Source organism: Boleophthalmus pectinirostris, unplaced genomic scaffold (assembly GCF_026225935.1).
Source record: "Boleophthalmus pectinirostris isolate CB_2022bp ecotype Guang Dong unplaced genomic scaffold, ASM2622593v1 HiC_scaffold_8, whole genome shotgun sequence".
NCBI classification, from domain to species: Eukaryota; Metazoa; Chordata; class Actinopteri; order Gobiiformes; family Gobiidae; genus Boleophthalmus; species Boleophthalmus pectinirostris.
In genome coordinates, this window is record NW_026571515.1 from 24,663,122 (window position 1) to 24,888,511 (window position 225,390).

A 225,390-nucleotide genomic window follows, 5' to 3' on the forward strand; every position below is an offset into this window, starting at 1 on the left:
TATTTAATGGTTACTTTGAATATAAAAAAGACCTCCGCAGAGTGACACTTCTGTACACTTTTTTGTTTTGTACATGTAGCTTCAACACTTAGCATCATTTTCACATTATTTTATGTTTTCCATAATTTATGGCAACTTCTTTGTAGCTTCACGTGGTTGTGTGAACTGAGGACCCAGGGCCTCCCTTGTCCACTGTATGGCTCTTACAGAGCCCAAGAACGTGTATTTGAATGCCATGCCCTCACTCGGGCATCTTGTGCAGCATAGTTCTTTAAATTGTTTTTAAAAGTCTATTGTTAGTGCATTTGCAGCTAACAGATGTTGTGCTAAAACCCCTTTCTTGGCTGGTCTGTGAAAGGCCATTTCACAGTTGAGTCCAACAGTCCTTACCAGGGGTGGCTAATGCCAGGAGGCTCTGAAGGGCTGAGTGCTGGTCCGTTCACTCCAGCCAGATGGTCGACCTGCACTTCCTGATAGATCCCCTCTCTTTTGCTTCAAAGCTTTTCAAGCTCATTCCATGTTTGTGCCAAATGTATTTTAAGCTGCAACTCATGCAAGAATTCCAGAGATGAACATTATGAAACACAGAGCGAGCCTACAAGACTAGCTCTTTAGTCATGCAGCTACTGTGGCTCTACAAGTGGCTGTTTGAAGTGCTGTATACCTACATACTTGCAGAGGTATTAGAAAAGTAGAATGGAATAAAAGCTGGAACAGCCTTATAAGTCTGAAGCTTATAGTAGACTGGATGCTAGCTGCATCCTTCTTCTGTTTATTCCTGGCTGGGGTAAAGGCCGTAGTGTGCCCTTCGGGACCCCGGGATTGTCCTTGACATGAGGATCTCAAACCATCTCTCAGGGGAGTTCTGAGCATCCAAAGGCCTTTTATGATTAGGATGCCAAGATTTAGGTCAATAAAAAAAAGAAAAGTATCCAACCTTGGTTATGTGACATTTTTCTGTGATCAGGTAAAGTTACCCTTTTATCAAACTGTGGTTGATACTTTTCCCTCATGTATTGACTAACTGTCATTTACTTGGCTTTCCACCTCTTCTTTTGGTTTTCCTTATCGTCCCTAGGCTGCTCTCACAGGCTGTTCTTGTCCGGTAGCTCCGCCTCTGGACTGCGGGGAAAGTACACCGTTGCTTTGTGCTCCTCATAGCGGTCGATATGCTTGAGGTGAACCACCATGTGCAGAGCATATGCCAAAACCAGCAGCAGGATCAGAGATGTGACCAGACCCATCAAGATGGCCGGGGTCAAGAATGTGGCACAATCACTGGCTGATGCAAATTTGTCTGACTGAACGTTGAAGGCCTGGATCTGAAATGGGACAAGGTAACATGAGATAATAGTCAAACATACAGAGGAGAACTAGCTCTGAGAGGCTTTTGACTAGCGCAGTACGTTAAAAGGGATAAACACAGGATAGCAGATGGTTCAACAGACACTTTGAAAAGTTGCCAAACAGGCGGTAACAGGCAGACGGATAGACGGAGAGCCAAGCCCCAAAAATATCTGGCAAAGGTTCAGAACCATGCACTATACACTTATATGACAACAACTAGTTGTTGAGACTTGGACAGATCAGATATACCATCAAAATGTGTTCTGTAACTACATGCCTGATCTGCAGCCCCATAACAAGAATCTGCAATTCAAAGTAGGCCTGTCATAATAATTACTATTGTTTTGTTGGTTTTATTAGATTTTGTTTTATTTTTTGCAATACAAGACATCTGAGTAGAGGGTCAAATAATTAATATTTTTACATTTTATTTACAATATGGTTTGTTTAAGCATTATAGCTACTGTGCCACTGCCATAATGAGGTCTGCAGTAATAGACTTAGACTTATGAACAAATGTGTGTGTTAAAATGTGTGTTTTTGTGCATTAAATTATGCTGCTTTTCTGTTTGACTTAGCATTCCTGTGCTGCCCACATAATGCTGTTGTACCTGAAAATCGGTGAATGTGATGTGCCAGTTTGCCGATGTGTCTGTGTGGGAGCTAGGGACGAGCAGAGTGTCGTATTTGTGGAGACTGCTGACGTGCTGGCAGTGGTAGGACGACGTGGCTGGAGCGTAGACTTCACTGGCATTGAAAGTGGCCTCCTGGGTCCAGTTATAGTGAATGTGGACGCTGTCTAAAGTGAACCAGTTCTGTCCTGCCGCCTCGTAAAATGTGTTGGACATCTGAAGCCTGTAGGATAGAGGGGAATTGTGTCTGTCAAGTTACTGTTTCATTTTGTAAAAAGGACTGAGAGAAAAGCAGTGAAGTCTACCTGATGACAAGGCCTCGCAGGTCTTCTACATCTCCAAACCTCAGTGAAAGCCTGTTGTAAGCAAAACACCACATATACATTTTTAAAACACATGCTCAGTCAATCCATATACCATATTATGAAGATAATCATTGGATATGTTATTTGAATATATTCTAGGTGTGCATTTAAGCATATCAGTAATGCATGTATGTGTTATATGGTGCCTTAAAAGAAAGTAATTGTTTTACAGTCCTTTCAGCTTTGTTCATTCCATCCCTACACACAGAACACTATAGTGCCTTGCTCAATGACACACATATCAGAAGTAATATTCACACAGACTAAGCTCTCTGTGTGTCTGAACTACTTTCTTTTATGTGTTAGATTGATACATACGTGGCTTTCTCCTTAGTGCAGATAGAGCCTTTCGTGTCCACAGGTGAGTTGGGGTTAAACACCCTCTCAGTCAAGTCGATGAAAGTGTGGTTCCTGTAGCGAATTGCCAGGCGCTTTGCTTTGAACAAAATGCATGTTTTCCCATTGTACGACACACTCAGTGGCCCATAAGGTCCCATTAGAGACTGGAGCAGCTTTCTCTTATTGAGAGACATGCCCGGCTGATGCCAGTTAAAAGGCTGAAACATACAGAGAAGGCATACATCAGGGAAGACACAAAGGTAGTGGGCAGGAGTGGGCTGTCCATATGCAGATATTACAGGACAGGAGCAATCACACACACTAAGAAACATACTGCATGAGCTGCATGTCCCACTTAGAGGATTACTTACAGGCAGTGGCCCACATAGATGTTAACCTATGACTATACAAGTCCTGGTCAAGAATCACTCTGACCTTATCTGCATCCTGATCTGCCTGATACACTTTAATCAGATTTATGCAAGACATTGGCAGTTGTGAGAAATACTCTACATCAGAAGGATCCATAAGTCCCCCCTTAGTTTTTCAGATATTCTCTCTGAAGTGAAGACAAAGAGACCACCTGCTGTATGGAGACAATATTAACTTCCTTTTTTAAACTGATCAAGACATGTGAAGAGCCCAGTCATAGAATACTTCATTGAAGTTTGGGAATAACAGCATAAAGAAACACTTATTCTACTGCTAGCAGTGACCCAAATGTGACGTTTGACAGGTCAGATTCTTGTCAAGAATCAGTATGGTCAGCATCAGCATCCTGATCTGTCTGATTGACTTAAATCACATTTAAGGTCAGCCAGTGGCCTCACATTGTATGGTACATGTCATTAGTAAGTTGTTAGATGTGGTGCCACTGATGTGAGTACAGGAGCAGCCTCAGTAACATGTGTGCCTGTGAAACTGCTGCAGTCGAGGATCACTGTGGTGTGAGTGATGAGCTCAGGCACCTCCTCACAGCAGCACGTCTGCACAGCTACATAAACTGATGCTGACCAATCAGACACTATACTACTACATGCTTTGTACATCCTTTCACTGTGCACTAATAATCTGCAATGTAAAGTTGTACCTTTACTGCATATTACTTCTGTCTTATATAGCTTAATAATAACAATACATGACATGCAATTGTGATACCATGACAGACATAGGGTGTATTCAATTACTTAATAATAATAATAATAATAATAACTTAATAATTTCTTATTTTCATAAGAAAAGTAAACAACGTATGAGTATTGCTATTTAGTATTACTCAAGTAAAAGTATCTAATGCAAAGGCTGACACATAAATCTCAACCATGTGAGCCTAACATTTAGTAGTCCAATTCTGCACAAGGCGTTTCTGGGTGAGTTGAGAGGACGTTTTACTGCTGGTAAATGTGAAACCAACAATATGCCCACATTCAAGGTCAGGCCGAGGTGTGCTCTATTTGCCTGCATGTTTTTGTGTGTCTCCATTTGTGTGTGTGTGTGTGTGTACGTGTGCGTGGTGAGGGGGCAGATGCTTGTATGTGCAGAAATAGATAGAGATAGAGAGGGCTGATGGTGAAAAGATATTAAGGGGGAGATACAGAGTGTGTACCGACCTGCAGTATTCTCCTGAGTGGGTTTTCATCCTCAGGCGTCAAAATAACTTCTTCACTCTGTAAGCCAAACCCGCCATCTTGAAAATAGAAACACATGGTCCATAATTACATAATTTTCTTCGCTTGTATTTGGTTTTGGAATAGGGCAAAAGCAGTCTCTTAAGAGTGTTATGATTTGCATATTTAATGAGTATGATTTTGTGGTTTAGATACAGATTTCATTTCTATTCTGTGCCAAGGATATATAAGTACTATTGTATGTGTAGAAACAGGATTTATATGTACTGGTATATGATTTTTAAATATGTCTCCATGTCTGGGCACTTCTTTAGCTTTGCGACAAAAGAAGTCAAAAGTAAATAAATTAGTTATTTCTTTACCATTGTGAGATATACATTGTAATATAACCATTATTCTCTCTTTTTTAAAATCCAGTACTTTATTAATTATTTGTTTGGGCATCTATTAAAGGTACAGTATGTAACTTTTCTGCAAAATGTGTAACCTGCTTGTCTCTATCAATATGTTATTACTTTGTCTACTATGCTCTACAGTATGGCATTAGCTGTATCTAGTATCATCAATGTGTTTTGTTTTGGGGGGTTTTTTGTATTGCTTTATCCCCTCTCCCCAGATCTGGCTTGTTTCTTGGCCTGTTGGTGCTACATCCTTAGAGATAATTAAGTTTAATGCCAATAATATTGCCATGGAGACAAGCAGGTGTGCCACTAGAAAAGTTACACAGCGCACCTTTAAAAGCTTGATTTTAGCCTACTCTGTACAGCTCACATATCATGAGCTCACTGCAGGGGAGCAATGCAGCTAGCATGATCACATTGTGATTGTGACTGTGAGCTTTGAAGACAGCTTATTTAGCAGATCAAAAATAACCTTCCTAAACAAGTCAATCATTATGAATCATGTGGTGGGGGAACATGATAGTCTATTTGTAAACAGAGAAGAATATACTAGCGTAACTGTGAAATAAAGTGCTGATGAGTCACAGGGATGACGCAAGAGACTGGAAATAGAGAAGGGCCTGAGCACTGAGGTGTGTGCACGCTCTATTTAGGTCTGTCTGTGTGCGGTGCGGTTCAAATAAGTAGGAAATGTCTCTTGCCTCCAGTGTAATCGTAATGTGAAAACATTAGAGCTACATATCCCACAATACAACACATCAGAACTATGTTGGCAGTGTTTATTGAATCAGAACTACCATCTCTGATAGATACTTACTCGATGTTACTCGTGTGGCCTTTTGGGGGTTTTCATTACTGTGGAAAGGAAACAGAAAATACTATTATACAAGTAAACCCATATCAGAAGTGACAAAATGAATTCTAGCATGCTATACACATTTTGACATCATACACAAATCCCCAAAGCATTTGTGGTTAGAAAAAGAAAATACAAAAATAAACCAATGCCATTGTCAATAAGATGATTGGGGTGGTAGTAAAAATTTTTCTGATTGGCCCAGGTTTGGGCCAATAAAACCTACAGATGTTGTAGATTCTGGAGAGTAGAGTGAGACAGGAAACTCAATTTGGCAGTCATTTTCTGGTGTTGGTAATCATCATTTCACTGTAATTAAACATCTGTGTGGGTGTATGTGTAGTATGGCTAACTTTCATGCACACTTCATATTCCTCCCCAACTTCTTTACTAGCTACCCATCCTAGACAATATAAAACTTATTAGTAAGTTTCCTGTCAGATGTAGTGTTAGTGCATGTTTGGTGGGGTGAATGTGAGTGACCTACATTGGACACAATAGAAAAGATCTATCTGTTTGCTGTGCCTTCATGTGTTGACCTGAGCTCTCCTGCATCAGCCAGCCTAAACCTTGACTGTACTGAATGTCTACGAGGTAATCCTGATCCTGTTAGCAGTCTAAACGAAGACGTCAAATGCCACCCATGGGCTTACAGTGCAGAGCTGACATGGCTGATGTTCATGGTCATCAGGTTTAAAGTTTCTTTATTGCTACCTGAGGGTAAATTGTTTTGCAGAAGGGATCATAGCAGTCCAATAACATTAAAATTTAAATTATGACACAAAATTACACAGATACATCAGGCACTCAACACCAGGACACTGCAGGAACAAAGTTGTCCGTGTAGAGATTGGTTCTCGCCTGAAGAAACCACTCAGCGTCGTTCAGAGCGATGGAGCTTCTGGTGCATGGGTGTGTTGGCTCCACAGTGAGAGACCTGGTAATCTGCAGTCGCTGAGTACAGTTCTGACACTCTAAGATGGGGCGCACCCACCAGTCTACTCACCTACTTCATAACCTGCTTCAGAGTTACAATACCAGGCCACAAACGTAAACGACAACAAAGGCCAATAAAGGCTCTGTAGAAGCCTCCAATATGGTGCTGTCAATACTCCTCAGGCAAGACAGTCTTTGGTGGCCTTTTTTACAAGCCAGGCCAGAACCACACCTTGTCCAAGTTGGAGTCTGTGATTGTTCCCAGATATTTATAATTGTTCACACACTCTACAGGCTGTTCCAGGCTGTTTCATTGTTGTGCAGTAAACTAACAATAACAGTGTCATCTGCAAAGTTGATAATGTATCTGTTCTCATATTTGGTGTGACAGATGTTAGTAGACAGTATAAAAGTGAAGGAGATAGGACACAAGCCAGTGTTTGAAGATAATAACTCATCTGTCGGTTAAGAAATGTAAATGCTGAAGAGAAGTCAATAGAAGAAAGTGATGTGTTTGTAAATGTGTAATGACAGCATCCTCAACCCCTCTGTGTATATTAAATGTATATTAAAAGCTGAAATGTAATTTGTTTTTTGTAATTATTTTATAATCAAAGAATGTGAGGTGGGATATAATTAATCTATGACTGGCCTAAAATATTACATCTGAATTCTGTAGGGACAGATATAATCAAAGCTTGCTTCCATATTTTTTGTACCCTCAAGAACAAATTGAAAAGTTAACAGAAGATAAAATTCAGTTGTTCTGGACAACATTTGAAAAAGTAAATTTTCTCAGTAAAGTGTTACAGCTTTTATCTGGACCAGGACTTTTGTTGGTCTTCAGATTCTGGGTGTCCTGTAGGGTAGCTTTAAGACCTTCTATGTCCTTACCAAAATCAAAGTAACCCTATCAGAGTTAGAATTGATTAAAAGCATTTGACATTTCCAAATGCTTTTATTATTTGTAAATTTCATCTCATCTAATCTACAGTGCAGGCATACAGTGTGATATAGGCATATTATGAACCTATTTATAATATAATATAAACCTTATTCTTGTCAAACTGCCTATGGTGTGATTATCAGGGCTGCATTGTAAGGGTTATCTTCATAGCATTGGTTTGAATTTCAACATCCTCCTGTGGGTTATCTCATTATGCTCATTGTTTGTTTGTCTGTTCATAACTAGTAGTAGTGCAAGTAAAGCTTTTAAATACATCAGGCATGTGTAATCATCAGTGATATGTTTGGGGGTTTTGAATCTAGAGGTCTACAGCCAATCCTCTGTCAGTAAAAGCATGTGGTTTGTAGTATACTTTTATGTTAAGGAGCACAGATGAAAAGTCTCTATTATTTATGTTTAGGAAATCAGTACTAAGAACCATTTTCATTTTGTTTTTGTAGAGAAATCCAATCGAAAATCAAGACTGATCAATGAGTACTTTTTTTCCCATATCGTCCAGACCTACTTTATTTTTATTCACAACCATCCACTGTGTTTTTGCTGCTTACACAATATTGGTTAGTTTGGAGCCAAATGGATTAGGATTAGAGGTGTAGGCTTGGTCCAGTGCAGTCAAATGATGGAGGCTTGAGAGATTAAGCATGATGTCAGTCGTTTGCTCTTGGACAGATAAGTGTTAATGTTAATAAAACTTCTATTCCAACCAAGTAATGTAATCTAATAAAGTTCTGTTTATCTTAAAGAGTAGGGTGTTAGTTTTTATTCTGAACTCTTGTGAGGACATCACAAGTAGCAAATTTATTGTTGCAGAATCAGCAAATATGTAATATTATTCAATGCAATATTTGTAGTTGTTGTATCATATAGTCTAAGTCATTCAGTCTATGGCTGCATCCCTAATTCTTTCAGGTTTTTAGCATATTCCAAATAAAATTTTGTTATGTATGTATGGACAGTATGGACTGTTCTGATTCTATGATTGGAGGAAACATAAACAATATTCTAATCACAGCATTAACAGGATAGTACTTTAGACCAAATTCAATTTGTTACTCCATAATTACTACAGAATTTGATATTATTGTTGTTTTGGGATTATTTATTCAATCAGTAACTTCAAGTGTTCAACTTTTATTTGTAATCCTGAATCTGGTGGCTTTAGTAGTATTTTCAGTTGTTTCAAATAATATAACCCATTTGGGATCAGTGATAAGTGTTCTGGCTATTGCAACAATTGGTTGTAACTAAAGGAACTAAATTAAAAGCAACTTACATGTGTGTAATCTATTATGGTAATGTGATAATGCCTGGGAACCAGGCTGTTTTGCAAGTTAAAGGAGTGTGACATTTTCCCTACAAATTTAGTTTGTACCAATAACAATAATAATAACAATAACAATACCAATAAAGCTCTTACTATGGCTTCTGTGTTAAACATTTAGGCTGTGTTACTGTTGTTGCACTTGTATAGTGATGCTGTGTACATTTGTGACCCTTATGTCTCTCATGTTTTGACCATAACACCAGCACTTGGAGTGCATTCACCATTGTGTATTCTAATTTCTTTATCTGCATAGCCTGTTTTCAAATGGCTGTTGAAGATAGACTGTGTAATCCTCTGCCTCATATACAGCTGTGATTGTGTTGTAATGGTCAGTGCGCGTAAGTCATGCCATATGTCTCCCACAAGTGATTAAGTCCTTCTTTGCCTACCCCTGCACCGTTCTGGGCAGGGCTGGCCAGAGGACCCTGTGTATGGGACCATAGAGGTGGTGTGTGTGAGTGCTAACTAAAGCCCGAGTGCTTGTTCCTGTGCCAGTTTCGCGAGGTCAGCAGCACAGGATTGCTATGGGCCGCGTCATTGGCTCAGCCCCATCACACGGCGCCTGGGTGCTGAACTGGCCCTTTATATAATCAAAGCCAGGCCAGAACCACACCTTGTCCACCTCTGCATCCTAAATATGTGCACTAACAACTTAGGGCACAACTCTACTGCGTCACACACTGCATTCAACCCCATTGTCAAAACAGCCTGGAGGTAAAATACAGTACGACATTTTGTTTTTTAATCCAGCTTCAGGATCATGTTTTCCCAACTTCTGCTCCCATCCCATTCAGAAAAAAGCTGCAACAATTTTCAGAGTAACTGTGACTAGTCAGTAATTGTATTTTTGTTTATGAATCATTATCTGAACTATGTAGATTCTTACATACACATACATGCTATGGCATTATTAAGCATAGTGTCAAAAAAGAATAGACTATGTATGATACTGTATGTATGATAATCAATCAATGATCAATCAGTAAAATAAGATAAGAGAGCTTTTTATTTGTCCCACAATGGGGAAATTCTATTGCAAGTTCATGAACAGCAGGAGATCTATAATCAACAAACAAGATAAAATCAGCAAACAATCAACATACAAGATATTAAAATGGATATAAAATATAATAACTACAATATTTAGAAATACTTTGAATAGAATTAAGAAAGGCTCCATATTTAAACATTTATTTGGTTAATCTCAATGTATCAATGTATCATAGACATTATTGTTTGACTAGTCAACTAATCGAAAAAGTAATTGATGACTAGTCAGCCCTATTCAATATTTTCTCTTTTTTATATTGCAGATTTAAAGATGCTTCAGCAGGAAACCTTCAGGTAGCCTGCTTTAAACTTTTGGCTAAATCTTTTTACACATTATTTTCAATAACATTTCCAAAGAAGGATCAGCATAATATTTACAGTAATAATTTCTATTATTCTCTGTTTTTTGTTGTTGTAATCTGCCTATAGTGGTTTCCATGTTGATTGGTCTGATAATCTTAGGTTGAGACTGGCACATGCAGTATCCTGTTAAAAAAACACATTCTTAGATTCTTATCATTAGTCCTCCTTCAAGAATTTTTGAGTAGTGTAGAAGATTCTCACATTTCGTTGTATTATTTCCAATTTCAACCCCAGATACACTTTCATGTTGAACTCAATGAACTAATAAACCATAATAAAGCATAGCATTACATTGTTTTACATAGTTTTGTCTTGGTTACAGCAGTAAACAGATAGGAACACTCTTAAATCCAACCTGAGCAGGTGTGTGACTATTAATAGATTTATCTATGCAGATTAGTCCTTATGTGTTTGCTAAGACTCTCCAAAGACTGCTGTAATTTCAGTGTTGCTTTGATTGCAGCTCAGACTTGAACCACAGGTCAAAAGCCACAGTTTTTCTAACATCTGTTTTTCTCTGCGGGCAAATATAGGGACCTCATGTTGTGTGAAAATGTTTTGGCCTTTTGTGTTTTGTGCATCAGTAATTGTATTTATACCTCCACAATTCACAGGAGGTAAAAGTTTAGACTTGTTTTGTTGTTGTTGTTGTTGTTGTTGTTTTTTAAATGAGAGATTCAGTTAAGATTTAAAAATTATTAAAATTTCTTGTCCTGCCCCTACTTTAACGTGTCAGTCTTGTTTTCATTTAAGTGCTTTACGTGTCCTGTAATCTCTAACGGGTGTCTTGTAGCCAGTTAATGGTTTTAGGATTAATGCAATCATACTTGACTGGACACAAATAAGGTTCTGAAACAAACAAGGCAAAGAACCTGCAACCGGCCTCTAGAGTTAAATAAACAATATGTGTCAATTTTGTCTCTAAACAAATGTATCAAGTATAGAACTGAGTCACAATTTTGTCACACCTTATAGTGCCTCATAAGATACGGGCATAAGATATGACTGAACCACATCACAGGTTATAAGACACTGTATTTTATATAATATTTTATATAATATCTTTGCTGGCTATATTTATTTTCCACTGGGGGGTGGAGCTTACAATGATGATGTCAGAAAAGCCATCAGTGACAGGCCAGTGCAGTTACTCTGGAAACTTGCAGCTTAAAAGTTCACGCTCTTTGACACCTGTGACACTCTGTCCCAGTTTGTCTTTCCTTATGCTCTGCTCTGCAAAAGCCTCCTCTTTACTTTGTTTTATGTTATGATGACTAATTCTTCTGGAGTTTATGAGCTCCTTCTCTAGTGCCCCCTGAATTTTTCAGTTTAAATAAATCACTCAGTCTGAAATTATAAGCAAATAATTTATAATATAGTCCATTATGTAAATTTGGCAGGTGTCATAGAGGCAATATTTCATCTGTAGTCACATAGGTAGGTTGGTGTTTCGAAAATCTTATGTCATAACATGTTAAAGGGCCAAATGCATCAGCAGCTAACTAATATAGAATGTGTGCAATAGACAGAAAAGTGAAACACAGCACAGTGAGCAGACACAGAGATGAGTACATGTTATACATCAGCACAAAAACAATATATGTACAATGCACAAGAGACACACTTTGTTAGATCTCAGTAAAAGCACTATATCTTAACTGTGAGAACAGATTTGTCAAGCCATTTTGTGATTTTCATCTAGTCAATTTAGCCTCTGAATTTACTCCCCATCAAACATATTTTGACTGCTTTGTTAAAATAATATTATAGTTATTTGCAGTAATAAAACAAATATGTACTATATTAATGATTACTGGTGTTTGCCAATTCTTCAGCAAAATGTGTAAAATGTGTTGTGGAAGACATCTATAATATTGGACATATATTCTATATTATATAACTGCATCTTGAGTTAGGAACAAAGTTATACCAAGGGAATAGCTGCTTATTCCCACAAGACTTTAACATGGGTCCTTCTCAGCTGCAGTGGTGAGAAGTTAAGATAGAGATCTGCTGTATTCACAAACAGTAGATTGAACTGGAATGAATGCAATCCCAGGAGAGAAGGTTTATTAAATTGTAAAGACCAGCCATTTGCGCCTGCTGTGTACAATGTGTTCAGATAAGATTGTGAGAACATGTCAGGAATAATCATCAGTGGCAAGTGAGCATGTCGAAGTGTTGTCATTAGTTAGAGACACAGCAGATGAAGTACAGATTGATCAGAGGGCTTTGTTAGCACTGTATGCAGTGTGTGTATGTGTGCAGTACTTGTACTATAGAGGATTTTGTAAGGCATCATGCATGGCACAGTTTCAAGAGCCTTACATGGCTTTGGCACAGAATTATAGCTCTCCGCCTGGACGTCTGTATAAGCTGCAGAACCGCTCTAAAGCCCAGATTCCCATTCATTTGTGCTGAGGAGGAGTTTGTGCCCTGAATGTTTGATCCAGATTTGACCTGCACAACTTCATATGCATTATGCAGACAAGGCCGGCTAGAATTCCCTATCCCATTCCCGCTCTCTCCTTTCTCTCAATGACTGCATCAGTAAACAGAGCCCACGGACCAGCCCTGAAGCATCCTCTTTGTCCCATCTTTGTTTACTTTTCTCCTCCTCTCTCCTCTCCTCCTCCTGCAGGCCAACTGCCCCAGCCTTTTTTAGCTCCTAACATAACTGTACAGAGACAACATCCATGATCGATGAGCAGCGTCTGATGCAGTCCCCAGCTCTCAGACAAACAAAAGCCCTGCCGCGTGGCTCACTGTGAAACACCCCATCCACATCACACACTTTGCAACATCAGCCATAACAGTCAAGGTGAGAATTGGGCTAAGAAGCAGAGTAGAAAGAAATATAGGAACCCATAATAGAGAAGACATCAGCATCCCCGCATGCATCTGAGTATACCCCTCCCCCTCCTCCTGCTCTCTGCCCATAGCAGCACACAGACTGATGCATTTACCTTCTATCCAGGATTTCAGGCACTTCTTCGTAGATGATTCCAGGCTGCAGGTCCTCGTCCATGAAGGCGAGCCCGGGCCGGAGCGCCGACAGCAGGGCCAAAGAGCACAGGAGGAACGCGTGTGCAGCCATTGAGACACAGAGAGGAGACTGCCGCTGGTCGAGCTGCGCTTCATAATCTGCTCCTCCAGCACTGGCTCACTCTCGGCTCCGGTGAGTGGCAGCTCTGTGGGCGAATCAGAGGAGCATGGCCGTTCAGTGTGCGTCATCCTCACCCCCCTCCTCCTCCTTCCCCTCTGTGTCATCTCTCCCACATTCACTATGCTCCCTCACACATAGCCGCAGGCAAGCCCTAAGTATAGACAGCAATCTTTTTCATTGTGCTACCTATGTTACCTAGACATAAGCTCACAGACCAGGCTGCTTCTATGGTTTTCTCTAGTGTTACATACAACTACAAGGACATAGAAAGGGCTGAGTGCGAGGGAGCAGTTGTTTGGCACACACACACATCTTAGTGGAAAATCACCTGTGAAAGTCAAGGTCAGGTGATGTAGGAGGACAGCAGGATGTAGACGAGACTTTAAGTGCCCACTGAGCACGCACAGCCATGCCTACGTGACCCAGATCTAGTGTGCTGCCACAATAGCAGAATTAATTGACTTGATCTATGTGTTGTTGTGAGGCTGAGAGGGCCTGCAGCTGAGGAAATTGTCCAGTGAAGCTGCAAATATGGATGACAGGAGCAGCTGAGCAGGCCAGGGATGAGACAGGAGTACGAGTCCAACCGGATGACCTGAAGCCTCATACCCCTCCACTCTCCTCATTAAAATGCCCCCGTATATGAGATGCGCCGCAGGATTTTTGTCCGTACTTTCAACTCTTTTATTGCAATTTGAGATGATGTGGTGGTTTTTCCAAGCAGAACATTAAGAGTAGGTTACATAATCAAATATTGTGACCTACTATCATGGCAGACACTCTTGCACTAATTCAGTTATTGAAGGAGAAGATGACTGGGGGATATTATGTCATTTTCTGAATTATTTTCTTTTGCTGCATGTTGTAGTTGCCTATAGGTTTATTATATATACTAGATTTGAGGTAGCAGTTGTCAATTTCAAATGTATTGCAAGTATATAGCAAGACTTGGTTGAATGTCCTTACACTGGCCACTGTGATGTTGTATCTTCCTTAACAGCTTGTGTTGGTTGTGCGAATGGCAGCAGTGTGTTGGCGGAGGTCAGCGTTGTCTCTGTGTCGGAACAGTAACAGGAGGTGACTAAAGCTCGTCTCAAGCTTGTGTCTCCTCAGAAGGCCACTGTGTCAGTCCTGTGTGTCAGCCCAGTGCAGGGGAAGTGCAAACTGGATTGTCACTGCTGTCATGGTTGTAACACTCACACACCTATCTAAGAGAGACAGATGTGGCCTTCCTTACTTAGTGCTAAACAGGAGTAAGCATGTACATACACCACAGGACTGTTGTACTTTGTTGTGCGCATTCCCTAAATGCTACTAAAATTTCTTATTAAGAGTGACCAAAGAGTTGAACTTTTCTCTACATCATAAAGGAATTTTATGTAGAATGTTAACATCATAAACATCGTAAACATAACATATCTTTGTCCCCAGATATGGATACATATGTTCTAATCATATTTTGGTTTTTCTGATAATGTTGATCTATTCATTAGTTCTGAATTCACAGAGTCAGTTGTGATTGTAATAATTTAAACCAGTAAGAGTGCAGACTACATACTTTTTCTTTAACCTATTTTGACTAAAGGACCCATAGCTGCAGGGTGAGCCTGCTGTGCATGTTTTTCAATTAGATGGGTAGCAGTAGAGAAACCCCCTCTACAAGCAGCAAAAATATGAAAAACAGGATTTAATAGGAAATATAAATATGTGTTCTCCCATTTACCTTTGTACAGGCCAAGTGTTTTCACTCAGCTTCCTGTGCTAGTCTGCACAAGGCTCAGTTACATCAAACTGAAAATGTATTTGTATTGGACATTAAATCAAATTTTTCATTGGTTCTGGTCAGTTTCTAAATTACATTATGCAACCTCTCTGTTTTAGTAAGATCTATAAGTGTGATGTCATGTGTACTAACTTTGTAATCCTGCTCTTTTGGTGTGTCTGCAGAGCATATGTGATGATATAAAGTTAATCGGTTATACGCTTAGGGAGATCAGATCTGTGCTGTTCTGCTCTTATGACAGCATTGCGTTAAAGTAGTAGGTCTGTGCATTTATAGTATATTTATAATCTTAACATTTGAAATATGGAGATAGATTGTGACAAATCTATGTATATTCAAACCCGACATTATGTAAATCACAAATAAACAGTTATGTTCATCAGGAATAGGCTATAGGCATGTCCATATGTGATAAATAATTACTTTTATTCACTTCCTATGAATACAGTCATGTCCCATTTTGCCGAAGTCTTCTAATCTGAACATGACTTGACACACAAACATTGCCACATGCATTCAACACATAATCCAGCACTTTGCCTTTAGAATACCTAATCTGTCAGAAATGAACAGTGACCTTTTACACAGTAATCTATGCATAAATATAGAACAATCTGGTAGCACACAGTTAACGGTTATTGGCTGTGTTCACATAACATCCTTTAAAGCAGGCAATATGATAAATGTATAATATTTATTGATATGCAACTAAATATTTCCTGTAAGTAGTATAAAGCTAACAAAGTACAATTTATCAGCAATGGATTATCACTATTATCATATCTCTCTGTATTAATAATTTTACTCTTCATATAAAACAATGGCCTATTCATTCATAAAAGTGTCTACATGTTTTTGGGTAAGGTAACCAGTGGAAATGCAGTTCTGTACCTTTAAGCTCACAAACGCAGTCATGTGACACTATGCTAACCGCAAAGCAAAGATTGGATTGGCTGAAAACTGTGAATGGCCAATTTTCATCATCAACATTCATGTCACAACACTGCAGCTTCGATCAAAAGCTGGCGCTGCATAAGACTGCACCTCCAGAGGGCGCTGTTTCACCACAGCAATTTAAACACACCATTTTTAAATTATATTTTAAATTCAATTTAACAACAACATAAATTATCAATAACAAGCTGATGGTTGAAACTCGAGAGGCACAGTGTTTAAATTATAATGATGGCTATATAATGATGAATAATAATAATAATTATCAGAGGTAGAAGTAGCCAAATAAAATAGGCCCATGTTTGTTCAAAGACACTATTCAAGTAGAGGTAAAATGCTCAGTGGAGTTGAGCTGAAATTAAACAGCTAAAATAAACAGAACTGTCTACTAATAAAACTGCTACCAAATGAATGGCAAGCAACACATTTTACCATGAAATTAGTTTGACTGTACAAATCAAAGGTACTGAAAACTTTTCTGTTCATCAAGAAGACTAGTGAAGTAAATGTGTCTTATCCACCTCTGATAATTATGCTGTGTTGAATATATTCATATGAACTGTTGCCTATTTTACAAAAATAGTCAAATGATGTTTGTTGGAAGAAAATTATAGCAGATGGGCTGTTAATAGTATACTAAGTAATAGTCAGTGCACTAGGCTCAAGTAAGCATCTTTCCTGCAAGTCGCTAGCCCTAAAAAAAACAAAAAAAAAACACAGTGCTTCTTTATCATTCAAAGTGAATGTGTCACCACATATATCATTTGCTGGCTTGTTTTACACCAACACCAAAGTAAATGTATAAATTCACCTATATTGTATTGTAAGTCTCTGTGTTTTAAGAATATAGTTAGACTAGACGACAACTATCATGCCACTATAATGAATATCTGGCCATGACTGTATTTCCTTGTATGTTGTATGAAACCAATTTACTTTGATTGTCTAGAAACTAAAAGAGGCACCAGACTGTAATAAGTTAAACATAATATTAAATAAAAGATAAAAAGTCTCTATAGAAATATAAACTCTAGGATTATAAGCGATGCACACAGTTATAAAACGGCAGTCCTCACAAAGATCTGGGATCAATGAGCCAGAGAAAAAACAGTTCAAAAAGCCCCAGATCACGTCTAAAAGCATCTCTATTGGTCTATAAAATGCACAGAAAAGAGAGAAGGCACAGATAACGCTCGCCCACACTGGAGTGGACAACAGTAGCCTGGAGTGTCATTGAATATGCGTGGGTCACTTACAGCTTGTATACACTCATCAAGCATAACATTATGACCACATGCCTATTCCTGGTGCCAATGTGTGATTTCTTATATTCAGAAAAAGCCTCTATTTTATTTTAACTTTATTGTATGAAGCATTTTAATTTTGTCATAATTATATAAGTTTAGTATTCTTTTTGTTCACTGATAATGGCAATTAAAGTTTTCTTGGTTCTTATTTCTCTTATCTAACGTGAGTCCCAATGCTGCGTTACAAATAGGAAGTGTTAATGGGCACGCTTTCAGCTTCATCTATTTCCAACTCTGTTTGACTTTACATTGAAAAATTACTGTTACTGCTGCTGTGAGCCTCATCATTTTGGTCTTAAATTGTTCGATTTGAGCTGAAGAAGGTGGAATTATGAACTCAAATTATAAACCAATTACTTGTTAATTAAGTGTTCTTTATCAAAGCTCAACAATATTTAAGCTTATTGTACATTAAGAATACCTTTGGGGGGATAATTATGCTTGATGGTTTGGTTTCAGTATTATATATAGTTACTTCAGTAATATATCCTGACAGGCCTAGCGTCAACAAAGAGACTGGGTATGACTTCATCACTGTCTGTGGTCATAATGTTATGCCTGTTTGATTTAGTCTAATAAAGCAGCATCTATTGACTGTCTTGGTTATTATACTGGGAATGGTTACTTGGATATGACTGAGTTGATCATTCAGTTTCTGTCTTAATGCAGCAGTAAGTAGTTATTTCTCCTCTGGAGTTTAATGGGCCTTCCTTTGCGTGGTCCCATTTACTTTAGTTAGTTCTGTTTTCACACTGACAGTTGTATTGGCTGCAGCAGTTCTGTGGATCTCTGGTTCTGGTTCCTGTTTTGGTCCATTCTGGTTGCTGGCATGTGGGACTGGTACTTTGGCAGGATTTGGGACTTTTCCGTGAGGCAGGTGAGGGTCGTCTCCAATGTTGACGGTGAGGTTGGTGTAGAGGGGCTCCAGCTCTTTAGACAGGAGCTCATATGTCAGAGAGTTAAGGCCATCAGAGCGCCAGTTTAGCCTGGTCCTCTTCAGCAGGTCAAATCTAGAGAAGGAAAACTATGCATTTGGTCATTTGTGTTTTTGTTTCTACTAATATTATTTATAAAAAGTGGATAGAGGGACAGTAATTCAGTAATTATCCAAGAGGCTGCTACAGCTCCACTAAAACAGTGAGAGGTACTGACTACATTCATACCATACTCCATACAACTGTACAACAACTCATCCTTATGTAATAGATAACCTCATGTAATGTCAATAATTATTTCATATTTGCATTGTTTTCTCCTTACGACCTCTTGTGTATAGCTGAGAGATATACTTGTATTACTATATTTCTATATTTTTAGTTTTTACTTGTCCATATACATTTATATAGTTACATTACCAGTCTCTTGTTATTTTTGCTATTTTGAATTTATTACCATTTATATTATATTTTGCTCTTTGTTATTATAATATATTGTGATGTGTGAGCTACTGTGTCCAAATAATTTCCACTGCAATCAGTAAAGTTTGTCTAAGTCAGTAAGTAAGTGAAAAGTTTTAAACTTTTGCTGGATATTCATTACTATCATTGTCAAGCCTATCTATGGTCAGTTTTAATGAGGTGTTGCAGGGTTGATAAGTCCCTTTGTTTTTATTACTACTCTGTTTTATATTTTTTATATAATCTGCATTTGAATACCTTCGTGGATTCTGTTCATTTCCTCTGTCTCCTTTATGTTTGATCATTTTATAATGTCCAATGGCCACTGGGGGGCGCACAATCTTCATACCAGACAATCGAACTCTGGCAGACAGAAAAAGAGAGTCAAGTCAAGTTACTGAAGTTCATTTCCAAATAAAATGTAATCACTCTATAGTGTTAACACATATGGGGTTGAAACATTAGCCTACACACCATTTTAGACTACAGAGGGTAAAAAGCACTGTGGTCCCTACGTCCATCTGTGCCTGTTCTTCCTTTATGTAGTAGGCACATTCATGTTGTTGGTACATAGTAAAATATCTTGTTTTCATTGACAGCTAAGACAAGCATAGGTTGCTTTTCTCACTAATGTGTTAAGAATCATATTGTACAGTGGACAGAGGAGACCACAGTTAAGAGATAAAAGGCGGAAGGACCAAGCCCAACCAAAATCTGGTGTTAAACCAAAAATCCGATACTTACTGAGCCCACTCCCAAGAGAAACACAGCAAAGCCAAAGCAATGAAAGGGTAGTAAGATGGAAAATTATATCAAAACACATAAAAAAAAAGATGGAACAAAGATGTGGCAAAAGCAAATGAAAACAGAGACTGATGAAGTGCACATACAGCAGAGATGTGCAAAACTCATAGAAAGTTCTTCAGAATATTTAGTGATTACAATGCTCCAACCTGGCAGCAATGTCATCATCCTCCCCGCCCCATCCCCAGTACTGGTTTGGGAAGCCATTCATTTTCATATACTGGTCTGGAGTCACAGCAGACACCCCTCCAAAATACTGTGGGTATGGAAGTCTGGAAGGGACAAATCCATAATTATACAATCAAGGACATAAAGGCGCACTGCATAACTTTTCTAGTGGAGAGTCCGCCACCTGTTTGTCTCCCTGGAAATATTATTGCTTTGTTTAGAATGGTTTACATTATCTATCGCGAGGGAGACAAACACAACGCTACATTACAATTCAGATCTGTGGAAAGTTGCATCTCTTTACAGTAGGCATGATTGTATTTTTGAGCAATAGAAACACCCATAATGAATAAATACTAGATGTATGTTTTAATGTCCTACCATGGAATATTCCAAGTAGGTAGCGGACCCTCCACCAGAAAAGTTGCGCAGTGCACCTTTAAGTTACTTAAAAAAAAAGTGAATGTGGTGCTTATACCTGTATCTAAACTTGTCCATAGCCACTGAGAGGTGTGTGGGGAACTGTTTGTGGCAGGTGTAGGTGTTGTGATCATTTTCTGGAAGTAAATCCACGTCATGCAGAAAAATACAGCTCCAGTCTTCATCTCTGAGCGCCTCTCGGACCCCGACATTTAGAAGTTTAGCTCGATTAAAGGTACTGTTTCCCCACTGGAGCAAAGAACAAGAAATAATTGTACTTTTTTACAAATCCTCTATTAATACATCACTTTGAGATCTGCACCTACATTTTGTGACGATAAGAATGTATAAATAACTTTGCAACAACAGCTAACGCATCAGATTTTGTTTATTGGAAACTATTGTCATACTTAATTTTATTTTAATTAAATTTCCCCCACTAATCCTTTTAGGGTTCCAATGGGCTTGAGCATGACTCAGTTCCTTTGGCCCTGTGGCGGGATACACCCAGATTAGTCAAGGGTCACCAAGACACAGTCAGATTCTGTACTCACATCTAGTATAGGAAATCCAAATTCACCCATTTACCCAGAATGTCCTCTTATCTATGTATAATCTGTCCCAGTTCCTTGGTCTCTTGTGAGCTTTAAGATAACCTGGAGTTGTGTTTTCTTTCATTCACAAATCACCAACTCAAATTATGATTTAACAATTGTGTTAAGTAGTGTAGCTCTAATATAGATGTTGGTAGAAACAGATTTTTCCTCATAGGTTTAAATGAAGGAAAACAATTATTTGAAAGAAAAGTCAGACTGTATTGTACTATTTTGGAACAAAAACAGATTGTTTTGAAATGCACTCTCACCTGCTGGACTATATAAATGCTGTAGTGAATCTGCTGCCTCTGTAGAAAGGGGTGCAGGTGGTAGAGCAGTGCCCTCAGATGAGTTTGTCTGTTTCTGTAAGGCACCACTATAGCTGTGTGGTGCTGTGGCTCACAGTCTGGAGGTCTGTATCGGCCTCCGGGCTGCACCAGCGGGTTCCTCTGCCTGATCTCCTCCATGGACAGGGGTGAGGACAGGCGCACTGACACTGGACCAACTGATGGAAACACACAAGGGTTATATGTCATTTTTATTCCTTCTAAAATTGTTAATTGTATCTTGACTATATGTATTACTATGTGGACTGCACTTTATTGTATAGCACTGATTATCTACAAATACAAACATATGATGAGTCCAAAACATTGGGAACAAGTATCACAAAATATACTGCAACTCATCTTGCATTTAAAAGAAGGAAAACCAGTAAAGTAGGGAGTTAGGACAGAAAAAGTCTCTCTCGTAAAAGCATATAGGCTAAATTAACTTCATTATTTGCTAATTACTTGCAAAATAGAATAAATTGCATTCTCTGTTTTTAAACTCCTATCTCTTTCACTTGCCTAGCAAAGGTGAGGGAATCTGGCAGTCTTTAAGCGGAGGTCCTGTTGGTGGTGGTCCCATGCCGACATTGCGGGGTGGTGGAGGTGGTACTCCCAAATGACTTAAGTTGGTGTAGACGTCATGGGGTCTTGAGTAGTCAAACTCTGGCTCTATGGTGTGAACAAGCACTGAAACTAACCCTTTGAATCCACCAAGAGAAAAATATAGCACAAAGGCAAACTGGAAACCAATCAGCAGTGCCAGTGTGCAGGGAGAGTCCAGGGAGCGACCACAACACGCCATAGTCCAAAGATACAGTTGTGGGGTTGACAAAGGGTGAACCAGAGGGACAGGCAGAAGGAGAGAGGGAGAGGAGGAGGAGGAAGAGGAGGGGTGTAGGGGGAGGCAGAGGGACAGGAGCAGGGGCACGGCTGGAGCTCAGGTGTGCAGCCTGTCCATCTGTAGTGATCTGTGGGCACTGTAGATAGGCTGAGGTCGCACTGCCATCACTTTATGACACTGGAGGGGAAAATATTGAAATAAAGACGTTATAATTGGGTAATCCATCTAAATAATAATACATGTTGAAACTGCATACATTATGGAATAGCAACAGATGTAATAGTAATGTAATAATATTACTAACTAGGCCTACTAATATTACTATCACTAATAATTATAGTAAATGTAAGTGACAGATCGTTCCGTGCTCAATGTCATTTTCATTTTTGGCATGTATCGGCTTCCAAGGATTTTTGTAAATTGACCCCTCCAACAATGGATTGATTTTGTAATGTTATTGACTGGGTTTCATTTTACCTGGTTTGGCTTAACATCAGTCCTGGGTCATAAAGGGTGCCCTCCTCTCTCCTCTTCCTGCTTTCATTGCACTGACTTCAGAGAGAAAGAAAACACAACAACATTCACTGACTGCTTCAGCCCACACTGGGGGGGTTGCTCAAATTGCAAACTCAAATTTTACAGCAATAACATGACTTTTTTTTAAGATTCTCTGTCAAGCATGTTTAAATCTTACAAAGTGGAATTTCCCAAAACTACAAAATGTAGCAGGACACAGGACAGTTTCAAGAGCAGAGACCATTGCAGTGTGGATCCAGGAGGATTATGAGAGCTGCTTGGAGGTAAGATTTTTCAGAGATTTTTTGCCTGAATCAGGTCATTGTAAAAACGTTTGTGTTTGCATTATTTGAAATTAGTGTTAATGTAAGGGCTGTTTACAAGAGACAAATTGTTACAAATTGTTATTAAGAGGGTGGGAATTGTATTAACATTTTAATTTGTTGCTTCTATAGTCTGAAAATATGAAAGAGTGATATCCAGAGCACTGCTGTAGTTGCGTGTGTAGTTGGTAAGCTAACTCATAGTCGGTGTTAGTCAGTGATTTTGTGCAGCTCTACTTTGTCAGTTAAAATAAAGAAAGTGAGACATTGAAATTCCTGCATTTGTTTCAGAAAGACACAGGACCCAAAGAACCACCAAAACACAAGATGCAGATGAACAAAGTACATAAACCAAATCAAGTCAATTTTTACAACATATTTCGTAATGAGAAAGTGTCAGCACTGGTATCTAAATGGTGTGTGGCAATTTTGTATTCCTTTGTAAGCCCTCCTTGTTACTGATAAGTGTCATCACTTGTATGTACAGGGTATGTGCACCTGCCCTACCTGTTACCAAATGCATGCTGGGAAGCTGAAGAAAATCACATGGTGACATTTTTTTTTCTGCATTTTCTGTGATTCTGTCCTGAACTGTTCCATTACTGTGTTACAGAGTAATAAGTTCTATCAGTACATTTAAATGTGTACAGCACAGAGTAGATCATCATACTGTAATCATGTCTTATTCCTGTCTCCACAGGCCGAGACCAGAGTGTCTTCAGTGGAATAAGTCATTGCACTGTCCAGCTTCAAACAGGCTGTACCTGAGCTCTCTCTGTGTTTGATTCATTTAAGACAATACAGTGTGGAACTGTGGAAAACCAAAGAGCACTTTCGTGTACTTATTTTAAAATCTTTTAAGGTCATTTTATGTTGCATGAAAGCCTAGATGTAGTTGTGTAGACTGAATCATTTAAATAATAAAAAACTAAATAATAATAACTATAAAAAATTAAATTTAATAAATATAAAAATTGTTGTTTCTTTCAGTGCAAATAGACTTCAAACCCCAGAATGACAGGCAGCTGGAACCAATGTTAAACCGTTTCTTTATTTAGAAGTCTTTATCTGCAACCCCGCCCCTTTTTTATCAGTTTAACACATGTACATGAATAGGAAAGGACCTGTAGTGAGCATTAAGTGTGCATTCTAATTTGACCTAAGCGAAATATTCAGAAATGGACCACCAAAAGCGCTGAAACAGCGCCACCAGTGACATCCATCCATTTACATGATTAGCTTATCAAAGCTGTCAGGCCTGGGAAATTATTCTACATTAATAATATCACCACACACAAGTCATATATTATAGGCTACTGCACATGTACAATTTGCATCTCAGTGGTCTATAACACGCCAAAGCTTGACAGGTTATCTGTGAATGTTCTGGGCACAAGCCACTCACCAGTGCGTCCCTGCGACATACCAAATCCAGCCCCCGGCTTCTGCACACCGCCGACAGGCCTCTGCCACAAAGATGCGATGCACCAGCCGATAACGCGTCCTCTATGCACCAACTTCTTCTGCCGCCAAAGCATGCACTAGGCGCGCAATATCCCGTTATTGTTATACGTTTGTACGCCTCTACGCACAAGAGCATGGGGCATACCCGTCCTCAACATCAACACAAACAGTGCAAGTGGTCTGTACGTCTCTACCGCCGCTTCGTCGGAACATATTCGCTAGAGAGAGAGAGAGGGAGTCAGGTGGCCATGACGCACGGAGCGCCACATTTGAAAACACAGAGAAAAAGAGATAATGAAAAGAAACACAAACACAAAACGGCATTATCTAGTCAACTTCCCCTGTGTGTTATCTCTTGTAGGACATCATGTGAGAGCGTGGTCCAGCCTGATAGGACACGCAGACGCATATTTCGTTGATCAACAAAAAAGGGGCAGAACGTGGCTACTGCAAACATATATAATGAATCTTATGTAGATGATAACAATAATGAAGAACATACATTTAAATAAATCTTTTATTTCCAACATCCAAATCAGTACATCAACATCCATACTGTGGCAAAGCAGCTAAAATTGCTTAAAATGCATTTATTCACATGCTGCAGCAGTAGCTTTTTAAGAGCTGACCCAAAGGACTAGTGGTGTCCAAACACCAAAGCAGATGAAGCATAGGGACAGGACTGTGCAAACAATGCAGTAACACTATTACTTATAAAACAGGAGAGTGAAATGCTTTCAATGTGAAGTGCTTGTGGAGCATTATTGGTCAAAGGAACCATACCATATTTAGACATATTAAGTCTAAAAGTCTATGTGTAACATACCTAACACCAGTACCCACCAACCCTCAACCTGGCCAAAGAAAAAAAAACTTGCTTTTTGCCTGTGATCTCAAACACTTTGTGGTATTACTTTTATATGTCACAAAAAATATGACCTCACAGTACAGGGCTGAAAACAAATATGCAAATAATATGTTACATATCAGCACAAAATTCTACAGAGCACCTTAAGAAATATGCAACGTAATCAGTTATACTTGTACCATATCTAGAAAAGCAATATATGATAAAATGACCAAATGAAACTTGTGGCTTTTTATAGCAATAAAACATTCAAAGATAGGCAGTTTACTAAAACATAATATGAGAATTCTGTATTGTAAGCTCTGTTTCCATTCATTTCAAGTTCTTGTTTATTCACTCAATAAACACAATAAAAACTATAGGTCTAATGATAAAAATATCTCCTCATCATTCCTAGTCTTCACTTTTTGTAGTTGCCAAACTGAATAGCAAGTCGGTCACTGACACAGCGGAAAGTGGCAGGTTGAACCTCCCAATAATTGACTGGATTTCCAAACAAACTGATGCCATTATAGAAAGTCCTCTTCATCCCGAATCCTCTGGGGCAGAAGTCATCTATTCCTACCTGGTCAATGTGATTAGAGTGAAGATACACCACCTGCAGGTAAATGAACGATTCATGATACAGAATTACTGAAAAATACAAGAAAACACAGATAATGACTCATAGTATATGCACCTGTAAGTATTTCATGTCTGGGAGACCTCTGGGCACTTTGCTCAGGCGGTTGTTGTCCAGGTGTAGTTCTCGAAGCATAGTCAGATAAGACAGACTGCCGTTCTCTATGTTCCTGATGTGGTTAAAGCCCAGTCCTAGCCTTGAAATGCAAAAGCATGTTTGTCCTCAGTTTGAATATATCCTTCACATCCAAACCTCAAATAGGCTTTGTTGTGCCTCCTGGCAAATATTTTGCCCTTTAGCGTGCCTTAATGATAGCTTTTACGTCTGGTCATGCCTCTTTCATGTGGTTGGTATTTGGATTGAACTAAATCGCTGAAACTTTGGAGGTCAGTCTCCCACGAAACATAATGCTGATGTTGAACCTTTCTCCCCCCATACCTTTTGCCTGGGATCAGACTTTAACCCCACTTCCCCTCATATCTGTGGCACTGTTATTTTAACCTGTTAATATGATGCTATGTTTGAGCTGGAGGGGCCTTTGCATGGGGCAGTTACCGCTACAGAAGAGGGTCACCATCACATAATATGCTTTCAGTGTCTAGAAAGAGCTATATAAATCAAATCTATTGTCAGTAACATTCCTGAAAGAAGCTTGTGGACAGCTGCAGTAGTAACAGATGTAGCCTGTACCTGTAGAGGTTTTTGTAGCGTTTGAGATCCTCCAGCTCCACGGCCTGAATCTGGTTATGGTCCAAGTGAAGTTCATTGAGGCTCTCTGGAAGATCTGAGCACATAACATTTCACTTAAAATTGGTATTCTAAATCATTCTCCTATATATGTTTACCTTTTGGTACGCCTGTCAGCTTGGCCTCTGATATACGCAGATAATTGAGTTTTAGTCCCTTGAAGGCTCCCGGCTCAAATCCACTGTTGTGAATTGGGTTGGCTCCCATCTCTGAAAGATAAATGAACATGAGTGCTGTGTGTCTTTAGCGGCCCCTCTAATTTACCCAGAGCAGTGGCTTCAATAAGTCACAAATAGACTGTGATTCAGACTCTGACCTATGCAGTTCATGTTGGTGAGTCCTGAGAAGGCCCCAGCTGCCACTTTCTTGATGCGGTTCTCGTGGATCCTGAGCTCAACCAGAGATTTGGGCAAGTTCTTGGGGATGGTGGTGAGCTGATTCTTGGAGAAGTACAGCTTTTGCATGTGTTTCAGTGGCTCAAATGTCCTCGGGTGCACTTTGGAAATCTGGTTATTCCTGAGAGACAAACCCTGGAAAACAATATAGTTAGTCATTAGTGACACCTTCACCAGACTCTAATTGTGTCAGTTTAGTTCAAATTGCACTCTCTATGGCACATCTCCATTTCAAAGTTAGCAGCTATTGTTGAAGCCACATTTAAACAGTTCACTCCTCAGCGTCCTCAGGTGACAATTTCGATATTTTATGCTCACAAATCAAGACTTAATTACTTTGACTTATATGTCTCTATGCATATCTGTACATTATCTAGAATAAGAGATAGTGCACTATATCTTTTTTTTTTTTTACCTTTCACCTGCTTGCCCGCATGGAATGTCTGAAAATATGGTATTAAACTTGTCTATGTCCATGGTGACAAGCAGGTGATGCCACAAGGCCAAGTTACAGGTCAGATCTGTGGGGAAACGACCTGCCCACAGTAAGAATACATGTTTTCATGGTATTCAGAAAACCCATCTGTGACTGAATAAATACGAAGCAACAAGGCCATGGTGACAAACTTCAACCAGAAAAGTTAACATTAATTACTCTTTTAGCTAACAATGTTAAATGTTACCACAGACTACCGATGTTCTTTTTACTTAATTTCAGAAAACTGAAATTAAAAACTGTGGCTACTAGTAAATGTGTGAATTTAGTTTAAAAATTAAAAAAATAAAATAATAAAAAAATCACAGCATTAAAGGTGAGATCTTTGCCAAACAAAACTGAACACAAGAATGTTTGTGTTCCCTACATTGCCACTGAAATAAAACAGAGCCTGTCTGTCATTGGGGTTGACTGCACGACTGTGAGGGTGACAGGCTCAGGTAAACAGCTCTAATAGAACTGGCATTATAATGTGATGTGTGGGCTTCTAACACCTCTAAACTCTATGTGGCTTTTGGTAAGTTATGTGTGAATAAAACTTTGGAGTGAATAAAGAAATCTAGGAGTAGATTGGGAGTTTACCTTCATTAAGACACTGACCCTGTCTCGCAACTGTAAGCAATGAAATGTTTTTTGAGAGCATAACTTGCAAGCATGTTAACAAATAAACAAAAAGCAAGTGTATTGTAAGTACATCTAGGGATGGGCGTGATTAGTCGACTAATCAATAATTGATCATTAAGAATTTTGTCGATTACGTTCATTTCTAATCGACAAACTGAATGTAGGTTTTTGGGCGTAGATACGAAGCTGTGTCTGACAGCTCAAACGCTGGAGTTGCAGCCTCAGTCCCATGTTTGGGCAGAGACACCTCCTTGGAGATCACTGTACCTCTCAGTGAGTGTGTTTACATGCACATCAGTGTTCCGGTTTCATCATGGTGCATGTATGCTGTATCCCGGTTACTGCAACATAAAGAGCTGTGCTAAACCTGCATATGTACGATCTTTGAAAACATCGTGACACACAGAACAGACTCACCTTCAGCATCAACATCCCTCTGTCACAGAAAGAACTCTCATATTCCACTGAGTAGTGTCCTTTAGTCCAACAAAAGTTGAACCGCATCAGTGCACAAGAACGTTTTGTTTTTTTCTAGGCTTAGTTTATGCAAATTAGCCATGCAGTTTTAAGTTTCGTTTCTGTAAGACTTGCGCAAAGCTGCATTAAACACATTATAATGTCAAACGGGCTGATATGGCTCTATAGTGGTTATGGTTTATATGTTGAGTTTATTTATGCAAATTAGTCATAGTAATAATAATGATGATACTTATTATATAAAAATGTTAATGATTAATAATCAAAAATCGATTGTTAATTCTCCTGACAATCAATTAATAAAATTTCATCGAGTACATCCATTGAAATTATGCCACTACAAAATATGGCTACAAGATTTATTATTGCAATAGAGAAATTTGGATGGCTGCAATTAGCATATTGCAAAGACCACATTTAAGTAAGTTACATAATTTCCTCTCTAATAGGGTGACCAGATGTCCCTATTTATCCAAGACAGTCCAAGTTTTGAGCCCTGTGTCCCCTGTCCCAGCAGATTTATACAAAACCACTGATTTGTCCCAGTTTTATAAAAGAAATGTCCCAGGTGTCCCTATTTTTGACAAATTTGATCTAAACCAGGACCAAACCCGGACTATAATCAGGTATATTTCAGATCTAAGCCAGGTCTAAACCAGGACTAAACTATGGCTAAAATAGAATTATATGGTCTAAACCAGGTCTAAATTAGGGCTAAACCAGTACTATTTCAGGTCAAAACCAGGTTAAAACTAGGACTAAACTAGGTCTATATCAGGTCTATTTCAGGCCTAAACCAGGTCTTAACCAAAGGTGCATAAACTGCATTTGTTTGATCAAAATACAGAAGACTGCACTTCTGTATTTTGTCTCAGATTATACACTGACCCACACCTGAGTCGAGAATGGACAAAGCTACACACTTTTTTCAATTTTTTTTTTTACCCCAGTTTAGAATTTTGAAAATCCGGTCTCCCTACACCCCAAACAAGTAAATATTCGGTCAAAAAACTGCAAACATGCTGAAATTCATGATTATTAGTTTAGCAGTTTATATTTCAGTCTTCTTTGAATACCCCTCGGCATATTAAAATTAGAAATTTGAACAACTCCTTCTAGTTTTTTCTTATGACCTCTTGTATATAGCTGAGATATATTTTTATGACTATATTTCTATATTTTATTTTTACACGTACATAAACATTCATATAATTATATCTTATTTGACACCAGTCTTTTTATTTTTGCTACTTATTTAGAATTTATTATTACCATTTATATTTTTTCTCTTTGTTATTATATTATATTGTGTTGTGTGAGCTACTGTCTCCAAATGATTTCCCCTTTGGATCAGTAAAGTTTGTCTTAAACATAAATTAATCACAATCCTTCATCTGAGTTAGATAAATTTCCAGAGACCAGTTTTGCACATAAAATGATGTATGGAGTATAATAGTGCATATCGTGTAGAATCCACAGACAGTCTGGGCCTGTGTCTTACATATAAATGTATGAGGCCTTTGAAGTCATCCTCTTTAAGCTCTCTGATTCGGTTGTTCTGCAGATCCAGGAACTTGGTGTCTGGGGGAATATTCTTAGGAACTTCAGTGAGCCCTAAAGACAAAACACATAGGAAACATTTCAGTGCATCAATGAGGTTTTGGTGAACCTACACCCTAAACCACAGTGTTAACGCGTGTGAGGCAGATGTAGACTTGGAAAAATAAATACTGGCTGTGAAAGAGGTTTAAACCACTCACTTGCTTTGACTAAATGACTAGGTAGAGCTCCTGTGTATATTATTCTTATTCACAAGTGGACCTGCAGACAGTACTGGAGGTCACTCAATGGACAAAATATTGTATTACTGTGAGTCTGTTGTTACAGACCTATTAGCCACTGGTATAGAAGTAGACAGCATGTTTTCTTTCCACCTGCTTTTTTATTAAAAACAAATAAAATGCTTTAATTTAGCACTGAATAATGAAAAATAATACTTGGAACTATAATCAGAACTGTGTTTAGTACAAACATTTTTATGTATTGTTTGCATCTGATGATAGTATTAATGCAATTAATCAGAAATTTGCTAAACTGTACCTGTAAATGTGTTGGTTGTGATTCAAGAATCATACAAACATGAATGGACTGTAAAATTAAGAACTATCACTTAACATCATAATGAGATTACAGTTACACCACAAATTTGTTTTATTTATTTTTGCAGCCTATTTAAATATTTTATTTAGCCTACTTGATGGTCAAAATTCAAAACAATTGAAATATTTTTGTTTCTGTGTACAGTATCGTTCTAGTATTATATGTATATTTTAAGTTGGTCCATTAGTGAGTGGTTAAAGCTACTGGTGTTTTGTATTCATATATATGGATCAAATGCAAGAAATACCCTGCTTTTTATTGGCAAATAAATTGCATTTGACCTTAAAAGGGTAGTCTCTAGTTATACACCTGATCCTGTTAGTATTGCATGTACTTAAATTTTATTAGACAGTTTAGTAGATCTGACGATGTGTCTCCAGTGCCACATCACGGGGCCACGTGGAAGCCTGTATCAGATGTGGTAAGCTGGTAAAGACGGGCTCAGCCCAGGACCGACCTCAGACCGGACCAGGACCATGATGCAACATGGGCTGTCCGGAAGAGTGTGAGAGTGCCAGCTGTCCCACTGGGATCCATGGCACCACTAAACACACTGTAGTGCTGCTCCTGTCCATCTGTGGAGTTATGTTTAAATATACGACTTAGACTGCACCAGACACACCCTCATTGTCACCACACGGAGACAAACCCTATGAAACTCATCTTTAAACACTTACACAGACTCAGATTTAAGGTAGGGAGATTCTGTGAAGTAAATGTAAGATTTCATCTACTCACTTATTCAAAATGATAATGTTAGAATAGTCACGCATTTCTCCTGAATCCAAAGTACAGTATATGTCATGCTTTATAGTAATAATAATATTAAAGGAACAGTAATTTTTAATACAGGGTCTCATTTCCTGGTGAGCCAGAGTGTTGGAGACGTGTGGAGACACTTTTTAAAATATTCCATCCAGTCCTTTTATTTGCAGAGGTCGCTGGTGCTAGGCTAGCGTATGTCAATGGCCATAGTTAGCCTGCCACTAAAAACAGTCTTACCCGCTCCGCAAAGCACCCGAAGCAAATCTTTTATAAGGCTAGACTATCGATGTAAATGTATGTGTTGATAGAATAATGTCTGAAATAAAACTAACCTTGCATCTCATGAATTGTTGCATGTTGAGGGAGTATTTTCTCAGATATCAACCCACCGTTCCTAGCTTTCTATCAGGAAGTACAACTCGGTGCTACTACTCACACATAAATCCTTCAAATGCAAAGTTGGTTTTACTTCTTAAATTATTCTATTGATAAAGACATTTACATCAACAGTGTGGCATAATAATAGTTTTGCCTCAGGTGTTTTGTGAAGTGGGTAAGACTGTTTTTAGTGGCAGGCTAACTATGGCCATTGACATGCACTAGCCTAGCACCAGCGACCTCTGCAAATACAAGGACTGGATGGAATATTTTAAAAAGTGTCTCCACACGTCACCAACACTGGCTCACAAGGAAATGAGGCTGTATGTCCAAAATTCTGAACTGTAATGTTTTTGTAGTTGTATAAATAGTTATTGATAGGTATAATAAGCTCTTTATAAAAAAAAACATCAGAGGGGGTCAAAGGCAGTTTTTAAGAGTCTTTTAAAAGTGTTTAGTGAGTTTGAGATTGGGGGTTCCAAAGGACGGGCCGTGGCAATGGCAAAGGCACGATCCCCCACAGTATAATAGTAAAAACCCAATCTTTCTATTTCAGCTATGTCAATAAAAATAAATCACCTTATTTACTGGGAGAGGTAAAAACTGTCCTCTACTCTCTGGCATAGCAGTCCCTTTATTTCCAAGTGCACCCTAGGCCTAAGTCCGCTTAAACCCCTAACCGCAATCTCCATTTCACTTCAACCATATCTACCACAAATCTCACAACTGTTAACCACCGAACTGAGAAAAGTATCGCTTAGTTTAAACCCAGTGCCCCTGAGCACAAATGCCCCATATCATGTGGAGATGCACGCAGAGAGAGGAGACAGACGCCACCACTAAAATACATGTGTTCCAAATAAGCACTTGACATGTCTGCAAATTATACGCTTCCACATTTACCCCATTGCAGAGACCAAAGAGACAGTAAGTATATGGAGATGGTAAAATGGTGATTCAACAAAACCATTATGTCCAAACACAAGCAGTATTAGTCAAGAGCTTGTATAATATGGTTTTATATATACTACTGAATGAAACGAGAGGAAATCTAGTAATAATAGGTTTTTGATGGGAGTTTGCCTAATATTTTATTAAGATGCCAAATACACTGTTATTCAATATTAACAACCAAATCTAAAGAGAAAGGGTCATTTTAACTTTGCTCTTATCTTTGAATTATTAAAACATTTTGAGTTATCTTATTTTTTCAATGCATTTTTGTGACTTCTCCTTCTGCCATGAGACTTTTATCCTTTATTTTTTCCCCATTTCATCTCAGGAACAGAAAATCCTTCAGAGATTATTGTCATTGTTGAAATATACCATTGTTCTTAAAATAAAGCAACCCACCCTTTGAAAACTCCAGAGTTAATCTCTTGGATATGAAGTTATGCAGATATTGGCACTATTCAGAGGGAAATATTAGTTTGAGTTCATGTGTATAAACTAACACAGATGTATTTCACACAAGCATGACTGACCCAGGTCTGAGCACTGGACCACCCTTAGGCGACAGTGGCAGCCAAAAGGACACATGGAGGGACCAGGAGCGGGGATCCCGCCTGCCGCAGAGCCCTCCTCTTCATCTCTCATCATCATTGTGATGTCGCTGCTGTCAAAATTGTCCAGCGCAAAGTCCCAGAATCCTCTCTGCTCAAAGGGAAGTGCAGGCAACAGATGGGGCAGGAGAGAGAGAGAAAGGAGCAGGAGGAGTGGGCTGTGGGGAGACATCTTCAACACGAACCTTAAAGAGACACCAAACAGAAGAAATAATGAATAATGTATTTAGAAAGTTCACATTCAATTTACTGTTTAGTACGTTGCAAGAGGGTCTTGAAGGTGCAATGTTTTGGTTCGGGGTCTTTGTTTCTATGGAAATGTCACTGCACTGCTTGGAACAGTGTGACATTGAACAGCTCTACCTTACATGTATTCAATTACAGGTGGTTTTATAGCTTGAAAAACAGGCACTGTGACTGTGAGTGGGGTCGCCTCTCCACAGATCTGACCTGTTACGTCATCTGGTTTGGTTTCCATGAAGATAGAATGGTTTAATACCATAAAATTAAGCATCAAATATCCATACAAGGTATTAAAAAATGTCTTCACAATCATCAAATATCTCAGATTTAATATGATCCATCAGTCTGCCCCAGGGCGGCTGTGGCTACAGTAATAGCTTACCACCTCCGAGTGTGGAGTGAATGAATAATGCTCTGTAAAGCGTCTTTTTAGTGTCCAAAAAAGCGCTATATAAAACTGATGCATTATTTTATTATTATTATATCCTAAAATTGTTCAACCTTCATATATTCATTTAAATGTGCCACCTATGAATGTATTACTAAGTTATCAACAGACAACAAAAATACAATGAGTTCGTCTTGAAAAATATTCTAAGAGTTTTCAAATTCAGGTAGATGTTTTCATCAGATGTCATTTCTGAAGTCTTTCTTAATTTATTGAGGCATGTGAAGTACAGACCTTTTGGACTCCAGGACTTGAAATTTTCATTTTGAAGTTGGTGAAAAGACTAGAATTAGATCAACTCTGAGTGCATTGATGTGTTGCCAGTGCATAATAATGGTGGATGGTTAAGAGAGTTTCTATGTGACTTGCTTAACATTATCCCACTTGGTTTAGTCTGTAGTGTCCACTGTATCTAATTGAAGCTGCTGATGACAGGGTAACAGTTAGTGCAGGTGGCAATAATGACCAAAAAGCTTTTCTTTCTGAGCACCACTCAGATTATCCAGTCAGAGCCAATAGGAAACGCTCCAGTATTTACAGTAATGAAAAGTGATGAATAAATGTGGGCATGACTTAGTCCATGATGAAACAGTCTGGACATGTGTAAATATAAAGGCCCACTGTTTGTACCACACCTCAGACTGTATCCTTAAGTGACACGTGTGTGAGGAAACAAGACTGAGACTTGGTTTAAAGTGAACTTTGTGTCATTAAAACCACTGGGACTAACTGTCACCATCTGGGCCCCTCACTTTACACCTTTGAAACTGTTGAAATACCAAAATACACTGCTTTGTTAAAAGTACCAAAGCAGTCCTCAAAAAAATATACAACAAAAATATTAGACTTCCATAGAACATTTGTAGATTGTACTTTTCTTCCTTTTCTTTTTTCCTAATAGAGTTAGCTCAAAGACTACACTAAATTGAAACCCCTTTTGGATGGATTTCTATTATTTGTATAGTATATAGTAAGTTGGTACTAACTGCTGGCCACAAATATAATTACCATGGCAGTCCAAAATACTTTTATAAGTTATCCAGATCTGTAAACTAATCAATATACTATATACAAATAAAAATAAACAAATTAAGAGAAAATGTATACATCCCGAAACTAAATCTGGAAAGTGTTTAAGTAAAAGTATCAAGTGACTACTGCTGTGCTTTCCCAGGAGTCTCCTCTGGGCAGCTCAACAGGAAGTAAAGAAGACACATCAGTTTAGCCGTGGAACAACCTCATTTCTGCAGCCAGTCTCCATGCACACAATACCACCATTCATTCAGGGTGTGCAAATGCAGCTCCAAATACACTGGTGTGACTAAGCATGTCGTAAAACTCCATGATGTCATTGGTGTACTCAGCTAATTGGGGTTATAGACACAGTAGCACGCAGTAACTGTAGTCCTGCATATGTGATTTATCAAGAACTTCTCTCTGTGCAACCTCAAAACCATTTCCTAGAAAAAACAAATTATTGCCAGGCCAATTCATCCTTCACACTGTGAACTTTGACCCCAGGCTAATACAGTGAATGGGGGAACCCAGCACTTTACTCTAGAGTGACCTAAAACCTGATTATCTCCAGCCCAGCTGTGATTATTCAATCCCTGATCTGCGCCTAATCCACAGAGGGGCAACACTCTGGATGATTTTTGGACAAAAGAGCTGACTGTATTAGTATGTGGTTTCTCACTTTAAAACTAGGCGTGTCAGATACTGCAAGGTCATTTAGGGTGTATATAGAAAGTTTCATATGCCATATCAGGAATACAATATATATATATATATATATATATATATATATATATATATATATATATAGGGATAAGTGGATCGCCCATTGAGCCAGCTCAATGGCAAGAACAAGGTGTAGACAATCAAGAGCTACGCCCTGCCAGTGATCAGATAACCAGCAGGACTCATAAGGTGGCCAAAGGAGGAGATACAGACCACAGATGTTAAGACACAAAAGCTCCTGACCATGCATGGAGGGTTCCATCCCAAATCCAGCACCCTGAGACTGTACGCAAGCCGGAAGGAAGTGTGGGAACCACTGTCCAGGATGAAACATCCAAGCTCCTTGAGTACAACAAGGCCCCCACAGATGAGGTGCTCAGAGAATGTCTCAGACAGTGGGGTCCAGAGGAAGAGATGCTGGAGGGACCATCATGGCAGGACAAACCCCTACATGGGGCGTACCACTGGAACATAACTGAAGTGGCTGATATCAAGAAATCCTACCAATGGCTTGAGAGGGCTGGTCTGAAGGACAGCACAGAGGCACTGATCCTGGCTGCTCAGGAGCAGGCCCTGGGCACTCGAGCAATAGAGGCCCAGATCTACCACACCAGACAAGACCCACGGTGTAGACTGTGCAAAGAGGCTCCTGAGACAGTCCAGCACATAACTGCAGGGTGTAAGATGCTGGCAGGGAAAGCATACATGGAGCGACATAACCAAGTGGCGGGCATAGTGTACAGAAACATCTGTGCAGAGTATGGGATGAGGGTGAGAGAGACCAACCACCGTGGAAGGTGAGAAACACATTTATATATATATATATATAAAAAAAAATGTGTTTCTCACCTTCCACGGTGGTAGGTCTCTCTCACCCTCATTGAGCTAGGTCCTCTACCAGAGGCCTGGGAGCTTGAGAGTTCTGCGCAGTATCTTTGCTGTTCCCAGTACTGCACTTTTCTGGACTGAGATGTCCGTTGTTTTTCCCGGTATCTGTTGTAGCCACTCTTCCAGTTTGGGGTTACAGCCCCGAGTGCTCCGATCACCACAGGCACCACTGATGCCTTTACTTTCCAGGCTCTCTCCAGCTCTTCCTTGAGCCCCTGGTATTTCTCTAGCTTCTCGTGTTCCTTTTTCCTGATATTACCATCGCTTGGTATTGCGATGTCCACCACCACGGCTCTGCTCTGTTTCTTATCCACCACCACTATGTCTGGTTGGTTCGCCATCACCATTCTGTCAGTCTGTATCTGGAAGTCCCACAGGATCTTGGCTCGGTCATTCTCCACAACCTTTGGAGGTGTTTCCCACCTTGATCCTGGGGTCTCCAGCCCGTACTCTGCACAGATGTTTCTGTACACTATGCCCGCCACTTGGTTATGTCGCTCCATGTATGCTTTCCCTGCCAGCATCTTACACCCCGCAGTTATGTGCTGGACTGAAACCAATGAGCTATATATATATATATTATATATATATATATATATATATATATATATATATATATATATATATATATATATATATATATATATATATATATATATATATTTTTTTTTTCATTTATTCTGATACCACTAGTTTTACAATTTAACATGTATCAAAGTATTTGCATCATTTATATAACTACACACTCTACTTCTGGAAAAACATAGACTTAAAAATGTACATTTGAGTCTTACAACTAGCCAAAATAATGCATCCTTAAAAACTATAACTATATATGTATCTGAAAAGGGGGGGTTATGGTTTTATAGTGGATTTGGTCAGAGAGTATAGAAAATAGTCCTTTCAGTCTGTTTCTCTGCAATGAAAATAGCTGCAAATTATACCATTTTGCTGCAAAGAAAAATCAGGACTGGCCATGAGTTGGTTTGAGGAATGCAATGGATGGAACAAAGCCAGGAGCAGTGTATGCAGCAGCATCTCACACGTGACACTGGGACAATACACAACATTTAGTAGACACCTACAGTTTTGTGCCAGTGCCAGACAGTACATAGTAGGGATGTGCAAAAATATCGTGATACTAAATTTAGTGATACAGTATTGTTATCCTGGGCTGCTGTATTAAAATATTGTCAAGAGTATTATTTTTTTTTGTATCTCTATTTCTTTGTGACTACACAAACATTTTGTGACTACACAACAATTTTGTTGCTTATCTGGTGGAAGCAAGCAATTGGTTATGCAATACACTTGGCATATTTACTGTTTTGATGATTAAAATAGATGTATTTCATATTAACTTTACACAGGTGGTGGTTTAACAAAGAAATATTGTTGTTAAAATGTATTTGGTTATTAATAGAACACAATATAGTACAGATAATCATGTGCAATGTATCAATTGTTGCATTTATCACCACATCATGATTGTATCATGTGAATCATGTATTGTGTATCGTATCGAATCCTGAGGGACTCTGTGACTCCCAGCCCTAGTACAGACTATACAAACAGATGCCCATCCACTTTAGATAAACTGGAACAGTTTTGAGTCAAACCCTTAAGGAAAAGCAACCAACAGAACCACAATAAAACATCTTCCAGCTTTACAAGGCTCTGCTTGTGTTAACAATAGACCCGCGGTTCTCTAACTTGTCACACCACGTAGCACCTAAGAAAATATTTGGCTTGCCAAGCCCCACCAGATCTAAACCAAGTCTATAACTGGATTATGACAGGTCAAAACTAGGACTAAACTATATCATAACAAATAATCACAAGAACTGCATATTAATCTATGTACCACCAGGAGGAGCTTGTGTACCCGCAGTGGTACCCATACCACAGTTTGAGAATCACTGCAATAGACAATAGTGGCTGCTCTGGGATTTTATGGTCCTGAAATAAAATGAGGCAAAGGACTGTTGAATGGTTCTGTTCTTTGTTTGCCCTTAATAGACAACAAAAGATCAACATAAAAACCTTGCCAGTAATAATTCTGCTATTCTTGGTCACAATTTATAAGCCACAGTACTGTGCATCCCATTTTTCAAGTCCGAATGAGAGCATTAGGGAGGGCATCTGGATTAAAAAATTCTAATGGTAGATGGAAGAAGTTACTAGTTGCCCACTGACAAATACAGTTTAAACACTGACAATCTAGTACTGTTGACTTCATATGCTTATAGTTATCAAAATGCTTGAACAGTTTCTTTGGGCTACATGTTTAACAGCTATTACAGAAAGCAAACATAATCTTATATATTTTTTCATATGACTTCAGACACAGTAATGTATATAATTGCAGCTATAATTGAACTAATAAGAGATTACAGTAGATGTATTGGTCTGGATTTATGGCCTGGATACATAGATTGTCCGATAAGCACCATCTGGAACCCACTCTGCCCCGACTGTTTGAGTTTCCCACACAGACTGTCATTAGCTTAACATTTCTATATGAGCTCTCCATCAAGTGTCAGTCCAGTGGTACCACTATTCTCTACAATTACTTTGATACCAGCGGAGTTCCCACGGCCAACAGAGCAGACCTGAACAAATGTATGTAAGCTATATGTTTACTGCAAAGCAAGGTATAATCATAGAGACAATGCATAGGTTTGTTCTCCAGAGACCACAGTCTAGAGAGAGGCAATAATTACCACCAACGCTGTCACATATTTTTATACACTGTTAATGTGTTTATTTAGTGCAGATCCATTTTTGAGTTTCATTTGGTATTCAGAGCTTTATGTGCCTAAAGAGATAAAAAATGTCTGATGGATGAAGATGACGTGCAGTTTATTGCAACTCGTAAAATGTTTGGTATTTTGGTGCATAAACATACAATTTTGTTTTTGTTCTTTCTATAGTTTTTTTATGGAAGCAAAGTATGCTCATAGGGTTTACCATAAGTAGCAGCTGCCCACTTGACGATGGATTGGCAGTGGCCACGTCAACACAAATTAAAATCACATGCAGAAGTGCTGACTAAGCAATTTTTGTCCTCCAACCTGTTGTGATGAGCTGTCATTAGATAGAAATAAAGTTGAGTAGGGGTATCTAGTGAGTGGAACTGTGTGATACTCACAGGTGAGCCACTGAGGAATCCATACAGTTTTTTTTTTAGTTTTTTTATTATTATATCAGATGACTTTCCCAGAGCAACTACACAGCATTAGCCCACTCATATGATTTTGTGAATTTCTGGTGCAATTACTACTACATGTATTACTTCATCAGTAACAAGTAAACCTGTTTCGATTTACAGCTATTGAAGCCATGTAGAATATTGGGGATAACATTTTATTTTAATAGGCTTGATGATCTCTTTAACAATTAGTCATTGTTGAAACCATTATAAATTATTCCATGCATATTAAGACCCACACCCTCACACAGGTCTACAGATGAGAGACAGATCCAGCAGCAGCAGCAGCTCCTGGGTGGAGTGAGCTGGCCCTGTGGCTGTAATTTGGTGAGTGCGTGTGCCCTAAAAAAAGGAACCGTTTGGCAGCTCCACTGTTGCCGACGAGCTTGGATGTGGTCTGGAGCTGCTCAGTTCTGCACAGGCGAGGGACTAACCCGAGCATGGAGGGGAAGAAGACTGAGAAATAACAACACAAGTGAGGTCCAGTCAGTGGGGACATGTGACCTGCAGGACCCAAACTGTGGCCAGAGGAGTCCTGGATGTGGCCCTGAGTATGCAGTAGGACTGAGTGGGCTACAATAACTGTCTCTAAACAAAGGCAACTTGTTGAAAACCAAAATGACAGATTCAGCACATTTTAGCAACAATGACAAGAACAAAGACAGGGCCAATTCAAACCGCTAAACAGAAACACTGGACTATTACAAGGTACTAGCAAGGGAAAATGTTATGGTCCTGAGTCCTCCACAAAGCAGACAATGGCGCAGTCCTTAGACACAGTTCAGACCTGGCTTTAGTTCTAGATGATCAAATGAAACAGAAAATGTACACCAAAATCCTCGAAGAGGTGCAAGTAACAGCAACTTAAAAGTGAAAAAAAGACATAGAACACTCAAATGGATATAAAAGTGAAAATAAAAAACTTTTAGTCAAAATTTCTACTTGCTGTTCTTAATTTCTTGCAGTTACGATAGCATATTATAGCAGATTCAGGGTCATACTTATCACTTTCATCCATGGGTTTCAGAAGGATAAAAAGGGCCATAGCAATTAGCAAATTAGCAAAAATTTAATACTTTGAATAGAAAATAAGTTCTCAAAATGTTGCATATGATAAGAAGCTGGAATCCTTGAATTTATTGCAGGGTATATTCGAGGACACTGATCATAATGAGTTGCCATATGTTTATATCTAGGATGACCAGACGTCCCTATTTACCCGGGACAGTCCCAATTTTAACTCCTGTGTCCCCTGTCCCATCAGTTTTATACAAACCAGTGTTTCGTCCCAGTTTTATACAAGAAATGCCCCAGGTGTCCCTATTTTTGACCAATTTGATCTAAACCAGGGCCATACTAAGATTAAACCAGAAGTCCATCAGATTATGACTGACACAAGAATGTACAATCTTACACGCTCTTTTCACAATTCTATATACCATCCCGATCAAGGTGTGTCCCAGCTTACAATTTTGAAAATCTGGTTACCCTATTTATGTCAGATGCCCCTCCTGTCTGATTCACCAGACATAGGAATCCTTGTTGAATGCTGTAAAAATAATGCTACAGTGAAAGAGCAGTAACCAACATAGTATAGCTACATATGACTCTAAAACATAGATCTGCTAAAACCACAGTCATTCAACACTTGTCATCTCAAGCTATGGTTTTAAACGCAACACTTAAGAAATAGTATAGACTTTACTTTTCACTGTAAACGGGGATATGTTATGGTAGCATTTAGAAGTGCCATAAATCAAGCTTAGAATGCAAAACCCCGTCTTTTAGCAGTGACAACAAAGTTTGAATTAATTTATGAGGTGGAGAGGCTGTAGATTCTAACTTTGTTGTGGTTTATGCCACATTCCTTTGCAGAGATTAGTGACATCTAGCGGCACAGTCTAACCATACAGTCTACATCAGCATCAGAGTGAGATTTTATTCACAACAAAAACTGAAAAACATGCACAGGAGAAAAAACATCTAAGATTAATGAATTGGCCAAGAGAAAATGGCAGACACTTAAAATATTTTATTTTTCTCATTATATTTGAAGTATTTTAGAATCTAGTTTTTGGCGAATAATAACTTAGCATTGACCTTTTTTTTTTACTGATTATAAATAAAAGACTATTACTTTAAATCTTGTTGTACTAATTTGGCACAGGTTAAAGGTTAAAGTTTGTTTCGCCTATCAGTGTAAAGTAAAATAGTTCATACAATTCCTTACCTTTTAAAATTAATTATGGAAACCAGACAATAGTCCTTTTGGGCATAGGAGTGTCTCGAAGCGTGCGTAAATCACATTGAGGGACAGCCGCCGTGCGTCCTGTAACCTCCTACTCCGCGGACAGTGCGCCACTCGCCCCCGCAGCTAAACTCTGGGTCCCCGTGCGTCTGGCTGTGTCGCTGGTCCAATCCGAGGAAGTGACTGTGCTGCGGGGTCGTGCCCAGAAAGTGAACAAGCCTGCCTTCTTTTCTCCCTTTCTCCCCTTTTTGGATGGAGCAGAGCCGAGCAGAGGAGGAGGGAAGGAGTATGATGGGAGAGGTTTGTAGAGCTAAGTGTGATCCTACTGAGCTGATAGGAAGAAAATCATAGAACGTGTGATTAGCAATTTTTCTAATTAGCGTCCACCCTCTGTAAACACCAAATTAGTAGCCTATAGTCTTTGTCGTGCTTACTTACCCCATTGGCCAGTTAAATACAGTCCCACAGACAGGCTACTGAACTTTGTTGGTTACAGTTAGGTCTAATAAAAATAGGCCTAGTTAAAAGCCATAGCTGAGTATTGACACTTTGTTTAGGACACACACAGACTTATGTTCATCCAGGCCCAATTTATCACGTTTCCACACTATTGAGCATTCAGAGATTAAAATCCACACCACATTTGGTTGCTGTGACATCACTTGAGCTTTAGTGTGTGTCGCTCACAGTTTTCTTTATAATTTTGGCTGTTGGCAGGATAAAGTGTTCTTTACTGACTCCCTGATTTCCTGTGCCTTCTGCCAGCGCCTGGAGAGAGAAACTGGGAGCTTGGCAAACTTCTCTCTGGGGCCAGGCCCAGCCTCAGCAGAAAAAGATCATACATCAAAAGACATCCATGCAATATTCTGCAAGTATATATTGTTTATTCAACATTATTTGCTATGTGTTTGCAGCCAAACATTATTTTCATAATTGCACATGTGGACAGTGTTTTATTGTTTGTATTGTAAAATGCAGAAAACATGCGTTACTTACTGCGAGTGGGCTGGAATCTCCAGAAACCTGACCTACTTGGCCTGGAGGAAGGCCTCCACCTTTTTGTTTTTGTGGAAGTGTTGTTCATTTGGCAGTAATATTCCACAGAATAGCATAAAATGGATAGCTCACCACTGAGTTCCAAAGTATGTTTATTTTTCCATGGAATTGTGCAGGTGACGGGCCAACTTCAATGTTGCTTTAACATTCTGAATTCACATTTAGTGTGTTTGTGTTTTGATTCTACTCCCAAAATTCACAAATTCACAAATAATAGACATAAAATAAATCAATTTTTAAGTGCATTCTGTTGGTTTGAACCTTTCATCTTGTCTCTTGCCTAACATCTGACGTCCGACTTGATCATTGGATTAGCCTGTTTACTTTTGGAAAAGTGGGTGTACCTAATATTGTGAGCAAAGAGTATATTTGCAGTATCCACAGAGGCAGTGAAGGCATGCAGACAGTGGTCCCCTGCAGGCTTGTTGGCGTGGGGCCGCAGTTGGATTTACTGATAACATTAAAGCTTTCTGTGCTTCCTCTCAGCATCTTTGTGTTACGTTTTCTTTCACTCGTTATTCCTCTGCCTCTGCCCGTCTATGCCTTACTGTGGTCGCCTTGATTATAATGTGTGTCTGTAGCTGTAGGGCTTGGCATTCAAATTAAACTCATTTTGTCCCGTGGGTGCTGAACCATGAGTGCGAGCACCTTTGAGATTAGTGCACCCACTTGTTAACACTTGCGTAGGTGCACCTTTAATCTGTCTATAAAGAGTGAAGGATTTTATTTTTGGTGACGTGGAACATAAATTAGGGACCCTGCATGGCCTGAAATGTGAAATTTTGAAGCTTAATATAACTGATGAATAAATACATCTTCTACAATTTACTGCAATCCATAAAACAAAATCAATATTAAATTTGATATCTAATCTGATTTTGGGATACATCATCTTTTAATTAATATATATATATATATATATATATATATATATATATATATATATATATATATATATATATATATATAGATAGATAGATAGATAGATAGATAGATATAGATATATATATTATTATTATTTTTATTTATTTTTTAATACATTTTATTTACTTATCTGAAAGGTACATGCAAAAGCAAAGCATTATTTCGAAAGTTTTGAGAACTTGCAGTGCAATTTTTGTGACCTACAGCGTAAAACATTATAATAATTGCTTAAAATAAAATATACAGATGAATTAAGAATATTGCTAAACACATCTAAATACACCTCTAAATGATAGAATGTGCCATTTGAAGCACATGTTCTCAAGAGAGGATTCAAATATAAGACACAAGATGTAAAAGATCCATTATAGAAAAATAAGATATAGTTTTTATATAACGTGTAAATGACTTGCTTCATGTGTCTTTCCCACAATCTTTCTAATACTTTAATTTGTGATGCATTCTTAAGCTGCCTATCTGCGCGTTCCCAGTTTGTTTTGCTTTTATCGGCCAATGTCCCCTCTCCTTTAATAACAAATACAGGAAGTCACTGTCACTCATGTGTGCACCATTCGCTGGGACAAAAAGCATTGCACATTCTACCACATAAATGTAACACTTGTCACAGAGATCCTAAACATCTGCAGTGAAAAATATCACCTCATAAAATATGTGAGTGGTAGTTATGAGTGACAATGACAAAGCATTGGGTGAATTTTGGACATTCAAGTAAGGAAAGGTTATACGGTTTAAGGGAATAGGAAATAGTTTGTGAGTGCCTCGAAGCGTATGTGTGCCAAACTCCTGTATAAAGGGAATGTGTTGGTTCTTAGACAGTAATGTGGCATTTGCAAAATGACTGTACAATTATGGAGACGGTACACCACATGCACAGAAAGACTGAGAGCACCCGTATAACATGTCATTACACGCCCAGGCCGAGAGGGGAGGCAACGCGATTCAGCTTCACAATGTACATCATGCCAATATAAAGGGCCAGGGGTCTTATTTATAAAACTTTTCTTGGAATTCTGAGTTTAAGTATTTGGACAGACAAAACTCTAAACTTGCTCTATTCTTTTCTCTGGGTGCAGATCTGCTACTGCCTCATCTCAGAAAATGTAAGATTAATTCAAAGTTTACAGACGGAGCGATATGGCAAAAGATAAATAAATATGCAACTAAAATCTCATATTGAATAATTGCTATTTTATATTTTCTTTTTTAAAAATGGCTTTCAGTATTGATTACATAATTACACTGATTACATGATCACGAGAGATTCAATCAGTTCCATTTAACACAAAAATACCCCAATTTATTCTTCTCTATTCAAAATTTAAACTGTGCTCCAAAACAAATTAGCTGTTTAAAAAAATCCAACCATACAATTGACTGAATCTCGATCTCTCTTTTAATATTCTTTTAGCTCCCCTACCGTACTGCATCACCCCGTGTCAAGTTGTCTCGTGGTCCTCTGATCCTCAGCTGTTGAACTTTTGTGGTACTTACAAAACATACTGCAGTATCTACTTATGATTGAAATAGACAAATCTATTAGTTTTGTGTATATTTTGTGTATACTATACTGTAATTGGTCAATATTTCCTTGTCAATATTTCTACTACAGCGTCTCCAGAGCCTGTTGTCTATATTGTACTAAAACCATTCTTGCTAATGATTTTCAACCCAGTTCAAGTTCAGCCACTGAAGTATATTATAGTTTACCTCAACTGTGACTGCTGAGTGAATAAGTACAGAGATGTTTCTTCCTGCTTGTAAGTTGCAATCACCGTTTTGCTTTAATTACCACAGGAAATTTAGCATTTAGTCTTTTTGATCAGACAGAGGTGACTTCACTTTAAAATGAGCACAATTGCTCTCACTTGCATCAGCTTGAATCCTCTGCACATTTATGCAAGTGCACTGGTGTTTATTTTTTCTAGCCTCGTCAAGGGTGAGAAGGTTTGGATCCAAGATGGCGACGGAACAATTGGTTCATTGTTACATTTTAATTAACTTAACAGCAGTCAGTCAGTTTACATAAGTGACAGACATTGAAAAGACTCTGGGATGCCATTTTGTCACTATGGTTGTCTTGGGTTAAAGGGTCCACAGCACGCTATTCTCTCATCTGTGTTATTGTTATTGTTATGTGTTACATTTTTTCATTCACACCTGTTTAACACACAAACCTGTTTAACACCACAACCTGAAAACTACCACTATATGATATCATGAGGTGGAACAGAGCATTTTGAGCTTTGGACAGAGCTGTAGACAGATGTGTTACTCATACATGTGTGAATGAAACAAAATACAACTCCAGGTATGTTTTTGAGGAGGTAACAGCATTCTATCATGGCTTAAAGCTCACTAGAGTATTTTTTTGTATAACATAGGACCTCTAAACAATTCAATGGCTTTAGTTCCCATAGTATAAAAACAACTTCAACAAAAAAGCAGCCATTACTCCAGAGTGCACTTTCTTTTTTGCCTCTGTGATTCACGTCTAGTTACTTGTCTCATGTTGCTCTAATCAGCTTACCGGCCTTCCCAGAACAGTCTCTATATTGTACAAAGTTCCTTGGCTTTTCTGTCCCCTCAAACATCACTTTTTTCCCAAATGCCCCCACTGCTAACCCAAATAATTACTCCCACTCCTCTACATGTATCCCAGCCCAGGCCAGTCACGCATATACTCTCCAACACAATTACTGAATGTGATCCTACCCTGCGTGACACAATACGCTTTACATTGGGAGGCCATCTGTACATCTGTAGGGATCCATGTGAAAATATGTGAGTTTCACACAATAGTTACTGATGGGTGTTTATTTTGGCGAGCATCTGGTCATACAAGAGTGGTACAGGTTTATGTTTGACTTCCTGACAGGCTTCACATATTCCAACAATGGCTTTTTGGTCTAAATGAAAACAACTATACAGCTATAAGACGAATCAATGTAGACTTAATATTACATGTAGACCCATAATCCATAGAATTTAGTAAATGTTCCTGAACTAGTGTTTTATATCTGCTGGTGTAACTGTTGACAAGTCTTACTTTTACTAGGCCTATATAGAATCCATTGAAGAGTAAACATGAAGCCAGGAAGACTTTATTTTTCAAAGATGTAACAATGTGATGGGTTTTTTTTTATTATTATACTTTTTACCTCTAAACCTAACCTCTGCTAGTGACGAATATGTGTATTATATCATCTGGAGTGCACATGTACAATACTTTATAAAAACACTACTTTGACTTTAATGACATTGCAGTTAAAGATCCAATATTACTATCCTAGATTTTTGTTTCATTCAACTTTTGTTTGGAGAGTTTGGAAATTTCAGGGCTGAAATGATCCAAATAAGTCTAGTGAAGGTGTATGGAGTTTTTTAAAAAAGCTTTTCCTGTATTACCACATATGAAAAGGTGGAACAAAGTGTTTTCTGTTTGAGAGAAGAACTCAAGTTTTGTGTGTTAAACATGTGTGAATTAAACAAAAGAAAACAGAATCAACAAAATCAACATTATAACAGATCAGAAAACAATATGGGCCTTATAGTTTTTAATAGCCTTTACACTACTAATGTTTACCATTATATCCCATTTGTGGAACTAGGACCAGTCCTTTGGCATCAGTGAGGCAACTGAAAGCGTTTTGAGGGATTTTATCCACGTCAATCTGGTTGTTTTCAATGTGGACGGAGGCCAGGGTGGTTCCTGAGTTTCGAGGATGGCACACTCCCCACTTGTTCACCAGCCTAAGGAACATATAGAAAAGTAAGCTCCTAATTGCATGTTCCATTGCTTATGTTTAAAGGTAATTTTATTATGCAGTGTGTTGTAATAATAGTAACCATTTTTTAAACAAAAAGGCATCTGCAGAGCTAAATGCAAATGACTATCGGACTGACGTATACTTGTATTCTTGCTGCATTATAAAAAAATCTCTTATTAAAAGTGCACTGTGTAACTTTGCTGTTGGAGGGTACTCAACCTGCTTATCTCCATGCTGATGTAATTGCTTTATCTGAAATGTTTCAGAATATGGCATTAAGCCTTTCTATCAGCATGGAGATACCAGGTCAATTTATAGGTTAGATCTGTGAATAGGCAATCACAGTCAGATTGCCTGTTTTTCCTCTGTATTTTTTAGCAATAAAGCCACCTGTGACTGAATAAGTGTAAGGTAGATCTGTTTAATGTCATATTCATTTTTAAGCAGAGCAATGACATGTCCATAGAAAAAAGGTGATGGGCCCCCAAATAAAAAGTTACACAGTGCACTTTTAACTAACTCATTCACCTGATCTGGTTGTTATCCAGCCTGAGTACTCGCAGGTTCTTGAACTGCCTCACACTTCGGGGGATCTCCTTCAGACTGTTGTTGTCCAATAGCAGCTCACCAAGGGACCGGTATGTGCCCACAAACGAGTGACGCTCCACCCCCTGGTTCCCCAAAGCATTATGGGAAAGATGCAGCGAGGCCAGCCCGGGGCGCATGTGTCTGAAGGTGAAGGCGGGGATACTGATGATGTTGTTGTGGTGCAGGGTCACTTTAAGCAGTGAGCGGGGCAGACCAGCAGGTACGGAGGTGAACTTGTTAAAGGACAGGTCCAGGGACTCAAGGGAACTGAAAGCATACACAAATGACAGGTTAAAGGTGCACTATGAAACTTTTTCTAATCGATGGTTGTAACCCTTCTCCATGGGAATTTTTGTTTTGATTTAATGTTCTTCAGTATAGCATTAAACATATTTCTCACAGACTATAAACATATATAAATAGACTTCTACAGTATGATATCTCCATGGAGACAACAGGTAGTGCTACCAGGCCAGGTTACAGGTCAGATATGCGGTGAACCAACCTATATCACTGTTACAGCGCATGGTTTTCAAGGCATTTTTTAGCATTTAAAACATTTCAGTAAATGCATGATCATTTAAAGCCATAGTGTGGAACATGTCCAGCAAAGCAATAATATCTCCATGGAGAAAAGCAGGTGGTGCACCACAAGGAACACTGTTAATACAGCTAGGACCACTACTATTACTGCCATTACTAATATTTTACATTCATCTATGTCCAATTTCATATTGCATCTTTTCATCTGTACACATTTTTTACACATCTATGCATCCTGTCAAATGAATATGTTTAACTTTGAATTTGTTAAATGTGCTGGTAAATATATAAGGATAACTGTTCAAACTTGTTGTAATAATATTCTATATCTGCCTCTGTTTTATTATTTTGTCTTTGCTTTTTTTTTGCAGTCTTTCTTCCAGAGTGGTGCTGCTGGGAGTTCAGAGTGAAAGGCTAAACTGTGGGGAGAGCAGCAGGAGATGTGCCCGGGGCTGCACTGCACAAAGGCATGGAGGCCTCAATTGTGAGTGAAAGATACAGGTCCAAGGCTCAGAACTGAGTTACAACTATATAAAAAACAACAGCTGTTTTAAATTTGCTGCATGAAGTAAGGCAAACAAGGTCAAAATGTATTTTGGTGAAATGCCAATTCAATATATAGAATATTAGAAACCAGGGAGAGAAAACCAGAGCAGTTGCACTAATAGCAAAACAAAGACCATACTTAAAGCTACTTGCAGCTTGGATGAATTATGTAATAATGATTAAGGATAACTAGTGGAATCCAGGCATAATTTGGAAAAGAAAATGCAAGCAACAAAGGGGTTTTACCATAGGCCATAAAACATATTGTAAAAGACCTATAATAAACAAAAAGCTTGATATTTATGGCATAAATGCCTCCTCATACTGATATACCATGGGAATATGTGCTGTGAGCTCATCCAAATGTTAATATCCTATGGTCATGAGGCGTGTGAAGCTGCATTTTAATTTTGACCACAATATGCCATTTGTTTGTTACTCAGCCTGAGGATCACACCCACAGCCTGTTGTCATAAAGAAGTTTATAAAAGAGACATGTTTTTTTCTTTCTAATTGCAGACATCATTAATCAATTTAAGCTCTAGTCATCCTTATAGTTACATTATGGGCCAGTGCACAGTGGTGTGTCTGTCTCACACTCACTCAGATATTTCCATCTGTGCCAGAGTAAAGTGCCAACACAGCTCAGACTGCTGTCCCTGCACTGTGGAAATCCAACCAGAACCACAGGTAATACTGCCATAGGAGACCATGCCAATGGACTAGACAGGCTAAGACTGTAATGGAAATAAGAATATGATGAATGATTAATGAAGAAAAGAGCATTTGTCACCTCTTTAGGAGAGGCTATGAATACACAGTAGTAGTATAATCGTGGTTGGTTCTGCGGTCTTTTATAAAGTAATTGTGGGGAGATTTCCTCAGGTATATTTACAGCCTATGCAACTTTTCTGGTAAAGGGTCCACCACCTGCTTGTTTGCATGACAACATACATCATATATAAAATCCTCCAGCTAAGGTAATACTAAGCCTATTAACAAGATCTAGAGATGGGTACCCAAGCATGGCAGTGCAGTGCTCACTGCTCCTGAAGAGATGCCCCAGCGGCATTGAACGATGGGTCAAATGCAGAGGACAAATTTCCCTACTGGGACACTAAGGTGTACCTCAACCTTAAGTGTATTATCTGGAATGATCCAAACTACATACTTATTTGTTTCTATCAGGTGGTCTTATCAGGTGAAGTTACATGTGAGATCTATGAAGATACAACCCCAGTCACAATAAGAATGATTGTTTTTGATGGTATTTGTGAGCAATAATACACCAGTGATTACTTTAAATAAATTCAAGAGTTAAAAGTTTAATACCACACTGTGGAACATTCAATGCTAACAGGCCAGTAGCAGACTCTCTCATAGAAAAGTTACTAGTGTATCTTTAAATGACCTTAACCAGCGGCATGAAATTTACTGAAAGACTCTTAGCTCCTAGAAATGCACTTAGAAAGCCTCTCCTAGCTATAGCCAAAACAACTTCCAACCACTGTAAACCATACAATATGAATAATTAATTTTGAACATAAAAAAATCTCAGTTTTTATTTTTACATGGTGTGTCCTGAAAACCAAAACCTGATCAGGTTGTGACATAATATACATCCTTAGATCTCTGAACCTCCAGTCAGTCCCTTTGAGCCTGCAGCCAAAATCATTACGTTGTATAAATCTGACAGAGAAGGGAGAAAAAAAAAAAAATCCCGTTAAATTCTCTGGAGTAAGTGACAGGGCTGAATGAGGTTGAGCTGTAGTACATACAAAATACATACAAAATATATAAGACAATCATTTACACAGTTTTTACTCAACTATTGTTTCTTATTCTAATTTCTTCTATGTAGAAATAAACCTGTCATGACACCAGATTTTGAAGTGCGTTATATTGCTGAAGTAAACATAGACAATAAACTATAATATTGAAACCAAATCATGATCCACAAAAATTCCAAATTTACAATAGTGTTTAATGTTACTGAGCTGTATAAATAAACAGCAGATACCAGCGCTTAAGTAATTTTAGTTCACTTAAGTAATTTTAGTTCATAAGTCTACAGCTCAAATCTTATATTGCAGAAAGAATAACCAAAAATCTCCTACTGGTACAATAAATGAATACTGACCCTCAAAAGTTATTGTTCCATTCATAATATATTGAAGTAGATATACTAATTATCAGACAGACTTATGTAGAATTGAACCCACAATATGCTTGCATTAACTGAAGTACTTAAATGTAACTATTTGATTGGGACAAATAGAGATGTTGGAATGGGTTGTTAAGAACTGGGGATGGTTGGAAGTGTGTGGTTCCTTAAGTAGTCTAAGTATACGCCTGATAGAAGAATAACATTTATTATGGGGCTACTGAATAATGTGCACATGATACCTGCATTGAAATGGTGAACAGATGTGTTGGTTGTTGCATAACTCAGTGAAAATATATTCCCAGATGACACATATTAAGTGCTGCCTCTCAGCCAAAAGACTGACCATGTTGGAGCTTTAATTAGGCCCCAAATCCCCAGACACAGTGGGAGGCAACTGTAACATTGACTAAGTACTTGGCTCAACCCGACCGCACTGATTTGAACTCTACAGGCCCATTTTATCTGATGCACTTTATTTGTCAATTTGCCTGAAATAAAAGATTTTCTGTTAGATCTATTTTTCAGTAGCAATTGAAACTGCTGACTTTAAAAGGTGCATTGTGTAACTTTTCATCAAATTTTTTTCTCCATGGAGATAATATTGCTTTGTCTGGAAGGTGTCACAGTACAGTATTAAACCTTTCTTTCTTCATGAAGACAAAACTAGACATAGAAGTTACAGCTTAGATATATGGAGAGGCAACCCCATTAACAGATTGCATGTCTTTTTCTGTATTTTTGAGCTAGATAACCACTTGTAACTGAATAAATGTTAAGTAGAGCTGTTTAATACCATACTATGGAACATTTCAGGCAGAGAAATGACATATCCATAGAAACAAGTAGTTGACGGACCCACAACCAAAAAGCTACATAATGTCCCTTTAATGACTTTTATCTTGAGTTTAACAGCTTGAATGACTAAAGGAAAGACCAAGACACAAGTACACTTGAGTAATTTGAGGACAAGAATTGCCTTGGAAAACAAGGTTGGTGAAACGTTTATATATATTATAAAAGTGTATTAACTGTCTTTTTTTACTTAAAAAAGACAGAACACATTTAGGTATCACTATCTTTAGTCTGTATGAAAGTCTGTATAAAAATATTTGTTCACTTTTGGATGCACATGAACTAAACTGTAGAAGCAGTGCTCCCTTTTCATTTTTGTTCCCTTCTTTCCCACTGTGGTTCAAAATGGTGCCTGAGAAAAAGGGAAATCACACTGGAATTCACTATATTTAAACAAGGCACACTTTGACACACTCCCTCCCTCCTCACACCATCACTTTGTGTCTATGTGGTCTAGAGTAACAACATACTGTATCTATACATGAGTCATGACACTGGTATGTGAAATTCAGTCAGGCAGATGAAATGTCGTTTTTGCACTTGCTAAAGGAAAGTGAACTGTCCATAAGATGTCATGTTTAAAAGGAGGCTTATGTAAGACTGACAGTCAAAAAAATTAGACAAAGCTATCCCCTTGTGGTGGTGAAATGTAATTGTACATATATTAAATGAACCTAAACTAAAGAGCATACGAGTATTTTGAGTATTTCCCATCTTGGTCCTATTTATTGTTTGTTTATGTGCATTATATAATTTATGTCTTTATAAAGGTTAGACTGGGCTTTGTTTTTTAAAAAGTACCTCAATACGTCATGGCCATAATAAAATTGTGGCCTTATCAAAAATATGTGTAAGATTGCTGAAAGATGGTTTGCCATATAGGGAAAATATGAATTTCCACAATCAGATAAGTTTGTGGTCTCTGTTTAAGGTTGGATTCTTGGCTACCCCCTTGTGGTAATTCAATGAAGTGTAAGTGTATTACAGTCATACCGTGCATGCCTCCAAGTGTTGAGAGCAATGCCTCCCTGGTTCAGCAGGTTGTGGCTCATGTCCAACACTGTCAGATGGACACAGCCCCTCAGTGCCTCCTCTCTCATCTCTTCAATGAGATTTTCACTGATCTCCAACTCCTAAATAAAAAACAAAACTCACAGCTCTCATCTGCAAATTCTGAAAGACTTGTGTTTATGTTGCAGAGCTTTTTACCTGCAGAGTGGGAGGGAGGCCCAGGGGGAAGGATCTAAAGCGGTTATTGTCAAGCTGAAGATGAAGGAGGTTCACCAAAGGTTTAAAAGCCTGAGGTGAGACTGCGCCCTCATGAAGCAAGTTTTTCTCCATCTCCAGACTCACAAGGTTAGTCAGACCTAAAATTAGGATAACCTTTTAAGAATTAGATATATCAACAAATAATATTATTGTGTCTGGTGAAATAGAAGGGTCTTGTTGGTGGTCTGGTGCATGTGCCAAACAGCAATAACATGGCAACCCCAGAAAGTAATAGCCAAAAGAAAAGGTTATAGTATAAGTGTCTTTGATCTGTATATGTGTTTCAGTGGTGGAATGTAATGAAGTAAAAGTACTGTACTGAAGTTAAAAAAAAAAGGTATCTGTACTTTACTTAAGTACATTTTACAATGGATACTGTTTTACTTGATTACATTTGAGAGCAGGTATCTGTAATTTCTACCTCACTACATTTTTCAACAGATTTGAATAGTAAAAGTCATTTTTATCATTATTTGAGACATGCAGAAAACTTTTTACTCTTTCAGTACATTTTTAAACAGGTACCGTACTTTAATACTTTTACTTAAGTACGGTAGATTTTTCCACATGATACTTTTACTTGAGTACCGTATTTTTGGTTAGGTTATTGGTGTTCTGGTGCTTTTATTATTAAAACTGAGTACTTTTTCCACCACTGATGACTTTTCATTGAACTACAGAACTCGCCATTAACTAAAATATATCATGTGCCTATAGCATATTTCATAAGATAAAAGTAAGAGAACTTTTATTTCATAATTGCATACCTCTAAAACTGTAAGGGGTGATTTTCATGAGTCTGTTGTTGTTCATTGATAACATTTCCAAAGATGCTGGAAGTCCTGGTATTGTGGTGAGCAGGTTATCATCCAGGTTTAACATCTTTAGAAGAGTCAAATTCTGCCACATAGATTGAGATCCAGAGGAAAAATAACAGTTAGTTATAAAATAGACTTAATGCATACGTGTCTCTAAGTCCATAATTGGCATCCAGAGTTCACCAGAGCACACCAAAATGAGAAAATCTCTTCCACGTCATCCATCCTGTATTTTTAGTCACAGTGGTTTGTGTGTCAAGGAAAGCATTGCTTTTTTACTCTATTATTATAGCAACATGTGTAAGTGCAATGCGAATATTTTCAAGTTTTTATTTTTCCCATGAATGGTTATACAAATTTTGTAATTTTGATCTTGCTGTTAAAATGTGGCATGGCAGTCAATTGGTCACAGTGTGGTAGGGCAGCCTCACTGTGGCCAGTGGTAGTATATTTAGATAAGCTAATGCAGATCTAAACACTCGTAAATTACCAAAATGATATGGTGTAAGACTGTTTTTATTTTAATTAATGGAGTAGTATCTTATAAAATGTCCTTTAAAATCAGAGTCAGGGCAACACATCAACATCTAAATAAAATATATTCTGAATTACATCCATAGCCTCCAGAGGGCAGTGTTCTAAGGTTCATATACTGTTTGCATTTCTCTTACTCACAGAAAGGGGACGTTGACTCAATGCCTCATCCACTAAATCGTTTTTGCTCAGGTCCAGTGTCTCTAAGTTTGTCAGGCCAGAGAAGTCTTTTGGCAGTATGCTTTTGAGTCTATTACCTATGAAAAGACATGAAATGAAAAGACATATGAAAAGAAATGATAATGTATAAAACACAGGAACACTTATTTTATCTTTACACAGCACTAGAACCTTAAAAAATAAATGTGCACATCTCAAGAATCTCCAGGCTCCTCGTAGGTACACAATAGTACTAATCTCCAACCTGTCATGTCCATTTTGGTGATGTCCAGGCTCTTGATGTTTGGCAGCTGAATTAGGCCCAGGCCTCTGCAGCTGATCTCCCCATCAGCAGCAACACACTCTGTAGGCTGCAGGGGTGATCCCAAACTGCTGTGGGTCTCTGTTTGGTTATTGGGGACCTCTGTAGGTTCTTCCTCCTCCTCTTCCTCTTCTTCTTCTTCTTCCTCCTCCTCCTCCTCTTCTTCTTCTTCTTCTTCTTCTTCCTCCTCCTCCTTGGTAACACAGAAATACACACATGGCTAAATTAAAGTTCACTTATAGCAAACATATTTTATCATCAAAACAAAAACCTCTTCCTCCTCCTCATCGTCGTCATCATCATCATCATCATCGTCATCATCATCATCATCATCATCCTCTTCCTCCTCTTCCTCCTCTACCTTAGTTTTGCTCTTGTCCATAAGGCGTAGTTTTTCAGTGTACAGGTCTCTCAGTGCAGACATGAGTCCACTGGTGGCATTTTCAGTTTTACTTCTCCATCCCTTCAGAGGTTGTGTCAGGCCTAACTGCACAAAGCGAAAGAGCCACATAAAGCCACAAAAGTATTAACATCACATAGAGAAAATAAAAAGAAATGTTCTTTGCTGATGTTGGTGAGCATTCATACTATTCGATAGGCTGTAGATGCCACAGTCTCAACTTGCTTTCTGCCCCATGTGCCTCTCTTACTTCTGATGATCTCCTTGAAGTTTGGCCCCCATTGATGATTCTTTTGGTCCATTTCAAAGTCCTTGTCTTTATGTGATTCTTGTTGTAAAACAAAATTAGTTTGTTTAATAATGTCATTGTAAATGATTATTTCATGCACTGCTTTTCCCAAATGTATTATGAAATTTCTTGGTCAGTACAGAAAATCAGTTGTGAAACAAAACATACAGCAATACTATGCTTTTGCAGCATGTTACACTGCAGTTTATTTTGCTTAAATTGCTTAAATTAAAATTTGCTTAGATTAAAATAACATTAAATGTTATGTTACAGCATGTTACATTCTTTTCATATTCTTGATACAATGTTCACTATAATGAAGTAGAAACAATAAATCATTCTTACCTACTGTGTCATTTGTTTCCAAAACGTACGCAGCCAGAGCTCTTATTTTGCCCCTGTTTGAAAGAATTGGTGCTTTTTCCACTTTGTTTGACTCATGTGATCCTAGTACTCTTGTATCACCATCTGTCCAAATGTCAAAAGCTTGTCCTGTCAAAATCCAACAATTTACAGAAATGACAATAATCCACATAGTTTCCATCTGCAGAAAAATATATTTGTGCAGTTGTTTTAAAACTGTAAATCCCCAGCTTCTGAGATGCTGAGAAAAAGTAGGCTTGTGGTGCACCTGCCTCCGCTTCTGCGAGGTGAAAGTGCAGACAGGGCTAGACCTGAGAATGGAATAAGTAGGAGGCGGAGAAGTAAAAAAATAAACTCTCACGTTGGTAATAAAAGGCCTTACTAGGCTGTGTCTGCCTGCTCCCTGTGATTCCTCCATATTTTCCCATCCTTTCATAACAGACTGCTCACCCTGCACTGGGATGTGTGCAAAACAACTTGTTTATTGAAATTAATATATTTTTACAGATAGTATTACTGAAGAGATGCCTGGCTGGCATACTATTTTTGAAATATTGAATTTACAATTTCTTTGCTACAACAACCACTTGGTTGTGCACCAAAAATGCATATCAATAGATACAATACCTTTATGTAATGGCAATGTTAGTTCCAAAAGTTTTTCTAAGTTTTTTAAATTTGTAATTGCATATACATACACACACACACACAAGTATTTTTGTATTACATGTGGGTGATTAATACAATGAGTGATGTGGTGTTAGTTTTAAGAAAGTGCCTGTCATGTGGTTGATAAATGCTGATATCATTCAATTACAAGGTTGGTACAAAGTTCAGACCAGTGTCCAGCATGTCTGGCCACAGTCCAGTGACATCTATGTATGAAGTTAAATACAAGCACTCAAAACATGAGGGTGTCTGGACACACAATCAGCCTCACACATACAAAGTGCATACACATGTAGTCTAAAAGAACTGTACAAGTGCCAAACAGAACAGGTGCCCCAGGCCAATGTGGCGACGGCTGGGATTTTCACTTACTGGTGAAATCTGCCAACAGCTCCTTTATTTGTTTTGTAACCACACAAACACACGCTAGATCTGTCAAATCTGTCATATGTAAGGTTCCAGGCAACATCGACAAAGATACTGAAACAGTAATTTTAAGGCCACAAATACAGGGAATTGAGTATTAAATGTAAAGCAAAAATACAACAGTTTAAACACTGTTCCCATTACCAGATACTGGTCTTTAATAATTATGCAGGAACATTACTGCAAAACAAGACAAACACAAGAGGTTGAGGGGTATTATTTTATTCACACCACAAATAGAAATGTGTAGTTTGGAATGTTAGTAATTTTTTGTCAGCCACTGGTCCTGGCAGAGAAGAAAACTGTTGCAGATGAGACAGTAACATTTCATATCTATGTGGTTGAATACATCAGTGAATAGAACTTGAAGAGGAATGCTGCAGTGTTTTCAAAAGGTGGCTACAGTTTTTTCTTCACACACAGAGCTATAATCACCACTACACATGACTTTCCAAAAACAATAAGAACCGTTTAAAGTCTTTGTAGTTTTGCATTAACAAGACGGGAATATAGCTATATATTATAAGCTATTAAGCAAGTAAAATGTAACTTCAGTTTGCAAAGGTCTGACGCACAGCATTAGCAATGTATTTGGCACTGATGCCATACAGGTCCAGGAGCTCCTGAGGTTTTCCACTTCGTGGTACACCAGTCACTGCCAACCGGGTAACAATTATACCAGGTTCAGTGGCGACAGCAGACAGGACAGCCTCTCCTAGACCACCTGGAACAAGAGATAAATACGGGACATTACAAATGAATATCTATACTTATGGAATGGAAACCTTCTGGTTTCCTAGACAAATGCACATCAACGGCTGTTATGCAATAATTCTTACCCTCTTTGTAGTGGTCTTCTACAGTAATAATATGCCCTCTTGTTGCTTTAGCACTGGACACAATTGTGCCAGCATCCAGAGGTTTAATGGTGAATGGGTCAATTACACGAATATTTTTCCCTAGGAAATGAAAACATTAACTTTTACACATAAAAGTGAAGCCACAAAGATGAGCCATTATAGACATTTATGCATGGTTTACACTAGAGGGCAGCATTAGTCTACCTTCACTGGCCAGGATGTCAGCAGCAGCCAAGGCTTCATGGAGAGTGACCCCAGCGCCAATCACTGTGACGCAATCACTGTCAGACTGCCTCACCACCTGAGAGGAGAAACAAATGCTATTTTTCAGTAGTTTTGCTTTTTATGATTTATATGCATCTTTTAACCAACTCAAGTTATACCTTTGCTACTCCTATTTCCAGCTTTTCATCTGGAGAATAAATAACAGGAGTGTCTGGTCTGCTGGTACGGATGAAGCAAATACCCTGAGAAGCAGCAATAAAATGTAATAAAAAACATTAGTAACTAAACTTAATCTCTCAATAATAATGACAACAAACCTGTGTGTTAGCAGCAAGTTCCACCGCCCTTTCTGTGGACACTCCATCACTGGGGTAGAACACAGTACATGTTGGGATTGCCCTGAACATAGCCAAATCTTCAAGTGCCATTTGAGATGGACCATCCTCTCCTAAAATGGAAAGAAAGTTAGCACAAATGGTTAATGACAATTGGAATATATGCAAAACTTTGACTTTCAACATCATACCGATAGAAACACCACAGTGGGAGCCGACCAGATTCACATTTGTTTGCGATATGGCACCCATTCGAATCTGGTCATAAGCTCTAGACAGAAAAGCTGCAAAGGTGCTGGCAAATGCAACTGTACGGTCTCGTGTGGCACAGCCAATGGCCACTCCCACCTGCAGCAAGAAAAATGTAAACATCTGCACCATGTTTAACAAGTTTCATTTCTACTGGGTGAAAATGTGCGCACCATGTTCTGTTCAGCGATGAAGCATTCAATGTAGCGGTCAGGAAATGCCTTTTTGAACGTCTCTGAGAAAGTGGAGTTTTTGGTATCACCATCCAGGGCCACCACTCTTTGGCTAGCCTGACCCAATCTGGCCAGAGCAACCCCATAGGCACGTCTTGTGGAAATCTAAAAAGACCAAAAACACACATTTCGCACATGTTACTGTGCTCCATGAACTGACCCCATTACACACTAGATTCAGATGCGTTTACTTTTGAGTCTTATTCACAAGCACCACACATGATTCATACAAAGTACGCACCATACGCCAAGTAAGTCTAATAGCTGATTGGTAAACATATTTCTATGACAACACACTTCAAGCAGACAGACCTATGAATATGCATGCAGATGCTTGCTTCCTGCAAGCACAGTGTTCTTGGGAGTCAATGTTCATTTATGTCAACCTAACTAGTGGCAATGTGAAAATGACTTAAAATCAAAACTTTATCCACCTACTGATCACAAAGATGCTTTGATTAAAAAAAAAAAGAACAGTACCTTGTCTCCTTTTTTGTAAGATGGGGGTGAGGGAAGAGTGATTGGTTGAGAGAGGTCAACCGGGGCTGCATCATCAGCTGGTAACTGAGGGCAGAGGGTTTTGTTTGGGACTTGGATAAGAGCCTGGAGGTCATTCAGAAGGTCATCAACACGGTCTTTAGGGATTGGCTTTCCATGCCAGTTCTCAAGATCTTCAATATCTAAAAAGACAACATTACAAAGTCAAACACAGTGGTTGTAGCATGTGCTTACGTAGGTAAATATGAACATGCTATGATTTGAAAGCTCAAAACCTCAAATTTAGTTGCTGTATTCATTTTAGATGAAGACAAAACTGCCAAGTTAGTGTAGGCCAAAGTAAACCATCAATAATTCAGACTACACATACAATGTATGATTGGGTACAGGTCTGGGAATTGGGTAGAGGATGCTTTTAGGTCCAGTATCAACTGGTTTTAACTCTGGCAACCCAAAGCCAAATAACAAAATAATTATTAGCAAATTAATAAAATCTGTATGACCAGAACATTCTCGTCTCGTCTCATCTTTCACATCTAAATCATTAGATCTTTTAACAAGAGACATACTTTTGAGCCCTTTGCCTTTGAAGGTCTTGGCTACAATGCATGTAGGTTTATCTTTCACTTGTTGAGCCTGCCAGAAAGCCTTGCACAGCTCCTCCACATCATGTCCATCTACAACATATGTATTCCACCTACACAAACAAAGACAGCATGTAACCTGGAGTTAAAGTGCATGAACAATCATAGTGCTGGAGAGATTTTAGTTTTATAGGACATTTGAATTGTTAAAAAAAAAAAAACAGGCAGCAATACAAAGACTAACCCAAAAGCTTCACAGCGCTTGCGGTATGTCTCCATGTCATGCTGAAGAGGAGCAGGTTCACTTTGTCCCAGACGGTTCACGTCCATTATAGCCACCAGGTTGTCCAATTTGTAGTAAGACGCAAAGGCCATGGCCTCCCACACAGAGCCCTCTGAACACTCACCATCACCCAGCATGCAGTAGACACGGTAGCTACAAAAGAAATTATTTTACACATGTTCCTAACTATAATAGAAATAAATAAACTAGACAGGTGAATTGAAACCAAATGTTCTTCCTAATGGGATCCTCAACATTCTAGGTTTAAACTGACAAGAGCACTGCATTATATTCTCCTGACAGGATTTACTAATTTAAGCAAACATTGTCACAGGAGATACAACACTGATAAAAGCAAATATCTATATGCTTCAACTAACTCCAGCTACAGTTCAAATAAACTGAAACTAATAAAACAAAAATGATTGGACTTTCCTTGCGACTTCTGAAACATACCTCGACTTGTCAAAGTATTTCCCAGTATAGGCCATACCACATGCAGCTCCAAGACCTTGGCCTAGAGATCCAGTAGCTACATCCACAAAGGCGAGTTTCTTTTAAAAAAAAAAAAAAAAAAAATTATTATGTATATATATATATATATATATATATATATATATATATATATATTTTAGATAGATATATAGATATAGATATAGATAGATAGATGAGTGTTGCATTTATGCCTCTAGAAACATAGGTGTTTTTATATACATACTGGCGTAGGATGTCCCTCCAAATCACAGTCAATCTTACGAAGATTTAGAAGGTCTGCCTCCTTTACGTATCCAGCCTCAGCCCAGGCAGCATACAGGACCGGTGCAGCATGACCCTGTTGACAGAAAAAGGGGATCCTCAGTTTTTCATTTGACAAACTTTACAGTTAATTAATGGCAGAATGTACTAACCTTTGACAGTACAAAGCGGTCATTGCATTGGTTGCGGGGATCGTCAGCTTTGTAGCGCATGGTGTGAAAAAACAGTACGGACATGAGCTCGGCAGCGCTGCAGCATGATGTAGGGTGACTAAAAAGACAAAATATATACATCAGATACAAGAAGCAAATCTAATTCTCATGCTACATTTTTCATGCAGTTGGCCAATCTTTTAGCATTACAAATATCAGTCTCTAAGGCCTACTCCTATCTTTGAGGTATTTTGTCAATAGATTGTAATGTCGATGTGCTCAAACCACAAAGTCAATAGTCAAACGTGTGCAAAGGTTAGGTGCCACTTAGTGGTCTCAGTATTGTAAGGGACATGTTTAGAAACTCAACATTACCACACAGAGCAAATGAAGTTCCTGAAAATTTTAATTGTGCCATTATTTACACATGCTAATTTCACAACAATTAGTTTAGTTTTTTTAAATTGAACCTCAAACCAAATGCATAGTTTACCAGTTTGCCTCTGTTGAGAGATCTGCTGCTGAAAAAATAAAATTTGTTTACAAAATGACAAAGGGAGGAAAACACAAAGGTGCACACTGACAGAAGTAAAAAGTAATCTTACAAAACACTGTCTTGTTTTGATCTTTGTAAAGAAGACAAAGCTATTGTTCATTCATTCAGTCATTCATGCTGTATGCACTTCCTTCTTCAAAGAAGGAAATATTAATTAGCCAATTGTTGATGTGATACAACTGTCACATTGTCTTAGAGGGCTATATATTAAATCCATTGCTTCAAGAAAAAAAAAAAAAAAAAAAAAAAAACTCTATTATGCATAATCTTTTGTCAAAGTGACACCCCGTTGGCTATTCTCAAATTATAATTTGGTTTTGATCACTGGTAAGAAATTACTTTAACAATTCCCATTTGCACTTCTTAAATTTAGGAGCAATTCCTCTTGGAAGTTATGTGAATTTAGATCAAGAGAGAAACGGATATGTTACGAACAATTGCTACATACTTTTAAGACTAACTGTATGTTACCAATACAATAATATTCTGCTACCGCAGTTTAATTGAAAGCATTGACCCAACCACGCGAGTTGGTCAAGGCATCTGGGCCATCATGTGATTTGCAGTAAACAGTCAATTTTCATCAGTATGCCATGATGTTTAATTACATAAGAACCTTCTACTTAATACACTCTTCTATTTGGCGTTGCATTCAGTTGGACACTAATTTGTTGAGCTGAAGAGGAATCCATTATGAATTACCTTTTGAATCAAACTTTCTGTACATTCTCGAGTTTCATCGCGAGATAATCTGCAACACGTGCACATGGCCAAGGGGTGAAGCACGCGTACTACTCTATTCATTGATTTAAAGCGCACTTTATACATGGGTTTATAGTATATTCATACGTGAACTGTTTGGTTTGTATGGATCCTTATAACTTCATTCATTGTGCTTAGTCATGATGAATCGCTTACCCAGAGTTGGAGGCGCACGTCGCTTTTATGGAGTTGATCCTTAGCTTGTTAGCGACGTCTTTCAGCCCCTGCAGAGTTTTCTCATCGGGTTTATGGTAGCTAGTCATGATGGTTGAGTTGATCCACAGACAGTAGCACTTACTTAAAACTGTACTTTGGCTAATCTACACGCCCAGAAGCTTGACAGTGCTGTTGTTGAAATGCTGCGCCACAACGCTGCAAGCTACTCGAGTACAGCAGTGAAGGAGGGACAGGAAACAAGGAAGTGGACTTATGTCCCCGCGCAGCCACGCCCACTAAGGAGAGTCATTGGAGGAATGGAGTTGTGCACGTTACGCATGATATAATTATGGACGTTTCTCTATCAAAAACAAACAATGGGACTAAGATTTTTAATGGATTATTGAAGCACGCAAGTTGACGCAACGTAATTTACTCAGTGACATACCCTGTATTCTGCTCTTGACCAAGCAGATCTAACAGGCTAAAAACAGGGGATAGAAGCTATATGGGACCACTTCCATATAAAAGGCTGATAATCATTGATGACAGTCATAGGCAGCGCAAATAGCTCTAAGTTGTTATAGGGTTGGGTATATTATAGATCCATAGGTTAGGTATAGTCAATCAGGCCTTGATTTTGCTGTCACTGTCTCTTTAACAACAGTGATGGGAGGGAGCCAGAGATTTTGCTCTCTCATCCTTACGCAGGAAAATACGAGAGTGAGACTGGAGAGGAACATTTTTAATTAAAAAAAACACCATATGCTTATAGGCCTAATAGTTTTGTTCATTTAAATTGTCTAATGTTGAAAGGAATGATGATGCAAACCACTCTTCACTCTGTAAATAAATACATCTAATTATTATTATTTTTTATTGTAAACAAAACGCATGCACACCTGTGCGATAGACGTTTCAGTTGCAATATTAAGTAAGCCTGTTGTCAAAAATCTAAATTTCAGGGAAAATATTTCAAACACTTCCTCATTTCACACAGGTTACTCAACCACTTATGGCTCAACTGTTTCCTCTTCATAAAGTTCCTGAAAGTACACGATTGCATTAGAAAAAACACCACAGGTACAGTCATCCTAATTATAATAAAGTGTTAACTATATAATTATACCTTTAATTTTTCCTTGGCCTCAACCCTTTCATCAGATGTAACCAGATCTTTATCAAGCCTCTCCAAATTTGGCAAAAGCATCACTATATTTATACGGTACTCTGTAGATTCCACCACAGGGTTTTCTGAAAGCACTAATATTTGCAGGGATTTTGAGATGTGCCTCAGGCTCTGAATGGCATTCTCATCTTCAACCTTGTTGCCTCTGCATAAACAAAAGTGGTCAACATAAACACACAATATAATGATTAAAAATTTATATTGAGCAAAATAAATTTGAATTCTGACAATGTTTTTTTTAATTACCTGACATTGAGGTACTGAAGACACGTCATGTTAAAGTTAAGGCCATCCAAAGTTTTTATTTGGTTATCTCTTAAGTGCAGAGTTTGAAGTCTCTCTAACTTCTCCATTCCTCCCAAATGCTTAATAACATTTTTGGCCTTAACAAGAGATCAAAAGAGCAGATGATAATTTCCACCAAACACAAACTACAATTGAGTAGCAAATAGAAGACTTTACCATGTACAGGTGACGTAAATTTGGCAAATTAATTCCTTCAGTTGTTTCCATTTGGTTTCCTCTCAGCTCTAATGTAGTCAGATTGGCAAAACGACCATCAAGACATGATAGCCTTTTAATTCTGTTACCTATAAGACATCACACATAAAATCATACATGCCTACACTATACATATTAATAAGTGGCATATTAAACTGTGCTGACCTATGAGATTGAGGGTTTCTAAAGAAGAGGGCCCAACAAGGTCATCCATGTCTGTCAGTATATTCATAGCCACATTGAGCCACTGAAGGAATTTGAGTTGTGCAAAAGGCTGTCTCCTGAAAGACTGTATTTCATTATTGTCTGCCTGCAAAAGAAATTATCTTCTATGATTGAGGGACAGTTAATGGCACTACTGAAGAATACCTGCCTTAAGCCAAAGCAGCTGTGTCAGTGATGCTAAAGGTGATAGGTCACTGAGACGGTTGTTTGACAAATCCAGGAAGCGAATGTGAATAAAGTTGCTGATTGCAGAGATGTCACTCAGTCCCCTGCAGAAAATAAATGGCACTGACAGGTAAAGTTATGTCATAAAATAACAATGACATTACTGTAGCATATCCTTACAGTAAGCCTACCTTTCCTTTAGGTCCAGTTTTATAAAAGCATGAGCTAAACCATTTCCAGTTTTGCAAAGTAATGAAAGGCCTTCTTGTATGTCCTCTTGGGTTAAGCACTGAATCAGTTCCTATTAATGAATCAGAAGTGGAAACATATTTCTTTAAATTGACAAACGATCAGTTGACAAATGCTAGGAGTGAGGCAATTGGACCCATTAAGCTAAACATTTGTGCTGAACAAAACAAAACAAAACCGAAAAAAAAGGAAAAATATTAGCCTCCTAAACAAGGAAACCATACCACAAAGTAACTTCAGCCTATCCGAAGTTACTGAAGCAGCGTTACGCACCTGGCTTACTTCTCCAGTCTTCTCCCTTGTCAGTCCATCCTCCTCATCTGACCGAACTGCGTCTTCCTCTACATCAGACATGTTTGCACTTTTCCCAAACCTGGGTTGGCTAGTTCAGATTGCTTCGATGACCGAATGATTGTTATAGGCCTGATAAAGTGCGAGTAGCGTGTGAAAAACTTTTACTGTAGCGTCGTGTTGTGGTGTCCATGGAAACGACGCAAGTCACGCATCCGCTTAAGATACGAAGTGATGCGCAACAGTTTAATGCTGGAGAGAGGATGTTTTATTTGAGAAGACACATTTGAAAAACTTGCAATTTTAGTGTATTTTATTACATGATATTTAAGAGACAACCCAGGGAGAATCCACAACAATTACATTTTTATTAGGCCTAGCTTTTTTGCTTTCATCTTTATTTCTATATGCGCACGAATCTTAGTTAATTCCTAGAGGATCCAGTTACAAATGCATGTTTTTGTTTTTTTTTTTGTTTTTTTTTTTTTTTACAGAATGCATATCATTCACTGAAAGAATGTTGATATGTCATCACACAAAATCTAACACCACTGTGCATAGAAACAAACTGTATAAAAATTAAGGTTAGATAAAGTTACATTTTGCTATATTGACAATAAATGCTCCGAAAAGCAACTGAGGAAGAAAAAACAATGTGCACACTGCTGCAAGAAATGTTCTAGCAAACTGAAATTATTGAGGTATCTAAACATGTTACAGTAAGTAATATTTGTTCCTTTGAGTTAAACTGCAAAGTCATGTGCAGGAAAACGTAGTGGTGGGGATTTAATCCACTTGCATATGGCCCACAACATGCCCTTAGTTCTCATTTCATTTCATGACTCAAGCACCAGAATGGGCTCCAGCTCCCTTCACTAATGAACACTTGATATAATCTTTCTCTTCTTAAAGTCAGGAGGTTGAAATCCATCTGTCGATGTCTATAAAGCATTGCAACAAGAGTAATTAGAGTAATGTTTTCAAAATGTTTTCACTAGAGAAAATTGTTGCTTACTTCTTTGCCAAGATTGAACTGTATTTGTTCCAGGTTTTGCTGAAGAAAAAAAACAAGTGAAAATTTACTCTTTTACCGTTGTTGTATTTTTCATATGCAGAAGACAGACAAACACATCTTACTTGCAAATAAACCTTACCTTATGAAGTTCAGAGAGCTGCTGGTGCCTGATGAGGGCCTCCTTGCTTGGAAACTGCCTTCGACAAAGTAAACATGCCAATTTAGACCAGTCAGTCATTTTACCTTCTCTCTCGTCTTTGGATCCTCCTTCTTCATCACTGTCAGCATCTCCATTGTAGGCTGGCACAAGACCCAGTTGTTGAACAGGTGAACTCTAAAAAAAACATTATAATAACAGTAAACATTAATAAGTCATTAATTTATATGAAAAAGTCCAAGTCCTCACTGCAGCTGTTTGCCTCATCTGATCCAGATTTATTTGAAGACGTTCTAACAGTGCCCCCTGCAGGAATCATAGAAAAGAGATAATTTCATTTGCAGAACTGTTGTTAAATGCAAGCGACCACTTCTGCTCCATGTACCTTCTTCTCCAGAACAGCATACCCAGCATCAGCACTAGCAGACTCCCTGAAGTCCTCTGAGCGGCCTCTTGTTTGCCCCGGGCCCAGAGTGCCAGACGATAAGCGCATGTTCTCCTTGTGTCTGTTCAGACTTTTGGCCCAGCGTTCCATATCTTTAGCTATCTAAAAAAGTAAATATACAAATATTCAAATTCAAACAATAGTGCATATTTTTGTTTCATACCCAGACTTAATAGAGGAGAGCCTGTTTATATTACAATATATTTCAATGAACAACTTTTGTGCATAGACTACCTGTTGTGCAGTTTTACTCTTATTTTTTTCCTTTTTATCCTTTGACTCTGTGTCAGCATTCCCAATCTTTGACTGGCCATCTGCAGGAATGTATGAGTGCTTTTCTCCATCCCAGTACATATATTGCTGAGTGTGAGGATTGTAATAATACTAAAAAAGTACAAATGTCACATCAGAAAAAATATTAATTAAGTTTATATTATTAGTTGCTTTAAGCAAATTTACCTGTGAATTTGGATCATAGTATAGTCCTGTGAGAGGATCATAATAGTACCCAGAGCTCTCATCATACTGGTAGGTTGACATGTTTGGGACAGCTGTTTTAAACAATAAAGCATATGATCAGAAAGGGCTATAGCCATAACCATACTAATGCCGGTACATATTTGTTACATACAGTTCTTTTCTTTTAACATTAGGTACCACAAGGCTAATGTTAATGAACAGCCTTGGTGTTGTACATAAGTTGTAATTTTAGTATTAAAGAGTGACCCTCACGGTATTGTTTAAGCTCATGTTCAGTTCCAGGAATAGCCGGCTGAATTGAAACTGTTGTCCCCACAATCTCACACTTTAAACAAATAAAAAATGCAATAATTACAAATTACAAAAAGCATCAATTGAGCTGAATTCAGACAAAACCTGGGTTGGTGTGGTGGCTGCTGAGATGGGAGTGCCCTGCGTGTGATTAAAAGGCTGTTGTCCCTCTGGGCTCACAGTTTCTAAGAATTAAGAAAGAATAAACACAAACAATATAGCCAGAATAAATAAAATTGCTATTACATGACATCTATAACATATTACATTACCAACCTGTGTAGTCTCCTGGTGTTTTGGTGGGCAGGGCAGTAGATCCAGTAATGCTATCTGACCCACTGAATGCTTCCTGGTTATATGTCACTGCTGCAGCCTGTTGAAACACCACTCCACTTGAACTACCACCAGGAACTGTTTGAGCAGTCTGAAAAGAAATAGCAAATACATTATCAAGTGAAGTGTACAGTTTAACTCTAGCAAAATTATTTTGAGTTTTAAATGGAACGTACTTGTGTCACAGCCCACTGTGCAGCAGCTATAGCTGTACTAGCCACGGTTGCAGCACTCACTTTGCTGCCATCCGATTGGAAAACATCACTAAAACACAAAAAGATCATGTATAAACTATAGCCTATTATATATACTATTAAATTTGAGACCGCTAGTGAACAACTTACAAATATTTTTTTAGCAAGCGGCATAGCAGTATATTATAGAACTGTGATACTGAATAGAAAGTTATGGAATATGTTTTTACCGTTTGGACCCTTTGGCAAACTCCACCACAATAGTCTTGCCATCAATTGAAAGAGATGGTAGTTGAGTCTGTAGAATTTGCAGTAACTGAGAAGCCTCCTAAATAGAAAAATAGATGTGCACCATTATTTTTATGTTTATATGTACAATTTGCCATTAGAGGTAAAATTACCACTATACTATATACTATACTTCTTACCACTATAGTTGACAGTTGTAGGAAGGCAAAGCCTCTGTTGAGATTGGTGTGCTTATCCTTGATCAAACGCACATTAGAAGCTGAAAGAGTCGCAAAAGGAGATAAAGCTAACAAGATTCCATCAACTGAAGTATGTGGTCCAAGGTTTCGGAGGATCAATGCTGGGGAAACACAGAATGATTGTTAAGGACCTTATAGGAATAAAATATGAACTTCAGAACATATTATATTTTCTTACTGTCATTGGCAGTATCTGTCTGCTGCTGTGCAGCTTGCCCTTGAGCAACAGAAAGGCCTGAGTTCTGGTAATGTACAGGCAAGGGCAGCAATCCCTGGACCCTACTATTGTGCAGTCCACCAACCAAGTCCTGCTGTAACTGGGGCAGCTTCAACTCCGCCTCTGCAATAATGTGACCCACTCTTATACTGCAGCATCAAAATAGAATATAGAGCTGAGACAATTATTAAACACCTGCTTTGGGAGCACAGCATTTGAAGCACTTCTCCCTCCGTTTAAAGTTTTGTACACCACACTGTCAGATCAAATCCAAATGTTAATAACCTGAATAAACACGTTTAATAATAAAAACATTAGACAATAGACAGGACCTTGTTGCAAAGCCAATCTTCGTTGGCACGTGGCTTCGGATCACTGTAGTGCATGGACACTCTCTGGCCCAGTATCAACAGCACTCCCTGCAAGAACAAGCAACAGAAGAAAAGCATAACATTAATTACAAGTTTAAATTCAACTGAAAAGGCGAGAGAGACCTCATCTCAGAAAAGATGACAGAGTGAGAGAGAAGGAATAGAGCTGTGAAGTCGACATAAAATTAGGAAACCACAATCAATAGAACTTCTTCCATCAGCTTTCAGCTTCTTTCATACTGAAATTATGTGTTTATCATAAAGAACAGCAATTTTTTAAAGGTGTGTGAGACCCCCTTTTGGAAAGACTCCATTTGCCACAATGAGGAACATAAAATCATAAAAGGAATTTATTGGTGACGCAAAAATTGAAGATTCACCAAGAAGCACATTGTGCTATCAGTCAAGTCCTTAGCTCCTCAAGTCGCCAGAGACTAAAATAGTGCACTTTTAAAAAAATGCATTTTGTCTGTTATTTAACTTTGATGGAGTGCTTATTGTGTCAGTTTGGACTAGGCATTACTCAATGAAAGATGATCTCTATTAAACTAGATGGCACTACCTACCTCACTTCTCAGAGCAATGTTTTGCCTTGTATCTCATATGTAGGTTAGGCTTACTATATGTGAGTGTCTGAGTATGAGAGTGACCTGGTTGGTCTCCATCCAGCGGGTGGCCTCCTGTATGAGATTAAACTCGACGAAGGCGAATCCTCGGCTCTGACCTGGACACCGCCCAGCGCCATGGTCACCAAATGACAACAACATAACAACAACGCAGTGCAGTTAGTGCCTCTGGTACAGCCTGGGATCATGACCCTGTGTCAGCGCTTATTAGACATAGCATCACATCCTCTGCTCCTTTTATGAATATGAAACCACCTCCAACTTAGAAACTGTGAAGAGTCTGAGGATGCAATGCCATGAATTTCAACAGGGTCATGGAAAGGGGGAAAAAAAGAAACCACCTCACTCCATTCTGAGTATGGGGACGTTAACAGTCTTTGAATGAAGCACACAAAATCTATAAACATAAAAACTATTACAACTTAAGCAGCTATTGTAAACTTTTAGTTTAAAATATAAAACAATAATTTCCCTTCTCTGATAGTATTCAGTATTCATCATCAAGATATTTCAGAAAATACAAATTTAACCAATGAAAAAAATAAAAAAAAAACGTTACTGCTGCATCTATTGTCCAGAGGCATGTGAGCCTGCACCTTAGTATCAATAGTATATTGATACATGGAGGGAAAGAAGACCAAGTCTCACCTGATGTCTTGTTTCTCATGAGGCGGACCTCTTTTGGCTGAATCCCCTGTTCCTGTAAATGTGCTTGGATCTATGAATAGACAAAAACATACACATCACCAGCATTATTGATATAAAAAGTAAATTTTACTCTCAAAAATACAGTGCTTTTAAAAAGACCGCTGTGACCACACTTACCTCTATGGTGGTAGCATTAGGTGGGAGCATACGAAGCATTACAATGTGGCTAGGTTTCTGGTTGTAGTCAAAATCTGTGCGATAGTCCTGATCCCTCGGTTCATCCAAGGAAGTGCAATACTCTTCTACCTCACCTGGGACACTCTGCAGATTTAGTTATACACATTAGTTCAAATTTGGTTCATTAATATTCACATGATGAGCATATGTGAATATGTCTAACCTTTAGCTTTTCACCGCTGAGAGGGAACCTGTCACCCCCACATTGCTTTTCTGCACTATAAAGGACCTGTTTGGTTACATGGCTCAAGATTTCATTGTCATTGTCAATGCAAGGATGCTCAAATGTCTTGTCTGATGTTACCCCATCTTGTTTTATTGAAATGCGAAGGTCTGGCTGAAACTCTGTCAACTCCTGTAAACAACCTTGTGAGAAGTTGCACACATCAACAGTTGGTCTATGCCTCGTAAAGCTCAAAAATCTGACCTCTATAGCCATGCTGTCAAACCCGGGTTCTTCATCTTCTTGTCCACAGTTTCTGTAGTCTTGGTCTAGTAAGTGAATTCTGGGTGCATTTCCATAGCGTCCCGCTCGATCACCACGCCCTCCTCTGGAGACACGGACAAAGACTGTCAAGTACCTTGACGAATGTTTCTTTTTCCATTATAACGCTTGGTTTACCTTCGCTCAGAGTCCATATTGTGGACCCGATTTGGACTATGTATGCGTCATGTGTCAGTCAACGTAATTACTCTGTAACAACATAGTACCAGATACTACATGTGCACAAGTACATAGCATGCATGGGAAAGTTGCAGAATGGATTTTAACGACACTTGTGACAGTAGCATGTTGTACCTGGACATATTAACAAAACAGCGATAAAGCACATGCATCTCAACCTCTGAGGCAGTAGAAAAGCGGTATTAGCAGGGAAGCTAAGTAGCATAGGCTATGCAAACTCGGCTAACCCTCAGCTACTTTATGTCTACAGATGTAATCTTAACTATAAGTTAACACAAGATCAGCACCACTCACCACTGTCACATTTTACATGTACAAGACATGGTCCGGGTGCTGTATTCATGAGTCCGAACTAAACACTGTTTTCTTTTTCTTGTTAAAGTGGAAAATGGCCACAGCGGCATGACATTTCAGAGTGGGCTGGACTGATACTTCTTGATCCTTGATCTCATTGGTAGTTTTGCGTGGTTATAACATTGCTATATGTTGAGTTAGCATGGCTGTATGTGTGAGATTTTGATTAAACTTGTATTATTTTGACTTTATTTGAAAGAGGGAGAGGTAGATAGAAATAATCTAAACCCAAGAAAAGCCACAGTTCAACCAAGTCACCCCAACCACGGTACCAACTGCACTTTCGTCACACAAAACAGGATACCCATTTCATATATACTTTCACTCAAAACTTGATGTTTAATTAGCAATGTTTAATAGGCTATTAAGGTTACATGTAATCATTTAGAAGACACAAAATTATCATAACAGCAGGATTAGTTAAAATGATTAAATTATACTAAGATTAGAAACATCAACCATATAAAGTGATAATTACACAATTACAGTTTAAAGGGGCAATGGAAAGTAGAATAAAAGGCAGACTTGAAACACATAAACATGTCCTTACAAGGCCTTGTAAGACATTCCATACAGAATTATAAGATATGCCTAAATTAAAAGGAATATTCATCAACTACATCACTTATGGTCTTACACATTTACACAACCAATCACTTGTATGCTCAAAAGGTCCTCAAATCTCATAAACCTGTCTGTGCCGCTGGCCATTCAGTAAAGTATATGTTCATCACTGAGGAAACTGTAAAGCCATGACCTCAAACTGGGCCATTTGGGTAACTTTGGGATGAACACAGGGAGTGCCAAAGGCTTTCCATGCATACCGAACATGGACAATTTGTTAATACACACAAAATATCACCTCACATTCACTGCATGCTGACCTGCACCAGAGAAAACAATCATACAACACCCACTCGCCTATTGTAAGTATATGCAATTATTTAAACATGGGAAGAAACATGTCATACAATCCACTTTAGGGACACCCCTGTACTGCGCCTGAGTCAGAACATGGACCTGTGGGAGCCAAGTCAATAATAAGGAGAAAGCACTCGTATAACTTTCATAGACACTGAAGTGAAAAAATACCCCACTTGTAATCATGAGTCCCTAACGTTAACTTTCTGACACTGCACTCAAGGCACTACATATAGGCGACATTGTGTAAGATACACTTATTGAGTTATTAAACCCCCTTTTTTCTGTTATTTAGGTCCCCATTGTCTTGGCCTGGTGAGGACCGTTAATCTTCATTCCCATCATGGCACACATAAACCCTTATTTATAACAACTTCTAATCACCCACTACCAACTTGTGTCACATACGCAGAGATCTACAAGTTTTGGTAGATGCAAATTGGCACAAAATCTACTTTTATCAATCTATTATAAGCCATGATGTATAAGCTTATTAAATCATTTAAAACCTGCATGAACATTCTGAGGTTAACTGGGTGATAAGAGATTGGGCAGGGTTCTCCTCAAAACATCATAAACTTTAGGTTGTCCTTGTGTTTGTGCTTGAGAGCAGTCCCATCTTCTCCTTATAACAGATTGCAGGCATTCTTCTTGTTGCGTTTCTTAGACACAAGGGCTGCTCTAGTTGCCAATTCAAAGACTTCCCTGACGCCTTCTTTGGTTTTGGCGGAACACTCCTGGTAACCATGAGCACCAATGCGGGTGGCCATCTCTCTGCCATCCTCCAGTTTGACTGGCTCCTAAATAAATATGGGAAAAGTTGATTAAACATAATTATAATAATATATCAGAAGAAGTTATACCAATGTAAAAAAAAAGAAAAAAAGAAAAAGTACCTGTTTCATTTTGGCAAGCTCTCGCCTGGTATGTTCATCATTACGCAGATCTTTTTTGTTACCCACAAGAATAATTGGAACGTTTGGACAAAAATGTTTTACCTCAGGGGTCCACTTCTCTGGAATATTTTCTGACAAATTAAAGAGTTATAATGTTTACAAAATGGCAACACTCTTAAATTTAACATGTATTTTGTTTAACATATGGTGGTATGGTGTACTACCTAAACTGTCAGGGCTGTCAACAGAGAAGCACATCAGAATGACATCTGTGTCAGGATAGGAGAGTGGTCTCAATCTGTCATAGTCCTCTTGACCAGCTGTATCCCACAAAGCTAACTCCACCTATAAATAACAAGAGGCATGCATTTTAGGAACATCTTTAGTAACAACACTGATAGCTCAATAGTTCTGGGCTATGAGGTCACTATGAGTGCCAGTATCACAATTTTACAACAAGAAAGTATTACTTGTACATTAAATAAACATAGATGTAAGCCTATGACCAAATGAGCAATGTGGATTGTGGATGCAATATGTTACCTGTTTCCCATCTACTTCGATGTCTGCCACATAGTTCTCAAACACAGTGGGGACGTAGACCTCAGGGAACTGGTCTTTACTGAAGACTATAAGCAAACAGGTCTTGCCACATGCTCCATCTCCAACTATTACTAATTTCTTCCTGATGGCAGCCATCTAGAACAAAGACATACAATGCTGAAGTTATAGTACAAATAAAGACAGTGGGGAACGTAATTCGAGTAATTCAGAATAACTTTGGAGCATATAAATGCCCTGCTCCACCTCAAACACGATGCTGAGAGAAGAACAGGATAGTGGACATTTAGTTTTAGGCTATATCGTAAGCATTATTATAATATTGTATACTTGTCATACACAACAATAGGGCTAGAGGACAGAGGCTACACCTACAATGCGCTCAAACAGCAGCATTACATGTGTGTGCTGTAAAACTCTAAGAGCTGTGCTATGGTCTCCGGGGCCTGTCAAACCAGCTAGCCAAAAAGCTACTCTCGGGTAGGTTTACTTCAGTAAACAACTTTATTTCTATCATTTGCTAATATTTTTATGGAATTACTTGAGCATAATACTAAAACATCATTTGGATGATAGTATTGTTCCAAAAATATACAGGTTTAACAGCTTTAAAAGTTTTTTCTCCATGATTACCGTGATATGTCCGCCGCCGCCTTTCTCTTCTTCCTGAACGACTTTCAAGCTCCTCCTACCGTACGTACGCGTGCGTGGCTACGTCAGTTGAAGATGTGTTCGTTTCATAGACCGTCTATGGTTCATTTGACAAATTATTATAATGTGCATGTTTCAGAGAGGGCATGATGAATAAGGCCTAAATTAAAAAAAGTAAGATGCTGTAGCAATTTCACACAAAATGATGTACAAACTATGGCAAAGAAGAGAAATCAATTTATTCAGTTGCAGTTCTGAACTGAACTGAAGAAGCAGCTTGGATTCGACTAAACAAACTTTTGTCTAGTCGACAAACTGATTTATCTCCTTTGTCATGGATTCTACCTGGACGACTGAGGGATTTTTCACATGTACAAACGATGTTTTTATTTATTTATTTTTCGTTTAAGTTCAGACAACTGAAAAAACATCTTTTGATTAAAAAAAAAAATGAACAGAAAAAATGAACCAGATCTATGAGAATATAACAGATGGGAAAATAAAAACAAACAAATATTAATGCATTCTTAAAGTTACAAGCATATAGGCCTATATAAAACATGCTGCAATGCACCTACAGATAATTAAGAAATATTCAAAATTTTGATCAGTTAGTCTATTTTAGACAGGTCAGCAATACAAGACCTCAGCTGGAACCTCAAGTGCATCTCTCCTCTCCTGTTACGCTGCTGTCATTTTATCACCCACAACACAGAGCAGACTCCAGTCCTGTACTATACACAAGGCTCATTCCTGCACTGTGCTGTTAGTTCAGTTGAGGTAAGTTTCCCTCATCATTTCTCAGGCTCAGGAATTACAGTGAGGGTATTCAGGTTTGTTTCTATGGTCACAGACGCACAATGGCTCTGATTGGCTGCTTTCCTCAGCCAGTCTTTTTGGCCTATTTCTTGATAGCAATGGGGCTGTTGCTGCGCTTGTAGAATAACACATAGGCTTGATTAGTCTGCAGTTGGTTCTCTGAAATTTGAGTCACACTGAAATGGGAGGGAAAATCATATCAGGGTATTAGTGCTTTGCTATCTCCATTTACAGGGAACTGAAGAAATGACAGCGTTTACCTGGAATCATTGTAGAAACACCATCCATTTTCATCTAAACAACAAGCTGTGTAGTGACCCATGTTGACAGTGCCAGAATGGTTACAGATTGCATATAAATTATATAGAACTGGACCTAAAGGAGAAAATGAAGTTCAGCCAAAAATCTGAAAATACATGTTAAATTCATAATGTATTTGAATATTAGGACTATGGGGAAAATGCATAATAATTATATCAAGATCAAAGATTAGCAATCAAAATGATACAATACTGGACTTTTACAGACTGTAAGACATGTCTTTGCTACAACTCTCTGTGAGTGATTACATCATATGCACTTTTACATCATAATTACGTTGAACAATCATTAGGATATATCAGTAATGACATGAGAACTGAAAAGTGCCACTGTAGTTACCTGCATCCACTGGTCCATAGGGTCCCAGATCCAGGTTTGTGAGGGGGAAGGACACCTGCACTGTGCTTTTACTGATACTCCACCGTGATGTCGTGAAACGATTCAAATCTGATCCAGCATGTTAAGGACAATAATATACGATACTAAAACAGACTGCAGACTTATGGGCTGTTCTTTAATTAGACAAAGGATATGGATTACAATGACTTGAGGAAACCTTTGAATAGACAACCTCTTTGTACTTTCTGTGCGTCTGTTGCATCTTTCACACATCTGAAAAAAAAAAAAAATTATTGGAACAATAAGAAATGGGGAAAATTGTCCTTGTGGCTCATTTGAAATACATTACAAATTTCCTTCATTAAGGATAACCATGACAGTCCATTTACCTCTAGCATGCCGATTACCAAGCATCTAGGTGATTGTTATAATAATTGTTATAATAATTAAGCACTATAATACTTATGAATTATGCATTTTGTTTTAGTTACATCTCTGAGCTCACAACCATCTACACCAACATTGTGCAACATTAAGTAAACTTACTGGTGAGTTCTCCTTATCCAGTCTCTCCTCTTGTGAGAAGAGATCTAGGCACTCTTTCAGGGTCACCTCACCTCCGGAGCTCCTCTTGGGAATGGGCAGAGACAGGTCACAGAAGACGTCAAACGTGTTGGAGTAGTGGGAACAAACGGAACAGTGCAGGGAGCTACGCAGCTGTCCCGCAAACAGATCTTTGAATGAATACATGGAAAATAAAAACAACAATTATGCATAGAACAAAACAGTTCGTCTTCAGATATGAAATAGCTATGTTCCTAGTCAGTATGAATGAATAAACATTGAGGTGTGTAAACGCAAACTGTGACAATTGTAACACATAGTACCAGACAGATAAACATTCACTGAATAAATATATTAATTCTGCAATGTATCGATTGGCAACTGATTAATACTGTCATTAACTCACCAACTATCCGGCTGTCATCTCTCTCCAAGTGCCTTTTCCACATGGAGGCTGCCTCTTCAGAGAGTCTTTGAATGAGACATGATGAGGAGTAGGAAGATCTTAGTACAAAATACCAATACATTTTTCACACTTGTACCTGAATCTGGCATATTTCTGCTCTGGCTCTTTAACTCGTCGAACATACATCCGGCGGTTGATTTCTGTGTGCAACTTATCCAGAAGGAACCTGAGAAACTCCTGAGCATCTTGTTGACTACAATTAATAGAATGTGATTAATTTAAAATACAGGTACATAAGAAATGCACTGAAAGGCTATAAATGTCACCTGTATCCGCTGAAGTAAGGCACTGCATCTTTAAAAACATTATAAAACTGTTTTGGGTTTACCACCCTGCCATCACTATTTACATCCCAAAGACCAGAGAGAACTTTGGCAAAAGCTGAAGGAAAAAAAGCAAAATATGAGGAAAAGATAAAAGATAAGGTCTTAAAAATATTGCATGTTATTCATACCTTCCATTAATTTAGCATCCTCTTTGCTAAACTTCTCATGTCTGTAGGACTTGAGAAGACAGTAGTCTCGAAGTCCATGTGTGTGAGACAGACACTGGACAATGGCATTCAAGAAGCACTATTTAAAAAAAAAAATAACACAATTATGACAATGAGTAGATATAAAATGTATGTCAAATTGGTGTCCTGTCCTGGTAAATACTCACCGTGTTTCCAATATTTCTCAAACCAACTCTGCCACTTCCCAAAGTGAGCGGGTCTTTCTAGAGAGATTACAATTTTACATATTTGTAACAACATAATTAGTTGTTTATATATATATATGTGTGTGTGTGTGTGTGTGTGTGCAGTGTAATATTTGTAAAAACCAATTTGCTTCCTCTGTCAGAATAGTAAATAAAAAAAGATCATAAGATATGATTGTGAGGATAAAATATGACAGAAAAACATTAGTATTTTATTTAGTACTTTATAACCTTGGGGTACAATTTTTGATTCTTTTCTATGTTTATCTTTCTGTATTAGCTCCACCTTCAGGGTGTGTATGGTGGTGCTACACCAGATTTAGCATCTTATGTCATTAACATAGACGGAGAGGCTAAAAGGAGGTCAGTCCCATGCACTCATCCTATTAGAAACCAAGAGTGCTGACATGTGCTGAAACACGTGTGAGGTACTCTACTCATCAATGTTTTACTAAAAAAGTTATCATTTGTGTAGGTTTACCTCTGTGTCGGCCACAAGTAGTAGTCCCATGAGTGAAGTATAGAGGACTGACTGAGATATGTCTGCTGTCTCTTGCCGTAACCCGTTCTGGGACACCAAAGTCCGACACAAGGCCTCACAAGAAGGCTCTACATTGACTCCACTGGATCCTGGCATTATCTAAAGTCTACCAATCTATGGCAGACCAGTACAACATAGTAGTTGTAGTAGTCTAGGTGACTGCTTTGAAACTTGAGACAGGTGTAGGTCCTGAGAGTCAAAGATGATCAGGATGCTGTGAGGAAGATTCTTCTTGAAAATGGTTTTGTTGATGATGAAACTTAGCTAGTGTTCAGGAGCCTAATATACAGGATCATAAAGACGACCTTTAAAGAAATTTAAAAAGACATATGTAGTCATGTGCTGAATAATACTGACTGAAGTGTTCTTATAGCATAGTAAGTGCATAAATAATGACTATTACTTCACAGACCTCAATAAAGCCTTACATTAAACAATCTTTAGAAGGGCAATTAGGACCCAGAACTTAGGCAGTGCAATTAGAATTGAGTGCTTTGTTATCTTTTAATATTCAGAAATAAACAAGTATAACCTCTGTACAATCTCACAGTTGGCATGGATTGTCTTCATCCTACATGCACAGGCCATCTGAATGCTGAAGCCCCTAAATGCCCTCCACTTGCTTTAGAATATATTTCTAGTCAAAAATGTCGTGCAAATAAACAATTTCCCACATATTTACATTTGATAAAGAGTGATGCAGACTCACCTGATCATTTGGTCACTCTATCTTTGAACAAACTGTCCCAAGCGGACTGTTCCCTTCACCTGCTGAGCTGTTAAAAATGCATAAGGCCCAGTGTTCAGTTTCAGAGTGTGTTCCTGTGGGCCGGCTCTGAAAGTCTACCTCTGCGCTGTGCCCTGTCACCGGTGTCAGGACGGGACAGGCAAAGACAAGGGGAGAGAGAAAGGGAGAGGAGGATAATCATCTGTAATCTTTTCTCTCTGGAGATCTATACTTAGGCTTTTCTTGGTGTACTTTTCCACAAGTACCTCACTATGACTTTTGGGTGTCACTTTATTTAAAAAAAAATGTATCAAAACAATGTACAATTTAAATTCATATTTCACAAGTTGTACCATCCCTATAACAGCTGCTTCAATGGATTGTGTTAACGCTCTAGAAAGAAAGCACAAACACTTAATATTCATGTGACTAAATAACATCACTACTTTGCATGATAATGATATACATTTTTTCACCTCAAGAAACATGTGGACAGAGTTTATGGGCATAGCAATAGAAACTATCAGTAAACCATATCAATGTCAATGCACAATCTTGTCAGATCTCAGAAGCTAAGCAAGGCCGGGCCGGGTTATTACTTGGATAGGAGACTGCTGGGAATACCAGGTGCTACAGTGAGACAGTTCACCCATATTGCCTATTATGAATGTGGTGTGCGTGAGTAATGAGTGGTCGTTGAGGAGGATGATGATGCAGATTGGCAGCCTCTCTTCCAGTTATCCCAGGGCTGCTATGGCTACAATAGTAGCTTACGAACACCAAATGTGGAGTGATTTGATAATACAAAGTAAAGCTTTTTGGTAGTCTTGAAATGCCCTACATAAATACAATGCATTATTACCAAAACACCTGTATATCACATTATCAGTAGATTGTACCATATAAAATGAATCTGCCTCCATTACAATGGAACAGTACAGGCCTATAAAACTCCAAAGTCACTCATATATAATCTCCAAAGTCACTCAAATGTAATCTCCAAAGTCCTCCCAAAAAAATCTTCCAAAGTCTCATTTGCCCACTCAGCGACTCGTTTGGGCAGCCATCTCTGTATCTGAACTGAGGCTCAGGTCAGCTATGTGACAGAGGGCGGGATCCGCATAGGAGGTAAACAGTGATTGGCCGGCATGAGCATTCCTGTCTCGTGATTGGATTATGGCCTGGCGCAGACTGGTGATCCACTGCTGTTTACTGAAGGAGTCGTTAGCCTGGAGGCTGTAGGAGTTTGCTTTAGCTCGCCCCCTGCTGCTCACTCGGAAACAGTTTTTCACTACAATAAAGACAAAACAAGGATTAACTGAGATATAAAACATTATTCTTAGTGTGTACATTCCATAGGTGTATGTTAAATTCATTGATTAGTGTATGCATTGTGATGAGTTTGTTCAGATGTTTACCTTTGTCGTTTCCCCCTGTGAAGGCCCCCCTGAAGGCCCCACCCCCTCCAGCCTCTCCATCAGGAATCTCCTCCAGGTTCAATAAGCTGTTGGGCAGAGGCTGTCTGTAAACACTGAAGGCTTGACCACCATCTTTGTCCTCTCCAGGTCTGGTCAGCACTAGCGCCAGCTCAAACAGGAAAACATGCAATCGCTAAAGGGCATAAAAATATATACATACATTTCATTTTCCCTTCACTGATGGAACAATCACGTTTGTTATACCAAAGGTTATGCAAATGGGATACCAGAAAGCATAAAACTGTTACTGAAGAAATGTAAAATATTTTATTTATTTTGGATGGACTATGTCTCTCGGCTGGCCTGGGAACGCCTCGGGGTCCCCCCGGAGGAGCTGGAGGACGTGTCTGGGGTGAAGGAAGTCTGGGAGTCCCTGCTTAGGCTGCTGCCCCCTAAGCAGGGACTCGGATAAGCGGATGAAAATGGATGTATAGATGGATTTATTAATATAGCGTAATTAAAATTCATTGCTGGTTTACTTTTACATTATTTGGTTAAATCTAATTTCCATTTCATATAAAGTGTCTGTTTAAATACACTTTAAAGCTACCTTATGTACGATTAGATTGGTCGACTCTCTCCTGTTGTATTCTCACATATCACCACTAGATGTTATCTGTGTTACTGCTGTCTGATAGTGCGCAGCTTTGGCCTGATAGACGAAGACCAGAGAGCACAGGTGAGCCTGAACAAACGCCAGGTGAAAGGAGTAGGAAACAGGTTTTACATCTGCAATCTACTAGTAAAAAAAAAAAATTTAATTAAAAAAACTTACAAATGGTAGCTTTAGAGCCATTGATCAAATTTACCGGGAGATCTAAACAAGAGTCCACTCAGGCTAGACTGTTTTAGGTAATCTGAATGATCTAAGTCTATGCCAAGGTTCACAAACAGAAGGTTGAGTTGTTACCTGTCCTTTGTTGTTCTTGAGCTCTCCATGGCAGTACAGGAAGCGTGACTGTTGGATTTCGGGTAACCTTTGGCTCTCCTCGAGGTAGTTCAGACCTCTTCTGTAAAACTGACACTCCGCCTCCCAGTTTTTTCATTCACCTCTGCCACAATGCTCTGGATCATCTCCAACTAGACCACAATTATGCATTTTAGTGAATAAGCATGTGTCCCTCCATTGTCATTAAATAAAAACCTTCATTCAAATAGAAAATCTGTCAAATATTTTCATTGTCCAACATTTCTTTAATAACCAACTGATCACTTGCTGCCCAATATAGCACAACACATTCTCTATATACTTCATCAATGTACTAATTAAAGTATGTAATATGGCATTACATGGTTATACCAATAAGGAATACTATTAAACTCACAGCATCAGGCAGCGTGTCTTCATCAGGGTGATCAGCGGGGGTGCACTTCTGAATCTCTTTTAATAGGAGCGGATATTTGACCAGTCTGCTCCGGGGCAGGTCCAAGAAGTTCCAGAGATCCAGTTTTCGGCTGAACGAGGATTCCTGGCACAGTCGCAAGAAGTGCTCCACTCGCTTCTCACTCTTCTTTTGGTCCAGTAAGGCTTTAGCTCCTACCTGGTTACAGCAGTAGGTCACATAGGCCTCCAGACAGGGGAACTGTCAAAGAAAGAGGCGCACACTTAGACATGTTAACACATGAAATACAAGATAATTTATGTGAATGTGGAGATACCCAGTCTAAAAGTGTAGGGCCAACTTCCCCCACAGTCTTCTCTGATCCTCTGAGACGCTCAAGTCTCTCTAAGAAATCTATAAAAGAGACACACTTTAAATAATACTACAAGAGGTTTGTAGGGTAAATGAAAGGTAAATTCTGACAAAATTTGAGACAGAACACTGTTCACTCTTTGATTGCATCATTAAGTGAGATTAGAAACAGTTCAATAATTGCTAATATATTTCAGAAAGAAAGAATGCCTATATGTTCACTACCTTTATTCAGATCCATTTATCAGTCTATAAATGTAAAAGTTTATATTGAAGTGAATATTGTTTTCTGCCACACTGCACGCATAAGTTCATTGCACAATAAGCACATTTTTAATATTGTGACTGTTAGGAGCTAACACTTGGACGCACACTTGTCACATTTAGCTAGTTAAGTGTTTATTTCCTTTTTTATTTCCTTTCACAATGATGAAGCAACACAAAAACTAACAAATAACATTTGATTTTAGATTATACCTTATCTCTTACCTTCATGAAGAGGAATAAGTGAGTCCAGAGTCCCAAAGATTTGTCCTAATTCACTTTCCGTCATAATGTCCAACTTCAACATGGGCTCATAGTAAACCTGCAAGTCAGAGTAAAAAATATGTTTAAAATGCATTCAGACTAAATATGGATTAGGTATGTGAAGAGATAAACCTTTTTAACCAGACTCAGGTCCTCAATGAGCTGCCTCTCTCCCTGTGTGAGCTCATAGATCACCTTTGACCATAGAGACCAGAAGAACACGTGAATAGACTTTAAATGAAAAGCACAAAAACACATACGCCACAAACATAAGGTGCTACATGAGCCCTGACAGCTGACTGTACCAGAGAGGAAGTGTGTTTCAGTGCCAGCTCACATCCTCTTTCAGAATCTGAACCATAGAGCACAACTCAGCTACACACTCAACTGACCTATATATCCAACCTAAATGGACGTACACTCCACAACATTATTGCTATAATGTTTTTTTATTTAAAAAATAAAAAATACGAACATAAATGTGAAAGTTAAAAGGTATATGTAATATGAACTAAGTTGTAATAAGGCGAAATATTTCTTGTCCCCCCCAAACCTGGCTTGAACCCAGACTCCTGACAAAGGGCAAAGCTACAACAATACTGAAAAGTAAAGCAGCAAGTACAGTATATTTGTTCTATTTTAGTTATAGTGTGAACTGAGTGATCTCCGGGTTTATTTATCTCACCCTTGCTGCCATAAAATTCACAGCTACTCTTATTGGAATTCTATATGAAAAACAGCAATGCAGAACTGATTACATTACCTTAAAATAAAAGTTAAGTTGCTATGATTAGTGAATAGTAGCTTAGTAAGAGTTTCAGAAACAGGTGGTGGCAGACAGTTTCTTTCATAAAGTTACTGATTCTGTTCTGGTTATGAGTCAAATAGCTGTGGCGACCTTTCACACAAAGTAAAAGCCCATACAAGAAGGCAGATTGTACACTTCACCTTTGCATATATTTCCAAAGAAACTCACTCTCACAAGAAATGACACTTGAGTCCATAGAGCAGCTTAGCTGTCTCCAAACACATGGACAACAATTGAAATTATCTAAAACTCTGGCACTTGCCCATGTTTTTCCACATAATACCGGAGAAAGGTTAAGTACCTCTTGTCGTTTGATCTCTTTGGCAGTGAGGTCGTGACTCTCCACAGTGTCACTCCAACACTGGCTGTTCCGTCTCCGTGGAAACGACGAGGCCTTGGACCGGGACCTCAGAGGTGCTGGGGCCAAAGGTCGAGCCTCAGTGCGAAAACTGATAGACCTCTGTCAAAACAGCATTGAATTTCAACGTGTTCAGTTTGTGTGTGGCTGTTCTACTTCAGTGAATGACTGTATGATGAACAACACTGGGATAAACAGGAAGCTGAATATACAGTAAATATTAGCAGTGCCCATTATTAGCTTAAATTTTCTGATAACTTATAAGCATTAGAATTTTATGCTGTACTGTAAATATCTTTATGTGAAATTGCAGGTCACCATAAATAATACAATTCTTACCGATATAGACTGTCCAATGCGTTTCAAGGCAGGAGTCTTGACCGGGGTTATTACACCTGTGAGGCTGTTGGACTTGGTCACTGGTTTAACCCTTTTGAAACTGGGCTCCTGAAATTAAAGAAAAGCAAAATAAGGAGTCAATTGGATAAAAACTATAGCAAGAAATTCCCGTCCTGTAAGTTTAATGATTTTTCACAGCAAATATAAAAAGTAAGTGTGCAAATAACTTTAGCAGTACAATAATATGTAATTCTGATTTTAACACAAACAGTCTCTCACCTCTGAATCTTTGGTTTGGTCTGTCATACTCTGGCCCTCCTTCTCCTCCTCTTCATCCTGATGGGACAGCAGCATTAGTGTGTAAAATAATTAAGTCAAAAAGGGCTGAAGCAAAAGTGCAGCAGAGAAAGATGTTGAGAGGGCGAGATGTTGCATGGTGCAGATCGCACATTTCCTGTGTGAGTGTTTCAAAGAGGAAGAAAGTTTGAACTCTTGTCTCTGTAGTAAAATACATGTACAAAAGCATGACTACCCGTTTCTGCTACTCACATACAAAACACCTATTGAAATATGGACAGAATACAGTAAATGGGAACATGAGAGAGAGAAATACATGACATACTAAGTTTAAATGTGCTGGAGTCACAGCTGAGGGGAAACTTGTAGAGATCTCTGCACTCAGCATTGTGGTTGCAAAGGTAAGGTTGACTAACTTCCGTTGTAGAAAAAAGACAAGTCAAAAATGTGTTACAAGCTGACATAGAGATCACGTACCTCTATGATCTGATTCACAGGAATGGGGCTCATGTGCTGTTTTCTTTTCTTCTGGAAAACACAGAAATATTTATAATTGTATTGAATAGCCCAAAACATCACAGTAATTTCATAGTAGTCTCAATTCTTGAAATTTGTGAATTGATCAGGACAAAACATCAAAACAAAAAACAAAACAAAAAAACAACTGAAATTAATGGATAATTAATAACTGGATGTTACTTACAGCTGCATGGTCAACTAGGATGGATGTCTCTCCTGGTGTGGATGTCCTAATCCACAATAAAACAAGCAAAGCATTTCAGAGTCATTTCAAAACATTTCAGACAAGACTAACAAGCCTTAGTTAATAATTCAGTCAAAACACATTTAGATGATTTGAATTGTTCTGTACATTGTAGTGGTTCTTTGTACTTAGAGATAGTGACACCACAAAGTAGATGAAAGGGAAAAGGCACTCACCAGGAAGTTCTCAAATCACCATTCGCCTCCACTTCCATGTTGGTCTTCAAAGCATTTTATATAAGATTTTCATAATCCCAAAATGAGGGAAAACCAGATAAACATTGAGTTTGTTCACAAGTTGTCAGACGCTTGTAAGGGTTCTTTCTCCTCCTTCCTCATCAGCCTAAACCACATCCTTCAGGGCTGTTCATCACTGTATATCCGCTTTTCTCAGGGCGGGTTTAAATGGACAGTTGTATAATATATTGCATGGTTTTCATATAGCACATTTTAAAATCAATTCAAAAACAAAAAACACAAGACATATTAGTTTTTTACGCTGCACTGACTAAATTGCTTTTTTTGTTGTTAAAAATGCTTAATTGTATTGTATTGAATATTTCTGCCATTTGCAAAAATGTAAAATTAGTCATGCAAGTTTGTCATGTTTAAAAGGGATTTCATCTGTGAATGTTACCTTTCACTGATAAGTACAGTGTACCCAATACAGAATACTATCCCCTCTGCTCAGTTTAAAATTAGTCAAAACAAAAACATAACATAGAAGCAGGTTGTTTAACATGTTTATTTATTTTCACTATCACACTAAGTGCTCCCATTTCCAGATACATCTCATTGCCTTGCTTATACAGTTTGCCATTTGGAGTTAAAAGTAAAAAGTTTATGCTCTACAAGGTGTGCACCAAAACTCTGCCTCGACCCTCAACACATAGAAAAATAAAATGGGAAATTAAACCAGTAAAAGGTTGTGCAAGAGCCCTGCCAGTGCCACAGAACCACTGCTGATGAGGTGGATATACAAGTGCTGCCGACTTAGATCAGGATTGAATTTGGGCTTTTAGCGCTTTAACGTGAAGATTTGGGCTGTGACAATGGCTATGGGACATTTCGGTTTATTTTGAAGATTTCTCTTAAACTTTGCATGTTAAAAACATCTTGGGCCTTGGGAAAAGAGGCAGGGGTAAAGTAAGGAAGAGAGCAAGTAGAAAAGGATAGAAGTGTGTGGATCAAAATATTCATTGCAGGTGTTTAAGGCCCACTGGGAGTGCAAGGACCATCTTTAAGAAACATGGAGACATCCTTTAGTCTGCTTTGTATGGTCCAGTTTACATGCCCTCTTCCTTACATAACCCATCACAGACTGGATCCTAACAAACACATCCTGGAGTCAGCTTTACTGGGGCTATGTACACTCGGGCACCGGTTCATACAAAACACAGGCCAAAAAAAACAAGATTTTGATCCCCAAGCTAACGCGGATCAACTCTCCCACCCGGATGTCCCGTCTGCCCCAGGACTGCCTGTGCCGCGCAGGTACCAGCAGCTCAGCGAATGGTGTATCTCACATAGGGAACCTCCACATCCTCCTCTGTCAGATCATTACAGCACAGCTCAAATACTAGCGCTTTGACATGCTTGCCTAGCCTCTTCTTAGACACTTTGGTCACAATCTCGGTCATCCTACAAAAGACAAGCAAAGCATATATTTGTTAAACAGAGACTAATGTTAACATGGCAAGGTGACAGTATGTAAATGTAATACTCACGGTAGTGCCAGTCTCTCTTTGAGTTTGGCAGCAGGCATAAAGAAGGAATAGAGCATAGACACTCCCTGAGAAAGCATGGTAATCTCCAACTTGTGCTCGTTCTAAAGATAAATAGAAAATCAGGTTAAAAGCCACGAGATATAACAGATCATTAATGTTATATCATGAACATACTTTAAAATAGTCCAAGAACTGCTGGAGTGTCATCTCTTCTCCATTTGGCTGCACTCCTGTGACTTCAAAGCGATCCCACAAAGACCATTCAATTTCATAGTACTTAAAAAAACAAATAAAAATTTAGAAAATTTCCTTCTAAGCATTTTGACCAATGGCAGTGGATTTGAAGAGTACACATTTGCAGTGGGTGCTAACCTTGTGTTTGGGAGCAGCAATGGGCTCTGAGAAACCGAAGAAAGGCAAGGCCAGGTTCATGAAGCCATTTTTGTAGGACTCCAGCTTCTTGTGTCCTTGAACAATCTTTAAGAGCTCCAAACATACCAGACCTACAACTGCAGCGGTGGTTGTGGCAATGGCAGGAATGATCTTGCCAGCAATCAATTTACTCTGAAAAGAACAGTGGCATTTATAAATCAAAAGGAGACATGCAAGACCTGCACGTTATAGTGGAAGGCCACTAAGAGGCGTCTCAGCTCTCAGTTAACAAAGGCAGACTCGTTTTTTGCTGTTTTACACCAATATAATGGATTACAAAAGCAAAAGGTATAATAATCTAGTAGTTTAATAGTTTTATACTAAACATCCCACAAGTCATTTGTGCTTCAAGTCCACCATGGATCTTACCTTGTGCCTGTCTGCAGGAGGAATGTCATAGTTTTCTGCTCTCAGATTTGATGCTGCCACAATGAAGTCCATATGGAAGTTTGTGTCATCATCCTGAAAAACAAACCAGCAGCACACAGACATGAGGCATGGTTGGTTGACAACAGGAAATGTAATTAAAACAAAGAAAAGGTGTACCTTCTCAAAGTCAATAGGGGACAGTTTTATTTTGAAAGTCTCTGCAGTCGGCAATTGCGCTTTCAACTCCTCAAATCTTGAGTCATCTGAAGCAGAAAACAAAGTTTCAAAATATGGCCTAGAATAAATAAGGGCTGTTGTGATTTTTGCAGGTTTTGGTCTTACCAACTGAAGAATTGCTGTTCTGTAGTTCTTGATCAGAAACATGAATTTTGACACCTGATCTAGGAGTAAACACTGGCACTTTGATGTCCTGCAGGATTTTGACTACACCAGCCCTATCCGTGCTGCCCTGGATCCCATATATTTGAGCATGCAGGTTTGCTGCTGCCATTACGTAGTCCATGTGGAGGTCCTAGACAAAGGACAATGCTATTATTACCTTTTACTGACAGACCTGCACTCTTTGTTTCAAAAATATAAGCTTACATTGCTAGTGCTGAATTCCAGAGGATGTGGGCATCTCTTGGGTCCAGACCAGAAGGGTGCACCAGAGCTAGTGAGCTGAAATTCAAAAGATTCAGTTCATTCTGATGGTATTCAATTCAAACAATGGACCACCTGCTTCATATTAACTAAATACAGACTTGTGCTCCTCAGCACACACTGAACCAATCAATGTGAGAAGGTGAATTGAACTCATTTACACCCTGGATGCATCAGTATTAGCATGGCTGAATCATCATAGGAGACTGACTATATCCCAATATTACTGTCAAAGTAGATTGACATAAGGAGGACCTGACCTCAGGATTTACCTGATTTGGAGGGAAGTTGTGTAGCAGCTGTTGGATGTTGTTGTTATACTGGCATTGCCAATGGTTGCGAGCCCAGGCCACACAGTCTACCCAGCTGTGAGGTCGGTCAGTGATCAGTGTCTTGTGAACAGCCTCCAGTACCTCCACAGGCTGGGCACCTGGAAGTTTTAGAGTTCGCTCCATGAACTTAGGATCCCTGAAAAGACCAAAAATATTCAGCACACAAGATTTCAGCTGGCATCCAGCATAATTTCTCCACATACGTGAGGTATTGCATGGCATTTTCTGATGGTTGTTTGAACAGTCCTTCAAATTCATCCCGTGCCCACTGAAAGAGCCAAAAAAAAAAAACTGTTACAAAAGCCCCACTGAGTCTTCTGCCACATGCTATGCATGTTTTCTGACCTGTAAGGTGTGTTCAATGGCATTGGGGAAGTTCTTGAGGGTACAGATGGGGATAGACTTTTCAGGGGGGTCCTGACTGGAGCTGTAGGACTCTGTGAGGAACGGGATGACTACCTGGACATTTCCTTTAGTGCCCAGAGTCCCAGACTCAAGCAGAGGCTTACGGTAGTAAACACATCGTCTATCCATATACATACCTACAGAATATTCAAAACAATCACAGAGACTAAAAGGTATAATTCACTCTTACATTTTAAATGTAAAATCCCTTACGAGCATCAACATTATCAAGAGCATTGGCAACTCCATCCAGATTCTCAAAGAAGTCATCGTCATAGACCCTCTCTGTGTCTGGGCCCACTCTGTTCTGGTGACCTGTGATCTTGATGGAGGGGTTCATTTGCTTCACGGCTGCAGCAGCTGTGTCGCTCTTCATTTTCTGTCATAACAGGAAAGGTGTAGAGCTTAGGAGATATGGTCATCACATGAAAACCATCTTTATTTCACACACTGACTTACTGTCACATCAGCAGGTCTGAAGAGGAACTGTCTGTTCAGGTTGGACTTTTCAATGGTGTCCATGTCTGTCACTATGACCTCACCTTCTCCACATGCCAGTCCAATCATAGCAAAGTTCTTCAACAATTCACAGCCAATGGCACCAGCTCCAACCTGGCATATTACAAACCCTGCATTTTAGTGACAGCTTTCTGTCACAAAAAATATGAACAGCTGAGGCCTACCAGGAAGTACCGCTGTTTGGCAAGAGTATCCTGCATCTTTGAGCCAAAAACTGCAATCTGTCCATCATAACGGCAGTTTCTCTGCAACAGAAACCATACGAATGAGCACTCTGAAAGCTTGTATACAGATTTGCACTTTGCTTTATCCCTTACAGGTGCACACTCTTCCTCTGTGAGCACAGCTCCTTCTTCAGACAGGCACTCCAGGGCATCAAAGTACAACCACTGCACAATAGGCATGAATTTTCCTGTGCAGGCCTATGGAAAAGGACATGAACTAAACAAATTAGCAGCTTGTATCAGAAAAATACACTGAGTTTCTACTGTATACATTTGGGCCTGGCATGTCTAGTGATGTGCAAAATGAAGCAAGGCTTTGGTGTGAGTGTGCGTGTGCGCAGGAAAAAGGATAAAATGTTTAATACTCTGGTTATTATTTTAATCATCAAAAACACACACACCGTTAGGAAAGGTTGACCATAAACTTAAGATTCTTTGCAATACATTAGCATCCACAGCAGATGGCAGCATTTTGAAGGTTCATTATAGTGGAACTTTATTTTACCAATCACTAGCATGGATCTATACTAAGAACTGGATAAGACAGTCCGCTTTGTCCGCACGAGAGCCTGATTAGTGGCTGCTCCATAGGTACTGGAACTCGTGGGAGCTCTGGCCAAGGAAGAACTGCCCCGTAGAACACAATGGATTTTTTCTGAAATCAACCTGCCCACGTTTAGCTGACAAGGCATCGACAGCTTTTACAGGGGTTGAATTTTCTAGGAATTCCTCTGTGTTTTTGTACTCTGATTGGTCAGGACTGCACATTTCTGACATCACATGTTGGGTGGCGCTAGGCCAGAGGAACTAATGCACAAGAAAAAAAATTTGAAGCACTTCGCGCCAATGACCACAGGCCATTAATCTTATATTTCCAAATCGTGGGTGCCACAGTAAAATGCTCCTCTACAATCTTGAGGCAGGTTAGTTTAAACACATTTCACACCATCAGTTTCCAAAAGGCAATTTTGTGATAAGTAACATTCATCTAGTCTTCAATGTAGCCGAGAGTAACTTTATGTATATTATTAAATGTACTGACACATGGATTACGCTGCAAACTAATACAGTTGTCAGAACATAATCTAACTTTTTTGGTTTAAAATACAAATACTGAGCCAGACTATTTTAATGAATTTATAATACAAATAAAATGTGTATGTAATACATACAGTCTCCATTGATTCAGCTGGCACAAAATGATGCAGAGGAGCATTGTGCACTGACCTTCATGACTTCCTGAGCGGCCAGACCCCCAATGAAGGCATTGACAGGGGCCAGGTCTCCAGCAGACACATACGACAGCTTCTTAAGTAAAGCCTCGTCCAGCTCCTCAACTTTGGCTGACCCAGTCTGTGCAGAATTGATTTCTTTGGCCAAAGTCAAGAGCTCTTCTCCATCAGCCTAAACAAAGAAATGTGGTTCAAATTAGAGCAAATATGACCAACTTCAAACTCAGGCTGTGGTGATTTTTAAAAGAGACTTACCTGACTCCAAGGAACAGGAGGATGACCATGTTTTTTCTGGAATGAGTGAAGAGCTTGATATCCAATGTGCAGTTGTCCAGGGTGCTCAAACTTCGCAAAGTCTGTTATCATAAACTCTGGCTCAGCCAAGGAGGAGGAAATTGATTTCTTGGGGGAAAAAATACATACATTTAAAAAAAAAATTATATATATAATTCAAGTTCCAATGACACTGAAATTGAGACGAATTTGCTATATGTAACACTTACAAAAGAAATTTTCTTGGGCATTTTAACCTGAGAGACTATTCCCCCTCTCACATAGTCTGAAAACCCTGTAGTGTCACAGATACCAAAGGTGTACGGACCTAAACAAAAGGTAATAAGCAAATTAATACAATGATGCTTGTTTTATAATTTTTCATTTTCTCACCAAGACTTACCAAGAACTTTGATTTCAATAGGCTTACATCCATTGAGCTCTGTCATACCCTGAATCTCTGTAAAAGTCACAAAGTCTCCACTCTCAAATCCATGACGGGCCTCATCCAGGCACGTCACCACTCCCTGACTGTCCTGTAAAATCATGTCCATTTAAAATCAATAGTCACTTTTAAAGTTTAGCACCAATGTCTTACCAACCTTCGTGATCATGGAAATCATGGCACTCAGCGGCTGTTCCCCATTTGTGTCAAACACAATCATTTCATCATTGAAGTCACAGAAAAGCTGGCTATGAAGAGAGACACATTTTATAAATGAAGACTATTTCAAACATCCGAAATAACATTAAGGCTTACCCAAAAAGACCACGTGTGTCTGCAACTATGAACTTGATCCCTTTGTCGTGGCAAAACTCGCCCAATCGCTGTTGCTCCTCTAAGGAGGATTCAGTCAAGACCACCACCTACCGCAGAAGTTTACATTCAACATTTCAGGGTGACAGCCATGAAAGACGACAAAAGGATCAAATGAAACTTTACCTGGAATCTGGTTAGAAAGTCCTCAGAGAGGGCTCCAGTGTGAGAGGATACAGGGACATAGTTGTTGAGCTCAGCCAAACGAGGCTGACTGGCTTCTGCCCTGTTCTTTCCCAAATCCTCTTCTCGGAGGTAAAACTAAAATTATAAAGTGATGGATTTAGATAATCCTTACATAGTTTCAGCAACTATGCCAATTGCACATCTATAACACAAGGCTGGTTACATAAAATCTAAATTAACACAAGCACAACACACCAACATCCTAATCTAAATTAGGCCAGAGTTTTACAATGATAATAACCCAGACAGGCCATGTGCTGGTAAATATAGGTCAATTTATGGTTGGCAGGAAACTGGGGCGTGGCACCAGATTTTGATAATACACAAAAGTCAAATTATAATGCCAAAAGCAAAACAACAAACGTAATAAAATTACAACAGCAAAGTGTCATTCACCTGTGAAGACAGGTCCCTCCATTCTGCAACGCCTTCGTCATGCACTGTGACACTTCGAACACCTCCCAGGATCACGTTCTTTGCGATCTCTACTCCAAGTCCTCTCATTCCCGAGATCAGGACATTGGAGTTCTGCATGCGTTTCATCGCCTCATGGCCCAACACATAACTACAGAAGAGAGACAGAATTAAAAGATTTGCATGAAACTTGTTATTTTTATATTTACAGTATCTAAAAAGACTTACAGTTGTCTTGAGTACAGGCCTTCATCAATCTCAGCATCATTACCATTTTTAGCCATGCCCTTCAAGAATAAAGTGAATACTTAAACAATGCAGAAAATTTGCTGAAAATTGAACATTTTCAACAATATTTACGTTGGCAGGTGTGTGGGACAGATCAGTTCTGACAGAGTTAGAGGATGAGCAGTGGGATCCCGTCTTCGTCTCTGTTCCTGACAAGCGACGCTTCTTGGACAGCGGCGAGCTGGACATCTGCAAAAACAACAAAGCAAATTTCAAGTACATGACAAAACATAACTAGAAATCACAATTGCTGTACAAGTTATAGAACTGATAATAATCTGTTGTGAGAAAGCCATAGTTTAAATTGTTAGTGTTTAGGTTTATGAAACAGGGCCAAGGCAAATGCCCAGTCCTCTTCATGGCAGAATGAAAGGATCTAGTCTAGGGAGCAGCTGGGCTGGCCTTGAGCCAAAAACAAAGCAGCTAGAAAACAAAACACTCATAAGCAACTAAGCAAGTTAAACCATGGGAGCAAAAGTATTTCATATATTGAACAGTGGGACTGGTTCATTCACTGCCTTTGTTTGACGCCCATGTTTATGGAGTCCAGCACTTTGAAAAAAAAACAGCTGAATCATTAAAAGTTCATTGCGGTAAAGCCTCACTTCACAGCAGAGGCAGGTGTGGACACTAGAGGACACGATGCCTCAAAAAGAATCAGTCAGAAAAGTCAGCAGATACACTTTGTAACACCTATATGCGATGAGTGACCAAGAATGACTGTTCCGACAGACCGCAGTAGATCAAGCACAGTGCAGCGAACGGAGACATCATTTCCGCATCCAAAGGTGCCAAGGACCCGGTGTGTAAGAGATAAGTGTTAAATGATTTCAGACAGACAAGGCCGATGCAGACCCTCCATAAAGAGCCACATGATTCACATGGCAAACATTTTATTTCACAGTACAATGAGGATATGCAAAGCAAAAATGAAAGCATCCGGAATGAAACAGCAAAGCCCTCATGTTTGGAACATTACCCAAAATGACAGCTCCAACCGAAGTCTTTAAGGCTGTTCTTGTTCACAGACACTGTATCGAGTAACACGGGGAAACGGTCACGATGTGCCACTAATCAGCTAAGGTGATTTGGCATGAAGACGTATTGGACATGAATAACTCAAGGCAAACACTAGACTGACAAGTCAATCCATTAGCAGCACTCGCACTAGGCCTGCAATGCCCAGTGCGGAACAACTTTACAAGCTAGCAGCAGCCGCTTTCTACCTGTTTGGAAAACACGGTAACAGAATATTGTAGATAAACACAAATGACCACTAGTATCAAGTTACAGCACTCTGGCAGAAATGTGTAGCTTTCCAGCTGTCTCTGGAACATTTCTAGGAAGCGAAAATGTAGCTAAACACTCGTGCTTCATTGATTTCTCTATTCTTACCAATAATCCTTCTCGGTCCTTTACAAATGCGAAGCCGCTCCCCTGTCGCTGCGCTTACTCGTAGAGTCGACTTGATATTTCGATGAAAACAATAAAAAACCCACAAAAACGGAGATTAGGGCGCCCGCTGTATATTGTCGAGTCACTATGTACCAATGCCTCTCCAATGTAATTGCGCTGCTGGCTCTGGGACTGCAGACGGGAACAAAACCAAAATGGCAGATGGGGAGAAAGGGGCGGAGGACGAGTGACGCAGGGGCTGAAATATTCAACAGGGAAGTGTCTCCGTGAGCACGCTTCTCCTGCCAGCCCTGCGCGCATTGGACATGTCCATGACCAACGCTCACTAGTCCCGCCCTGCTACCAGAACATGCACGCCGTGCTCTACTGTACAATGGGACAGAAGAACACAAAACTAAAACAATATTTATCAGCTTGTATGCTTCAAGAACATTGTCAGGACAGGGGTGTAGTTAAATAACCTACCAAAAGAGACAACAAAAATTTCTGTAGGCTGCATTTAATTAATTAATTATAATTATTCATTTAAATAATAATTGATACTCTAAAAACAGTCATAGCTTCATCTCAAGTAAACATTAAAGACAATACAAATATACAGACTAAATAGCCTCATTAAATTTTGTGGACAGTAGCCTCCTAGGACCTGGCATCCTCATATGTGGACATATATGTCCAACACATTTCGGGTTGTTCAGGCACTTCATAGTTTTTGCAAGTCATTATTTAATTGTGACTTAACGGTGTTCTATCAAAAATGATTAAAATATTAAATGAACGTTTTATATATCACATGTGGTCATATGAATATAAAATTATAATTCTTATAAATCAATAAAGCATGCCATGCAAGAGTTCGGGTCCTAATTTACAAAATGTAGACGACTTGTAGAAATGACCCATTTTACTCCAAAGACTAATCCCAATATACTCATTTAACTGCGAATGGGTCATTTGACCAAGCAAGCAAAAATTGTATTGCATAAAAATCTTGTATTTTAGTTTGAATGCGAATCTGAGCATGTATTTGGAGAATTACATGCTGTGGTCTTCCTCCACATCCACTAGCTCAGTGATGCTCCAGTGTCTGGGCCCTCATACAGAGGTTAGGGGTGAGCATGCCTTGCAGGAGTATTGGGGGAGGGGGGTGCTGGCAATTGACAAAGGCCCTGCAAAAGAGTGGGCCGCATATATACATGTCGCACCAACCACTAAAACTGAACATTTTCTAGAAACCTGCCACGCAGAGGATTGGCGTGTGAAACACCATTTCGAGAGAAAAGATAGCCCTAAATAGTAATCTGAAATGCATCAACTGACATGCGTGCACAATTCCCCAAATAAAATAACCATAGTGCGTAAAAACAAAAACCTCAAAAGACGTGGTTCTGTAAATTCAAACAATGGTTTAAGGCACCCAATTTACGATCATACCACAGTAACTTACATGCATGTCTGCAGCCATTAAGGACTTGTGCTATAAAATATTGGTTGTGCATATTTTATTTGACACGATTGTAGGGCACCCAAAATGTGCAAACGGTAGTTTGCGTTGTAAGTTACGTGGCCGTGCTTTGCTGGCCACGGCTGGGCATGTCGTACAAAGAATTTCTTCAGATACCGTTATCAACCATCAAAATTTTACATCTAGAGACTGCGTAGTTGTTAGCTCTCGTGCAGTTAGCTTTTAAGCTATCTAGCCACCCAACCACTTTTTCGTTCTTGTGTGGCTCTATCAGCTAACAAGATAGCGTTAGCCAACTAGCCGAAGCTAACGTGAACTAGACCATATCACATACAAGTGTGTAGAACTTACCACATCCGATATTTACCCGGCCTGTTCTGTAGTGTTAAAACGGGTTGTACTTGAACAGAAAATTTAAACAGACTAGTAAGACTAAACAATGAGGATGGCAGAGTGTAAAGTGTGTCAGGCTGGCGGGCTCTGTGTGAGTTTCTGCGTTGGACGAGTGCCTGAGTCCTGAGTGCCCGGCTGCTCCCCGACCGTTTCCCCTCACTCTATTTCAGTTAAAGCAAAGCAAAGCAGCAACATGTGCACGTTACAGGCGCTACCATTATTCTGGTTTAGGGGGCACAGCGGCAAATCTATTCTTTTAATATTCGTATAGAGCGATGCAACCATTCATTTGGCACAAACACAATGACCATAAAATATGAATGCTGTAACATAAATAAAATAGTATTTTATTTTAAACTATTCTAATAAATAGAATTATTATATTATAACACATCCCCCCCACGGGCTCACATTTTGCGCGAAACCAGTGAGGACTCAAAGTTTGCCGGGAATTGTAGGCTTCAAGATTATGCACGCTTATACAAAAGCCATCAAACTCCATTCATTTTTAGCAAATACGATGCTTTATTTAATTAGATTTTAAAGATGCAAACAACACAGTTTACGCAGGATAAGGTGCACAACAATGGGAAAGCAGTTCATGATGAAAGACAAAATCAAACTATCTGACGTCCTTTTTTCAACACCGACAGTATTCCCCAAAAATATCTGTACAAAATGGCTATATCAAAAATAAATAAACACATGGAAAATAGAGCAAATTAACATAAAAAAAAAACAAAAAACTGGACGCTTTTGTGCTTATCTTGTATGCATTATGTTATTATTGCAAAGCTATTTACAATGTATAGTGTTTAAATTCTCAAAAAATAATGTAGCTTACTTCCTGTCATAACTCCTCGAAGTAGCCTACAATCGTTCAGGAGATTGATATATATAGTGCATTGAAGAGCTACATGTAGATAAAAGGTCATTATTGGGATGATATTGATGAAAAGTAGATGGTGCGACTGTGTGGGCATTTACAATTAGGAGGATAATAAAACATAACACATTTCCCTTGTGCTACTGACAATACCACACCTCTGTACAGGGTGGTGAGCATTTCATGCACATTAAGATACAATTTGACATAAATAACTCAGAGACAAATAACTCAAGCAAAATAAAAACTCCCTTAAATAGTCCAGCATGAAGTTCAATGTCAATTTGTACTTGGATTTATCATGTTGCTAGTTGAGCAGTCCACACAATTGCAGCTATGTAGTGTGTATTCTTCAAAGCCCCCTGCTTGTTCCAGCTCGTGGAGACTGGCCAGTGTGAGTTGAACTCCTTTGTCCATCTCTGTCTTCTGGTTCTTGGGAAGAGGCAGTAGTGTGTGTAGGTGGAGAGGGAGGTGGGTAGGAGGGGGGAGGGATAGTGAGACGAGGCAGAGGAGGCTGTGCAGGTCTGGGAGAGCTGGGCAATGGTGGAGGGGCTCTGGAAGTGGCAGGAGAAGCGTGTGCGCTTCGAACCACACGAACTGGTTCAGGTGGACAGTCACTGATTTGCTCCAGCAATGACGGCATGTCTCCTTCAATCTTCTCCAATACAGCTGCCATTTGCTTCTCAATCTGCTCGATCACACTGTCCATTTGCCAGTCACTTGTGTGTGGTAGACCAGTCCCATACATCCCGATGCTTGAACCACTCGGATACAAGGAGCTGTATGGATTTCCAAAACCTGTCATCTCCATACCAGATGTGAGCATTTCAGGCTTGTAAGGTGTTGCATGACGACCCAAACTGGCTGTACTGCCAACTGAATAACATCCTGGTCCAGCGGCAGGGCCTGTCCTTGGTACGCTGTATTCTGCACTATATCTGTCTGCTTTTCTGGCCTCTCTATCTCGTCTAACTAAAGGGCTTGTTTCTCCCCTGATTCTCACCTCAGCCACTGCTGTAGCTGGTGAGACTGGTGCCACTGCCCTCTCAGCTACTGCTTCTGGAACTTGAGTCTGACACCAGTATCCACTGTTTTCATCCCTCTGCGTACCAGGCTTTTTCTCAGGTGTGACTGTGACTGCAGCTGGACTTGTGTCAGTGGATGTTGTGCCAGGGAATGAAGCAGCCATCTTGTGTTTGTTAGTTGTGTCAGGAGAGTGGGATATTTGCCTTTTGTCAACATCCAATCTTTCTGACTCCTTGACACAATTTTGACTGATATTTGGCACTGTTGTTCTGTTTCCATCATTGGCCCTTTTCTCCTGTGCAGTTTCAGGCCTTGCATTTGATTGATTCTGCTGACATGGAGGTTCCTTTATTTCTGAAGGTGAAATGCCTACTGTTGGGCCTATACTTGTTGTTATCCTATCTCCTATCTCCTCATGATTCAAACCCACTGGACTGTTCTCTACTGTTACCTCTAAGGACACACTACTGGATGTTACCCCTCCATCACTTGTGCCCTTTTCACCATCATCACTGGTTCTTTGGGACTCCTCCCCTCCCTGAACCTCAGCTGAGCTGTCAGTCATAGCCTCAGTGTTCTTCAGTCGCTGCATGAACGTTGTTACCCGAATTGCTTTCTGCAAGGCAAACAAAAGACAAGGAAAATATTTTTACCATTTAAAATAACTGTGATGATAACCTCCTTTGGTTCCTCAGGAAAGTGGTAAGTGATTATGAAATCTAAACATAAAAGCATTTGGTGGAAATTTTGAATAAGGCAGAATGATTTGTCATCATGTTTTTGAGGTGCAGTGCTTGCCTTAGAACAGTGCACGTTGTTAATGCCATTCTAACTTTCAGGAGATATCATTGTACCCTGAATAAAATTAGTTTTTCTCCTAGCATTTTACATTCATTTAACCTGATATTATATTTTTAAATAAGAAACTCACGCCGACCCCCAGTACAAATGCTAACACATAAATAGGGCCATTGATTCTCCTGAAGTCATTTGACCATAAATATTAGTAACTACAGTGCATCTGAACATAAGCAAACTTTTCTTAAGACCAGGATGGGATCTATACTAGGTGCAATAAGCAAGGATTTGATCAAGAGGAATGACACAGAACCTTCACTGTAGTGCAATAGTCCAAAGTGGCCTACATCCCTTAAATCCTTTCTAAAGCCAGCCTCCTTATCTGCACTCATCTATTAGCAACACAGATACATAGTGTTCTTTGTTGCTGATGTTTATCTCATTTTACCAATCATCTTATATTTGTGCAAACGAGGAGTCAGAAAGGAACAGAGTGTGCCACTTTGAGCATAACCTAGAGAAGAAAGTGGGGCAAAGTGGATGGATTTCTTCTGGGACAAGGCAGTGTGTGGTAGTGGATTGGAACAGAGCATTGACTAAAAACTCCATCAGCTCAAACATGTTCATTTGAATCTTCTTTTCATAAATTGGTGGTAAGATGTGCCAATGAAACATGTTGTGCAGAGTTCTGTCCATGCTCTGTCCTTCCGCTCTCCCTTACAGTGATCTACAATACCTTTAACTCCTGGGCACCACATGAAGAAAGAGAGAAGAGGAATAAAGCTCAATTTGCCTCTATTCCCTGTATTTATTTGTACATAATGCAACTTGTTTAATACATTTAATGGACATTTACACATATATAGACTTAATTGCTAATAACTCATCAAAGTTATTTAATGCAAGCTGACATACCCGCCATTTTGCCTTGGCAAAGTTCTTTTCAAACTGGGCACACACTCCATCTTTAAGGTTTTTCTCTGATGCCCCATTCCCAGCAATCCTAAACAGAGATAATGTAAAGGTATGTCAGAACCTTGTGAAAACCTGATAGCAGTAATTGGTGACTACTTGTACCATTCATGCCAGAGTGCATCCTGTGCTGTGATTCGCAGCATCTGATCCACCTCCATTAGCCGACAGACAAGCTCCTTAGCTGAAAGCAACAAAACAGCACTTATTGTACAAGTGAAGAATGTAAAATTAAATGTTGTAGTGTGTTGCCACCATGTGGTGATGTTGCATACCTGCAGGTGAAATATCATCCCAGTATGGTGAATCAAACTCAAAGTCACCGGCAACAATCCGACAGAATATAATGCGATTATGTAAATCTGTATTTTCCTCTTCTGTTTCATCATAAAATGGGGGGTTACCTGATAAACTGGAAATGCAGAAGCATATTAGTAAAATGTATTCACAAAAGCATTTAGTAAATTGATATTAGGCACTCACAGTATAAACATAATGACACCCACAGCCCAACAATCAACTGGTCGTCCATAGCGATGCCGAGCCACCACTTCAGGAGCTAAACAAAACAAAAAAAGCAAACATTTACAAAGACAATATGCATAATCAAAATCATATTATATTTATTCAAAATCAATATGTTTGCAGTTACATTCACAAATGGAATATATGAATAACATTTTGCACAGTGATAGAAACAACCAAAAATTATATAAATCAAATGTAAAAGTACTAACTCTGACATCTTAAATGATCTTACCTAGATACTCAGGGGTTCCACAAGGTTCTGTTATAGGCCCGTTTTCAAATCGCGACAAGTAGAAGTCCCTTAACACAACTTTGTTGTGGTTGTTCTCATTGTAATACATCAAATTTTCAAGCTGAAAAAATTAATAAATATATAAATAAATTAGATTTAACCTAATTTTATTTGATATAATTGAACAAAAATAGCAGAAATGCCAATGTATTAGTTTGTAGTGTTGTTTAATAAGACAATTAGCTTTAAGCCTTAAGTTGGACTTTTTTGTAATTAATTTTGTAATCCTTTTGTATACAGTAGTTTAGTTTATGATGCTGCATAATAATCCCACACCCAACACACACCCAAGCGGAGAGAGAGACAAAGAGAGACTGATAGGGATAGATAGGGAAGCTAAGAAAAGAGAGTGGAGAAGATATCATCACATCGTCTTGATTATTGGAATTATGAGGAAATCAGCAAACCAACAAAAGACACATCAGATCATGTCAGGTGACACCTCTAACTGAGGCAAATATCTGGAGAAGAACACATACTAATATTTAAATAAAAGACAATGACTTTTCAAAATATGACACAAGTTAATTTCTTGTGATATTGCGAATGATATTTAACAGTAAAAAAATGATACAATTATTGTTACTGGTTTTATTATTTACATTTAAAAGACTTAACACTATCTGTGAGATTTCAGGTTTCCCCAGTAGAGGGCGTCTGAATCTCATGTTATTTGGTAATAAGTGTCATAACTCTGCTCATAATTTGTAGCTTATGGAGAGTGAAGTCATTAATTTGTGTGTGCCTCAGTGGAGAAAAGAGTTAACTTCTATAAGTATTTTGGGTGTTTTCTGTTATTTGTGTTATTGTGTGACCACCTGCTCTGCTTCGACAATAGTACCTTCAGATTTCTGTGAACTATATTCAGGGAGTGTAAGTACGCAACAGCCTCCAAGACTTGTCTGATGACATTGGAAGCATCTCTCTCTGTGTAATTCCCTTGGTCCAAGATCCAATCGAACACATCTCCTCCTGTGGCTCTGTGTGTATGAAATCACAACATGAGAAACACAAGCATGTTTCATGAGCATCTTTATAACTGAAATAATGTAGTAATAATCTACATGTTCTACAATGAAACCAGTACATTGCTCAGTGTATAGCATTTCTCTGCTAACCAATCTGTTCAGCCAGCCCAAAGCTATCATGACGCCGTAAAATTTGACAAGAAGTAGTTTTCAAAATATGGTCTGGGTAAAACAGCTACTACAAGTACTTCTTCAGGTAGTGCAAAGGAGTATTTATTTATATTTTAATGTTTTGATCAATGTTTAGTTTCGGTTTACACCTGTTTTGGATACAGTAGTCTTAGTTCACAGCTCTATCCCGAATAAGCCCTATATTCATTAAAATTTGTTATTTTAGTGACATGTTACTGATTGATTGGCATTAAGCATGTTGTGTCCTGGTTCAGTTCGTAATTTGTGCTGGTTCAAAGCTGGTTTTAAATATTGATTTATTCCTGTATCTATTGTTGTTATTTATTGCTTTTTTCTGAATTGGATTTATATAAATTACTACAATCCTGGAAAAAACAACTTTTTAGCCTTGACATGGGCAGAAAATACAATTGTTTTGAGGGTGTCTTTTAATAAACGATACCACTGCTTGTTTATTGCAAATCACCACTTTCTCTGAATTGAACCAAGTGCTCATGAAGCCACTGCTCTTGAGTGTCATGGACAGGGCACACTCTCTCCATATTGATCCTTTCTCCTCCTCTGAGACCCACTTATGCCAAACAGTGCTTCAGGTGCACTGAGTAATGTAGTGTTACTAAGAGCAAATATCAAATCCAGCACCTTGCTTTGGCGCTCAGGGCTGGATCTGAGCACACAGTAATAAGAGAGAAGACTCGAGCCCTACCCTTGAGCTGATAAATTTGTGTCTATAAAGGCTCGCAGAGGAACACAACAGAATTAATACACACGCTAACACTATTACACAAGACTAATGTAATTTAAACGGAGAACTCACAGTTCTTGGATTATAAAGTATTCTTTCCTCGTCTCATATGTATCTATCAGTTGAAGAATATTGGGATGATTCACCCTGGAAATGAAAAAAAATATTATAAAATACTCATATTTTGTGAATGGAATTGATTTCAAATAGATAATCAAACGCAGACCCTGTATGAAATGTAAATATAAACAAAGACATTATGATTTAAAAAGTTAGAGACAGGACATTTTTTAATTTACTGTACTTTATATTTCCCATTATAAATCCCAGTTTTAAAATCTAAATGCCAAGCATGTTAACTGCATTTGTTTGTTAATGATTAAAAATGCACTATATTTACACTGTACTACTTTCTGAGCACAATGTTTTCAGGCTACTTACAGTTTTAGAATCATGATTTCGTTCTTTGCGGCCTTGCGGACTTTCCTGCCGTCCTTCTTCAGGAACTTTTTACAGACAAACACTTTGTCTGTCTGTCGTTCCTTAAGCAGACACAGCTCACAAAACTCCTTCCTGCATAATTGACAAAACATTGACAAAAGTGAAAAGAACAGATGACTTGAATAGAATAATAACCCTCTGTTCTGGAAACAGATAACCGGATAGTAAGCAGTTGTTTTATTTGTTGATAAAGAACAGCAGAAAACAAATGGAAAAAGAACAAAGCACTCTTATAGTGTATTTGAGTTTGGCTTATCTATCTGTCATTCCTGCAGAAAACACTTTAATGTCTACAATCAAACTGAAACTTACTTAAAATTGTCATCACGAAAACAGGCCATTAGGAAATAATATAATGTTGTCATAAAAGTCAAACCACAGAAATCCATACACAGCATACACAGCATGACTGTACTTACGCTCGAAGGACTTGTCCAAACTCATATTTGTCTGTAACATCTGATATATGGTTGTATGACCGCCCCTCACGCAGGGCAAGGCACCCAAACGGCATGATGGCATCCGCCTGGAAAACAAACACAGATGGGCTTTTTATTGATCTGAAAAACAGTCAGTCAAAAGTTCAACATTAATAAATAAACTATCCGGATGGCTCTTAGATAAGAGGAGGGAAGGGATTGCATGCACGGCTGGCATGTCAAAGAGGTATTGAGGCACTGATGAAACATTATGAAAGCCTCTTTGAGTTGATGTCTGCTATCAAAGGATGGACCTTACCATTAGCCTTGAAAATGCACAATGCATTTGTAAGCAGAGCTGCAGCAACAGAACAGATCAGAGTTAGACTAGTCTAGCTCATCTGGTAGCCTGGGTGTGTGCCAGTCTAGTCAACAGATATTAAGCTACCCGCTAAGCTTCCCTCTTTTTTTGCCAAAGTCTGTGTGGATTCTTTGTAACGTCTGTCAAATCCAAGTTAAACTTCAGTTAGAAAGGCCAATGTCCCCTATCCCCAGAACAGCTGGCCTCTTTAGCAGATATCACTAGTCTAGTATGTTGCAAATTGGTAGTTTTAGGAAAGAACTAACCTTTAAAAGGTTTGCTATTGCAAGATAGGGGCTAAGATGTAGCTGTACAATGACAATTTTTTAGATAAAAAATGCATCATTGCTCAGTTATGTTACAATAAATAGTGCTATTACAAACAATACAAAAAAGAAGAAAACAACGATCAGGACAATCAGGTGCTCCCAGAATCTGGGAAAAAGCCAAAGTCTATGCTTCCTGCACAAGATCATTTTTGACAGTACTCACAATACATTTTTTCCCAGCAACTGAGAATTGAAACGCAAAGTATTTGAGGGCCAGCAGTGAAAGCACTTACCCTAGATGGACTAACCCAACCCAAAACCATTCACAGACCTTATGTTTTACTTCTTTTTTCATAATCCACTGCCATTACTTTATTGATAAATACTCTGTCAATCCCAGAATGTAGCCGACCCATCTCAATCAATTGGGTGCAGCTCTTTTCATTATACGTTACCCTGTCTCATTTTATACAACTGCCAAGTCCAAGAGTTATATGAATAATCCTCCACTCTAAGTCATTTATGTTTCCTTAACCACTGTGGTGGTTAAAAAGTCAGTTTACACATTTGTAGCTATCTCTAATTTAAAAAAAATCTTCCATCTCAAAATAAACACTGAGCCAATAGCAGGTCTTAAAACACCCAGGTACAAAATCAAGGATGTACAGAGTGAATCAGCAATCAATATAGCATCTCCAAACAGTCCTCCGGCTGTCCTCACCCACATCCTTAAAACCAACACAAACACACACACGCACACACGCACACACAGCACCACTGGGTTATATCTTTCCACGATTTCTCCATCAGAAGTAATACTCCTTTAAAATTAATTATTTTAGTTTAGATTGGCAATGAAAAGATCAATAATGCACTGACTATAAATGGTTTCTACATAGTGCAGGGGTGGATACAAAATGTTTAGTCTATTCTTTACTATTGTGAAGAGTAAAAGATAAGTTTCAGTAACAACTTTTTATTTAAAAATGTTTATTTTGCTAAATACCACAATGCTATGTTAGGTATTGTTGGCACCATTAATAGAAAGAAAAACACACTCACACAGAGCCAGGAAAATGTCTTAGGGCCTTATTATTTGTGCAAATTGAAAAAATAAGTAATTACATTTTGCATGAGATCATTATTGCAGACAAGTTATGCCATTCTCCATGTGTGTGTATCATTACAAATTCAGATTAGAGAGCCTATGGTGCTTGTGGATGACAAATGGAGAAGGTGGGGCTGTAGTAATCTGAGCACTGGCCCTAATCTTTAATCTGTAATCCAGAGCACTGAATACGCTGCTGCTGCATGTGTTGTGCCTATGTACTGGAGCCAAGTGCAGCATTGAGATGGCTGACTTTTCACATTTGCAAATAGTAGTGTGTCCATATGTGCAGAGAATGACTGGATTGATAAAATGCCCTGGAGGTTATATAAGAACAGCTGTATTCACTTGACATGATCCCAGAACAGTGAAAGTGATATGAATGGAGTGCTCCTATCCAGTGGCCACAAACAGACGAATTACAGGCCCACCTGCCCCTCTCCAAATGATACAGGACAAGGCAAAGGACAAAACTTTTCTGAGTGCTTGTTAGTTTTACTCCTCTCAAACAATGTCCCCAATGGCTATAGTTTAACTTACTGGATTTTGTAGCCGCAGCACAAATCCCTGCACACTCTTGCCATTTCAACTTTATGTAAGAAAATGAAATGTGGAGGAGATTTCAGACAGTGGCGAGCAAGGGACACAGAACAGTGCTTTGCCCTACTAAACTTTTAAACCTGTGACAGTTGGGATGAGATGTTGAATGAAAAGGATTTTGCATGTTATTTTGAATTGTATTTCTGTAATAAGAGTAACACAATTTTAATACAGTTATGTTCGTTTCAATGCCAGTCTGCCTTTTAACTGGAAATTTAATAACCCTTTCATCCAACATCACTTAAGTTAAATTAAAGTTTAGAAAATCAACATTTTTTCTCTAATTACCAACAAACAACAACCATGTGCTTCCACAGTCAAAAAATGTCAAAATTCATGTTATTTTGCTTCCTTAATAAAACGACTGGGATAGCATGTTTATATTCATACCAGGCCATGAGAGTAGCTATTCTAAACACTTCACTCCTGGAAGGGTCTATAAAAACACCTGTGATTGAATAAATGTGGAACATTCCAGGCCAAGCAATAACATTTCCATGAAGACAGGTACTTGGCAGAATGTCCCACAGAAAAGTGACATAGTGCACCCCTGACTGCAGATTTTTATGTTTTATGGCTATCTACATTCTAAAAATTAATTGATACTTTGGAGCTGATATCACCAACATTCCCTGGGGGTGTGATGTGAAATGAAGCCTCTGCTCTGTCTGAGGCTTTATTAGACTTTGTGCTTTATTTTAAGACAATCTGACTTTGCTGGAACTACAACAGGTGACCTGATCTGTGCTATTAAACAAGTCTCTCACACATAAAATTGCAACCACAAGTTTCAGTTTGTCACTCTCACTTGTCTTACTGAAAATCAAAGATTTAAACAATGCTTGATCACAATGTTATTTAAATTCATTTTGTGTTTTTCTTTCAGTTTTTTCACAATCTTAAAACTTTTTTCACAGTGTTTGCTTAAGTGTGCATTGTGCCACCACGGTAACTTGTAAACATTCCACTAGGGATGCAGCGATACTAAAAGATTTAGTGTATTGGTTATTGGTTCCATGATATCCCGGTTGGATCTTTAATTGGATGTAATAACACTATTTACAGGCTGATTTTGGCCTTGAACGTCTCAACCTAACACATCTAAAACAAAACAAAACTAAACTAAATACAACTGGATTTCTTGTGCAATAAATTAACTGTGTTTTATGGAATGGAAATAAGTGCAGTTTTCCTTTCCCTACACTGATATCGGTTAATATTGGATATAGATAGTTAAAGTCACAGTATATCTATATTGGAATTTAAAAAGCTGGATCAGTGAATCCCTACATTCCACCATTAGAGATACATGTAAAAGAGCCCTAACGCAATGTCACCACAAAGTATCAATATCCACAGTGTAAAATGTGTAAAAGTCATATCACCACAAACCATTTCTCCAGTCCACACTTGTCTTTAAACCAGAGTTGAGAAATTTAAGAAATATTTACCTAAGAAACAGAGAGGATGAGGAAGAGACAAAAGTGAGGAATGAACAGCAAGGAGAAAAGAACACAATGAGTAAGAGAAAAGGGCTGAGAAAAAGAGTGCGCAGAATCATCGAGTGAATAACAGAAAACTGCAGAGGCATATTGAGAGCACCCTCAACTTCACAGCTACAGCAGAGTGTGAAGGACGCACACTGGCAGCAGAAACGTGTCACAAAAACACTCGGCTTGAATGAACAAGACTGCAACGCTTAATAAAAAAGAAAGCATGTATGTAGTCCTGTTCACTTATGTCACGGAGGAGAGGGGCTGGGCAGAGTTCGTAGAGCTGAATATGCTGAAAATATGGATAAGGAGTTAATAAGCGCAACATAAATCCAGGGAGGCCAGATAGAAAAGTTTTGGACATGTTCATAAGAGTAATAAGATGATACGATTAATGCTAGGAAAAAAAAGAATGCAGATTGTAGGCTAAGGGGGGAACGTGATTTAGTAAATTATGAATAAAAAAATTAAAAAAACTATGAAAACAGATGTATTGAGACAACATTTGGACTTGTCTGCGTACTGGCTATTGGTCTTTAATTTCCAGGACAGGCTGATATTTTGCTTTGGCCAATATACTGCATAAAACTACACACAAAGCTGTATTTTAACACTTTGTTACAAAAAGAGATAATTACACAAAACAAGACAACACAGAAAACAATAAAATAGAAAACACTCTAAATCAGTCATACATATTGACTCAAAAATATTAGATCAAGGTTACGGATTTAGGTTTTAGTTAAAATGTGTGAGTGGTGTGGTTGAAATGTAAACAAATGAATAAAATCTACCCAAATGCCTGCTGTTTTGGTCATCATCATTCAGTATAAAAAGTATTTCTTATTCTGCATCTTGTCACGAATTTGATTATGTTAATGCTATGCAACACACACCTTTTAACACAGCACACTCAGATGTGAAGGTACACAGGGCTGCGAATCACACCTCACATCCTGCCTGTGTCTGTCTGTGCGCATGTTCACAAGTGTAAAGCTGCTGTGACTGAGGCTCCAGATGAATCCAAGAGAATACCTTTAATCAGCTTCGAACATAATATATGCAAAAAACTCAATGTCAAGGGGTTATCCACCAGTGTATTCACTCTACATTCTGTTGTGTCCATCCCACAAAACATTGAAGGCACAGCTTGTTCATTCATATGAAGTAAATGTAATTTAAAAGCCCAACTGAAGGTTTTAGATAATAGCTTTGTAAAAATGATAGCTAATTGAAAAATGTAAAAGTCCATAGTTAATGGGATAGGCTAGAGCTATCTTTACCACCTGGTATAAGCAAAGGAAGATGAATGGATGCACAGAAAATCAGCACAGGCAAAACATCTCCAAACAGTTGGGACTTGAAAAAGACAAGCTAGGTTAAGACTGAAGTCAAGATTATATGATTTATTGTGAACACTGAGATGACTGGTTGAATTTGCATTGGTATAATGGCAGCATTAAAACAATATATTTTACCAAAATAATTACCGTAGACATTTCTACATAACTACACAACTACAAAAAGTGTGCACAATTCAAATTAAAGCAATATCACATAGCAGCAGCAGTTCCCAATCTTTTTTGTCTTAACCCTTGTAGGGGTGTGCAAAAATATCAAAATATTGATATATCGTATCGTTTAATGTGACAATACAGTGTCGATATTGTGGGCTGCTGTATCGGTATATTGACAAAAGTAATTTTTTTGGTGTATTTTACAAAATTATTTTGTTACAGCGCTACAGTTTTGTTGTTTGTTTAGTGGAAGGAAACTTGTTTATGTGACACATTTGACATTTTCACTGTTTTGATGATTAAAATGTTTGTGTTTCATATGAACTTTGCACAAGAAGTGGTTTAACAAAGACTTTTAGTATCACAGCCATGATTACCATGAATCAATTTGAAATATACTGTATCGAATTGAAAGTGCACTGCATCAAGGTATGTATCATATCGGCAACTTTTTAATGATATCCAGCCCTAAACTCTTGTCTTAGACTCAAGGAACCATATAAGATATGCACTATAGGCAATGCTAAACAATGTAAATAGTTGTAAGATTTAAAACTTTTCATATTCAATTTTACCTTCTTTTTAAACCTGAAATTATGGCAAGAACCCCATGGCATATGTTCACATACCGCTAGGGGTCTCCGTACCCCTGGTTGGAAAACACTGATGCACAGTATATCCTGAATACATTGTTTAAACGTTATGTGGCAGTGAAATGGTGAACTGTGTCACAGTGTCCTTGGATTTAGCAGATGCGATATGACGCCTCCCAATCACAAACATTGTCATTATCATCAGCAGCAGGCACAAATCCTGTACAATGCGATTAAACGATACAGTTTAGATGAGAGGTGATGTTATATTTACAGAGATAAACAAGTTGAAAACAGATGGCAGAAAAAATAATGAACTAAATGACCAATAGCACATGAGTCCTTTGTTTACAATGACAAAACTACTATAATCCTTCACGTCATACAAACTGCAAAATACAAGAGAGACAAAGTTTAGAGCTCTTATATTATTACAGGAAATTTACAATGTATTGTCTTGTCTTCTGTTTTGTTTTATTCACACATGTTTGATTAACCCTTTATTAGTCTGTCTACATCTCCAAAGCAAAAAAATATGTATTTATGTTGGGCAATTAAGAACTTAACATTCTTTTACAATGGAACATCCATCCATCCATTTTCGTCCGCTTATCCAGGGCCGGGTCGCGGGGGCAGCAGGAACATATAACATTAATGAAATCATAGCAGAAATAACAAATAAATAAATCAATAAATGAATTAAAATAAAATAAAATAAAATAAAAAACTGGCCCAAAAAGGAGTGGGAAGAAGAAAACGTAATTTATATTTTACATTAAACTACATGAACTATTTACAAGTGCGGACAAAGACCTTCAGTTCAGTGGAACATGATTCTAATGAAGGTGTATAGAGTTTAAAAACACACTGGAGCACTTTTTGTTTGAGAGCTCAGCCTAACTATGTAGGATTTGTGTTAAACGTGTGAATGAAACAAAACAAAAAGAAATATGGGCCCTTTAAGTGTAAGTATAAATTGATAATTAAATAAAAATTTGTCCTAGTCCCATGTGGCTAAGGACACTGATTTCTTCTGCTTGTGCGGTCAGATTGTCTCTTGTCATATCTGACTTCACTCACATGTGGTACAGCCTTCACAAACGCATGCACACATTTCACACACGGGTGCACTCCGCAAACACTTCCTGGATGTGACAGAGACAGGAAAAGATGCCTGCCGCTCATTAATAACTGACACAATGTTTTTATTCCTTTATCTCCTCAAATGACAAAATCTCCCAACCTGCATCTGCAATTTTGGCCTTTCTCTGATGCAAGAATGTCATTATATTTCCCATTTCTACCCACAAACAGCCCGGCAGCTCAAAAATAATTCATTAATTTTTCATTGCATATTCATATTCGCAGCGGTTATAAGTTAAAACCTATTCTAGTTACTTTGGGTATGACGCAGGACACATTGGTCAGAGGCTTAAAGGCACAACAACAGTAATAGTCATGGAGATTGAATCATTAACCTTCAATCATTTTTCCAGATGTGTTGGAGCCACACACAGCTTGTTTTAAAGTTGATTCTACAAACTACATATTACATTAAAGTTGCACTGCTCAACTTTTCTGGTGGAGGGTCTGTCACCTTCTGTATCAATATGGGGAAAAGGAAAAATCGTGATCCTTTTTCTCCCATATCACTGAGCCCTAGTTCCATGTATGACATTAAACAAATCCATCTAGCATTTATTCATTAAGGGTGTTTCTGTTGCTCAAAAATACAAGAATTCCTTCTGTAAATAGGGGTGACTCTTAGGGATGACAGATCTGAAATGTAATTTAGCGTAGTGCTGTAACCTGCTTGTCTCATTCATGATAGGTAAGTTTAATAGATTCTGTGGAACATTCTAGACAAAGCAATAACATTTCCATGGAGATAAGCAGGTGTCAGACCCTCCACTAGAAATGCTATGCAGTGCACCCTTAAGTTTAACACTGAAAACAAAAATGAAAATCTCCACAATGATCCACAATGAATTCATGACATTAACCCATGACAAGGTCTTGATACTATTTTTAATTCACACATTCTTTTGATAACTTGTGGTTGTTTGTGTTTCGCTTGTAATCCATGCAAATAAAGCTGAAGGTGCAACAATAGTTCTCATTAATAAAATCCAAACATGATTTATTCCATTGCATGCCTTAATTTACATTTTGCTTTGGGTTCAGAAGCTGTAAAAACATCCTTTTAGTTTATCTCCCTTATGTAAGAGTTTCAGTGGATTTAATTAGGAAATAATTGTGGTATAATTATTCCAGGCAGAGCAGCTGAAAGCACTTTAGTGTCGTCATTCATATCACTTATTTGCCCCACAAAGATATGTTTCCATTAAGGAAGGATATAATGACATTAATGTGAACTCATAGCCTAGTTTGTTCTACGTAGTGAGAGAGGGAGAGGGGGCTGAGAGCTGTGGTTCTTTGGGGCGATGGAGTGACCTGAAAATGGAGCATGGGAGTTGAGAGGATGGGGTACAAGAGAAGCAAACCCAGATTGAGAAAATAAAATGAAGTTAGGGGAATGCATAGTCAATTATCAACAAACGCTTCTTGTTCAAATTCAGTTTAACATCGGAGGTAAGAAAGTAAGGCAAAGAAACAAAGTATCTGCGTACATGTTTTGACCTAAGTTGCGATGTGAATTGTGATTCGCATTATAGTAATGGTTCTTTTAGTGTCACATTAATCACATTAGTGAACAGTAAACATGTTATAATGATAATGACAATGTATTATAGCTTGTGTAATGTAATTTTGTCATCTATAATGGTCATACAGTTAAAGACTTTCACTCCATCAGTACTGCACATATCACAGTAATACAATAGAGAACCAGTTAATGGTTCTATATTTGTGGTTTACAATATTTTAACACTGCATCCCTATCTTCATATGTACCTATACATCCATTTGTGTATGCTAAAATAAAGTCATTGTTATGTAATATGTCCTTTATGTTATATTTGAGGACTCTGTGTGTTACACTATTCATTGTGTACAGTGATGTATGGTACATAAAATAATCTTTCTTACTGTGTATTCCCAGTAGGGGTCCACTCTGAGCTTGTTATAACTCTAATTCCCTCGTTGGCTATGACTCTACTGTACTGTGTGTTGTGTGACTCCAAGGCACAGCCACATACAGGTTTAATAAGAAAAAACTAATGAAAATTTATCACATCTTTTAACACTGGGAGAAAATCCTGTACCTCTTTCCTATACTATCTTCTATTATGTGCATTAATTAAAGTTTCTATAGCATAAAAACACAAATATTGTATTGATCCAGTATGGAAAAAGTAGCCTCTACTTGATAATCCCAAATGATGTCTTGTGTCCCACTTTCTCCTCAGAGTACTAGATATGTCTTTTGTAAATTTAAAATAAGAATAGAAAGGCAATGAAGCTAAAAGAGATTTCTGCACTGAATAACAACAACTTTACTTCAGTCTGTGGGGTTTGCTATTGATATCAGCTACCGGCGACAACAACCAGACAGAAACCATAAAATAATACAGCCCTTGATCAGTCTGGTCTTTATTGAATAATATTGGATTCTGTTTTTGTTAACTCTATTCACATGCGGACATTTCTGGTATAAACATTTTTCCCCCGAGACTGTAAATATGTATTTTCCACTCTTCTCTCTCCCTCTCACTATGGGACATGCTTGTGTGTTGTCGTAGCCTGTTTTCTGAGGTGGTCCTGTTCTTCCTTCCACCTCATTAGTGGACCGGTGCAGGCCAATGGCAGGCTTAGGTGTATCCTTAGGGAGCTGAGCCAAGTTTTCATGACAAAGCCTAAGTATGTGTCTGAGAATACGTGTTGAGCTGACAGACAGGTGCTCTCTGGCTTCACATAATCTCCAGGCCTATCCCCCAGCCACACACATAAACACACAGCGATTTGAATTTGACATAAAAATAAGAAATGTGTATCATAAAGAGTTTTGACAATTATGAGCACTCGCAAACAGCAATTGGTCCGTATTGTTGCTCTCAAAACAATTCACTTTTATTTTGTTTTCTTGGATTGTGTGTAACAGAGTTCAAAAAGTAATAATTGGATTTTGTTAAATAATTCAGGAAAGGTCAGAAATGGGCCAATGAAAAAAAAAAGTTTGGTTCAGAAAGTTTTACAAGGTTCTATAGTATTGTTTCAGCCACAAGGAATCAATGAGTCCATCAGTCAATGTGGATTGAGTGCAAACCCCTGGTCCAGACTATTTTATTTTTACCATTGCGAGATGAGGCCAGTTTCTTGTTTTCTTGTGTTGTTGGTTCTAGTTTCTGATGGCATTGTGCTGTATAACATCCTTTATGATCTAATTCATAATCTAATTTCATTTATTTGATCTGTTTTTAAACCAGGAAAAGTCTCATTGAGTTTAAATATGTATTTTTCAAGAGTGCCCTGGCCAAAAGGCATCTACATGTTAATTACAAGCACACATGCACAAGTAAAATGCATCAGTGTAAAAAGAAAGACTATAAATGTGCCTTATTAATGAAACCTTTTTATTTATTGATTAGATTTCAGAAGGCCTAACCAAGCTAGCATGACAATGAATCATTTGAATGGGTTCTCTCTTTTAAAAGAGCAAAAAGTAGAAGTAGAGTTTTATCTAACAGCAGTCAACAAAAGCCAATTCATTGCACTGTGCCCCTTTTGATAATACTGATTTACCTTTGGGTCATTAATTTTAAAATAAAACGAATCCAAGCAGGGAGAGAAAATAAAAGCTATGGTCTATACAGGATAGGTTCCATAATGGCAGGTGTTTTTGTTAAGTGTGAAATTGGTAGACAGACGAGTGCACAAAAAAGGATCCTAACCGTGAATGAAAGGAAAAGGGAGAATCATAAATAACTTATATAAACCTATTGCATAAAGCATGGAGGTGCATTTTCACATTCAGCACATTTCCCTCTCATACAGGCCAACTATAAAAATATTTATGAACTGAAGCATGAGCCCACTTTGCTTCTCACTTCCCCATTCTTCAGCCTCTTAATCCATCGCTCCACTTGCCTGCCGTTTGCATGTTGGCACTTTTGTCTTAAATACTCACAGCATTCACTTTTAATAAGATGCTGTTCTCACGGTTGTAACCAACATGGATTGGTACTGCATTGTGGATGCTGACAGGTAAAAGTGAATAATGTAAAATACCTCTTATGAAGGAACCTGCCAGCGGATTGGATTTATTTTCCAAAGATATGTCACAATGATACAACATTCACATGGTGATGAAACCAGTATCTGTCTTTCAAAAGCATTTGTTTTAAGATTAATGATGTCCCCAACTCTTTCAGCAACAAATATTTCTCAATGCTCAAACAAAACCTTTGTTTGAGTAAAACTAATCACTTAGTTTGCCAGTAATTTGATCTGGAGATGATCAAATCCTGCTCATATACTGCTGAACATGATGAAATTAACAATCAATATTTTAAATCGTTTTAAGCCAGGATAAATGAGCACAAAATCTCTGTAGTAGAACTGTATGTGTGTCATTTAGCAACACTGAAGTGAAAGGAAAATTAGATTTTCTTCCCCTATAATTTGAGTCTTGTTTTGGTTTTTGCCCTTGTAACCTTTACTAGTGTGGCATTTTGAACAACAGCATGTTGATAATTACAAATGCTGTTCAGGGGCTTTAGTTTTTTTTTCCAATGGCTGGATGTCATGGGACTGGAAAACTTTTTCAGCTTTAGACGTCTGGCCAGTGTGCACTGATTTGTAAATGGATTTCTTTTTTTGCAAAGGTTTAAGATTAGAGTCCATTCCAGCAGTGAATGTCACAATTTTTCTTGGAATTAATACATGGAGCGTTGGTTGTTATGTCTATGTTAAAACTTCTATTGTAGTATAAAGTGTGCATAATATTAGTTGGTGTGTTTTAAGTGTTAGAGTGAATTCACTTTACATTATTCAGAATGTTCTAATTAATTCAGTAATATAAGGTTTAAAAGCATAATGTATGAGAGCAAATAAAGCACCTCTCTCCTCACTCCCCTCAAAATCCCTCTTTCTCACTTCATCACAATTGTAAATTAATATTCTATTTTTACAACATTCACAAGTCAAGGCAAAATCTCTCGCTTCACTCATGCATGTAGCTCATGGAACAGTTAAAAAAAAAGAAAAAGTTTATGCCGTTGAAGAGAATTGCCAAGCCAGCAGACACAAAAGTGCTGTGTGCACATGGCTCACGTGTCAAACTCCTCTCCTGAGTCTCACACACTGACACCTCTCATCCTGGCATACAAGTAGGAGGCTAAATGACGAGGAGGAAATGTCATTGCTACTATTTTAGATGTTTGAGAACACTATTAAACATCCAGTGGGAAAGATAAAGGACCCAAAGCACTAGATGTATCTGTATTTAAAGGTCAAACTGACTCAAGGTTCTGCTGGGGAACTTGGAGCAAATCTTCAAAGTCTTGAGACACTAGGGTGCATTTAAGTAACTTGCTCATGGGCTGAGAGATACATTAGCAACAAGCATAATTACTGTTTGTAGTTCAGCTTTGATTACACATGTCCCACTTTTATTTATCTGCATCTATCTTAACTAATCTGTTCTAAATGTAATGTAACATAGGTTGTAACACAGACAAATCTTCCTATGGACACAATTAAGTGTACCTTAACCTTAAAGTGAACAGTGTAGCTTTTCCGTTGGAGGGTCTGTACCTGTTTGTCTACTTCTAGATCTTACTGCTTTGGCAGGAATGTTCCACAGCATGGTATCGACTTTTTTCTTTTTTTTTTTCTTGCTCAAATGTGCATTCTCACTGTACGCAATGCTGTCCCCCCACAGACCTGACCTCTAACTCAGCCAAGAGGAGTCCCCTGCTTGTCTCAATTGACATATTATAAAACATTCCAAACAAAGTAGCAACATTTCCACAGAGGCAAGCAGGTGACTGACCCTTCACCAGAAAAGTTACATAGTGCACAGTTGACCTTGACCTTGTACTGGAATAAATACACATACATGAACCCAAATGAAATTCAGTAAAAATAATAATCAAATAAACTACATGCATTCCCAGTGAGCTTTGAATGGTTGGATGGAATGGCGGGAGACATTATTGAAATTGAAAAACTTGCATAAAAGTTTTATTTCAGTATATATAATATAAAATGACTCTCAGGAATTTTATACATTATAGTGCATCTGAGCAGGGGTAGCAAAAATGAAGAGATACCGGTTTATGGTAAAAAGTGCATTATTTAAAACAGTTAAAAGAAGAAAAGCTAGTGGTTGCAGCAAGCCTTCCACAGTAACGGGAACCAGAAGGGCCTCCATAAAAGTGAAGTACACCACAGGAAAGTTAGCAAAGAAAGTACACCATAAACAGAGATGAATAATGCCACAACACATTTGGTACTGCAGCTGAGGCCAAACTCTAATATTTCAACTATATGGCTCTCACACTGGACCTTACACTGTCTCTAACGCACCTTCCCACTCTCCACCTCCACCTCCTATCCACCAGTGTCATTGTCGGGTTTACCTTGCTGGAAGAATATATCAATCTCTGTTACTCTCTCTACAGATCCATTTGTCTGTGTACCCACACCAAAACGTGCATGTGCATTTTAAGCCATCCCAACCACATTAATTCATTCCTTTTGTGGCCGAAGTGGCCTTTGGACAAAGAGCACTGAGAGCCTCTCCAAAAACTCAGACTTTAATTGAGATGATGAATATGCAGCACGCTTCCCCTGCACACACAATCACAGAGGAATAAAGTTTTAGAACACGAGCTACACAGTTCACAAAATGAACACAAAATCTAATGAAAAAAATATGCAAGTACAAACAATAACACTAATATTTTATCACCTAAACCACAGTAGTTTTGGACATTCAGAAAAGCTAGATGGTTTTTGCAGTGGAAAATCCAGGTCCATAAAAGCAGAGTGTGCCCTTGACATCTATTGGGAGCATGCAGAAGAGGGTAAAGAAGACAGATGAGAAAAATGTATTTGATCTAGTTTAGATTTGAAACAGTAAAAATGGACAGCGCAAAAGTCAACATATTTACCAACACTTACATCAACTGTGTGTTGTCCTATTTGGCTCAGTGGGCAGTGGGTACTCATCAGAATGAACAGATGTTTATTTGAATGAATACTTCTGAAGGAAATGAAGTGCCTTTAGCCTCTGTTAAGGTGCTCTAAACTGTGAAGGACAGTCTGGTATCACTAAAATAACAACTGTGCATAAAAGCATACAATGCCAAATGAAATAGAAAGACAGGATTTCTCTATGAGCCTTTAGATCAATTGTGTCACATGCTGTCATCTGTCCCCTTGAGGCTCTTCACATGTACTGTAAACATGCACCGATCTAGAACAAGGGACGTGCCACATAGGGACACAGATGGGCCCCTCACATGTCCAGTTACATCCTGTCACTTTTGGTCTAAAGTTAATTGCGAGTGTGCCTTTCTCTGCAACACGCTTGTGCATGTTTGAGTGTGTGACAAGTCTGCACTCATGAACTAGGTCAGTCTGTCTCAGGGGGACGTTGGAGTGAAAGATAGACAAAGAGGCACAAGTAAGGGATGAGAAAAAATACAGATATCGAAATATTCAGTTATGATTTTCTTTGCTTAAACCACTCATTATGACTATTAGGTTTTGAGGGTCGTAGCCAGTAAGTAGCAAGAATGACAGACAATTTTTTTTATTCATTCACTGGAAATACAGTTACCAATTCAAAAGTGCCTCTGGATACTGGAGCAAGCTAGAGAATGCTCACTGCTCGGCTACAATCAACTAAAATCCAGTCAATTGACTTTTCTGAGCTTTTAACAATGTTATAATGATATCTTCAAAAACATACCTGGAATAAAATTTTGCATGAATAATTCTGTTTGTTAAGTTGTCTTTGTCTGAGTTCTCAGAAATCAGTGTGTAGTAATTTTCCTCAGATAGTTGCATAAAACATCAGAACCCATAAATCTCCTGTGCCGTTTTTAAGTCCACAAATCAGCATCTGACTCAGTTTGTAAATGGCTGCTATAGTTTTTTTTCATGATTCGTGATAATTGCTGTCAGCAGGAGGGGCTCTATGAAAGAGAGTTTAAAGTTTTAAGTTTTAAGTTTAAAAAAAATTCAATTCAATGGCAATGAATACATTAAACACACAGGTCCCTCTCCTATGTGATTTAAAACATGCTAAAAGTGCAAGAACCTTTCCATAACACAAAATGCAGTATGTATCAGTATGGGTAAAGTAAAAAAATTTACTTCCAAATGAGACCAGGAAAGGCCAAAATGTAATGAGGACACCACTACCATAAAAAATAAATTGGTAAAATATTCCATTAGAGTAACATTAACTCCCACAAGTCTCTCTTGTCTTGCATGTAGAGAAGGAGCTCAGAGTGAAAACTGCTTTATTTTGGCTTGAGGCAAATGCACTGGCTCCTAACTGCTCACTGCTGTCTGTGTGTCTGTGTCATTAACTATTAAATATTAACCAGTTTAACTTCAGGGAATTGGAAAATGCCCATCAAATCAAAGTGGAGAAACGTGTAAAAACTCCCAGAAGTGTTCTTGCCATTCTGTTTTTGGACATCATTTATAAAATAGTAAAACTGTTATTTTTTTATGGCCTTTTTTTTTTTTTTTTCTTTTAAGAATTTTTGTTACACAACTAGCAAGCAGGTAAAACAGATACTTGTTAAACACATGTGCAAAACACAGTGCAAAAAATAGTCTACATCTTTATACTTTGTTAAAAAGCAATTTCCTCAAATTCAATGTTAAATTAGTGGGGTTATTACTAAAGTGGATGTTTTAGTTTCTGACATAGACTTGTTTGTACCCAGCTGCAAACTCTAAACTTGGCATTTTTCATTTTGATCTCAATTCTTATCTGAATTTTGAGTGATTGTCTAGTATACCACTTAAGAGAATATCATTTGCCCTTTGTCCTTTGATGTTTTGTATGTCTTAATATTGTCAGATAAAGGAGAAAAAAAAGGAAACTTGACCATGAACTAACTGCTGCAAAAGCGCATTTTAATGGTACTTTTTTGTTTACTTTGCTCTAATACAACACTGTAAACTCCAAACCTCTTTGATCTTTGTAATGAATAATGTATTATTCCTATAATATTTAGACAACATAAAGCCATAATAAATGCAAAGGCCAAAATGCTGCCGTGACTGTTCTTTGTCTCCATGCTTCTGAACTATATTGCCAATAAGCTTTAATGCAGTTTTAATTTGCATGAGAAAAGAAGGATGGTCAACAAAAGTACAAGATAACAAAAATACCATAGCATGCACAAGACAGTTTTAGTCTATAGGCTTTGCTGTGCATACAAGAAATGGTTAAAGTGCCTTTGTGAAATATTCTGTGAGATAGAAGACTTATAAGTGAAATCCCGCCCCAAGAGACAGCTGGCCAAGTGGAGGAATGAGGAGGAAGAGTGGATAGAGAGCAGGTTCAAATACAGGCCTATAGTGGTATAAGGTAAATGACTGCTGGAGACCATTTTAAAACATAGGTCTCTACTGTGTGTAGGACTACCAGAGATATTTTTACAACTGTGTGGGCACTGACTACACCTTACAGAGGCTGGTACACCTGTGGCAAAGCGTGGACATGTGCTGTACCGAGAGATGCTTCCTCTGTGAGTCACACATGTAGAAGTCTATTGTCTAAAGAGGGGTCAACAACAATAACTCAAAACATACAGTGTGAACTTTGACTGTTTTTGTTTGCTATGAGTCCTCAGGTGTGGATTCAAGGCCTGCAGAAGGTTTCTGTGAGTTTCTACCTGAAGTGCTGCAAACCTGTTTGGGAATGTTATAACTGTATATAGAGGATGGTAATGGGTTTTGTTAAACTAAAAATAGGGCTCTAGTGGAAATGCAATCTCGAATTTCATGTCTAGAGAAATAACTGTAAAACGAATTAATTCAATCTCAAATCATTGTTGCGTTGGTGTAAACTGTAAAAATGCTCAGTGCATTGGCATTTGATACTTTAAATCTAATCATGACACTTTTAACCATACATGTATGACTCAGAGTCTGAAGTTTTTGAATATGTGCATTCACGTAAGTAAGTAAGTTGGTGGATGGAAACAGAAATTTTCTGAGCACTCAAGTCTCAGATGGAAAATAAAACAAGATTATTCAAACATGCATGAATCAATCAAAATACAAGTCTGAGTAAGTCAAAGATGAGGGAACATGTTAAAAACTCATAGTTTTACAATATAGATCCTCTTTATGTCCTGTTAAAAATTCTACATATTTGTAAATTTTCTTCTTAAAAATAGTGATATATTGCGGATGTATCGCCATATTGTGATATTATTGTATTGTGAACAATGTTTTGTGTATCATATTGAATCAAGAGAGACCCTGAGATTCCCAGCCCAACTACTGTAACTGTTTTCTTTGCCTTGTGGCTATTCTAAAAAGTCCAAAGTCTTTCTGTGGCTGCAATCCTAGATTTTTGGGGAAATAGTTTATCCAGTAAATCTGAAAACAAAGCGATGAACTCACTTGCTAGTTAGCTTGTGTCTGCGTGTGTCGCATTTGGAGTCTTAAAAATAAGTATAATTTATTCATGCTAAATCCCTGTCTAAGTGGGGGGCTATTTTTAACATTGAAATATGTCATTTTACAGTCCGGGCATAGTTTTGTTCAGTATGTCTATCAATTTGTGCCAATCTAAACTTGGTATAATGCTGCTATTCTGGTCTGGATTTGGAGAGTTGTTTTTTTTTTGACAGTGATGTATTTGTCTGTGAGCAACTGGCAAGAAATAACTGACTAAGACCAAGATTTAGTAGCTAGCTATGAAATAAGCACTGCTGTCTATATCAATAAAAATTACTAGGAAAAAAAGATCAATTGGATTTATCTGTAATGATGCACAATATGAGCTTAAAACAAAGAAGTTGGATCGTGAAGGAGGTAGAACTCAGCACATGGCAAACAATAAAAAAGTCAGGCCAAAGCAATGGTTTTCATTTCACCTTATCCTGGGATCAATATTTATGTAAGCCTATATTAACTCTTTGGGGCCACCTTTTTATTGTATGGTATATCACAGAACAGTCACTCTCCTTTTCACATTCTGTTAGAATAAATATGGGAATGTGCAAATGGTCGGGGCGTTTAACTTCAGGGTTTAACTTCGGTCCACTGCCATATTAAAATTTCCAAATCAATTTAGATACTATGAAATAGACTTGATATTGTGTTTTGTTGTATTACAACAAAAACACCCCAAATCTCATAATTTTTACAAGGAAAATGTGCACATGGGAAATATTGAATGCCAAAATGTTTTGTTACAGTCAGTCAATATTGTAATTATCGTGGCAGACCAAGCTATACTGACCTGTTCCAAAGTAAACTCATGGAAATGAGCCTTTAATCTATGTGGTCTTGTACGATCAAGATTCTATTCAGGAAAGGTTCATTTTTATCTTCTAATCTTCTGTCAGTAAAAACATGGTTTGAAGCAGAGTTCAGACTTTGTAAGAAGAAAATGATTATAAGTCCTGCTTGTAAATGTAGCTTCCTTGCCATTTTTTATTTTGTTTTTTTGGTTTTTAGTAAGACAAAATTAAATTGAACAGAAAATTGTGATAGATAAGTATGATTGGCCCATATGGCCCATCCCAAAAAAATACAGCAAAACCCCATCTTTTATAAGCACATGAACAGAAAACAAGTATGTGAATGGCACCCGAAAACCACATTAAAGCAATATAAATACCCAGTAAACTGCTTGTATGGGACATAAATGAGAGTGAATGGTCAGTTTGTCCTGAGTGCCGTCCCTAAAGCAATAGTTGGCAATAGACACCAAGGACTCATAAAAAGATGCAATACAAACAATCACTTAATGGTTTACAGTAGCCCACATGTACTGCCATAAAACTGTAATAAAAATATGGATAAAACCTTTTAATATTTTAAGACCTAGCTACACATTTTACACATCTTGGAAATGCCCAGAGACTTGTTGTAATGTGAGAAAAACGCAGTGCGGTGCCATAGATGTAAATGTGGTCTTTCCTCTAATCCTGTATTAAACCCATCCATCGTGTAACCGAGACATGAGAGTCTATGGAGTGTCATCTTTCACCTGTAGCTAACATCTCTGCTGCCACAACCCAATGTGCAGATAAAGACTCTTTTATGACCAGCTGAGCCAATAAATCCGGATCAGGGCTGACCTCTTTTTCTTACCCATTATCTCTTCCATTCTGGCTATACGGAGCACATGGTTTCACAAGCTCAACCACTATTCACAGCATACAAGTTCAGAAAAGGAACTAGCAACATTTTCAGCAGGTTTGGTGGATGTTTGATTGCTGATAATTCAGTCTGACCCCAGTTGTGCAATACTTCTGAAGTAATTGTTTTCCATTAATTGCACAGCACAGCAAGCATAAGACTGCAGCTGTATTTCACAGTTAATGGCCAGACGATGCAAGCAACGTTTGACTCAAATAGTTTAATATAGATCGACCCTTTCATAATGAGTGATGCAATCATAAAAGGAGCATCACAGTGAAAAGATGGAAGAATAGTGATTTCTCCTATTTGTTTTTTACATTTATTTCATAGCTGAAGCAAAAAATGAACAAATCTACCTAACTTTAAACTATATAATCCTTTAATTAGAAGTTGAAGATATCAATGAATGACTTAAGACTTAGAAAAACTGACAGTGTCTAACGCATTACAATAAATATATATATTTATGTGTGAGCTACTGCATCCAAATAATTTCCCTTTCCCTTAAATGTTGTATTGGGCCATGTGGACACCCTTACAGCGTACTTGCCCAGTGTTACTGCTGTCTTCAATCCTACAAAAGGCCACTGTAGACATCTGTGCTCTAACTAGTAAATAAGAGTGAATAGCTTTGTAATAAATAATGGGCATATAATGGTGCAAATTAAATATATAAAAGATTTTTCAGCCCTTAGCTTCCCCAACCCCGAGTTATTATGAATTCTGTTTTTTTATGTATCTCTTTTTAGGACAACAGAAAATCAGAACCCAGGAGAAAGGGTGTAACTATTTCTTACATGGCTGGTGTTTCTGTAAGACTAGACGATTTTCAGACAACATGAGATCCCAGTCTATTTCAAACCTACAAACACATTGAGACAGAAACTAGTCCACCCAAAGGACAAAACACCAAACCACAAAGAAAGCAATGTGATCTACTCCATTCAGTGTACTGAAGACTGCAGTGAGTGCTACACTGGAGAAATAGAACAACCACTTCACAAGACAAGGTATCAACACAGATGAGAGAGCAATAGTGGACCTCAGTCTGACGTACATGTCCACCTAAAAGCCACAGGCCTTTGAGGACAGTGAGGTACAGATCTGAGCCAGAGAAAAGAACTGGATTGAGCAAGGAGTTAAAGAAGCTATTTTTGTAAAGAAAGTCAATCCATCTTTGAACAGAAACAGAGGACTCAGACACCATCTGTCTCCTATTTACAACTCCATCCTCAAACCTAAATCAAAACAAGCTAAGAAAACAATAGGGATAGTCAGGTCAGGCACAGAGGTGTGAAAGCACCCATTATGGTCATGAATGATTATGCTAATAACACCCCACACTCAGTGTAAGATCAATAGGCCGAGCTAATTGATAGAAACTGTAAACAAGTAAGTGTGTTAGTTTCAGAGTAGTTTCGTTGTAGTTAGCTCTTGCCTTCAGGCAGATATAAGGAAGTATCTACCAGCATTTTGACCAGAACTGAAGAAGTAGGTTGGATGAAACGTGTTTGACCAAATAAACTTTTGACCAGTTGACAAATTGAATTGGATTTTACACTCTCTTCTTAGGTTTTTATGTGCCTATCTTTGCTACTTCAGCTCTAACTGCTTTTTGTTGAGTGTACAGATTTTTTGTTTGTTAGATCAATCTAAAATTAATTTGATATAATATTGATATTGGATTTCTCAGTAGAATTTAGTCTAATATTGTGACATAAGATATACACATTCCAAACAATAGATTATAATGAATGAAATACCACAATGCTAAAAGCTAATTCCTTGCACAATTTGTTTTAATAGACTCCTGCTTTAATACTATATTTCAGAGTTGCAGCTATATATTCTTTGCACATGTCATTTCTCTGTCACTCCCTATCTACCTCTCTCGTTCCACTGACACCCCACAGCCATGGGGACAGTTGTAGCCTGCCCATTACTTATTTATTCACTGTTCCCACACAGACTACTGGATTTACCAGCCTTTCACTGCTGTTCAACATCACACGTCAATGGAAAAAACTGCTTTTAATATAAACAGAGATGCCATAGGGAAAAGTTACATAAATTTGACTGCCTGTTAACAAAACATAGCGAATAAATAATTGATTTGAACAATGACATTTCATAATTTCCTAGACAGAATTATTTAAGTTATATGCACAAAGAAACTGTGTTCACTGTGCCTAAACATGGAAACAGTTTTGGTATAATAAGTGAGGACTGTCCTCCATTGGTTGAACTGAACAACTCCAACCCCAAGCCCCATTTCTTCTCATGCTTCACTGAATAAGGTCATAAGGTGAGTTGGCCATTGTGTTTAGGAGAAGAATTATGTACATTTTCATACATGAAATGAAGTAAGCTTAAGGAAGATCATGGATCTATATTCTCCCATAGATCCTTTTGTGTTCATTTGACACTAAACCTATAGCCTTCACAAAGGTCAGATTTTGAACTGAAGTAAAATAATAATTATATTATTTAATAAATGCAAGATGGAAAAGTTTAATACCATACATTACAGGCAAAGCAATAACATCATTATTGAGACAAGAGGATGGCGTACTTCCACCAGAAGAGTTCCACTGGTGGACCTTTAAACTACACACTAACATAAATAGCAGTTATGTTTGTTTAATTTTGTTTATTTCAGTTGTTAAAGTCAAATAGGCCCAAACCTAGTGTTAACAGCCTAGTAGCCAATGGTGCTAGGATCATTAGGACTTTTCTCATTTGTGCCATATGTCGAAATGCAATAATGAAGGTTTTATGAGGAGAGAGGCTAATTCATCCCTGGCTGCACTGGGATCCACTACATGTTGCTTGTAGACCCAGGCCCACTCTTACAATGTGATTTATGGCTTTAATCAGAGTTTGCGGGCTCTCTATAGTGTTATTCCTATTTAGTGTCTCAGCTGTTACTTAAGGGAGGTTGAACATTTCTTCTTCTGCCTGCCCTCTGCAAAAATTTACAAATGACTGCTAGAGGAAATGAAAAATGCCTGCTTCTTTCAAATGTGTTTGTTCCACCACAGGTCTTGCCTAGCATTCATTTATGTCACTTGAACTGATTATGATATAATTTGGGACTTAGAGAGCATTATTACTAACCTAACCATGATTAAGAATACAATTTACTGACAGTGCGCTACCAAAGGCAAATATACGAACTCAGGTTTAAAAAATTACCTTTAAATAATCAGGTGAGGGCTGCACTATTGCTGCAAAATTCTAATACTGCAAAACTGCAAAATTTTAATATTGAGTATATTGTTTTATTTAAAGTTACCATTTGAATAGGCCAAGCCAGAGATGTTGTGTTCTCACATACCTCTACTAGATGCTATCTAAGTTACTGCTGTTTGACAGTGTGGCAGCTTTTGGTCTGACAGAAGAAGACCAGAGAGCACAGGTGAGTCTGAACAAAGGCGAGGTGAGGGGAGTGGGGAACAGGTTTCACAGCTGACATCTACTGATAAAAAAACAAATAAACTTCGAGATCAAGTAACACGTAAGTACACTTAAAAAACAAAACTGTATAACTTTTAAAATGAAAACATAAAGTGACTTTCATGTTTGTGTTTTTTATTTTCCTTGTTGAGAGCCACATAGCATGGAGTATACCACAACATCTGACCATCTGATACATTATTAAAACAACTATGTTTACCAGAGCCTTTTTTTTTTTTTTTTATCAAATTGAGATTAGAGTTGAACATACTCACCCATGTACCATCTTGTTTAATGTGTTCAAAAAGTTGTGGCTAATAAACTCACAAACCAGCCAAACATCTGCATGTCCTACTTTATGTGGATAATACCTTTCCCATCACAAATATATTTTACAGCATGTCGTGTAATCACATAGTGCAGTATTTGGTCATTTAGACTTAGCATGTTTCTTAATTGAGTATACAAGCATACTGTAATTTTTATTGGGGGCTGACCGGGGGCTCAGCTGGAGGTGAGGATGTGTGAGAGCAGGAGGCAGAAAAGAAACATGAGGGGTTGGCATGCAAACCTTTAGCACCAAAGGCAGGAAAAAACACATATTATGCCTGGTTGGCACTGGATCATACAGCGTAATAAAACTTGATTCTAGAGTTTATTCTTACATAACAAACGTGGCATCATGTGTAAAGATTGAGGCCAAATATTCTGTACTTCATTGACTAGTTCATATGAATCATACGCTTTTGTAGTGTACACATTGATTTTAAACCTGAAACAATTGAGCTGCTCTGTTGGGTGGGGCTCCTGTAAGATCTAGGCTTCTCCTGTTGATGTTTTCACTAATCAATGTATTTATTTTTTTCTAAAATTGACCTAGATGAAACTGAAGTGATGCAGTTCATCCTGAAAAATAGACAAATCAAAGCACCATTTATCTGGTGTCATTCCTGCTCTAAACACTAAAACATTTCCTCTCAGTACAATGCATGTCTGTTTTTGGAGTCTACATAGATTTTTGTTTACTAAATTAGTTAACACTTACTTGTAAAAACTAGTGTTACCAATCCTAGCATTCAGTACAATATACAACGATGTATATTTAAAACTAAAATAAACTGCATTTATTTGTTATTTACAATAAAACCAATTGAACATCAAGAAAGTTAAGCATATAGGCTGAGATCATAGACTGTATAAATGGACATAACCACATCTGCTAGCTGTCGCATTCCAAATAAAAAGTAAGCATGTGGGTGCATTTGACTCCAATTCACTTTCTAAAGACAAACCATCGCCCCTGGCTTTGTAACTGTTGCTGTGAGCCTCCTCATTTTGGTCTTAAAATGTTTTTATTACCCACTCTATGTGATCCTGGTGTTTTATTTAGCTATTTTGTCTGTGAATCAAGATATGAACATAACATAGAGAAATAAGGTGCCCTATTTCCCCGAGGTCGCTCCCACGAGCGTTGGCAACAGGTTTGATTGACAGTGTTGCTAAGCGCCCGCCCCCTGCCAAACCAGTGGTGCAGAAGGGAAGTGGTGTTACCTTCAACAGCCTTGATGCTGATTGTCTCTTTGATTGCTATGATATTTGCGTTTGAAATTCCAACTCAGCTCCAAATTCGCCCCCATGCAGCAGGCCATGATGAGCTTCATTTGACTAGAGATGAATGCTGTGGGTGTTAGTTCACTTCTTTATACAGTCTATGGTTGAGACTTACAAAATTCACAAACAATTACTTACTACACTGTCAAGCTTTATCTGCGTTTATTTTTTAACTACTTTAATATAAAAACATATATTTCCATAAAGAAACATCTGTCATAAAAATAAAAAAATAAAAAAATCTTTCAAATTGTCCATGGCAACATTTTTGGAATGTATAAGCAGTGTATAACCAATATGACATCATAATTACTCTTTTAATTAGGATGCATGCTGAACTGCTGAGACTGGATTGGATTAAACAAAGTAACCAACATGTATCATTTTTCTACAAGTTTAAAAGTTCAAGAAGTTAGATTGATGCACCACTTAATATGGGACTATCGCCATCTGTAACCTGCCATCCAAGCTGCTGTGAGGGGAAAATCTGGGTAAATGTTGCACAAAAGCTTAAGTCTCCATGTCTGTTCGCATTCGCCTGTTAGCAGTTGTAGCCAAATCTCAGTGGGAAACTTTCACATTAAAGCAACAAGAGGGCATGTACTTCATACTCTATTATGGCTTAACATTACATTATAATGGGATATTGATGTCTGCCTCGCACTAGTGGCCACACAAACCCGGCATAAGATTTCTTATTGATAAAATCATAAATAAGAAGGATCCTCATTTGTTGCGTAGCGATGACACTTCCCAAGTAATGAACAAGCTCAAACGAGGACATACCACTGATAGAATAAAAAATGCAGATTCCCTTTAAATTATAGAGTAATTGCTAAATTAGCAATTAGCAGTAGCAATTGCTATAAAGTGAGTGAGTGGATCAAATATCTGAAAGCTAGTTTACATTGAAAGCTCTCTGAATGCATGATGTAAAGTGTGTAAAGTGTATCTGTGTCAGTAACACAAAAACTCAAAAAGGGGCATATTTCTTGTATTTCTGTCTGTCGTTCACCTCTGTCAACACCTGTTCCATTAAAAGGGTTTACTCAAAGCCCACTTGCTTTGGCTTAGTAATATAATGGATATATTCATCACCCCTACTGAACTGTTTGGTAATCAAGATGCTTATGCAAGCAATCATATTTCACTTGTCCAATTAGCTAAGTTGAGACCATAAAACGGAGTGATCAGTCAGCTCTGAAAAACATTTTCATGTCAAAGCCAGTGAGCTAATGTGATCTCAGAGCCTTCTATCCTCATGCCCATCCAGAAATACAGATTAGCTATTTAAAAGCTCCTGTTAATGTGACAAAATAGCTATTCTTAAAATATATTAAAAAAATTATTTCAGAAATCTAGCCATCTGTGTACGCCCTTCTGGTATTGCATCCTGTTGCATAAAAGCACTTCGCTATCAGAAATACAGTTTAGGTCAGACAGCAGAAAAATGAATCCAATACTTCTCAAAAGACTGAATAAGACTTGGACATAACCTGCCCTGAATGCACTTAAAAAGGGTTGGAGACCACAGAACAGCACACACCTACACTCCCACTCAGTGTACTGCCTGTGGTAGTCAGTATCTCGCTCGAATACTGGAAACCAAGGACAGAAGCAGAGTTTTGCTCTGAATGCAGCATTACACAATAAAAAGAGTGCAGATGATTTGAAAGCAGTTTGCCTTCCTGGTTCTTGCCTGTATGCAGAATGACATCTTTAAACATCCTACAACTAATTTATGTTAGATGGCTTATAGTTCATAACCATATTACACCTGCCAATAAAACTGAAATGTTTAGATGTTGTAGGAAATGTAGTCAATATCGAATACCGTCCCTCTTAAGTAAACTCAATGGCCTAAACAGAACACAACACACTTCAAAGCCCGAGCCACTAATAAACTGTAAGCATTAGGACCACAGACACACCCAAGCATCATTAAAGGAGGCGGTGCATCATGGCTCTTAAAAAGGCTATAGGACAACCAGGAGCGCTTTAAATACAGTTTTGTTATCTTAGGTTCAGGAGCAGGTCCTCACCTCATCCATACCATCTTGTCCTCAAGGTTTACAGTACAGACCTGTCTGTCACAGACCAGATAACAGCATGGATTCACTGCAGAAATGCAAAACCCCCAAAAGCATGTTTTTTCATTCAGATACAACGTGTTGCAATCATGGAGTTAGAAGTCCCAAGCATGCTAAGTGAGGAAGGGTAGCATAGGTAATACAGCATGTATACTACAGAGAGCAATAGAGTCTCATCATCCAAACAAGGTGCATTTCAGGTGGAAACTTTTCCCTTTATGGCAGCATAATTAACAGCTTTCAGTTGCCTTCTGAATTGAAATAGACTTATCAAGGGGAATTGAAATGTGTTGATCTTAAAACCTTGTCCAGATTATCTGTTAGTGTGAAACCATACAATTATGATTTATAAGCTCTTGAAATAAAAGAGGGACAGACCTAATGTAATATACTCATTGTTTGCTTCTAGAGAAACAGAGACAAACACGTAAAGTCTAAAGCCCAATAATTTGGATTTAAGTAGATTCAGTTAACTGCTCCACAGGTAACAGAAGGGCTCCCAGTGGTTTGTGTGAAGTTGAGTCAAGAGCGATGCGTGAACCTCCCATAAATGCTGTCATGAGGCAGCTTGCACTCACATTACACAAACTCTGTAAAAATAAATATCTTTTCTCAGATTAAAACTAGACTGTACACTTTGGGAAACACATCTCTTACACATGTCTGAAGTAGCATGCTTCTTGCCTGCCCCATTTTTGGCAACCTTGTTGCACAATTAAATACGACACTATTGCAAGCTATTTCTCTATGGAAAGTACAGTGTGTAGTCCATTCGAAATTCAATGTGGATTCTTCTCCTTGTTTATCCAGTTGCACATGTTATAAGAAGTTATTGAGGCCAGCATGGAGTGATCTTTGCATCCATGCAAATAAGCTACTTTCTGTCAAAGTGAAACACATCTTCTATATTTATGAACGTGCATAGCTTTTCCAAACAAACATACAACTCGTACTATTTCTTTTAGGGTCCTCTTACTATAGTTAGTTCAATAGCAGTCCATACACTGGCCTATTATATAAAATGCATAATGGTTGGAGTATTTGATGCATAATTAAAACTATAGTAACAGGAAAGTGTAATGCTGTATGCAGCTCCTATGAGAATAAGAAAATCTTATTTCACTTTGTGCCAATGGCAGTGTCTAAAGCTATTCTACTCAAAGGCTTTTTAGACATGAAATGTCTCAATTGTTTTGGAAGTGGAGGGTCCACCACCTGTCTACATGGAAATCTTATTGCTTTACCAGTATGCAATTAAACTTGTCTTCATGGAGGAAGACAAGTGATGCCACCAAGCCAAGTTACATGTCAGATCTATGGAGAAGGCAAGCCTGCTCATAGTCAGAATGCATGTTTGTCAAAACCCACTAATTAAGTCCATTGTCATACTGTGAGGCATTCCAGGCAAAGCATCATCACCATGAAGACAAGCAAGTGGCGGACCCTCCACCAGTAAATTAAGTTACATAGTGCACCTTTAAACCTTTAAAAAGATTTTTAGGATAATGGTAATATTACTTTGAATAACTTGTGCCATTCATAAACAACTTACTGCCTACACTAGATCTAATTCACACCACTTGGGAATTTAAGATCCACATATTTCAAAGCGTCCTTCAATGTTACATTAGTCTGTGTTATTGCAACATTAACAAGTACAAAAAACAAGTGCTTTGGTGCAAACCGTTACATCAATACATTTGTTCATATCTATTAGCCCACATCATCATGGCTCATTGCCTCCCACTGGATCACATGCTTTCAGCTTCAGTGCTATAAACTACAGAATAAAATACACGGCCTCATTTAACCTCAACTAGATGTGTATTTAAACTCAACAATACAGACAGACCAGGTTTAGTAACCTATCAGTCATTTTCATCAACGCTAACTGTGGCCATACGTAACATAATCACGTTTTACGCATCTAAAAATACTGGCAAGCAGGAATCTAAATAAACGACTAACTAAGCCAAAGTCTCTACATTGTATTAGCAACAGTCAATGTATAATTCATACATGTGTTTTGTTCTCATGAGTACCACAACTTTATTTGCCCGTATCCAGCCAAGTCACTTTGTCTTGTTGAATTCCACTGCAGCGGTTAGGCGCGCGGGGACTGGACAGCGCGCACCGTCCTCTGCTCCCGCACACGGCAACGAATCACCACATATTTTTGACCATTAAAATGCATGACTTTGGTTATTTCACAAGACCTAAAACCGAGGAAAAGTTGAAAAAATCACGTTTTGTGTTTTTCGCTTACCTTGACTTGACGTTGCTCTGGGTGAATTTGCCGCTCCTCTCTTCAGACTTCAGGTCTTGGCAAAACTCGGACAAAAACAGCGGGAGATATTATATTAGTAATGTAAAGGAAGTAACAGGGATGCTCTTCTGCTCTGGCGCAGCTTTTGTCTGCTCCGTATCTTCGATGGGAATTAGTTGATGCTTGTTCCTGACTGGCGCCCTCTCTCCTATTCGCTCACTCACTCACTGTCTCCCACCCCATTGGAAAAGAAAAGCTTGTGTATCTCTCCATCTCTAAAGTGCTCAGCTACCTCAAATAGCTTTCAAGAGTTTAACAATAAAAGTAAGCGTCTTTTGGTGTATATGCGTCTACAATGTCTTCTATCAAAACTGGATTGTCATGAAGGAATGTAAGCTTTATTATGTGTGCACTATATGGCTGCTGCTGCTGCTGTCTGGTGCTGAGGAGGCAGATGATTGGGAGTGGTCCGGATTAAACTACGGGATTATACCTCAACATTCATCTCTTCATCTCGTACACAGACGCACGCGTACAGTGACTGGTGAACAATGACATCACTCTCTGGCAGATATGGACAGACAGATTTATGTGGGAAGGAAGCTAAATGTTAAGAGAGGGAAAAAAACAACTTTGGAGAGAAATCTGTGTTCACCTCTTGGACAGGAAAATGATAAAACTCTTAATAGATGCATGACTTTAGAAAGTATTTGGCACTCCTGATATATTTAAATGACTAAAATGGTCTTTAAAATTGACTAACTGACCAACTGTTCCTATTTTGTTTGTGCTACACAGCCATTAAAAATTTGATTTACACATAAAACATAATAATAATATAATAATATTTTGGCCTATTTGGGCTTTCAGGGTTGTAATATGCAGGCAATATTGCAATTACAATCTTTCTTACGATTGATCGAAACTCAAATCATTTGACATTATTGCATTTCTGTGATCTTAAATTTCCTGAGTCCGCCACTTCCGTCACTCCATGTCCCACCACAATACACAACTTATCCCTCTTATTCTACTATTTGAAGTAGTAGATCTAATTTAAATACTAAATTAAAGTAAAATAAAGGAACGACAGACAAACAAACTGATCTAAACCAAACCTAAGTGAGACAAAAAGTTCCATGTGTACTAACAGCAATTATTCATGAAACTCAGCACTCATAATAACTGTGATGGAATTAAAGATACTTCCATAAATTTAAGTTAGATTAAATTACTGTGAAGGCCACACAAATCCAGGGTATGCCATCAATCAGACCCAAACCACAATCTCACAACCTCTTTTCTCCATGTGGAGTTGTGCAAGCCAGTCTGGGGTGAAAATAAAAAAATAACAAATATAAGGACATAACTAGGGCTTGTAGGGATCCTAAAAGTAGGACTCTGTGTTCCTCCAGGTTTAAGAGTCTGACAATGTCCCAGTTGCACAGCGTAGGTTTGTTTTGTGGCCACATATTGACTTGTGTGTATGAAGTGTGTTGAGGAGACAAGAGCCAAGTGTGTGTGTCTGCGTACTGACAGATGGCTACTGTAGTGACGCAACAACTAACTCCTGGGTTTCTGTTCTGTCTCTGAGCTCGCCTGTGCATTCTGGACTGGAAATTAAAATGCCTTTTTCACATGGTACAATTGTAATTACTGTTTGTACTTTATAGCAGTTATTCATAGTAATAGTAGTAAGAATTCTGAAATGAACTCTACAATGAACCTTGGGCATATTTGGTGTTCAGAAGTTGTATGAAATGTTATTTTCTGACCTTACTATTCTTCTGTTTGATTTCTTTTTTAGCCTACTGGGATGAAAGCAGTAGTTTCCTTATAGTTGCTAGAGTGTTTGCCCACTGCACCGACTCGTGTTGTTGTGTCCTCGGGCAATACACCTGCATGCAGTGTGCACATCGTGAATGTATGTGTGTGAATAGTTCTTTGATTTAAAGCACTTTGAATGCAGTAAGGAGGTTGAAAAGTGTTATAAAAATGTGACAATTAAGCACTTCTCAGTCTACTAAAATTGATGTCTGTGTGTATTTTCTGATATAGGACGAGATGTTTAATAGAGGTCTGTTTTGAAGAACTGACAAGGTTTTTTTTACTCTAATGTTCAACAAACATGCCTTCAGACTTTGGGAGGAAGCTGATACAACATTTTATAAAGTGATTCTCATCACATGTAGGTTATAGTGTTTAATCCTCTCTATTATGCATGTGCTAATGCTGTATGACAAATCTGTTGGACCATTACATACAAATGTTTATCTCACCCGAATCTAGCATCTTTAATAGGCGCGTGGAGAAATTTGTCACTTCTATTTCACAGGGTTTTGCCACAGCTGCGTAGTGTACATCCCCTGCAGGCTATTTTGGGAAATTTGTTTACTTTCATTAATCTACATTAGCCCATGACCAATAGTGTGTGAGCTTTTGGATTTTTACAATTATTACAAGTCATTAAGACCGATTAAGGTGCATTATTCCATGGGTTATTTAGTCATAATTAAAACAGAGTGTGTTTAGGTCAGTATTTGTTAATAAGTTTTTCAGTTATGAGCAGTCATGCAATACTATGGCACTTTTGTCATGTAACATAAAATGATATAGGAAATAAAGAACATATGTTTAGATCCACCCCAGATTTATTGGGAAATGTGGTTCACTCCATCTTGGGAAAGTGTAGTTTAAAGTCTTCTCATCCCTTCGTCCTTAACCCATAAACCTATAAATGTGGGAGATGTCCTAAATAAGTCAGCTATGGCTGCAACCAAAGATGTTTTGGAGATCAAACCAGATAATACGGATAAAATATGGTGTAGGTTAGTGAATATGTGGTAGCAGGATCCTGAAGCTACAAAGGCTCAGAATAAGGTCTAGGTGAGGACCCAAAGAGGAGATTTTTCGATGTAGAGAAAGCATATGAGGTTAGTATGTTATAAAAGAGGATGGAAATTAGATTCATGCATATCATTCCCTACAAAACCAAGTGGAGGACATTAACACAATTATTATAATAATTCTAACCAGAAAAGTAGATTTGTAGATAAAATGAGGCTGTGTGTAGTGCTGGTCCACTGGCGCTCGATGTAACATGATGCAATATTTACTTAAAACATGAAAATAATTTGTTGCGTTATACCATTTAAGTTTAAAATGTAAGCGTGGATTCATTTTGTTTTACCTTTCATTGGACCAATCTTGTCTCTTCTGCACATGCACAGTTATTTCTTTTATGTAGGTGCTGCTTACAGACACTCACTGGAGACCTTGAGTCTGCTGCGGCTCCAATTTGCTGAAAATACATTCATACAGAGGTGCATGAGGGTCAGAATACAGCAAATACGTAAAAAAAAAAATACTCTTGGCAGTTAGCAATTACAGTCAAAGTTTAGTCAAATTATAATTACAATATTATGTTATGCAAAAGACATTATAATCTGCTAATTATGTGACACAGCTGCTACACTGGCTTATTCTCCAGCTGCCCCTGACCATTCAATTTGAATATTATCTCTGTACTAAATGCACACTTAATAGGCACTACACTGGATTCAGAGGAAGAAACTCATGCTGAGGAATGAACTCAGACAGTAACTCAAGCATTAGAATGTGAATTTGATTAGGAACAAAGACAATTACTTATCTAACAGATGAACATGACATCTGTGTGAAATACTGAGCCATCACAGAGTTCAAGGATCTATCTAGTTTATGTAAACAAACGTTTAGGCTAAAAGTTGTACACCAGCCATCAGACATTAAGGTGTTTATTAGTAGGGCTATAGTCTATTAGAGAAATTGTTGGTCGACTACAGACATGTCATACCGATCGATTAGCCAACTAAAAAGTGGCCTTGGCAAAAGCTCTTAACACTGTTATGTATATTTCTATGTATCTGACCCAAACTGACCAAGAGTTCATGCTAAAAAAAACTATTTATGCAGAAAATTTTAACAGTGCATTAATATAAAACAAAAATCTTCAGTTAACTCTTCACTCCTTTTTGCTGTGGTCTGTTTAAATCCTGCTAAATGAGGTAAATAAAATGATTAGAAGACTAACACAAATCTCAGTTTTGTAAGAAACCATAGACTGATTAAATGTCAAAATGACTAAAGGCCTACAACCTCATTTATCCAAAAAAAAGCCAACATTTTGCATTAGAACAGTGGTTGGAAAATATATGTGCCTCTGAACACTTGCAATATCATGTTTATGCCAAATGTATTTTGAAAAGCAGCAGGACTCAAGGCCAACCTTCATCTTAAAAAAGCTCTCACAAATCTACCTCTCTTTTCATTTTGAATTAATATTTGTCAGCTTTTATCCTCATATTTGTACTTATGCCCTTTTTGTCACTTACCAAGCCAACATTGCATTTATGAATTCAAATTCATGCAGAAGCTTTAGCGCTGGGAATAAACAATAGTATACTGTGAATATCTCAAAACAGTTTTTATCATTTGATTCATCCTTAAAAATTGCTGGGGCATCCACTACTTATGTTAAATGTTTCTAATTGCTTTGCCTTACAGAGAACTAATGATTTGGTACATGGATTTTCATGCAAATTTTCCACCCTTACAGGCTTTATTTAGATTCAAATCCTCCAACAACAACCCATTTGCCTTGTAGGGTGTATTTTAAATTTGGCATCAAGGGTTTTAATGCTATTAGCACTGTGACCATGTGCACTTGTACTATCTCACCATGTTATTGCGCACATAAACGCACACCATGTGTTTTGTTGGAATAAGTCCCACTTCCTTTTGTCGGAAGTGCCCCCCCACCCCCACCCCTCCTTTCTCCGAGTGCCATCTTGTTCGCCCCCTATCCTTTCATGGTGCCAGCCTGTTTCTCCCACTCCATCACTCAGTACCATTCCTTAGTCAGCACTGGTCTTTAAATAATGTGTCTTCTATCCAGATTTAATCTAAAATGTATTTTACCACCGCTCACAAGAGCTACACAATATATGAAAAACTGTGCCTAACACTATCATCCCTTATCTCTTGACTTTTTCCGATTGTATATTGATTTGGCTTTATTTTGCCACATGTCTAATTTATCTTGGCTTGGAAACAGTATAGTGTAATTATATTTGATTCTATTTTATGCAAAGGAGAGATACCTTATTCTCAACTGAAAACAGGAGTTAAATGTACTGAAGGTCTAATGTTGCATTTAGCACAAATTACTCTCATTCATCAAGTTTGGACGTTTACATTAGAGATTGTGTGATTGGAGAATAACCCTTACTTTGCAGAGCAAGATGAGTTCCTGCAATATTTTTTCCGAACACACTCAAATCAAAAGTGCTACAGATATCCATCTGGCTTCTGCCCGGTTAAAATAACTCAACAGCCTGGACATAAGGTGGGGTACACGCTGGGCTGACAGAATATCATAATGTATTATTTAGGGCTCTAATAACTAAAGTATAAAAAATATGGTAATATTTCATGGAGTGAATTTGCAATAAATTGTACATTACCACTCACCAATGTCTCTTTTTCTTCTCTCAGTTCTCCAGAAGCTTTTTTATATACTGGACTGAGGGGCATTTTGGGTCAAAGGCAGGCTGCAATTACTGTTCTGTTCCACTCAGAAAGAGGAGTAAAGAGAAAAAAGGTTGAATTTTGCATTGTTTTGTATTGAGCAATGAACCATTAAATAGGTTAAACACTGTACACACTAAATGTATGTGTTTAATATTACTAGAGATGTTACCAATAGGCCCAATCTGTCAGCAAACAGTAAATAACAGAGGAATAAAGAATGAGTTTTCTGACATGTGTAACGTAGCATAGAAAAGCTGGCCTTAATTGGCGCTGCTATATTTGAGTTCTAATGTAGGTCGGGTATTGCCTCATTGACGTACGTTCAGAGTTGGGACAAATTTGCATTCTTTTAAAAATCAATAGCAAACTCAAAATTCACCAGTTACTGTGAATTAGCATAAAAAACAACACAAATATGAACCACCAGGGCCTTATAAATCAACTTCTATCTCTGGAGTCATAGTTGTTTTTTCCAGTGCTTTCTCAGTTTCATGTGGGGGGGCAGCGTAAATGGCAGTAGCACTCGTTAGACAAAGGTTGAAGTATTGTTTGAAGAAGTTTAGCTGCATCCCGGTGAGCGCTGTCACTAATTACACAAACTGGGAGGAAGGAGACAGCAGCGGCCACAGGTGAACAGCACTGGGCTATTCTTATCCCACACGATCAATGGTATTTCTTCAGCCCTCCACGGGTCACTCCAGAGAGACAGGGTCACCAATTAAGGAGAGGCATTTCACCTTTAGAGAATAGGAGTTTAGAGATGAATCATACTGCTTTTACAAGGTCTTAGTGCTGGGTGTGGCAGCCATAATGTATAAATATATGCCAGCTACATGCATGCATCTGCTAAATAGGGAGTAGATAGGGATGCACCTATCCAGCCTTTTGAGGTCCAATACCATTTCAATACTGTGCTTTAAGTATGTGCAGGTACTCGATATAAATCTATACCAGTGCAGAGATTGAAAACAGCATTTATTTCCTTTAAATTAAACTAAAAGAAAGCAAAACCCATTAAAATGTAGCTGTTATTTATCTCAAGTAACCAAAGAACAGCTCTGCATAAACAAAAGTTCAAACATTATCAGACTTTCTGGGGTGACTACAACCAGTAAATAGTCCAAATACATCAATTTATATATCCAACCAGGATATCGGCTAAACCAATATCCGATCCAGCAAATTTTTCAGTATCGGTGCCAATATGAGATAACAGTATCGGATCGGTGCATCCCTAGTAGTTACTAGCTTTTCATTGCAATCCATGTCAGTATGTAATTATGCTGTATGTATGGAAAAATTGGCAAAATTCTGGCTGATAGTTCATAGATCTAGCAGTGCTTATAGACACTGGATTAATATACCACTTCGTATGTACTCATAACCTCCAGAATTAGAAGTGGATAAAATGAAATCCAAAGTACATGTTAAAACCCCACTGGTGCCCTGGAGTGTAGGAGATGTACATGTCTCTAAAAAGCTCCTGGTCTGATCTAGGCTGATTATTTTAAGCAGTGTGAGATTGATTCAGGGCCCGGTGAGACCCTGTCAGTGGAGGTGGAGGTAGAACAAAAGTTAGGACAGGGACACAGCAGTGACATCAGCTGGGGGTCTCGAGATCTCAGGTTATTATTAAGAGTGTCTGTTTCAGGACAGACCTATTTCCACCTTCCTCCGGTATAGAAGCAAGATCAATACAAAGATCCCTGCTTTCACTAGGCGGCAACAACAATTCATAAGAGCATGTCCTACTTTAAAAACAGCACCATATGCAATTTTACACAAATACCTTTTAGCAGATGATGTCTCTGCTTTATCTCTTCTTTTTGACAAGGCTTTACCTTGGCCACAGAATGTAGCAGTCAGACGCCCACAGAGCAGCATCTCCTTGTATTCACAAAATATCAGAGTTTCAACACAGCCTCCACCAGGATCTGAAATAAAGCATTTATAGATGATCATTTTATAGGTCTGACTAACTTTTATCATTTCAACATGACAAGATGACCTGTGAAATTCCAAACTATTTTCTTGTCTCAATGTTTCAATTGGTGACATTAACAGATGGATTTAAGCTAGTATAAAATAGTTTACTAGTCCCTCGTTCCTCCAGTGTCTTACGACCATAGCCAAAGCCGAACGCTTGGATACAGGTGCCTCTGAAACAAATACACTTAGCAAGTGTAAAACAGACCCGCCAATGGCAAACAGAGAAGAGGAGAAAGAGTCTGTCCTTGGACGCCACCTGCTGGTCTGAGGTCTGATGATGATCGATAAACAGCATGAGGTCAGCATCGAAGCAGGAAACAAGAAACAAAAGGTATTTTTCAAAGTGTCGAGTAAAAACAAGTTTCACCAGTGTTTAGCATGAAGAGCCCATGTCAGAATACTCAAACCCTATTTTTATATTTTAAGGTCTTAAAATGATCATGACAGCTCCAAGTAGATTTACGTAAAAATACTGAACTTACAGATAAAAATTACAAAACTATCCTCTGATCATCCCGTGGCTTTTCATTTTTAGTCTATATCATGGAAGTATAGATGATTTGTATACCCATAATGCATTATCACCGCCTAAAAAGTCACGCTACAAAACTTCTTCTACATCCTCCTTGTGCTCAAGTGAGCAGCTGCCTTATACCTTTTGTTTAGTAGAGATTGTCTGTTCCAAGGCTGAAATGATCCCAGTGATTTTGGTGAAGATGTATGGAGTTTAAAAACACAGTGGCGCACCTCCTATATTACCTCATGACATCATATGGTAGAACAGAGTGTTTTCTGTTTGAGAGAAGAACTTAGCCTAAATATGCAGGGTTTTTTGTGTGTTAAACATGTGTGAATGAAAGAAAGCACAAATCTGGGTATGTATTTCATGAGGAAACAGCATACAACATATATCAGAAAATAGTGTAATATGGCCCCTTTAAACTTATTATACTGGTCATTGCCTGGCTCAGCCTCACTGGAGTGTGTTTTGATTTTGTTTGGCGTGACCCATCAAATTAGTGGCCTAGATGTTTCAAAGAATTGTTACTTAGGTAGCAGTAATATTATTTCAAAGTGTAGCATTAGCACAGAGTGAGTGATGACCTCGTGCCCTAAGGCCATGGCCCAGTCATGAGAGCTCTGTGAGACTGACCCAGTTCAGAGTTGATTGTTGAACATGTGTATGTCCCCATCTCCAAATCTCTAACACCCTCTGAAGTCATGCTAACATGCACCAAAACAAGGCCAGGTTGAACATGAGGGCACTCAAACATATCAGGCTTGTTATCACTGTAAATAATTTTAACCATTTTGTAGAAACATGGATTTTGTGAGATTTTTTAAAATAATATCTATGTATGATTTAACTGACAATATTAATTTGTAATGTAAAGGTAATGGTGCACTAGTTACTATACTATTTTAAACTAAAATGTGTGTCAGGACAGATACTGGAGGTGATGAACTGCGAGCGGCCCAGTTTGACAGAATTATCTGATGGTTTTCTTATGTAACTATGTAACCCAAGATGACAAATGTAGAGCAAGAAAATAGAAGAACAATAGAAATCCTTAGTGATTAAAAAAAAAATCTCAATAGAATAGCATTGAGAGCTTGCCCTTCAATCACTGCAAGCTATATTTAAATGAATAAATGTCAAAATACAAATGGATGCGTACACCTGTTGTGATTAATTGTGAAATTCATTTATCTTAGCAGGACTATAAGAGACAAAGTAAAACTAGAACAGTATTAGTGACCTAATAATATTTTCTTTTGAAATAAATTATATTTTGTAAAATTGGATAGATTAATCTAATGTTTATTGAACTTCTCAGGTCTCAGATACATAATCATTTTGGATAAACCAAATGCAGAATAAGAAAATATCCAAATCCACATGTTCTTGGTTAGTTTTGTCTTACATATGGAGCAAACACTAGTGTACTTGGATAACCTGCTGTCGTTAATAATCATAGATCATAAAGCATCTTCACCCACGTGTATGTCTGTGTCACTTTGCACAGCCGTCACATATGAGGCCCGACCCAAAGTCTCTGAGATCAGAGAGGATTAGTTCTCCATAAAAAGCAGACGAGCGTCTTCAATGTTTTGAGTCGCTCAAAGACCAGGCAAGGACCACACTCACAGATTATCTTTCATTTGGCCTTTTCACCTCTGCTACTCGTCAACAGGTGACAACTTCATTTTATGTTCAATTATTTTTATATATATTATTTTGGACATTTGTATATATCTACATTTATCTTTATTCTGGATAGCCCCTTGAGCCCCTATATCATCATTTGGAGTGTAGTGTATAGTCTGAAGTGCATATGTTTGTGCATGTGTAGCATGTGGCTGTTGGCGTTGAAGTGCTTGCTGCTGTGTGCTCTGATGAGAGAGAGCCAGTGCTGCTCCCCAAAAAACTTCACTTTACGGATGGAACACAGCGAATGTGACCAGTGCGTGGTCATCAACACCACCATCTGCAGCGGCTTCTGCTACACTCAGGTGAGGACTTTACAAATGTTAATTTTAATTTTTAATTTTCACAAGCAATTGTCAAGCAATAGTTTTGTTTATTCTTTGCTAAGAGTGACTAATACAAAGACACAGGAGATGTTTTGTTTTGTTTAATGATTGATGATATTTATGCATGAATGAATTTGAGTATGTTCATGCAACAAAATAGAGAAAAACATTTAACAATTATAGTATTTTTTTCATCTGTATATTACAACCTATCTCAAAAAAGGAAAGGGAAGAAGTGTAAAATTAACCCCACCACATGGACAAACAATAAATATGAAATGTATGTTTTATCAAATTCAAATTATGCATATTTCCTGAAAATATTACCATAAACAGCATAATGATGTGTTTACATTTTGAGAACTGCACTTTTTCTATTACTGTTAGCTTTGAAATAAAACATATTAAGACACCGACCCTGTTCAAGACATCTAATATTTTAATTGATACATTATTATTAAAACAAAATTTGTGCAATGTAGCAGATTTCATTTTATTTTTTGTAATCATGCTATTATACTATATAGATTTTTTAGACTGTATGAAGCCTTTTGTAATAATTGCAAGTTGTTTCCCTCTTATTGTCAGGATACAAACTTGAGAGGCCGATTTGGCAGAAAGTTCTTGGTCCAGCGCAGTTGCCTGGCCCTGTCTGTGGTGTATCGTCCTGTACATTTGCCTGCCTGTTCTCTCAATGGGACTCAGCTGTTTTACCCTGTGGCTGAGCGCTGCAGCTGCAGACGCTGTGACACACGCACACACCACTGTGTCCGCACTAGACGCATGCTTCATGACGGCTGCATGGAAACCACCAGGAAGATAAAGAGAAGGACCAATACACCCAAGGAAACCTAAGTATTCACAGAGAGGAGACTCAAACAGAAAACAGTTTATATTGTTATTTATTAGGGTCGTAGCATCCAGTATTTGTTTGTTTTCTTATCATAATAAAAAAAATATGCATTTTGAATATATTGAAGTTTTGAAATTGTGAATTTTATTTTGTGAATATATGTGTCACCTTTACTTACATTACAGAGTGCCATGTTATTATGAAAATTGATTCAATCTTTAACTTGACTCTAATGCTACTGTATTATATTTTACAGTGAATCAATACTACAATTCTCAACTCACACAAGTATTTTTAGATCTTGCTGCATGGACAACTGTATTTTTCTAAATATAGCATTCCACGTCAACACACTGTATTTTTATTACTAATTATACACAATAGCTTAACCAAAGCAAAATGTGCTTTGCATATCAAAGTAAATATCGGTGGCAGATGATTTGGGGAAAATCCCATCCAATCATTTTATATATAAAATAAACATGTGCTTAGTTATGGCTTGATGTTTTCTGTTATGATATATTTTTCAAATTCCTTTCACTTTAAATGACCTCAGGCCTTGGCACTATCTCATGCAATCAATTTTTTAAAATTTATATTTATTTTCATGGCTCTTGTGTTCATATAGTAAAGTCAGTAACCACACAACTATCTGCTTCTTATTGACAGTCAGCAGTTGGGGTGCATTTTGCTGGTGATCCAGCTTTTGGCTTGTGTGTTGATCCCTCTTGGCTGTGTGTCCTGGCCTGTTGCACTGGGGGTGGAGATCGGTGAATTTATCCCTAGTATCTGTAGGGCTGCCTGATATATATATATAACCCAGGCTCGCTGCAACTCTTGCCTTGCTCAGTGTCTCCAAGGGGACTCTCTGCCTGCTTTCCCTCCACGGCCGTCTCATTTCCATTCAGCTAACTTTTCAGCTTTTAACAACGGACAATGGCCCAGCAACAACAGATCAGGTAAGGGGCTGTATTTCTATCTGATGCAACTGAATACTGAAATGATATTGTGCTATTAGGAAGCTGTGTATGTATGTGTTTTAAATTAATTTTCAAATATAGCCTTAAATTACACTGTTAATATAACAACCATATACTATATGGTGGATTCTTTGACAAAATAATCAATATATTATAATCAATAATTAGTCAATGACCATAATATTTGCATCATATAAAGTCTACCATTGTGTTTACCAGATGACAGACAGTATTTTGTGTTGTGTTTTGGCAGCCTGCCAGCCAAACTGATCAATGGAGGAGTAGCAGGGATGGTTGGAGTCACCTGTGTGTTTCCAATAGACCTCGCTAAGACACGACTGCAAAATCAGCGCAGCGGGCAGCAAATCTATAAGAACATGTAAGCTTCAGTATGATTAAATATAGTTTAACTGTTATTATTATCAAAACTATGAATTATTTCAATGGATATCAAAGTTGATCCATTTGTAGATCATAAATTTAATACTGTAATTTCTTTCAGGATGGACTGTCTGATAAAAACAGTTAGATCTGAGGGTTACTTTGGCATGTACAGAGGTAAGATCACATTACCCTTATTCTTTGGTTGACTTATATTATAATACAGTGGATCATAAGAAATTGTAAATTTTGAAACATACTATCATCACACTTTACATAATTATAATATGTTTTTCTTTTAAATATATTTTAGGTGCTGCTGTAAATCTTACACTAGTGACCCCGGAGAAGGCCATCAAACTTGCTGCCAATGATTTCTTCCGCCACCAGCTCAGCAAAGATGGGTGAGTAATGCTTTGGAAAACTGTTAGAAATCCATTCTCATGCACTGAATATGCACTGATCACACACTCATGTTTATTTTGTATTTCAGTAGCAAACTCACAGTGTTTAAGGAGATGCTGGCTGGGTGCTGCGCAGGCATGTGCCAAGTCACCATCACAACACCAATGGAGATGCTCAAGATCCAGATGCAAGATGCTGGCAGAATTGGTGAGGCCTCTACTACCATTTATGCCTCATAGGATTGTCTTTAAAAGTATGGTAACTAAAAAACAGTTCAAATGTTCAGCTGCCCAACAAAGGGTGATGCCGAGTGTGGTAACAACTCTGAAAATGGGTGGGACCAGCGCAGTTTTGTGCCGTTCGTATAACACCAGCCCCGCGCCTGTGATGAGACAATCAGCCACACAGATCACCAGAGAGCTGTTGAAGACCAAAGGATTCACTGGACTGTACAAGGGACTTGGTGCTACTTTGATGAGGTCTGTGTCATAATCTCATACTTAATACTTAAAGTGGAACTGATGCTATGGATTTAAAGATAATTCTAACTTATTTAATTCATTTTCACAGGGATATCCCATTCTCTGTGGTATATTTTCCTCTGTTTGCTCACCTGCACCAGTTGGGTCAGTCCTCACCTGAAGGATCTGTACCATTTTACTGGTCGTTCATGTCTGGCTGTCTGGCTGGATGTGTGGCTGCTGTGACTGTCAGTCCTTGTGATGGTGGGTCAATTATATGCTTACATTTAGTTAAAACAATTATTTTTTTTAGACTTACTGTTCTAATAAATTTATTGATTTCTTTATTGTACAGTGATTAAGACAAGGCTGCAATCCCTCAAAAAGGGAGCTAATGAAGAAACCTACAATGGAATAGTGGACTGTGCTAGGTACAGCACAACAAAGTGACAAAGTCTTTTTGTTTGCCCTAAATGTTTTACTTACTACTTTATTTCTACTGTTTCCTCTTTTGCAGGAATATCTTGAAAAAGGAGGGTCCTGGGGCGTTCCTCAAGGGAGCCAGCTGCCGGGCCCTGGTTATTGCCCCTCTGTTTGGTATTGCCCAAGTGGTGTACTTTGTGGGAGTTGGAGAGATCCTGCTGGGTTACACCCCTCAAAGCATTTACTCTTCATAAACAAGCTGTTTTTGATCATTTTACCGACACATTAAATCAGGGGCAGCTTTGCCCTGGGTGTAGCCATGGACTTAGCCTCTATTACTGTGTACCACTTAATTGGAGTTTTTCTGACGGCTGAAGGGACCAGAGGGGTGCTGTTCCAGTGTAATATATTATGCCTTGAAGTATCTCTGTGTGGGGTAGGGATTTAGAGGAGCCTATTGTGGACTGTATCTTAAACCGTTAGCAGTCCAGACTTTTACCTTTTACCAAAGCTCTGGATGAAGCGTATCACTTACTTTTGACAGTAACCCAAAACAGCTGTTCTGCCATGGCCATGACTACAAGATATAGTTACTGTTACAGTAGGAGAGTCCAGCTATGTGGTCATTACTGTTACCCTTAGTAACATGGGTGGCTGGTATCCATGTTTGTGTCATGTCACAGTCATAATCTATACAAATAAAATATAAAATATAACTACAATTCAGTGGCAGACAACATCTCTTGAACATTTAATGCCTGTTAATATTTTTGCTTGCTTTTGGGACCAAGTCTTCAGAAATATAGGCGTAGTATTGGCCACTTTCTGTTACTTGACTGTGGTCACCTGCACTGGCCAATGCTGCAGGAGTAACTATTATTGTAAATATGTACTCTATACATTTTATACTTTCTCCAACAGTGAGAGTACCTGAAGACATTTTGAAAAATCTTCATAATTGAGACGTTTCACAAGAATATACATCTGTATACCTGTATGTGAATGCTCAATAAATTGAACATGATAAAAACTTGTGTGTGCTGTGTTTCATTGGTAATATTTTCTGATGCAATACAGGCCTCAAACACGCAGTGAGTGAGAGTGTGTTAGAGACATGCCCATACTGCAGTGTTGGGTAACTTAACACTGGATAGTCCTCTAGGCTCCTCTGCATGATACACTCATCCCTTCAACCAAATATTCAGCTGTGGGGTGCACTCAAGTTGGGGAAGGCGATATCCTGGCTCGTGCTACTGACTGCTAAACCTGGAAACCCACATAAGACATGAAATACATGGCTGTGATTAAAAATAGTCTTTTTCTAATATTTGGCACACTATTCAATGTAATGTTTAATGAAGGGGCTAAAATTAGCAGTCATATAAGTTACATTAGGTAACAGAGGAGCTTCTTTTCTGCACAGGAAAAGTGTGTAGTGTAGGCTGTAAAAAGAGCAGTGGGCTGTATTTTCAGTAACTTCCATATTAAATAAATAAATAATACAAAACAGTATTGTATTTTACAAATTTTATTTAATTCCAAACATCTACTTTTATCCTGAGAATCTTGGAATGGTATCACAAATAAATAACACAACTTCAAAGAGCTTGAGCTTGATTGTGTACAGTACACTATATCAGATATGCCTACACAAAACTAAAAATACTCCTCATATACACACTGTGAAATGGTTGTGTACCTTTGTTATGAACAACAAAACCTTGAGTTGCTAATAAAAGGTGAAGTGGTAACAAGGTTTATCACTATGTGCTTTACAGTTTAAATGAAATATACAAACAAACTAACAAACTCTGCTATTCATCGTACAAACTATTGTCTGCTCAATGTTCAAACTTCAATGTGTATACACGTGTTATCAAAGTAAGGCACGGAGAAAGATTATTCCAAATGTGAATCGGTGATGCTACAAAGCTGTACAAATGCAAGTTACTTAAAACATCAAACAACATAAAACTACACAAATCACACATTCTCTATGCAGCATATTGTATTACTGACACTTAAGTTAGTGGAACAAGAAAAGTGGTTAATTTAACATAGTTTTTGTTGGAATTATTGTTAAGGCACAAAATAAAACTCATTCATTACTACAGCTGCATCTTTAAGTTGATTGGCCTGTAGCGTATGTTTAGATTGCAAACATGACAACATGATCTGCATCCTCCATTTGTCTAGAAGACCAGTCTTACATAAGTCTCCAATACATGCAAGTGTATCAAAGCATTTTGCACAAAACACAACAAATAATCAAATATAAGCAGTGGTTCCAGAGGATCTCAGGCAAGGTCTATAATGAGCTACAGACAGCAAATATAACTGTTAAGATTGAATTGCTTACGTGAATTTGAGCAAGTGTGTGTGAAGGGGGTTAGAACCAGAACTTTGACAAATGTGTACATAATTATGCAAGATGAAATATATTTTTTTTATTTTTAGCATTTAATATTTGGGGACACAGCAACAACCTGGCTCTTCACTCATATTGGCTTTCACTACTCGCCTAACCGGTTCATGGTGTCCTGATTTTTGTCCCCCATAAGAAAGGCAGACCCCAGACACACACACACACACGCTCGTGCGCACACACACACAAATACACATGTATAAGGCTGGACTCTCAGGTAACACAACACAACCAGGTCTGCAGTGGATACAGCAAACTAAGCTAGTTTGGCCTCAGATTCCTCCTGAGGACTTGAGTTTCCCACAGTCCAGGGGTCAGTGTCAGTGTGGTGTGAAAAGGACCTGACGCAGCAGTGGCACTATGTGAGGAGTGGGAGTATGAGGCCCACAGTTTTTTGGCAGGAACCACACGACCATGAGGAAAAACACTTCATACACATTGCAGGGACAAGACAAGGAGAGGTACAGGGGTCATTAATGTTATTGTAAAGACTTTGTGGCCTCTGTGGACTGAAAAGTAAAACTGAATTCTGGTACTTAAATGTATCAAATATGTGGGATTTAAATTTAGGTTAAGCAATCTATATGCTGGTTTGAACTCAAGTATGTCTTTATCTGAGCTTATGTTTATTTCATTGCACTGTACTCATGCTTCATCTTTGAATGTCTGAAAATTAAGAGGTGTATTGTTATGAATTAGCATGCAATTTAATGTTAACCATCTCACAAATAAAATTCAGAAAATAAATAATTTACAAATATTTTACAGATTTAAAAAAAAGACATAAAATAAACTGTTTGAGTGTAAACTTATAAATTCATGGTCTGACTTGAGCAGGGTTATTTCCAGACTTTCTGGGAACCACATGAATGCCACACTTTTTAATTTTGGGTCCCTATGGTCAGTGAGTGAGTTTTTAACAATGTCATTTGGGAATGAAGTAGTGGTCTGTCGTCCTCAGATGACCTCTCTGGTGTTACGAATAGCACAGCACAGGACCATACTGAAGATCATCCCAATTATCTAACAAAAGTATTTGAACTTTATTAACCTTTTACACTGAGAGAGCAGACATCTAATAGGATCTTACCATGACTCCAGCGATGCCGATGCCTACGTATCCAATTATGTAGAGCTTATTGTTGAAGAAGTCTTTAATGCCTGTCTCACAGTCCTGCGTTTACAAAAGATATACAGTGTCAATCAACATTTCGTATGTCTGGTATGCTTTACATTCTATGATTTAACACTGGAAAAAGACCATGAACAACAAAAAATAAGCAAGTAACAGAGGTAGTAATTGTGATTTACTGGCTATAGATGCAGACATATGGTAGAAGTGGGCAATTGCAAACACCACAAAGTACATTCTACAGATTATACGTTGTTTTTTTTCTGAAATAAGCGTAATACTATCTATATGTTAGGGCTGTGTGATAAGACAGAAAAATAAAAAATGAATCATTTTTCAGAAACAAAATAAAAGTTCACCAAAGTTTAAACTCTGCTCCAAACCACATGCAATTACTGACAGAATATAAAAACAACAAACATCATTGACAAATAAACATGACTGAATCTAGATCTCAATTCAAATTTGATTACTTGCACTAAGACATGTTGTGCTTTTACATGAGTACAGCTCAGGAGTATTTTGAGCAGCCGGATGTGTGGTGCTGCAGCAGAACAGAGAGAACAGTATGTTTTCTTTGGAAGCGCTGACAGATTTTACCTTTATATCTGTTTTCCGATCAGGGCAGGGATTAGCTTTGGTTCCACAACAGTTCAGCTGAAAGTGGAGAGGAAGTCTTACATAATTTCATATAAACAACATGTTCAGAGTGAGGTATGTTTTTTCTCACTTACTATTTTCTGATAGGAGTTGATCAGTGTGCCATTGCTGCTTTCGTTGTAAGTTGATGTATAATAACTTTGAACATCTACAATAATCTGGATACCACCAGACAAAGATGAGTGCACATTAGATGAATGGGGAATAAGCAGTTCCTAGGTTTCAGATGGCATTACAGCATTCTATATGACAGATATATTAATACAAATGGGGGGCAGCTCAAATTAATATTGTTAAAATGCAAAATTATGTAGTAATACAGTGAGTTCTAGGGTTTAGGCAATAATTGAAAATATCAGGTTCAACATTTACAAATTTACCTTTTGGAGATTTCATCCCAAAATACAATGTTATCAACAGGGAAAACTGGCTCTTGCCCCCCCCCCATTTACAGTTATGACATCATTACATTCTAGGATCTGAAAACTACCTAAAAATGCGTATTTGGGCAATCTGTTCTCCATATGCATGTCATTTATTTCTTTTTACAGAAACGTAACTTGGGACTAACCTTGTCTTTGTTGAGAAACCCAAAGACTCCAGCAGCCACCTCGGCTCCAAAGATGATGAGCAAACAGGCAAAAAACTGCAATAGCAAATCCTTATTAGTCACAATGAAGCATAGACAGTTTACATATGTTTAACTTACAGATCCAAGCAGACACTGAGACTCCCGAACAGCTCCACAGCAGCCAAAAAAACCCACCAACATCACCAGACTGCCAGCACCAATCAGGATGTACACACCTTAACATACAAACACATATTAAGTTCAACACATAATACATAGCAAATAAATAGATAAACTTGAATGGAATGATGAATCCACAACATGACTCATGACTCAATGATAATCTATCACTTATAATATATCCATTTATTTTTGCACAATAAACTCGGATATCTTGTATTCCTTATATCTATCATATTTAAAAGGCTATGTAAAATATTTTTCATCTAAATCGTAACTGATACTGGTTAAGCCTGTGTAATTATCATTATGACCAGTAGGGGGCTGCAGACTACATGTTTCTATACTCTGAGATATACTAGACCAAAGGCAATGACATTTGGCTCTATTTTGGTGCACATTTATCTAGTGAGACATAGTGGCTGGTGCTTTGTCAGATCTTTATATAGAGCGTATCCACTTGTGTCTTTAAATAGTATCTCAGTGTCTGTAAGTGGGATGGGTTATTTTCTCTTTATGCAATGTACAGTATGACATTACGCCAAATACTATAGGGCTATATATGTTGCTAGTTGGCCATATTTTTTACACTGCAAGTTCAAGTGCCATAGAAAGACAGCCAAATACTCAACATTTAGCTTCTTGTTTTAATATGATTCCACCAGTTTTTTTTTATTTTTTATTTATTTCACCAGGAAAAATCTCTTTTTCAATGGGGACATGGCCTAGAGTTTAGCAGCACAAGTCAGGAAGATTTATTAAGTAACAATATATAGAAACACAGTTAAAATACAAAAAAAACCAAACAAACTGATTTAAAGTGATGTTAAAATAGAATAGATTTGCATATCTTGTGCAGTACAAGTAAGTAGGCCTACTTAGTACATGCAAATAGGAGCTGTGCACTTTTTAGGAAGTGTCATTTCCAAGGCAACCACCATAGAGGATGGGGTGACAGAGGGCATGGCAGACCCCAGGTGACGATGCACAGTAGGGATTTGAGGATAAGGCAGGTCATGGATCACGGGCTAACAATAAAAAGAACAAGTTGTTATTGTTGACACTTGTTTTACTTCTTGTGCGATTGATACTTTTTAAAAGACAATCTAGGTGGTGGAAGACCAATAATAGGCTACAATATTATTTGGCAACGTTGCTGAGTAATAATGGTCAAAGTTATGGTTTATGTAAATGCTCTGCAACTTGGTCAGGTCATGAATTTTAGTGTTGCCATAGAAACAGAAGAGAGTAGAGTCGAGCATGTTCAGCTGTGTCAGTGACTTAAGACTTCACTGTCAAAAACATGTGCACACATGATGACTTGTTAGCCATTACTCCTACAGCAATGTACCATACAGGGGCATCTACAGACAACCTTACACATAAGTACTGAGCTGTTAAAGAAGGATGGACAATAATGCAGTTCGTCATATATGTGATCATCTCTCAGGTCTGTTTTTTCATGTGTTAGTAATTTGTGGATTTTATCCACAAATATCTTTACTTAACGGGCTTTGCCATAGGTTTTTAAAATATTGAATGATATTCAAACTTTCTACAAGCATACCATCTTGAAAATGCCCAATCTCATCTGATATCTGAAGTTAAACAGTGTCAAGCCTGGTTAGCACTGGGAGGGGAGACAGCTGGGAATACCATATACTGTTTACCACATATACTGTTGTGCCCAAATGCAAGACACTTCCTCTATCGTGTCTATTAGTTTGTACCAACTTTATAATAAGTGAATAATACACACATTTTTATAGTATTTGAGCATCTGGAAAATAAGATTAATTCATTATTAAAACTATTGTAATGACAGGCCAGTTATTAACCTCAGCAGTAAGAGAAATGTTTGAATATTTTTGCATCTGCTGAAAAATGTTAATACCAATAAATATCCTTTGACATAGAAAAAAAACAATACAATTTTAGACTTCATTGATAAGACAATGGAAAACCTTTCAAAAACTATTCAGCTAAGATCAAATGAGGCTACTACGGTAAAACAGATTTTGTTTTTGTTCCCACGTTGTTCCACCCTTCTGTGTTGCATTAGGTTGACTGAAATGATTAGCACCAGCCAGGCGGTTTACCTCATCCATTTGCACCATAAGTACAACAGTCATTTCCTGTTCACACCCATCCTCTGCATTTTTTCAGAAACTCACCCTTCCATCAATAATAACATGTGTTTTCAGATCAATATAAAACATCAAAGAAAAATTTTATAATATACACTTCAATCTATTCCAGCGATTTTATGTTGTAATAATAGGACTTGCGTTCCCTATGGCTGGGCTGAGTGGCCTCAGTGATTCTAATAAGTTAATAAATGTGTTGGTGTACACCAAAAATCATTAATGAACGGGAACAAGTCCAGCAGAGAACTTTGGGGCTATTTCTGGTGTATTTCTCATTATAGCTGAATGGAATGGCTACCTATGTGCCATAATTAAAGTAAATGAATAACTTGTGTAGTGTTGTTGTAAACACTGTGTGAAGCTCACCGATAAAGTATGTGTCTGGAGCTCTGTCTCCGTTCAGCAGGGACACGGTTTCTGGGTCAAAGCGCAGCCACAGTCCCACCGCCAGCACGAAAGACCCCATAATCTATGGAAGTCAACAAGGGACAAAAACATGGTTAGATAACAAACAGCGATGTGGAAAAATGCTAAATTGTCGGATGCACACAACAAAATAAGTAAGCAAAATCACTCATTATGATGAGGGCTTCTACAGGGCTACAGACATGTAATCCTATTCATATATTTTAATAGGAGACTCTTTGTCCATTACGTCATGTTGAATAGATTTTACAGATAATTGCATGGTTTATATTAAGATTATTCTGGCATTAGTGATGTTTTGTTTACAGCAGTGGAAAATGCAGAGGGGAATGTTTTCCAGGACTCATGAGGGCTCTATTTGGTCCAGAACATATTTTTCCACAGACATAAAGCAAAGATTGCAGCACATTTAATATGAATGCAGAGCTGTATCTAAACTAAATTAATTCATATTGTTGATTTGAGTGTTTTTATAAATCAGTACAAGAAAATCCAGAGTAAATTGGACCTGACACAGATTGAGGCAATTTTTTTTTGCATATGGCAATAGTTCAGGCCTGGTTCATTAAAGACAAAAAAATTTAATAAATAGTTAGACCCAAATATTACATACGGTGGTGCATTTCAATGTACCAAGCAATTCATGCATCCTGTGAGTTGTTTAGACCAAACTACTGAAAATCATATTTACTTTATGCAGAAAATGACTAGTTGGCAGAAGACAGCAGTGTGGTACCCTGAGTTTAAACAGACCCGGCTGTTCGCATGGAAATTCTGTGGTTCATATTTTGCATCTTGCACTTTGCATCTATGGAGCCATATGGCATTTCCTTCAAGAAAAATCCCCTGAGCATAATAAGAAATATATATTATGAAAAGTAATTATTAGTTTATACTTGTATTGTTGTCAACAATAATTGCTCCCCAGTGGGACAACTGGGTCTACAAAAAAGTTTTTGCAAACAGGAAATTAAGTCTTAGGTTAAAATTAAGAAAATCTGGTCATATCCTGTGCCTTACTAAAGCTTTTTTTTTTTTTTTTTTTATTAATTCCTTTACAAAAACAAACTCTGTTGCTAAGTTTAGGTCATGGTTCTAATTTCATACACAGTCAGCCTAGTTTTTCCTTTTTATTTTCTGTCCCTTCCTTGCTGTCCACACTTTTCCACTTCTTCTCTTTCCACAGTAATATTTATGGCCCAGGTCTGAGAGAGGGCCAGTCGTTTAGTTGTAAAGCACAGAAATTTGACAGGTGCGAGAGTGCCGGACACCTGCCAAAATAATGATTTACCATTGTAAGGGATGATGTATGGAACAGCTGAAGTATTGGACATTTCTGGAAGAAGTCTCATCCAATGTTAAGAGGGCAAATAAAGGATGTGTTGACTTACTGGAATAGATGGATAAAACATGTTGAAATGAATTTATTGCTGGTATTTGTTTGAACGCCTCATGCCATTCTTGAGGCACTGAGGCACATGAATATATTTACAGCAGTGACATCCAAAGATCAACATATCACGGTTTATGTCTGCAGTTAACTACAAAAAATTTCAAATAATGTAATGTGCCTTCGAAACTTATTTATTAATGCATTTAGGGTTTTATTGTAGCAAAATTGGTCAGTAGGCTATGTGAATTACTGCTGTAAGGTATTTTAAGGACCCAAATTAAACCAGTCAGGAATAAATGATGAATGGTCAGTAGTGCTTTTCCACCTTCAAGGCACCCAAAGAGCTTTACATCAAGGAACCACACACTCATTCACACAAAAATACATAGACACGCAGACCCTGGGAGCAAAGTGGGTTAAGTGTCTTGCCCAAGGACACAATGACAGCACTTTGTTTATGTTAAAAGCGCGATTCAAACCACCAACCTTCGAATCAGTGGACAAACACTCCAACTCAGCTACTGTCAAATCCTCTTAATTACTAGGTTATAATAAACCAGGAACAACAACTAAATCAAGATGAGAACAGATCTATAATTAAATAAGAAAGTCTAATTATGCAAAATGATATCGTAAACCATCCTAAAAATCTTATGCAACTTTATGCAGATTGGACTAGAATTGTTCAGTTCAAATTGTTATGGAAATATCCAGTCTAAAACCTTTAATGTACAGTGAGCTGTGAGCCTCCTTTCACTGTCTCCTTTTTGAGATAAAGGTAGCGTACCATGTGTTGTTGTTGTTGCTGCACTAGAGCAGGTGGTTGCTTTCCCATTTGCTAAAAGCTTAGAGCTCAGCCAAACCCAATTAGTTTTATAATGATATCTAAAGGCCTGGACTGAACAGATGTCCAGAGCCTTGAAAGCTAAGAAAGTTTAGATCTCCAACAGTATACAAGGCCAAATAGTAGTCCACATTACATTGTAGACTGGCACTCCCAACCTGTCTATCCCAGAGGTCCCATTAACCCCCTCAATAGTTACATGCCCCCCAGGCCAGCATCATTAGGCTTGTCTCGAAGGCAGACACAACCCTCCCCTTTGCAAAAAAACAAAAAAACAATGCACTTATCTGCATGTGTGCCCCCCTTACGCTACCCAGCTACCTCCAAACCGCACCCACAGCAACAAAGAGCCACTGTCTACCAAAGAGTAGGGGATCTGGGCCACAATGGCATATGACAGACACAATGGGAAGTGAATTTGAGAGGAAAAAAATTACAGAAAAATCACTTAATAAATTTGTCAGTACCGTGTCAAGTTTTGAAGGATAGGAAAGATGCTACTTGCTACTGTAACATCCCGTTCTCCAAAAGCGCACACCTCAAAACCATTAATCATTTTGACACCTGAGTAAAAACATAGAGGTATTTTTGACATGGAAATGGCTAGAGGGGGTGAAGGTGGAAAGAAACTATATTCAGCTTTTTTGCTTTCTTTTTATGTTTTTTTCTGGGCACAGAGTTTTAGCCAAGTGTTTTTCAAGCAGAGGTATAAGCACAAAGCAGGGGGTACTTGAAATGATTGTGTTTCAATATTATATGTTCCATGCAGTAAATTAAAGCGTCTTTGTCTTAAGTGTCTTAGAGGAAGTGTACAAAATTTATATAGGAAATAAACAAGCAATGTGACAACTGTGACTTTGCTTCTTGATTTAACATATAAGCCATTACGGCTGTTATATGTGACACATTTGCATGTTTTGCACTCATCTTTTTATCCAAAATTAGGAGAGCATTGGTAATTCAATTGGCAACACTTGGAAATCATTAAACTTGGGAAACAATATTTTGAAGTGGCCAAACATTTACTTGAGTACCGGCTGAAAGTACTTTTTCCATCTCTGGTTAGAACTTTAATCAAGGTCCTTTTTGCGAGTGCAGCCTCCCTTTTTAACAGAGCTGTTAAATAGTGCTTTTGTGAGGGGAGTTTCCATGAGAAGGGGCTGTGGTCTGAGCGAGACACACTTCACTGTGTCCTCTACTGTAAATATATTCTTACACTCAAAACTATGGCTAAGCTTGCTTTTTTAATCAAGTTGTAATTACAGTGGTTCCATTGGACAAATATAACAGTCTGTCTGCAGTGTGTTTGGAGAAAACAGATGCAGAGGCGTATTAAAAGTGATGGGCAGAGAGAAAGTGTAAATAGGAGCAGGATAATTATATGGGTGGAGAAAATCCCATTGTGAGCGTGATGCGACGTGGGTGAAGGTGGAGGGTGGAGATCTGAGGACAATTACATAGTGCCAGCCAGGTTGGAGATATTTTTAAACTATAAGAACTGGTGAAAGATTATATAATAATAAAAAACGCATGAAGAAGAGGCTTTAAGATCGCAAATGATGTTTGTGTTTCATGTTTAATTTGAGTGCAAGTTTATTAATTTAAACATAAATAAAACAGATTTCAAGCATGCCAGAGACAGTACATTTCTATCAAAAATGCATGCAAACTAGCAAGTGCCCCCAATTTTCTATTCTAGGGTTTTCTATCCTGTAACATTTATTTTAGGAAGTTGTGGTATATCTTAAGAAACCACAAGAAAGATCTGTAGAAAGTTGCAGTAGAAGTCTTATATGTTATGTGAAAGCACACTTAAGTCCCAGCTTTATTTATTGTGGGATTTGAGAACAATCAGAGGAGTTTGCCCCTCCTCCACTGTCTTTGAGCATATGCACTTTCTGATCATCCACAAACGGGACAGGGAGGGAGGGGGAGTGGGCACACTCAGTAGGAGGCTCTGATTATTTGATGCAATTGTGACTAGAATTCTCTAGTATTCTGTCAACTGACTATATGCTGTAATTTGCCATAAGTTTCTGCAAAAGCTACAACCCAGTAAATTATGCATATTTTTTATAATAACAATTTCATTGCAAATCCAGCAGCCCTTATCTGTTGTATTTGGGTCAACACGATGCCAACTGTCCTCATTTTCCATCTGACTAAACTGACACAGAAATATCTCACTCTCTCAGTGCTAATCCCCTTCTCTACAGATGCAACTGATCTGCCTGTAGTTGTCAATGATTTGCAGAAGTAGACACTACAGTGAATTCTAATTAAGTACCATCAATTTGAAATGTTGTCTAACTCAAGTGAACATCTTGCATAATGATTTGGAAAATGTGTAGCATCACAGAATACATTGCATAAATATTCATTAAAAAAGTTTTAAAAAAAGATTTAAGATGATTTTTTTCTCTGCTCACAATTTATCACATATATTTAGTGCAGACTGAATAAAAACAAATATTGAGTACAAGGAACAAATATGCCTGCGATTGTAGAGGAAATTCTTAGTCAAATGAAATATCTAAGGTATTTTGGCTCTGTGTTATTAGTGGGGCTTAAGTGGGAATAATAAATGAATGAGGCGAGTTGGTTTTGATACTGGTAGCTGTCTCCTGTTTTGGGGCTGGCAGGAGTAACATATAGAAGTTATGCCATTGTCCCGCTGTCACAATAGATCCATTCAGCCTGCTCTCTGCCTGATGCACTGCACAGATGCTCAGTGGAAAACCTCACCAGTGCTTAAACACACTTTTCCTTCAGATAGTAAAAGTGTCAGTAACCGGGCAGAACAGTGAGCACTACCAATACAGAACTGCAAACTATATAGCACAATCATAATCACATCACAGACAAATATTTAATAATGGAACTAAAAAGTTGTTTGCCTGCACTGGCTTGTGGTTGGATTTTTATATGCAAAAAAATTCCAAGGATTTTTTATCCTTCTTTTTATTTATGTTCACGTTTTTATAGTTATGTTTTGACAAAGTCTTAGGTTTTACCATAAGAGGAGAACCTTGTGACTCCTCTGTAATGCTTAGGCCATAAACTAACCCTATTTCCATTTATGGAGAAATTCACTGAAACCTCAAGAGTGACAAAATATTGTTATTGCATTATTCAAAACACTGCATCACTGAGCACAATCGGATTGTCTGCAGAGGAGCCTTTAGTTGGAACTGTAGGTTATAAGATGTAAGTTGTTTTTGTAGTTAAGAAGTGGCCACTCAAACGCACACCTTTCACATCCACCTGACAGTAGCTTGCCTGCATGGGGCACTGACGCTCTCCACGCTCCTGCTAAAAGAGGAAGTATAACTTGACGAAACTTTTCAGCATTGCAGAGTGGAAATGTATTGGTTGTTTCCATGTCGCCTTTCACTCTTTCTTTTATTCTGTCTCTTCATTCAGTCTTCCTTTCAAAAACACACTATTCTCCGGGAAAAGGGGCGGGTTTTTCCCACTGTGGAAAATCTGATTTAAACCCGCCCGGTGAGCCTAAAGTTAAAAACGTCTAGTGACTGTCACCCTTTACGCGCCACGCAACACAAACCAAATATAAATAAATAACGCGAGGAAACGCAACAGAAAACCCGCGGCATTATTGATTTTAGTGCAGAAAGACACGTGGTTGTGATAAAGCCGCGTATGCACAAGTGCTGCACTTGCTACACTTTGATTACGTACACTAAATGCGTCCTTATTGGCACTTACCCAGAAGATAAAGTTGAACACGAACAGTAGATATTTCACGCACTTCATTCCTCCTTCCACTTTCCCCATGGCGGCTGGATGTTTGGCTTCCTTCACTTTAGTTTTGGCCGTAAATCGCAGGGCACGGGCTTAGCTCAATGTGACAATAACGGTCCACCCTGAGCTACCAGAGCCGAGCATCAATAGCAGCAGCGTCTCTCCCCTCTCGAGCTCTCGCGCACACACACAGACACATGCGCGCGCACAACACCGCAAGATCCGACTCTTTCCAGACCGCCCATTTCAATAATGCAGAGGGGGGCTTCAAGGGGGACTGTGACACACGATGGGCACATGGCAAGTGTTGGCACAAATGTTCTGCAGACACTGGTCATGATTCAAATAAAGCCACAGAGCAACTAGGCCATGTCCACAGAGATGAAAATTATTTTTGTGAGTTCAGTCAATGCGTGACACCAAGTAACACTTTTGAGAAGCAAACTCCCCAATAAATGGCGTTTGGACAACTTTAAAAGGTATAATCAATAAAACAAACACTATTGCAATATTGAATAAGAACAAATAGAAACCTCATTCTAAACAAATGAATCATGGAAAGTGGTCTAAAGTCCCCACCCAAATAAACTCCAATGGGATCCTGAATGCTCTCATCACCACAACTCAGTGCTGATCTGCTTTGTTTTTTGAATATTATCACTATGGGTATAATGACATATGTGACAAATATCTATACTTCGGATGGGTAAATATAACTTTTGCCAGCTGTTTGACCTCTCCAGCGTCCAGACTAAACTGCTCTTTGTTCATGAGCAACACAAAGGTCAAAAATTTCCAGGCTAAACATATCCCGCATCAATTTTAGCCAAATATTATTGGGACTACACTACTATTTTCAATACAAAATGGCAAAGTTTATTGTTATTTAAGTGTATTGCTCTGGCATAAACCTTGTATTGGAAAGTTAGAGGCTCTATTTCCGTAGTAGACAGCGTAATAGCTCCTTCAGAAAGATTATGTATGGACAGTGTTGGGAAGGTTACTTTTAGAATGTAATCCCCTACAGATTACATATTACACACCCCAAAATGTAATTTGTAACGTAATCCATTAAATTACTTAAAGTGAGTAACGTAATCTGATTACTTTGGATTACTTGATATTGTCATGTTTTTTTAAACGACATGAATGTAGCAACCACATCCTCAAAATTCGTGTTTGTTGTCTTCAATTTGTCTGAGCCCAAGTCACCATGAATAAGCAACTGTTTGCTGTTGAGAAACAAAGACCACGATATCTTAATATAAGAGGTTTTGTCTGTTAAAAGACAGTAACAAGATCAGCCTTTCCTTCACCATATTAAAAAATATTATTGATAGAGAAATTATATGAGATCACCTTAAATTATGTCAACCTACTGTTAGGTGTCATGTTGTTTAGACCTGGTTTAGTCCTGGTTTAGTCCTGATTTTTAGACCTGGTCTAGACCAGGTCTTTAGTTCTGGTTTAGTCGTGGTTTAGTCCTAGTTTAAACCTGGTTCAGTCCTGCTTTAGTCCTGGTTTAGTCCTGGTGTTAGTCCTGGTTTAGTCCTGATTTTTAGACCTGGTCTAGACCAGGTCTTTAGTTCTGGTTTAGTCCTAGTTTAAACCTGGTTCAGTCCTGCTTTAGTCCTGGTTTAGTCCTGGTGTTAGTCCTGGTTTAGTCCTGGTTTAGTCCTGATTTTTAGACCTGGTCTAGACCAGGCCTTTAGTTCTGGTTTAGTCGTGGTTTAGTCCTAGTTTAAACCTGGTTCAGTCCTGGTTTAGTCCTGGTTTAGTCCCGGTTTAGTCCTGGTTTAGTCCTGGTGTTAGTTCTGGTTTAGAGGCGCACAGGAGGAAGTGCGGTTTACGCGAGAAAACACGGTCCACACGCGGCGCACGAGACGGCGGTGTCGCGCTGTAACTACGGAAGGAGACGTGGTCCGCGGGTTCTCAGGTTGATGACGATGATGAAGGTGTTTGTGTGTGTTTGTGTGTGTTTGTGTGTGTTTGTGTGTGTGTGTGTGTGTGTGTGTGTCCCCTCATGTGGCAGGTCATTATAGGACAGTAGTGCAGATATTATGAGTCTATGCAGGTTGTTTTCACCAGTGCCAGTAGCTCCGGTTTCACATTTAAGTTGTAGGCGATTTTATATTTGTTTTTTTTTTATATATATATATCTCACATCGGGAGAAGAATTTCCAAGACACAAATGCGTTTTTACCAATGCACTGCTGCTTCCACTGTGTGACTGACACCGCCAACTTTAACATGACGTTTCCATCGCTCTTATTGCGCGCGTTCTGTTTGGGCTTCAGGCAATGAGTGAAATTACCGAAATAAAAAAATAAATAAATGGGATGTAGCACAAAATGTGAAAACAGGAAAATACCGCCTTGTAATCCACTTATTTCAGCAAAGTAACTGTAATCCAATTACCACTCATTGAAACAGTAACTGTAACGGAAAACAGTTACTCATAATTTGTACTCTGATTACGTAACGGCGGTACATGTAATCCGTTACTCCCCAACACTGTGTATGGATTATGCACCCAATCCCTCTTTAAAATGTGTCAGAAATGGCAACCAGTGTAAAAAAAAAAGTATTCATACAGATGATGTTGGGGCCATTGAATAAAGGATTTGGTCTTTGTTTTAGATTATACATTATTATATTACAAGTATAGTCTTTCACCACTAGATGGTGCTAAAACACTCTCAAGCTTACAGCTTTTCCATCCTGGTGGAAAAGTCAACATCAGTGAAGTGCATACAAGTACTCCAAACCACCAGAGCCCTTGTCAGGTTCATTCCTATGTATGCCAAATGTGTTACTCATCCCATAGAGGTCTTACTACATTAGGCCTATTACTATACAAACGGCAGAATGGAAAAGCCCTGGTGTCTGTAACTCAACTCAGGGACATTTTGTTGAACATAAATATTTCCCCCTACACCATGGCGAGTGAAGGGAATGTCCAAATAACTGTTTATTTTATGAGTGGGGATTAGACGGTGGTTTAAAATGTCCTTATAGAGGAACAGATTGGTCTGCCAAGCTCTGGGAAAGTGGAGGCTTAATGATAGATGGAGTAAGGAGAATGACAAATATTTAAATAATGTGGTGATTATAGATTAACTCCTTTTTATACACGTATGTCAAGAGTTAGGCCTATTGCTCACACTATGACTTTTATTTTTGTGATCCACATTTATTGGAGTGTGCAGATTACAGGGAGGATTTATTTTGGCTGTAACATAACTAACAAGGCTGATAAAATATCAACAGTGGCCTACTGCTTAACTTTGCATGCTGTTCGAGGGGAGCTTTTCAACAAGATATATAAGACAGGCTTATGGCTGCTTCAATGTGAACAGATGTAAATTAGCCTACACTGTATGTTCAAGTATAATAATTCACACTGAAATAATCAAACTGGTCAAAATAACTAGGCCTATAGTCTGTAACAGCCTCAATGAAATGAAGTAGGTGTATACTATGATTAGAAGTTTAGAGTAGCCAGGCTACAGCTCGACATTAATATTATGGAGACATGATGATCTGGACCTTAAATAGAATTATGATTAAATTCACACATTAGATTAATTAGATTAAAAGGAAACTTTCAACATTAGCTAAAGTATACACTGTGCACATGTTAATTGAACTATAATAATAAAATGGTAATCTGCTACTCAACCAAACTCTCATTGGTTGGTTTTTACCACGTGGACGCCAAGAGCGGGAAACGATCAGGACATGGCGCCGTGAGACCGAAGATGAGACAAATGACTTTATGGTCGACCAAAATTTCCTTTTCTTATATATCATGTGTTTCTTTTTAGTGTCTGGAGGTTGGTTGAGTATAAAGTCGAAAATGAGGGTGATCGTGATTCTTGGGTCTATGACACTTGATTAACTTTTAATTAAAACTGACCTCTTTTATACCTTCTATGAAGATGATGAGTGCAAAATTCACAAAGTACACGACATACCAACCACCTGAACATGAACTCAAATTTTGCATTCCCTGACAGTGACCTCTTCCTCCAAAGCCCTTCGTCCTTGATCAAGATGCCGATGAGGCTGATGAAGAACTTCGCAAACCTCAGGTGGGGAATGTAAATGCTGTTTTTACTTTACTGAGACACAAATTAGTTGTACGTTTAGTAGTGGTTGCATTTATTTGAAAATGGGAGCAACCACATCTTACTAATTGACCTTTTAGTTTATTTTTATCTAGTTGAGTCTAATGCTAATTTTGAAGTTGCATTGTTAATGTAATATTTAGCCATTTTTGTAAATGTCCACTAGAGGGCAGTATATACTTTTCAATTAGAAACCAAGCAGCATGCTCATATATAAATACTTCATTTCCTCACATCAGTGTAGAACAGCACTAACCCTGACTGTCTCCTGGAGCCTTTCTTTAGTCCACAGTTTGGCATGGCCCCACAGCTGTTCCTCTTCATTTGTCTGCCTTGTCCATATATCTTCCTGTGTGTATAAACCTGAGCTGAGCACTGAGCGGCCTGAAGAACATTCCTCACCTCTGGCTGCTCACACACACAAGAATGCAAAGGATGTGCACACTCAATTTTCTAGTGAACTAAATGTTGTAGTTTTACTCTAGTCATTTTGTACCAACATATGTGACCATTTTAAAATGTGCAAAGGCATAGGACACAAATACAAAATGTAAATGTTAACATTATAAATGGTAAAAATGACTTAAGAGCCCATTCAGCCACTTGACATAACATAAATATTTCTGAAGATATTAAATCACTCCACTGTGACCATGTCAAACATTGAATAATAATAATACCCTAAATTCATGTTTAAGATAGTCAAAGCGATTCACAGTGTATTATTCATTCGCTCCATACTTGGTGGTATGCTCCTCTGTGGCCATAGCTGCCTCATAGGTAGACTGACGGAAGCGAGGCTTTTAATTTGTCACTGGCACCAAGTAGAGTGAAACTGCAAACTGGATGCACAGCACTCACACCAACAGTGCCACCCTCACACCCTCACATTGAGTGAGTGTTGTGCCTCCGGGTTGCAGTTTTATACTATTGTTAGCACTGCTGACCTCCACAAATCACACATGCACACAACATCCATACCAGACAGGATAGATGAATTGCCTTGCCCAAGGACACACCAACAGTGTGGATGAGCACCTTGACCACGTTGTTTAGCCACTGCCTTAAATCCAGCACAGAACTACCCAGGCAAGTACTGAGGTGTTTAATAAATAACAGCTTAAACAACACAACAACAACAACAACAACAACAATAAAAGCTTGGATTCATATTGTATATACTATATTTGTATGTATAAACCATAAATATGACATGCAGTCCACATAACTTAAATGAACCAGAACGTTTGGACTGAGGTAGGGCCAGGAGCGAGGTGAATTGATAAAGATAATGTGATGTGACAGAAACTCCTTGTCAATGTCTTTGTTTAGGCTTTACAGTATTGGCAATAATGCTGTTGTGGCTGTTTAATGGAAATGTTCATTGTGTTCAGTGTTTGGGGCCCCGTCCCGCCCAGGACTTCCTGCTCAGGACGCACACACAAGCGGCATTGATGCGGATAAACCTCCAAGCTGTCCGATCCTTGTCAAGGGTGAGAGCGCTTACAAATATGTGTGTGTTGGTACAGTAAGAGTTCCAGTGGCGGCTGTCGATTCCTAAGCAGCCAGAGTTGCCAGATTTAGAGCCCTGTTTTCCTCCCCGTCCTGGCCTTCCTGCGTTGCCAGTTCCCGCGTTCCGGTGTGTGGGGAATCGGCAGGTGGTCTCATAAAAGAACTGTTTTTTGACCACATTGTTGATTGTAACATTGGGAAGGACAATCACCTCATTGCCCTTAATATCCGTCGCCCATGTCATGTTGCCTACCCAAGTGTTGATGCTTTCACAGACAGAGTACTCCCCTCTGTGCATGGTGTGTGTCCCTGCTCTCCGCCGCACTCTTGTACCCCTTATCCCATCCACATCAAAGCCCTCACCCTCCAGGGCATCATGCGTGGGTTCAACCTCACTGAAAACAACTCGAGGCGATGGCCTATAACGTCTTTTGGAAAAGAGTTTGGGATCTACAACAGGGATGGACGGATCTGGTTGGAAATTGGTTGAACTTCTTTCCAGATTTTCGGTAGCTGCATACTGATGCTGATGATGATGGTGCTTCTTGGTCCTGTGGTGGCCATTCCTGTTATGGTCTGGAGAAGACAATTTGGAGCCTGCTGCCTGATGCTGGTGTACTGCTCTGTGATTGGCTCCCATCTGCTGTGCTGCTTTGTGGTTGGCTGGCCCTGTTTTGTGGGCCCATCCACCTTCGATTTTGAGTACAGCCTGGATGCCAATCAGGAGGAGCAGGACCAGTGATGACGACCTCATGGGCACACGTCCTAGATAAAAGAGAAAAGAAACATAAGCAATAAATACACTTAAATACACTATACATTGTAACAGACTAAATATAACAAAGTTGAACATTTCCCAAATAGATTTAAAAATGTCTTGATCTTTATAAGAACTAGTACCAGGCCACAATTTAAAATGAAAGAAAGTGTGATAATTTTACATTTCAGTCTATTGTCTAGAGATATTTTAGGGTTATTGTGGTACTGAAATCAGTAGAAAGTATTTCCCTGAATATTAAAATAGAACTGAACATTTTAGTAGTGTAACAACACTAGTCTGTTCTTAGCTGAATAATGCAGAATCTAATGCTACATCTCTTTTTGTACCCCTTGCACGTTAGACACATGATGTTCTGTTGTAAACAAGGTATGTTGAAGGTCAAAAGGAAAGTCTGTAGTCATGTCGTTCCTTTCTTGTTTATTCCAAATGTTTAGTTCATTTCCCCCTCATACCAGGGGATATCTTTGGCCCTTAAGTTGGCCCGGCCACTGGTCTGCTTTGAGTGTTGTGGAGTGTTTTAGTGTTTTAGGCTTGTACCTGTGGAATGTGTCCAGTGGAAGTGGGAGCCTCTGTGGACTCTAGAGCCAGTCTCTTCTGCAGGCCGGGCCCCTCATGCCTGCCACCTGGACCCCTCAACCACAGCTCTACAACACACAGATATAACATTTAAAGAGTCTTCAAATGAAAGAAGACTAAAATATTTTTTGTAAATTTGACAACACTTATTTAAAAGTTAACTGAATATATTAACCTCCTAACCTCAAAGCATTAGTTTATGACAATGTGTAATCTACAGTGCCCTCATTAACCACAAACCCTTTCATTCACACACATGTGTCGCACATGAACCATGACGCTGATGGTGTCTGGGCGTTGGAATATTTAGAGTCTGAAGCCACACCAGAGGGTCACTGAGGGGAGCTGAGCATTAGTGTGTGAGGTTGTCTGACTTTGACATTATGCAAGCAGCCTACAAACACATCAGATTCAAATATATTTTATAATCAGATTAAAACAAATTGTAAGAGTCTGAACCTTAGAACTTAGTAAAAAACTCTTTGAAAACAAGGGAAAGTATTCTGCATATACACTTTCTAAATTCAGTGTAACAGTCTGATGAAGTCAAAAGCAGGCTTAAATGGCATTTTGATTACACTCACAGTGGCCTTTAGAGGTCAGTGTTGCATTATTTTGCAGGATGTCACATTAATCCTGAGAAATAACTCTAAAAACATCTGTTTTAGTACAATGAATCTTAAACACACTGATTGGCAAGGCAATACAGCTAATATAAAGACATGCTATTTTGTATACCATGACAGTTTTTGGATTTGTTTCATTACCAGACAGTAACTAAAGCAAGTTCTCTTGAGTATAGAAATCAAAATTTACATTTATGGCTTTAACATGAATAAAAATCCATTGACTTCCTAAACTGCCAAAAAAAATTGGATTTCAAAGCATTGTGGCTGTCACATTTTGCCTTTATTAAACCCTGGTCCCAATATGAAACATATGGAAGTGGTTCATGCACTGCACTGATTGATCCAGTCTGACGGGCAGCTTACTTTTTACTCAGACCAGAGAGAGCCGGAGAATCCTGATGTTAAAAATATGTGGCTTGTGTTTAATGCCAGTGTAGCCAGCATAAACAGAGCAGTGTAGAGGGGCAGGGGTCAGTGCTGTTTAGAAAGCATCTTTGACTTATGGGATTACTTCAGCACTGAATCACAACGAGTCCAAATGCACCTCCGACACACATGTCTTTAGAGGCAGACGGGGATGCTATGGTGGGCTTCCTGATTTTTTTAAGGACATACCTTGGATGTCCTCCCAAAGCTATTTGTTTGTTTTATGGTTTGGCAAAAACAAACCCAGACTGTTTTAAAGATTGTGTACAAAATACTCAAGAATAAAGATGAGTCCAAGAAGATGTAATTGCTAACAGTACATCCAAAGTATATCTGATTGTAGAGCCCATATGGTATTGATATAACAAAGTCTCAATATGGTGTGGAACATTCATTTTGACCTACGCAGTATAAAGTGTTATGTACATGTTAGTTGAGCGAAAACTCCACAGACAAAAATTTTTTAAAATGTCAGTGCCTTGGATGTGACATTTTAAGTCTATATCTCCACATTTTTCATATATATTTTATACAAGTAGATAAAAGCTGGAAAAAAAGTGATAACTTCAATTTTCTGACATTAACATGATACAAAGCAGTAGACATTCCACATTTCTTCTTGTCCGGGAATTTTTTTTTTTCTTTGCTGACCAGTGTTCCTGGCAAGTGTTGGTAAACATTTGTAACAGGCCAACAAAGAAATTAGAAATTAGACTCAATAGCCACTGACTGACTACCTATGTTTTTGTCTGTAAAAATCCGCTCACTTTTTACAGTTATTATTACGCCTATGTCCCTGCTTATGACTGTTGACACAAAGCATGACAGGCTGGTGAAAAACAGAAAGCTTCGCCTGCCATCAGACCTATGGGTTAGTTTACAGTTAGGAAGTGGTCCTTCCTCTGTTTGAGCTAGATTAATCATTAGTAACAAGGCTTTGCTAAAAGATGAGTTAAAGAAATGTGTCAACAGTTCACTCCAACCAGCTCTTGTCTTTACAGGCGCTGACAACTGTAGCAGGTTATGAGGGAGTGAGGAGAGAGACTGACAGGCAATAGACGAGAAAACCTGCATGAGTTTGCTTAGCCTCTCTCAACAGTTGAGCACAGGAGGTCTACCAGCTGTCGTCTACACCAGGTAAATAACAAAACTAAACAGTAATGCTCTTTTCACTCACTAATAATGTGTCCATCCTGCTTACTATAAGCGTGATGGAGGGGACAAGCCAACCAGCTTTTCCTATATTAGAGATCCACGTGAACCTCCCAGAAAAGCCAAAATACCGCAATGAATCAGAGTACTTGTCACGTAATATGATGTCATGCAGAGTCTGTTAAAAGCACAATTAGATATTCCAAATGGACTAGAAAGCAGTCGGAGGGGGTCCCTGGCTTTTAAACCACATGACACATTGTATTCATGCATTCCCATTACATACTTATCCACTCTGACTCACACTTGTTCATTCAAGACTCAAGAATTATCTGACTTTTATATACCGCATTGCAAGGGCATAGCCGACTTGAATACACAACCTTCATGAAGAGAGATTGAAGTGCTATTGATTATATTATAGCATAAAAATGAGATTATGGATGCACCAATACAGTATATTGGTTATCTGCGCCAGTACTGACAAATTTGCTGGATTGGATATCAGCTTCCGAATATCAGTTCACAGGATAACCTGATTGGACATACACAATAATGTAATAACACTATTTACAGGTCATAGTTGGTTTTTTTTTACTTTTATATACACCAAGCTGTTCTGTAGACACTTGAGAGAGAAATAACAACTACGTAACATATTTCGATCAGTTTTGCCTTTTTAAATAAACTTGTCTGTCTCTCTGTCTTGGGTATCAGTAGATACTTTTAGCTATATGTAGTATCAGAATTAGTGTCGTAAATGCAAAAGCTGGATTTTAGCTTCCCTAACTGAGATGCATATGCTCATGTGCCCGGAATCAACAAAGTTCAATGTCATATTTGCAAAATTCATCAGTTTACCATTTTGATGATCAAGACTGAAGGATTTTAAAATTTCATGGTAGAGTTAGTTCTACCATGGCAGATCCAAAAGACATTGTACACTCTAACTGCGACATGTGACAGTTGTAATGTGAGCAGCAGATGTAAAGGAGATCAACCTTTTGTCCTGTACTTTCCTGGGAACGCCATGTTTATAACATATTTTCTGTAAAGAAGCACCTGTTGTGCATCAGCGAGACATCAAACCAAGAATTTGACCTCAGTTTGAGAAGAAAATATCAGACAGCCCCAAACCTTAACACAATTTCGAAATCTGTAAAAGTACTTGACTTTTAAGTGTGGTGACAAATGGTGTAATGTATACTTTGTACTGCTAATTTTTTTCAGTATACCTAAAACGATAAAGTCCACAGTGAAACAGCTTGGAGACCTGCCAAAGTACATGGCCCATACTCAACATAATTTTGCATTAGGGCAGTGGTTTTATGAAGCTATAAAACTGTGTGCAAGTCTTTATAAGATAATGCTATGTGTACATATAGAGTCCACAGCCTGGAGACAACCAACATGGATTAAAGTCTGTTATGGAGGTTTTAGTGTGTTCTAATAGTCCTGGCAATGTGACAATGTTGAAGTAAAACTGAAAGAATCAGAATACTGACATTGGCAAATATTTTACTATATAGTCAATTTCCCATCTATTTTTCCCATGGGCTTTTAAAAAAAAATCTAATATTAAGAGTGTAAAGACACCACAGATCCTAACAAGCTGTGTGGTAACTAATATTCAGAATGTTGTTGTTTTAAATCCAAAAAGCAAGTTTAAACTGCAAGATTCTGAAAAATTGTAATTAGTTTAGGTTTAAAAAAAATCAGAAACAGATTCTACATAAAAAATCTGATAGCTGAAATTATTTATAAAACATTATTTTTTCTGGAAAGACTATGAGAAATATTGATGGGAGATTTAATTCTAGATCCAGAGGGCGGGAAGTGTATGGGGTCCATAAAAAATATACCTTAACTGAGACAAAATCATTCAGTGCTTTTAAAATCTCTGGAATACTGACCAGTTTCATCTTGATTTTATCTGTATGAAGATTTTACTTTCACACGTGAATAGTAAAGAAGTTACCATTTACAAAAAATGCATGTCACATGACCATTCGTAATATTTACTATTGGGTTAAAGGATATCATTCTTAATCTCCTGCTTCTTGTTTCCTGTTTTGTAGTTCCGACGCCAAATAAAACTTCTCAGATTCACTGACAATCCATGTATTTCAGTGTATATTCAAACCACATGTGCGTAAGAGTGGAGTATTGCTCTTATGGGTCACATCCCTTGTATTGTTTCCGTGTGTTAAATTTATGTTTCCAACAACATTAAGTCACACAGGAGACTAAATCCTCTGTCTCCTTTTATTTTATAAAGTAACATATTGTTTAATATCCAATAGTTATGAACTTAAAAGTGGGGGCAATAATGAAACAATTCATATAAGTTTATAAATGGATAAAAATGTGCTGTTTGCACTGCACGTTCAGTGTGTAGTACAGAACATATATATTTGAACATATATTTATGTGAATTGTTTATAATATATCTTAAGATTTTAACTATTTATAGTAACAAAAAGTACAACTTAATTCATCAGAAACACAAATGGAAATTGTGGATACATTACTTGAAGAACATTGCCTGCATATTACTGGAAAAAAATGTTTGTTTCTGTGTTGTTGGCTACTGCTTTATTTAGCAGTAAAATTTGCAATAGCATACCAGACATACGGACGGTGAAATTCAAATTATCATTCTCAGTGGAATAAATGTCTCAGGATTTGGCTAATTAAAATGGTGGGACTCATGTCAGCATATGGCTCCAATTTTAGTAAACCACCATTTCTACTAAAAGAAACATGATAAAGTTTTGGATTACAAAATGTACAAATGTGCCAATATATTTAGCCAAAGCTGACATTGTGTGTGCCTAATTAAATTCATGCCTGAACAAGCTTAGTATCTAAAGTATTTAAAATAATTCTCAATGAACAGGAGTAGTGTTGAAAGAGCATCCTTTACTATACAGTCTGCCTGCTAACTTTGAGACTCAGCTTTTTCCACTGTCCTTTTGCATTTCCTGTGACTTACACAGAGGAAAAGCAGATGCGCTCACATTGTCTAATAGTGATTCAACACTGCTTTGGAACAAAACAGTTTCTATTTACTGTGATTTCAAAATAAACAACATTTACATGATATAAACCTAATGCTGGCAGTGAAAGAGGATGAGGCGAGTAGGGGCTTAGAGGAGACTTTTCTGAACACTTTTCCTATTGGTTACTCTGTTTATCTGTGACTTATCTTTTGGAATGTTTTATGGAGCTAGATTGAACATTTGTATTTTTCAGCATTGTTAAAATCTTCTGTTAGAAGCCACTTGTTTATGTCATTGCACAATATCTAGTCATTATTTTATTTCATCTAGTTGTACCTAAATGTGGTGCATTTTCTCAGAGATAAAGTTTGTGCTGTTTTATCATAATAATAATTCATAATAAGATTAATTGTGTTACTATTTCACTTTTATATATTTTAAAGTGTCCAGATTTGCACTCATTACTACCTGTATTTTACTTCTCTCAGTGCAAGTCCAAACTCCATAACCCCACACAGCAGTAACATGAAAGGCAAAAGATTCACGAGAACAGGCCTGCAGACCTTGAAGACAGGATAAACTCAGCTAAACCCTAAACGTTTGTTTGACCTTGACATTGAGCAATCTTCTCAAGACCAGTTAAATGTTTTGGCATCCATAGTCTCTCATGTTTCTGATGAGAAGTCTTCAAAAATACAGGAGGGAGTATACATTCTATAACCCTCTGGTTATTTTTAATACATTGTACAGCACTGGATTATAGTCACATAATTAACATTGTGTTCATTGCTAAAAAAAAAAGACCCCAAAAAAGTGAATGAAAGAAGGGTTGGAGCTTTTACCTAGAACTAATAGAAATTCAGTTCTGGACATTAGGCATTTATATGTTCTTTATCTATCATCATCCATCTAGTGATAACTTTTTCGTTACTAACAAGTTTATGAACAAAAGCAAATTTTTGCTCAATATAGAGAAGAGCTAGAATCAGAATCTGATAATTTTATTCATCCAAAAAGGACAATTCAGTCTGTAGCTGTCACCCAGAAGAATGAAAATACACTGTTATTCACAACCAGTACAACTGTACCTGTAGTGACAACTAAGTGTCACATCAGTGTCAATTAAGTAGTTAGATACAAGCACAGGATTCACAGCCTTAAAGTGCCACAGTTAAAGTGGAAAAGTGTTGTTGCCAAATGAAGGTAGTAGGGTGCAGAGCCTACTTCATGCTACTGTCCACTGGGTTTTAAAGCTTGATGGCTGTTGGTACAAAGGAGCATGATCCAGTAATAATAAATTATTGCTAAAGGTCCCTGACTATCATATGGATCAGTCTGTTCAACTTAATTTTGACAATGTGTTTTTCACAGCTCACACTCTGACAAATCGTAACACCAATCTATATTTGACACCTTCATAATTCTGTAATGAAACCCATGCTGCACTGATTACCTGTGAGTCACTGAGACCAATTTACAGTTGAAAATATTATGGGTGTTTCCAAGATGTCCCTTTCATGTGAGCCCGCGGGCATGGGTGTGGGCCAGCACGCGTAAATTGGGCATATAGTGCGTCATATAAGATGTGCTTGTGCGGTATCAGTTTGAATGGCTGTACAATTGTCTTCCAGAAGTTAATTATATATTTAACTTCTGGAACACAGTTCTTTTATACTATATATAGTTTAATAGATTTAATTTTGTCATCTAATTTCACATACAAGTGACACACCAATACAGTGTCATTGAGCCATATTTATCTACACAGATGGTGACACATTATTTTAGCTATGACCTGTGGGCATATCTATCTGAGATTTATCTCATGTATTTAACACCAGATGCATTTCCTGGTAGTGTGTTGGTCGATCACCTAAATATCGACCATTATAATCAGCCGTTGTTGGCCCTCTGAGAAATAACTATTACCACACAAGGACATTTTATATCTTGTTTGAAAGACTCAAATTGAGTCTTTGAAATAATTTCACTGACCAAATGAGCACACACTATAATGATGACTTACGATTGTCATACACCAGAAAGCAACTGCATGAATATTTGTTATGGTGTGTAATCATATAATTGAACAATATATCATTATATAATAATATATAATTCATTGTCTAGATTTTAAAATGATACTAAGAGGATATTTCCTTTAGAAATTAAATGCCAACCAACCACAAATCCTGACATATGTCCTCCTCCTGTGGTGTGATGGATTCTCACTACTATCTGTAAAAACTTGACCCACCATTTTCTGCCCTGTGTGGTCTACTCATCCCTCTGTCATCAGCCTTTTCGTCTCTCTACCCCTCTTCAGACCCCCCTGTCCCACCCGCTGATGTCAACCACCTGTCTGTCTGGGACATCCCAGAGCCATCCTTCGTCTAATAACAGCAGTCCATGTAGAGCCAGTACAGGGAGAAAATCTCTGGTCTGGCTTCTCTACATTTGCCTTGTATGACAGTTTGGCTTGGTTGAATTCAACCAAGAAATACAGCTTCCTTTTCAACTCTAAATTTTCATTTCTGTCTGGGTCAAACTAGGAAAGAAGGAGATGTACCATTCTTCATATTTTTTTGGCAACTACTGCACTCTATAATAAATTGCCAGAACCGTACTTAATGTTGAGTGCTTTGTCAGTGCTTGAATTAGTGCATGATAAGTGGCCTATCCTCGGGCTAGGTGTGTGAGTTGTTATTAACTTGTATCCAACACAAACACATACTGTGCTGTACATTTATATATAGCATATTGAGGACCTCTAACAAAGATGACTTCATATGATGTTTCTGAGCTTATTTATTTATTTATTTATGTTTTTTTTAATGCATGATTAGGTATGATACAAGAGAAATGCATAATAAAATTGTAATATTCACACTCGCATGTAAGCTGGCAGTGCAGTTGCCAATGCTGGTTTTCAGTGAATCGCTCAACGCTGCTACTGCTGTTGCGTCCTTGGGCGACACATTTTACACTGTACACTCCTTTCACAGCTTCTAGCTGTTTATTGATCCACAGTGGAAATTACTTGGAAAAGTAACTCAGAAATATCCAATTTTGCATATAGTTCTTGCAAATACCCAGCCTTTTGGCCAATTGTAAATCTACCAAAGTCCACCAGAGACCATGTTATTTTAACCATGCTTTGAACTAAATCTACAGTTATTAAACAGATTTGAGTTTTTGGCAGTGATATACTGGTCATGTCCAGACAAGTTGATCAAAATCAGCCAGCAAAATGTGAGAGTGTCATCATATCGGGCAAGCAGACAGAAAGCTGGGGAAAACTCACCCCTAAATCAACAGATTAAAAGTACACTATTATAAGACATGAGTGATTTATCAGCTTCTGTGTGTCGGGGCCGTGTGCAAGGGAAGAAAGCCGTGTCATAGCTGAAATTCATAGAGGCATTTAATAAGGAATGAGCAGGCATGTCTGCACATTCAGGGGTGTATATGTGACGACCACAGGCAAACATGCATTTCTTTGAGTGAGCACCTGTCAAAATCCAATCAAACAGACTAATACAAAGGCTGGGGAGCAGTAATGGGACAGGCCTGAGTACAGGGAACAGTCCAAACATGGGGCTATTGTTATGGTTGGGTTTGCGTTTTACAAAGAAGATGAATACCATGCCATAAACAGCCAGTGTGCCGTGGATGAACTTCAAGTACCTCCATACAGCTGTAACAGGTTACAAATGTCAAATAATAAAATGTTATACAAAGTTATTTCTATTAAATAATTAGCTGGAATAACATTGAATTGTTTGAAAAGCGCATGTCAACAACAGTTAACCACTTGTATGCTATGCCTGGTTAGCTGTCCTGGCATGCAGAGACCACCCCTCTTCTGTTTTCATCCCCAAACGTAGACGTAACCCTGAGCCTGAACTTTGACCTTTTCCCTCTCACACTGATTCCAAATCGAGGCTGCAGCTGGTTCACTTTACACCAGATGTTCCCACTCTTTTCTGTTGTGTGACCTGCGCCAGACCGTGCAGCTCCAGGGAACCAAAAGATAACCAAGGCCCAAAAGGGTTTGAAGGTTTGACCCATAAATTATAATCTCCTCCTCACCAAACAGAAGAGCTTTGTTTGACTGTGAGGACATAGGACATTTTTCACACAGGCATATGCTTCTTCTCTGGCACCTCATGACTTTGCCTAGAACCACCTGTAGACTTTATATTTAAAACATGTACGTGTGTTTTCTCCACAGTTCCTGGCAAAGAAAGAGCACTTGAAAGAGTTCAGGGGATGCTGTGTTCTTTATCATGGCTACTACTGCTAACCTAGAACGAAGGTTCATCTCATTGAAGTATAGTCTGCTGCTGTTTGTACACAACATGTAAATAATAAGAAACAAAATTTACATAGTTATAAGACCCAATTTTATTGAGAGGAGAAAAAGACGGACTATGAACAATATATTTGCCTTTGTGAAGTCTTCTGTCCCTAAAGTGGACTTGAGTCTGTTCCAGATAGTGGAGACAGACCAGTCTAGACTGGGCATAAAATCAACATCTGCGCACATCTCTGTGCTGTGATCTACTGAACTGGTTCTAGTAAATTTGGTATAAGTATATCTTATTGGGAAAAGTTATGCATATAGCAGGAGTCAATTTTATACGCCCCTGCCCCTCATGCACTTGAAAAATGAATGTATCACAATTCTCTGTCTGTCTCATAAACAACACACCCATGTACTTGTACATAAAACACAGGGATGTGCATCTCAAAGTAAGAGACAGAAATAATTGTATGAGTATTGCTATTCTATTATTTGCACTGTCACAAAGACAGAGAACATAATAAATCATCTATTCATAAGTTTTACATGATTGTTTGCTTGTGCACTTAAAGCAGCACAGGCAGTGTCTTTTGCTAAACTCAAACTTACTCATCACATTTAAAGAGCCATGTATTTGCTTTACAGGCTTGTCAAATCCTCTTAAAGTGCTACACTGTTGTCAATACCATGCCATACCGACTTTATTTATAAAGCACTTTACAGCAAACTTTACAGCGGGCCAAAGTGCTGTACACAAACACAGAATAGACAATATTCATTCAATTCAAACTGTGGTGGTAAGCTACTTTTTAGCAGACCGATGGAAAGCCCCTCTAGCCACCATCACTTACACACACTCCATTTTCATTCTAAGAAAAAGAAGTGAAGAGAAGTTTCTTGCCTAACTACACAATGACAGCTCTGTGCATCACATATAAAGTGTAGATTTCTTCTAAAGAGTGTAGGCTGCGTTTCAGTTTGTTCAGCAGGCATCTTAGTAGTATCCTGTAGAGTGCAGCACATCATTGTCACAGCATTGACTACCGGTGGTTAGGATAGATACTGTAAAGAAATGAACTGGGTAATGAAAGGGTGCCACAATGCTGTCATTGCATTGCAGGCAATTTATAGTTTTTTTTTCAAAGACACTATCCATAAGTATGGCAGATTCAAATTAAGGGCTTTGCAATCAAAGTTTAAATTTTAAGTCTATTCAAGAGACAGAAACCTAGCGAGTTAAAAAAATAAATAAATCTTGGACTAACACTGTGCTTGGAGTGTTTGTGTTTGCAGGTTGTATCAGGTCTTTACATTTGGACAAAAACATTGGCATTCAGTACTTATTATTAGCAATTAAAAGACACATAACCCTACAGAGGGATTAACTAGTCAGGCTTAATTATTCACCACAGCTCCTCCAGACCCTTATCTTGATAGGAACCAGTGCACCAGGCAGCGTTAGTGTACCTTGGGGTATTGCCATGTTTACCTTAATAAAAATCATACTGTGGATTCACTTCAACTATAAAGGTTGTAAAACATTTCTCTACGTGACACCAGGCCTGGCCACTATCTTAAAGTCTATTTCTGATTGGTTGGACAAATTGGAGGCCATTTTGCATGCCTCATGCAGTGCTTCCCCATGCACATAGGACCAGATACTGGTCCTGAAGATGGACCAAACACACTCTCCTGCTTGCTCTTGTCAGATCTCCCTTATGCTCTGCAGTGTTGGGAGGCTCAGCACCAGGATGGCACCATGATGCATGTGATTGCTTATACCTGCCACTCCATTCCTGCATAAGTGTTATCATAATTCATCATAATTCCTCTGTTGTCACTCTTGTGTGTAGGGAGAATGGGACGTTTCAGAAACACAAAAGCTGCTGAAGCACACCATAAGTACGGTTTGATACCAAGGTTTTATGTTAAATGATACTGACTACATTTCCAAGTAGACCAGAAATGTTGTATGTACAACTTATTTCTGAAATTTTCCCTGAATTGTCTTTATGTAGCAGTGGTATTTTTGTTCATTGCATCTAATTTTCACTGTCACTATCTTGTAGTTTGGTTTTTAAGTGATAATTGTTTCCCTAAGTAATTGCTTTAATATCTGAGGCTAGATACAAAGTAAAATATGGCAGGTGAGCACACTGTATTTTATGTCTTCAGATGTTATCTTTTGATCATTATCACCTTGTCCTTATCAATACTACTTTAATCCCAAAGCCTTGACATTTATTGAGGCTCATCCCTTTTTGCCTTCAGTAAATAACGAGTGAGAACTTCTTCAAACACTATAGTAACAGGATGTAGGTGTTTGTCTGACTTCAGTGGTTGTTTCAATTGCTTTTAGCGCCTGGAGCGATATACCCATTGTAGTAGATGGTCCAGGTGTGTGGCTGCATCTTCCCTTCATAATAATAATAATAATAATAATATACATACATACATACATACATATGTTATCTTATTAACATTATTTATTATTATGTTTGAAAGCTGTTTTCATTTAACCTGTAGATTTTGTGTAACCTTTTTTTGACTGAAGCTCACATTTAACATGGCATTGACAAGAAAGAATGCAACAAGCCTCTAAACAATGATGGTATCTTACTAATGAGGACACTAATAGTCATTTAGTCCCTGCGCCATACATTCACGTAGACACACACTGTGGTGCTAACAGGGAAAGCTGTAATTCAGCTTCAAAGGGAAACCTGAGAGGGTCATGAATAATCACAGACATCTTTGTGTGCAGGAAAACAGCACTGTCCATCTGCCCTTCATATGTATACCACATATCCACAGCCAGTTGTTTTTAGCCTGGCCTCCTGATCGAAACCACTCAGTACAACTGTATTTGCTCAAAGATCCTCTGTTTTTGGGGTAGGAAACAAAAACATAGCTGATACAGTTAAACTTGTAAAAATGTATCCATGAGTTTCAACTTCCTGCTTAAAGGTGATATTTTGAGGCCTTCTGCCCATTCAAATGATATAATATTTTGTTTTTAATTGTTCCTCTTGCCCCGGTGCCATAGCAACTTTCATCTTTCTGAAATACCTGGATAAATAAAAACTTGAACATATAAACGGAAATGTTTTATTCTCTATACAAGTACTATCCTAGTCCTATCCTGACAAAGTACACTGCCTATTCTAAACTGCAGATTTTTTTCTTCACTTCCTCCAGTGAGAGGTGATGAAAATACACACTACTCCCTTCTGGGATCCACAAAACTGACGCATAAACAATTTACTTAGTCCTTCTGTGCACCTCTAGAAGTTCTAGAAAGTGGTAGACCTATGACCTCTCGGCATTTTTATTACTGTCTCTTAACAAAATTGTCATCATCATTATCAGCATTATAACATGATTGTAAATAAATATTTGAATAAATAGTTTAAAAATTAATACAGTAATCATGTTGAGAAACTACTACGAAAATGGAACAATTTACAATACCTACTTGTTTTTAGACTATTAATGCTGGTAAAGTCTTAGATGTGGACCTCCGTAGTGTGACCAGGAGCAGAATAACAAAGTGACAAATAGCATGCGTTGACACTGCCACACAATTCTTTCCATATGCCCCCATTGCTTGCATACATTTCTGATGTGTGGCTGTATTACGTAATAATAATAATTGTTCTAATTTTACCTTTCACCTGACCGCATCCATAACCACAAACGCACACAGCTGGTTTGTAATATTTGTTTGTGTAAATGTTAATGTGAAGTGACATTCCTCCGCTGTCAAAGCCTGAAAGGAATTCCCTGGTAGGAGTGGCATGAACATGAGGTCTGTGTTTAGCTCACTGCCGTTGCACTTAGACACACCAATCTTCATATTAGCATATATAGGACAATCTGACCAGTGCCACTTGAACTGGATATTTACAAGCAAGCAGGCCCCACCCAAACTCTAGTACCTCATACGCAAAACTTCTTCACGTTGGACACTGGAGATCATTAGAATCTACAAGTCCTTTGAGAGTTGTGTAACATGAGTGCAGGAAAGACAGATAGGAAAAGAAAGAGAGGAGAGAGAGTCTGATAGAGAGAAGAGGAGGGAGAAGGTAACTTGATGTCCCAGGAGGTCTCCTAACACTAAACTGGTTCCCATTGAAGTTTGGAGAACCTTTTTTTTTTTTTTTTTTTTTTTTTTTTTTATAAAAGCTTCACCTATATTCTCTTTCTCTCTCAACCTTCAAGCACTAGATTCAGCCACTTTAACTTATGTTAAAATTCATAAATGTTTACAAAACATTGCTCACAATGTAAGTGGACTCTTCATATTAGATGCTCTCATTTAAGAGTGTGTCTAACTTTGCCTCAAACATTGAATTCAAAAACACATTTTTACTAGTCTGCATCAGCCTTTTCACTTTTGCAAATACTCATGTCATTTTTATAATATAAAAGCTTACTCACCAGCTCTTTTTGCTTCTACTGTGTCCCCCAATTAACTAAATTTTCTTGTCCAAACTCTGTTATATTCCACCTAACAGGTCCCAGATGAAAAAGAAATGTAAAAACTCCCAAATTTCTTCCAGAAATGTTGAAAATCCCAAATTCCACTCCTGAGTTTTTGAAAGTGTGAATCCAGGTCCAGGGCCATCCACGTAGGTCTGCCTCTTACTCTTTGAGAAATGGATTGTTCAAAAAAGTTTAGTATGAAGCGTCCCAAGGCTGTTCCCTCCCTCTGCTGTGGCGCACTGCAGGTCCTAGTGCCTACCCTCTCCACGTGTTCTCCTCATAAACACTTGACTCAACCTTTTAGCTTCTGTGCACAGTGCTAGATTTGCATATGATACTGAATTCCTTATTACACTTCTAATGTAAAAGCTAGCCAAATATAAGTATAGGATTAGAACTTAAACATGCAAACAGCTTTGACACACTAGCACATATGAAAGTTTACACTTTAAAATACTTTCTAATTGACATTATTTATAGTATTAATAGTAAAAATAGTATTTCTATAGCGTTCTCAGTTTTACTGAGTTAAACAAATTCAGTAGTAGTTGTTTGTTTATTCAAATACCTCATAGACATGTCCAGTGTCATTTAGGGACCTGTAATAATAGGACTTTGATGGTCTGCTGCAACTAGGAATTTGCGTCTACTCCAAAAAGGACCAACAACATCAAATTCTGTAGAACAAGTCAAACCTTGCAACCGTGATATCCCCTCACTCTGTGTAGTGATGTGCCACACCCTGTATCTCACAAAGGCCCCAGCTCCAGTATCACAACACGCAGTAATGTTTGTCCTCCTCACATCCTGTTTATGCATCTTGTTTTCTCTTCAGCTTCTCCTTGTGCTGCGTGTTAAGATTCACACAGCTCTTTTGACCTGGACAGTATCACTGACAGTCCCAGGTATTCAGTAGACAAGCGACTCACTGCTACACTGTGCCTTCAAGACTTAGCTGCACCAGTTTACTGCTGTTTCCTACTAAGAGGATAGGTTTGCCATGATAAGTACTATACAGTATAAATAATACATGAAAGCTGGGGCTCTCAGACTAAATATTTATTGTGCATATGGAAAACATTGTCATGTTTTTTTTTTTTTATTATTCCATAAACATTTGAGCAGTAGTGTTGTTGAATTATTAATTTCCGCTCATTAACAATAACTACTTAGGTAATCTAACTGTGCTGTTTATTTGTTGCAATTCATGTTTTTAAATAAATTGTACATTTAGAAAAAGGCTTTACTGCAGATTATCTCATTTTAGGCTTATTGTATCAGTGTCATTAAATAAATAATACATTATACATTTAAATATTATCAGGATATTTTCTGTAACAATATATATAACACTTAATTTTTTTTATTGTGAGAAGCCTATATGAGCATCCCATCAAAATGAATTGAGTAATGACTGAGCTCCTGATTTGCTTTAGTGGCTTCAAATGGAGTAGCCAACAAACTCACTTGAGAACGTTTACTAAAATTGCCGTTGAACAGGAGTCCCCCTAACTGCATGAGAGGTTCAAGCGTAGGTGGGCTGTTCCCTCACTCTCGCTGATGTGGCTCATTTTTGACAGTGGGGCATGCAAGCTCGTGTCAGTGTCAAAACTGGCTCAGCCCTTGTTATCAGGCTGTGTCTGAAAGGGGAAACCCCATAATGGTGACCTTTGACCCTGCACTCTGCTCCGGAGTGAGAAATGCCAAGGGATAAGCACTTGGGCCAGGAGCTCACATCAGAGGGCAAAAGTTCAGGGACATCATCATATTTCAGCCTTTTTTTGAAATACTTGCTCTGGGTCCTCGCGTACTGAAGTAGGTCATGCAGGTAAACTGCTTTTCATACAAATTTTAAATTTCATGATATTTTTTGGGATTATTTTGTGTGGTCCCACAGCAAATGTGTAATCTTCTACAATGCAATAATTTTAGGACAGCTTTCTGATGCAACCTTGTCAGTTTGCTTTGGACAGGCACATAAAGAATTGGTGGTAACACTTTAGTTTATTTTAATAAACATTAATAAGTGTTTGATGAATACCAAATAATAGGTATGTAGCAGCTAATTATCATAACAGTTACCAATTATCTGTTAATCTGTAATCCCTAAACTAAAGAGTCATCACCCCATGGGAATGGATTTAACAGTTTACAAAAAAATTTTAATAAGGTGGCGGTGGTTACTTGAATTAAACAATCTCACAATTTGAATACATAAATATGAACTAATTAGTAAGTTAATACTTAGTTTTGCAACGTGTATTGTATCTGCATCGAACTCCTCCGGAAGTATGCTCACCCATAAACATCCCTCAGTGATGTCAATGGTGCATTTAATGAATGACTAATCCTTAGCTACGCTCAATCTGTGTTAGTGATACTTGGAAAGAGTGGCTGGACAGGTTTTCCACATGGAGATCCACGCCTGCCTTGAGACACATGCCCATTCATATAAGCACTCTTCTGTGAACAGGAGCATCTTTACTACAGTTTTCAGTTATAAAGTTGTTTCCCAGGCTTGTGGTTTGAATGAGAGAGTAAAGTTTGAGTAATCTTTTTTTTTTTTTTTTTTTTTTTTTTGTTAAACATTGAATTGATTTTGATTATAAAATAAATGAATAAAAGAAGAGTAAGACATCTGAACTCATCTGAAAGTTGAGTTAAATGTTCTAAATGTGCTCTTGGACTATAATATTATGTATGTGCTGATGACCCTGCATTATCTTCATCCATCTTATCTCTGATCCCTGCTCTGTTTAGGCTCATTAGTCCCAGTGCAACTTCTCTTTGACCTAAACATCACTGAATGGTGAATCAGGGATGACCACATTTCCTGTAGTCTTTATACTTGTGAATGTCTGAAATCATTCATTCATGGACTCCTCTTGACTCTGTTGATATGTGGATAGTCATGCGGACAGGATCCTGCAGACCTGTGATCACCTGGGCTTTTGTTGACTGTGCCTGTCCGCGTGTGTGTACAGTACGTGTGTGTGTGTGTAGTACATGTGTGTAAAGGCTTGCGTGCAGAAAGGCTGTTACTCTGGCCATTGTTAGTTAGTGTCCCATCCTCCTACACCCTCAGCATGGCCCGGCACTGACGCACCCCTGAGGCCTCTTCACTCATTGACTCCTCTGTCCCCTTCCTCCCACGGACTTACTGTGCAGAATCCAGCTATTGTCTCACCAAGGACAGACTGCAGTGTACACGGACAGCCAACAACACTCTCACATGCACATCTTTTATTCTATATATACTGAGCTACCTTGGAGTCACCTGGAGGAGTCATGACAAATATTGGTGTTTACTGTTGGAAGGAGGAGCCTTTTCTTTTGTTATGGGTGATATATTAGTTCCTTGGACGTTGGCATCAGTTTGATTATGAAAATTTTGTAGATATTTGTTTTGCCTTCAGTCTCTGTGTACCCATGTGTCATTCCCCCCGTCATCAGTGGATCAGATATGTCCATGTGAACAGACTAATGGGTAAAATGGAAATAGAACAGCAATTAGTCTTAAAATATGGCTGTCAGTTTACGTAATCATGAAGTGATTTATACTCCGGATTAGAGATCGACTGATACAGGTTTTTTCATGGCCAATGCAGATGGTTTAGAATACAGAGCAACAGATGGCAGATTAGCTGTGCCAATATTTTGGGCTGATATGTAGGACTGATTTCGATGATTTTGCTCAAATTATCTAATTTACTACAACCTCCCCAAGCCCTTTTTTTAACACAAACCTATAAGCTTTGTAGTCACATTTTGTGCAGTTATCTCCTCATATTAAAGTGTTAATAGAAAGCTTTGTGTAATATCAGCCTATGCTGAAGATTTATGGCCAATAATCGATATGCTAAAAAGTCTAAATATCGGCCTGATATATTAGCCAACTGATATATCAGTCTATCTCTACCTCAATAAGTATATTTTGTTATCATCATCCCAAGTTATTTTGTGCTACTTTGTATACATTTGTAGGCATTGCTATAGGTTTTTAAATTTACACATCAGTCGTTGGCCACAGCAGCAAGCCAAATATCAGATATCAGTATAATATAACAATGCTTATCCATCCTTCAGTTATTCATTCATGCCTCTGATCTCTTTCGGCAGGGCTCTTCCAATCAACTGTGTCCTTGTATCATGCAACATGCCTTGTACCACATCCTTGGTTCCCACAGTCTGCTGTCTTGTCTAATCCATTCTCAGTGGCCTCCAAGGTCTTCCTTAAATCCTCAGACCAGTGTGTGTTTTGCGTGCCTCTGTCGCTTGCGGTGGTTGTGTGTGCTGTCTTATAAAGTGTATTAACCTTTAGCCTCTCTCATTGGTAGCCCACTGCTACCAAAGTCCGTTCTCAGAGAATAGAGCAATTCACAGAATCAAACAACATCTTGTCTTCATTTGGCATCTGGGTCTAAGCCAGGAGACAAAGACGGAAGATGGTTTAGTCAGCTAGCTCCCTTGAGATCGTCAGCTCATTGGTTATATTCTACAGTGTAGGACTGGCAACACAGTAATAAAAATTGAATACATTTCCTTTGGTTAGACAAGTAATATTTTGCTGCTTTGATTATTGATTCTTTTGTTTCTCAGTCCTTTATGTTGTTTTTGTTTTTGTTTTGTTTTTTAACTTTTTATACACATAAACTGCCATGTCTTTTATTGACGCAAACAGACCATGCATCTCTCTTCAAATCTTTTAATTTGAATATTTAATATTATTATATCTATATCTATATCTATATATCTATATATATATATATATATATATATATATATATATATATATATATATATATATATCTATATATCTATATATATATATATAATATATTCTAATAGACATTTATTTTTTTGCCATATTAAGCATCTATCATCCTTACTACAATGTAACAGCAAAAATGCATGTCCTGTCATCCTAGGACTGTTCTTACTAAAAAAACAAATATTTTGATGAGAAACACTATGGAAATTAAATATATTCAGCATAAAACATCTGCTATATAGCAATAATATTTAGAAGTGAACTACCCCAACCACATATGGAAAATGATGTTTGAATGTCTAACTGAAACATGCTTTGTATTTGTGGCAACATCCCTGCCATCACTGGTAATAAAGAGAAGCCCATATAATTTTATTCAGAGGAAATTACACAAAATTGGCACTTTCACTCCCCATTGGTGTCATAGCCATCTCCACCTTAACGCGTCTGAACCCGCTCCCTTGTCTACAATGTACCAGTAATGGTTTCATCTCAATTTGTTCTACTTGCAAATTTTGTGGTCATTATCACATCTTCAGGTATTTGTTTCTTTGTGCCATTGCCAGACAGTTCTTCATAACATAGCGTATTAATTATAGACAACAACAATTGGCAACTGTCAAGTCTATTTTTAAACTATTTATTACTCTCTGTCTCACTCACATACACACTCTAGTCTCAGTCCATCTCAATATATTCTAGTTGTTATCCTGAGTAATTACACACCATGTAATCTGTTGAATATTAAACTTTATAGGTCTTTTTTGTTTCTCATCACATTAAATAACTTCAAAACTTTGATAGGTTTATTTGTGAGCATGCAGTTTAAGGCCCATATATTGATTCTTTTAAACATTTGTATGAAATATGAGTATCCTAATGGCTGATTTCTCACCATTAACTTTTATTCATCTTAATAATTCAGAAATAAAACAAGCTGAAAGAAACATAAAAAAACTGAAATAAGTTGTGGCGATCTCAGTGCAAGAATGTGCAAGAAAAACTACATGTTCAAAGAAGGAGAAAAGGGAAGACCACGACTGCGAATAAAAAGAGACACCTGGGAGAGAGACAAAAGAGGAGCAGCTGCTTTGGCTTAAACTCCCGGAAATCCCACAAAGGACTTTTCAGAGGGTTAAATTAGGTTAACATGTACTTTTATGTTTAACACAAGTACATAACATTTACAAATCCAATGTTTTGTCATATGTGTTTGCGCGGCCGACCACCCTGTCCCACCCATGTGTTTGTTTTATCTAAATTGCAGTGTGAAGACCTTTGCTCTTAATGGTAGGAATTTATAGGAGAGAAAGTTTAAGTTGACCACTTATTAGAAATGTCATTCCTGCCTTCACAAACCCCAAAGACTGACACACCACGACCAAGAAACTCCCAGTCAGACACTTGACGGTGTTATGCTACATCTGTATTATCTAACCAGCCAGAACCACATGCTTTGACAGAATTCTACAAAGGCAAGTGAATCTGGTGGATAGAATGGAGCAAAAATGGCATCTTATACATAAAAAACTGGAAAAAATTTAATAAAGCTCTGAGAAACACTGCAAATTGTTTACTGAATCAACAATCAAAGAACCAAGCTATTATTTAGTACAATGTCATTTTCAACACAAAATTATTTTATTTTCTTTAATGTTCTTGGGGTCTTATACAAGATTAGATCAGGAGAATTTGAAAATGAAAATGTCTATTGGTCTATTAAAGTGTTTTGTTTGTGTTTTTTTTTTTTCTAAAATGTTCAAATGAGTATCTAGTTTTATTTTAGTTTCAGTGTTGTTTAGTATCTAGCGATCCATTTCTGGACAACTCGTATCCTCAAGTGTTCCTAAGAAAAAGGAAGCACTTGAAAATATTCATGTCACACTTGCCCCCTAAATAAAACCTACTGTAAACACCAGATGAAATAATGCTTATTCCATGTTAAATCATAAAATATTTCTCTGTAATAAACAATCAGAATTAACTGAACTAACCCCATATGAGAGAAGGTCAGAGGGCCAGAGCAGATGTAATGTGTCTTCTATTCAGCAGCATAATCTACCATATCACAGTGCTGTCCACACTGTCTGCTTCAGGCAGCTTTTTGTAGACAAATCTGACACCTTATTAATTATTTATCCACCATGGATTTAGGATCGCATTACATTAAGGTACAGGTACCAAAAACTTTTCACCAAAAAAGTTTATCTGATTTCTCTGATGACTCTGCAGTGGTTGGGTATATCAGAGATAGTCAGGAGCTGGAGAACAGGACACTGATTGCAAATTTTGTGGAGTGGTCCCAGGCAAATCATCTGCTCATGAACATTGACAGGACCAAGGAACTGGTGATTGACTTCAGGAGAAAGAGGATACCAGTGGAGCCCGTCACCATCCAGGGCCATGACATGGAAATAGTGGACTGCTACAAGTACATGGGAGTCTATGTAAACAGCAGACTGGACTGGAGGGACAACTGTAATGCTGTGTTCAAGCAGAGCATGAGTAGACTCTACTTCTTGAGAAAGCTCTGGTCTTTCAATATGTGCAGCAAGTTACTGGAGATCTTCTACCAGTCTGTGGTGGCACTGACCACTGCCCTGGACTTGGCTATAGTCTGCTGGGGGAGCAGCACCAGTAAAAGGAACATTAGGGGGATTGACAAACTACTCCGTAAAGCTGGTCACGTGACTGGCTGTGAGCTGGAGACATTTGTCACAGTGGGGGAAAGGAGGACACTGGACAAACTGATCTCCATCATGGATGGTCCTGCTCACCCACTGCACCAGACTATACAGGGACAGAGGAGATCATTGTCCAACAGGCTCCTACAGCTCCGCTCAAACAGTGAGAGATATAGGAGTACATACTATAATACTCCCTACAACTTTACAACAACTCACCTTTATGTAACAGATAAGATCATTTTTCTATCAATTATCATATCACTCTTTCTTTATAACCTCTTGCCTATAACTGTGATATACTGTATTTATATTATAATACTTTAACTTATATATATATATATATATATATATATATATATATATATATATATATATATATATAGATATAGATATAGATATAGATATAGATAGATAGATAGATAGATAGATGTATTAGTAATACAGTGTGATGTGTGAGCTACTGTGACCAAGTAATTTCCATTGTGGATCAATAAAGTATGTCTAAGTTTAAGTTTACTCCAACTTTACACCAAAAACAGATTTACAATTAGTAATATGTATGGTTGTGATTTTGAGTACTTGTAATCTTTCATGAGTAAAACACAAGGAACTCAGACAGCTTTTATCACTGACACAAAAGCTGTATATTTAACTTGAGGAATTTATGAGCTTTTAAACTTGTTTCACATCCTAAGCTGACCCCTCAAAGCCTCAAAGTGTTGTTTGTCCTTTCTAAATATTACGTAAAGAAATTACTGACTAACCCAGACCACTTACTTCAGACATGTACAGTGGAATATCTTATTCAAACCTTTCTGAACTCTAGAAATGCAAACACCATTCACAGTTCTAAACAAACAGAGCCGTAAATTGACCGTCTCTGAGCTGAGTCTGTGTGTGGTGCTACAGCAGGACTTTGACAGACAGCAGGCCTGCACTGGTCCTAAGCTTTAGTTACAGCCATCAACAGACTCTGGAGCTCAGGGCACATCTGGTGCCACACAGTAGCCTCGACCTGCTACTGGCACCAACATCTGTTAAAGACATTTCCTCTAGAGCTAGTGGGTACAGGAGGCTGAGAGGGTGAGGAATGAAGATTCAAGACTTAGTCAGTTATTATAAGATTAGTTGAAAAAACTGTTGTTTGCTGGTTGTTAGCATCTGTGTCATGTTCATACATCAAGTATGGTCAGCCTTAGCTCTTTGATCTGTGAATTTCCTAAACATAATGAAGCACAATGATGAATGCTGTCATTGCGATGAATGCTATCACTGTGTCCTTGGGCAAGACACTTAACCCACCTTACCCCCAGTGTCTGTGTACACTGGTGTATGTGTGTGTGAATGTGTGAGTGGTTTGTTGCTTTAAAGTGCGTTGAGTGCCTTGAAGGTGAAAAAAATGCTATATAAAAATATGATCATTTACCAAAGTAATAGAATCCAGTTTTATACATGAGGTGATTGTGTATTAACTGTAATAACCATATTCAAATAGCATACCCTTTTGGCTTTGGCTCTTATCAAACCGTTTGAATGGCTTTGTTGAAATAGCCATGTAATTCCTGTCTAAGTTTGCACCAAAGACTCTGGAAATAACTTTCATCTAACATCTGTCATCTTCCAAATCCCCTTACCTTCTGGCCTTGGCTTCATGGCTGTCAATAATATGTGCAAATTGAGCCAGAATCCTTTCAAACGTTGTCCAGTGGTGCCATAGTCTCGGAAGTATGATGAAACTGGTATTTAATTACAAATGCATTTTGTATAAGATATTTACATAATATTTGACAAAAACTCAAACAGATGTTTCCTACAGTCTACAGACATCTGTGTGATTTCTTTGATTCTGGTTTTAAGGTGGAGAGGTATGGCCAAACACTCAGAAGGTTTCAACACAATTGAAGAGTTTAGTAGCAGTGAGCGATAAACAGAGGCCGAACAAAGAGTGAGAGCTGTATTTGCTTTTGCAATCATGACATCTTTGTGGCTCTCTTGACAAAGCACAGTGCAAATAGGGTCCAGCCAGTATTTTAAATTGTTTTTCATACATATACTATCAACAACCAGATGTGTGAAAGAAGGACAGACTTGTTCAGTGCGCTGAATATTGTGCTGCACATCAAGGAAATAATTGTTGTTGTACTTTTTCTGGGTAGAATTTAAAATTGTCCCATAATCCAGCTTTGTCTCATATACGAACTTTTGGAGTCTTTTTGGAGATATATTCAACAAAGTTTTATTTTGTATCAGCTTGTACAGATATGAGTACTATTGTATTGCAGTACATAGCAGTGTTATTGTGTGGTTGGAGTTGGCAGACGTGCTATGCCTTCCTGCCAGATACTTCTGTAATCAGCGCAGGTCAGTGGCTACTGTTTAAAGCTGTTCTAAATGGTGAAAGATGTCAAAGATTCAACATAAATTTGGAGACTGTCCCCAATCCTATCACTATAAGTAATGATCCCCATTTGAATAATTTCATCATGCAGCCCTGAAAAAGTCTTCAATATCCATTGAGTACAGAGGCTGGACTGCTCACCATGTTACACTCAGTGTAAGCAGTTCCAACTTATGTTTATGGCCAGGGTTTAACTCTGCCGGTAATTGCCCCTGTCTTTTTCCACCCACTTGTTTGCTACACAAAACTCTCCTATTTGAGGACAAAGATCTGGACAGATTATTCTAAAAGATAAAAAGACATGTACTACATAGTGAGTCTCAGTTTTGTTCTAATGGTCATATTGTATCAATCAGAAAGACAATATTTCCTACTTTGTTCCTCCTGGCAGTTGCTTCCACCTTAGACTCAATAGCTTGTAGCAGCAAAACTATCAGCCCTCAGTCTCTCTATCTGCCTCTTCTTATTAAGTCTATTATAATATGTGCAATGTTTTTATTGTCTAAGAGTCAAAATAATTCACAGGACATTTGTCAACTAATATGTTAATAACCGTTTGCAAGTATAGAGACCAGTAACTATGCCTCAGTTCAATTTAGGGCCCGATCAAGATGTATTTTTTGGATCCTCTAAGATACAGATAAAACAGGCTTTAGAGGTGCCGATGGCCGCTGTAACAGTGAATATATTTAGTGATGTAAAATTTCACTGTAAATAGTCAACTCATTATAAAAATTTAGGTCAGCCTCTATTAGATTTTAAGTTGGGTTTATTAGGCTACACATACTGTACTGTTATTTTGCCTCTTTACATTTATATTTTTTAAAAAGTAGGTAGGACTAATGGCATTTTTGCATGAGATTCTAGCCAGTAAAGAAAGTAATTAAACAATCGCTTAGCCTTTAGAGGTTAGCCTAAATGCGCAAGCACGTGTGCAATTAATTATATTTGTAAATGCAGACGACACTTCTTTTCACAGCTCATTTACATATCAATACAGGTCCAGTAACGTACATACAGCCACTAAAGTCGCTTCACAGTACACTAGGCCAATGTAAGAGACAAACGGCTTTTTATATGTGGTAGCTTACAGCAGCTAAGCTCCAAAACCAACACATTTGCAACACTCACAACTCACACAGGCACCTCTCAGATCATAAGTCTTCACAAATTAATGTCTTTAATCCTGACCATAGACCATATATATGAATGGACATAGCTAACGCGTTAGCCGCCATGTTCTGAATAAGTGTCCAAGGAGGCTCTTCCGGCTCCTTTTGACTCTGGCTCCAATTTACTTTACGTTGGGATCTTGAGGCTTCTCTCTCTATCTACTGCTGTGAGCCTCGTCATTTTGGTCTTAAAATGGTCGTATTAATCCGCTCTACATGATCCTGAATTTTTCGCTATTTTGACCCTAAATCAAGAACTGAACATAAATAAAGGACCAATCAGACGTCTTCATTCCCCCAAGGTCACTCTCGCTAGCTAGCTCCTTAGCAACAGGTTTGAATGACAGCTAGTGTGTTTCATTGCTAAGTAAGCCCCCTTCCTGCTTTCCAGTGAGAAGGGTGGAGACATTTAACAACCTCAATCATGATTGGCTCATGTGGTTGCTATGATACTTGCTGTTGAATTTCCAAATATAGAGCCTGGCTCACTTAATCCACTTCCTTTATAAAGCCTATGATCCTGACTCAAAACAAACATCTGCAAAAACAATATAATCTAGCTTGTTGATAGCAGTTGTGTGTCCTCTGTCTATGGGACAGTCCTCCATTCTCTGTACTCACACTTTGATAAAAAAATAAGCAATAGTTTTGTTGTGGGCCTAAACCGCACTGAATTTCACTTTTATTTAGTCAGTCAGTATCTTAGATCAGACATGAGCATTTAAAGCCAGTGCCATAATGCTGCCACAGAGCAAATGGTGAGCACACACTGATGTAAACAAGAGCACGTGACTCTGGGTGCATTCAGGATCAGTATGGCGTCACACACAGATAGATTACTCCTATTGATGCGGCGCCACATATTAAGACATTTAGCTGTCTATAACTTGGATTACATGGACCTAATATAGAGAGTCTAATCTTTATAACGAGGTATAACATGCGCACGTGAACTATTGGCCCATATTGACTGATAATAATGGCCAACCGGTATTTCGGTCGGGCCCTAGTTCAAATAGAATAGAACAGAGAGAAGTACTTTTTTCTTTGCTGAAGTTTTATTTTTTATTCCTAAGAATACATCATCTGTATGTGGTAAAGGCCCTTTGCCCTGGGCTCAAATCCTTAGCAACATGATGTGTCACTTCTCAACCATCTCAGTAAGCATTCGGCTGTGGATATTTTTTGAGTGACATCATCAAGAGCTTTCATGTGCAAGCTTGTCTGAAGAGTAGCAAGAAAGCAGCAATTATAAATGATTATGAGTCATGTATTTATGTGACATCAGAGAAAGCAGTAGCCCGTGTACACTAGAGGAGGACAAAGAAGAGCTTTTTCACTGTCACTGTTGTTCAAGTGACCCAGATCTCCACCACATACCGTTATATTGCACAGAAAAAAACTTATTTATTGCACACAACCACATACAGTATCTGGAAGTTATTTTGCGGTCAATGCAGGGATCTATACTGATGTAGTTTAGGTAACAACTGAAACATTTATGGTTCTCCCATTTTAGAGACCAGACCAGAAACTGCATTAAAGATACATGACTGGGGGCTGGAATAAGACTAAAAATATATTTTAAAATGACATAATTTAACTCCATCTATCTCTAACAAGTTTTACATCATTATTGATTACCTGTCTCCCCAGGATGTTCCAATATTCCAAATGCAGCAGGCACTAGGTTAAAAAGTAGATGCCCTGTGGTTCCTCAATGCCACAGCATGAGCTGGGCCAATACACACGTCTGTTGGGCCAGAGCAAAGCTGAATGAAGTTCTCTTCTGTCAACAATGTCCCAATGACAGATATTCTGTTTGCATTATGCTCAGCACCTTCTTGTTCAGGTCACGTGTTTCTCAGGAGCATCTGGCTAGTGTCATGAAAGGCAGACTGATAAGTCATGGCTTTTTACACTTCAGATTTATATTTGTTAAAAAATGCTTAATGTAGCCACAACTTTAAAGCACATTCATTGTATTGCAATTGCAGGCAGATCTGGTTTGCATCTTGGCTGAAAAGGAGCTAGAAATAAATGTCAAAGTGAGAAGGAAAGATTGAATACAGACTAACACACAAACAATTTGGAAAAGTCTGACATACAAAGCAGTCCATTAGACGTGAGCGACAATTCTGTTGATTAAGCTAACCACATCAGAGCCATCCCTGCAAATCATCCGAATGACAGAAATATACAAATAAATAAATCAACCCATATTTGCCGTCTTATCTATTTCAGGCATTTTAAACATTGTCTGCACATTGTTTACAGATATCACGCTAATAGTGGAATAAATTGCTTTATCTGGCAAAACAACAAATCAAAATAAATGTTTTATTGTTTTTACAAAAACTGCTCTTAATAAAAAATAAATAAAATTAAAATTATCAAGGACCTTTTAGCCATAATTTAATACACTGTATTTTGGCATCTTTCATAACTGACAAAACATTGGCAACTGGCAACCAGCCGGATGGCACAAACTGTTTAAATGGGCCAATTACTCTGAAGAGGCTTCAGATACACACATTTACGCACAGTCGTGGCCACACACCTACACACACGTTTGACACAACACATATAATTAGGTACGGTGCAGTTTGTCAACACAGACAAATGGCAGAAGGCAGCTACAGTCAAATACTTTCTTTGCACTTTCTGGGTTTGGCATTCAGTCCCTGCTCTTACAGCACAGAGCACCAGGGAAAGAAAAACATCTTACTCAAGTTTGTCTCTGTTTGTTCTTGTACCTGACTTGAAGATTGACACACTGCTGCTTCAAAGGCTGCAGATACATGACCGGCTTTGTGGCTGTAACATCTATTTAGAGCATCTATTTTCCCACTGTCTGTCCTTAGCTCTTCACTGGGTGACAACAGCAATCCCCAAATCTCCAAACTGTGCTTTTTGTGCAAAGCTGAAAGGACATCACAAAATCAACACGCTGCTACTACTTTAAAAGTGCACGGCATAACATTTATACTGAAGGGTCCGCTACCTGCTTGTCTCCATGAAAATATTATTATTGTTTTGTCTAGAATATTCCATAGTATAGATTAAACTTATCTGTCACCTGGGAGACAAGCAGGTTACAACACTATGCTACACTACATTTCAGATCTGTAGAGAGTCGCCCTTATTCAGGAAGTAATTTATGTATTTTTGAACAATAGAAACATTTGTAATGCATAAATGCTAGATGGATATCTTGAATGCCATACCATGGAACATTTCAGGTTATGCAATACTATCTCCATGGAGACAAACAAGTGGCAAATCCTCCACCATGCACCTTTAACCTTGCCTTGTGTGAGAGACTGGAAGTAATTGCTAATTGTTGCAGTTACATTACATAAGTAGTGGAAAAGTACTTACTTTTGCTATGTAAGTTAAAGTACAGATGCCAGAGAAAAAAGTTAACATATCACATGAAAAGATGTACTTAATAAAAGTACTAATGTGCTCTTTTAAAAATGTACTGAAAGAGTAAAAAGTAAAAGTATTTCTAGCTGATTTGGAGATCTATAATAAAGCTTCAAATGCAGTGATTTTGATATGGATTTATGCTGAATTCTGTTCAACAGAATGAATTTAATCAATAGTTGTTTTCCATGCTGTTTTGCTTTGTATATTTCTGTACAAATGTGTTAAAAATGAACCCCTCAGCCTTCTTAGCAGGTCTCAAACTATCATAAAAAATGCTTTTACTTTTCAGTCATATTCAGAAATACTGTAGAGTAGAAAGTACAGATATCTGCTCTTCAATATAGTAAAGTAAAAGTAAAAAGCATTCACTTTAAAATACAATAAAGGGCAGATACCTAAAAGGTATACTTAAGAACTTAACTACTTTTATTTCTTTATGTTCCAATACTGCATAGTTTAATTTACCATAATTTTTGAATATCACAATACTAGAAATCTACACTATTTAGTCAGTAGGTAGTTCTAGCGTCTGTCTGCTTGTGTTCTTGGTCAGTTGCAGATCTCTTACTCAGTAGCAGAGGCCTCAGGTTTTGCCGTGACTTCCAGTTAACGTTAACCTCAGACAGGAAACATACTGGTTTAATAATGCTGCCAGTTGCGGAGGACAATCTCATTTTAAAATTCTTTCCTGATCTCTGAATGTGCCAAACAGTTTCCCTCATTTCACAGTCATAAATGCCTCATATGAAACAATGTGGTTAAAGAGATATTCTCAGCATGACATAGTCTAACTGCAACCCTCACTTTGGATAAATTGTGAATTCAAGGTGTCAAATTTGTCAAGCTTAAATTGATCCTCCTTCCTGTTTTTCGTGTCTTTTCATAGTGAACCAAAGACACCAAATGATTTTAACCTCTGGTCTAAACTGATTATGTCCAGGTGGCCTTCATTGGCAGTAAGCAGGAGAGACTGTGTGTGTGTGTGTGTGTGTACGTGTACGTGTATGTCAATGTCTCGCACACATATGGAGATGACTCATGACGAATAATCACATGGAAAACCACCAGCTTTCACTCTGCACACCCACTCTGACACACGCAGATGGGATTCGGGAAGCATGAAGGCGAGATATACAAATGCGAGCGCACAAAAGCTGAAGTATTCACAGGTGTCTGCAGTCATTAACATGTGTTTATAGCATCGTCTCATTCTCAAAGTGTGCATGGTGTGGTCTGGTAGAGTGAACTGACATGGAAAATCACTGCTACACTGCACTTGGTTTTCTGGTGATCTAACTAAACGGGTTTAAATGAACGACGCTTTCATTCTTCTTGACTAATCATATTCTAATCAGAGCTAGTCAAACAATTATAAGCCTACTTAGTCTCTCACATTTGGAAATGCCAGTATTAGTATTTTGTCTTTTTTATTATGGCATTTTGTAAACAGAATAATTATTAAAAACACATTTGAGGCCTATTGGTGCTATTAATGTTATAGATGCCCACAGTTACATATTAAATATAGTTGTGCACATTGCCTGGTACCTAGATCACTGAAAGAAAAGACTGTTAATAAAATTTATTTTCCAATGAATAACAAGAGATGATGGATGTCTGACTTCCAGCCCAATTAAAGTTGAAACGGGGGACCCTGTATTGTTGGAGTGATTTGTCCAACACATTAGATTTAAGAAATGAACACTTGTATGTTGACATATACTGTATGCTATACTGTAGGCCTGGATTTAGATATGCTAATCACTGCATCAATTTCAAGTTCAGTTTCAAGTTTAACACTGCTACATGATTTATTGTTTTCTAACGAGGCTCGAATGTTAGCCACATGTAGTTGGGTATTTGTCTGTGGCCAAAACAAATCTGTGTGTTGTGATGTTTAGTGGCTATGGCTTACTCGTTTGAAAATCTATTACAGCCATAGACTGTATATAAAAATGGACAAAGCTAACCCGCTAGCTGCCACGTTCCAACTAGGAAGTTTTCTCGGGGGGGTGCTTCCAGCTTCTAAATTGGTTTCAGTTGACTTACATTGGAATATTGTTGCCCCTCTCTTTATAACTGCTGCTGTGAGCCTCCTCCTTTTGGTCTTAAAATGTTCATTTTAACCTGCTCTACATGATCCCAGTGTTTTTATTTCACTACTGCAGTCCACTTCTTTATACAGTCAGTGATTACAGCCAATGAATGAAACGGTACCAGCCTTTAGGATGAAGGCACTCTGTTTAGAAACACTAGAAGGGTCTTTAGAATGTTGACTGAACATCATAAGCTACAGAGTTGAAGTTATGGTCAATATTTCACTAGTATTTTTCTTCTTATTATAACTGCTCGTCCTTTTTTTTTTTTTTTTTTTCATGAATGCTATTTATGACAGGGTTTAGTCATGAAATCATGAGACACACCTCTCTAGTTAAAACATCATTAGCGTCTGAAGCAACACTGCCATCCATTTAATTAAGCACAGTGATGTCAGTTCAAATCAGTATTGGTTTACATTGCGTCACATTGAGCGCACCTTTTCATTTAAAGTACCAATAATGTTTAATTAGAATTAGAGCACACTAAGGAGACTAATGAGAGAACCTTCAAAAAATCCACTATGAAGGACTCAAGGCAAATTTAATTATTTTAAATTATTTATATTATCACATTTTTATCAAGTAATCATAGCATTACAGTCTAGATCGTTATTAGCTTTTCCATTTTAATTAAATTATAGTTGTTGAACTTTGTTAAATTGAACTTTTATTTCCAGGACAAAAGCTCCTGTTCATAGTTGAATATTCAAAGGATGTGTTCAGGACTGACTTTAATAGGTGGTAATTGTTGTGTCAGCCTCTTTATATTTAATGATGCAAGGGTCATTACAAGACAGCCACCCAAGCCCTGGTTTTAGGTTCCATGTGTGTCTGTATGTTCAGGTGAGTGTAACTGGGGGCTCTGACATCTGCTGAATAAAATATTTTCTGCAAATGTGGGCTTAAGACAGACAAACAGCAGGCTCTGAGGGCTCCGCACACTTTGGCAGTGTAGTGTTGATTATTGCTGGTTGATATGGTTTTAAACATGTTGATGCATGGCTTTGTGATGGAGGGGCACACGCCTCAACACACAAACACTTTGACACATGCTAAATAAAACATGGGGCCGGTAAACCTATCGTCCACACATATGCTGAGCACAGCATGCTGCATTGTACTACTCTGTGACTTTCTGTAGGCTTGAGTTTCAGTTTGGAAACCATAACATTGGTTGGACATGAACAAGGAGTTTTATTTATTTATGCAAACTTAACATCAAAAGATAATAAAACAATAAATAAAATTATGGTTTTGTTTTGTTTCATATTTGAGTGATAGGTCTACAACAGCCACACACACCCAGAAACATTTGGTCTGCACCACTGCAGGTCTGAACTTACTCAAGAACTTGGATTTCAGACTTTTTTACACACCCAGTCCATCTGGAGAAATGATGACCACTGGCCAAAGCAAACCTATGTACGCTCTCTCTGTAATGACAAATTGACTGAACCTTTTTGTTCAGTATGAATTATTTAGTTTTAATTGACTAACCTTTGAATAAGCTACGATTAATTCTTGGCTCTGAAAGTCAGGTGGGCGCTGTGTCACTGTTGGTGGTTTAAGCTCCATCTCTAAATGTTTGTCATGTACTTTTTAGATCATTCAATAAGGATGGGACGTTATGGATTTGTTTACCTTTTTAATATCTGTTACACTGATATTTAGCCTGAATTTGTAGCATAGGCTACAAATTCATCTTAAGTTAAAGTAAAGAAACAATACTTGAACCGAAATATCACCCATTCCTATCGTTTAGTCTTCAGCAAATTTCTTGTCCAAAATTTTTAAACTGTCTTAGGCAATACAACATGGAACTGCCAAAGGATTTAATCCCATTAATTCCAGTTTCTAACTTTATTGAATGAGGTTGGTGTACATTTTGCTAAGCAGATAGTCGTGACTTTGTTTTATTTGAAGATATAAAAACTTTAGTGTCTATATAAGTGAAGGCATTTTGGCATATGTAGTGATATACATGCTATAATAAAAATATTCTACAGTTGCATATCAGTACCAAAGCACAGGGGATGTAAAGGTCTAAAATAACCTACACTATAATACTTTTAATCACTGAATGACATACCCGGACAGGTAAAATGAGGTAACTGTGTGAACTCTCATACAGTTTAATGACATATAATGGCTTTCCATGGAGATTCTTGCTTTTTACCCACACACTTGGCTGCACTCTCTCCATAGGTCCATGTAAATGGCATAGAGTTGAAATTAAACCAAGGCTGCTGCTGACTAAACGCTTGTCGTACAGCCTCCCATTACGCCTGCTGGGTGCCTCATTAATTCACCTTGTAAAAGTACAAGGAGAAGACCACCGTGGCTCTTTATATGGAGGGTATGGATGCACGTAAGCCTGTTCAGCATGTGGCATGAAGTAGCTTTTACAGTACTGTTGTGGTGAATGTGACACAAAACAGTCCTGGAAAATGCTTTAATCACTATATGTATTTTGCAAATTTAATTCCTTCTGTTTGAGCCACAAAACTCTTTCTTTCTAAAATTCTATAAATGATGTTTGGTTACAGATGTTCCTCACACGCAAATGTAATTCTTGTATTTCTATGATTTTGAAGTGTTTTTTCGGCAGTGATTCAGAGTCACACAATATTAATTTGCTCCATAAAGTTATTATAATTCACAGCATTGCTTTAATAAATTACCTTTAAAAAATGTAAATTGTAGAGAGCTACTAGTTTTAGTGGTCACAAGAAATTGAGTATAAGAGCCACAGCAAGCCTTAGATGAGGTACAACTGGATGCCTAAAAAACATAAACCATTATCCATTTATGTGGAGAGACAGAACCACTCACAGTCAGAATGCCTCTTTTTGTCGGCATTCCATCTGCAATTTAACAAATGTAAAGTAGAGCATTTTAATGTAATACTGTGGAACATTCCAGGTAGAGCAATGACATATCCATAAAGAAAAAAATGAGGTGACGAACCCCCAACCTTTAACTTGGTGTCACTGCTGCACATTTTAAAACTGAAGTTCTGCAGTGTTGTCTCATATACAGGCCATGCACTCGACACAGATGCGTTTTTGACAACCCATGACTTGGAGACATAGACGCAACAGGCCCCTCACGCTGTAACCCTACATGATTTAGCTCTTACACATGCATGCACACAAACACACGCAAGCACAAAGGCCATTGCATCACTGCTTTCCACTTGTTTGAAGTCTGGGCTTTTTATGGATCCACCAGTGATTTAAGAGAACAGAGGATTACCCCACACTACCCCCTCTAAACACGTCAAATTTACAACGGCCAAGATGGCTCCAGACACTTACCATTTATGGATATGCCTCAATTTCCATTACAACTGCGTCACACTTTAGATAGGCATGTAGGTAGGGAATTAATGGTCATTGTTGCGTGTTATCACTTCGCTTCCTCTACAATTAATTATTACACTTCATATTTCCTTCTTTTAGTCATTCTTTCTTGGGATGCCACAGCAAATGTGAGTGTGGCTTGATTGGTAATAATAGCAAGTTGTATGATACCATGCCTGGTTAGTGGCGAGACTGAGCTCTTTGTTCAGACCCTCTCCATCTGGTCTCAGCTGTTCCCATTGATTTCCTCAGATTTTCTAAGTATGTTGCATGGTTTGTGTGATGCGTCAGATTGAAGCCAGCAAGCTCATTAGCTGAGGTCCCTTGTCCAAAAAAGAATTTGAAAAAGAATTTGCAGCATTAGAAAAGTCAAAGCACAAATGCATAAAATAAACTCTGGTCCCATGAGGTACCCTTCTTTGCCGGTCTGGTTAAGTGTAATGTGCTGCCACAGGATCTGGCATCTAACATGATCCACCACAGTGACCCCAAAAAAGCAAAAATGTTTGGTAGATGTTTGTTTGATGGGTTTTCTCTTCCATAAAGTACAATAACCTTGTTTGACTTGTTCTCTGCTCCAATGTTATGCACAATTAAAAGTTTTCTTGTGAGGTAGAAAATGTTTTATGGGTTTCTTTTGTGGAAAACAATCAACAGTAAATAATATCACAATGTGTATACACTGTGATTGCACGTATTTGGGTCTGTGCCCATGAATAAACAAGACTTTATCATCTACTTATGCGTCATTCCCACAAAGCCAACATTTTAGATCACTGGTTTAAGGCAGCTTCACCAATGAGAGAGAATAGTTATAAAACAAAAAAACAGCTGCTTCCGTTACAGAATTGCACCTGTTTGGGAAATACATAAAGCTGATGGAGCCTATGTTTAAACTGTAAAAATTCCTACCGTTTCTACAGAGCACATTTGTCCCTAAGGCACTAAGGTTGTAACACCTCCAACTTGACCTTGCTCTGACTCAATGGATTCTTTAAAAAGAATAGTTTCAATGAAGAAATTCTAGGAAGTCTGCAAAAAAAGATCTAAACAGTGAGATTGTATAACTTTTGGAACAGAGTGCACTTGTTTGCTTACATGTGGCATCAGATAGTTCTTGCTTTATAGTATGTGCAAAGTTTTTGATTGACTGTTAAGATTTGCTGCTAGAGTTTTCCAAATATGAGGTGGATGTCTTTAAAGAACTCCAGATATTTGAGGAAATATAGAGCAAATCATTAAATATGTAAATTTTCCCGTACTGTGGGCCAGTCAAGATCAACAACAATGACCGGAGCAGTCTAAAAACATTATACTTTTACTTATAATTCTGTACCACTATACCTATAGATTCAAGTCTTGTTAAAGGTATATTGACTTGTGAGCTTTAAGCCATGTTAGAATGTTGTTAGCTCATCAGAAATATATCTGGAGTTGTGTTATGTTTCATTCACACATGTTTGAGTAATCCTTTATTATTAGTCTGTCTATATCTCCAAAGCTCAAAATGCTCTGTTCACCTTTTGATATCGTAAGTTAACAGCTACCTTTTATCTGTAATTCAGCAGAGATTGGTAGTTCCAGGTCTGAAATTACCCAGATGATTCTAGTGAAGGTGTATACAGTTTAAAAACACAGTGGACACTTACTGTATTACCACATGGCATCAGTGTGAGTGCTTGAGTGTTTTCTGTTTGAGAGGAGAACTAAATATTGAGGATTTGTGTTATAAACATGTGGGGATGAAACAAAACACAACTCCAGGTATGTTTTTGAGAAGGAAACAACATAATTATAACATAGATCAGAAAATAGCTTAATATTGACCCTTTAAAGTTTGTGGATTTAAAAATGTTGTCTAAGATGAAGCCTTGACACAAAAGCACCCTATGACCCTGCTCTGGTCCACCTCCTGTCCATCTGTACCTGTCCACTGAAACGAGATCCCGAGAGAGGGGACTCAAAAAGCTGCCTATACCCTTCTATTAGAAACATTGTACTGAGGCGCTCACTGTTGGTCTCCATGCCCACCCCCCATCCCACACAAACTCACCCACCTCACTGGATCAGGTGTCCCGCTTTGAAATCCAGGACAGCTTCAAACGGGACTCAGCAGCTCCACAGTCACAAGGAACACAAGTAGAGGACATTTTGGGTGTTGCCAGATTCGACTATTACATTAGTTATGACAATAATATTAATACATTTTATTTATTAGGTGCCTTTTTAGACACTCAAGGTGGTCTTACAACAATAAACAATTATCTCTAGTACAGCCCTAGTTTAGAATTTGGTTGTTAAATGTCTTTGGTAAACTTAGCTAATGTCCCGACCATTAATCTGATTAGTCCTGGCTTAGCTCTGGTGTAATGATGCTACTTGTCTCCATGGAAATGTAGTGCTTTGCTTTCTGTTTTCATTTCTATCCAACTTCTTGATGCCATACTGCCATACTTCCAGTAACATTCCAGGTAAAATCATAACATCTCCATGGAGTCATAGCCATATAGTGATAAAGTTATAAAAATGGTATGAAAAGGTATGAATCAGTGGTCAGGCTACTGAGCCCTGTTTATTATTAGGGCTGTTTGCAGACACATCTGGAGCATATTGTCTTATTAAAAGACATTGGAGGAGTGTGTTCTAATCTCATAATAATGCAACTTGTAAACTCCCAGTGTAAAAACATGTGTTTTGGCAGAACAATAGATGTAATACATTAGTTAAAAGTTACATGTCCAGCCTCCAAATGCGTTATGCTGCCCTACAGTCTGTAACTGTGCTGGATTTGTGGATTGTGTTGTATTCATGTATTGAGTCTGAAAATTGCTCTCCCAAAACCTTGCAGCTTTGCCCTCGTAATTGTTTTCAGATTGGCTAAAAGCTCTGAAATTTCTGCAGAACTTATACTGTTGGCAGAATTTACAATGCAGTATTACTTTGTGGTCAATTACAGTGGTACATTACAATCCGCAAATTAGGTTATGGAAAGATGCTTTTACTTTTATCATATTTAGAGATATTGCTTTTGTTTGTTCCCACATCCCCCCTCCACTACTATCGGAACATACTGATCTGCAGGTTATATTTTGTATTGTGGTCACCACTGTCTCCAGCCCACTGTGCTCGCACCTGTATTTGATACATTTTTTGATTTTTTCAAATCTGTTTGTGTGAAAAATCAGGCATTTTTTTCTAAAACAGTGAACTCTTCACCTTCCAAATCCAGTATGAAATTTGTGTAAAAATAACAATTGTTTTCACTAATCCAATACAGACCCACTTGAAAATGTGTTATAATACAGTGTCTGGCTGGTTGGTATTCAGTTTACCAAGTGCCTTGAGCAGTTACAATGAAGTTTTCAGGAAATATCAGCTATAGGCTAAGTGCTAATAGCCAGACAACTTGCTATAGCTTCCCATACCAAACCAGGTCACCCAGTCTTTTCTTACTGTAAACAACATATAAATCCCAATGTTGAAAACAACCTGAGGGGATATGGCAATGTCAAGTTTTTCTCGGTGCCGTTGAAAGCCTATTTATTATACATCTGTGGTTGCTATGGGCGACTACTCCTTTTCAATCAAAACAAAGTCACGTAAACTGTGGGGTTTTATACTTTACACACACACAGAGGCTAAAGCTCACAGACTATAATGGCCGGTTGGACTCCACACAGACAGGTTCTCACATTTCTGCTTACATTCCTCAGGCTGGCTGGTCCCTCTGCAGACTCTGTGTCAGTCTCCTTTAGTTTACATTGGGATACAGCTAAAGCTAAAGGAAGAGCCCAGATGACAAGGTGACAGTCAAGGCTTCACAGCATGGACCAAGAAACAATTTAGATTGTATGAAGAGGTCAACAAAATATTTTTTTCAAAATAGGATGAGCTACGATGTGCTGGGACAAAGATAAATTAGAATAACTATCTATAAATATTGTTATTTTCTCTTTCAGCTAGCAAGAAAAAAAAAGTCTTACAACATCCCATGATTGCAGAATTAGGTTTACATCAAATGAGTGGCCATACACAACCCTGTCCATTTCCCCTGGCTTGGGATCAAGAGAATGAGGGCACTGAGAATAGTAAACTGTAGAAATTACATTTTATTTTATGGCTCAGTATATGACAAAATTGACAAACAAAATAGGAGATGTTTAATTAAACCATATGGAAGCAAGGTTCCTGGATTTCTTTTACGTTCACTTTCATAATAAATAACAGCGTTCAGAAAGTGCATGTGTTATATTGAACATCTCAGCACACTTCATTAATTCAGATTTAGACTGCAGTATTTGGACAGTATAAAAATAATGGAGTACACTAAGCCATATTTTAAATACTTGTAGATTATAATGACCACTTTTGACTATGATCCACTTAAACATAAAAGAAGCTTGCATTTAGACGTTATTTGCAATCGTATGCTTGCATTTGTTGCATAGTTTCAATAAATAGATGGTAATTGTATAAACATTGTTAAATATTGTGATCAAGTTGCCTGCTATAATTGCATTAACCATGCAAACATTTGTTTCCAACTGGAACAAAAACTAAATACTTGGAATCTGACTTCCAATATCTGTATCTGTTTGGAAAACCAGTAAACTTTTATGTTGGGATTAGGATGGCAGGTTAACTGAAGGCAAAAACTCCCCGTAAACATTTGAACACCATGACATTTGGTGCCCTCAAGTGGCAATGCGTGATATTACATTGATAAAGCTGCAGAAAATTGCATTACAGTCCAGCTATCTACAACCTTAGGTCTAATTCCCTCTAAAGTTGCCCATTAAAATCTTAAGAACAAAGTAGCACCACTTCTATATGTCTATTTGTGTGGCTAATGTATCTGTGCTCTTACAATCTTATCTAGACTGAGCCTGTGTTATCTCTGTGAAACCCACCACCCCGAGTCTCCAGGGCCCGGCTAAGGTGCACTTTTAATACGCAGTGCTGGAAACCCTAACCATCATTACTCCCCTCATTACTCCCATACGCACAATAGACACCTGTTTCAATGCGTTCACCCCTTTTACGCACACACACAGTAGACTCAGGTGCACCTCATGCCCTCGTCTATAAATGTTTTCTTTTTCTCTCTCTGTGTGAACCTGCAGGCTTCTGTGGTCCTGGCCGCTGGTGATCAGGTGTCCTTGTGCTTTGTCTGTGCTTTTGTATGGCAGTACAAAAGCGGGCTGTCTCTCACTACATCTCTGGGCTTTTGTCATTTGGTCTTTTCATGGTCTGTTTGAAGTTCAGACTTATTTGATTCTTTGATAATTCAAGTATCAAAGTTTGGAATATTGAACGTGAAGTGAAATGTGGCTTCTTCTTACTACTACTTGAGACAATTGGCTTTAGGCCTACAATTGACCTAGAGAGCCACTAGGCGGCAGGATTGTGCATAGATGGAAATTGGGACAGTAATGTAAATGTTTTCTGTTAAAGAGTGATAGTGATTGGTACTGATTTTTCCCAAAGATCAAATTCACTTTTAATCACCTTATTTATTTTAAGATATTCTTAACAAGCCATATTTTATGCAGTCTTAGTAAACTTCCTACCCGCTGCAATCATATGATCATCTTGTAATTGATCACTCTGTGTGTGTCAATATGAAATGTCTTAGAAATCAAACACAAACCAAAAATATATATTAAATACATTTTCCATCCAATCATGGGAAGACCATAATATATTTATAGTTGAGAAAAAAGCCAAATGTTCAATTAATGTTGTCTATAAACTAGAGAGGTTTAGAAAGATTAGATAGGTGGTAGTACAAGAGATTCTGACAGGATTGTTTTGATGTTTCACAGCTGCGTTCCATAAAGTTTAAAGAATGGATTAAAAACAAAGTTTGCTATAGTGTGCAACTGTACTTAGACGTAAATTCTGACAATATACAATTGTACATAAATAGTTATCAGTTATCAGTTATTATTTCAACCAAACAAAAAAGAACAAGGGCTCTTGCTAGTGTTCTTTCCATGCGTTCTGTTGTTTACAAAAAAGTATGTTTTAATACTTTCTGGAGAATTCCTGATACTGCAAGTCAAGTTAGAATCAAGACCAAATGTAGTTTTTGTAGTAATGTTTTATATGCAGATGGGGAAATATTGACATCATGTAGTAGCCTGTTTCTTCTCAGCCAGGATCAGGAGTGTTCTAGGCCTCTATTGTAGCTTAGAGTCTGTAGCATTGTAAACTCCATAGACGCATGTGGATGTGTAGCTCTCACACAGAGACTCCATCTGTGTGCCCGGGGCGTTATTCCACCATGTGTAATCATGATAAAAACACAGTCAGCAGTGCCTTACCACCCCTCAGAACACACACATAGACACACACACTCACACACACACATACAGGAGCACATCAGATCCTAAACAACACAAGCACGCACCAGACGTGGAAAAAGGATGTTTAGTGTGCCCGCGTCTTGGAAAAACTGTAAAGTGGGTCATGATTTGGTTTCCGAGTGCAGAGGCACATGTGGGCTGAGCTATTTTCACACACACTGATTTTAATAGAGATGGTTGAAGCTAAGATGTAATGATGCTCTACAATAGCAGGGGCACAGCAAATATGCAAGAGGTATTTCAAAAGCGTATATATGGAAGTATAAGTAGCTTCAAATGACAATGTATTCTTTTTTAAAGGTATTTATTACATCAAGTACTAACAAAGACATACTACTGCTACTTTTACTACCTATCATTAGTTTCCAAACCAGTGTACCTCTTCCTTGACAGGATATAGAGCAGGTGGACATGGAACGATATTGAAATTTAGTTTCTTTATTATTACCAAAATAATTGTAATGAATGTTCCGTTAATCATTTAAAATAAAGGGTGGTTGCTTTTTTTCACATCCCTATTTTACACTTAAGACACTTCACTCACATTGCGGTATGAGAGTGGTGTGTGAATGATTGTTGTCAGAGGGGCCTATAGCGCAGATCAGCAGCCTGTCTGCCCCAGGGCGGCTGTAGCTACTGTAGTAGCTTATCATCACAGTGTGGTGTGGTTAGGATTTAGGGATGTGTCAGTCTGTTTAAGACCTTAGCCTTTGTCGAGTCTTGTACAGTCCTTGTGATAACTGAAGAAAAGTCTTTTCTTTCTCGGCATGCAGCCTACATTGACATTCTATGAAGTAATCATCTCAGAGGCTAAATTTAAACTCAAACCAAATGTAGTTAAGCAGCTAATTGCCTCCTAATGACTGAAGCTTTCCAGGAAGTTTGAGCATTGCTAATTGAAAAGACAGGAAGCTGAGGAGTGAATATGAACAACAAGCATGTAAATCATGCTCCTATTAGGAGTGGAGCAATTGTCAAATACAAAGCAGAACGCAGCGTCAAGTGAGTTTTTGTTAAGGAAGCCACAAAACACAATGATAACAGATCATGTATTCATGCATTTACAGGCAAACTAGGGTGGAGTTCCCAGATGTTCTTATACAAAAGGAACATTTCGAACTTGAAGCATACAAGGATTGCAGACCTCTTCCTAAATGAATTCTCTATCTCAAATTAATAAAATTAACAAATCAGCAGCCACTGATTTTTGCAATTTTTTTTTTTAATTTATGGCAAGGGACACAAGTTGAAGTTGTATAGGTTTACAAATCAAATTTTCAGTTAAAAACAAAGAAAATTATTGTAATTCATTGTACTTTTTAGTGTAAGCATGCAGCTTTTCCCCTATTTTTGCAGCTTTTTGCCTCCCTGCTTTTTTCCATTTGGATTATATCACCGATATCGATATTAGCTCCTGTGTTGCTCATTGGAACAGTATATAGTGTGTTTATTTCACTTGTTGCTTATAGAACTGAACATGTTTGTACTGTCAGGTGAGATTCAAATGCTGTGTGGTTTTAAAAGGAGACATTTTGCAGATTTGTGAGGCTGTTGCACTGTCAAAGGGCAGAGGTCGGTCCCATTTGAAAAGGCCATTTCTGTCTTCTCTCAACTCCAGAGTTACATAAGAGACCACAGCATCTCCACCAGTTTCACCTTTGTCTGCATCTGTCACTCTGCTCTGTTCTAATCAGTGCAGCCTATGATGAATAATGCACTGTGGACGCTGGGGACAGCAGCTCTTTGATTGGCAGCTTTATTCTCTAGTCTTTACATTATTAACATGCACCTGGACTGACCATTGTTGCTATGGGGAAATACGTTAGGGGTCAAGTCACAGGGTTAATTGGATGACCCCATCTATGGCACAAATCCTATTCATTCACATTGGATTTTACACATGTTGACTAGCTGTTACAATGTGTCTATCATACCTACAAGGCTCCTGACTCCTTACTTGATTACTACAACATTGCTGACTCCGATTACTTCAGTGCATTCATTTTTCTTAAATATGGTACTTCACATTTATTACAAAACATACTATAATATGCTCAAAATGTAATGTAATCAGATGCAGTTTCTGGCTACAACATAACAGTATAAATAAATGAGCAGCTTGCGTTTTGACACTGAGCATTAAAGGTCTTATATTATGCAAAGTTTACTGTTATGAGCTAAAAGCCATGTTAAAATGTTGCTACCAAAAATGTACTTGGGGTTGTTTTTTGTTTCATTCACACATGTTTGAGTAATCCTGGTTTATTAGTCTGTCTACATTTCCAGAACTCAGAATGATCTGTTCCACCTTGTGATGTCATGTGGTGGTAGTTTTCAAGTTAACTGCTCCTTTTACCTTTAGTTCAGTAGAGATGTGCAACTCCAGGTCTGAAATCATCCAAATGATTCTAGTGAAGGTATGTGGAGTTTATGGGAAAGGAGAAAATAAATTTGTCAACTGGACAAACTTTTTTTTTTTTTTTTGATCAAATACGTTTCCCAGCTCATTCAAGCTGCTTCTTCAGTTCTGGTCAGAGTGCCGGTGGACACTGCCTTATATCTGCCTGAAGGGAGGAGCTAACTACATTGAAACTAATCTGAAACTAACAGACGTACTTCTTTTACAGTTTACAATTTTTGTTTGTTAACTAGGTCTGTTGAACTGCACAAAGTGGGGACTGTTGCTGGGTCATATTAGCCACCATATTGCCAACACAGATGAGAGAGCAATAGTGGACCTGAGTCTGCCGTACATCTACCTGGACGACTGAGGGATTTTACAAACTGTAAAATGAACGAAACAAAACACACAAACACAACTATATTTCTGATGAGCAAACAGCATTATAACAGCTCAGAAAATAGCCCTTTAAGACTTCAAAATGCCCCCGTCTCTGTCGATTGCCTCTGCTGTTACTTCCCCAAGAACAATCATCTCCTTAAGCTTCACTTCCTTTTACATCCCCTGTGTCCCCTCCCTGAGGCTTCTCTCACTCTGCCAAACTGGGTCTTCCCTTAAGATAAACAACGTTTGGAACATGGCAGGAATGATGCACAAGTACATCAGGCTGCACACTGCAAAAGCTAAATAAACAGAGATGATAGATACGTGTTATTAGAGTGTCAGTAAAATGGTAAATTAAATGTCCCAGATAAAGATTAAATTAAAGATTAAATGTTTCTGAAAGGACAAAAATGTTATTATTTTTATGTTAAATTCATACATTATAGTTATGGTTATATAGGGATAAATTTTTGGGGAAGGTCCACTGCCTGTTTGTCTCCACGGAGATGTTATTGCTTTGCTTGGAATATTCCACAATATAACTTCCACTTCCAAGCAGTTGACACCATCAGGCATCTTTGGAAAGGCAATACTGCTCCTGTAATTGAGTAAATACAAGATAATTAAATGCCATACTGTGGAACATTCCAGGCAAAGCAATAACAACTCCAAGGAGACAAGTAGGTGGCAGACACCCACCAGAACAGTTATATCATGCAGCATTGAAAATACATCCGTGAAAGCTGGAACAAGAACTGAATAGAGGTTCCTGGAAAGTCTTAAGAGTTAAATTCCACTGAAGTGAAGGATAGAGGACAAAATGATGTAGAGAGCTGTGGATACTGAGGGCTCTGCTTCTGGGATTTCATAGTTTCAATGCAGTTCTTCACAGAGGCATTGCTTCATGTATGTGTGCTTCTTATCTGTAATTTAATTCTCACTTTTATCCTCTTGTCACCAAAGGAAGTTCTCTGTCATAGTCACATCTACACACATTTGGCCTACAGTTGCTCTGCCCGTCTTCTTAATCTCAATGCTATTAGCCCTTTTGCCCTACACTTGAGTGAAGACAACCACTTTACCACTTCAAACTTTCTCTTCACCCTCCTGCACTTTTCCTGCTTTGAATAGAAAAGCGTGTGGTCCCAGGACAGTAAGGGCTGGATTAGTTAAGTGAAGTACATATACTATAATCTCAGTTTTCAAGGCTCTGTAAAGGTCCTTAATAGTTTTTTTTAATAAGTTGTGGACCAAGAAATGGTCTCTAATGTACAAAAAGCCACAAAATAAATGAATCAAAAACAGTACATTCAATTATAAATATATTTTTGTTCAAGGGTAAAGATCTTTTACAATGACCTTTTCAAAATACTGAACAGATTGTTGACTTGGAAGACACTGCTACACTGAAAACATGGCAATATCTTAATAATTAATAGCCACAATGTAAATATAGAACGCCTGCATGTATAGTGTATGTGTTTAGAAACCTTGTGTATTGGGAGCTGTGAGAATTGCTTCTTTTATCACAATTGTTTTCAACACAATGGGTCTAATTAAGAAGTGCAGAATCACTCGGACCAAATGTACCAAGGAAGACAAAGACAGATGTGTTTGAGTTGAAGTTTTAGGCTATTTACAGAAAGAAATGGTTTTCATTTGTCGTAGACTGGTACAGGGAAGGGAACACTGAACATATGCTTATTGTTGTCATACAATTTAGTGGCACATAGTTCCATTAAAGGGCCCATATTACACAAATTTCTAATCTATGGTATAATGTTGTTTTGTCATCACAAACATGTCTTGAGTTGTGTTTTGTTTCATTCACACATGTTTAACACACAAACCCTGCATATTTAGGCTGACTTCTTCTTTCAAACAGAAAATACTCAGTTCAACCTTGTGTTGTCATGTGGTAATACAGGAACTGCTCCACTGTGTTATTAAACTTCATACACCTTCAGTAGAATCATCTGATCGCTAATGAACTACAGTTAAAAGACTTGAAACTTGAAAACTATTCCTTCACGACCTCACAAGGTGGAACAGAGCATTTTGAGCCTTATAGATGTAGACAGACTAATATTAAATGATTACTCAAACTTGTCTGAATGAAACAAGTCAATATTGTGTAATATAAGAACTTTGATACATTATTTAATGGCCCTATGCATAACATGTGCGTAGTAGTGCTGATAGTTAAGGAAATGGTCTACTCTACAGTCTAGACAGTGATTGGTGATTACCACTGTATACATTTTTCATGATGAGCTTCAAATAGACCAGCGATTAGGTGCCATCCATAATCGTCTGGACATGTAAGAAAGAAGATGGATGAGAGCCCCTATACTGTAGATGTTTAAACTGGTGCTTTACCAGGTTCAAAGGAGAAGAAATATGAACATACATGATCAATGAGCACTTTTTATCAGTTTATCAACAGGAACAATGGACATTCATAAACATTTCTGCATGATGTACCTGAATTAGACTAAGTGACTATTTGTAATCGACTCTGATCATGTAACTACCAACACCCATTTTATATTGGCACGAAATATAGGCTATATTACATTACCTGAAAACATGGGATTTATATTACTACAGTATTAATATATAAATAAACATATGAACTCTGCCTTCATTTTTGAGAAACGTTGTTTCAGTCAAGTAAATGGTTGATTGAAGTATTTAAGTAAGTAATAGAAGTACTGTTAATACTGCTTCATTGTCACATTATGCAACTCTGATGATTAATTCAGTTTCAATCAAATCCATGTCAGAATTATTATCATGAGCCCATCCCTTTATCCCCTCTGTGCCCTTACTCAGAGTGTCCTACTACTAAAAGGTGTTGTTTTGTAGTGCATGTCCTATGTGTTTTTCAGACCTACCGTACATGTTAAAAGTGTGTGTCTGTCCACACAGAACACAGACAGTATCTGAAAGGCCACATGTGAATAATAGATGAGATGAACACCTCTGGAGAGCAACAGTGATGTGGATGAAGACAGATGGACACACGATGACCATGATAAATGACAGAATAAACACCGAAGCAGGCTAGTACACTGTGTATTTAAGTGTAGTGTAAAAAATGACACCATAATACATTGAGTTATGATTTATGACTGTCTTTGATTGTACTGTGAGTTATAAGTTTTACATTAGATGCCTTTCTTACAGTTATCCTTTCTACTACTTTTGACACCTCCCCTGGTTGGAATTCACTGAAAATCTATTGGCATGTTTTTGAATGTTCAATTGTATTTGTCCTATTTGTCATTGTGAATTAAGGAATTATCAACAAAACATGAACAGTGAACTAGTATTTAATTCTTCATTCATTCTTCATTTAAGGGGTGACAAAATGATAGGGCTTCTTTGATTAGAATAAAGCTGGGACAATAGTAAATCAGCAAACCTTTGACATTTTGTGACAATTTTCTTTTATGTGTTAACTATAGGAAAAAAATGGACTGTGCCAAGGTTGTGACAAAACTCAAAGGATGTTCATATAAGTTCAAAGAAAGTTAAGATGAATCAAGTGCTCTGGTTTTCGCTGTGGGCAAAGACAAACTGCCCCACTTACTGACACTGACCTGAAGGAGAGCGTTCAAACAGGCCGCTGTATGTCCGTGTGTGTGTGCGTGTGCGTGTGTGGACAGTTTATTCCAGCTCACTTCTATTAATGACACCAGGCCTCAGTGGAGTCCAGGGACAGACTGAAGAGGGACAGACCTCCCACTGCTCTAACACTCAAACTCGTGCAGGGAGAGCCAGAGCAGCTCCTTCAACTGTCAGCAGGAGCAACCTACAGAGGAAAATATGGGTGGCAGGTTAAAAGAAAATGATTTTTACTATGTAGCCTTTTCAGTTATTATAAATTGGATCACATTTCAAAGTACACCTTTTGGCAATATATTTCACATGAGTTGGATTTCTAACAGTCCAACAAACTGTAGCAGCCAAGTAATAATCCAATGCAATTTTTCTATAATAAACCTTGAGATCTTTAAAACTTACATTTAAAATAATATACTTCAGTGTGATCCTTTAAGGTCCACTCTGTCGCTTTTCTGGTTGAGATTCTACTACCTGTTTGTCTCCATGGAGATACAGTATTATTGCTTTCCCTAGATAGTTCCACAGTATGGCATTCAATGTATGTTGCATTTCACTACAAAAAAATAAATCTAGTCAAGTTAGTTAGTTAGTTATTTGAGTAAATTTCACTTGACAAGTAAAACTATCTTCCAATGGAACAAGACTTTTGGTAATTAAAATATGAAAATATATCTTGTTACACTTAAAAAAAGAAAAACAACTACTTTTTGCACTTAAAATAAGAAACAAAATGGAATATTGCTTAAATTAAGTAAAACAGACTTATCTCATTGGTAGAAAATTTTACATGTCAAGTTGAATCTCAACAGTTGAATCTCAAATAAAGTAAAATGTTCTTAGATTAAGTCATTTTAACTTATATAGATATTGCTTTTTTTCCAGTGTACCTACATTCAAAAATACATCCTTACTGTGAGTGGACACGAATCTCCACAGATTTGACCTGTAACTTCTCATAGCATCTTCATAAATATAGATAAGTGCAGATAAAAACAGGAGCACACTCCAGGAAAATCATGTGTAGATGTCTCTACCAACTAGCAGCATTTTTTAGAGCATTTGTCCATTTATCCAAAGGTTTAAATCCTGCTCTCAACATAAACATTGTTGGTTGAGCTTGAAGATGAAAAAAGCTCCATAAAAATGTGCCCATGTGACAAATTTGACCAGATATGACCTGGGAAGTCTGTCCTCATTTAATATGTAGGATTTAATATCAACTTTGCACCGCTAAAATATTTATCTCACTTTAAATAAATGGCTGGAGATGCATCATCGAGGACAGCTGCTTTGATAAATTACTCATGATTTCCAAAAACTCAAGATGTCAGAAACATGCAGGGTAAAAGACAGAATAAATGCATGTGGTAAACACGTTTTGTAATGCTGTGAAAAAAGGGAGATGTGCTGAAAGAAAGTTTGGATTCTGAGACTGTAAGGTGAAGAAAGGGAGAGACAGACGTGAGAGACGAGGAGGGGAGAAAATAATGTGAGAAATTAAAGTAGGAGCTTTGTCAGGTGGGAAAAAGGAGCAGTGACAGGGAAGCAGAGGTGTCAGAGCACAAAATATGGTTTCTTTAGAGGTTGAGTCGACTGTGGATGAAACACGCTTTATCTGTTAAACTACTGACAATTAAATCAAATCTGTTTGTGGATCACAGTATGCCATAGAGTATGGAAAGGAAAAACAAAAAACAAAAGTAAATTTGGTTTTATTTATTTTTGCACATATGGAGAGGTTTCATAAAGAGAACCAGAGTTATAGATATGAGTGTATAAGCAGTGTTGGGAAGTAACTGAATACATGAACCAAACAAACAGTGTAACAAAAATAAAGCTGTTTGGAATTATATGTCTTGTTTTTTGTTCTATAATATAATACAACATGGTGTAAACGTTTAAAAGTATTCAGAATACTGTGCTCTGATTGGCCCATGTAACGGAATATATTACAAAATTGTCTTTTGTGTATTTAGCATTCTGTAAGTAAACACACAAAACAGAACAAACTAACTGTTTAAGGCAGACAAACCTGCAAAATGAAGTTCATTGCAACCTTGAATTTACAGACACAGTAAAACACCACAAATTAATTCCAGTCCAATTCAGTTTTTCTGCCCACACATCTCCCCTCAGTCACTCGTCAAAGTTAACGTAATGTAATTAAAATGAGCATCTTTGTGATAAAAAATTTTATGAATACACAAAACAGTGCAAAGTTTAAAGAACCTCACATAGCTTAGGCATACAGCCATATTCAGGTCTTGGCTTTGGGACAGCACTGGTAACCTAGGTTTATTACAGATGGAAGATTTTAAAGCGCACAAAGAAACATAATTTACTTACACCCAAAAACAAGAAAAACATGCTTTTATTTTAGTCTCTTTTTTTTGGCTAGAAAGTTACATGCAATGGTTTTAAAATACGGTAAATCTTTTGATTTTGTTTTCCTCTTCCAAAAGACTTGTTTTTCTTTTCTTTTTTTTTTTTTTTACTTTAATGTCACCTTTTGCGGTGTATTTATTGATGAGTCATGTCGCAATTTTCCCTGTACAATTTTCTTGAGTCCTTCTCGAGACCTGCTTTCTGGTAATGCTCAACTCAGCATCCTACCCCAGTTTTTAAATTTCATGTATTTTTGATATAGACTATTCTAGTTTTAAACTTGAAGTACCCATATTATTAGGCCCGAGTGCCAGAGGCTGGCGAAGGGCCTATTAGTATCGCAAAGCGATGCTCCAAGTGGCCGAAAAATGGAATGGCGCGACGTGACTCGCCCGTAGTGACCAGGGACCCTTGCCATCACGTAGCAATGCGCCTGAGGTTTCCGAAAATGTATAGTTTGTCAGCCAAAAAAAAGGAATATTGTTCTCGTATCGGTTGGTTTTTGTCCTAACCAACTCACCCATTTTTCACCCACTGAACAATGACGAAAAGTCCTGAAATTTTGCCATCTGATAAAACTCGCGCTTCTCTAACATTTGGCTCTTTTCATTTTCCAAAAATAAATAAAATGGCTCGTCAGCGCCCCCTAACGACTCAAAAATGCATTAGGGAATACGAATGACACAAAAAAAAATTTGCATGTACAATCATAAAATTTGACACAGAAGTCGATCATGTCAAGACAAGGAAAAAATATTATTACGCCAACACTGTGCGCTCCACTAGGGGGCAGCAATATTGGCTTAAAGTTGGCTAAGCTTTTACGAACTCCTCCGAGGGCGTTCACCCGAACGAGCTCAAATTTGGTCCACATTATCTCAAGATGTGGAACATCAAAAGTTATTCAAATTTTTCACACACCTCTTACGGTCTCTGAACAGTGAAGCAACAAAAAATGCACACAATTTTGGAGATTTACAAATTGTAAAGTTGTTAAACTCTCTGCCCTGAAGCTACGTAATGTGAAAATTATTAATTTGGCACATTAGCACCCCCTATAGATTGAAACTAAATTTAATATGTGAGAAAATCATTTGTTCCCAAATAGTTGTTCAAAAATTTCTGAAATTTTGCACAAAATTCCATTTTGGCATCCTGATCCAAAAGTCAATGACACCCATGTCATATTTTTTATGGCGTTGCCATAGCGATGACATAAACTCTCCATTGGTAAAATCTACAAATTCTGGCACAAACTTTGGCCGATTTCATTCTAATTTTAATCGTTGATTGACACCCCGACCCTAAACAGATTTATATAAGAAAATCTCAGGTGGGCGCAATAGCGCCCCCTAGGGAAATTGCACGGTAGTGCCAAAATTTACTTTGTCGTAGACATATAAAACTTGGTACACAGATTCATGACATGGTCTCGATCAAAAAAGTGTAGGACGACCCCATGCCATTTCCGCATCGTGTTGCCATGGTGACAGGCCAAACATCTGACCTCACCAATAGGACGCCCAACAAAAACTTTGGTGTAGCCAAACCAAATTTGGTACACAGATGCATCATGGGAATAGGAACAAAAAAGTATATTACGTGGTTGCTAGGCAACCAACAGGAAGTCGGCCATATTGGATTGATCGGGCGACCTGGCGACGAAGGCACAAATTCCTGTCCTCATATTTGAATGAACTCGTCCTCGGGCGTTTGACCCAGACAGAATCATTCTGTATCATCTAGATAAGTGGGACATTAAAATTTGTTAAAAGCTTTTTAAAAGGTCAAACGGTGTGACCATCAAACTTCGACGCCTGATAATTTGCACAAACTTTGGCCAATTTCACTCATATTTTAACCGTGGGTTCACACCCCGACCCTGAACATATTGGTGTAAGAAAATACAAAAATGGGTGCAATAGCGCCCCCTAGAAAATTTGTATGTAAAAATAAGGTTTTATTTGTCACAGATATACAGCATTTGGCACCCACATTTGTGACATGGTCTCGATTAAAAAACTCAATGATGCTCACATCCCGTTTACATTGTGTTGCCATGGCAACAAGCCAAAATTGTACCCTTGCCAATGGCACGTCCTGACACAAACGTTGCCGTAGCCAAACCAAATTTGGTATCCAGATGCATCATGGCAATAAGAACAAAAATGTATATTGTGACCACGCCCCTTTACAAACCGGAAGTCCGCCATCTTGGATATTTTCTTTTGCCAAATTTTGAAAATTGCAGGGTTAAATTAAGACTTTTAGGGCTAGGGTTGGGGCTATGGTTAGGATTACGATTAGGGTAAGGTTTAAGTTTAGGCTTATTAGGGTCAGTGTGAGGTGCGGCGTTTGCGGGGCGCGGCGCAAGCACGAGCGAGGGCCGATCATTGCCATTTGCGGCTATATTTCTACTTTCTGATCTATGTTAGAATGTTGTTTCCTCATCAAAAATATACATAGCAGTTTTGTTTCATTCACACATGTTTAACACGCAAACCCTGCATAAGTAGGCTGACTTTTTCTCTCAAACTGAAAACACCACCTTGTAAAGTAATTCAGTAAAACATGAAGTGCTCCACTGTGTTTTTAAACTTCATACGTCTTCACTAGAACCATTTGGATAATTTTAGCCCTGGAATTGCTAATCTCTACTGAACTAAAGGAGCTGTTAACTTGAAAATCACTGCTTCATGACATCATAAAGTGGAACAGACCATTTTCAGCTTTGGACATGTAGGCAGACTAATAATAAAGGATTATTCAAACAGATGTGAACGAAACAAAACAACTCCAGGTTTGAGGAGGTAACAGTATTATAGCTTGGCTTGAAACTCACAAGAGTCAATAAGAGTCCATTTTGTGTTATATGTCAAGCATATCCATCCAATCTATCTGTTTACTTGTTCCACTGGCGAGGTTTAGATCTGGCTGCTTTGTGTATTGCCTCTGTTTGATGGGTGGAGTCTGGCTTTATTAGACCAGTATAAATCGGATCTAATGTAATTATCCAGCAGCTGGTCTTAGTCTTACTCTATTGTATTGGATTCCAGGGGTTTAAGTAGGACACAGAAAACACTCTAATTAATAGATAATTATCAGGGTTTATAATTCATCAAAGTCATGCATGATCTCTGGGGCTTTAATTTGGATTGTGCACAAAATCCTCTGTTTATCAGCACTCTGTACCATCTTCAAATGTCATAGTTTTTTGTTGAACATGTCCTGATTCTGTTATTTGTAAATGACAGCTGAAGAAGAAGGGAAGCCCCACTCTCTTCACTCACGTGCACTCAAGCAGCAGATGCCTGGCTCTGGTGGGAATGGTATTTATAATGCATACATATCGCCTGCCGCTACTTCTTCTTCATATTTATGAAACCAGAAAACCAGTCACGGGATTTGAGTTGAAAGAATAGCTTGCACTTCTTCTTGTGCATAGTTTTAAAATGGTTGTAACATAAGCAAACATTTGATCTTATGCATTTTTCTCTCTGGTTAAGAATACATTAAAAGTAATCATTTTCTCCTGTGCTGACCCCTTGTGACTAGATTTAGTATCTGAGGACCTATGTGATTTTGACAGATCTACAGGTTGTTCTAGATTCACTTTAAAACTTTTTTAAACCTAATTTCTAAACTGTATATCTTAAACTTAAACTGCAGAGTTGCACATGCCCCACTGGAGCATGTTCACAGATCGGGGTTAAGCATAGTGGACACCGCGTGGGAAAATACATGGGCTCTATAAATATTACAGTAGCTTTATTTTTAACTTTCTTGTGAAACAGAGCACAGCAATGATAAATTACTGTTGTTTGGGTTTGTTTCCAAGTAAGAATTCCAATGGACATTTCCAACCAGTAACATTTAAATGCATTTTGAACTATGCTAACATCTTCTCCAGACAGGAACCATGTGTGTAAATTCAATTACAAAAAAAAAGAGAGAGAAAATCTAACAGTTTTTTTTAAGTAGAGTATGCAATATGCAGTATAATAAGCATGCTGAAAGATAGATTTTTTTCGTAAAGGTGCACTATGTAATTTTTCTGGTACAAGTCAAGCACCTGCTTGTGTCTATGGAGATATGCGAGGGAGATTGCTTTTGCTGGAATGTACCACAGTATGGCATTAAAGTTACTTATTACCGGTGTTTTTTTTTGTTTTGTTTTTTTACAGTGAAACAATAGCTTGAAAAATATGCATTCTAGTATAAGATGCCTAGCCTGAATCATTAGCCGGTTTCACTTCATGGAAACACTAACCTCACAGCATTAGTTTTGTTCGCTCGACTGTAGGCGGGTACTTTTTTTTATATAACCAATCGCTGCTATTTGGTCATGACCCCAACGTAATGCGCCAAATCCCATAGGAAAAAGGGCAATAACGTCTTTCTCCTTGATAAAATTCATCAAACATTCTGTTAGTTCCGGCTTTAAATCCTCAATCTCAGGAATCGTTGACAACACAGAATGTCTGTCTTCGTCTACATCAATCTCGACCGCTTTGTTTACTGTTGTGCTGTACCACAAAAGGGACCCAGATAGGCTCTTGAATTTAACATCATGGCCTTCACAACTTCTTGGGTTCTTGCAAACCATCTGGTGTATTCCGATTCCTGACCTAGTCACTGGAGAGAAATTAAATTGAGCAGAGGCACTAGGTGGTGCCAGCCTGGCTATAAGCATCCCCCCTCTCCACAAATCTAACCTTTAATTTGCCATTGTGCTAGTCTCTATTGAAGGTTTAATATCATACTGTGAAAAATTTTCAGGCAACGGAATAACATTTCCATGTTGGCGGATCCTCCACTCGGAAGGTTACAGTGCACCTTTAAATAAATCAAATAAAAACACTTATTTTTCTTTATTTGGTTTGAAGTAACTCTTTTCATTACATAAAACTCTAAAATAATGGGAAAAGTAGTCCATTGTTCACATTAATGGCCACAAGTCATAGTCATATCGTGTCTCCTCATCTCTCACCCTGTTGCCGCGGTTACAGTTGGACAGTCCTTTGTTTTACAGATGGGCCTGTCCTCTTCTCTCTGTGTCCTCTTCCCCCTTCTCTGCCATCTCTGTCATGTGCAGCTGCCCCCCTCACCGCTCACATGCTAATATGCTCCCATAATTAGTCTGTGCAGGTTCTCTCACCATATGGGCCCTTACAAACACACAAAACACCGCCCTTGCCCGCTCATAAAGGTGATTCATAAGAGGAAGAAAGACCTATTCAAATGTACTTTTAATGTATATGGTAATCCAACCTTAAAAGGTCACAAGCCACTGCGCCCTCTCTATGCAAGAAGGACATCCAGTGTAAAAGCTAGGCCTAATCAGAATATAAAACAATCTACAGCAATATTGATGATTCTTTAAATGTGACAAGCACTTGAAGAAAAGCATTTTAAACATTTTTCTCATATATTTTTTCTTGACTCAAATCCAGTGCCTTTAGATTAAACAATCCATTCTTTTCATTTGCATAACTGGTATCCAATACTGTATGTGTTGCATCAGATGGATTAGCCCCACGCCACTGCTCCCTGGAGAGTGTCTGTCTGCTGCTGGTGCTTTCATCCTCCTGTCTCCCCACACACGACCACAGAATGGGTTTCCCTTTTCCAACAGCTCCATGAAAATACAATCAAGTGACCTAAATATCCAAGGCTCAGTGTAATTCAAGCAGAAATATGGATGGAGTTATACACCAAAACACATGCTGTTAAGATTTCTGTAGCTCTGATTCTTAACATTTACAAAAAATACTTTATTAGTTACTTTGTTCTTTCTTTATTTTCTATTGTATTCCTTGAAGTATCTGAACTAAAAGAGACTATCATCCATCGAGTTTTTGAGGTTTTGATTTCCTGTTTACGGGTGCAATTTTGTACTATTCCCAATTCAAAAGATATAAGATAGAAGATATAATATTTTTGAATAAATTATTTTGCATCACTCTGAAACCCATGGACACACCAGACCATAGCAAGTTCACATCTTCATGATTGTCTATGCTATGTTTTGTAATGCATATTTGCTTTATTACACATGCGCACATTGTTTAGGCCCAAAGGTTTTACCTAGTTGAGTTAAAAGCTTTGTGTTTTCAGTTTTTCCAGGAACTACATGGAGTTGGGGAAAAGAGAATCGGCTCCGAACATCCAAACCTGCTCATTTTCTCAAATGCAACCAGATGTGCATGACCTCCTCCAGCTGAGCAGCTCTCCCTGTGAGTGACCCATTTCCTCTGTCCTGTCTTAGACCCAAAACTGCAGAAAGCATCCAAGTGTAATGTGTGCAAGGTAGCCTCATTTTTGGAAGGTTAATAAGGGACTGGAAATAGGTCTATATTTAACATTGAGTTAGGAAACCACATTAAAAGCCCTTTGGCTGTCCCTGTGAATTGTCCCAGTAGAAAGCCTGGCCCTTTTAATAGTACCTCGCTCACTCTCAATAGGCAGACAGCTCTATACAGCCTTTGTTCTTCAGTCTTTACTGTCAGTATGATGTCAATACTTAAATTCAATGAATGTCAACACTGGTGCTACATTTACACTCAATTACAAAGATGCAAATGTATATCGTTTGAGAAATTAGATCTAGATTGATCTAGACAGCACTACTTATTTGTCAGTGGGGATTATGGCCAAATAATGTAATTATAATAATACATTGGGGAGAACATAATTAAAATTCACATCTGAAACACATTTTATGTATTTGTTTCAGGGACAGTACATATTAATGAGCATTTCTTTAAGTATGCCAGAATTAATCAGGATACTTTCCTGGTTAATTCTGGCATATTTACTGATTTTTTTTCATCTGTAGTCCTGTGACAGATGTTAATGTTGGCCTAAAAGACAAAAAGGAAAACATGTATTCATTAAGCAAATATTTACACATCCAGGTACAAATAACACTGCTGGTCTGTCAAACCTCAAACAATAAAACTGAATTATATATGTTTTTTAAGTTTTATTTGTACATATTTGAGTACTGTTTCATAATGGGGGTATCTCCTTCTCATTAGGTGGTAATTAGGGAATGCTCTCCATTTTGATTGCTTGTCATTTTGTCATTTACCTGCTCATTTGCAAGTCCCCTCAAGCACCCTCGGCTGGCAAACATGTTATTTCATATACAAGGAAATCAAGATCTAAGTGTTTTAACTTGTAACAAACCATTACTGGAGTGCATGTTATTGTGTTACACTTTAGCCAGAGGGACTTCAAGTGTCAAGTCCGGTGTTTCCACACATTGTCTAAACTGACAGGAGACTTCTCAGATTAGGCCAGTCATCCAATGCTCATTTAATTTAATCTAGAGGAAGCAGATGTTCACTAGCGTCAAACACAGCCACTCTTCTCAATTAGCACAGGCCCTTCCCCTGCTTCCCGTCCACTGTACTTAGTGTTGTGCTTTTCTACTTGTTGATCTATGCGGAAGTGCAGATGTGCTGAGCCTTAAGGTGTTTAGCTGTAGCATATGAACAGGCAACTGTCAATTTGTCTAGGTGGTCTACATTAAGATTTAAGCACTGTGTTTTTAACAGAAGTGCTGCCAAAAGCATATCGTGTACTCTATTGTTACACTTGTCCAATACAATAGCCTATATTTAAACTCAGTGTAAAACTCGATGCTAAATCAAATCCAGTACAAAGAAGTATTGTAACAATTTGCAAAGAATAAGAATTTGTGATTAAATCAGAATCTGTGATCCTGCATTACTAGATTACATAGTGAAGTATTTTGCAATAACATACTAATTAATGTCACACTGTGGAACATTCCATTCAAAGCAGTAACATTCCCATGGAGACAAACAGGTAGCAGGCCCAGTACCAGAAACATTACGCACTGCACCTTTAAGTATAAAATGATGTTAAGTTATTTAGTGTTTTTTTATTAGGTTAAAATGTTTCAGTTTGATTTTCCTCTGAACAGGAATAACATTGTGATATCTCCAGTATTGAACCAAATTGTGATCTGTAATGGTGTTATATCATTACAATTGTAATAATTTATGCATATTGTCCATTTAATTCCCTGAGTTGTATGTACACTTGTATCATTTGCCTATCTGTGACATATTTTTCCTAAATTATTTGCAACCTAAACACTGGACAGAGACAAAGTTCTGCTCTGTACAACTCTCTAACTGAATAAAGCTAATGGTGTGGATTGCATTGTCAATTGCTTTTGACACAGGTCCTTGAATGTGAAATATATTATTCTAATTATACTTTTGGCCATTACAATCATTATAGTTTCAAGGACCTTTTGCACATTTCTCAGGACATGTCCATAAAGTGGCAGCAGAGCAGCATTAGAGTGACATGGCATTGATTGGACTCTATGTAAACTACAGACAAATGAACACGTCTCAATCCTCTCATGGGACACTCATTGGCTGAGTGACTGAAAAGGACACACACGTATTCACTGCATTTAACAGCACATCATCATATACTGGCTTCCACACTGAAGAGAATTGTAATTGTATTTTTTACACAGAAATATTACTGTGTATTGTGTATGATTTTATGTTTGT

The 225,390-nt window shown here is 38.1% G+C and overlaps 16 protein-coding genes and 1 non-coding gene across 26 annotated transcripts; 2 read left to right on the top strand and 15 right to left on the bottom strand.

The window, feature by feature from the left end:
* Positions 1–1,085: 1,085 nt before the first annotated feature.
* Positions 1,086–13,305, bottom strand: atp6ap1lb (ATPase H+ transporting accessory protein 1 like b). Its single transcript, XM_020930075.1, has 7 exons — positions 13,175–13,305; positions 5,530–5,567; positions 4,294–4,370; positions 2,663–2,901; positions 2,285–2,335; positions 1,959–2,202; positions 1,086–1,322 (listed from the first exon to the last, which is right to left on the bottom strand). Exons 1-7 carry the CDS (start codon positions 13,303–13,305, stop codon positions 1,086–1,088), a joined length of 1,017 nt encoding a protein of 338 aa, XP_020785734.1.
* A 2,257-nt stretch (positions 13,306–15,562) lies between these two features.
* b4galt3 (UDP-Gal:betaGlcNAc beta 1,4- galactosyltransferase, polypeptide 3) lies at positions 15,563–24,613 on the bottom strand. Of its 2 annotated transcripts, none has more exons than XM_055166096.1 (8): positions 24,242–24,613; positions 22,454–22,528; positions 21,655–22,153; positions 21,073–21,308; positions 20,266–20,456; positions 19,769–19,891; positions 19,074–19,178; positions 15,563–18,428 (listed from the first exon to the last, which is right to left on the bottom strand). In XM_055166096.1, exons 3-8 carry the CDS (start codon positions 21,935–21,937, stop codon positions 18,116–18,118), a joined length of 1,251 nt encoding a protein of 416 aa, XP_055022071.1. In that variant the 5' UTR covers positions 21,938–22,153; positions 22,454–22,528; positions 24,242–24,613; the 3' UTR covers positions 15,563–18,115. The 2 variants fall into 2 exon arrangements, with proteins under 2 accessions (XP_055022071.1, XP_055022070.1); XM_055166095.1 differs by having other exon boundaries at positions 24,221–24,613.
* Positions 24,614–24,842: 229 nt separating this feature from the next.
* bgnb (biglycan b) lies at positions 24,843–42,527 on the bottom strand. The gene is made up of 8 exons (XM_020929723.2): positions 42,134–42,527; positions 33,296–33,558; positions 30,010–30,122; positions 26,833–27,046; positions 26,615–26,725; positions 26,460–26,553; positions 25,827–25,965; positions 24,843–25,745 (listed from the first exon to the last, which is right to left on the bottom strand). Exons 2-8 carry the CDS (start codon positions 33,543–33,545, stop codon positions 25,548–25,550), a joined length of 1,119 nt encoding a protein of 372 aa, XP_020785382.1. The 5' UTR covers positions 33,546–33,558; positions 42,134–42,527; the 3' UTR covers positions 24,843–25,547.
* Positions 42,528–45,044: 2,517 nt separating this feature from the next.
* si:dkey-32e6.6 (extracellular matrix protein 2) lies at positions 45,045–57,923 on the bottom strand. Its single transcript, XM_055165840.1, has 10 exons — positions 56,752–57,923; positions 56,306–56,445; positions 55,989–56,204; positions 55,661–55,910; positions 55,378–55,493; positions 54,652–54,784; positions 53,825–53,982; positions 53,609–53,748; positions 48,448–48,774; positions 45,045–47,902 (listed from the first exon to the last, which is right to left on the bottom strand). Exons 1-10 carry the CDS (start codon positions 57,203–57,205, stop codon positions 47,725–47,727), a joined length of 2,112 nt encoding a protein of 703 aa, XP_055021815.1. The 5' UTR covers positions 57,206–57,923; the 3' UTR covers positions 45,045–47,724.
* A 147-nt stretch (positions 57,924–58,070) lies between these two features.
* On the bottom strand, positions 58,071–63,772 carry tktb (transketolase b). The gene is made up of 14 exons (XM_055165841.1): positions 63,514–63,772; positions 62,040–62,157; positions 61,850–61,963; positions 61,588–61,685; positions 61,093–61,284; positions 60,834–60,961; positions 60,247–60,446; positions 59,707–59,871; positions 59,476–59,632; positions 59,267–59,397; positions 59,108–59,191; positions 58,929–59,025; positions 58,704–58,823; positions 58,071–58,588 (listed from the first exon to the last, which is right to left on the bottom strand). The coding sequence occupies exons 1-14, from the start codon at positions 63,618–63,620 to the stop codon at positions 58,416–58,418; spliced, it is 1,884 nt and encodes a 627-aa protein (XP_055021816.1). The 5' UTR covers positions 63,621–63,772; the 3' UTR covers positions 58,071–58,415.
* A 471-nt stretch (positions 63,773–64,243) lies between these two features.
* On the bottom strand, positions 64,244–66,327 carry lrrc23 (leucine rich repeat containing 23). 2 transcript variants are annotated; one of them, XM_055165850.1, is made up of 8 exons: positions 66,116–66,327; positions 65,785–65,894; positions 65,577–65,697; positions 65,369–65,492; positions 65,165–65,292; positions 64,949–65,085; positions 64,643–64,847; positions 64,244–64,559 (listed from the first exon to the last, which is right to left on the bottom strand). In XM_055165850.1, the coding sequence occupies exons 1-8, from the start codon at positions 66,194–66,196 to the stop codon at positions 64,527–64,529; spliced, it is 939 nt and encodes a 312-aa protein (XP_055021825.1). In that variant the 5' UTR covers positions 66,197–66,327; the 3' UTR covers positions 64,244–64,526. The 2 variants fall into 2 exon arrangements, with proteins under 2 accessions (XP_055021825.1, XP_020785738.1); XM_020930079.2 differs by having other exon boundaries at positions 65,369–65,509; positions 65,573–65,697.
* Positions 66,328–66,428: 101 nt separating this feature from the next.
* On the bottom strand, positions 66,429–72,771 carry rbm10 (RNA binding motif protein 10). Of its 3 annotated transcripts, none has more exons than XM_020929594.2 (23): positions 72,615–72,771; positions 72,258–72,329; positions 72,063–72,186; positions 71,799–71,990; positions 71,576–71,719; positions 71,399–71,468; positions 70,775–70,848; positions 70,086–70,172; positions 69,949–70,009; positions 69,715–69,876; positions 69,477–69,637; positions 69,279–69,376; positions 69,031–69,118; positions 68,798–68,945; positions 68,627–68,706; positions 68,483–68,555; positions 68,210–68,301; positions 67,985–68,134; positions 67,691–67,852; positions 67,555–67,611; positions 67,288–67,482; positions 67,149–67,187; positions 66,429–67,074 (listed from the first exon to the last, which is right to left on the bottom strand). In XM_020929594.2, the coding sequence occupies exons 2-23, from the start codon at positions 72,272–72,274 to the stop codon at positions 67,009–67,011; spliced, it is 2,340 nt and encodes a 779-aa protein (XP_020785253.1). In that variant the 5' UTR covers positions 72,275–72,329; positions 72,615–72,771; the 3' UTR covers positions 66,429–67,008. The 3 variants fall into 3 exon arrangements, with proteins under 3 accessions (XP_020785253.1, XP_055021810.1, XP_055021811.1); XM_055165835.1 differs by lacking the exon at positions 72,615–72,771 and adding an exon at positions 72,435–72,607; XM_055165836.1 differs by lacking the exon at positions 72,258–72,329 and having other exon boundaries at positions 72,615–72,753.
* Positions 72,772–73,006: 235 nt separating this feature from the next.
* LOC110164894 (rho-related GTP-binding protein RhoA-A-like) lies at positions 73,007–75,824 on the bottom strand. Its single transcript, XM_020930031.2, has 5 exons — positions 75,686–75,824; positions 75,035–75,190; positions 74,716–74,836; positions 74,492–74,622; positions 73,007–74,395 (listed from the first exon to the last, which is right to left on the bottom strand). The coding sequence occupies exons 2-5, from the start codon at positions 75,188–75,190 to the stop codon at positions 74,222–74,224; spliced, it is 582 nt and encodes a 193-aa protein (XP_020785690.1). The 5' UTR covers positions 75,686–75,824; the 3' UTR covers positions 73,007–74,221.
* Positions 75,825–75,990: 166 nt separating this feature from the next.
* Positions 75,991–80,302, bottom strand: usp21 (ubiquitin specific peptidase 21). Its single transcript, XM_055165844.1, has 11 exons — positions 79,393–80,302; positions 78,873–78,929; positions 78,667–78,784; positions 78,479–78,593; positions 78,289–78,405; positions 78,153–78,217; positions 77,729–77,916; positions 77,375–77,455; positions 77,183–77,288; positions 76,783–76,897; positions 75,991–76,698 (listed from the first exon to the last, which is right to left on the bottom strand). Exons 1-11 carry the CDS (start codon positions 79,546–79,548, stop codon positions 76,605–76,607), a joined length of 1,212 nt encoding a protein of 403 aa, XP_055021819.1. The 5' UTR covers positions 79,549–80,302; the 3' UTR covers positions 75,991–76,604.
* Positions 80,303–80,452: 150 nt separating this feature from the next.
* Positions 80,453–86,815, bottom strand: arhgef3l (Rho guanine nucleotide exchange factor (GEF) 3, like). Its single transcript, XM_020930012.2, is given in 14 exon segments — positions 80,453–81,470; positions 81,598–81,790; positions 82,568–82,689; positions 82,692–82,737; positions 82,983–83,240; positions 83,317–83,393; positions 83,841–83,937; positions 84,012–84,074; positions 84,989–85,147; positions 85,385–85,492; positions 85,664–85,720; positions 86,159–86,209; positions 86,385–86,430; positions 86,621–86,815. Coding segments are annotated over 14 exon segments (1,563 nt in total). The 5' UTR covers positions 86,659–86,815; the 3' UTR covers positions 80,453–81,222.
* Positions 86,816–87,170: 355 nt separating this feature from the next.
* uba1 (ubiquitin-like modifier activating enzyme 1) lies at positions 87,171–97,758 on the bottom strand. 2 transcript variants are annotated; one of them, XM_020930006.2, is made up of 26 exons: positions 97,557–97,758; positions 94,397–94,513; positions 94,265–94,323; positions 94,019–94,187; positions 93,563–93,697; positions 93,380–93,486; positions 93,222–93,312; positions 93,023–93,155; positions 92,850–92,947; positions 92,602–92,748; positions 92,342–92,518; positions 91,208–91,312; positions 91,055–91,135; positions 90,831–90,983; positions 90,585–90,750; positions 90,312–90,508; positions 90,170–90,234; positions 89,907–90,102; positions 89,578–89,652; positions 89,314–89,503; positions 89,149–89,234; positions 88,972–89,064; positions 88,543–88,734; positions 88,345–88,446; positions 88,171–88,271; positions 87,171–88,084 (listed from the first exon to the last, which is right to left on the bottom strand). In XM_020930006.2, exons 2-26 carry the CDS (start codon positions 94,511–94,513, stop codon positions 87,949–87,951), a joined length of 3,171 nt encoding a protein of 1,056 aa, XP_020785665.1. In that variant the 5' UTR covers positions 97,557–97,758; the 3' UTR covers positions 87,171–87,948. The 2 variants fall into 2 exon arrangements, with proteins under 2 accessions (XP_020785665.1, XP_020785664.1); XM_020930005.2 differs by lacking the exon at positions 97,557–97,758 and adding an exon at positions 95,720–95,937.
* LOC129412477 (small nucleolar RNA U6-53/MBII-28) lies at positions 89,740–89,839 on the bottom strand. Its single transcript, XR_008633749.1, has one exon. It is a non-coding gene; the product is annotated as a small nucleolar RNA U6-53/MBII-28 (small nucleolar RNA).
* Positions 97,759–98,185: 427 nt separating the features above from the next.
* On the bottom strand, positions 98,186–141,090 carry camkvl (CaM kinase-like vesicle-associated, like). Of its 3 annotated transcripts, none has more exons than XM_055165837.1 (13): positions 141,016–141,090; positions 139,115–139,208; positions 133,604–136,904; positions 104,926–105,032; positions 104,447–104,578; positions 104,078–104,152; positions 102,942–103,080; positions 102,041–102,161; positions 101,764–101,839; positions 101,556–101,692; positions 101,386–101,464; positions 101,224–101,311; positions 98,186–100,126 (listed from the first exon to the last, which is right to left on the bottom strand). In XM_055165837.1, exons 4-13 carry the CDS (start codon positions 105,018–105,020, stop codon positions 98,837–98,839), a joined length of 2,232 nt encoding a protein of 743 aa, XP_055021812.1. In that variant the 5' UTR covers positions 105,021–105,032; positions 133,604–136,904; positions 139,115–139,208; positions 141,016–141,090; the 3' UTR covers positions 98,186–98,836. The 3 variants fall into 3 exon arrangements, with proteins under 3 accessions (XP_055021812.1, XP_055021814.1, XP_055021813.1); XM_055165839.1 differs by lacking the exon at positions 141,016–141,090 and having other exon boundaries at positions 133,604–134,167; positions 136,794–136,904; positions 139,115–139,963; XM_055165838.1 differs by lacking the exon at positions 139,115–139,208 and having other exon boundaries at positions 140,964–141,016.
* A 2,428-nt stretch (positions 141,091–143,518) lies between these two features.
* LOC110164942 (thyrotropin subunit beta-like) lies at positions 143,519–144,553 on the top strand. The gene is made up of 2 exons (XM_020930081.1): positions 143,519–143,677; positions 144,287–144,553. Exons 1-2 carry the CDS (start codon positions 143,519–143,521, stop codon positions 144,551–144,553), a joined length of 426 nt encoding a protein of 141 aa, XP_020785740.1.
* Positions 144,554–145,404: 851 nt separating this feature from the next.
* Positions 145,405–147,517, top strand: LOC110164885 (mitochondrial glutamate carrier 1-like). Of its 2 annotated transcripts, none has more exons than XM_020930023.2 (9): positions 145,405–145,510; positions 145,785–145,910; positions 146,034–146,089; positions 146,226–146,316; positions 146,406–146,524; positions 146,604–146,796; positions 146,888–147,042; positions 147,134–147,209; positions 147,296–147,517. In XM_020930023.2, exons 1-9 carry the CDS (start codon positions 145,488–145,490, stop codon positions 147,453–147,455), a joined length of 999 nt encoding a protein of 332 aa, XP_020785682.1. In that variant the 5' UTR covers positions 145,405–145,487; the 3' UTR covers positions 147,456–147,517. The 2 variants fall into 2 exon arrangements, with proteins under 2 accessions (XP_020785682.1, XP_055021824.1); XM_055165849.1 differs by having other exon boundaries at positions 146,409–146,524.
* A 1,196-nt stretch (positions 147,518–148,713) lies between these two features.
* Positions 148,714–160,938, bottom strand: LOC110164890 (CD9 antigen-like). Of its 2 annotated transcripts, none has more exons than XM_055165855.1 (8): positions 160,706–160,938; positions 154,683–154,785; positions 152,128–152,225; positions 151,990–152,079; positions 151,493–151,576; positions 151,359–151,415; positions 150,717–150,800; positions 148,714–150,649 (listed from the first exon to the last, which is right to left on the bottom strand). In XM_055165855.1, the coding sequence occupies exons 1-8, from the start codon at positions 160,772–160,774 to the stop codon at positions 150,584–150,586; spliced, it is 651 nt and encodes a 216-aa protein (XP_055021830.1). In that variant the 5' UTR covers positions 160,775–160,938; the 3' UTR covers positions 148,714–150,583. The 2 variants fall into 2 exon arrangements, with proteins under 2 accessions (XP_055021830.1, XP_020785687.2); XM_020930028.2 differs by having other exon boundaries at positions 151,990–152,064; positions 160,706–160,937.
* Positions 160,939–166,139: 5,201 nt separating this feature from the next.
* On the bottom strand, positions 166,140–181,891 carry ngfa (nerve growth factor a (beta polypeptide)). Its single transcript, XM_020930024.2, has 3 exons — positions 181,696–181,891; positions 167,702–167,808; positions 166,140–167,148 (listed from the first exon to the last, which is right to left on the bottom strand). The coding sequence occupies exon 3, from the start codon at positions 167,135–167,137 to the stop codon at positions 166,262–166,264; it is 876 nt and encodes a 291-aa protein (XP_020785683.1). The 5' UTR covers positions 167,138–167,148; positions 167,702–167,808; positions 181,696–181,891; the 3' UTR covers positions 166,140–166,261.
* Between the last annotated feature and the right edge of the window lie 43,499 nt (positions 181,892–225,390).

What these genes read in the sequence shown, in the direction of transcription:
- b4galt3 (XM_055166096.1), bottom strand. Translation starts at nt 21,937, where the DNA reads ATGGCGTGTTGTGGTCGCTCCCTGGACTCTCCCTGCACACTGGCACTG. An exon ending in GATTCCCTCACCTTTGCTAG is followed by an intron (nt 21,309 to 21,654) that starts GCAAGTGAAAGA and finishes TGTTTCCATCAG; the next exon opens with TTGGTCCAGTGTCAGTGCGC. An exon ending in ATGGACAAGTTTAGATACAG is followed by an intron (nt 19,892 to 20,265) that starts GTATAAGCACCA and finishes TGTCCCTTCCAG; the next exon opens with ACTTCCATACCCACAGTATT.
- atp6ap1lb (XM_020930075.1), bottom strand. Translation starts at nt 13,305, where the DNA reads ATGGCTGCACACGCGTTCCTCCTGTGCTCTTTGGCCCTGCTGTCGGCG. An exon ending in CCTGAAATCCTGGATAGAAG is followed by an intron (nt 5,568 to 13,174) that starts GTAAATGCATCA and finishes TCCTTTCCACAG; the next exon opens with TAATGAAAACCCCCAAAAGG. An exon ending in GGCCACACGAGTAACATCGA is followed by an intron (nt 4,371 to 5,529) that starts GTAAGTATCTAT and finishes TCTATTTTCAAG; the next exon opens with ATGGCGGGTTTGGCTTACAG.
- LOC110164942 (XM_020930081.1), top strand. Translation starts at nt 143,519, where the DNA reads ATGTGGCTGTTGGCGTTGAAGTGCTTGCTGCTGTGTGCTCTGATGAGA. An exon ending in GCGGCTTCTGCTACACTCAG is followed by an intron (nt 143,678 to 144,286) that starts GTGAGGACTTTA and finishes TCTTATTGTCAG; the next exon opens with GATACAAACTTGAGAGGCCG.
- usp21 (XM_055165844.1), bottom strand. Translation starts at nt 79,548, where the DNA reads ATGCCAGGATCCAGTGGAGTCAATGTAGAGCCTTCTTGTGAGGCCTTG. An exon ending in CCTTACTTCAGCGGATACAG is followed by an intron (nt 78,406 to 78,478) that starts GTGACATTTATA and finishes TATTAATTGTAG; the next exon opens with TCAACAAGATGCTCAGGAGT. An exon ending in CAGAAATATGCCAGATTCAG is followed by an intron (nt 78,218 to 78,288) that starts GTACAAGTGTGA and finishes TCTCATTCAAAG; the next exon opens with ACTCTCTGAAGAGGCAGCCT.
- LOC110164890 (XM_055165855.1), bottom strand. Translation starts at nt 160,774, where the DNA reads ATGGGGAAAGTGGAAGGAGGAATGAAGTGCGTGAAATATCTACTGTTC. An exon ending in TGTTCAACTTTATCTTCTGG is followed by an intron (nt 154,786 to 160,705) that starts GTAAGTGCCAAT and finishes TGACTTCCATAG; the next exon opens with ATTATGGGGTCTTTCGTGCT. An exon ending in TCCAGACACATACTTTATCG is followed by an intron (nt 152,226 to 154,682) that starts GTGAGCTTCACA and finishes TTGTATGTTAAG; the next exon opens with GTGTGTACATCCTGATTGGT.
- camkvl (XM_055165837.1), bottom strand. Translation starts at nt 105,020, where the DNA reads ATGCCGTTTGGGTGCCTTGCCCTGCGTGAGGGGCGGTCATACAACCAT. An exon ending in TTTGGACAAGTCCTTCGAGC is followed by an intron (nt 104,579 to 104,925) that starts GTAAGTACAGTC and finishes TCAATTATGCAG; the next exon opens with GAAGGAGTTTTGTGAGCTGT. An exon ending in GATGCACTCTGGCATGAATG is followed by an intron (nt 101,312 to 101,385) that starts GTACAAGTAGTC and finishes ATCTCTGTTTAG; the next exon opens with GATTGCTGGGAATGGGGCAT.
- bgnb (XM_020929723.2), bottom strand. Translation starts at nt 33,545, where the DNA reads ATGTCTCCCCACAGCCCACTCCTCCTGCTCCTTTCTCTCTCTCTCCTG. An exon ending in GGTCCAGTGCTCAGACCTGG is followed by an intron (nt 30,123 to 33,295) that starts GTCAGTCATGCT and finishes TTTTGTCTTTAG; the next exon opens with GGCTCACTGAAGTTCCTAAG. An exon ending in GCTGACAGGCGTACCAAAAG is followed by an intron (nt 26,554 to 26,614) that starts GTAAACATATAT and finishes TTATGTGCTCAG; the next exon opens with ATCTTCCAGAGAGCCTCAAT.
- lrrc23 (XM_020930079.2), bottom strand. Translation starts at nt 66,196, where the DNA reads ATGTCTGATGTAGAGGAAGACGCAGTTCGGTCAGATGAGGAGGATGGA. An exon ending in GCTGCTTTGGCTTAAGGCAG is followed by an intron (nt 65,510 to 65,572) that starts GTATTCTTCAGT and finishes TTTTGCAGGCAG; the next exon opens with ACAATAATGAAATACAGTCT. An exon ending in AGGCCAAGGAAAAATTAAAG is followed by an intron (nt 64,560 to 64,642) that starts GTATAATTATAT and finishes GTGTACTTTCAG; the next exon opens with GAACTTTATGAAGAGGAAAC.
- ngfa (XM_020930024.2), bottom strand. Translation starts at nt 167,137, where the DNA reads ATGAGGTCGTCATCACTGGTCCTGCTCCTCCTGATTGGCATCCAGGCT.
- uba1 (XM_020930006.2), bottom strand. Translation starts at nt 94,513, where the DNA reads ATGTCCAGCTCGCCGCTGTCCAAGAAGCGTCGCTTGTCAGGAACAGAG. An exon ending in CTCCTGTTCCTTGGAGTCAG is followed by an intron (nt 92,519 to 92,601) that starts GTAAGTCTCTTT and finishes TTCTTTGTTTAG; the next exon opens with GCTGATGGAGAAGAGCTCTT. An exon ending in CAGAGGAAGAGTGTGCACCT is followed by an intron (nt 91,136 to 91,207) that starts GTAAGGGATAAA and finishes TTTCTGTTGCAG; the next exon opens with AGAAACTGCCGTTATGATGG.
- si:dkey-32e6.6 (XM_055165840.1), bottom strand. Translation starts at nt 57,205, where the DNA reads ATGAAAGGATGGGAAAATATGGAGGAATCACAGGGAGCAGGCAGACAC. An exon ending in CATCTACAGCCTATCGAATA is followed by an intron (nt 56,205 to 56,305) that starts GTATGAATGCTC and finishes CGCTTTGTGCAG; the next exon opens with TTAGGCCTGACACAACCTCT. An exon ending in GCCTCCCTCCCACTCTGCAG is followed by an intron (nt 53,749 to 53,824) that starts GTAAAAAGCTCT and finishes TTTTTTATTTAG; the next exon opens with GAGTTGGAGATCAGTGAAAA.
- LOC110164894 (XM_020930031.2), bottom strand. Translation starts at nt 75,190, where the DNA reads ATGGCTGCCATCAGGAAGAAATTAGTAATAGTTGGAGATGGAGCATGT. An exon ending in TGACAGCCCTGACAGTTTAG is followed by an intron (nt 74,623 to 74,715) that starts GTAGTACACCAT and finishes TTAATTTGTCAG; the next exon opens with AAAATATTCCAGAGAAGTGG. An exon ending in AGCTTGCCAAAATGAAACAG is followed by an intron (nt 74,396 to 74,491) that starts GTACTTTTTCTT and finishes ATATTTATTTAG; the next exon opens with GAGCCAGTCAAACTGGAGGA.
- rbm10 (XM_020929594.2), bottom strand. An exon ending in GACAGATACTGCCAATGACA is followed by an intron (nt 69,638 to 69,714) that starts GTAAGAAAATAT and finishes GTGTTTCCCCAG; the next exon opens with CATTGATCCTCCGAAACCTT. An exon ending in ACATGAGCTTAAACAATACC is followed by an intron (nt 68,302 to 68,482) that starts GTGAGGGTCACT and finishes TGTTTAAAACAG; the next exon opens with CTGTCCCAAACATGTCAACC.
- LOC110164885 (XM_020930023.2), top strand. Translation starts at nt 145,488, where the DNA reads ATGGCCCAGCAACAACAGATCAG. An exon ending in GCCCAGCAACAACAGATCAG is followed by an intron (nt 145,511 to 145,784) that starts GTAAGGGGCTGT and finishes GTGTTTTGGCAG; the next exon opens with CCTGCCAGCCAAACTGATCA. An exon ending in CTTGGTGCTACTTTGATGAG is followed by an intron (nt 146,797 to 146,887) that starts GTCTGTGTCATA and finishes TCATTTTCACAG; the next exon opens with GGATATCCCATTCTCTGTGG.
- tktb (XM_055165841.1), bottom strand. Translation starts at nt 63,620, where the DNA reads ATGACTAGCTACCATAAACCCGATGAGAAAACTCTGCAGGGGCTGAAA. An exon ending in AAATACTTTGACAAGTCGAG is followed by an intron (nt 61,285 to 61,587) that starts GTATGTTTCAGA and finishes TTTCTTTTGTAG; the next exon opens with CTACCGTGTCTACTGCATGC. An exon ending in AACTTGCTGCTAACACACAG is followed by an intron (nt 59,192 to 59,266) that starts GTTTGTTGTCAT and finishes GCTGCTTCTCAG; the next exon opens with GGTATTTGCTTCATCCGTAC.